At 45.3% G+C, this 202,500-nt stretch overlaps 4 protein-coding genes across 5 annotated transcripts; 1 reads left to right on the top strand and 3 right to left on the bottom strand.

Moving 5' to 3' along the window:
• The first annotated feature begins 19,609 nt into the window (after positions 1 to 19,609).
• Positions 19,610 to 39,413, top strand: acvr1l (activin A receptor, type 1 like). The gene is given in 11 exon segments (XM_084309948.1): positions 19,610 to 19,751; positions 21,266 to 21,345; positions 23,059 to 23,313; positions 24,244 to 24,455; positions 25,090 to 25,189; positions 26,096 to 26,242; positions 27,255 to 27,530; positions 31,340 to 31,537; positions 35,005 to 35,135; positions 36,953 to 37,004; positions 37,007 to 39,413. Coding segments are annotated over 10 exon segments (1,515 nt in total). The 5' UTR covers positions 19,610 to 19,751; positions 21,266 to 21,278; the 3' UTR covers positions 37,084 to 39,413.
• Positions 39,409 to 48,367, bottom strand: d2hgdh (D-2-hydroxyglutarate dehydrogenase). The gene is made up of 10 exons (XM_084309946.1): positions 48,244 to 48,367; positions 47,017 to 47,379; positions 46,839 to 46,896; positions 45,279 to 45,418; positions 44,364 to 44,557; positions 43,823 to 43,991; positions 41,601 to 41,744; positions 41,078 to 41,220; positions 40,220 to 40,385; positions 39,409 to 40,046 (listed from the first exon to the last, which is right to left on the bottom strand). The coding sequence occupies exons 2-10, from the start codon at positions 47,375 to 47,377 to the stop codon at positions 39,784 to 39,786; spliced, it is 1,638 nt and encodes a 545-aa protein (XP_084166072.1). The 5' UTR covers positions 47,378 to 47,379; positions 48,244 to 48,367; the 3' UTR covers positions 39,409 to 39,783.
• A 7,192-nt stretch (positions 48,368 to 55,559) lies between these two features.
• Positions 55,560 to 98,491, bottom strand: LOC311225712 (RNA polymerase II elongation factor ELL-like). Its single transcript, XM_084311107.1, has 13 exons — positions 98,304 to 98,491; positions 95,304 to 95,348; positions 94,968 to 95,089; positions 88,771 to 88,934; positions 78,194 to 78,495; positions 73,662 to 73,786; positions 70,917 to 71,339; positions 64,051 to 64,057; positions 62,796 to 63,021; positions 60,842 to 60,908; positions 59,865 to 60,036; positions 56,870 to 56,914; positions 55,560 to 56,741 (listed from the first exon to the last, which is right to left on the bottom strand). Exons 1-13 carry the CDS (start codon positions 98,463 to 98,465, stop codon positions 56,622 to 56,624), a joined length of 1,980 nt encoding a protein of 659 aa, XP_084167233.1. The 5' UTR covers positions 98,466 to 98,491; the 3' UTR covers positions 55,560 to 56,621.
• An 8,656-nt stretch (positions 98,492 to 107,147) lies between these two features.
• Positions 107,148 to 186,044, bottom strand: LOC311224824 (single-stranded DNA-binding protein 3). 2 transcript variants are annotated; one of them, XM_084309951.1, is made up of 18 exons: positions 185,907 to 186,044; positions 178,179 to 178,251; positions 174,441 to 174,502; positions 160,990 to 161,074; positions 129,076 to 129,165; positions 118,807 to 118,890; positions 117,260 to 117,319; positions 115,361 to 115,427; positions 113,640 to 113,704; positions 113,368 to 113,429; positions 113,036 to 113,081; positions 112,790 to 112,825; positions 112,396 to 112,450; positions 111,835 to 111,905; positions 111,483 to 111,561; positions 111,123 to 111,151; positions 110,819 to 110,920; positions 107,148 to 109,811 (listed from the first exon to the last, which is right to left on the bottom strand). In XM_084309951.1, the coding sequence occupies exons 1-18, from the start codon at positions 185,960 to 185,962 to the stop codon at positions 109,641 to 109,643; spliced, it is 1,293 nt and encodes a 430-aa protein (XP_084166077.1). In that variant the 5' UTR covers positions 185,963 to 186,044; the 3' UTR covers positions 107,148 to 109,640. The 2 variants fall into 2 exon arrangements, with proteins under 2 accessions (XP_084166077.1, XP_084166076.1); XM_084309950.1 differs by lacking the exon at positions 107,148 to 109,811 and adding an exon at positions 109,942 to 110,079.
• Positions 186,045 to 202,500: the final 16,456 nt, after the last annotated feature.

Raw genomic sequence — 202,500 nt, 5'->3', positions numbered from 1 at the left:
AGAATCCAGTCGCTAGACAGTCCAGGGAGTGAGTGGGTACAGGGTCCTCATACAGTCCAGGGAGTGAGCAGGTACAGGGTCCTCATACAGTCCAGGGATGTTCACAGAGAGAATGGTCAGGCAGGCAGAGGTCATTCACGGGAATACAGGCCAAACAGGTCCACTGACGATGCGGTCTCCCAAGTACTGCACAGCACCCTCTCTCACCTAGACTGCCAGAAGGGGGGCTATGTGAGACTGTTGTTCATTGACTATAGCTCAGCGTTCAACACCATAGTCCCCACCAGACTGGTGGACAAGCTGATCGAGCTGGGTCTGAGCTCTGCTCTGAGTGCCTGGATACTGGACTTTCTGAGTGAGAGGCCCCAGGCGGTCAGGGTGGGGGGTCAGACCTCCAACACCATCACCCTGAGTATCGGGTCCCCCCAGGGCTGTGTCCTGAGCCCCCTGCTGTATTCACTATACACACATGACTGTGTGGCCAAGTTCAGCTCCAACTCCATAGTGAAGTTTGCGGACGACACAGTGGTGGGGCTGATCTTTGACAACGATGAGAAGGCCTACCGGGAGGAGGTTGAGGTACTGGAACGCTGGTGCCAGGACAACAGCCTGCTCCTGAACATTGGTAAAACTAAGGAGCTGATCGTAGATTTTAGGAGAACACAGCAGGGGACACACACACCACTGAGGATAAACGGGGCTACCGTGGACAGGTGAGCAGCTTCAAGTACCTGGGGGTCCACATCTCAGAGGACCTGACATGGACAACACACATAGACTCAGTCGTAAAGAAGGCGAAGCAGCGCCTCTACCACCTGAGACAGTTAAGGAAGTTCAGAGTATCGGGGAAGATACTCCAGTCTTCTACTCCGGAGCTGTAGAGAGCATCTTGACTGGAAACATCACTGCCTGGTATGGAAACAGCACGGCAACAGGACAAGAAGGCCCTACAGAGAGTGGTACGCTCAGCTGAACGTACTACGGGTATTGCACTACCACCCCTGCAGGTCTTATATAACAAGAGGTGCAAATCAAGAGCCTGCAGAATAATGAAAGACCTCTCACCACCCCAACAACAGCCTGTTCAAGCTGCTGCGGTCAGGGCAAACGCCTGCGAACACCAACAACTAGGACAGAGAGACTTCGGCTCAGCTTTTCCCCCAGGCCATCAGAGTCTTGAACACTGAACTCTCCACACACAAGCACACATGAGCACACACACTGTATACGCCCACACACTAGCAGTCACTTTAACATGAACACACACACACACACGCTCACACTTATGGTCACTTTACACAATGAAAGGTCACTTTAAAAAAAAACAAGAACGGGAGTGGTTCTTGTATAGTACAGAAGGATAGCAAGCTAGCATAAGGACACATAGTATAACTGTAGATTGTATAGTATAGCATTGTATAGTAGTGTACATAAGACCCAGTGCCTCATCCGTAGCTAACAGTGTATTGCACTATCACAGGACCTAGCATGTCTTACCATGCTTTTGTAAAACTCATGTACATATACCTGATATGTCTTTACTCTTATTACTTGTATTATTGCACAAATGTCGCATTCTCATCCTATTGGATTCCTATTATTGTATTATGCACAATCGTTGCGGGCAAGACCCCCGCATTTCACTGCATACTTGTATGCCGTGACAAATAAAACTCTTGACTTGACTTGAATCCAAGATGGGAGAACAGGGAGTGGAGCCAGGCAGGAACTGTGAGCAAAAGGAGGACAAGGACGTTAGAAGCACAATAGAACACGGACTGATAAATAGAACAAGGCACGAGAATACGGACTGACTGGAAATAAGGAAGTACGATCTGGCAGCCTCATGACATCTGGGCCAGGTCTAAATAGAGTTGGTAATCAGCTGGTATAGGTGTCACTCAGCTGCTCCTCCGGCTGACACACACCTGCACCCCATCCAGTGTAATCAGAGAGAGAGGGAGGAAGAGAGGGAGAGTAGCTAGGTTCGGGATAGAGTGGCGCAGAGGGTATTAGAGGGTGGGAAGCCTGGAGGACTGGAGGGGCATGACACAAACCACTGGACCAACTAATTGTAAAACGAATGTATTTGATTTGATTTAGATTTGTATACACAAATAAGTGAGAGTAATTAATTTCTTGATGCATTTGGATGTTGCTGCTGTTGAAAAGCGCCGCGGTGCCAGAACTCCATTGTCTCCGAGCTCAGTGAGGTGATGCATGGGGTTAGATCCTGGGAGATGGAGCTGTGTTTTGGGGGGTTATCTGATCCTAGGTCTGCGTGGCTGAGGTGATGCATGGGGTTAGATCCTGGGAGATGGAGCTGTGTTTTGGGGGGTTATCTGATCCTAGGTCAGCGTGGCTGAACTTGAACATGTGTGCTCTGGTTGTGACCCTGATGCTGAGGTCAGTGGCTACATTCAGACACAGAGGTCTATAACCAGGGGTGTAGTGGAGGCTGGAGGGTATAAACCCACTCAGTTTACCCACCTTTTTATAGGTGAAATAGAGATTACTCGCCTTTTTAAGCTGATTCAAATGTTGCACATGGGTGATTATTGGTGTTATTATTGTAATCATCAACTGAGGTTCACAGCTTACCTCTGATTTTACCACTGCATCACTGTCTATATAACTAAATAGTAAACTATCAGAGACAACACATCAGAGCCAACTACAGAACAGTAGAACAAGTACACTATTTATAAACAGTACATTCAAAATAGGTATATTGTATTTAAGTCAACAATTACCTTAGTAAAAATGTATCCTTTATGGCAAAACATCTTCATTTTGCCCAGAGACGCTGATGTATCGTAATGCGGTCACACACACACACACACACACACACACACACACAGGCAATGTGTTGCAGAACATTCTCACATACTTATTTTTCAGAAACAGATTTGTTACCAAATATGTTTGCACAGTACAATAAATGTGTTATGGTACGTTGGTGCACAATAAACAAACAGAAAGTAGAATTGTAAACAAGTACTGCAGGTCAAACAAGTGCTAAAGTACAAACATATAAAATAGGATCAAAATAGAATATATAGATAGATAGATAAATAGATAATAGATAAATAGGATAAATATTTACAAGAAGCTTACAAGAGACACAGGAAGAGGCTGTTCTTGTGGCGTGAGGTTTTGGTCCCGATGGACCTCAGCCTCCTGCCAGAGGGAAGTGCCTCAAACTGTTTGTGTCCATAGGGTGGGAGGCGTCGGCCACAATCTTACCTGCACGCCTTAGGGCCCTGGAGGTGTACAGATCCTGGAGATAGCAGATTGCAGCCAATCACCTTCTCAGCGGAGTGCATGATACCAGAATCAGAACCAGAATGTGAAAGGTCTTTATTGCCAAGTAGTTTGCACATACAAGGAATTTGATTTGGTCGTTTGGTGCGGCATTAACAGACAGACAATTACGGTAGAATAAAATAAAAGGTAGAATAAAATAAAATGGAATATAAACTACATTAAAATAAAAGTACAATAGAATAGAATAGAATTATAAAATTAAATAAAATAGGCCAGGGCTTTACATTTGTGCACAATGTAGAGTATATACACTAATTAGAATACAATATACATATAGTGTGATGGAATATTTAGCAGGGTTGTGCAATTGAACAATAATGTGCAAAAAGTATGAACAGTGAAGTATGAACAAGTATGAACAGTTGAGTGTATATAAAAATATATAGTCCAGGAAGGGTGTGTTAATGTAACACAGTGGGGGGTGTCAGTGGGGGTCCCGAGCCTTGTTGATGAGGCCCACTGCAGAGCAGTAGAAGCTGTTCTTGTGGCGTGAGGTACAGTATGAATTAGACGGTGCATATTTAGCAGGTTAGTTAGTGAAAATAAGGTCAATGACACAGCTCAGAGTGTTACCGATTCTAGTCGGCTGCTTTATTAAGGCATGTTGTTTGCGTGCTACCAGGGTAGTGAGTTTGTAGTTGATATCAGGACTTATCCAAAATAGCATCTGCTGTAATGGTGAAGAACACTCGATGTTGCACCAATGACACTCTCATTGTGCCAAGTTCTAGTGAATTAAAAATAATTAGTATTTTGCTGGACACATCAGGAACCCCCCCTCAAGGACCCCACTGGTCTAGTACAGTCTAGTTCGGCTTTATGAGGCTCAGTCCATGTCCTGCCAAATTTTTTCCTATTGCTAGGTTTTAGTGAGTTTTTCCTTACCTTTGCGTGGGGTATGTCTGGGAGTGTTGCATTTATTTTAAATTTTTTGGACTTTGTGTTCTTGTTTTGCTCTTGTTTTGACTTAGTGATGTTTCTTCTTGACTTGTTTAAAGAAGACTTGTCCAGCCCATGGGGACATTAACGTGTGTTGTGGGGCCTTACAAATACATTTGATTAGATAAAGGTCCTTTGCTGTGCAAGAGCTCAGGAACAAATCTAGATGGTCAGCATAATTTCTACTAAATGAGGTACCACACCAATGAGTACCATTACAAAAAAAATGTATTTTCAAATACAGTCCATACAAGATTGTAGAGTGGAGACTTCTTCAACGTTGAAGTTTCTGAAAAAGGGTAAAACTCGAGTTTTAAATACTGCCATTTTAGCTCCAGGTAAAAGTACAGACAGATTAGAAGTGATGTTTAAGCGAAAAAGACATTTACATTTCAATCGTCTTTCCTCCCTCCTGGATTAATAGAGCCAGTCTGGTTCCAACGCTCCTCATTCAGACCTGTGGAGTCAGAAGGAATAGTCTTGATTGAAAACTTTATTAACAGATTGCAGAATGGGTACAGTACAGTACAGCTCAATACATACAATTGTTAAGGGGATGCAGACCAGAGAAAGACTTTCGTCTTGTTTACATCAGGGTCCCCCATTTTCAATTCATCGTAACATATATGACATACATGACATACAGATAGACAGTCAGACCCAGTTTCTCTTTTAAAAGCAGATATTCCATGTTTGACAGGAATCCCGTCTGCCCAGAGCCAATATTCAAACATTACAGGAACAGCCAACTATGACGCCTGGGGTTGCTGCTGTAACTAGTCACCTGGAGCTGCTGGTTGGTCTGATAGCAGTGCTGGAGTTGTGGCTGGACAGTGGCTGGTCCACCAGGGTAGGCATTTGGACCGGTGACTAGTTTGCTGGGGTTGTTGCTAGAGTGAGAAAGGCTATGCACCAGGGGCTGCTGCTGATTGACATGGTAGCTAAGCTGTTGCTGGTAGCCAGGCTGCTGCTGGTAACTAGGCTGCTTGTAGCTTGGCTGCTGTTGGTAACTAGGCTGTTTGTAGCGGTAGCTAGGCCGCTTGTGGTAGCTTAGCTGTTGTGCCGGTAGCTGCTGTGCAGGTTGCCGTTGGTAGCTAGGCTGCTTGTGGGAGCTAGGCTGCTGTGCAGGTTGCTGCTGTTGGTAGCTAGGATGCTGTGCAGGGTCCTGCTGTTGTGAGCTAGGCTGCTTGTTGTAGCTAAGCTGCTGTGCAGGTTGTTGCTGTTGGTAGCTAGGCTGCTTGTGGGAGCCAAGCTGCTGTGCAGGGAGATGCCGTTGGTCGCTAGGCTACGCAGGTTGCCGTTGGTAGCTTAGCTGTTGTGCAGGTAGCTGCTATTGGTAGCTAGGCTGCTGGTGGGAGCTAAGCTGCTGTGCAGGTTGCCGCTTTTGAGAGCTTGGCTGCCGTTGGTAACTAGGCTGCTTGTAGCGGTAGCTAGGCTGCTTGTGGTAGCTTAGCTGTTGTGCAGGTAGCTGCTCTTGGGAGCTAGGTTGCTTGTTGTAGCTAGGCTGTGCAGGTAGCTGCTCTTGGGAGCTAGGCTGCTTGTTGTAGCTAGGCTGTGCAGGTTGTTGCTGTTGGTAGCTAGGCTGCTGTGCAGGTTGCTGCTGTTGGGAGCTAGGCTGCTTGTTGTAGCTAGGCTGTGCAGGTTGTTGCTGTTGGTAGCTAAGCTGCTGTGCAGGTTTATGCTGTTGGGAGCTAGGTTGTGTGTTGTAGCTAGGCTGTGCAGGTTGCTGGTGTTGGGAGCTAGGCAGCCCTTGGTAGCTAGGCTGCTGTGCATGTTTCTGCTGTTGGTAGCTAGGCTGCTTGTGGGAGCTAATCTGCTGCGCAGGTTGCTGCTTTTGAGAGCTAGGCTGCTGCACAGGTTGCTGTTGGGAGCTAGGTTGTGTGTTGTAGCTAGGCTGTGCAGGTTGCTGCTGTTGAGAGGTAGGCTGCTGTTGGTAGCTAGGCTGCTTGTGAGAGCTAATCTGCTGCGCAGGTTGCTGCTGTTGGGAGCTAGGCTGCTTGTTGTAGCTAGGCTGCTGTGCAGGTTGTTGCTGTTGGGAGCTAGGCTGCTGCTGTTGGGAGCTAGGCTGCTGCTGTTGGGAGCTAGGCAGCTTGTGGTAGCTAGGCTGTGCAGGTTGCTGCTGTTGGGAGCTAGGCAGCTTGTGGTGGGAGCATGTCTATGTTCCCCGGGTTCTATGTTCCCCGCTTTGATTGATAGAAAATTTTAGACCACCAGCCCCGATTCCAAACTCTAACCTTAACCAGTTCGAAAGAGAGGGGGACAGGTGGCGCACGGAGATTACGTTCGTCACCAACACTGGGAGACACTATGATTCGCCTGTTCGAATCCAGCTCCCGGCGTTGCTATCAGCTTGGCTGGCCTCTCACACCGATACAATTGGCTGTATCAGGGGGTGGGAAAGCTGAAGGGTGGGTCCTGGGCGTTGTGGACAGCGACCCCTACAGTTCGGTCGGGGCGCCTGCTCAGCGAGGGTTGGAACTGAGGAGAGATAGTGTGGCCTCCCACACGCTACACTCTCCCCGGTGAGAACCTGCGCGGCCAGGTTGGCCTGCCCCAGGCTGCACATGCGTCGGAGGAAAGCATGTGACAGTCTCCAGTCTCCCGGACCAACAGTAGGGGAAAGTACGCAACAACCAGGAAGGGTGGGATGGGAGAAAAATCGGGAAAAAGGAGGGGAAGAAAGATATATAAAAAAATAAAATTCGAAAGAGGGCCTAAGCTTAACCGTTCAAAACAAGGCGGACATTAATAATTAATAAAATAAAATTAATAAAAATCAATCAATCAAAGCAGGGAACATAGAACACGGGGAACATAGGGATGATCCCCTTGTGGTAGCTAGGCTGTGCAGGTTGCTGCTGGGAGCTAGGCAGCTTGTGGGAGCTACAGTAGGCAGCTTGTGGGAGCTAGGCTGTGGAGGTTGCCGCCGGTAACTAGGCTGCTGGTGGTATCCATGTCCAGGCCACTGGTAACTAGGTCGACTGTTGCTACTTTCTTGACTAGCAAATGAACCCGACTGGGAACAATACCCAGTGCTTGTTAGAGCATCAGTGTGGTCATGTGAGCCAAGACCAGAACTACCAAGCGATTTACTGGGATCATAACTGTTGAGGGAACCTGAGCTTGGACCATAACTACTAACAAGCGATTCATCATGAACATTAGAGCTACTGTAGGAAGGCTGGTAGCTTAATTCTGGCCCTGTAGCATCTCCAAGACTTTTAGCATCAGTCACAGACAGTGGCGGACTGGGACACAAATTCAGCCCGGGACATTCAGACGCACCAGCCCACACACCGGCCCACGCACCGGCCCACGCACCGGCCCCGAAACCGGCCCACACAACGGCCGTTATGAAACACTTGTCCAGTATTAAACAACCCAAGGCTGTGGCTAAGGAGTCAACATCAGGGAGACCAAATCTACACACCGCCCCTAGATGTGCACTCATGCACAGTGCACACACACACACACACACACAGAGACACACACATACATATACCGTTACTTCCTGTCATTGGCATATGTTTTTTTTTTACTAACATCTTAGTGCCTCATTAGCCTAGGGATTAAGGATACATGAAGTATTAACTACACCATAATAATATTGAGGTTTTGATCCATAGAAAAGGTCTGTGCTACACAATTTCAGTTAGATTGGATTTATTGTCCTTTAATTTGGCACTCATGACATTAGTTGCTTGCCGTTTAATCAACATCGAAAGACCCCCCACTTCCTCCCAGACACCCATTCCAAGAGCTTGTTCTCTCTCTCTCTCTCTCTCTCTCTCTCTCTCTCTCTCTCTCTCTCTCTCTCTCTCTCTCTCTCTCTCTCTCTCTCTCTCTCTCTCTCTCTCTCTCTCTCTCTCTCTCTCTCTCTCTCTCTCTCTCTCTCTCTCTCTCTCTCTCTCTCTCTCTCTCTCTCTCTCTCTCTCTCTCTCTCTCTCTCTCTATGTGTATGTGTCTCTCTGTGTGTGTGTGTGTGTGTGTGTCTCTCTCTCTGTGTCTCTCCCTCTCTCTGTGTGTCTCTCTCTGTGTCTCTCTCTCTCTCTTTCTCTCTCTGTGTGTCTGTCTGTCTGTCTGGACTGGGCTCTCTCTCTCCCCTCAGGGTCAGCTGTGCTGGACTGGGCGCTCTCTCTCCCCTCAGGGTCAGCTGTGCTGGACTGGGCTCTCTCTCTCCCCTCAGGGTCAGCTGTGCTGGACTGGGCTCTCTCTCTCCCCTCAGGGTCAGCTGTGCTGGACTGGGCTCTCTCTCTCCCCTCAGGGTCAGCTGTGCTGGACTGGGCGCTCTCTCTCCCCTCAGGGTCAGCTGTGCTGGACTGGGCGCTCTCTCTTTCCTCAGAGTCAACTGCATAAGAAGAACATCAGCAATCAATAATAATGGCTTGAATTCATACAGCGTTTTTCAGCCTTTTGAAAACACCCAAAGTAGTAGTAGTAGTAGTAGTAGTAGTAGTAGTAGTAGTAGTAGTAGTAGTAGTAGTAGTAGTAGTAGTTTATTCAGTCATCATCTCACACAATACAATATACACCATCATTTAACAATATTTGATTTTACAGTGACTGAGAAGGTACAGACTGAAGCAATGCTTATATAGCCTATGCCTGTCCTATATTCTTAACAAAAATTTAAAAAAAATTAAGACTCCAAAACAGTATTATAAAAGAAAATAGCAAAAAAAAACAGTATTATTCACCCTTGTAGTTTTCAAAAATAGCTTTACAAACCATTTTCTTAAAAACCAAAAGCGAATTACTCATTCTTAACTGTATATCAGCATTGTTCCACAAAGCGCTTCACAGAAACCATCAAGCATTCACACTCACACAGTCATACGCTACTGGTGGTCGTGAGCAGCATCAGCAAACACAGCTTCCCTGTGGCAGACTGACGGAATCATGTCTGCTATTCAGCGCCAACCACCATCAACAACCTTCATAAATACATTCAACATTAATGGAATAGGCTAACTACCAACTTAGCTGTAGCAGTTAGCTGTTATATGCAATCACATTTGTTTAACTACGGGGTAGTAGTTGACCTAGTTGTTAGCTTAAGCTAGTTAGCTGTGGTTATCTACAAACATGTAGATGAGACTAATCGAGAACATGGCTAACTGTTGGGAATTCTAAGGTACATCTTATTTAAGCATGTAAAATGGCAACTAATCAATTCAATCAATTAGATTACCAATATTATATCAACATGAAAATTTGAAAGGGAACATAATAGTATTTTATTTGAGTATTTACTATTATAATATTAGTAGCCAATTAATTTGCAGCCCGTCCTAGGTTCTGATTGGCTCTCTAGGTTCGCACTTTAGCTTCTGATGCTGTGGTGGGCACTAGTCCTAACATTGCTAACTAAACTTTTAGTCAGAGAAAAAACTTCACGAGTCACGACTATTTACGTCCACGTGCTGTAAGGAATCAGGAATACGGAAAGCACATTGTCTTGTAATAGAATGACTGAAATCACTGCAAGAACTAGTATAGGCTAGCTAGCCCTCATGAACCGGCACACACCAACAGTAGAATATGCACTAGGCTACTGCACGCACCTGTCATGTTACTGTTGGTTCCTTCCACTTGAACTTCATCATCATTAGCAGCAGCAGCTACTCTAACGCCAGCCCTTCCTCTACTAAACATGTCTGTAATTTTAGAACATTGTTCTGCGTCTTTTACTAGCAATTCTAGCTTTTTCAGCTCCACCCTTTCTTTTTTTGCATTCTCCATTTCTGCGCTTCTAGGCCTACTCGCGGTTGGGAGGAAACGTGAATCTCATTCACTGATGTCTCATGTCTCATTCAAGACTGGCTAACAAAAGCATGTCTTTCACTTAACACCAATAAAACAGTGTGTATGATGTTCACAAAGTCACCAGTAGAGGTCACTCACTCTAATGTGTTTCTGGGAGAGGCAGAGCTGGACATTGTACATTAATTCAAGTATCTTGGGGTCACATTGGACTCTACATTGACCTTCAAAAAGTAATGTGAAGAAAGTGACAAACACAGTCAAGTTTAACATCGAAAACTTCAGGCAGATCAGGCCCTGCCTGCCAGTTAATGCTGCAAGGATGTTTCTGCATTCAATGATTTTATCACACATTGAGTACTGTTTTATCAACTGGTCTCTTTCATATGTCACTACTCTTACACCAATAGAATTACTCTACAAAAAAGCCATAAAAGTATTTGATAGGAAACCAATTTCATTTCATCACTGTAATGTTTTAGAAAAACATAACATGCTAAGTTTCGAGAATTTCCAAGTTTTCAAATATACTTGCTTCATGTACAAGGTTCTGCATGGACTTGCCCCTCCCCCATTGAATGAGTTCATCCAACAGAAAGGAGACACTGGCATTACCACCAGGGCCATCAGTAGAGGGGACTGTAAGGTGCCTTTTCGGTATACTACCATTGCAAAAACTGTGTTCTCTGTTAAAAGTGGTAACTACTGGAATAGCCTACCAGTTGTGATTAGAGAGTGCCCTACATACTCCATGTTCAAGACCCATCTTAAACTGCATCTTAAGGCAAACCAGAACTGTGATCATTTTTAATCTGATTTAGTTTATGCAACTTGTTTATTGTTTTATTGCCGGCCCACACACTGGCCCACACACCGGCCCACATAATGGCCCACACACCGGCCCACATACGGCCCACACACTGGCCCACACACTACACCGGCCCACACACTACACCGGCCCACACACTGGCCCACACACTGGCCCACACACCGGCCCACACACTGGCCCACACACCGGCTCACACACCGGCCCATATACTGGCCCACACACTGGCCCACACACCGGCACACACACTGGCCCACATTAGTGGCCCACACACCAACTCACACACCGGCCCACACACTGGCCCACAGACTGGCCCACATACTGGCCCACACACCGGCCCACATACTGGCCCACACACCGGCCCACAGACTGGCCCACATACTGGCCCACACACCGGCCCACATACTGGCCCACACACCGGCCCACATACTGGCCCACACACTGGCCCACACACCGGCACACACACTGGCCCACATTAGTGGCCCACACACCGGCCCACAGACTGGCCCACATACTGGCCCACACACCTGCCCACACACCGACTCACACACTGGCCCACACACCGGCACACACACTGGCCCACATACTGGCCCACACACCGGCCCACACACCGACTCACACACTGGCCCACATTAGTGGCCCACACACCGACTCACACACTGGCCCACACACTGGCCCACACACTGGCCCACACACCGGCCCACATTAGTGGCCCACACACTGGCCCACACACTGGCACAAAGAAAAAAGTAAAATAAAAAAAAAAAGTAAAAAAAAAAAAGTAAAAAAAAAAAAGATTTTTTTTTTTTTTTTTTTTTTTTGGACCAGCCCACTTTGGTTCCGGCCCATCGGGATTCGTCCCGAACGTCCCGATGGCCAGTCCGCCACTGGTCACAGATGCAGACCTGTAAGCTGTTTGATAGAAACAATATTACATCAAGTTAATTCACATAAGATTGACAATCAGGTTGTTCTTGAAAGGGTAGTCAGGTTGTTTCTGAAAGGGTTAACTCACCGCTTGCATCATGTCTTCCAACAGTCAGCAAAGACAACAGCACCACTCTAAACAAAAACAAGTTTATTTAGATGAAATATTACTTATATCAGAATAACAACATTCCAACACAATGGATCAAAACTTTACCTTATAACAAGTCTACACAGCTTCAGCCATAGTTTGGCTCTATTCTAAAAGCTACAGAAATCCTGGCCCCTTTGTCCACTTTCAGCAAACCCACACTGAGCTGTCTTATCTCACAGGACACTTATACGTTCATGTGCTCTGCAGGTTTGACAGCCAATCATCTTTCTCTTTGTCTAATTAGTTGATTGGAAACAGGTGGATGTTGTGGTAAAGGTGTTAATTGACTCTGGTGTTGGATTGATATCCATTGTTTTTTTTAACCCAGTCCATTTTACATCATTGACAGGCATTTACAATTATTTGAATGTATTCATGCGAGTCTTGAGGCTACATGATTGCTTCAGGGATCAATTAAGAGCAGCATACAGACACCCTGTACCGGATTGTTAGTTAAAACGAGAGTTACAAGCTGGGATAATTAGGTTCAGAGGAGGTCCATGAAGACACTAGAGTAAACAACACTATCTACTACAACATAATACTAGAGTACATTTACATTTACATGTTGTCATTTAGCTGACGCTTTTATCCAAAGCGACTTACAAGTTCTGTACGACAAGTCATCAGGAAGGGTACAACTCTATCAGCTGAGTAACAATGTTCATCAAAGTGTTGAGTGCTACAGTGTAGGTTAGTATATTAGGACAAGTGCATGACAGTAAGGTTAGTTAGGGTTAGAGCTTTTAAAAAAAAAGTTTTTTTTACATTTCAGATAATGATTGAAGAAGTGCATCTTTAGTCGACGGCGAAAGATTGGACGGGTTTCGGCTGTCCTAACTGTGGTGGGAACTAAGTTAATTCCACCATTGTGGGGCAAGAGTAGTCAAACTATCCCACATCAAGACAGTAACTGATTTAATAATGTACACAAACATCTAACACAATCAAATAGAAAAACACACTCACTCACTCACTCACTCACTCACTCACACGCACACAGAAATCATTGGTGATTGCGTTCATGTCGATTCTACAAATAAATTATTATAATAATAATAAAAACTACAATATTTGTATCAAGTCATGACTCAACGAGGCATCGTGAGCATTACTCACACTGCAAAATGACAGTGAATAAATAAATAAGAACTAAACCCAATCATGCGGATATAGCTATAGGTGAATTGACTGTATTAATATTCCATATTCCGTCTTGTTCTCTATTGTTATTATTTATTGTTGGTTGTATTTACACTGTGTGTGTGGTGTGTGTGTGTGTGTGTGTGTGTGTGTGTGTGTGTGTGTGTGTGTGTGTGTGTGTGTGTGTGTGTGTGTGTGTGTGTGTGTGTGTGTGTGTGTGTGTGTGTGTGTGTGTGTGTGTGTGTGTGTGTGTGTGTGTGTGTGTGTGTGTGTGTGTGTTGAGAGCACAGCTCCGTATTTATCCTCACCAAGCCGTCTGCATCAGGCTGTTGCATCATAATGTTAATAAACTATAGCTAATAAGCTATAGATTTATATGGAATTCGTTAAACTTATCCATTTTTTAAATTTTTATGACAAAAAGACGGAGGTCATGGTTTTTGATGGCCCCTCTGTGACCTCACTGCTAGATCTGGGTTCGCTGGCACAACATGTCAAACCAATAGTAAAGAACTTCGAAAGAAAAATCGACCCAGACCTTAAATTTGACAGCCAGATCAAGGCCGTGGTCAAATCGAGCTTTTTTCCAGTTGAGGCAGCTGGCCAAAATTAAGCCCATCCTACAGGCGCAGCATTTTGAAGCAGTAATCCATGCATTTGTGACGACTAGGCTGGATTACTGCAATGCACTTTATATAGGGGTGAGTGGATCCTCAGTGGCTCGCCTTCAAATGGTGCAGAACGCCGCTGCACGTCTTTTAACTGGCACTCGTAAATATGACCACATCTCACCGATTTTATCCTCACTCCACTGGCTCCCCGTGCACTTTAGGATTCATTTTAAAATTATTTTATTTTGATTGATTGATTGATTGATTGAAAAGTTTATTAACAGATTGCAGAATGGGTACAGTACAGTACAGCTCAATACATACAATTGTTAAGGGGATGCAGACCAGAGAAAGACTTTCGTCTTGTTTACATCAGGGTCCCCCATTTTCAATTCATCATAACATATATGACATACATGACATACAGATAGACAGTACTGCTACATCTATACATTTATGACATATCAGATTTGCAAATACAGTACTGTTTGTGATACAAAAGTGTCCAGAAAAAGAGTGTATATACATTTGGCGTAGAAACTGTACATTGGAGGAGGTTGGGTGGGTGGGGTGGGGTTGGGTGGGTTGGGTGAGGGCTGTACATTGGAGGTGGGGTGGCGGGGGGGGGTTGGGTAGGGGACACACACACATTTTACACTGTACATTGGAATACTGACAAAGCCTTACTTGGTAATTTACTGTACAACTAGGTTAGGACATTTGTAGGAGCCAGTTTCGAATTGCAGTCTCACGTAGGTGTTTTTTGAGAGTGTTTTTGAAAGTGGGTAGTGATTCACATTCCTTTACAGCTTTAGGTAGGGCGTTCCACATTGATGTGGCATAATTGCGAAAAGTGTTTAGTCCCTTGTTTGAGCCGAATCTGGGTTTTACATGATTTGTGGAGCTCCCTCTGGTGTTGTGATCGTGGTATTCACTGACCTTTGGGAAGTATTTTGACATGTACATGGGTACCTTGGTCGCGTAGTGTATCTTGTAGACCAGGCCCATTGCAGGTTGCTGTACTCTGTCGTCTACTCTAAGCCATCCTAGGTTGTCAAAGTGGGCAGGGGTGAGGTGGGTTCTAGGAGTTAGGTCAAGCAGTAGTCTGACTAGCTTGTTTTGAGATGTTTGTAATTAGTTTTTTGGTGCCTTTGAGGTAATTTGGTACCATGAGGTGCAAGCATAGTCGTAGTACCCTTGAATGAGTGCTCCTGCTAGAGTCTTCAGGGTATTCTTGTTTACCAGAGAGGAGATCCGGTACAAGAATCGCGTTCGTTGGTTGACTTTTTTTATTACATTGGATGCCATTTTGTCACAGGAAAGATTAGCCTCTAGGATGGAACCCAGGTAGGTAATTTCATCTTTCCTTGTGATAATATTGTCACCCACTGCAACCGAGAAGCCGTCGGTCTTGCTGAGTTTGTTATTTGAACCGAAGAGAATGGACTCTGATTTTCCCATGTGTAATGATAGTTTGTTGTCGGCGAGCCATATGCAGATTTTGCCTAGTTCCGAGCTGAGGGCTTTTTCAACCTGTAACTTGTTCTTGTCAGAGACCAGCAGGGCTGAGTCGTCCGCAAACAGGAACAAGTTGCAGTCACAAGCTGACGACATGTCATTTGCATAAATTAGGAATAGTAGCGGTCCTAGTATGCTTCCTTGTGGAACACCACAGCTCACTGTAAGGGGGGGGGATAGGGTACCGTTTACTTCCACCATCAGTTCCCTCCCCTCCAGGTAGGATTGTATCCAGCTCACTGATAAACTATCAAAACCAATTGCTTTTAGCTTGTCAATCAGAATGGTGTGATTGACAGTGTCGAAGGCCTTTTGTAGGTCCAGCATGACCATGCCGCAGTATTTGCCCGCGTCCACCTCTTGTTTGATGTGGTCGTTCAAGTAGAGAAGGCATGTGTCCGTGGAGTGGGATGTTCTGAAGCCAGATTGGAATTCGTAGATTCGATTTTTTTCCGCGAGGTACTTTTCGATCTGTTCGTATACAATTTTTTCCATGACTTTCGAGATGGATGTAAGGATAGAAACAGGGCGGTAGTTACCCGGGTCTAATTTGCTGCCCTTTTTGTGCAGGGGTGTTACTCTCGCAATTTTGAAGTCCTTGGGGACGTGTCCCTGTTTTATGGAGAGGTTTATTATGTGTGTGATGACTGGGGTGATGGCTGCTGCTGAGTCTCTGAGGAATTTGGAGGGGATGTTGTCATGGCCAGTGGCCTTGTTTGGTTGGAGGGCGGTCAGTTTTTTGAGTACCTCATCTGTAGTTACCATTTCCAGTTTGAAGTCGTCTTTGTGGACGCCTAGGTTCTTGTAGTATGCTACTATGTGTTCTACCCCATACTGTAGTAGTAAGGGTAGTTTGTTTACCAGTGTTGTGGCTATGTTTGTGAAGAAAGTGTTTAAGTAATTGGCTACATCCAGCTTGTCTGTGATGAGCGTGTTGTCCGTCTTTATGTTTATGTTTGAGAACCGGGTTTTAAGTTTTTTACTGCAGCCTAGTTGATTGTTGAGTAATTTCCAAAGTTCACGTGGTTTATTTTTGTTTTCCTCGGTTTTGTCATTGATGACATTTTTTTTTAGCAGTTTTGATCATGGAGTTTACGTCATTTCTTAGTCTGTTTCTTTCTAGTTTGAGTTCAGTCACGTGGTCTTGGAGTTCACTGCTCGTGCTTTTGGTAAGCTTTGACTGGCTTTTACGAAACTCAGAGCATTTTTTGTCTCTGGCTTTCATAGCGGTCAGTATTTCAGTGTGCATCCATGGCTCAGCGCGATTTTTTACCCTGGTGGTTCTTAGGGGGGCCATGTTGTTTAGTATTGATGAAAATTTGGTTTTGAAGCCAAGCCAAGTTTCTTCAACCAGTGTACCATTGAGTTCATCTGACCAGTCCAGACTCTCCAGTTCAAGGTTAAAGGCCTCGCTAGAGTAGGTTTTGAGGTCTCTAGATGTGACTGCTTTGTGACAGCCAGCCTTTAGTTTTAGCTTTTTGTGGGTACAGAATATCATATAATGATCACTTAACCCACATGCTATAACCCCTTTTATTGGAGATCTTGGACTTGCTTTTAAAGCTCTTCATGACCTTGCCCCACCCTACCTCTCTGAGCTGTTGCAGGTCTATACACCTTCTCGCTCTCTCAGGTCAGCTGACCAGCTGCTCCTAGTAGTGCCTACAACTAGGCGTAAGCTCAGGGGGGACCGTGCCTTCTCCGTTGTCGCCCCCAAAATGTGGAACGAGCTGCCACTGCAGATTAGGCAGGCCTCATCACTGCCCCGTTTCAAAGGCCTCCTTAAGACCCACCTTTTCTCTCTGGCTTTCGACACCATGTAGCTTGTTGATTTTATGATCTTATTGTCTTACTGTGTTGTTGTTGTATCGTTTTGTTATTGTGTCCTTTGCTTTTAAATATTTTTTTAAGTACTCTGATCTATTTAAATTTGTATTCCTGCCTATGTTTACCTTTTTTTTCTTTTTTGGTACTCTTGTTTTTTTTTATCTATTTTTAGTGCTGCTTATAGTTTTTAATATGCTCCCTCTGTACAGCACGTTGTGCCCCTGTGGCTGTTAAAGCGCTTTATAAATAAAGTTGGATTGGATTGTGTCTGTTGTCATTTGTGTGGGTTCAACTCGTGAACAATAAGATGCGCAGTGGAATGTTTCTCCACTGGCTCTTACGATGTGCGCACTAAAGAATTTAAGAAATAAATACAACCAACAATAAATAATAACAATATAGAGAACAAGACGGTATATGGAATATTAATACAGTCTATTCCACTAGCTATATCCGCGTGATTGAGTTTAGTTCTTATTTATTTATTTATTTATTTATTCACTGTCACAGTGTGTGTGTATAATGCTCACGATGCCTCGTTGAGTCATGACTATAAATGTAAAACATAATTGTTAATAATATAATAATAATAAAAAACATTATTTATAATAGCACCTTTCATACAAGAATTGCAGCTCAAGAGCTTCACAGCAGAAAAAAAGACAAAATGAGCACATAAAGTGCAGACATAAAAAAAATCACAGTTTTTTACATTAGGATCCAACATCCCAATAGGCCACCTTGTTTATGATTTGATTCAATAGCAGTTTTAAAATATACAATAATAAAAAGAGTAAAATAGAATAGACAGAGTGCAATAGTGCAGTGCAATATAATAGTAGTAAAATTATGCAATAGTGCAGTGCAATAAAATAGTTCTGAATTACTATTCTATTACTATTACTATACTATAATTTACCTTCCCTGTTTGATATCCACAATTTAATCCCTGAGTCTTCAGGTTTTTTAATTATACAAATATTGTTATTTATTATTATTATATTTATTTAATTCCGAGGATGTCGGTAGAATCGATGTGAAAGTGTCAAACTATGTATTTATTGTAAGTCTGACCAGAGCTCTGTCTCACTTTCTGGTCAGACGCTTGTGTACACTTGTCTCTGATTGTAAACTGAGGATATACTTTTCTGTGGCCACAGAAATAAAACTATGTTCTTTTTATCCAATTTGACTCATCTGAATGTCTACAGTTGACTGTCTTGACTCATTTAAAAAATTCCACACTAACAAGTTGGCAAATTCTGACCAATTATTCAACTAATAGACTAAGAGGTGGCAGCCCTAATCATTATCATTATCATTTATCTCTCGAGATAAAGCTGGGAACGAGGTTACCTAATCATAGACAATAGCAAGTCAAATAATGATGTCTCCATCAGTTGATCTTGACAGGAGCGAGCAACAAACAATGTTTTGAGTTTTTATGGCACAAACAAATTATCTTTACTCTATCAGTTCAGAATAAGAAAATACACGTATCCCCAGAGAATATCCAAATTTGATATTATATTGATGACATCATAGGTTCAAAAATCTTGGGTTTTGGCTTTAGGTGAGTTGTTCATGTTCACAAACTGGTTGGACTCCTAGAACCCACCTCACCCCTGCCCACTTTGACAACCTAGGATGGCTTAGAGTAGACGACAGAGTACAGCAACTTGCAATGGGCCTGGTCTACAAGATACACTACGCGACCAAGGTACCCATGTACATGTCAAAATACGTCCCAAAGGTCAGTGAATACCACGATCACAACACCAGAGGGAGCTCCACAGATCATGTTAAACCCAGATTCGGCTCAAACAAGGGACTAAACACGTTTCGCAATTATGCCACATCAATGTGGAACGCCCTACCCAAAGCTGTAAAGGAATGTAAATCACTACTCACTTTCAAAAACACTCTGAAAGAACACCTACGGGAGACTGCAATTCAAAACTGGCCCCCTACAAATGTCCTAACCCAGTTGTACAGTAAATGACCAAGTATGGCTTTGTCAGTATTCCAATGTACAGTGTACAGTGCCCCCCCCCCCTACCCAACCACACCCCACCCACCCAACCTCCTCCAATGTACAGTTTCTACGTCAAATGTATACACTCTTTTTCTGGACACTTTTTGTATCACAAACAGTACTGTATTTGCAAATCTGATATGTCATAAATGTATAGATAGCAGTACTGTCTATCTGTATGTCATGTCATATATGTTATGATGAATTGAAAATGGGGGACCCTGATGTAAACAAGACGAAAGTCTTTCTCTGGTCTGCATCCCCTTAACAATTGTATGTTTTGAGCTGTACTGTACTCACTGTACCCATTCTGCAATCTGTTAATAAACTTTTCAAGGACTCTCCTAGACAATTTATAACAAAACATCTAGAAAGTAGCAGCTCTGTATAGTATACTACAGTACATTTAATGTGACCAACTGAGGTTGTTAGCCAACATTATTCAAATTATGACTCCTGTCCAGGACTACACAGTGCCCCACAATGCATCTCGATTAGAATGTTTTGGTGACGTCACGTTCCGCTGTAGCTGTAGTGAACACAGCAGTCAGTGGGTGGGCTGTTGTGGTCCTCCCGTTTGGCTGAGCCCTCAAGCCACAACAAAAGGATTATAATAAGAAATAAATAGTTAACATACATAAGTCAAAGAATGAGTTAGATACTGCCCTACGTGTGTGCCAGGTAAGCGCGTACTTAGCAAACAAGCTCTCTTTTGTGTAAAACATGGCCCCTTGGTGCCTGCTGCGCCCTGTGCTACCGTCAGTTAGCTTGTTAGACGGCTGTCTGTCTGCAGTCTGGCGCCGGAGAGGCGGCTCTGGAGGGGCAATAAAACCGCTTGTTGTTGATGGTGGCCTCTCTCTCTCTTATAGCCAAGTTACAGCAAACTACTGAGCTTCCAGTCTGTGCAAATAATACTAGTTGGCCGGCTAACGTTAGTAGCTACAATGCGACGAACAGACTATGACATTGAGCTTGTTGTCTAAGCTAAGTTACTCTAAACGTTATATAAAATGTATACTCTCTTTTTTAGACTATTTTTGTATCACAAACAGTACTGTATTTGCAAATCTGGTATGTCATAAATGTATAGATGTAGCAGTACTGTCTATCTGTATGTCATGTATGTCATATGTATGTTATGATGAATTGAAAATGTGGGACCCTGATGTAAACAAGACGAAAGTCTTTCTCTGGTCTGCACCCCCTTAACAATTGTGTGTATTGAGCTGTACTGTACTGTCTGTACCCATTCTGCAATCTGTTAATAAAGTTTTCAATCAATCAATCAAACAGCATCTTTGCTGTAACGTTAGCTGCTAACGATAGTGGCACTGACTGCAGATGACCAGGTCCAGTGTTTCAGGTTAGCTGAGGAGGTAACCTAGCTTGTTAGCTAGCTAAATACAACTTTAGTAAGAGCTATCCACATTACAGGTGAAAGGCGGTGATGTTTGAAGCGATATCCCAAACACCGATGTTGAAGAAGCATTTTGTATAAAAGTATTCTGTACTTCTGTATGACAACTATTAAAGAAACTTGAATAGTGCAGCTAGGACCTATTGGTTTACTGTGATAGACATCGTATAGACTTTCTGACACAGAAACCTTAAACGTAAAGGTAGACCTATTTATGAATGTCTCTGAAATAAGTGGTTTTGATTGATTGACTTTTTTATTAACAGATTGCAGAATGGGTACAGTCAGTACAGCTCAATACACACAATTGTTAAGGGGATGCAGAACAGAGAAAGACTTTCGTCTTGTTTACATCAGGGTCCCCCATTTTCAATTCATATGGTTACACATATGACCCGATATGTGGTGGATTCTGATTGTGTGCCTTTGCTATTCTACTTGCTACGTAATTGCAATGAGTTGTTGCTTCCTCTATTCACTCACTGCCACTGGACGCTCACTATGAATTGAAAATGGGGGACCCTGATGTAAACAAGACGAAGGTCTTTCTCTGGTCTGCATCCCCTCTTAACAATTGTGTGTATTGAGCTGTACTGTGTATTGTACCCATTCTGCAATCTGTTAATAAAGTTTTCAATCAATCAAAAGTTAACGCAATGGGTCATTCGAAAAGATAGAGGGTAAATGTAATTACGGTATACAGAGAACACCCTCCCTCCGACTCAAGCTCTCCCTCATTCTTCCCCTCCCCTCCCTTATTCTTCCCCTCCTTCCACAGTGCACTGAAACAAATGGGTCATTGCGGTGTCCGCGTTCTTCTCCTCCTGCTGCTGCAGGTCCTACAGACACTGGCTGAAGGTACAGGTAGTGTCCTGTTTTGTGTCCTCACTCATGCATGCTGTAGTGTGTAGTGTATCTGACGATACATAGCATGATACAGCGGTTACGATTATGTTGCGATACTGTAGGCGAGGTGATATGTTGCGATTTTTTTTCTTAAATCAAATTTGAGGAAAACTGTCTTTGTATAAAGAACGCACCTCGATAATGCATAAGCTCTGTCGTGAAGTAGTGTTATTATTATGGTAGACAGAGTGGGCATGCTCTCTTGACATCACCAAGGTGGCTGGCTGGAGTCAGCCTGGCACAGTGACAGTGTGAAGATATCCTTTTCACAGTTTCTGACCTCTGCCGAAAGCAGCGCTGCACAGATGGCTGTTCTAAAAAATCGTTCAATCGTGTCATATGAGCTGTTCTACCTTGAGACAATGTCTGTGCTCATCAAACAACCTGTGTTTTGGTAGCTGGAGCAGGTCTTGTGTGTCTGTTGAAGCTGGTGGCTGGCTGTGGTGCTGCTGAATCTAAATAAGGTTGTAACACATCCTGTTGGCAATTTCAGTGCTTTCTGCGAGGTGAAAAATATACGGGGATCGTGTCTGAGAGTCCAGTCGTGACATATTGGATGTGTTGTCTGTTACAAAGATGGGATCTTTCGCTTCAAAACTCCATTCAGCAACGGCTTCCTTTAGTAACCAACCTGCGATGTATGGCTTCTAGGGGTGTAAGTTAACGGTACACAAAAACCACGGTTCGGTACGTACCTCGGTTTTGAAGCCATGGTTCGGTACAGGTTTTCGGTACAGTGGGGGAAAGTTTGGCTTTCCATGTTTCACTCAGGGGTGATGTAGTGTGCAGTAACTAATTGTACTTGTAGGGCTGTCAACAAATATTCTATATTGAAATTAATAATCGACTTGTAAAGAAAAGAGAAAAAAATTATAATTATATTAGATTGTGGGGGGAAAAAAGCCCCCGGTAGGCGGTTAACATACCGTTGTATTAGTTCGGTACACAGCCGTTCGGTACGGTATGGTACACACTGAAATGGTTCGGTACGGATACGTGTACCTTTACACCCCTAATGGCTTCCTTTAGTAACCAACCTGCAATGTATGGCTTCTTTTAGTAACCAACCTGCGATGTATGGCCTCCAGTTGGTGTGTCTGTATGAGAGAGAGAGAGAGATACAGTTGGTGTGTCTGTGTATGCGAGAGAGTAACAGAGTGATGGACAGTGGCTGTGTCTGTATGAGAGAGGGAGAGAGAGTAACAGAGTGATGGACAGTTGCTGTGTCTGTACGAGAGAGGGAGAGAGAGTGAGAGAGTAACAGTGCTTTCATCTACAGATGGACAGTTACTGTGTCTGTACGAGAGAGGGAGAGAGAGTGAGAGAGTAACAGTGCTTTCCTCTACAGATGGACAGTTACTGTGTCTGTATGAGAGAGAGAGAGAGAGAGAGAGAGAGGGAGAGAGTAACATAGTGATGGACAGTTGCTGTGTCTGTACGAGAGAGAGTAACAGAGTGATGGACAGTTGCTGTGTCTGTACGAGAGAGAGTGAGAGAGTAACAGTGCTTTCCTCTACAGATGGACAGTTGCTGTGTCTGTACGAGAGAGAGTGAGAGAGTAACAGTGCTTTCCTCTACAGATGGACAGTTGCTGTGTCTGTATGAGAGAGAGAGAGAGGGGGAGAGAGGGGGAGAGAGAGAGTAACAGAGTGCTTTCCTCTACAGATGGACAGTTGCTGTGTCTGTGCGACAGCCCCAGCTGCCTCCAGTCCACCCAGTGCCAGGGCGCCCGCTGCTACTCGTCTGTGAAGGTGGGCAGCAGCGGGGTGGTGTTCGCGCGAGGATGCCTGAAGGGGCCGGAGAAGATCCGCCTGCAGTGCTCCACGCCGCCCTCCCTGCGCCAGGCCATGCTGTGCTGTGGCCAGGACATGTGTAACCGCAACACCTCCCGGGGCTCCCTCATGCCCCTGCTGCTGTCAGGTGGGTGGAGACCGGCCCACGTCATGGATCCATCATCACTGTACTTCCGCGTTACATTGAGCTCATGGAGGAGAGAGAGCGCGGGGAGAAAATGAATGAATGTGGATGAGAGCCTTGTCATTAAGTGGTTGTTGCTACGGCTGTGGGGGTGCTGGAGACATGATGCAATAGACGTTGTATATACGCCTGAGTCTCCTGAACACGGCGAGACCAGTGCCAAGTCGATCGGCACTTTCTCGGCCGAGCTATAGTCACTTTTCCCACACCTACTCCCAAACTCTGCATGCGCAGTTTGATAAACCTAGATCTCTGGACATGGACAATCCAGAGAGACTCTGTATGTGGGCAATCTGCACATGCAGAGTTCGGGAGTAGGTGTGGAAAAGTGACTATAGCTCATTCATTCATTTTCTCCCCCTGCTCTCTCTCCCATGATGTCAGAATACCGGAAGTGTTGCGGTGGTCTATATTAGGATATTTTTCTACATTTAGACAGATTATACATTTAACACCCCAAGCCCCCTCCCTCTTCAGGTTGGTTTTTTGAAGTTCAATGGTCCTCAGATGTTGTATCCCCCCTCTTTATCCAGAAATGTGCTCCTTACATTTACCGGTAATTGATTATTTCTTGCTTTGTACATAACAAAGTTTACCATATCAATGAACTTCAAAATGTGTGATTGTAGAAACAGTGTGCGTGTGTGTGGTCCCGATATCCTGCATTGTTTATTATGGTCCTGTCATTCGTTTAGTTCCATTGTATATTATTACCCTGTTCTTTTTTGTATTTCTTGTATATTGTTAATCCTGGCTTACAGTCACGACGATGACATTGGTGTGATGATATTTGACAGTATTTCCTCTACAAATTCCTCTGTGACGTGGCATCATTTTGACCCTTTCCCTCCCTCCCTCCCTCCCTCCCCGCAGCCCCAGAGGGCGAGCCGGTCCGCTACCGCGTGGAGACGCTGGCTCTCTTTGTGCTGGCCCCGGTGGTGGTCCTGGCCCTGCTGTCCGTAGTGGCGGTTCTGGCCTGCAGGAGGCTCCACCACGGCCGGCTACAGAGACTGCAGGAGTTCGACACGGAGCAGGGAGCCATCGATGGCCTCATCACCTCCAGCGTGGGAGACAGCACTTTAGCGGTACGTTAAAGAAATTTTTACATTTGGTCATTTAGCTGACGTTTTTATCCAAAGAGATAAGTCCGCAGGAAGGGTACAACTCTGGCAGCTAAGGGTCAGTAACATAGTCAAGTCAAGAGTCAAGAGTTTTATTTGTCACGGCATACAAGTATACAATGAAATGCGGGTGGTCTTGCCCGCAACGATGTGCAATAATACAATAGTAATAACATATAGTTCATCAAACAGTCTTGAACCTGAGTGCTACAGTCTTTAATGCATAGTAGTATAGACATATTAGCATAGTATGTAGTAACATAGATTCCTTAGTAGCAAAGTGCATAATAGTAAATGTTTGTTATCAATGCAATAAAAAGAGATGTATTGTGCATTAAACCAAAAATATTCCTTCACTTCTCTTACACTCTCATGACAAGAGTATAAACCATTGTCGTCATAGGACCAGATCATGTGGTGTATCAAACAAAAAAACGTTACGGTTAATGAGATATATTCTGATGTAAAGTGTTATGGGAATTACTAGTGCTGTTGATCAATATAATTAATAAGTACCTAAACTCCCATTTCTGGATCACGGTTAACAACCGCGGCTCTGAGAGAGATCTGACATTATCTTGTTCTCGTCCGTCTCCAGGACCTGTTGGACCACTCCTGTACCTCAGGCAGCGGTTCTGGACTTCCCTTCCTGGTCCAGAGAACCGTGGCCCGCCAGATCAGTCTGATGGAGTGTGTAGGTAGGTAGAATCAGAACATCTAGGACCGAACAACAGCACATGCAAACGGGTCCTAAATAACCGGGACGAGACAAGCGACTGTAATTAGTAGTTTTGTATCTCTCTTTTAAAGGTGCTGTAAGTAAGTATTTTTTCTTTGTTAAAATAAGTGGTCTACATGTTAAAATAACAGCTCTACACTCCTACAGCCATCACTGATCTAGAGTGTTTGGTCAGCAACAACAACAGCACCGCTCTGCAGTAAACGCTCTGCAGTAAACCAGAAAATACATATTCTGGTATCTCGTTCCAACTTTATCCAGTCAGGAGAGAGAACTCCACACTGCAAAAATGGTCTGACAAAAATAAGAAATATAACCTAGTTTTAAGCAAATAATATGCTAGTAAAACTAGTAAAATAATTTGCCCGTGCAGGAAGCAAACTTGGCTTGGCAAATTTGGATAAGTGAGAAGGGTAAACCAGATAGCAGAACATTTATTTTGTGTTTACTGCAGAGCGGAGGGACTGGAGAGACACCGAAACACTCTATAGCAAGATAAGATAAGATAAGATATCCCTTTATTGATCCCATTGGGGAAATTCAGGAAAGATGTCATGCCCACACCGGGAGGCGAGGCCGAGCCGCCTGAGTGGAGACCAGGAATCCTAACCGCTAGACCGCAGAGACGGCTGTTGGAACGTAGAGCTATTTAACACTTATTATTTTAACAACAAAGTACCACTTACATCACCTGTTCAAAATGGGAAATTAAACCCTCATATTGGCACCGTCTCCTTTCCTCCTCCCTCCCCTCCTCGTTCCCTCCCCTTCTCACCCCTCCTCCCTCCCCTCCTCGTTCCCTCCTCTTCTCACCCCTCCTCCCTCCCCTCCTCGTGCCCTCCTCTTCTCACCCCTCCCTTCCTAGGCAAGGGCCGCTACGGAGAGGTGTGGCGCGGCCAGTGGCAGGGGGAGAACGTGGCCGTGAAGATCTTTTGCTCGCGGGACGAGAAATCCTGGTTCAGAGAGACCGAGATCTATAACACGGTGCTACTCCGACACGAAAACATACTGGGTGAGTCTGGCCGAATGCTGCTGAATAATGTCTGTGGCCGGTCAGTTTGGAAAGTCTGAGGTTGGCTGGAAGAATTGACCGTGTGAACCTCCATCTGTGGGCCGGTGAATTAAAAAGTAATTTCCTCCCTTGCCTGCTTCCCTTTCTCAAGTTCTTGTTGAATACCTGACCTCTATGGAAAGCAGGAGTGGAAGGTTATAACTCGCATAATGGTTTAATAAGGATCGCCTGCTTTCTTTGTCCTGATCTGCTGTCCTCTCCATTCCACTCTACCTTCTTGTGTGAAGGAGAGACTCCCATGTTCTTATTGTTAACGCTAATTGTAAATAGTTTGAGCATGTTCCTAGGCTATGTCTGGTTTGTCTATATTTCATTATTCACTAAATAACCCAGCGCTACATTCATTTCGAACCGTAAAACGGTAACTGGACTTATTTGTCAGGAGTTAATTGATGCAGGTGTGTTCATGGTGAGGGTGTTTATTTGCATAGTACCTGCTAAGGGATGTGTTTGTAACTTGCTTTTATGGACATTACATACTATATTCTTCGTAGGAATGCCATTCATGGTGTTTTAAAGCCTTTCAGTGCACAAGGTATGGCCAGCCTTGTCCATGTCTATTTTTACCTCAACTTTCTTTCCTCTCGTCTCTCTCCCTAGTACAGTCCCCTCCCCATCATATGTATATACTCTGTCGGGATCTATGGGTAACAGTACTGTATATTTGAATACCGTATATGTCACAAATGTATCGGTACTAAATACCTGTATGTCCCTATGCCATAAATGTCATGTATGTTGTGTATGTCATAAATGTCAATATGAATTGAAAATGGGGGACCCTGATGTAAACAAGACAAACGTCTTTCTCTGGTCTGCATCCCCTTAACAATTGTGTGTATTGAGCCGTACTGTATTAATTCTGCAATCTGTTAAATAAAGTTTTCATTCATTCATTCATTAATTCATTCATTCATTCATTCTCTCTCCCTCTCTCCCTCCCTCCCTCCAGGCTTCATGGCGTCGGACATGACTTCCAGGAACTCCAGCACCCAGCTGTGGCTCATCACCCATTACCACGACAACGGCTCCCTGTACGACTACCTGCAGCGGGTTGCCGTGGAGACGTCGGAGGGCCTGGCGATGGCGGCGTCGATAGCGTGTGGCCTGGTGCACCTCCACACGGAGATCTTCGGCACAGAGGGCAAGCCGGCCATCGCTCACCGGGACCTGAAGAGCAAGAACATCCTGGTCACCAAAGAGCTCCGATGTTGCATCGCCGACCTGGGTGAGGCCTGCTTCTACTGTCTCTGTTGGGGCTGGGTGAGGCCTCCTTCTACTGTCTCTGTTGGGCTGGGTGAGGCCTCCTTCTGCTGTCTCTGTTGGGCTGGGTGAGGCCTCCTTCTACTGTCTCTGTTGGGCTGGGTGAGGCCTCCTTCTACTGTCTCTGTTGGGCTGGGTGAGGCCTGCTTCTACTGTCTCTGTTGGGCTGGGTGAGGCCTGCTTCTACTGTCTCTGTTGGGCTGGGTGAGGCCTGCTTCTACTGTCTCTGTTGGGCTGGGTGAGGCCTGCTTCTACTGTCTCTGTTGGGCTGGGTGAGGCCTGCTTCTACTGTCTCTGTTGGGCTGGGTGAGGCCTGCTTCTACTGTCTCTGTTGGGGCTGGGTGAGGCCTGCTTCTACTGTCTCTGTTGGGCTGGGTGAGGCCTGCTTCTGCTGTCTCTGTTGGGCTGGGTGAGGCCTGCTTCTACTGTCTCTGTTGGGCTGGGTGAGGCCTGCTTCTACTGTCTCTGTTGGGCTGGGTGAGGCCTCCTTCTACTGTCTCTGTTGGGGCTGGGTGAGGCCTCCTTCTACTGTCTCTGTTGGGGCTGGGTGAGGCCTCCTTCTACTGTCTCTGTTGGGGCTGGGTGAGGCCTGCTTCTACTGTCTCTGTTGGGCTGGGTGAGGCCTCCTTCTACTGTCTCTGTTGGGCTGGGTGAGGCCTGCTTCTGCTGTCTCTGTTGGGCTGGGTGAGGCCTCCTTCTACTGTCTCTGTTGGGCTGGGTGAGGCCTGCTTCTACTGTCTCTGTTGGGGCTGGGTGAGGCCTGCTTCTACTGTCTCTGTTGGGCTGGGTGAGGCCTGCTTCTACTGTCTCTGTTGGGCTGGGTGAGGTCTGCTTCTACTGTCTCTGTTGGGCTGGGTGAGGCCTCTTCCTGGTGTCTCTGTTGGGCTGGGTGAGGCCTCCTTCTACTGTCTCTGTTGGGCTGGGTGAGGCCTGCTTCTGGTGTCTCTGTTGGGCTGGGTGAGGCCTCCTTCTGATGTCTCTGTTGGGCTGGGTGAGGCCTGCTTCTGGTGTCTCTGTTGGGCTGGGTGAGGCCTCCTTCTGATGTCTCTGTTGGGCTGGGTGAGGCCTGCTTCTGGTGTCTCTGTTGGGCTGGGTGAGGCCTCCTTCTGGTGTCTCTGTTGGGCTGGGTGAGGCCTCCTTCTACTGTCTGTTGGGCTGGGTGAGGCCTGCTTCTGCTGTCTCTGTTGGGCTGGGTGAGGCCTCCTTCTACTGTCTCTGTTGGGCTGGGTGAGGCCTGCTTCTACTGTCTCTGTTGGGCTGGGTGAGGCCTCCTTCTGATGTCTCTGTTGGGCTGGGTGAGGCCTGCTTCTGCTGTCTCTGTTGGGCTGGGTGAGGCCTCCTTCTACTGTCTCTGTTGGGCTGGGTGAGGCCTCCTTCTACTGTCTCTGTTGGGCTGGGTGAGGCCTGCTTCTACTGTCTCTGTTGGGCTGGGTGAGGCCTCCTTCTGATGTCTCTGTTGGGCTGGGTGAGGCCTGCTTCTGCTGTCTCTGTTGGGCTGGGTGAGGCCTCCTTCTACTGTCTCTGTTGGGCTGGGTGAGGCCTGCTTCTGCTGTCTCTGTTGGGCTGGGTGAGGCCTGCTTCTACTGTCTCTGTTGGGCTGGGTGAGGCCTCCTTCTACTGTCTCTGTTGGGCTGGGTGAGGCCTGCTTCTGCTGTCTCTGTTGGGCTGGGTGAGGCCTGCTTCTGCTGTCTCTGTTGGGCTGGGTGAGGCCTGCTTCTGCTGTCTCTGTTGGGCTGGGTGAGGCCTGCTTCTACTGTCTCTGTTGGGCTGGGTGAGGCCTCCTCCTGCTGTCTCTGTTGGGCTGGGTGAGGCCTCCTTCTACTGTCTCTGTTGGGCTGGGTGAGGCCTGCTTCTACTGTCTCTGTTGGGCTGGGTGAGGCCTGCTTCTACTGTCTCTGTTGGGCTGGGTGAGGCCTGCTTCTACTGTCTCTGTTGGGCTGGGTGAGGCCTCCTTCTACTGTCTCTGTTGGGCTGGGTGAGGCCTGCTTCTGCTGTCTCTGTTGGGCTGGGTGAGGCCTGCTTCTACTGTCTCTGTTGGGCTGGGTGAGGCCTGCTTCTACTGTCTCTGTTGGGCTGGGTGAGGCCTGCTTCTACTGTCTCTGTTGGGCTGGGTGAGGCCTGCTTCTACTGTCTCTGTTGGGCTGGGTGAGGCCTCCTTCTACTGTCTCTGTTGGGCTGGGTGAGGCCTCCTTCTACTGTCTCTGTTGGGCTGGGTGAGGCCTGCTTCTGCTGTCTCTGTTGGGCTGGGTGAGGCCTCCTTCTACTGTCTCTGTTGGGCTGGGTGAGGCCTGCTTCTGGTGTCTGTGTTGGGCTGGGTGAGGCCTCCTTCTACTGTCTCTGTTGGGCTGGGTGAGGCCTGCTTCTACTGTCTCTGTTGGGCTGGGTGAGGCCTCCTTCTACTGTCTCTGTTGGGCTGGGTGAGGCCTGCTTCTGCTGTCTCTGTTGGGCTGGGTGAGGCCTCCTTCTACTGTCTCTGTTGGGCTGGGTGAGGCCTCCTCCTGCTGTCTCTGTTGGGCTCGGTGAGGCCTGCTTCTGATGTCTCTGTTGGGCTGGGTGAGGCCTGCTTCTACTGTCTCTGTTGGGCTGGGTGAGGCCTGCTTCTGCTGTCTCTGTTGGGCTGGGTGAGGCCTCCTTCTGCTCTCTCTGTTGGGCTGGGTGAAGCCTGCTTCTACTGTCTCTGTTGGGCTGGGTGAGGCCTGCTTCTGGTGTCTCTGTTGGGCTGGGTGAGGCCTCCTTCTGCTCTCTCTGTTGGGCTGGGTGAGGCCTGCTTCTGCTGTCTCTGTTGGGCTGGGTGAGGCCTGCTTCTACTGTCTCTGTTGGGCTGGGTGAGGCCTGCTTCTGCTGTCTCTGTTGGGCTGGGTGAGGCCTGCTTCTACTGTCTCTGTTGGGCTGGGTGAGGCCTGCTTCTACTGTCTCTGTTGGGCTGGGTGAGGCCTGCTTCTGCTGTCTCTGTTGGGCTGGGTGAGGCCTGCTTCTACTGTCTCTGTTGGGCCGTGGGGGACAGAATCCGTACAGCAATATATTGTGAGATTTTTGCGCAGCGATATTATATCGATACTTGCCGTCACTGTATCGATATAATATCGACGCACAAACTCTCGCAATATATTGCTGTATCGACATTTGGCTTGACAATCACATTTTACTACAATAAAAATTATTGGAATGAGGTGAACACAGAAAGCGTTATCTTATTAGATAAAACGGTGTTAGCGATAATAATATCACCTCTGCACGAGCACACACAATATCATCTCTGTACACACACACAATATCACCTCTGTACACACACACACACACACTATCACCTCTGTACACACACACACACACTATCACCTCTGTACACACACACACACACTATCACCTCTGTACACACACACATACAATATCACCTCTGTACACACACACATACAATATCACCTCTGTACACACACACATACAATATCACCTCTGTACACACACACATACAATATCACCTCTGTACACACACACATACAATATCACCTCTGCATTGATTTAACTGGGGTGAAGTCTGCGTTTCAGTGACACATATATATATATATATATATACTGTTATTTAATATATTATTATTCTATGTTAAGCTGCTATATACTATAGTTTCTTGTCAGAGTCCAACTCATGTGAGAAACCTAAGTGTCCATCAACCCTTTGCGTAGTTGTTTCCTCTCCGTTTCAAAACACTTGCACCGTCGTTCCCACCGTGACGCTCTCCCTTCCCCCCCCCCCCTCCTCCTCCTCCTCCTCCTCCGCAGGCCTGGCCGTGACTCACTCCCAGACGGACAACCTGCTGGATGTGGGCAACAACCCCAAGGTGGGCACCAAGCGCTACATGGCCCCCGAGGTGCTGGACGAGAGCATCCAGACGGACTGCTTCGACGCCTACAAGAGGGTGGACATCTGGGCCTTCGGCCTGGTGCTGTGGGAGATCGCCCGGCGCACGTACAGCAACGGTGAGGGGGGAGGAGGCTGAGGGGGGAGGTGAGGGGGGAGGAGGCTGAGGGGGGAGGTGAGGGGGGAGGAGGCTGAGGGGGGAGGTGAGGGGGCAGGCCGCTGAGGGGGGAGGTGAGGGGGCAGGCCGCTGAGGGGGGAGGTGAGGGGGCAGGCCGCTGAGGGGGGAGGTGAGGGGGCAGGCCGCTGAGGGGGGAGGTGAGGGGGGAGGCCGCTGAGGGGGGAGGTGAGGGGGCAGGCCGCTGAGGGGGGAGGTGAGGGGGCAGGCCGCTGAGGGGGGAGGTGAGGGGGCAGGCCGCTGAGGGGGGAGGTGAGGGGGGAGGTGAGGGGGCAGGCCGCTGAGGGGGGAGGTGAGGGGGGAGGCCGCTGAGGGGGGAGGTGAGGGGGGAGGTGAGGGGGGAGGTGAGGGGGCAGGCCGGTGAGGGGGGAGGTGAGGGGGGAGGTGAGGGGGCAGGCCGCTGAGGGGGGAGGTGAGGGGGGAGGCCGCTGAGGGGGGAGGTGAGGGGGGAGGTGAGGGGGCAGGCCGCTGAGGGGGGAGGTGAGGGGGGAGGCCGCTGAGGGGGGAGGTGAGGGGGGAGGTGAGGGGGCAGGCCGCTGAGGGGGGAGGTGAGGGGGGAGGTGAGGGGGGAGGTGAGGGGGCAGGCCGCTGAGGGGGGAGGTGAGGGGGCAGGCCGCTGAGGGGGGAGGTGAGGGGGGAGGCCGCTGAGGGGGGAGGTGAGGGGGGAGGTGAGGGGGCAGGCCGCTGAGGGGGGAGGTGAGGGGGGAGGCCGCTGAGGGGGGAGGTGAGGGGGGAGGTGAGGGGGGAGGTGAGGGGGCAGGCCGGTGAGGGGGGAGGTGAGGGGGCAGGCCGCTGAGGGGGGAGGTGAGGGGGGAGGCCGCTGAGGGGGGAGGTGAGGGGGCAGGCCGCTGAGGGGGGAGGTGAGGGGGCAGGCCGGTGAGGGGGGAGGTGAGGGGGCAGGCCGCTGAGGGGGGAGGTGAGGGGGGAGGCCGCTGAGGGGGGAGGTGAGGGGGCAGGCCGCTGAGGGGGGAGGTGAGGGGGGAGGTGAGGGGGGAGGTGAGGGGGCAGGCCGGTGAGGGGGGAGGTGAGGGGGGAGGTGAGGGGGCAGGCCGGTGAGGGGGGAGGAGGCTGAGGGGGGAGGTGAGGGGGGAGGAGGCTGAGGGGGCAGGCCGGTGAGGGGGGAGGCCGGTGAGGGGGGAGGTGAGGGGGGAGGAGGCTGAGGGGGCAGGCCGGTGAGGGGGGAGGTGGCTGAGGGGGGAGGTGAGGGGGGAGGTGAGGGGGGAGGAGGCTGAGGGGGGAGGTGAGGGGGGAGGAGGCTGAGGGGGCAGGCCGCTGAGGGGGGAGTTGGCTGAGGGGGGAGGTGAGGGGGGAGGAGGCTGAGGGGGGCAGGCCGCTGAGGGGGGAGTTGGCTGAGGGGGGAGGTGAGGGGGGAGGTGAGGGGGGAGGCCGGTGAGGGGGGAGGTGAGGGGGGAGGTGAGGGGGGAGGCCGGTGAGGGGGGAGGTGAGGGGGGAGGAGGCTGAGGGGGGAGGCCGCTGAGGGGGGAGGTGAGGGGGGAGGTGAGGGGGGAGGAGGCTGAGGGGGGAGGCCGGTGAGGGGGGAGGTGAGGGGGGAGGCCGGTGAGGGGGGAGGTGAGGGGGGAGGAGGCTGAGGGGGGAGGCCGGTGAGGGGGGAGGCCGCTGAGGGGGGAGGTGAGGGGGGAGGTGAGGGGGGAGGAGGCTGAGGGGGGAGGAGGCTGAGGGGGCAGGCCGGTGAGGGGGGAGGTGAGGGGGGAGGCCGGTGAGGGGGGAGGTGAGGGGGGAGGCCGGTGAGGGGGGAGGCCGGTGGGGGGGAGGCCGGTGAGGGGGCAGGAGGCTGAGGGGGGAGGCCGGGGAGCCAGAGTGCTGCACAACACGGGGAAACAACGTGAAATAGACGTGTAACGGTGACGGCAACGCATGACAATAAAGGCAGGGTACTACACTAGGTATGTGTTGGTGTCCTGACAGTAAGTGACTGGAAGTGGTATTTATTTTGTTAAAATGAGTAGCTCTACATTCCGGCAGCCATCACTGATTTCAGGTATTCAAGTTTTGTGAATATTAACACTTTCCGTGCCAGCCATGCGGTGCCTAGGAACCCCGTTGCGTGCCACCGCTCTATTCAATGACAGAGCTCTCATATTTGCGAACGCATAAACTATACCTTAAATTATGGCTATGTGTCTAATATGGCCGTCGCTTATCAATGACTTGTTTGCAGTCGACATTGTCAAAACGGATTGTTTTTTAATCTGTTCATTTCCGTTTTATACCATTTTGAAAAACGCTTGTTTTTTTAATTTTCAGAAAAAAATTAAGAATTCTGTGATAAACGCCCTTTACTGGAATACACTGGAATACACAAAACACGTTGACATTTTTCGGCCTATTTATGAATCGTTTTCAAATAAACGCTAGATTATCGATAGTATATGTGTACTTATGCACGCTATAGAAGCGGCCTGCGATTATCTTATTTCCTGATCACACACACACACACACATATGGCACATGCTGATATATAGGTGAAAATAGCTCTGATTATCCCAAGACTGGTAAAATAGATTGCTTACCTCAGATCAGATGTTCTCCAAAAAGATTATTCCAATTCCTGATCGCCATTCCAAATATCGATCGTGTTTATTGATCCAACGCTGGGTACTGGAAACACATATTCTCCGCTGTTCTGGTGGTGGGCAATGACTTGGATCGTCTCCGGTTACTTGTCTGACAAGTAAAATGTGGAAGCAGGACTTTTTTTCTCCATGCGTTTCATTCAATCCAATCCAATGGGGTGCAGTACCATCCGGTTGTGTTGTTCTTCAACACACCAGTGTGTGTGTTTAGCTACTGTAGGGACGACACACCTTGTTGTTTCAACACATCTTTTGCAAGAGTGTAGTTTAGAAACATGTAGAATCCCCATCGTAGTTTGTAGTAGTTTGAAAGGCAAATGTTTTTGTTATGCCCCACGAGTTGCTAGATTTACTTGTCTTTATTAACATCACTCTCGACTGTGTGTTATTCAGTTCAGGGTTCACTTCTAATTCAATCAATTAAAAGCACAAATAGAAACCGCAGGTCCATTACTAATGACAGTAAGATGATTAATCTTAAACTGCCTACTTTTTACAGATTAGATAAGAACTCTTTATAGGAATATTTTCCTCAATCTTAGATAGATATATATTTGTATTTGTCCACTTTCATGGAAATTTGTCTTTGGCTTCACCATGGTTGCAATCAACAAGACGACACAATACAAACACCACACAGGCACAAAAAACATTGACCCAAAACAGCCCAATACATAGACAAAAAGAGAAACAACAACAACAGGGACAGAGCTTCAGGTACCTAACCAATCTTTTGACAAAATCTTGAATGGTACTTTGCTCCGTTCCCATCTGACCTCTGACCTCTCTTCCCACGCCCACCCCCCGGGGCTTCCAGGTATCGTAGAGGAATACAAGCCTCCGTTCTACGACCAGGTGCCAAACGACCCGAGCTTCGACGACATGAGGAAGGTGGTCTGTGTGGAGCAGCAGAGGCCCTTCATCCCCAACCGCTGGTTCTCTGACCCTGTGAGTAGCAGCATGTCTCTCCCTGGTTCTCTGACCCTGTGAGTAGCAGCATGTCTCTCCCTGGTTCTCTGACCCTGTGAGTAGCAGCATGTCTCTCCCTGGTTCTCTGACCCCGTGAGTAGCAGCATGTCTCTCCCTGGTTCTCTGACCCCGTGAGTAGCAGCATGTCCCTCGCTGGTTCTCTGACCCTGTGAGTAGCAGCATGTCTCTCCCTTCATCCCCCACCGCTGGTTCTCTGACCCCGTGAGTAGCAGCATGTCTCTCCCTGGTTCTCTGACCCTGTGAGTAGCAGATGTCTCTCCCTGGTTCTCTGACCTGTGAGTAGCAGCATGTCTCTCCCTGGTTCTCTGACCCTGTGAGTAGCAGCCATGGCCCTCGCTGGTTCTCTGACCCTGTGAGTAGCAGCATGTCTCTCCCTGGTTCTCTGACCCTGTGAGTAGCAGCATGTCTCTCCCCTGGTTCTCTGACCCCGTGAGTAGCAGCATGTCTCTCACTTCCTGCACTCCTGGGCAGTACATCTATGTTTTAATATAAGATGAGATAGTCCTCTCTATTGATCCCCTTGGAGAAATGCAGGCATCATCAACATGGTACAGGTACAGGCAGTAGTAGAAAGATGTAAATATAGGCAATACAATTTTGATCTGAATATAAAAATAGACTATATAACAATATAATTAACACTGAATAAAGAAATGAGAAATTTAAACAGTGTAAACAAAGGTGCAGACTAGGGTCGGTGTGCCCTATCGGTTATAATATACGTTACAATAAATATAGGCAATAAAAAAGTACCCTAACTGGCATGATATACGTCATACGTTGTAGTCCGTGCAGGTTTGGGTGGTTAAGAGTCAGACATTCCTAATAGTTCTCAAGTTCTGCTAAATAAATATGTATAAAAAAATATATATATTGTGATTTGTGATACACAATTGATTTTCTTGATCCTTTGTTGTCTGAATCATCAATAAAAGCAAGTATCTCACAAAATGATGCGCAAAATATCTGAGAATATCAAACAAAAGATTATGGTCTTAGTCTGATATCACCCTTCCCATACCATGCACTCCGACTAAAAATCACTTGGATTATAAACATTTCTGTATGGCCCAGATATACTTCATACTGTGAGAATAGCGAAACATGTCAAATGAAACTCCTTTTTATAGTTGAAGTGATTAATATCATGGTATATTAGCACATTTACCTCAGTAATAAATACCTCCAACACCAGCGCACAAATACCACACTCTCCATCATGTTGTCCCTCTGTCAACATGTTTTGTAAAGTTTGTCCATCAACACGTGATTGGTTGTTGTCCATTCCGTTGAATTAGAAGGGCACATAATGAAAGACCTTTGCACTGGAGGAATGCATTTACACAACCCTCTGTAGAGTGGATATTGTCATTCTTTGCGGTGAGATAGAGCTAGGACAGCAGCTTGGTGTTCAGAACGGCATTATTCTGTACGGCATGCTAACCTACATGCTGTTAGCATCGTCACTGGCACCAGTCAAGCGGCAGATGGTTGCCAAGCAGTTGCCAAGTGTGTGGAGAGCTGCAGAGGGACCGCCTCGTTCCAAAGTCAGCGGTTCTAATCACAAATAACAGGAAGAGGGTGATAAATACACTCTTAAAGGACGAACGAGCGAACATCGCCCATTTATTTTCTCGTCTTTGGCCAATGTTTGAGCAGGACGATGTACTCCCGAGGTGTGCGGCTGTCAAAAAAAGTAACCGGGAGGTCCTTGTGCATTATTCACCCGTAACTGCCTGTGTATCGACCCTCACGTGAATGTTCTTCTCTCTCAGACGCTGTCCGCTCTGGTGAAGCTGATGAAGGAGTGTTGGTACCAGAACCCCTCGGCCGGCTGACGGCGCTGCGCATCAAAAAGACCCTGGACAAGATACACAGCTCTCTGGAGAAGGGCAAGGAGTCCTGAGGAATATGACCCGTCGGGGAATATTACCCGTGGGGAGGAGTGAGAGCACGTTAGCCGCATGGGGAGCGGGTGAGGAGAGAGGGGTTTGGTTTAAAGTCTCGTCAGCCATCCTCCGTCCTTCCTCTCTCCCCTTCTCTTTCGGGTTGCCTTCCCCCCACCCCCCCCCCACCCCCCTACAACACCCCCTTCCGCTGACTTGAAACCCACCCAGAAGTCGGGAGCTCTCCAGTCTGAAGAAGCCAGCCGTCTTTACGGGACATTCTGCCACTGTGTCCTCGCTGACCGCAACTGTGGACTGTTACTGAGTGTGAACAACATGGATGGCATATTGTATTACACCCCCATCATCCCTACGCTTTAACGCCCTACTGGAACTGCTGTGGGTTAGGCCTTCTCTCTCACACATACATATATATATAGCCTACTGAGTGTTGTATGCCTGTTTGTTGTATTTGATCCACAGCCAATCACGTTGGCTTGCTGTTGTGGCATTCTGCTCAGAGACAATCGGAAATGTGTTCCACTCATTCAGCTTTATTAAGAACAAGGAAACTGTTGTAGCACACACACACGTAGGCGTTAAGTTACAAAGGAACAGAGCCAATAGGAACAAATTGTTGTTTTTAAACTTTTTAGAAAAATGTAATGCTATTTATGATATATAAATCTCCACTACCACCAACCACACTACTGAGGTTATTTAAGATTGCTATATAAGATGGTGTGTGAGACAGGACTGTATACGTACATGCATAAGCTTTCACTGTACAAGGATTTTTTTTATATCCATATCGTCATTATTTGAGCTAGTAGGAAAATGCAATATTGAAAATTGTGGGGAAGAATGTCCAGGGTTGGGTCGCAAAGAATGACGTATGACTTGATTACAGTAATTCAATTACAAAAAAGGGGTAATCCGAATAGACACTGTTGAACAAAATTTGAAAAGGTGAACTGATATTCTGATGGCCAGATCAAGGAACACAAACGGCATTATAAACTTTTTGAAATAATCGTAATCATGATTATATTCAAATGAAAGTCTGTAAATTGGAATACATCGTCCATTTTACTCCCTCCATTTCAGTACATTTGACCCCAAAAATTATTTGTATATCAACAACTCCCCTTGTGTTGCCTTGAATTCCTGGGTGGGTTAGTTACATGTCTACAGCGAACGACAAGGTAACGTTATGCAACAACATAAACACTTGCTAATGAAAAAATTTCCGGACAAATGCTACCTTCAAATTGAACCCGTGAGTATGATCTCGACGTGGCAGGTCAGGTACTCAATATGCTTGCCGTTCAAGTGATGTTAAGTCGTGAGGACACCGTAAATGATACTTTGGATTATAATGACAGAGTTGTGATTTCGAAGTGGATATTTTGATATAGTTTTGCCGTTACATTTGTACCCCATTAACTTCAATTCATCAAGTATGGCTGCCGTTTCTGGATTCTCTGTTCAATGTGGACACATAACTTTATTTATATAGCACCTTTCATACATGGAGCAAATCACAGCAAATTGCATAAAATGAACATAGGCATAACATTAGCATACAGAATCAAATCAATGCATAAAGTGCAGACATAAGAATAGGTATAAAAGTAGTGCAAATGCAAGACAATCCCCCCCCCCCCCCCCCCCCCCCCCAGGAATTCAAGGCAACACTATGAGTAACTGATATACAAATTGTATTATAATTATTGGGGTGAAGTGTTCCTTTAATAGGCAAAGTATTCCAAAATGATTCAATGTAACCTGGTTATGTTCATGTTACTAATTACAATTGTAAATAGGTTAATGGAATACAATTTTAAAAGTAACCTTCCCAAGTTACTCACTATATGGAAAGCAGCATTATGAAACAAAATATAACAAAAAGAGTTGACAGCTGGTCTTTTTCATTTGGGTGGTTCTGGGATGGACAGAAGCACCAGCCAAAAGGAAATACTTTTTTTTTCTCTTTTCACTAGTATCTTGTAATAGGACAATAACAAAGAACAGAATATCCAGATTAATTGATATTTCAACACATCTTCTCTCGCCGGGATCCTTCTGTAGAACCACTGTAGACAGTCAAATTGACCTATACAAGAGAGTAGAGAAAATACCTTTGAGTGACTTTCTGTGTGAGGGCTGCTCCCCCTCTGACCCTTTTATTCAAGATCCCTTATAGACGAACAGAACATCTAAGGAGTAAAGATATGGATGGATTTGTTCACAACAGATGTTGGGATTGTTTGGAAGGGAAAACTTTTTTTTGTTGCTTTGTCTTTTTTTACATGTAAAATAAAACCATTTACTGCACTGTTACATAGATTTACTGTCTCTTGGCGTCATTTATTCTCATTACAAATGGATACAGACAAATATAGTCTACTTATACACTTTTTACAAAACACACAATTTAAGGAGTGGATCAGATGCTACTTCCTGTCAGTGCAAGTCGCAGGGGTAGCCGAGGTAGCCTTAGCAGCAGGATGTGCACATAGCATGGCTGAAACAGTCATAGCAATATATATTGAATCTTTTAGTGCCGTTTGATGCCATATCCCGTCCGTGTGCTCCACATTGATTGATTTCTAATAACGTCAAAGATATCTCCCCCTGCGTTACACGGCACAGCCCAGGGCTGGAATAAACATACGGCAGCCGAGTCGATCGGTCCATTTGTTGGGTCCAAACCAGGGTCACCGCAGACCGTCTGGCAGGGTCTTGTACGGGTTAAGGATGCCCTTGGGGTCCAGCATAGCCTTGATGTTGCCCATGAGAGCCACGGCCTGGCGGGCCTTACTGTAGTAAATATAGTTCCTCTTCTTCAGGCCCAGTCCGTGTTCGGCGCTGATGCTGCCCTGGAACCCGGCCGTCCACTCGTAGACGAAGGGCTCGATGGCCGCTAGGAGCGCGGGGTCTTTGGCGGGGGAGGTGATGTTGAGGTGGAGGTTCCCGTCGCCTGGGGGGACAGAAATGGAAAGACGTGTATATAAATGCGAAGACGGGACAGACGCGCAATTTCAATCGTTTTAATCCTTGTTTCGTTGGTACAGGAAGCATAGTCCGCGCCCCACACTTCCTGGCTACCCCTTACGGCGGAGAGCGAACAGAATGACCAGAGTCGAGTCTTACCCACGTGTCCGTATCCCACCACGCTCTTGGCGCGGCCCCCCAGGTGGTCCCTCATATCGGTCACCAGCTGGTAGATCCGCTCCACGGGGAGTGAGATGTCGTATTTGTAGGTGAAGCCGTCGTGAGTCAGGGCCTCTGTGACTCGCTCACGCATCGACCACAGCGCCTGCAGACAGACGATGGGATTGTTTCTTTTAGGATACATCGATAGCTTGGCTTTGGCATCATTTTTACCATGATCATCTCAGCCAGTAGTCAAATCTTATTTAGAAGGACAAAGATGTTACGTTAGTCTAGGACTGACCTTCGAATTTTTTTTGGCATTCGAAGCTTCGGGGCCGAGATTCGATTTCAATTCAAAGCTTCGAGATACAAAAAAAACGTTTTTTTTTAATGTTGTGGGACTTGTACAGCACTTTGTTCAACTTTGTCAGTGCTGTAAAGTTTAAACCTTTTTAAATCTTAGACAAACGAAAGACTTTGCTTTCATGAAATATTGTAATCAGTCATTTGAGGCTTTATAAAAGCAGCACAATGAACACAAATCTGTCAGTGCCGAGTCCGACCTCATCTTAAATAACAAACAGCATTGCTTGTTGTAGTTAACAAAGAGAGGCAGAGTTGATTTAGCAAAAAAAAATTAAAATCTTTTGTAATATTATTCTAATTTTATTTTCTCATTCAAATCCCATGCCCATCGAACGAAGCTTTGAAGTATTAAGACAGCCCTATGTTAGTCTTGCCCTCTTTAAGACTGCTGGTACTCTTATAATGATGTAAAGAGCCAAAAGAAACCGGCCCACGACCTATTTCAGGTCCAACAATGGGTTTTAAGAACGTAGAATGAGGACACGTTGCCTTGATCTTGGTGTCCTCGGTTGCCACGGTGCCGTCCGTGATCAGTGATGATGTCATTGCCTCCTCGAGGAAGTTGTGAAGCTTCTCTTCATCGTGGGTCGGGTTAGAGCCAGCTGTCTCTATGACGATGTAGAATGGACAATCTGCAGAAAAGACACAAGTGGCATGATGAGTGTGTGTGTGTGCTTGTTTTATGAAATGTGAGAAATATTACAATTAAGTTTAGTTTCTCTCAAAAACACAATACAGTACTGCAACCAAAACAGATATGGAACCAGAACCAATAATGACCCCCACTGCTACAGAATAATTACAGGTACACACAAATGTGTGTGTATATTAAGCACCTGTGATGGGGTTGGGCAGTTTCAGGTGTGTGTATATTATGCACCTGTGATGGGGTTGGGCAGTTTCAGGTGAGTGTATATTAAGCACCTGTGATGGGGTTGGGCAGTTTCAGGTGTGTGTATATTAAGCACCTGTGATGGGGTTGGGCAGTTTCAGGTGTGTGTATATTAAGCACCTGTGATGGGGTTGGGCAGTTTCAGGTGTGTGTTCAGCAGCCTCATGCACTCTCTGTCCAGGAACTCAAAGGCCGACAGGATCTCCCCCAGCATGCCTTTACAGAGCTGAAACGTCTGAAGGAGTTGCTCAAAGGTCTCACAGCCTACATTGGAAAGATATAGTTCATATCAACACATTCTCCATAGATTATAGCAGTGGTTCTCCACCTATTTGGTTTGTGCCCCCTAAAAACAGAGGGATGCCTATTCACAACCCCCAACCCGGTCAAACACACAGAATGGTAAACATTGACACCAAAGAATAATGTTTATTTTCTCTTTTCAACATTCATTATTTCACAAGAAGAAACCATCTATACATAAGTATTTGTATATCTTTTCGCGATCCGCCCCAAATCGTCTCAATCATTTGCGTTACAGTTTCTCAATTGCTTTGGTGCATTTCTCTGATCAGAATTAAAGTTCTCATAACTGTTAGTGCATTTCTCAAAATAATTAGTACAAACTGCAAAACCTAGTTGATAACCTGCAGAAGCGTGTCACTTGCTCAAAATGGATAGTTCATTCCTCAAAAGCAATTATTCATGTCAATGAAAGTGTCACTGTCATCAAAATGAAAAGTCCTGACACCATTGTTTATGAACAAGATAGTCAAATGGCTTTGTCATGTTTTCATTATGACAGATCACTCTGTAAGTGTTTTCCAATGCAAAAAAGTCAGATATTGGTGACACTACCTGAAAATGCTCAAGACAGCACTATACACTATTTGCACAGCCATTTGAAATCTACAGTTACACATTACTGTACACATTGTAATATTCCCTCCTTGTTGGTCTGGGACATCAATGGTTGCTCTCTGTCCAATGGGATTTCTTCCACGCGGTCTACCTTTTGCCAGATTGAAACCCGCCTCATCAACGTATAATGTGTGCAGTGGTTCCCTGGTACACGCTTTATCCCAGAAGAGAGAGAGATAAAAACTATAAACTTTTCCTGTGTAACATAATGCATTTTGGACAACATATTGTACAGTATGAACTGTCATGTAAGTGTACTGCATGGCACTATACAAAGTAACCAGTTTACAGCACTGAACATTAGAGTATGCATAGAACACATAAATGTTTTACTTGTGCATACTGGTGGCGGATCTCCTTCACTCTGTTCCAGTCAAATGGCTACTCATTTGTCAATTGTACTACAATTGTTTCATGCACATTTAATTTCCACTGAGCACTCTGTCAATTGTAGCGATTGAAATGGATTCAATATTCCCAAAGATATTGTCCTCTAACAGCGCTTTGTATCTCTGTCAACCTTATGGCATTGTTTGCAATCACCATTGCACAAATGGCTTCCTCTTGTTGCGGAGTAAAAAGGGGCCCTCTTCCACCTCTGCGAGGTTGTCTTGCAATCCTATGTGGTGCAGAGTAAAATTACAGTAATGTACAGCAAACATGAGATAGACTGCTTTACAGTAACCCATATTACTGTAGTGTACAATAACAGTGCTTCCCACTTGTAAAATAATGCAGTACAGTACCATACTGTAAATATGGCAAATATTAACTGTAACACTACTGTACACTACAATACAGTAGATCTGTGCTGCAGTAAAGCTGTCTAAATGTAAAATGTAAAAAGTGACAAGTTCTTGTCCCACTGCAAGATTCATGTATGACACAATGGCAGTAGTGCAGTGCAGATTGTTTAGTGCTGAATTACTGTCCAGTATACACACCTGCTCTCCCGACGAAATGTTTGAATACAGTAATTTAATTTACAGTGGTTCTCTCAACATTTGGCTGCACCCTTTGACCAGCCTCAGCCATTGTGAGGCCGTGATTGATAGATTTTGACAACTAGTTCAACATTTTTGTATGTAATGACTCAATCAATGAAATGAGGACTATTAGTTTTATAGGGAATGACTAGTCAGCAGTCATAAGTATAGTTAATTTTGACTGACATGACATAAGCAAATGATAATGTTATAAAACAGCAGAGAATTGTATGAAAGCAATTGATGCATGTCCAAAAGCATTTGCAATTTGTTCGGAGGAATGAGAAACTGCTACTATGATGTGCACAAATGACAAAATTTTGTGGAGGTTGAACTAACAGTTATGAGAACTTTAATTCTGATCAGAGAAATGCACCAAAGCAATTGAGAAAAACTGTAATCAAAGTCACACTACACAGCTCATTAGGTTCTTACCCAGAAAAGCCACATTGACGGCGTTGGGCTTCCGCGGACACAGGATGGACACGGCGGTGATGACTCCCAGTGTGCCCTCTGACCCTATGAACAGCTGTTTGAGGTCATATCCTGTGTTGTCTTTCCTCAGAGTGGCCAAGCAGTCCAGCGTCCGCCCGTCCGCCAACACCTGGAGATGCAGGCACAGCCAGAAGGACCGTTCAGAGATAAAATGTTCAATCAATCAATCTGCACGGTGATTGATTGAATGAACATTTTATTAACAGATTGCAGAATGAGTACAGTACAGTACAGCTCAATACACACAATTGTTAAGGGGATGCAGACCAGAGAAAGACTTTCGTCTTGTTTACATCAGGGTCCCCCATTTTCAATTCATAATGAATTGTAAGTAAGGGTGCAACTAGCACCGTGCAATCCATTCTTTGTGGATCTAGCCCTAAGTGATTACAATGAACAATGAACCCCCCTGTGAATAGATGTAATAAAATATATATATATTATCTTCCATCTCCTCTGCTGCGTCAGTCCCTCTACTCACCACCTCCAGACCCAGCACCGTTCCTCGTAGAGAGCCATAGCGGAGCAGGCGAAGCCCCCCCGCGTTAGTCGCCACATTGCCCCCGATGTGACAGCTGCCTTTAGCCCCCAGGTCGAGGGGCATGATGTAGTCCCTCCCCTCCAGGTAGAGAGACAGGTTTTCCAAGACGCAGCCTGCCTGGCATGTCAGAATACCTGACCAGACAAGACATCAATGCAAATACTTAAGTGTACACACAGTGGCTCAGATTGACTGTGGATGGTCGTGTGATGAAACGTCTACTTTTCAAACATACCAACCAACATAAACATTCTGAATGGGCTCCAAGTTTATTTCCCCGTTGTAAATGGCAAATGGACTGCATTTATATATAGCGCTTTTATCCAGAGCGCTTTACAATTCATGCCTCACATTCACCCGTTCACCCACACACCGACGGCAGAGGCGACCATGGAAGGTAACGACCTGCTCATCGGGAGCAGTTGGGGGTTAAGTGTCTTTGCTCAAAAACACTACGACACGCTGCCTAGAGGAACCGGAATCGAACTGGGAACCTTCCGATTACCAGACGACCGATCTACCTCCTATTTTATAGACCATGTTGACATGTATTTCGTTCATATATGATTATGGACATTGATGGGACGGGAGTGGAACTTTGTACAAGCCCTTTGGGCTTCGTTCCCTCCTAGCACTGTTAAAAAAAAATTAGCTAAATAAATAATGTGCTAACTAAACTAAACAAACAGAGTATATACCATCATATTCAAGATACATACGAGGCTAGACTGACTGTGTCCACTGTATTCATTATGGTATACATTTATCTACACATTTCCTCAGTCGTACTTAGGATATTTAATTTTTTCTTTGGTTTCTCTCGTTTATAAAGTTGTCGTTCATAAAATTACCCACCAGAGATGCTGTCAAAGGTGAGGACGTTGTTCATGAGGGCTGTGGACAGGATGATCTCATCGTATACTGGAACGCTGCCCCCGACCAGCCCTGTGTTGCCCCCCTGAGGGGTCAGCGCCAGGTGACGACTGCTGCAGTAACTACAGATGGGAGACGTCATCATGATCAACATGGTCTCACCCTCAACATCAACCTCCACATGGTCTCACCCTCAACATCAACCTCCACATGGTCTCACCCTCAACATGGTCTCAACCTCAACATGGTCTCAACCCTCAACATCAACCTCCACATGGTCTCACCCTCAACATGGTCTCAACATGGTCTCACCCTCAACATGGTCTCAACCTCAACATGGTCTCAACATGGTCTCAACCTCAACATGGTCTCACCCTCAACATGGTCTCACCCTCAACATGGTCTCACCCTCAACATGGTCTCACCCTCAACATGGTCTCACCCTCAACATGGTCTCACCCTCACCATGGTCTCACCCTCAACATGGTCTCACCCTCAACATGGTCTCACCCTCAACATGGTCTCAACCTCAACATGGTCTCAACCTCAACATGGTCTGACCCTCAACATGGTCTCACCCTCAACATGGTCTCACCCTCAACATGGTCTCACCCTCAACATGGTCTCACCCTCAACATGGTCTCACCCTCAACATGGTCTCAACCTCAACATGGTCTCACCCTCAACATGGTCTCAACATGGTCTCACCCTCAACGTGGTCTCACCCTCAACATGGTCTCACCCTCAACATGGTCTCACCCTCAACATGGTCTCAACCTCAACATGGTCTCACCCTCAACATGGTCTCAACCTCAACATGGTCTCACCCTCAACATGGTCTCAACCTCAACATGGTCTCACCCTCAACATGGTCTCGCCCTCAACATGGTCTCACCCTCAACATGGTCTCACCCTCAACATGGTCTCACCCTCAACATGGTCTCACCCTCAACATGGTCTCAACCTCAACATGGTCTCACCCTCAACATGGTCTCAACCTCAACATGGTCTCACCCTCAACATGGTCTCACCCTCAACATGGTCTCACCCTCAACATGGTCTCACCCTCAACATCACCCTCAACATGGTCTCACCCTCAACATGGTCTCAACCTCAACATGGTCTCAACGTGGTCTCACCCTCAACATGGTCTCACCCTCAACATGGTCTCAACCTCAACATGGTCTCAACGTGGTCTCACCCTCAACATGGTCTCACCCTCAACATGGTCTCACCCTCAACGTGGTCTCAACCTCAACATGGTCTCAACATGGTCTCACCCTCAACATGGTCTCAACATGGTCTCACCCTCAACATGGTCTCACCCTCAACATGGTCTCACCCTCAACATGGTCTCACCCTCAACATGGTCTCACCCTCAACATGGTCTCACCCTCAACATGGTCTCACCCTCAAACGGGACACAGAGTGTTGATTGAATGATTTTCTTTCTCAATTTAGAGATCTCCACTGACAGCAAATGCAGTAAGCTGCATCCATTCGTCCATCAATCAATCAATCAATCAAGGATTTCTTCTTTACCTGAGAATTTGAGATACTTCCTGTGTGGTCTGAGGTCTTAACAGGACTTCACTGAAACCTGCAGGTGACATGATGTGGAGAAAAATATTTGATGAAAAAGGGCAATCAAATCGACAATCAAATCGATCCCTGCAATGTGAGCTGAAACTGAAACGGGTTGAACGAAGCCGGACCGCACCTCTCACCGACTTGAGCCAGTCCACGTTGTTGGCCTCCAGCAGGTCAGGGTCAGTGACGGCTCTGCCTGGTAACAACTCCCTGAAGAAGGCCAAATCCTCTGGAGTGACCCTGGAGAACGGCAGCCTTGCTGGGGCTGCACTGGGGGACGGGTCAGGACCGTCTACGGCAGCGTGGAGCCTCCGAGAGCAGACTCCACATTGCACCGGGCTGGGTGGGAGGAGGAGGCGGCGGCTGCTGACCCCTGGGTGGGATAATGTTCTGACTGAGGTGGCTGGAGATGAGAGGGTTCTGTGGTGGGGGCTCAGCAGTCTGAGAGCTGTCCGGCCCAGACTCAGTCTTCTGTGGATGATCCCCGCCATGTCTGGGGAGAGGGGTTTAATACCAAGGATGGAGAAAAGTGTAGAGTAATGTTGGTCTCTTTGCACGTGGCAATAACGTTTTTTTAAAACCAAACATCCCCGTTTAGAACAGCTATAACGTTAGTAACCCGACCATGTACGTGTCAAAATACTTCCCAAAGGTCAGTGAATACCACGACCACAACACCAGAGGGAGCTCCACAAATCATGTTAAACCCAGATTCGGCTCAAACAAGGGACTAAACACGTTTCGCAATTATGCCACATCAATGTGGAACGCCCTACCCACAGCTGTACAAAAGGAATGTGAATCACTACCCACTTTCAAAACCACTCTCAAAGAACACCTACGGGAGACTGCAATTCGAAACTGGCCCCTGTAAATGTCATAACCCAACCCCCTCCAATGTACAGTAAATGACCAAGTATGGTTGTCAATATTCCAATGTAGTTTTGCTTGTACAGTTGTAGAGTGTCCCCCCCCCCACCCAACCAACCACCTCCAATGTACATTGAGCTGTACTGTACTCATTCTGCAATCTGTTAATAAAGTTTTCAATCAATCAAGTCTAGCATCTAATTAACGTTACCATGGAAGATCACACTCACCTTACTGTACCTGTCAGCTTTGTAACATTAGGTTAGCTAGGTTAGTTCACCGGCTAAAGTTAGCTATTTGTTGCTTATTTATAGTCGCAGTAAGCTAACGTTGCATAATTTAAATTGCATCACTCTTACGATCGTAGCTTAGGCTCATCTCTAAAGTGAGTGCCACACATGGACCCGTGTTGACAGGACGACAGCCTGGTTAGCCTCTTTAGCATCACAAAGGTTAGGTAGCAGATGAGCTACTAAGTAAGTTATACCTTGGCTGCTTTGCAACAACGATCAGCGGCGCGTTACCAAATGTGCCACAGCATGAGGCGTCTGCATTCATATCATGTTGCAAATGCGACTCTTGTCACAAAGTTCAAGGACAAGCATCTTGTTAATAAAGTTGTCCCACGGTCAATGTTTACAGCCAGCGTTAGCCAGAGCAAAACACCGTGTGGTGAGAGGTCAAGCCAGGCAAACCACGTGTTCAGTTTCAGCCTATGAGAATGCAAAGCGCCAAGAGGAGAGGCAGGTGGAAAACCACACTCATTTGAATGAATGAATGAAAACTGTATTGAACAGATTTCAGAATGGGTACAATACAGTACGGCTCAATACATACAATTGTTAATGGGATGCAGACCAGAGAAAGACGTTTGTCTTGTTTAAACTTTACATCAGGGTCCCCCATTTTCAATTCATAGTGACATGTATGACATACACAACATACATGACATCATGACATTTATGGCATAGGGACATACATGACATACAGGTATTTAGTACTGTTACATTTGTGACATATATGATATGCAAATATACAGTACTGTTACCCATGAATGAATGAATGAAAACTTTATTTAACAGATTGCAGAATGGGTACAATACAGTACGGCTCAATACACACAATTGTTAAGGGGATGCAGACCTGAGAAAGACGTTTGTCTTGTTTCCATCAGGGTCCCCCATTTTCAATTCATATAGACATTTATGACATTCACAACATACATGACATTTATGGCATAGGGACATATAGGTATTTAGTACTGATACATTTGTGACATAAACGGTATTCAAATATACAGTACTGTTACCCATAGATCCTAACAGAGAATATATACATATGATGGGGAGGAGACAGTATACGTTAGGAGGGGGTGGGTGGGTGGGAGAGAAATATACATACAACCAGAGAGTTGAACCACGCAACACAGTTTATGATGCTCATGCTGTTAATGCTTCAGCCAAATCGTGTCTGTATTTATTCATATTAACTATATTCTCCCAATATAGGCAGACCTTTGACCTTTGAGCAAAGACGTTTCAGCTCTGTAAATGGCAAAGGCATGCTGAGGGAGATTGTGGCCCTGCCGCGTCTATTCTTAACCCAAACGGCGCATGCTTCCGCGTTTGCGTTTAGCGCTCCGATTGGCCACTGCTGTTTCTGGTCGCACCAATCGTGTGACGGCAAGTTCTTCGGCGATAGAATGCCAGCCCTGATTCCAAACTCTAACCTTAACCAACTTCGAAAGAGTCGCCTAAGCTTAACCAGTGATAAACTAGGCGTTAGGTAGTTTGCAGGCTGTTAGAGCCGGAAATGGGCGCGTCACGGATTGGGCGCACATGTCACATGACCAGAAACGTCAGTGGCCAATCAGATTAGCAAAACGCATGCACCGTTTGGGTTAAGAATAGACGCGGCCCTGCCGGCTGCCGCCCTGTTAGCCTTTGAGTTCCTGGTCAGATAATCAATGCATGACTACTGACTACTAATAACACACAGAAGGTGCCCAACCGCATCACAAGTACATAATAATACAGTGTTCCTCTACATTCTGTTGCAGTGGTGGGTGGAGGACTTTTTTTTAACATATTTAATAAATCATATCAAGTTAATTGTCCCCTTCTCTTTCTTAGTCTACAACATAAACACACCACAAGCTGGATGTGGCCAAAACATTTTCTTCACAAACATAGCCACAACATTAATAAACTACCCTCCCACTCACACGCATTTTGGGGTAGAACACATCCTAGCCTACTACAAAAACCTAGGGGTCCGCAAAGACGACTTCAAACTTGAAATGGTAACAACAGTTGAGGCGCCCTCCAACCTAACAAGGCCACTGGCCATGACAATATCCATTATCCCATCCAAATTCCTCAGAGACTCAGCAGCCGCCATCACCCCAGTCGTCACACACATAATAAACCTCTCCATAAAACAGGGACACGTCCCCAAAGACTTCAAAATTGCGAGAGTGACCCCCTGCACAAAAAAAGGCAGCAAATTATACCCAGGCAAGCAACTACCGCCCTGTTTCTATTCTCACCTCCATCTCGAAAGTCATGGAAAAAAAGAGTATATGGACAGGTCCAAAAGTACCTTGCGGATTTTTTTTTTATCTACAAATTCCAATCTGGCTTCAGAACATCCCACTCCACTGACACATGCCTTCTCTATTTGAATGACCACATCAAACAAGAGGTGGACGTGGGCAAATACTGCGACATGGTCATGCTGGACCTACAAAAGGCTTTCGACACTGTCAATCACTCCATTTTGATTGACAAGCTAAAAGCAACAGGTTTTGATAGTCTATCCGTGAGCTGGATGCAATCCTACCTGGAAGGGAGAGAACATAATATGGTGGAGGTAAATGGTACACTACCCCCCCCCTCCCCCCCTCCCAGTGAGCTGTGGTGTTCGACAAGGAAGCATACTAGGACCATTACTGTTCCTAATTTATGCAAATTACATGTAATCAGCTTGTGACTGCAACTTGTTCCTGTTCGCGGACGACTCAGCCCTGCTGGTCTCTGACAAGAACAAGTTGCAGGTTGAAAAAGCCCTCAGCTCTGAACTCTGCAGAATCTGCACCTGGCTCGCAGATAACAAACTATCATTACACCTGGGTAAAACAGAGTCCATTCTCTTCGGATCAAATAACAAACTCAACAAGACAAACGGCTTCTCTGTTACAGTCGTGACAATATTGTCACAAGGAAAGATGAAATTACATACCTGGGGTCCATCCTAGATGCAAATCTTTCCTGTGACAAAATGGCAACCAATGTAATCAAAAAAAGTCAACCAACGAACAAGATTCTTGTACCGGATCTCCTCTCTGGTAAACAAGAATACCCTGAAGACTCTAGCAGGAGCACTCATTCAAGGGTACTACGACTATGCTTGCACCTCATGGTACCAAAGCACCTCAAAGGCACTAAAAACAAGATCACAAAACAAACTGATCAGACTACTGCTTGACCTTACTCCTAAAACCCACCTCACCCCTGCCCATTTTGACAACCTAGGATGGCTTAGAGTAGACGACAGAGTACAGCAACTTGCAATGGGCCTGGTCTACAAGATACACTACACCACTAAGGTACCCATGTACATGTCGAGGTACTTCCAAAAGGTCAGTGAATACCACAACAACACCAGAGGGAGCTCCACAAATCATGTGCAACCCAGATTAGGCTCAAACAAGCTGGGACTAAACATGTTTCGCAATTATGCCACATCAATGTGGAATGCCCTACCCACAGCCGTAAAAAATTTGAATCCCACCTTCAAAACCTCTCTCAAAGAGCACCTACGGGAGGCTGCAATTAGAAACTGGCCCCCGTAAATGTACAGTTTCCCCCTCGTATGTATATATTCTCTGTTAGGATCTCTGTTTAACAGTACTGTATATTTGCATATCTTGTGCTATACAAATAAAGTATTATTATCTTGTATGTCACAAATGTAACAGTACTGTATATCTGTATGTCATAAATGTCATGATATATATCTGTATGTTGTGTGTGTCATAAATGTCATTATGAATTGAAAATGGGGGACCCTGATATAAACAAGACGAAAGTCTTTCTCTGGTCTGCATCCCCTTAACAATTGTGTGTATTGAGCCGTACTGTACCCATTCTGCAATCTGTTAATAAAGTTTTCAATCAATCAATCCACCAACATCAACACACCCACACTTTCACACTCTCATACACACACACACACACACACACAGAGCAAGTATTCAGTGTTTTATGCTATTTTCTTGATTTTATGAATTGTACCTTTTTTAATCTCACTGTTACTTTACACTTTGGCAATATTGTCTTTGTTACATTCATGCCAATAAAGCATATTGAATTGAACCCCTCCTCTTCTCTCTCTCTCCACTAAATCTCTGGGTAACATTATCACCGTCATTATCATGCCTTCTCACACTACTGACACACTGCTGACACACAGTGCTGACACACAGACACTCAACTCCTCCTCTCCCCTTTCAGATACCAAAGTCTCTAAACGGATCTCGGCCTGCCTGCCTGCCTGTCTGACATTTCCGCCTGGATGACGGCCGACCACCTCAAGCGGGACCTGAGCAAAACTTGATCTACTTCGCCTGGCTTCCCATTGCTGCATGAATCCAGTTCCAAGGTTCTTGACGTGGCATTCTGTGCAACGAGAGGAACGGCTCCCTCCTACAGTACCTCCAGTCAATGGTCTCTAACTAACTACACACCCTCAAGACGAGGCAGGCTATTGTCCTCGCTCCACGACGGTGGAACAAACTTCCCATCAGTCAGGACAGCTGAAACCCGCCCAATTTTCTGCCTTCAACAATTTCTTGCTTTACTATGATGACGACTTCGGGTCATTGAGAAGCGCTATATAAATAAAATGAATTATTATTATTATTACTACTATGCTGCTATGTACAATGTTACTACACCTATACTACTATATATTATGCTAATATGTCTATACTACCATCTATTATGCTAATTATGTCTATACTACTATGCACTCAAGCTTGGCACTCTAGACCAGGGGTGGGCAACTTTGTATATGGTGAGGGCCACAAAATGTCCACAATCAATCTGGGGGGCCGCATTGTTTATCGGCAGTCCCGCCAGTAGTACCCCATCACTCAAATAGCCCTAATAGTCACAAGGTATATAAACAATTATAATTTGTTGTAACTTTGTTTTTATTCCATTTCAAATGCATTTAGTAATGCAATTTCAACTTTATGAATTTATAAACAGCTGAATTTAAAAGTATTGCTGTGTAACCCCAAATATATACAAAAATGATCAATTATAATTAAGGCTTCTAATAAAATAAATGTATGAACTTAAAGCCCACTGCTCAACAAACACAAAGCAGCATTCCTGCTGCATTTCACTACAACAGTAAATCAAAAGTGCAATAATAAATGATTTAGTTAAATGTATAAACTTTTATCCTGCTACTAAACAAAACATTATAACACTGAAATGCATGTTATGGATATGAAGCACTCAGGAATGTTTTGTTTAGTAGCAGGATAAAAGTGTATACATTTAACAAAATCATTTATTATTGCACTTTTGATTTACTGTTGTAGTGAAATGCAGCAGGAATGCTGCTTTGTGTTTGTGTTATTAGTGTTATCTGAACACTACAAAAGTAAACAAGTAAAGTGCAAGTAAAGTAAAGTGCAATACTACATGCCTCCCATTGACCCTTTATCAAACTGGCATGACATTCACCCTCGCCCCACAGTGGGTCAATAATGGTTATAATAATAATAATAATAATAATAATAATAATAATAATAATAATAATAATAATAATAATAATAATAATGGTCCCCTCTCTACACCTCTCCATCATCTCCCCCCCCCTCTCTACATCTCTTCCCCCCTCTCTACACCTCTTCATCATCTCCTTCCCCCCCTCTACACCTCTTCATCATCTCCTCCTCCCCCCTGTCTTTAATGAGACACTTGTGGTCTCTCCATTTGGCGCACAATAGCAGGAATGTCAACTTCAATGTTTGTGCATGCAATCTGCATCAGATGAAATAATGTTTCATCCGACAGCCTATTTCTCTCCTTTGACTTGATGTGCTTCATGTTTGAGAAATTGCTCTCACATATGTATGTGCTCCCAAACATACTGGCCATAGAGAGGGCAAAGTCCCTGAGGAGTGCGAAGCGGGGCTCAGGTAGCAGTTTCCAAAACGAAATTCCCCTCTCATTTCTCTTTGCTTGAAAAAAAGGATCTGACTGTAGCTCGCACAGTTCAAGCTGCAACGGTGGGGGCTGCTCTGACACCGTAGCGGTGAGGGGGCCGGCAAACAGCGCTATCCGTGACTGCATGCCGTTGAAATCTTCAAACCGATCATTGAATTGCATTTGCAGTGTTTCAATGTCGCTCCTGTACTTTCCGACGGCTCAGCCATCGGATTTCTGTGTGTAGCTGCAAGTCGCCATAATCAGTGTCCATCTCTTCCAAAAAGGAGACAAACTTTCTATGGTTTAGTGACCTGTTGCCTCCACGAATTAGATTGGTAACCTTGGTAACCAAATCCATAACATGGCTGTAGTAGTCAAGCTTCTTGGCACAGAGAGCCTCCTATATCAGATAAAAAAAAAGAAAAACGATTTAACGACTCTCGCATATAATTTGACTACACTCGACTCGCATTGGTCATTATAGTGACCCACAATAGATGGAAATTATGTTAGCGAACTTACCTGATGTATAATGCAGTGCAGCATTGGACACTCAACGCCACTCTGCCTTAGAAGCCCGGCAAATCCTGTGTGTTTTCCTTTCATTGCCGGTGCTCCATCGGTAACAACAGCCGACAGTTTATCAAAACCCCCATATTGCTGCACGGCACTTTCAACAGCGTTTCATATGTCCACACTAGGGCTGACCCCTATTAGTCAAATAGTCGACTAATCGATCGAAAGGAGCCATAGTCGACTACCAACTCTTCTTAGTCGAATACAATACAAAAAAATTAAAAAAATAAAAAAAATAAAAAAATATTATAATTTTTTTTTTTCATATTGGCCTGGGGCCGCATGGAACGTCGGTGAGGGCCGCATGCGGCCCGCGGGCCGCCAGTTGCCCCTCCCTGCTCTAGACGATCAATACCACTTAACCATAGATGTACCCCTCCTGCTGACTTGTACACAATTTTGTAAGTCGCTTTGGATAAAAGCATCAGCTAAAGATTTAATTGTGTGGTGGAGAAATCTATGGTAGAATTATTTTGAAATTTGAATATAATAATGTATGTAAGTGTTGTGGAGTAGTTACAGCCATTGTCTTTATAGTAGTTTAATACAGTATAAACATCAACATTTTGTGTAAAAATAAATAAATAAAATAGTAAATATATATATACAGAAATCCGAGGTTATTTCCCCACCTTTTTGCACACAGTTTCTACATGAGTTGAGTTTGGCATGACATTAACGGTTGAATCTGTAATGCTGTCAAACAGCGACCTCTAGGCAAAAGAACCCCACTTGGTATTGCACTTTGTTTATATTTTTGCTTTGATCTGAAGTGTGCGTGTGTTGGATTTGAGCGAGTACAGGGGGAGAGGTTGCTACTGCTGGCCACGCCCCAGGCTCTGCAGAGGATACATCTGCAGTATAATAAATTAATAAACTCCAACCCCCGCAAAAAAGTAAACAAGTGCAATAGCAGGCATTGTTCTTTTACCTCGAGGTCGCCACTCGACGACATCACAGATTATACCTTTAAAGACGGGGGGGGGGGGGGGAAGACAAACAGTGTATTATAAATAACATTCTTTAATACTCATGTTGGACAAAATGTCTCAATAACACTGCTCATGCATCCCAGAAAGTTAACAGCATGCAATAGTTTCCAAGCTCATTAGTGAGTTCCCTTTTTTTCCCTTTCCAACAATTCCATCAGATCCGTGTTTGAGTCGATATCGAGAGAACTATTTAAGACATCGCAAAAAACCCGGACCTCTGTGCAGCTTATAACACTGTTAATTCCCTGACGCCAACTTTCAGTTAACAGGTTTTTTCATATAATAACAGTCTTTTGTTTTACAGCAGACGGGTGAGCGACACCAGTGCAACACTATGAGACCGTTCTTTCCCGCCTTTGAATCGGCAACGATATATATTTCACAAAGTCAGTAACACGACACCCGGGCAGGACTCGTTATCGAGCGGAACAGACTTGGAAACGAGAACGATTAAAAAAAAGAACGACAACAAAAACAAAACAAAAAAACACTGGTACAAAGTCTCAATTCACTGAAAATATAGAACGTCAAAGAGGACACGTGTAGGGTTTTCGCAGGAAAAGCAGACCTGCAGCATGCATCCCAGCTGCCGGATCTCTGTTCTGGGATGGACCCGAAATATATATATATATATCCCTCTCACTACCACACTACCAAGTGGTTAACCCTTTCACTACCACACTACAGAAGGTTAACCCTCCGTCTGTTGTGTGGTAGTGAAAGTGTTAACCTTCTGTAGTGTGGTAGTGAAAGGGTTAAAGTGTATATATATACACGTCAGTGGGAAAGACTTGTTCACTTGAATCTCTAGCCGTTAAGAGACGAACCCGCCTCCTGCCGTTCCCGCTCTGAGAAGAGCCTCTCTGCGTGAACCTCTCTGTCCTCTCTGTGACCTTGTTGTCACTGGTCAAACCACCAGAGAGGAAGTGGTTTCACATGGTGTCCACAGTCCTGCACCTCCTACTGCCCCCTGTGCACTGAACCACACCGTGACGTCACTCAGGTTCCAGCAGAGGTGTGACACCAGTACATTGCAGTACGAGAGTCTCTTTTAAAAAACGCCACTCGCTTCAGGAAGAGACCATAGTGAGTTGGTTCTGGTCGTACTCCGATATCAGCTTCTTTATGTGGGCCAGTTTGTTGTGCAGGTATTCACAGCGGATCTTGTCCTGGCTGTAGTTTGGATTCGACTGCAGCGGTGACCAGAAGGGGAAAGTGGGGAAAAAAAATAAAAATTAGACAATAAAATGAAATAGCCCGTTTCATTTTTTACGTCAGTCAATTCTGTTGGAATGAAAAAGGGACAAATATAAGTTACCTTTTTAATTTTCCGATACTCTTGTACAATCTGATTATGGACGGTCTGCAAGAAAAGAGAAATCAAATAAAGATCACTGTAAAATGGTTATGTTAACGTATCAGGTAGAAGTCAGCTTATAATGCCTGTTCTTCAGTGACTGTGGGTTCACAACAGGCCTGCGTACGCAAGTGTACTTCTTTGCAGAGAACATGTGTAATTTCACAATAGCGGTGACCTTTTTGTGATAGGCCACTCCCATTGCCACGCACATTGCGCGCAGATCTGGGATGCCAGTACTGTTGAGCCTTCTGCAGGTGTTGTGGGCGGGCCTAAGTGACCTATCTCAAGGAAAGCAACAGCTGTGATTGGAGGATCAAGAAAAAGAGGGGGGTGTCTATGATGGGAGGTGGTCACAGTGACATACTCCACTGCCCACCCAAATTTTGCATCTAAACTAGTGCACTGAGGTATGTAACTGTTGGCTTGACATAGGTCAATTGTCACCTCTCTATGGGCCGTCACCTCATAAAGTCAATGGAAGTAGGGGTGTTTATGTTCTGTGAAATAGCCATGTTAATTTTTTGTCATCACTGAGAACTCAACACACATCATTCACCTCATTAGAGAAACCGACTTGTGCTGAATAGCAACCAACTGCTCAAGAATGTGTTTTGTCCCCTTTCCCTGTTACCCTTCGAGGGGACCGCTTGTCCTCTCGCCAGGCCGCCATTGTAAATAACAATTTGTTCTAATCTTAACTAGGGATGTCCGATATTATCGGCCTACCGATATTATCGGCCGATATCGGCATTAAAATGTGATATCGGAAAATATCGGTATCGGTTTTTACATTTTTTTTTTTTACATTTCTATAACCTTTATTTACCCAGGCAAGCAAGTAAGAACAAATTCAGATTTTATTTATTGTCAAAAGTATGCATAATGTTGTGTTAATTCCACAACAAGAGATATGTAATGTTAATTACCTGAAATTATTCCATTTTTTGGGGTGGGAAACCCTGCATATATCGGTATCGGTTGATATCGGTATAGGAAATTAAGAGTTGGACAATATCGGTATATCGGTATCGGTAAAAAAGCCAATATCGAGCATCCCTAATCTTAACCCATTTAGACCGGATGCTGCGTTTGTGTGTTTATACCTTTAAGGCTGGATGCTACATGTGCGTGTATTTAGCTTTAAGACCTGATGCAACGTCTCTAGGTCATTTCAGACGGTGTCACAATCTTCAAGGTAAGGTCAACTTACAAGGGTCAACTCCTTTCACACTAACGGTCAACCCGCCTATTCCCCAGGTCACTATTAGGAATGTCTGACCACCAAGTGTGTACGACTCTTAACCACTGCACCTTGTGTATACCGTTTACTTTTACTCCTACTCACAGTATATACTCAGATTCAAATTCTTTATTGCCTATATTTATTGTGATGTATAATATAACTGACCATACAGACCCTCATCTGCACTTTTGTTTACACTGTTTATTTTTCTCATATTTTCATATTCAGAGTTCATAATATTGTTTACCGTTTATTTTTTCCTCATATTCTTATATTCAGATCAAATTGTATTGCCTATATCTATGTCTTTCTACTATTATCCTGCCCATACCTGTACCTCCCCTCCCCCTCGCTGCTATGATCAATAGAGGAATAGCTCATCTCATCACATCACTGCTGTGGTGTGAAAGCAGTAGTAAGTATCTCACCTGGTATCTATTTGATCTTTCCTGGTATCTATGTGATCTTACCTGATATCTATGTGATCTTTCCTGGTATCTGTGATCTTTCCTGGTACCCATGTGATCGTACCTGGTATCTCTATGTGATCTTTCCTGGTATCTATGTGATCTTATGTGATCTTTCCTGGTATCTATGTGATCTTTCCTGGTATCTATGTGATCTTACCTGGTATCTATGCGATCGTACCTGGTACCCATGTGATCATACCTGGTATCTCTATGTGATCTTTCCTGGTATCTATGTGATCTTTCCTGGTATCTATGTGATCGTACCTGGTATCTATGTGATCTTTCCTGGTATCTATGTGATCGTACCTGGTATCTATGTGATCGTACCTGGTATCTATGTGATCTTTCCTGGTATCTATGTGATCTTTCCTGGTATCTATGTGATCTTTCCTGATATCTATGTGATCTTTCCTGGTATCTATGTGATCTTTCCTGGTATCTATGTGATCTTACCTGGTATCTATGTGATCTTTCCTGGTATCTATGTGATCTTACCTGGTATCTATGTGATCTTTCCTGGTATCTATGTGATCTTTCCTGGTATCTATGTGATCTTACCTGGTATCTATGTGATCTTTCCTGGTATTTATGTGATCTTTTCTGGTATCTATGTGATCTTTCCTGGTATCTATGTGATCTTACCTGGTATCTATGTGATCTTTCCTGGTATCTATGTGATCTTTCCGTGATCTTACCTGGTATCTATGTGTTCTTTTCTGGTATCTATGTGATCTTACCTGGTATCTATGTGATCTTACCTGGTATCTATGTGATCTTTCCTGGTATCTAGACACTTAACCTACTTGCCTCGTATGAATGTGTATGCATGTGAATGAATGTTGGTGGTGGTCGGAGGGGCCGTAGGCGATGATTATTCGCCACGCTTCCGTGAGTCTGCCTCAGGGCAGCTCTGGCTGCAATTGTAGCTTACCACCACCAGTATGACTGTGTATGAACGAATAATGGACTCTGTGAAGCGCTCTGAGTCAGAGAAGAGCGCTATATAAATCCAATCCATTATTATTATTATTATTATTATCTATGTGATCTTTCCTGGTATCTCTGTGATCTTTCCTGGTATCTATGTTATCTTACCTGGTATCTATGTGATCTTACCTGGTATCTATGTGATCTTTCCTGGTATCTCTGTGATCTTACCTGGTATCTGTGATCTTTCCTGGTATCTATGTGATCTTTCCTGGTATCTCTGTGATCTTACCTGGTATCTATGTGATCTTACCTGGTATCTATGTGATCCGCGCCGTAGCCGCTTACGCTGCACGTCCAGCTTCATGAACTGACGCGTCACACCGTCGATGCGTGCGTGTAAACCCCTGTATTCGCTGTACTCCTGGTTAAAGTCCTGCTTGTAGCTCTGCCTCTGGTCACGACTGCATATCACTGTGTACTTCCTAACACAGTGAGAGTAATGGGGGGGGGGGGGGGGGGCAGTCAGTAAGGTACAGACCTGTGTGTCATGCCATCATCTTTAATGCAATGGTTTTATGATATGAGCAAGCATCAGACTCAACCGGAGTCAGGAGAGAGGGAGTGCTGTGGTAACACTAAAGACGGGGGCAACAACTTGGAAAAGACTTGCTACGAAACAAACATGTTCACCGAAAATAATTGCATGTGATGTGCTTCTATGTCGAGTGAAATTATAATTGATCGCATCTCGAAGTGAAATGTGAGTTTTTAATTATGTTTAAAATGAATCACAATCTCATGCTAAAAAGGCAGGGAATTGCACAGTGAGCGGTTGCCATGGTAACCAAGGACTCTGTGGCAGGTGGTGCATGTGTAGTGGCTGGCCTTTTTGACCAAATTGACCATTCTGTGTTGTCAGTAATTTCTCAGTGACTTTAAAATATGAAAGAAAAACAACAATATGTGATTCTTGTATACAGATGACTCCCCATCCAAAGAGATAGAGGTCAGGTCCTGTTGTTAGTCGCCGTTATCAAGATGGCGGCAGAAAGAAACGACTTCTCTGTAGACAGATTTTGACTCAACCACGTACAATGAATGGGGAAGAGTCCTCATTCGATTGGGCCGGCTTTTGTGATTGGGGGGGGGGGGGGGGGTCAAGAAAAGAGGGCAGGGTTTTTGAAAGAGGTCAATTGTGTGTGTGGTTGAGGCTACACGTTCCTTATTGCCAAATTATTGAAAACATTTATGTTTGCGCATCTTTAAAAGCGATGAAGGCATACTTACAACAGATAGTCTGTCATGTCGTTGGCTGCTTTGGTAACACTGTCGTCGTAGAACATCCCATTAGGCTCTGGAGGGAAAGACAGCCATCAGGATATATAACTCAGTAATAATATCCAATGAATGGATATTGAATGCTCTCATTCAGAGTGACCTACAAAAAGAGCAACAGTAAAACTAGCTCCAATTCTACTATCACTAACATAGTGATTACCTCAGATGTGAAGTACTGAGATAACTAGTAGAGTTATCTGATAAACAATTTTATAATAACAAATGAGACACAACATGTCTGAATTAAATGAACATTTATTTAACACTAATTGTATCATCCATCTGCATTGTCTCTGTTTGCTTAAGTAAATCTGCACTCTGCCTCTGCAGTGTGGTAAATGGTGAAATGGTGCACTGCTCTGTTGTTTTATAAAGTGTTAAGAGCGATGCACTGCTCTGTTGTTCTATAAAGACCTGAACTTTGTAAAGAAACTCAAAAGTGTTAAGAGACTCATTACATCAACACTGTGATTATTATACTGTAAAAGAGGGCTATTTTTATTTTATTGAACTATTTTATTGCACTGCACTATTGCACAATTTTACTCTGTCTATTCTATTTTACTAACGATTTTATTGCACTGCACTATTGCACTATTTTACTCTGTCTATTCTATTTTACTCTTTTTTATTATTGTCTATTTTAAAACTGCCATAGAATCAAACCATAAACAAGGTGGCCTGTTGGGATGTTGGATCCTAATGTGAAAAACAATGTGATTTTATATGTCTGAACTTTATGTGCTCATTTTGTCTTATTTACTGAGCTGAAATTCTTGTATGAAAGGTGCTATACAAATAAAGTTTATTATTATTATTATTATTATTATTATTATTATTATTATTATTATTATTATTATTATTATTATTATTATTATTATTATTAATACAGTGCTTTACAATTTTGTTCCTCACATTTGACCCACTCACACATTCACACACCGATGGCAGAGGCAACCATGCAAGAAGCCAACCTGCTCATTGGGAGCAATTAGGGGTTAAGTGTCTTGCTCAAGGACACGTTGACTCGCTGCCCGGGAGGAGTGGGAATCGAACAGGGAATCGAGCTGAGAACCTTTCTGATGACGACCGCTCTACCTCCTGAGCCACTGTCGCCCCCAGTGTGCTTACTTTAAAGTGTTCACTCTCATCACACAGCCTGCTCATATCATCAACCAAGTGACGACAATGTGATAAGAGGAGATTCTGTCCCACGAATCCACTACTGTCTCTCATTAAACACTGTGAATCCACTACAGTCTCTCATTAAACACTGTGAATCCACTACTGTCTCTCATTAAACACTGTGAATCCACTACTGTCTCTCATTAAACACTGTGAATCCACTACTGTCTCTCATTAAACACTGTGAATCCACTACTGTCTCTCATTAAACACTGTGAATCCACTACTGTCTCTCATTAAACACTGTGAATCCACTACTGTCTCTCATTAAACACTGTGAATCCACTACTGTCTCTCATTAAACACTGTGAATCCACTACTGTCTCTCATTAAACACTGTGAATCCACTACTGTCTCTCATTAAACACTGTGAATCCACTACGGTCTCTCATTAAACACTGTGAATCCACTACGGTCTCTCATTAAACACTGTGCCAAGTTAGCTTGGTGTATTGAAGCAGACACACACACACACACACACACACACACACACACACACACACACACACACACACACACACACACAAAGAGGGAGAGAGAAAAGCAAGCACACAAGATGTGTCTGCAGACTTTTTTCCTTTGTTTATCAGCCTTTTGAGCTCAGGAATCGTCCGACGCGGATTATCCGCGGATTATCTCAAAATGTCAAATATTTGCCAGATTAATAAATCGACCACTAGAGGTCACTACTCAATGGACACCAGTCCCAGGTACTTGCCTGCATCGTCAATGGAGTCTTTGCTCTCCATCTTGTCTTCTGAAGCAGGGTCTCCTTTCACGTCTTCTGAAGCAGGGTCTCCTTTCATGTCTTCTGAAGCGCAGTCTCCTTTCATGTCTTCTGAAGCGCGGTCTCCTTTCATGTCTTCTGAAGCGCGGTCTCCTTTCATGTCTTCTGAAGCGCGGCCTCCTTTCATGTCTTCTGATTCTGTACTTTTCACCTTCTCCTTGAAAAAAGTAACAAATCATAAACCATCAATACATGAAAGTAACAAATCACAAAAACCATCACTATAAAAGTAACAAATCACAAACCATCGATACAGACAAGTAACAAATCCCACAAACCATTGATACATAAAAGTAATAAATCACAAACCATCTATACATATTATGACAGCATTTCAACACAACACTTAAAGGTCCCCTATCTTATAAATGGCATTTTCCAGTGGTTTGCATTGTTTTCTAGCAATGTGGGGTTGTACCAACACTGACTAGATGTGAAATTTCTACCCAGTCCTATTCCTCCAGTTCAGCTGAGACAAGAACCTCCCCCACTGAACCAAGCCATTCTGAATTGACTCGCTCGCTGACGTGAATATGCGCTGATCTGGCACCGCCCGCCCATAATCAACTGTGATACGTTGAAATTATGATCAAAGCGGAGCGAGTGGAAATAATGCGGAAGCGGTTTCCCTATCAGTCAGCACTTCCTCAAAAGAGAGAAAAGGAGAGGGAGAGAGAGAGAGAGAGAGAGAGAGAGAGAGAGAGAGAGAGAGAGAGAGAGAGAGAGAGAGAGAGAGAGAGAGAGAGAGAGAGAGAGAGAGAGAGAGAGAGAGAGAGAGAGAGAGAGAGAGAGAGAGAGAGAGAGAGAGAGAGAGAGAGAGGCTCATACGGTGCGAGTCTCGGAGCACACTGCATTGAGAGAGAGGGGGCTTATGTCTCTCTCTCTCTCCGTCAAGAGAGCACTTGCTGTATCACTGTCAACCTGTTGCAAAATATCTGACTGGATCAAAACGTATATCAGAGGAAGGATGTTTTATGTTAGTCTAGGAGGCCATACATCAGAGAAACATGAAAGCCGCTACAGAGTTGCACAAGGGAGCTGTTTAGGTCCATTACTCTTTTATCTCTATATGCTACCACTCTGCGACATAATCAGAGTATGGTATAGATTTCCAAGGCTATGCAGATGATACACAATTGTACATATCTGCTGAACCAAATGATGCGACAGCCATGAACTACATTACCAACTGCCTGTCAGCAATAAACAAATGGATGAATGATAACTTTCTCAAATTGAATGAGGACAAAACTGAAGTCCTACTTGTTGGCCCCAAATCAAAAAGAGAGATGCTAACAAATTATCTAGGAAGCTTAACCACTTGGATTAAACCGGAGGTGACAAGTCTCTGTGTCATCCTGGACTCAGATTTGAACTTCGCCCACATAGCGAAGGTACAACCATTCATAAATCAAAATGATGCAGAGAAGCTAATTCATGCTTTTATAGATTCTAGCCGACTAGACTACTGCAATGCACTATTCACTGGTCTCCCCAAGAAAACTACTGAAAGACTCCAGCTCATTCAAAACTCTGCAGCTATAGACTACTAACCAAAACCAAAAGCAGGGAACACATTAGTCCTGTCTTAGCTACTCTACAATGGCTTCCTGTAACTTTTAGAATTGATTTTAAGGTGCTTCTCCTCACACACAAAGCTCTAAATGGACAATCTACATTGCTGACTCTCTAATAAACTACACACCCGCCAGAACACTGCGATCATCAGATGCAGGTCTATTAGAGGTCACCAGAAAGAGTCATAAGAAGATCGGTGATGCAGCCTTTGTATACTACGGCCCAAAACTGTGGAACACGTTACCCAACAATATTAGCGAAGCCAATACGTTAGACATTTTTAAAAGGCTCTTTACCAAAGCATTTGACTAGAGCCATATGAAATCCGTTTTATTTTTTTCCAAATTCCGTTTTTTCCGTTTTAATATTTCAAAATTCTGTATTTTGCTTTGTACGCGCATTTTACCATCAGAAATAGTGTCTAATAAGTGGGAACGAATAAATGTCCACAATTTAATAAGATATAACAGTCCATTTAATAGGGCTGTCTTAAATACTTCGAAACTTCGTTCAATGGGCATGGGATTCGAATATGAAAATAAAATTAGATTATATAAAAAATAAAGATATTTATTTTTATTTTTGTGCAAAATCAACTCTGCCTCTCTTTGTTAACTACAACAAGTAATGCTCCTTGTTATTTAAGATGAGGTCGGACTCGGCACTGACAGATTTGTGTTCATTGTGCTGCTTTTATAAAGCCTCAAATGACGGCTTACAATATTTCATGAAAGCAAAGTGTTTTGTTTGATTTAAAAAGGTTTAAAATGTACAGCACTGACAAAGTTGAACAAAGTGCTGTACAAGTCCCACAACATAATAATAAAAATAATAATATATATATTTTTTTACAGTATTCCATTTTTATTGCTAAATTCCGCGATTCCGTCCGCGATTCCGTGAACGCGGATTTCATATGGCTCTACATTTGACTGACTTTACACTATTATACTGCACTATTTCTCTGTGATTGACATTGCACTATTTTATATTGCACTATTTCTCTATGTTTTATTCCCCATGTTTTTATTCCCTTTTTATGTTTTTATTCTCTTTTATTTTATATATCCGAGGCTGGACATCCGTACTAGTCAATTACTGTGTTCAGTAATGGGCGGGAAGTTTTGGGACCGTGAGCAGGAAATGTGAAAGGCTTTACAGACCAAGTCTTGGTGTCTTTATTATTATTTTTATTCCATCTGTTTTATTATTCATAATTCTACTGTCTATTATAATGCAGGACTTTTAGAAGTCTTTATTCGGCATGCAACGACACACTTGCGATGGGCGGCACACACACACGCATTATTTTTTTGGGTCGCCGATGCGATTGAGTCTCTGCGCTTGACCCATCCCATCGTTCTTCCCCCCAAGGGCAGCCGGGAGCAGATAGGGCCGTCGGCGAGGTACCGCGCCCCGGGGACCAATCCAAGTGCTCTTGCCCGTCTTTGCCAGGGACGCGACAGCGTCAGCGATCTGTTGTGCATGTTTTTCCATTGGGTTTCTCTTATGGGGGGGGAAACCCTTGGGAGCACGGGGAGAACATGCAAACTCCACACAGAAGGGCCTGGGAGATACCCCACCTGGGTACCTGGCAACGCGGAAACCTGGCCCTCATTTATCAACGTTGCGTACGCACAGATATGTGCTTAACCCGTGCGTACAACCATTTCTAAGCAAAGTGTGGGATTTATCAATTTGAACGTGAACTTGACTTTGTGCTTATGTCTACGCACAGCTCAGAGCATGCGTAGCTGACGCCCAGTGGTAGAATATCGTTACTACGGCATATGCGCTCCTCAGTTCATGCATTAGTTTCAACGCTGAAATAAGCTTTCGTGCATTACTCCCGACACTGGCGCGTGTTCTGTATGAACCGTAATTCATTATAGTTCATTGTGAAATAGCGACAGTAGTGTAATTATAACGGGCTCATGTGCGAACAAGAGGTTGGCTTGCTTGTTTGGCACGGGGGGCAGACGCAGAACACCTAGTGTAACTGTCATAGTGAAATTCAAGTTAAGCTTCAGTATGATGTCATAGTAGAACCGGTTAGAACAGGCTAGAACCTTCCAGAACTGCGCTCCACAGTGTATAAATAGAGAGAACTTACAAGGGTTCTCTCTCTCACTTCTCAACCACCTAGCCCCTTTCGTGACTGTGATGCACCGAGTGAATCCACAGTCACTTGCTCCTCAATAGGAAACCAACCTAGATTTACTTTGAATGACTGGTTCTGACCGAACCGTTCGTTATACAAGAATCACAGAGACGTTTCAAAGGTACTCACAGTTGCACGAGGGTTTCGGACAGATACGGGATGGTTTGAAAGCTCTGCGTTGCTAATAAACATTTTAAATAATTTTCATAAACTGGTCAACACTGCATTATTTCCGGCGTTGTGTGCATGATGCGCATGCGCTGTGATCACACCAGGCAGCCAACGCCGGAAATAATGCAGTGTTGACCAGTTTATAAAAAATATTTAAAATGTTTATTAGCAACGCAGAGCTTTCAAACCATCCCGTATGTCTGTCCGAAACCCTCGTGCAACTGTGAGTACCTTTGACATTTCTCTGTGATTCTTGTATAACGAACGGTTCGGTTAGAACCAGTCCTTCAGGGTAAATCTAGGTTGGTTTCCTATTGAGGAGCAAGTGACTGTGGATTCACTCGGTGCATCACAGTCACAAAAGGGGTTACAGAACACCCACCTCCAAACGCGATTAAATATTGTTTCAAATAAAAAGCGACATACTATTATTTTGTGTCATGTTTCCAAATAAGATTGGCCACAACGAAATGCTTTCTACTTCAATTTGTTGGTTAGAATAGATTACCTCGCTCCGTTGAAACTTCACTGAGACTAACAGTAAAAGACAGTTTTTTTTGTGAGCTCCGCGCACAGACGTAATAATAATAACAATAATAATAATAATAGAGCTTCATTTTATATAACGCCTTTCAAGAGACCCATGCAAGGTCGCTTTACATAGATGGGGGGGGGGGGGAAATAACAAAGTAATAAACATAGTGGACAGACTATGTAAATATGATGATGGGATTCAAGTTCATGTTTGTATTGATCACATAGGCAGGCTACACATGGCGTATACTAGGCTACATCATACATGGCAGTGAGATTCATTGTTCTTGTATATGCTCTCGTATTATTGTTTATATAGGCTACCCAATACTGACATCAAAATAGATTGTATGCCTCTAGAAATCATATGCAGCAGGTAGAATATTTACGGAAAATCCGTCGCGATTTGGAATACAATTGAGGAGAACTTTAATCCCTGGGTATTAATCGAACAAAACGGAAAAAGGCAGTCATATTCCAGCACGGGCTTTATTAGTTAATATGGTCTTTAAGATATATCATATCCAACATCACCGTACGTGTACATGTCTGTCAGCCTGTCTCGTATTTCTCCATAACACACTTCCCTCGGGTCAGTCCATTATTTCACATCCCATGGGGGTGTTTCATGACCATATATGGATAATCGGGGCGGTTCTGGTATGCAAATACTTAAAACCATGCACGAGCTCCAACGTGGGATCAAAGTGATATTTATCAAGACAGGTGTGCGTAGGACCTGTGTACGCACGTGTGATAAATCCAGTTTTTTTTTGTGCGTGCACACATTCTAAATTCTGTGCTTACGTATGAAAATAGAACACTTTCTAAGAATATTTGATAAATGAGGGCCCTGGTCCCCAAGTGGGAATCGAACCCTGGACCTTCTTGCTGTGAGGCGACAGTGTTAACCACTACACCACCGTAGTTATTGCACTGCACTATTTACTCTGTCTATTGCTTTTTATTACAGGTTCGAAACTGTCGGGTATTAAACTGTGTGGGTATCAAGCTAGAAATACTGTCAGGTGTAGGACCCAGGTCTAGAACTGTGCCCTGAGAGAGGGAACTGCTCCCTGAGAGGGAGGTTTGCCCTGAGTGGGAGGTTCGAAGGGTCAAAGTGGGTATCAAGCAAGAGAGAAGACTGTCAGGTTTTAAACTGTGGATACCAAACAGAAGGTAAAGACGACTTTAGTGCTGTCAGGCGATTAAAAAAATTAATCTAATTAATTACAGGATTTGTAATTAATTAATCTAATTAATCGCATTTTAATCGCACAACCATTTTAGGCCTGATATTCTAATCATATTTCAAATGGCATGTGTCCGGATGGCATTCAGTACTGTATCTACAAAACCTTCTGTTTAATCATCTTCCATTTATTCATTTGCTTAGATTTTTCAGGTCTGGTCAATTTGAGCATGGTGTTATTCACAGTCAAAGACAATTTTTTTTTTTTTTTTTTGATCCACTTTTTCTCCCATTTTTCTATATTTTCTCCCATCCCAATTTCGTATCATCCAATTCAACCCTCCCCTGTCACGAACGCTGTTTCTTGCCTCCCACAAGCCGGCTGCAATGTGGACTAAGTCATACATAGCACAAGTCCCCTCCGGTACTTGAGGTAACAGCAGTCGCATCTTTTCACCTGCGCAGCTCGATCTATCAGTGTCGAGGAGTAACGCGTGGGAGGCTCACGCTGCCCCCGACACTTCCTGATTCTACTGCGCAGGCGCACCAACCGACTTGTAGGAGTCGCTTGTTCACAACGTTCGATCCCCACCCTTCAGTTTTTCCCTCCCCGTAATACGGCCAATGTGTATTACTGCGGACGACCAGCCAAACTGAAAAACAATGTGGAGAGCTGGATTCGAACACGCGAATCCTAGCGTCTCCACACTGGTGGCGAGTGCCTTAGACCACTACACCACCTAGCCGCCCAGACAATTTTTTTTTTAATAGATATTCTCATTTGGTTCATTACAATTTACTCAAGCCTAGTGAATGAATGAATGAAAACTTTATTTAACAGATTGCAGAATGGGTACAATATAGTACGGCTCAATACACACAATTGTTAAGGGGATGCAGACCAGAGAAAGACGTTTGTCTTGTTTACATCAGGGTCCCCCATTTTCAATTCATAGTGAACAGAGTAGTAACACTGACACTGGGAATACATTCCCTGAGATCCATAGATGTCCCTAGAATCAGATACCAAGAACATGCAAATGGACCATATTAAAAATAATTCTGTAAATGTGTATTCTACGTTCTTATGGAATGAATGAGATTCAAAAATATTTAAATAAAGAATATTTTTCTTTTCTTTTTTTTAATAAATGTTTTGTTAATTTTCATAATGCGATAATTTGCTGTGTAATTAATTAATCTAATTAACGCGATAAACTGACAGCCCTACCTGTTAAACAGTAATCCAGAATTTTTTTATTGCACTGTAAAAAACTGTGATTTTATATGACTGCACTTTATGTGCTCATTTCATGTCTATTCTATTCTACTAAAACCGAATCAAACCATAAACAAAGTGGCCCGTTGGGATGTTCATACAGGGGATCGCAGTTCAAAGTGCTTTACACTTTTTAAAGTTCAAAGTGCTTTACATCAGTAAGAAATAAGACATACAATCGGTGTAAAACGAGCAGCAAGAGCAAAGCATAAAGTGGGATAAAATAATGCAGATATATTAATCAAAATCATATCAGAACCTCACGTTCCAATAGGCTTCTTGAATTTCTGTAATCTGTTACAAAACATAATAAAGGTCATAGTATGCTATGCACCCAACGGATAGTGGGACGTAGAAATAAAAGTAAAATAAGTCAAATAATAGCAAGGGTAAAATGAGCACAAAGTGCAGACATATAAAATCAGGATCTGTCTTATTTCTTACTGATGTAAAGCACTTTGAACTGCAATCCCCTGTATGAAAGGTGCTATATAAATAAAGCTATTATTATTATTTATTTTTTTTATCCACTTTTTCTCCCATTTCTATATTTTCTCCCATCCCAATTTCGTATCATCCAATTCAACCCTCCCCTGTCACGAACGCTGTTTCTTGCCTCCCACAAGCCGGCTGCAATGTGGACTAAGTCATACATAGCACAAGTCCCCTCCGGTACTTGAGGTAACAGCAGTCGCATCTTTTCACCTGCGCAGCTCGATCTCTCAGTGGCGAGGAGTAACGCGTGGGAGGCTCACGCTGCCCCCGACACTTCCTGATTCTACTGCGCAGGCGCACCAACCGACCTGTAGGAGTCGCTGTCCACAACGCCCGATCCCCACCCATCAGTTTCCCACCCCCTAATACGGCCAATGTGTATTATTATGAACGACCAGCTAAACTGAAAGCAAATGTGGAGCGCTGGGCTCGAACTGACAAGCCCAGCGTCTCCAGCTTTTTCGTGGCGAGTGCCTTGCCCACTACGCCACGTAGCCGCCCTTATTATTATTATTTATATAGTTCACTATACAAAAACAATATAAAACTACACAAACAACAAGGCAAGGTCTCCTCTCACCTGCTTTTGGTCTCTGTGCTTGTGTTTGCTCTTCCTGCGCCTCCTGCTGTGTCTATCTAGACGGGGGACCGTCAAAGGGGACGGGTCCTTCGAGTCCTTCGAGTCCTTGGGGATAGAGGTTGCTGGTTCTAATCTCCTGGCCCGCTTCCACTTTCTGTTCACAGACTTCCGACAAGGAGTCAAAAAGCAAGCGGGGGTTGAGCGAATTCCGACGGCTGTCGTCCTCCGTCGCCCCGGTAACCGCATCCCCATCTTTGGCGGCGCCTCGTTGCCCTTCGGATGACCCCTTCGATCCTGACCTGTCATTGGCTGCCTTGCTGGATACGTGAGATATCCTGGGCTTCTTATTGGCCAGGGGGTCGGTGTAGTCTTCTATGAGGGGAAGTTTGTGAGGGTGGGCGGGCGAGGAGTTGGGCGTGTCTCTGAGGGGGCTGACCTGGGTCCCAGGGACAGACAGGAGGTGGCGGTGTGGCTGGAACAGTCTCCTACACAGAGAGAGAGAGAGAGAGAGAGAGAGAGAGAGAGAGAGAGAGAGAGAGAGAGAGAGAGAGAGAGAGAGAGAGAGAGAGAGAGAGAGAGAGAGAGAGAGAGAGAGAGAGAGAGAGAGAGAGAAGAGAGAGAGAGAGTGAGAGAGAGAGAGAGAGAGAGAGAGAGAGAGAGAGACTAAGTCTGATACTCAACCCTGATTCATTAAAAAGGGCTTAAAAAGAGATTGAACCTTTATTTAGAGGGGAATTCCATCACAAAACAACATTTGCGTCATTTGATAAATGTTATTTGGCCATACAAATAATGTCTATGTTGCTGGACAAAACGTCTCCCTTGCGAGAACCCTCGTTCACGCTTTGGGACGGGGGTGACATAAATTCTACGTAACCCTCTTCCCCTAAAACATTTTTCAAAAACTTCTTTAACTTCTTTCAAAAATATTTTAAGTACAGAAACACAGATCAACACCCTTTTCCACTCATTCATCGCCGCGGCTTCGACACCTGTCTGCTGAGTTGGCAGAAAAGCCCGTACTGGAAGTTCCCTTTAATCTTCTCCTATTCTCGTATCTCACATTGCAGCTTCACAGAAGACCGACATCAAAAGAGTTGCTCTGACTCCTCCTTATCTGATACACCCGTTCAAATCGTCATCTACTCCCTGTAACACCACAGCTGCTCACCATATCTCAAGATGCAAGCTTCAAGAGATGTATTAGTCACATACATACATACACGAGACATGTAGTGAAATGAAGGTGGCCCGGCCCGCCTTGATTGTGCAAAAAATACAAATAATAATAGAATAAAATAGAATAGATAATAAAATAGACATGATAAAAAGTACTAAGATAAAAATACAATGCTAAGCTTACGAATTGAAGGCAATGAGTCATATATACACTACTATACAATATACAGTTATGCTATATATAACTATACTATACAAAGACATAGTTATGTTTTTTAAAGGGGAACTATTTTACAATTTCTTTCACTATTTGGGCACTTTTACACAATTCCTGTGAGTCTATGGAACACCTCTGTAATATATATATTTTTTTTATTCATTGTTTTGTATTTCTAATCAAGTCCTCAAAAACAGCATTTTTCTACCTCAAGATCTCGAGCTGTTTTGAGCCTGGGCTGCAGGTGCCACCTAAACCACTGCGGAGCGTCGTCTATCTCAACATTAACATGCAGCAGTGACTATGACATCACATATAGGCACATTTTCAAACGACTCAGTTCAGTGAGGGTGAATATTGTGAGAGGAGAATTGGAAGAATGCGCCAATATGAGAATTTTGAGACATAGATCATATTAATATAAGTTCACATAGCTAGGAAACAATGCTAAACACTCAAAAAGGCCATTTATAAGATAGTTCCCCTTTAAATATGTTTTTTTTGTAGATTTTGATTGCGTTTTTACTACCGGGCATGGAAATGGGAGACAGAGCAGGGGAAGACATTCGGCAAAGAACGCCGGGTCCGGGAATCCGGCCGTGCCGGGACGCAGGACGTTACATGGTTTGCCACTTGGGTGCCCCCATAGTTATGTTTTCTTTTTATATCCACTTTTTCTCCTCCTGTTTTTTGTGTTTTTCTCCCATCCCAATTTAGTCATTATGCCAATTCCCCACTCCCCTTCCTGGTCGTTGCTCGCATGTGCCCCCCACTGGTCGGTCGAGGGAGCCCTGAAGTCTATCAGATGCTTCCTCCGAGACATAGGAGACAGCCAGCAGCATCTTTTCACCTGCCAGCGCGGACTCTCATTGGTGAAGTCAGTGTAACGTGTGGGAGGATCACACTACCCTCAGTCACCATTTCCCTTCCTCGCTGTGCAGGCGCCCTGACCGACCTGTAGGAGTCGCTGTTTACAACGACCAGAATACCACCCCACCGGCTTCCCTCCCGCTGACTCTGCCAATTGAGCCAGTATGACGACCGGCCAAGCCGGAGGCACCGCTGACAGCCGGATTCGATACCAGTGTCTCTCGCGTTGGTGACAAGCGCTTAGTCCACTGCGACACCCAGCCGCTCCCATAGTTATGTTTTTTAAAGTGACCTTTTTTTTCCTAAAGTGACCTGTAGTGTGTGTGTGTGTGTGTGTGTGTGTGTGTGTGTGTGTGTGTGTGTGTGTGTGTGTGTGTGTGTGTGTGTGTGTGTGTATGATTCCCATTCTGAGAGCACCGGATTGGGCCTATATCTATATCTCTTTATGTGGGCTGGATTGAGTGTGTGAAACGTCTCCCTTTAGTGGTGTGTGTGCGTGTGCGTGTGTGTGCGTGTGCATGTGTGTGCGTCTGCGTGTTACCTGACGAGGATTCTCTTCATTAGCTGCTGGTCTCCTGTGGTGTAGCCAGGCCAGTCGTGCTGTAACTCCTTATACAGGCTGCCCTTCAGAACATACGTGTTGTCTCTGCTGTTCAACTGGCCCACCTACACGCACACACACACACACACACACACACACACACACACACACACACACACACACACACACACACACACACACACACACACACACACACACACACACACACACACACACACACACACACACACACACACACACACACACACACACACACACACACACACACACACACACACAAAATATAAATAGCAGGCCATGTATTTTGTCACGTGCAAGAACTTCACATTGATGGGCGGCTTATATGGCTTACTTATACACCTGCAAATAACCCTTAGCTCTGTATGATAGCATGTACAAATGCTATGCATACTGTATATATATATATACTTATCCACACCGGTCTGTATTTACCTGCACATTGTCTTTTTACATATCTAGACTGTAGACACTATATCTATTATCTGTACATATCCTACTCTTTAGTTACGCTGCTGGACAGTATGATTACTACCATACGGTCTGTATGTATCACTGTACATATTATACAACAACTCTGTACATATATCTGATTAGCACTACACTCACATTAGTAGTACTAATTTGTATATTTTGTACCCAGTTTAATCACCTGTTGTTATGGAAAATATTATAGGTTTCATCCTATTGCATCATTTGTACAGTTTACTGGGCCTATTAGTGTGTACAGTGTACAGACAGCATGTTTATAGCTCTGTTTAAATACATATTCTCTGTACAGCCTTGACTAGGTAATATAGTTAATACAGTTAACTAGTACAGTGGTTCCCAAAGTCGGGGTCGCGACCCAAAGGTGGGCCGCGAGCAGCCACGGGTGGGCCGCGAGATGATTAAAAAAAAAAAAAAAAAAATTATTTTAATTTTTTTTTGTCAGGCCACTGAACTTAGAACCAGGCCAGGACAGTGTTTCTAGTTGTATTCTAAAATGTGACTATATGGTTTTATATTAACTTAATAAATAAACAAAAACGAAAAATCTACTTATTTCAACGAACATTTCAAACTAAATAACAAATTATGCACATAAAACGCTGAAAACAACCGAAGCAACAATAGTATTTTAATGAGGCTATTATTATTATCATTATTATTTTGCAACAAGTTAGCCCTCTCATAAATAGCACATATAAATGAATAACTAACTTGAACTAACTTAATAGGATTGAAGTGATATTTGGCTTAAAAAAACGTCGCCTGGCAAAAAAAGAAAGCCTGACGATGTGCATAGGGCCGCGGCTCTCTGACGCCTTATTTTCTGGGCCCTGGCCTGAAAAGTTTGGGAACCCCTGAACTAGTATACACTAAGGTGACAGTCTTAACAGTGTTCTTAAAACAACGACCAAGGCCCAGGACAGTCTGTCTTAGATATGTCATATTTTCAGAATATGTCATCTTGTCCTTTTCTTTATTGTCGTTTGTTTCGTATCAATCTTGTGTCAGATACGACAGAAACCCTAAATCCATCTTTGTTTTCATTTGTCATTCCAAGTTTGTGGAAGAACTCACTCTCACTTTCTGGTCAGACACGTGTCTTCTTAATGTTCTTTTGAAACAGCTCAACTCAATCTGAATCTCTGCAGTTCACTATCTTGGCTAAATAAGAATATTCCACAGCACTGTACATTGTATATTGCTGTTGCACTTTACTGCTACATTTGCACTCTGGTTGGATGCCAAACTTATTTCTGTTGTACTGTACTTGTGCTGTATAATGACAATACATTTTAATCTAATCTAATCTGATATACAGACAGAGTAGGGATGCACCGATCCAATATTGATATCGGATATCGGCCGTGATATGACTAAAATAGCTGGATCGGGTATCGGAAAAAGAAGAAAAAAAACGGTTTAAAGATTAGCAGCATAACAATGATAAAAGAAAATAGCACAAATTTACAATGCAATAATCACAATGTAATAATCACAGTGTGTGTGGTGGGCGCAAGGTGGGCAGTAGAATCAGTGATAAAGTAGCTCTGGCTACTCTTAAACAAACCTGCGTGGGTGTAGTGTCGTGTGCAAATCAGTAGCAGAGACAGCGATAGAACAGCACTGTATTACTCCAGTCACAGGATGGTAGCGGCCCACTACTAGGGGTGGGGGGGAAATCGATACGTAGTAGTATCGCAATACTTTGCGTGGCGATACTGTATCGATACAGGGACGCCAAGTATCGATATTTAATTATTCATACAAAATAAAAAATAGTTTTTTTTTTTTTTGTATAAGGAAGTTGCATTGTTCATTTCAATACCTGTAATAGTACAGTAGTCCACACACACACATGTGCATTCAGTTAAGTTGGAATATGACTGTAATACAAACAGTTCAGTTTGTCAGATACATGCAACACAGATTACAGTGTTTACATCCGTCTGCTTGAGAAAATACCATGTTCTGCAATAAAAATGATTGAAATGAAGTGAGATGAACAGACTGAACTTTATTTTATTAGATAAAACATGTTGACAGTTTTACTTTGCAGTTAAAAGGAAAATTTGATAGGGAATCTGATATCGCAATTTGGTTGGCTACAGTGGCAAAGTTGAGGGAACGCATATAAGTTCGGAAATTTTTGTTTTGATTCTTGTTTTTTGCTGAGTGATGTATTGTGAGTGTGACTCATGTTGAGGTCCTGGGGTGAGCGGGGGGAGGGGGGAGAGAACGAGCGAGTGTCCATGTAGGATGATCACTGTACAGTTGTATCAGTTGTTGTCTTGTCATGTGGTGTTGAGTTATTGTCTTGGGAAGTCTTTTTATGTATTGTTGTTGTTGTAGTGTGATATGTTTTGTTTCATGTTGAAAAAAAAAAAAAAAAATTGATCAAAAAAACGTGTTTCATGTTGGAAAAAAAGAAACGAAAAAAGAAAATAAAAATATTTGATAAAAAAAATAATAATAATAATTTGATTAAAGAAAAAAATATATATATCGCAATATTCGCGATATATCGAGTATCGCAATACTATCGTATCGCGGCTCAAGTATCGCAATAGTATCGTATCGCGAGATCTCTGGCGATTCCCACCCCTAGCCACCGCTAGTGTTATTTGTTCATGAGTCTGACTGCTTGAGCCGGGAAAAAACTGTTCCGGAGCCTGCTGGTCCGGGCCTTGAGATACTGCGGTACTGTTTGCCGGACGGCATCGGCTGAAACGGTTTGTGGTTGGGGTGGCTGGGCTCTTTAATAATCCTGCATGCTTTGCTGACACACTGTCCATTGATGTATATAATGTATTATATATCCTGGATGGAGGGAAGCTCACATCCACTGAGGTTCTGGGCTGTTCGCACGACCCTCTGTAACGCGCTGCGGTGGACGAGGGCAGAGCAGGTTCCCTGCCAGGCTGCCTCCAGTCACTCCCACTCAACGCACTCGGTTATCTTTCAACAATTTACACTGTGTATGGATTAAGCTAATGAAGAAAACATTCAACATGGGATCAAGGTTATGGTCCTGTGGTTATAAAAGGGTTATTATTAAAGATGGCTAAAGGTTTTTTTTTAAGTACTGGGAAAAGTGGGACCTTTTTCTGTTAATTACGACGGAGCCTGCGGATGATGTATAATTTTGAAGATATTCACCATAATTATTGGGAAAGTTCGAGAATTGAGTATATTCATCATGTGAAATGTATTACTTTTGTAATGTGACACTAGTAATAATGCAGCCCTGGAATGTGTGTTTGTTATGTCTTTGTGTTTGTGGTCGATTGCTTTTGTGAAAAACAATAAAAAGAAAGTAAAAAAAAAAAAAAAAAATGTTAAAGGTTTGTTTTAATCGTTCGGCGATATCACAGTTCATATTCTGGATAGAGGAATTTTATATGGTCAAGTTCCTGTAATCAGTAGACCTCAGGGGCACACTTAGTGCCACCACCTCTTGTCACACATTAGTGTCCCTTTAAAAAGAAGAGGAGGAGGGGGCGGCTACGTGGTGCAGTGGGCAAGGCGCTCACCACGAATACTGGAGACGCTGGGTTCGCCTGTTCGGGCCCAGCGCTCCACATTGCTTTCAGTTTAGCTGGTCGTCCGTACTAATACACATTGGCAGTATTAGGGGGTGGGAAACTGATGGGTGGGGATCGGGCGTTGTGGACAGCGACTCCTACAGGTCGGTTGGTGCGCCTGCGCAGTAGAATCAGGAAGCGACGGGGGCGGCGCCCCTCCAAAGCCCAGACCCCCGACGCTGAAAGATCGAGCTGCGCAGGTGAAAAGATGCGACTGCTGTTACCTCGAGTATCGGAGGGGACTTGTGCTATGTATGACTTAGTCCACATTGCAGCCGGCTTGTGGGAGGCAAGAAACAGCGTTCGAGACAGGGGAGGGTTGAATTGGATGATACGAAATTGGGATGGGAGAAAAATAGAAAATGGGAGAAAAAGTGGAAAAAAAAAAAAAAAAAGAGGAGGAGGAGGAGGAGGCCTTACCTCCAGCAGCAGCGTGTCCAGAGAGTCCTTGTCCCCCGTGGCCAGGCCGTCCCTCTGCAGCCGGAGGACCAGCTCGGGCCTCCTGTACGGCCTCAGAGCCAGCAGGTGGGTGAGTCTCTCCCGGAGGGGTCGCTTGTCCACCACGCACGCGCCGTTCCTGTCCGACGACGCAAACGCACCCTTCTTGGGCCTGGACAAGCCCCTCCGGACGCCCCCGAGGAGGGACTCTGAGGAGGGGGAGCGGCGGCGCTTAGCGAGGTTGGCGAGAGCAGGAGCCGGAGCGCGAACCGTCACCCTCTTACCTGAGAGAGAGAGCAGAGGATAGTAGATCAAGAGATCATGTAGATAAAGAGATCATGTAGATAAAGAGATCATGTAGATAAAGAGATCATGTATATACAGAGATCATGTAGATAAAGAGATCATGTATATACAGAGATCATGTAGATAAAGAGATCATGTAGATAAAGAGATCATGTAGATACAGAGATCATGTAGATAAAGAGATTATGTAGAGCAGAGGATAGTAGATCAAGAGATTCATGTAGATAAAGACCATGTAGAGAGAGCAGAGGATAGTAGATCAAGAGATCATGTAGATAAAGAGATCATGTAGATAAAGAGATTCATGTAGATAAAGAGATCATGTAGATAGAGATTCATGTAGATAAAGAGATTCATGTAAAGAGAGCAGAGGATAGTAGATAAAGATCATGTAGATAAAGAGATTCATGTAGAGAGAGCAGAGGATAGTAGATAAAGAGATCGTGTAGATCAGGGGTAGGCAACCCTAGGCACGCGTGCCTGCATAGGCACGCGGGGGCATTTTCATAGGCACAGGGGGCAGCAGTAACAAATTTTACTTTTTTCTTTTCTTTTTGCTTTGAAATATTATAGTGAAATATTTTGCACTGTTGTCGCAATTATCTTGTTGAAATCCTCCAACAGGTTATTTTTACTACCACATATTTAATTGAGACCCTTTATTTGTTTATTATTTCAATTTAGCTGGAAATACATTTCTACAGTACATCATTCAGTAACATTTGCAGAGCCTTATAACAAAAACATTATTACGGTCACCATTGTGACCAGTGGGATTAATCAACAATTTTTATTATTTATTTTTTTATTTCATTGAACATTGCACATGTTAAAAGCCATTTTTTTACTTAAAATGTGAGTATTACCAAGTCAACTTGTGTTCTTAAAACAATGACAATAAACATAGTTTTATTAGGTTGAAATAATGTGGTTGTGTACTTATTTTTCTGTTAACTTATTATGGATTGAAAACTGAAAACCTTAATGCACAGTAACTGAACTCAATCTTTTTAAGTTCTGGTAACTTATTATTATTTTATTTTTTTCAGTGTAGTCTTGCGATCAATCAAAACTTATTTACACGATATACCTCACATTCACCCTCCATTCACATCCTGGTGTTCTCCTGGTGTTCTCCATTAGGCCTGTAGGTGGAGCTATGACAGCACACGTACAGTACACACACCGAAAATGAATGGGCAAATGTGAGTGAAATGGTCGCACTGTATGCAGCTGTTTGTCTGCATTGCATCCCCCCCCCCAACTCAGATTTAGGGTTGATACAACCATCATAATAATATTGTTAATAATAACAATAACAATAATGATGTAATAATGTAAAAATTATCATTAAAAAGACCTGATTATGAGAAAAAAAATTACGATGCATGGAATATTGTTGAGGCACACTAGTTACAACTATATTTCAAACAGGCACTCCATGTCAAAAAGGTTGCTGACCCCTGGTGTAGATAAAGAGATTCATGTAGAGTATATATATATATATTATATTTTTAATATCGAATATCGAGAGTATATATATATATTTTTTTTTTGTAATAACCTGCACTATCTTGATATCGGACCGATACCGATGTGTAAAAAAAATTTCCATATCGGCCGATATTATATCGGCGTCCGATATATCGTGCATCACTAAGATAAAGAGATTCATGTAGTGAGAGCACAGGACTGTAGATAAAGAGATTTGTGTAGATGAAGAGATTATTATTCAGGATGTTCTAGGTGGTTCAGAGAGCAAGGTTTATACCACATATTCAAATTCAGGTTTAATCTTTCTTCCATTACCCTGCCCATACCTGTACCTTCCCTCCCACCCTCCCCCATGCTGCTATGACACCTGCATTTCCCCCATGAGGGTCAATATCTTATCTTATCTTATCTTATATTCGTAGTCAGTGATGTAGTGGTAAAGAACACGCCCTGACGGGGCCATTCAGTGGTCGTCAGACTGTTGTGTGAATGTGTGTGAATGAGAAGAAAACTTTCACAAGATGACCAGAAATCTTTTGGATATAGAATTTATTTCATTGGAATTCCGTCACTAGAGAACAGTTTGAACGCAAGTAAGTGTATTTCCTGTCAGTACCTGTCGGGGGATATGAACTTGACTGTTATATTGTCGTCACTTTGTCAACCGTCCCTAGATGTAGTGAGAAAGTGGTTAGAAACCCTAACCCTAACCCTTGGTTCCGGACTGGGTGCGTCATTTCATCATATGGTTTAGTGACAACAGGCAGGGCGCGCGGCAGAGTAGAATCTGACACCGCCACAGGAAGAGGAAGAAGCCTTATTAGGTCATCATATTTCTCTCCTGTCAGTTCTCCCGTCAGCCGAAAGGAACCGCATCCGAGTTGCAAGCGTTGCAGTCAAACACTTACTGTGCAGATCCTGACTTCAGTATGAAGGAAATAACCACCCGTTATGAGAGCCTGGGCTGGGCGGTTTTTACATGTGTGTGTGAGTGTGTGTGTGTGTGTGTCTGTCTGTGTGAGTGTGTCTTTGTGTGTCTGTTGGTGTGAGTGTGTGTCTGTTGGTGTGAGTGTGTGTCTTTGTGTGTGTCTGTTGGTGTGAGCGTGTGTCTTTGTGTGTGTCTGTTGGTGTGAGTGTGTGTCTGTTAGTGTGTGTCTTTGTGTGTGTCTATTGGTGTGAGTGTGTGTCTTTGTGTGTGTCTGTTGGTGTGAGTGTGTGTCTTTGTGTGTGTCTTTGTGTGTGTCTGTTGGTGTGAGTGTGTGTCTGTTGGTGTGAGTTTGTCTTTGTGTGTGTCTGTTGGTGTGAGTGTGTGTCTGTTGGTGTGAGTGTGTGTCTTTGTGTGTCTTTGTGTGTGTCGGTTGGTGTGAGTGTGTGTCTGTTGGTGTGAGTGTGTGTCTTTGTGTGTGAGTGTGTGTCTTTGTGTGTGTCTGTTGGTGTGAGTGTGTGTCTGTTGGTGTGAGTGTGTGTCTGTTGGTGTGAGTGTGTGTCTTTGTGTGTGTCTGTTGGTGTGAGTGTGTGTCTTTGTGTGTATCTGTTGGTGTGAGCGTGTGTCTGTTGGTGTGAGTGTGTGTCTGTTGGTATGTGTGTGTGTGTGTGTGTGTCTTTGTGTGTATCTGTTGGTGTGAGTCTTTGTGTGTATCTGTTGGTGTGCGTCTTTGTCTGTGTCTGTTGCTGTGAGTGTGTGAGTGAGTGAGTGAGTGTGTGTGTATGAATTAATGAATGAATGTTACTTTGTGTCTGGTGGTTCCAACACACTCATCCCTTACAGGATTATTCAGACACATTTTTGAGAAGGTGCCATCACGCCGACACACAAATGAAAAACAAAATAGAAGATAAACGAATCAAAACAACTAAACGGATGACAAAACAAAGAGTTCAGCAAGGAGAGTGAGAGAGAGTGAGAGTGAGAGAGAGCGAGAGGGAGATAGAGAGAGAGAGAGAGAGAGAGAGAGAGTGTGTGTGTGAGAGAGTGAGGGAGAGGGAGAGAGGGAGAGAGAGGGAGAAAGAGAGAGAGGGGGGAGGGAGGGAGAGAGAGAGAGTGAGAGAGGGGGAGAAAGAGAGAGGGGAGAAAGAGAGAGAGGGGGGAGGGAGGGAGAGAGAGGGAGAAAGAGAGAGAGGGGGAGGGAGGGAGAGAGAGAGAGTGAGAGAGGGGGAGAAAGAGAGAGGGGAGAAAGAGAGGGGGAGAGAGGGAGATAAAGGGAGAGATGGAGAGTGTGTGAGAGAGAACGAGCAGGAGAGACTTGTGCATAGACTTGGATATTATGCTAGAATTATACTATGTATACTACGGAAGCCCTAAGAGGCCATACATTCATACATTTAATTTACTCCGTTTTCCCGTGATAACGAGTTAATTTAATTCGTTTTCTCGTGATAACGGGATAATTTTCTCGAGATCTCGAGATAACAAAGTCAGTTTTCTCGTGATAACGACTTATTATCTCGTTATCTCGAGAAAACGAAGTCAGTTTTCTCGTGATAACGGATTAATTTATCTCGTTATCTCGAGAAAACGAAGTCCGTTTTCTCGTGATAACGGATTAATTTATTTCAGGGGGGTACATGACATACAGGTATACACAGTACTGTTACATTTGTGACATACAAGATAGGCAAATATACAGTACTGTTAACACTTTGGTCGCCAAAAACGCAAAAACGCCTTACGTCATTCCCCGCCATGCTCATTCTGCCAAAGACGCCGTACCACGTCATTGAGATCAATATTTCAAAAATCTGTGATCGCAATCATATTTCTCCCCCGGAGACTTGAGATCTACTGTTGATCCCCTCTCAACTCTCCAACGGTTCAAGAGCGCCATCTGGTGGCCGATCGGCGGATCGCCCAAACCGGAAACAGGAAACGGAAGCTGGTGCTCATTCCAATTCGGTCCGATCACTCGCTAATAGTCCCAGGACTCGAGCTAGACACAATGGATAGCAATCCGTTACCAATAACTCGATAAACAACATGATTTGGACGTATATACTATTATACAACCTGGAGATGGATCGCATATTTCTACATCCCATAATAGGAATATTTCTGCTCCACGTTCATCGCCCAACGCTACGAGGAAGCTACGGTGAGATTCAGCGTTTTTTTTAACGTGTTCGATATAAACTGCTCTGATGATCATATCACCCACACTAGATGAATCATCTAACGTTGGCCACGGAATTATAAACGACCCCCCCCCCATCCGGTCAACATCAGATGATAAGTAGTAACTTCTAGAAGCACGTCCAGTTGAAACTGTATTTTATCATCAATATAATGCATTTAGGGCTATAAATCACGTTCTGGAGAATGCTGCAGAAAACGATAAAAACATACTTATACTTTAGACCGTATTTTAGTATGAATATGTGAATGAAAAAGTATAACGTTGCTACACCCTGAACAATAGATACTTGACGTTGAATGGGCCATAGTAATGTCAATTTAGCAATACAATTAAAAAAGTTATAGCCCTGCAAAGAAGGGGAACTTCTCCATAGACAAATAGAGCTGGCGTGGGATGGTTTATTATGAATATAAGCCTGGCGACCAAAGTGTTAAACAGAGATCCTAACAGAAAATATATACATACGAGGGGGAGGTAACTGTACATTTGGAGGGGGTGGGAGGGGTTTGGACATACGGGGGCCAGTTTCGAGTTGCAGCCTTTGCTAAGGCCTAACAAAAATAATGGTTGGTTTCAGGTTGCCGACCGACCCTGCCGATTTAGGTGCGACCCAATATATTTTATGAGTTTAAAAAAAAAAATTATATATTAAAAAAAAAAAAATCCTTTTTTTTTTTTTTTTTAGAATAAAGTTTCATAGAAATCTTAGTCAAACATTTAGTATTATGGATATTAAACATGCTGGCAGAGTACATGCATCCATGTTGTTGTGAACATTTTAACCCTTTCACTGCCACACGACAGCCGGTTAACCCTTTCACTGTGACAATACAGAAGGTTAGCCCTTTACTATCACACAACCGACGGCGATGCTCCATCATTAGCATCATTAGCTCCGCATCCGCGGAGCTAATGATGCTAATGATGGAGCATCGCCGTCGGTTGTGTGATAGTAAAGGGCTAACCTTCTGTCGTGTGGCAGTGAAAGGGTTAATTAAATAAAGAAATTCCCTATCCATAGTCGCCGTGGGAAAGAATAAAATAAAAAAAAATAAAAAAAAAATTCCCTACCTACCCATGGCCAAACTGACAACCAACCTGAAACCAACTATTATTTTTGTTAGGCCTAATGTGTATTATTATCTGTAACAGCAAGGCATAAAGCTATTTCAGCCTTGATTGATGAGATGTGACGCGGTGCCCCGAAAGGGGCTACCTGCTCCTCTACCTGCTCCTCTGACATTGCGACACTGAATGATGTTTCCTGCAGTGATTTAATATATACTAGACTATCGTTTCGTTTTCTCGAGAAAATTATCCCGTTATCACGAGAAAACAAATTAAATGAACTCGTTATCACGGGAAAACGGAGTAAATAAAATGTATGAATGTATGGCCTCTTAGGGCTTCCGTAGTATACTACTACTATATGCATACGTTACTTGTTTCCTTCTGTTCCGTGTGCATGTGTCTGTTGGTGTGAGTGTGTATGTCTGTTGGTGTGTCTGTTGGTGTGTGTGTGTGTGTGTGTATGTCTGTTGGTGTGTCTGTTGGTGTGTGTGTGTGTGTGTATGTCTGTTGGTGTGAATGTGTATGTCTGTTGGTGTGTGTGTGTGTGTGTGTGTGTGTGTGTGTGTGTGTGTACCTGTTTTTGTGTGTGTGTGTGTGTGTGTGTGTGTGTGTGTGTGTGTGTGTGTGTGTGTGTGTGTGTGTGTGTGTGTGTGTGTGTGTGTGTGTGTGTGTGTGTGTGTGTGTGAGACAAGGCTGTGTAGAGGAAGTGGTTTGGTGACCGTGGTGACATGAACAGTGTGAGTCACTGGCTTCTCTTCAGGTTGTGTGTATTTGGCTGCTGCTTGACGTCAATCTGTTGAGTCACTGATGACACCACTGACAATTAAGCCATCCCGGAATTTTCCAGAAACATGGTCCAGGACACCGGCTACTCCCTCTGGTGTTACTGATATTGAAGGCTATAACATCTTTAGGAGAGACCGCACTCGAGGTAAAGGTGGTGGAGTGCTGTTATATGTTAAAAACAGCTTGCAGTGTAAACAGCTTGATCTCCCTGAAAATGCTTAATGTTATTGTTATGTATAGACCACCTAAGGAAAATGTCATGATAATTTTTTTAATAACTTGGCTGATATTAAAAAATCTTGTAAATAGCAAAGAACTTATCTTGTCAGGAGATTTAAATTTTGATTGGCTTGACAAATCCCGATGTAAAAAATGTAAGGATGACAAACAAGTACCAACTGACTCAGATAATCAAAAATCCCACGAGAATAACTAAAACTCTACTGGACTTAATTTTTACAAACAGAGCTGATTGTGTCTCCAAAACCTATAATCACAGGTATTTCTGATCACAATTTAACTTTAGTGACTAGATAGCTAAATACAATTAGATATAGAGCACTGAATGGAGCAAAAGAGGATACACCTGTATCATTTATCCCCAAAACTGACTAATTTATGACTCAAAACTAACCTTTAAAAAACACATTAAATAAATGGCTCATGTTTTAAAGTTTAACATTCAGAATTTCCGCAGCGGCTACGTGGCGTAGTGGGCAAGGCGCTCGCCACGAAATGCTGGAGACACTGGGCTCGTCAGTTCGAGCCCAGCGCTCCACATTTGCTTTCAGTTTAGCTGGTCGTCCGTACTAATACACATTGGCCGTATTAGGGGGTGGGAAACTGATGGGTGGGGATCGGGCGTTGTGGACAGCGACTCCTACAGGTCGGTTGGTGCGCCTGCGCAGTAGAATCAGGAAGTGTCGGGGGCAGCGTGAGCCTGTCACGCGTTACTCCTCGCCACTGAGAGATCGAGCTGCGCAGGTGAAAAGATGCGACTGCTGTTACCTCAAGTACCGGAGGGGACTTGTGCTATGTATGACTTAGTCCACATTGCAGCCGGCTTGTGGGAGGCAAGAAACAGCGTCCGTGACAGGGGAGGGTTGAATTGGATGATACGAAAATTGGGATGGGAGAAAATATAGAAAATGGGAGAAAAAGTGGATAAAAAAAAAACATTCAGAATTTCCGCCATATTAGAAATTCTTTAACAACTGAGGCTGCTAAAATCAAATGTACCGAAATGCTATGATCCTGTCCTATATGAGATACTGCATGCCATGCTGGACGCAAGCCAATCAAACCACCTTAAATCCGATCAGATCCCTGTATGGACAAGCCCTGAAGATATTGGACAGAAAATCTAGACAGCATCTGCATCACCACTGTAATATTCTGCCCAAATACAAACTACAAATACTAAGCTTTGATAATTTTATTATCTTCTCATACATTCGTTTAAAGTTCATAAAATAATTAATAATACTGCCCCTCCTCCATTGAAACATTTTGTCCTATCCTGTTCTGAGCTGAGAACAAGGGCTTCAAGATCTGCATCAAGAGGTGACTGCAAGGTCCCTCTAAGAAACTCTGCTTCTGCCCAATCTGCCTTCTCTTTCAAGGCCATCAAAGAGTGGAACAGGCTTCCTAGTGACATAACAAATTATATAAACTATGATAACTTTTGCTCTGTCACAAAAAAACAGTAGCTAGTCCAGGGAAGAAACGATAAAGTTTTTACTAGAATACACGTTGCCGGCCTTTACGAAGCATTTTGGAAATGACACCAGACCGCCCTGAAACTACACTCATATTCACGACGGTATAAAACGGGAATGTATTAATGGAAAAATTATCTGTTTTTTGCATCTTGACCGGAAGAAACTCAATGACAATCGACTATATTATTAGATCCATAGCTATAATATATAATAGAGCTTTAGGCCTGCAAACACAGCCACGTATCCCCATGTTAAAAGGCGCTGGCCTTTCAACAGTAACAGTAAACAGCGCCATCTGGCTGGCATTGGTTGATGAAGAGTGCTGCTCCAGTTGGGGTTCTCAGTGGTGGAGAGAGTACCTGCAGCTCCCAGGTGTGAAAAAGAGCATAATACTAGGCATCCACCAAGTACACTACTCACCCACCGGTGTATACTTTTTTTTAAAGCCATTTAGTTCATTTTTGCATATCAGTGCCTACATTCAAATAAGAAATGTACTCATTTGTAAAATACTAAACGTGTTATCAAGCGTGTAAATCAGATCATTATAAACTGATCATGGGGACCACAGCTATTTTTAGGTTTCACTTTCACTTAGTTTTAGTTTTAGCTTCACGTGAAGGAGAGAAAGAAGCTCTAGAGGTGACTTGTTACACAACCATAGCGGAGGATTTGGAGATATTTCTGATTAAACGAGTGAAAGCTCAACAGGAGAGGAGCTCAGAGGACCAGTCCAGACCAGCAAAAGTATGTTTGCGCGATCCGCTAAATAAGGCTGCAGCTACATTGGTCCGTCCATCAAAGAACAGATAGAAAAGTGACGGAAGGTATTACTGTCCGTTGGTTTATTTTTTAAATAGAACCTAACGTCAACTCTGTCTGTCTAACAAATGGATACTAATCATTGAAAATTATTTAAAAACAGATGTAGACGGACCGACACAGGGGATCAATGTAGCCGTATAACGTTAAAGATCAAAGCTCTACAGTTATTAGGTGGCGTAGCGGAGATTGCGCTCGTCACCAATGCAAGAGACTCCGGTCTCGACTCCCGGAGTCAGCATTGCCTGCGGCTTGGGCCAGTCATCATGCTATCTCAATTGGCAGAAGTAGCGGGTGGAAAGTCGATGGGTGGGGATTGGACGTTGTGGACAGCGACTCCTACTATAGGTCGGTTGGGTGACGCCTGTACAGCAGAGACAGGAAGTATCGGGGGCAGCGTGAGCCTCCCACGCGTTACTCCTCGCCACTGAGAGTCCGCGCTGTCTGGTGAAAAGATGCGACAGGCTGCCTCCTCGTGTACCGGAGGGGACACGTGATGCAAGGCTTCTATCCTCACTACAGCCGACCAGTAGGAGGCATAGTCTAGCAACGTTCAAGACAGGGGAGGGGAGAATTGAAGGGGAGAATTGGCAATACGAAATTGGGATGGCAGAAAAATAGAAAAATAAGGAGAAAAAGTGGATAAAAAAAAGAAGCTCTACAGTTATTGAGCGTCATTTTGTTAAATGTTGGTGTTGTAATACCAGTGTTTATTAGTCATGGGAAATTCCACATCACCGTGGCAACCCTAGCACATACTCAGTAAATCTTCCTCGGGGGAAACACAGATAAACGTATCCCATCACGCCCCCAATGCAGGAGCTCATTTCATGACCACACACGCACAAGCCAACAGAGTGGAAACACCTCGTATCATGTCAACAACGCGTGCGCCTCAATGAGTAAAGCAAAGAGACATTCCCCGATCGTGAACCTGACCTCTTGGAGAAAACAAGGACGTTGCAGCTCAATTCCTTCTTCCACTCGTTTCTACGTACACTGTAAAAACTGAGCGTCGTCTGGTCACTTTTAAACTATCAGCTCATTTTATTTTCAACAAAAACGGTGTAAAAATGCAATTCATAAATGGTTCAATTCGATTTCAAACGGCACATAGTCTTTTCTATTATGCATAGGAGGTTACTAATAATTATCGAATCAATATTAATTAACCCCAATCCCAGTTGTTTTTACAGTGTGTACACGTATACCGCGTGCGTTTGCCTACCCTGGACGCGCCCCCCTTGCTTGATGACGATGGCCGCCCTGCTGCGCGTCTCCTTCTCCGCCTGGGCCACGCTCCGACGCGCCTGGTGGTAAGACTCGTCCGTGGCGTTCACCGTCATCTTCTCCCGAATCACCCCCACGCAGGACAACTCCTCCTCCGGGGCACTGGGGGAAGGGAAGGGGCGGGGAGAGGGAGAGGGAGTGGAGGTGAGTAAAGCCAGTGATTTGCGTGATCTATTTTTGTGTGCGTGTGCGAGTGTGTTTTGTCACATGTCCCATCAAGAGCAGGGGTGGTGCCAGGGGGAGGAGGGTATTAGTGACGTGTATCTGTGTGCTTGTTTCTGTGCTGTATAAAAAAAGATGCAATTTTCTGTTCATACTTGAAAAAGACCGGAAGGGTCGAAACGTTGTATCTGCTATTTTTTTTGTCACAATTAAAACACCTTGGAGCATCAAAAGTGAGTTGCGAGCCCCGCTTTGTTTCTTGTTTCTGTGCTGCCAGTTGTTTTAGCTCCAAATCGTAGAGTGGTTTTGAGCGTCACAGGTTGTAAACCAGGCTACTTGAACACATCTTTGTACAAAACAAGTGTGGATTTGACTCTAAACTGCAGGAAACTAGGATAAAGACGATGTGGTCGTATGGCTGAGATGGGTGTGGTTCCAATGAGCCCAATTCCATTCAGATATCTTTAGGCTTCAAGGGACCACGCGTCGTAACTGGCCCTCACGGATTTAGTTCCCGTCAACATTTCAATCGACTTTGAAGCAAGATTTCGTCACGTTCCCAGTAAGCTGGTAAAAGGCTGGTGAAATCAGATGCCTGGTATATGCTCGTCTTCATGCATTGATTAGAGGGCCAACAACAACATTGTGTATCACTGCATTAGAGGGCCAACAACAATGTTGTGTATCACTGCATTAGAGGGCCAACAACAACATTGTGTATCACTGCATTAGAGGGCCAACAACATGTTATGTCACTGCATTAGAGGGCCAACAACAATGTTGTGTGCCTGCATTAGAGGGCCAACACAATGTTGTGTATCACTGCATTAGAGTGCCAACAACAATGTTGTGTATCACTGCATTAGAGGGCCAAAACAATGTTGTTATGTCACTGCATTAGAGGGCCAAAACAATGTTGTGTATCACTGCATTAGAGGGCCAAAACAATGTTGTGTATCACTGCATTAGAGGGCCAACAACAATGTTGTGTATCACTGCATTAGAGGGCCAACAACAGTGTTGTGTATCACTGCATTAGAGGGCCAACAACAATGTTGTGTAGCACTGCATTAGAGGGCCAACAACAATGTTGTGTATCACTGCATTAGAGGGCCAACAACAATGTTGTGTATCACTGCATTAGAGGGCCAACAACAATGTTGTGTATCACTGCATTAGAGGGCCAACAACATTGTTGTGTATCACTGCATTAGAGGGCCAACAACATTGTTGTGTATCACTGCATTAGAGGGCCAACAACAATGTTGTGTATCACTGCATTAGAGGGCCAACAACAATATTGTGGCCTAACTTAGCCTAGAAGATTGCGGTTGATATTGTATTTCCTCTACCCCTAAATAAAAAAATATTTTTAAAGCCTACAACTCGGCCAATCAGATTCCTCTTTTCCTCCGACTGACACCAGGCGATCAAAAACGAGCCCACCGCTGAGTGACGTCGGCAGGCCCTGCAGCGGTGTTGTGGTGAGAGAGAGTTCACTGCTGGGCAGAACGCTCTCGTTTCATTTCAAACCACAGCGCAGCACGGGGTCAGTCAGTGGAGCAGCTCCTTCCCTGCAGACAGGTGCCTGTTCTGCTGACATTGTGCTTTGATGTGGAAGCCGCCTCGAGTGGCAGGAGGCCCTGCTCTGCGTGGATCCTCTCATTAGGGATGGGTACCTTTCACATTTGAACCGATACGGTACCGGTACCGGTACCTGTGAATCGATACCGGTACCCAACGGTACCTTTTTTCGGTACTTTAGTCTTAAAAAAATTATTTACCTACCTCAGTCGTAAAAAAAAAAATCCTAACTTCAAATAACTACAATTTCGACCGTTTTCGGCTTGTCATTGCTCCGACTGCTTTGTTGTTGAATCAAGTCAAATCCTAGGTAAGCATTATTGTGCGTGTGAACGTTGACATGAAAAGAAAAAAGGTAAAAAAAAAATGTAAAGAAATGAATAAAAAAAAATTAAAAGAAAACGTTTTTATTTTTTTTTATTTTCGGTATCTCACTTGAATCGATACTCGGTAGTACCGATGTGTTTCGGTTCGGTACCTCAAAAGAACCGAATTCGGTACCCCTCCCTACCTCTCATGACACCCTGCTCCTCTCATGATGACACCCTGCTCCTCTCATGATGACACCCTGCTCCTCTCATGATGACACCCTGCTCCTCTCATGATGACACCCTGCTCCTCTCATGATGACACCCTGCTCCTCTCATGATGACACCCTGCTCCTCTCATGACACCCTGCTCCTCTCATGATGACACCCTGCTCCTCTCATGACACCCTGCTCCTCTCATGATGACACCCTGCTCCTCTCATGACACCCTGCTCCTCTCATGATGACACCCTGCTCCTCTCATGATGACACCCTGCTCCTCTCATGATGACACCCTGCTCCTCTCATGATGACACCCTGCTCCTCTCATGACACCCTGCTCCTCTCATGATGACACCCTGCTCCTCTCATGACACCCTGCTCCTCTCATGACACCCTGCTCCTCTCATGACACCCTGCTCCTCTCATGATGACACCCTGCTCCTCTCATGATGACACCCTGCTCCTCTCATGACACCCTGCTCCTCTCATGACACCCTGCTCCTCTCATGACACCCTGCTCCTCTCATGATGACACCCTGCTCCTCTCATGACACCCTGCTCCTCTCATGATGACACCCTGCTCCTCTCATGACACCCTGCTCCTCTCATGATGACACCCTGCTCCTCTCATGATGACACCCTGCTCCTCTCATGATGACACCCTGCTCCTCTCATGATGACACCCTGCTCCTCTCATGACACCCTGCTCCTCTCATGATGACACCCTGCTACTCTCATGATGACACCCTGCTCCTCTCATGACACCCTGCTCCTCTCATGATGACACCCTGCTCCTCTCATGATGACACCCTGCTACTCTCATGATGACACCCTGCTCCTCTCATGATGACACCCTGCTCCTCTCATGATGACACCCTGCTCCTCTCATGACACCCTGCTCCTCTCATGATGACACCCTGCTCCTCTCATGATGACACCCTGCTCCTCTCATGATGACACCCTGCTCCTCTCATGATGACACCCTGCTCCTCTCATGATGACACCCTGCTCCTCTCATGATGACACCCTGCTCCTCTCATGATGACACCCTGCTCCTCTCATGACACCCTGCTCCTCTCATGATGACACCCTGCTCCTCTCATGATGACACCCTGCTCCTCTCATGACACCCTGCTCCTCTCATGATGACACCCTGCTCCTCTCATGACACCCTGCTCCTCTCATGATGACACCCTGCTCCTCTCATGACACCCTGCTCCTCTCATGACACCCTGCTCCTCTCATGATGACACCCTGCTCCTCTCATGATGACACCCTGCTCCTCTCATGATGACACCCTGCTCCTCTCATGACACCCTGCTCCTCTCATGATGACACCCTGCTCCTCTCATGATGACACCCTGCTCCTCTCATGACACCCTGCTCCTCTCATGACACCCTGCTCTGAGTGGATCCTCTCTTGACACCCTGCTCTGAGTGGATCCTCTCATGACACCCTGCTCTGAGTGGATCCTCTCATGACACCCTGCTCTGAGTGGATCCTCTCATGACACCCTGCTCTGAGTGGATCCTCTCATGACACCCTGCTCTGAGTGGATCCTCTCATGACTCCCTGCTCTGAGTGGATCCTCTCATGACTCCCTGCTCTGAGTGGATCCTCTCATGACACCCTGCTCTGAGTGGATCCTCTCATGACACCCTGCTCTGAGTGGATCCTCTCATGACACCCTGCTCTGAGTGGATCCTCTCATGACACCCTGCTCTGAGTGGATCCTCTCATGACACCCTGCTCTGAGTGGATCCTCTCATGACACCCTGCTCTGAGTGGATCCTCTCATGACACCCTGCTCTGAGTGGATCCTCTCATGACACCCTGCTCTGAGTGGATCCTCTCATGACACCCTGCTCTGAGTGGATCCTCTCATGACACCCTGCTCTCAGTGGATCCTCTCATGACACCCTGCTCTGAGTGGATCCTCTCATGACACCCTGCTCTGAGTGGATCCTCTCATGACACCCTGCTCTGAGTGGATCCTCTCATGACACCCTGCTCTGAGTGGATCCTCTCATGACACCCTGCTCTGAGTGGATCCTCTCATGACACCCTGCTCTGAGTGGATCCTCTCATGACACCCTGCTCTGAGTGGATCCTCTCATGACACCCTGCTCTCAGTGGATCCTCTCATGACACCCTGCTCTGAGTGGATCCTCTCATGACACCCTGCTCTCAGTGGATCCTCTCATGACACCCTGCTCTGAGTGGATCCTCTCATGACACCCTGCTCTGAGTGGATCCTTTCATAACACCCTGCTCTGAGTGGATCCTCTCATGACACCCTGCTCTCAGTGGATCCTCTCATGACACCCTGGATCCTCTCATGACACCCTGCTCTGAGTGGATCCTCTCATGACACCCTGCTCTCAGTGGATCCTCTCATGACACCCTGCTCCTCTCATGACACCCTGCTCTGAGTGGATCCTCTCATGACACCCTGCTCTGAGTGGATCCTCTCATGACACCCTGCTCTGAGTGGATCCTCTCATGACACCCTGCTCTGAGTGGATCCTCTCATGACACCCTGCTCTGAGTGGATCCTCTCATGACACCCTGCTCCTCTCATGACACCCTGCTCTGAGTGGATCCTCTCATGACACCCTGCTCTGAGTGGATCCTCTCATGACACCCTGCTCTGAGTGGATCCTCTCATGACACCCTGCTCTGAGTGGATCCTCTCATGACACCCTGCTCTGAGTGGATCCTCTCATGACACCCTGCTCTGAGTGGATCCTCTCATGACACCCTGCTCTGAGTGGATCCTCTCATGACACCCCGGTAACAATCCTGCTCGATGTTTTTAAACCGTCGGAAAATAATTCAGACACGTGCTTCCTTGTAATGGACTTGATAAACTGTATCAGCTATTTTTTTTGTCACAATTAAAACACCTTGGAGCATCAAAAGTGAGTTGCGAGCCCCGCTTTGTTTCTTGTTTCTGTGCTGCCAGTAGTTTTTGCTCCAAATCGTAGAGTGTCACAGGTTGTAAACCAGGCTACTTGAACACATCTTTGTACAAAACAAGTGTGGATTTGACTCTAAACTGCAGGAAACTAGGATAAAGACGATGTGGTCGTATGGCTGAGATGGGTGTGGTTCCAATGAGCCCAATTCCATTCAGATATCTTTAGGCTTCAAGGGACCACGCGTCGTAACTGGCCCTCACTGATTTTGTTCCCGTCAACATTTCAATGTAACATACCCTGCTCTGAGTGGATCCTCTCATGACACCCCGGTAACAATCCTGCTCGATGTTTTTAAACCGTCGGAAAATAATTCAGACACGTGCTTCCTTGTAATGGACTTGATAAACTGATAGCCTAGGTGTGTGTGTTAATTATATGTGTGTGTGTTAATTATATGTGTATGTGTGTTAATTATATGTATATGTGTGTTAATTATATGTGTATGTGTGTGTGTGTGTGTGTGTGTGTGTGTGTGTTAATTATATATGTGTGTGGGTTAATTATATGTGTATGTGTTAATTATATGTGTGTGTGTGTGTGTGTGTGTTAATTATATATATATATATATATGTGTGTGTGTGTGTGTGTGTGTGTGTGTGTTAATTATATATATATATATATATATATATATATATATATGTGTGTGTGTGTGTGTGTGTGTTAATTATATATATATATATATATGTGTGTGTGTGTGTGTGTGTGTGTGTGTGTGTGTGTGTGTGTGTGTGTGTGTGTGTGTGTTAATTATATATGTGTGTGTGTTAATTATATGTGTATGTGTTAATTATACGTGTATATGTGTGTGTGTGTGTGTTAATTATATATATGTGTGTGTGTGTGTGTGTGTGTGTGTGTGTGTGTGTGTGTGTGTTACCCTGTGCTAAGCTGCTGGACACAGTCGAAGCTTCCATGTGGGTTGTCACGGGCAACATTAGTCAGCCCAAAGGTGAATGTCCGCACTTCATCGCTGTTCTCTGCACAAGGAACCGTGATTCTCTATGGAGAGAGAGAGAGAGAGAGAGAGAGAGAGAGAGAGAGAGAGAGAGAGAGAGAGAGAGAGAGAGAGAGAGAGAGAGAGAGAGAGAGAGAGAGAGAGAGAGAAAAGAGATAGAGAGAGAGAGAGAGACAGAATTTAATTTGACTCACTCAACATGTGTATGAGGTGGAACCAATCATAGCAAGAGAGTGGGAGTGGGTTATTAATTATTACCCCTTGGTTTCCATTGAATCGGATGGCAGGATGGCTAGACTTGGCCTGGAGTAGACGAGAGAAAAAGGAGACATTTACAACATGACCCTTGTGAGTATAAAGGGTAGGGTGGAGGAACCGGGGGTGGGGGGGGGCAGTGAAAGGCTTGAAGACATCATGACCTATTAATTAGTTGGATCAAGCATGGTTGTAACATGAGTCTAGGAGGATAGTAAAACACTTCCATTGTGCATTGTGAGGGTGATGTGGGTTCATTTCACATGATGTGTGTTCAGCATGTTGGATGTTAATGATATAGGCTACACAAGGATTTGTTTTCCTTGTAAGACCATCTAAAAATTGGAGTAGCAGAGCTCTATAGGAACATCCAACATGGGTGTCAACATGGGTCTCAACATGGGTCTCAACATGGGCCTCAACATGGGTCTCAACATGGTCTCAACATGGGCCTCAACATGGGTCTCAACATGGGTCTCAACATGGGTCTCAACTCTCAACATGGGTCTCAACATGGGCCTCAACATGGCTGTCAACATGGGTCTCAACATGGGTCTCAACATGGGTCTCAACATGGGCCTCAACATGGGCCTCAACATGGGTCTCAACATGGGTCTCAACATGGGTCTCAACATGGGTCTCAACATGGGCCTCAACATGGGCCTCAACATGGGTCTCAACATGGGTCTCAACATGGGCCTCAACATGGGTCTCAACATGGGCCTCAACATGGGTCTCAACATGGGTCTCAACATGGGTCTCAACATGGGTCTCAACATGGGCCTCAACATGGGTCTCAACATGGGTCTCAACATGGGTCTCAACATGGGTCTCAACATGGGTCTCAACATGGGTCTCAACATGGGTCTCAACATGGGTCTCAACATGGGTCTCAACATGGGTCTCAACAGTGCAATTACACAGTTATACGCCTAACAATACATTAGATATTGCACAACACATAGGCCTGTATATACAGTACAAGCTATTCACAACACATAGGCCTGTATATACAGTACAACATATTCACAACACATAGGCCTGTATACAACATATTCACAACACATAGGCCTGTATACAACATATTCACAACACATAGGCCTGTATATACAGTACAAGCTATACACAACACATAGGCCTATATACAAGCTATTCACAACACTAGCCTGTATACAACATATTCACAACACATAGGCCTGTATACAACATATTCACAACACATAGGCCTGTATACAACATATTCACAACATATTCACAACACATAGGCCTGTATACAACATATTCACAACACATAGGCCTGTATACAACATATTCACAACATATTCACAACACATAGGCCTGTATACAACATATTCACAACACATAGGCCTGTATACAACATATTCACAACACATAGGCCTGTATACAACATATTCACAACACATAGGCCTGTATACAACATATTCACAACACATAGGCCTGTATACAACATATTCACAACACATAGGCCTGTATACAACATATTCACAACACAGTGCTCGACATCGAGTCCATACAGTCAAAGCCAATCGTCAACACAGTTAAGAGCCGGAGCCCAAGAAAGAACAGGAGCATTGAATAAATGCCGCTGATTTGGCTCTCTGTCTGTAAACACGAGTGGTGACTCTGGCCCGCTGTAGACTTTGGCCCAGTGTTACATGTGGAGGTGCTTTTTTGCTGTGTGATCAGGTTGGTGGGCTATGAATAGAGCTCTGCTCTTAAGGATAAGACTAGAAACTGGATATGTGCACAGCAGCAGCAACAGCAGTGTGTGTGTGTGTGTGTGTGTGTGTGTGTGTGTGTGTGTGTGTGTGTGTGTGTGTGTGTGTGTGTGTGTGTGTGTGTGTGTGCGCGTGTGTGTGTGAGTGATTGAGAGAGAGAGAGATGACTTCGGGTAAGAAGCAGGTGTTTTCCCTTCTGTCATAGTGACAGGGTGGATCTAAACCACAGGCCAGAGGGGAACTAGTGTTACGTTGGCTGTGGTTTTCTGCCTTCATCTGAAACGGATGGGTCTTTTTATATATATATATATCTTCATTGAGCAGTTTTCTATCTGCTTTTCTTGGAATTGCTGAATGGGGAAGTGATGTATATGTGTGCTGCTGTCAGCTCAGTTCCCCCTCTCTCTCTCTCTCTCTCTCTCTCTCTCTCTCTCTCTCTCTCTCTCTCTTCCTGGCTGCTGCAGTGTCTCCAGCTCTGAATCATTGTGTGTTCAATAGGTTCTAATGATTCTTTCCATCTTCTCATCTGACCTTGATAGTTTTTTTCTTATTTGATTTGATTTATTCATTTTATTTAAATTATTCTGTCTACGGTTGACTGTATTTCAATCAGGTAGCAGCAAGCAGTTAATAACTGACATCAACTGGCACTACTGTAACTGCACCCTTGTTTTGCAAGAAAGTAACGAGATGCAAAGAGAGTAAAAATGTCCAGCAGCCAGTCTGGCTCTTTCTTCCTCTCCGTTTCGTCTCTATAGCGTTCTCGAGTCTAGTATTCATAACATTGATGGATTGATTGAACATTGTATTAACATATTGCAGAATGGGTACAATACAGTACGGCTCAATACACACAATTGTTAAGGGGATGCAGACCAGAGAAAGACTTTCGTCATGTTTACATCAGGGTCCCCCATTTTCAATTCATCATAACATTTCATAACATGCCAGCTTGCCACGATCAAGCCTCGCAAAGACACATTTCCGCACTGGATTATGTAAGATTTATATTTCCATTTCAAATCATAACAAGGCTAGTAGGAGACACAGCGAGATAGTAGCAGGGAGCCGTTGGTTAACTTTAGTTCACCTCACAGAAACAGAAATAGCCCTGATGATCTCCCGCCTTCTCGCAGCATTGTTTACTAAAGAAACGCCGTATAAATAATAACCCTTCTTCTTCCAGGTGAGCAGGCAGCGGTGTCGACTTTAGGACGTGATGATCGAGACGAACCGTGTGAACTATAACGTGTCGCCTACCTACCTTGCTGTTGTTGTTTTGAAACGTCTCGATGGCTCTTGCCGCGCTGTCAGTGAGTTTGACGTGAAACACTGAGATATTATTACTAGTTGTTGTACCGCCATGGAGGTCCAATGTGTGACTGGATATTCCGTAACACTGATCTTCTCTGAGCAGCACCGACATCTTTACGGTTATATCTCCAGCTTGCTGATCTGCTTTGGGTTGTGATTAAAAATAACGAGACCCGAGGAGGCAGACAAAACACATTTGATGAAAGCAAACCGAAGAACGGGTCTGCTGCTCTGCGCGCTGTTCTGGAGTGGATCACATTACGTCATGGGTTTTGATCTCACCCGGCCAACGCGATTGGCTGAAGGACATAAATAAACCCTCACATGCCCCTTACGTACAGCTTACGCAACCCCCCCCCCCTCTCCCTCTCCCTCAATGTCTCCCTGAAGAACCTTATAGTTCTATATGACACACACACACACACACACACACGCACGCACACGCACACACACACACACTAATTTTCCTCTATGGGGACATGAAACAATTATAGAGACACCAAGGGACATCAAACAATTATGACACTTAAGCCTCTACCTGCAGTATTTGGTGCTGTTGTAACAACACAGCCCCCACGGGGAGGACCAGTGACTGGATCTGCAGCGGCGGCACGCGGGTTCAAAGAGGGCAACAGCAGCCCCAGCCCGTTTGTTCCGAGGGAGGAAACAGTTGTGATTGGAGGATCAAGAAAAGAGGGCGGGGTTTGGAATAGGTCAATAGAACTCATCGCTTGCCACTCACAAAATGCCCTCCGAAAATATGATCAGTTTATGTTTATTTTTTTTTTCACTTTTTCTCCCCATTTTCTATTTTTCTCCCATCCCAATTTCGTATTATCCAATTTCTTCCCTCCCCTGTCTTGAACGTTGCTAGACTATGCCTCCCACTGGTCGGTTGTATAGTGAGGATAGAAGCCTTGCATCACGTGTCCCCTCCGGTACACGAGGAGGCAGCCTGTCGCATCTTTTCACCGCAGCAGCTCGAACTCTCAGTGGCGAGGAGTAACGCGTGGGAGGCTCACGCTGCCCCCGATGCTTCCTGTTTCCGCCGTACCGGCGTCACCCAACCGACCTGTAGGAGTCGCTGTCCACAACGTCCAATCCTCCCCACCCACCGGCTTTCCCACCCTCTAACACTGCCAATTGTGTTAGTATGACGGCCGGCCAAGCCGGTAGCAACGCAGAGAGCTGGGCTCGATAACAGCATCTCCTGCGTTAGTGGCGAGCGCCTTGCCCACTGCGCCGGTCAGCCGCCATGTATTTTTTTTTTGTATAAAGGTTTTTATTTACCATCGTCTTAAAACGAGGTATGATATATCTATGAAAAAATAAACACCATAAAAAGGGACACTCCTGGCTAAGCATGGGTACCACAGCTCAGGGGGGTAGAGCAGTCGTCTGGTAATCAGAAGGTTCCTGGTTAGGTTCCGGCTCCTCCCGGCAGCGTGTCAAAGTGTCCTTGAGCAAGACACTTAACCCCTAACTGCTACCTATTAACAGGTTAGCACCTTGCATGGTCGCCTCCACTGTCTCACAGTGTGAATGTGAGACATAAATTGTAAAGCGCTTTGGATAAAAGCACTACATAAATGCAGTCCATCTAGTCCATTTACCATGTAATAGGCATGTAATAGGCATGTAATAGGCATGTACCAAAAGCAATTTATAATTGTTGGTTGTTGGTTGTCTGCGCATGGTCTTGATTTAGTGGTTGTGGTGTGAGCATGGCATGGTTTGAGTCAGAGAGAGGGCCAAAATAGAGCTCAGTCTGGAAGCAGTCTCTCTCTGTCTCTGTTCTCTCTCTCTCTCCCTCCCTCCCTCCTTCCTTCCTTCCTTCCTTCCTTCCTTCCTTCCTTCCTTCCTTCCTTCCTTCCTTCCTTCCTTCCTTCCTTCCTTCCTTCCTTCCTTCCTTCCTTCCTTCCCTCCCTCCCTCCCTCCCTCCCTCCCTCCCTCCCAACCTCCCTCTCCCTTCCCCTCCTTCCTTCCTTCCTTCCTTCCTTCCTTCCTTCCTTCCTTCCTTCCTTCCTTCCTTCCTTCCTTCCTTCCTTCCTTCCTTCCTTCCTTCCTTCCTTCCTTCCTTCCTTCCTTCCTTCCTTCCTTCCTTCCCTCCCTCCCTCCCTCCCTCCCCCTCCCTCCCTCACAGGTGGTGGGCTGGGCCAGGTGAGGGGTCTATAAACAGCCACTGGGTCTTTATAAAGCGCACACTGCAACAGGTGACATTTGCCGGTCAAAACCATTCATAAAGCTGCCCACTCCTTACCCTGAATGAATAGGGAGAGAGAAAGACTGAGAAGGTACAGAGAGAGAGAGAGAGAGAGAGAGAGAGAGAGAGAGAGAGAGAGAGAGAGAGAGAGAGAGAGGAGATGGAAAGAGAGAAAGAAAACAAAGAGGAGAATGTATATTATTCCTTTATGTTCTATTCTGTGCTTTTATGACAAGATAGATAGGAGGAAGAGGTAGAGGTACCTGTCACAGTGGTGTCAGGAGAACTGCCTCTCCCTGAACGTCAGCAAAACAAAAGAGATGATTGTGGACTTCAGGAGGTCGGGGGTCAATGACTACAGCCCCCTCAGCATCGACGGGGCACCGGTTGAGAGAGTGAACAGTTTCAAGTACCTCGGAGCCCACATATCCGAGGACTTGACATGGACCACACACATTGACAGTGTTGTGAAGAAGGCACGACAACGCCTCTACTTCCTCAGGCGCCTAAGGAAGTTCCAAGTCAGTCAGAAGATCCTTAGGAACTTCTACTCATGTACAATAGAGAGCATCCTGACCGGCAACATCACCTCCTGGTTTGGGAATAGCACTGCACAAGACCGTAGCAGACTACAAAGAGTGACACGTTCAGCCGAACGCACAATTGGAGGGGGGCTTCCCACCCTCCAGAGGGGAAGGCTAAGAGAATTATTAAGGACTCGAGCCGAGCCACCCGAACAACTGCCTCTTTGAACTGCTGCGGTCAGGCAAGCGATACCGGAGTCTTAAGGCGAGCACAGAAAGACTCAGAAGAAGCTTCTATCCCCAGGCCATCAGGCTGCTAAACGAACAATAAACACTATGCAACAACCATCAAATGCACACAGCACACACACCCACACGCACACACTCACTCAAACAAACAACACACTGCAGCACCCACTCTCCACACTTTAGATCACACAAACACACTTTACACTTTATATTTATTGATAAAGGATTTGCACTACAACTCGTACACCTACTGTGAATTGTACCTAAATTGCACCTCGTCCCATTTCTGCCTTGCACTATATAGTATTGTATATTAGTACACTGCACAGTATTGTATATTGTATGGTAACTACGTCTATTCTGCATCGAACATTGTACATATGTCTAAACTGAACACTGTGACCTCATTTTTTTACTTCTAATTTTACTATGTTATTTTATTTCATACTTATCTTGTCTTGCACAGTCTCTGGAGCGTAACAGTAAGAAGCATTTTGTATAAAAGTATTCTGTACTTCTGTATGACAAATATTAAAGAAACTTGAGGATGTTTTATGAAGTAAACCACTTGAGTGAGTGGACCTTGAACATGAAATGAACTAAAACCAAAGTATTCCTGTGTTTTCTTTTTCAAATGCACAAATGACTACAGACATATTATAGTGAATCATTAGGCTACAGTACTATAAATGTTTCTATGGTAAATCGTGTGTATAAATAAACCACAGGAATACTATAGGTCTTACTATAGTTGATGAATTGAAAATGGGGGACCCTAATGGGCCTAATGTAAACAAGACGAAAGTCTTTCTCTGGTCTGCATCCCCTTAACAATTGTGTGTATTGGGGCGGCTAAGTGGCGCAGTGGGCAAGGCGCTCGCCACTAATGCAGGAGATGCTGGGTTCAAGCCCAGCTCTCGGCGTTGCTACCAGCTTGGCTGGTCGTTCATACTAACGCAATTGGCAGTGTTAGGGGTGGGAAGCTGGTGGGTGGGGATCGGACGTTGTGGACAGCGACTCCTACAGGTCGGTTGGTGCGCCTGCGCAGTAGAATCAGGAAGCGACGGGGGCGGCGTGTCCCTCCCACGCAGACCCTCGCCGCTGAGAGATCGTGCTGTGCAGGTGAAAAGATGTGACGGCTGCCTCCTCGAGTACCGGAGGGGACACGTGATGCAAGGCTTCGTCCACATTGCAGCCGACCAGTGGGAGGCATGGCCTAACAGCGTTCGAGACAGGGGAGGGAAGAATTGGACAATACGAAATTGGGATGGGAGAAACATTTTTAAATGGGAGAAAAAGTTGATAAATTGTGTGTATTGAGCCGTACTGTATTGTACCCATTCTGCAATCTGTTAATTAAAGTTTTCAATCAATCAATCAATCAATCAATCAAACAACCTACAGTATCATTTGCTGAGAAAAAAAAGTTAACCTGACGCCGGCCGGACCCCTACGCCTGTACAGAGCGGGCAGGCAGGGGCCTGGGTGTAGCGGGCCCCTACGCCTGTACAGAGCGGGCAGGCAGGGGCCTGGGTGTAGCGGGCCCCAGCATGGAGGACTGGTCCACGTCATCGCCGCACAACACTAGCCCACACTGCAGGTCCAGAGCAGGGAGGGTGAAAGGTCGAGTGCATTCCGAGAGACAAAAGTCCATGCTTGCACTCAATACAAAGTGGTGGTTTAAAAGCCCAATCCATAATCCAAAACTTAACAAATGGGTAAATCAAATCAAATCAAATGTATTTAATGTATAAAATGTAAAGCCCACAATCACAAGTTAATGTCCCCGTGGGCCGGACAAGTCAGGAAGAAACATCACAATAAATCAAGAACAAAAAACCCACCATGAAATCCAAAATAAATGTAAAATAAATAAATGCAACACTCCCAGACATACCCCAGCAAAGGTAAGGGAAAAAACCTAGCAATAGGAAAAAAGCACCACAGGCAACGTGGAGGAGAGAAACCTTAGAAGGGCCGTTCAAGGGGGGATCCCCCTTCTTGGATGTAGGTGATAGTAGTGTTGCTATGGATGATCGATGGGTGGACAATAAAACAGGCAAAATAGTTGGTATATGTATGTACATATACGTGTAATAAAACACAAATATGTACATGCAATAGCAACAGGGGTACATACGATGTAAATAGAATAGAGCTAAGAACAACAACAACAAAAGACAAAGCATAGGGAAAACAAGCGCTAGTATGAAAATAGGATAACGGCAGAATGTCAAGGCTCGGAGCTCAAAATATCAGAGTCATATACCATTTGCACATGAGTATGTATTCCGTTCCGATAGCCACCACCATCACCATGAAAACAGGAACAGAGACCTATTTTCCTTCTGTAGTTGATGATGTGAACTCTTGGTGAAAGTGCTAACACTAGACAAGTGGTGAATATGAGTTTTGAAAAAAAAATATTTTGTGAATATATCCTACATTTAAATAATCATCATTTTAGGTTCTAAGCATAATATTGTACATTTGTCTATATCCAGTGGTGGAAGAAGTACACAGTTAAAATAGTACTCTGGTAAAAGTCATCGGTTCAGAATTTTAGTTAAAGGAGCTGTAAGTGGTATTTTCTTTGTTAAAATAAGTGGTCTTCTACATGTTAGAATAATAGCTCTACATTCCTACAGCCATCACTGATATAGAGTGTCTGGTCAGTAACATAGGTGTCCGAGTCCCTCCGCTCTGCAGTAAACACAAAATACACTTTCTGATATCCCACAATATTTAGGGTTCTCTCTCCTGATTGGATAAAGTGGGAACTGGGTACCAGCCAGGAAATGTATTTTGTGTTTATGGCAGAGCAGAGGGACTGAGAGACCCATGTTACTGACCAAACTACTTAACACTTATTTTAATCAAAAGATACCACTTACGTGTGTGCCTGCCATGTGTGCCATATGGTCTCATGCTCTGCTCTGTCCATAGGCGTATGTGGTCAGTGGCCAATCCAACACTGGCCCAGAGATAACCAGGGAAATGTACAGGTGCTTGGCCTTGACACAGACACACCACTGAACTGAGGAGAGGCCTGAATGAACTTACATAATGTCATAACTCAATATTCTATATTGATAAGGATTGTACCTAATAACATTTAATAATAACTTTTAACTTAGATCAATGTCCACAATAAGGTAAATAATAAGTACAAAGTCACTGAATATTCTTAAGCCTGATAATAATTTCCCACACAACCTGACTTAAAACGGTGTTGCGATACATTTCTTCCCCCCCCAACACCTGTGCTTAGTTAGGGCTTGTGTTATTTCAGCACGTATGGTTTCAAGAGTGTTTATTTTAATCAAGCTTCACATAGTAAAAGCTGCTACATGTATGATGCCTGAATCCCCCCCCATGCAAATCGTATCTTTTTATCTTAGATTGAGAACCATCTTGACCTTTCGATAAAATGTGATGGTTTTGGGGTTTTACCGGATGATTCTACGGATTCTAACTCAGCACTCTGCCCACTCCTTTGAGTCCTTGGTTTGTCTGTGTGTGTGAAGATACACAGATTGTCTCTCAGGGATATACATAGAACAATGTCCTAAAGAAACAAGTCAGGGCAGATGAGTTGAAATACCTGGTGGTTGATATGATATCACCCCCCTTCGCCCCGGAGCAGTCGTTCTGCTGAGCGCAGCATGTTAGCCGGTGGGGCAAGGCTGAGCTTAAGACTCCTGGTGCATTCTAATTCTAAAGAGTATGACAATACAAATAATAAAAGCCATCAAATAATAGAGGGGACTCAACAGAAATAGCCACTGGAAATGTATGTGAATTTATTTGACAAAAAAAAGAGGAGGAATTCACAATGCGCTCTAATGTATATGACAGAAAATCCAATTTAATTTAATTCAATTTTTCCTTGTAGGTAATCCGAGTCCAATGAACCGGTCTGGAACACCCCCGCCCAAACAGAGAATATGGTCTGAACCGTGGCTGTCCATTCATAACCTGGCCCGTCTCGACAGGGCCTACTGAAGAGGGTTATCAGGGAGAGGAGCCCACAGGAGGAGGGAGAAGGAGAGGAAGGAAGGAGAGGGAGGAGACCGGACCATGGAAAGAGAGAGCAAGAAGATGGGAGGATTCACATTCACTCCAGGATGAAAAGGAAAACAGATGTGGAGTTGAGACTTATAATGACAACAACCATGAGGATTCCCCTTCTAGGGTCTCTCGCTCACTCCTCTCCCTCACAGAGGAGCACCAACTTCAGGCCACCCAGAGCGGATGGGCCCTCGAGAGGGAGGCCTGACACGTGGAGGCACCAACCTCTGTTGACGAGCTTCCCCCCGTGCCTCTCCTCGCTGGCGGGATGGCAGGAACACTCTCTCCTCCCTGCCCTCTTCAGCTACCTCCACCGTGTCGACCAATCACCTACAGGTTCTCCTCCCTCCGCAGGGAGGTCTCCTCGTCGCTATACCCCGTGCAGCCGGAGCAGATCGGGAGGTTGAGGAGTTGAATCTCCTGGGCCTGCTGTGGGACCAACTAGACAGTGGAATGTTTGATGTGTTGTTGCTAGGGAACAGCTCAGACCAGATTTTACTTCCTGTTGCTGTTTTGCCAATATCAACAACTGACACGAAATCATATGTAGTCCATTCTAGGATGCTTATGAGTTGAATCTGTACTACTGTTATAAAACAATGGCTCTCCTAAGATTCACCTTGCGACGATGGTATAAAAACAATAAATAAATAATTCAACTTTGACCTGCGAATTTGCATGGCTCACTGATGATTAACCAATGTGAGAGGATTTTCAGCTGTTGAGCAGCGTATCTGATTGGCTGAACTCCAGGCAGTAGGATCACATGTGGCCAAATATTGGCTGTGACCAAAGCATATGGCAATTACCAAATCGCCCCCTTGTGCCTTTTTATACACACACACATTACATACGTAATATACATACTTATGTTATAGTTTGCCATTAATCATTTGAGTGAAGTCTAGTGTTACAAAATGAACAAAATGAAGACATATCCGATTTATTTTATAAATCCACTGAGAACCGGATGTCATGGCAAAAGGAGTGAAGTCATTTTATTTGTTTTTTGTTTTTTTTTAATATGTATCTACAACAAGGGGGACACAGGCAAAAAGGACTGACAACTTGGATGAAAAATAAACAAACAAAAAAAATAATTACATTTATTATCGATGCAGTTTTCCCCGCCCTTTTTCTCTCCAATAAGCAACATTTTTTTGTCTAAAGAAACTTTACAATATAAAGAAACATACGAAGAGGAGCCTCTTTATTTAAATGTTTTTTTTTCTTTTTTCTTTTTTAACTACACAAGACATTTAGGATCGGAAACTACCCTAACATGATACAAAGCAACCCCTCCCCAAAAGACAGACTGCCTCATATTCAATACTGCTTCGTCATTAAGAGCAAAACGAGGAACAGAACAGAATAATCTTTTCTTCAAACCCCGCCCCTCCCTCCCCTATCCACTCTCATTTCCCCTCTTACACCCTCCCCCCACCTCCCCCTGAATGTTACAGTATTATACATCAGCACAATAGAAATACAGAAATGATCCAACGCTGTGACGTCTTTACTTACAGGAAAGGGAAAGAGAGAGAGAGAGACAGAGAGAGAGAATTTAGCCTGTATTCTATACATCAGTATCTCAAAAGTACAGAGGAGGAAACCTGGGTGGCCCCTCCTTCTCTCCACCTTTATTTTTCCATAAGAACAAATCTGTTACCCCACCCACCTTTTTCTTTTCTTTTTACTTTACCCAACAGCCCCCTCCCTGCCCACCCACCCCATTTTAAATAGATAAAAAAATTCCTTCATAGTAAAGTGTGTCCTCTGGTCCGTTGTTTTGAGCGACAGTGTTCTGTGTACATGTGCCCTGCTGTCCGTTTCAGTGATCAGATGTTGTTGGAAAAAAAGAGGATTTATATATAGAAAACAAAAAACTAAAATGCCATTTACAGCAGTGTCAGTGGTAACCAAGGAAGGGACACGTTCCATTATGAAAACTACTCCCTTCGCCTCTGTGCTTGCAGAGTCGCTCATCAACATGACAACATCGTTACTTCGCAACCTCAATCTTAGAGATACACATAAGGGGGAGGTCAAACGTACCAGCCAATAGGCGCTGAAGTGAGACAGAGGGTAAAATATTAAATAGGATTAATTTCCCCCAAGGGGATCAATAAAGGAATATCTGATCTCATCTTTATCTGGATGACGACAGGTTTACCATGTCATCAAACAAAGTGTGTTGAGAAGTCAGCTTCGGCGATATTGGTCAAAAAGTTGCCATACAAGAACAGAGGCAGAGAGAGGCTTTCAGAAAAGGACCCGGTTACATTTTAATGTGTTATTAAAAAAGGAATTTTGTGAGACAGTAAGCTACCTTTAAAAGGTGTTGATACACTCTCCTCCCCGGCCCAGGTGGACCTCTAGACACTAGCTGGTTCTGACGCACAGTAAAGATCCAGGTCGTCTCTTGGTGGCGTGTAGACAAATAACATAATGGTTTGTAGCAGCTCCAGTTTCCGTTGTCGTTCATATTATTTCTGGGTCAAGACAACACCTGTCTCTTTGAACAAAATACACAGTTGCCCAAATCAGCACATTTCTGATCAGTTGTTGGTTTTGTGATTTGAAATATCAAAACATGTCAATGATATCAAAATGCATTTTACAGTATTTACACAAAAAAAAAAAAAAAAAAAAAAAAAATGGGAGAAGTTATATAAAATCAGAGAGAGAGAGAAGGGTCGTGTTTGTGTTTGTGTCGTCGGCCTGATGGGAACGCAGGGAGGGCGGACAAGGTCTTCTGCTGAGGGACGCCGCTCACTACAGTCACCATGGCAACTCCTCACCACTTCCTCATTTGCTACACCTTGCCCTCGGAATATTGAAGATCCAATCGGAGACTTCCCTTTCACAGAGGGTCAGACTCAGGGGTCACAAGTCCTTGCACCTGATACGAACACAGAACGGGAGCACTGCATCCTGGGTAGTATGCATGTGTATATGTATATATATAAATTGTCCTCTGGGCCAGTTTTGTTGATTGGTGTGTTAGGAACTTCCATACAGATCACAGTGTGTAAAGGACACAAGTTTGTATAAAAAAAAAAAGAAAAAAAAGAAGATAGATTAAGTCTATACAACGGCTGAGCAGCAAAGATTGAAGGAAGTTATGTTGGGTGATGGCAGATCTGAGCGGGCAGCGCTGGTAGAAGCAGCACAAGTGAGGTTAGGACCTGCTGGCCACGTTTACACATCCAAAGACAAGAAAAATAAAGAACAAGCCCTCTGGAGGAGGGACAGGAGCATGTAATAAAAACGTAAAGAGATGAACCAGACACACGTACTGAGGAGGATCTCATCTGCATATTTACACGGTTTGCTACACGGTCGAGGGTTAGAAACAGTGATAATAGTCGAGAGTTACAATGATTCAGGAGACAAAAATCTAAAAGATTACAAATAAATAGAACTGTGCATTTTACTACATGGAAGCAAAAAAAAAAAGAAAAAAAATAGCTGATTCTTCTTGTTCTAATGACTGAACAAGATGGTTCAAAACTCACAACTGACAATTCAAGATGAAAAGGTCATGTTCAAAACTGATGCAAAGGGGCCACTCCAATGGAAAAGTACCATGGTGAGAATAAAGTCTTTCACCTCCTTGACTGGGCCTGTAGGGGGCACTATAGTCCCATAGAACGTGTGGAGAGAAGATTTAGTCAAATAGAAGTAACATCCAATGATTTTTTAGTCCGAGAGAATAGCAACTCGGGGAGGATTTACAGAAACCGTACTGAGCATTCTGTCTCACACACGCACACGCACACACACACACATACACGCTGCTTGTCCTGCCGTCACCCCTGTGATGTGCCCTTTATCAGAGAAATTAAAAGGAATTGGAGCCTAATCTTAACGTGATCATGATATCAATAATAATAATACATTAATAAAAAATAGCAATGATACAATACATACACAGGGTAATTGAAAACGTTCATTGATCATCACAACACCTCTGTTAAAATGTACACAGAGAGGGCGGGGGTCGTTTACACAGAGAGGGCAGGGTTGTTTCATTATGTCCCCATCACTGGATCCACTGGGAACAAAAAAAGACAAAAAAATTGGAAACACAAAAAAACAAGTCCAAACTGATGGTCGAGAAGCTTCCAGGCAGCTGCTAACAGACCCCTCAACAACGCTGTCCTCAGGAGGTGTCCTCCAGTCTCCACTCTTCCCTCCATCTCTCTCCATCTCTCTCTCTTTCATCTCCTTCCCTCGCTCATTGTCCAGACCCCGACAGGAAGCCGGGGAGGCCAGGGGCGGAGTCAGAGAGGAGGTTCTTCCTGTGGCTGTGTGACTGCTTCCTGCTCATACTGGCGGCCATCTTGCACGCTCCGGGAGGCCCCGTCTTAGTCAGAGTCCCAGCATGCTCCAGGGGTTTCCCAGAAGGCTGTGCGGCCGTAGTGTTTCGAGAGGAAGGGGTGTGTGAAGGGGAGGTGGGGGGTGGCGGGGGAATTCCATAATCCGGACAAGGGGGGGGGGGGGGGGGGGGGGGCGGAGAGTCCAGTCCAAGGTGAATTAGGGATCAAAATCATATCAGGTGGTACAAAAACAAAAAAGGGAGAAAAAAAATAAACCAAAAATAAAATACAAAAAAAAAATAAAGGAAAAATAATAATAAAATAAAATCACACACTCATCGTCATGTTGGGTGAATACTGGAAAGAGAGAAGGGGGAGGGGGAGGAGGAGGGGGCACAGATGAGTGGATATGTAACTGACAACATAAAAAAAAAACAGAAGACCCTCAATGCTATAGGTTCCAGCCTAGCTCCAATACAGCCGACTCAAGCAATCAATACTTAGTTCATTCAATCATCCACTTTTTTCTTTTAGCCGATTGGTTGAATCGGGCGTATTACGGGAGAAGGCTACAGTTGAAACCTGGAAGCCTGGTGGCTCTACAAAACCAGGGTAAGAGACCATCCCACTTCTACACAACTGCCCACCCGCTCTCTGCCCAACAGAACACTTGGTTTGCTCTCAAGTGAGGAACTATACCCACTTCCGGGGCCTTGGTTTCACTATTCTATGATAATAAAAAAATCTCATTCCCCTTTATTTACATCTTTGTACCACAGACAACGACATTTCTGCTTTATTAATAAATGACAAAGAGGGTATAAATGAAATTTAAAGTGATTAGTAAGTGGCTGTAATGCAAGCAGAACTAAGAGAGGATGGCTCAGTTCCAAACTCGACACTCATCCAAGCGGGACAAGATTTATTTGAGCCCCCCCCCCTCCCACCCCCCAAAATGAATGATCAAATATCCCAGAGATTGTCACGTAATTCACGCCAACCCTCTGCTTGCACTGTGCCACTGATGTATGGTGTATGTCAGAGGTCGAGGGTAAGATGTTAAGGGTCAAGAGGTCATTCACGGGTTCCTACTTACACTTTCACTTTGGAATGGGTTCAAGAAGTTACCGCCCATCTCGCCGTCGTCTCGCGGCGTGCCAGGAGGGTTGTTCATACCCCCCATATTATTAGGGGAGTTCTGGAAGGAGAGGGCGAGCGTTAAAAGGGGAGTGGGGGACACGTTTACGAGACGGCTTCAGGTAAACGTCATCAGGAAGAGGCACTAAAAACATCTACTGCTAAGCAGGTCGTGTTTTTTTTTTTTTCTTACAACAAGAGAGGTGATTTAATTATAAGAACACTTGAGCAAATGAGAAGAGCTTTAGAATATTAGGTCTTACCTTTGGCAACCCATCCATATCCCCAGAGCCTGAGAGAGAGAGAGAGAGAGAGAGAGAAAGAAAGAGAGAGAGAATTAAATGGAATTCAGCTCAGTTGTGTACTTTGCACAATGTTGAATCTTTGCCACAGCAATAAACATTGCTTCCTCCTGGGCACAGTAAGGGAAACAACTACCCCCCCCTTTTTTTTTCTTTTCCATCTGCTAAACTAGAATCTGCTCAATCCTCTTGCAGGGGATGAAAGCCTGTGACAAGAGGCTAATCGTGACCACCGCCATAAAACACGACACACGTTTGTCATTTCTATGGCCGACAGTGTGAAACTCCGTTGTGTTGAGGCCATGCCATCCTTTTACCCACCTAGCGATCCGTTCATGTGGTGCGGTTCCATGGCCCCCATAGCTCCCATTGGCCCGTCAGGCCCCGGCCCCATAGGGAACTGGAAAAGATCAAAACAAGCACCGTGATTGACAAGTCGCAGAGATAGAATCTTTTCGGGGGCACATTTTTGCACATTAGTCAGCTAAGAGATGGCGTGTAATATATGGGTCCTATTGACCTCTTCTCAAACCCCGCCCTCTTTTCTCGATCCTCCAATTGCAACTATTGCTTAGAGGAAGGAAAGCAGCAGTTGTGATTGGAGGATCAAGAAGAGAAGGTGGGGTTTGAGAGAAGTCCATACTAATGCCCTGTGGGATGCGAGACGACTCACGTTGGGCCTGTTGCCTCCCGGTCCGATGGGGTTCATCATCGTATAGATGTTTTCACTGGAGTTAGTCGAGTCTGAGGGAAGGAAAGTGGAACGACAACATTTTTTGTCTGGAACACATTTAAAGTGAGCTAATCAGGACTGACGCCAAATACAACCCACTTTAATGAGTATTAAGGACGTTATTTATTATAATTTTATTATTATTATTATTATTATTATTATTATTATTATTATTATTATTATTATTATTATTATTATTATTATTATTTGATACATTTTGATCAAAAATAAATCACCATGCAGAATTGAGGTATGAAGAAATTTGAATAAAATAAGGGCATCACATGCTCAATCATCTCAAACCGCACTCTTTTCTTGATCCTCCAATCGCAACTGTTGCTTTCCTCGAAGCCAAGGGGTGTGATTGGAGGATCAAGAAAAGAGCGTGCGCCATAGATGGAGGGACATATATATTCATGCTCCGTCAGTGAGGGAAAGGGGGAGTGGTAGCTAGGAGACTATGCTACTCGTTAGTACTGGGGACATAGTTTGGTGACGCACCACCTGGGCTGGGCATGATGGGAGTTCCAGGCGGTCCTCCTCCTCCCGGCGGCCCCTGGGGATGGTGAGAGATTAAGGTTAAAGGTCAAAAAGGTTAAAACACCACATCATCGAAACCATATATAGATTATTGCTGCCGATTATTTACAGGAGCTCAGAAAGACAACCTTCTCGCCGCTTAACAACCACAAATATGTGAAATTATATGATGGAATTAACAATAGCTTTCATGGACCCAGCAGAGGTAAATAGCTACACAACTCTTTAAACTCAAAATAAACGGTAGCATCAACAACACTGGTGTCATTCGTTTCCAATCATCTCATCTAGAACTGCGTAGAGGGCTACTAGTACAGAGCTACAGTACAATAGCAGTGACGGAACACAAACTCACCACATAGTTGCCTGGAGAGGAGGAGGAGTAGGCTATCTGCATGGTTAGACAGAGAGAGGAGAAAGAGACAGACCGACAGACGGAGACAGAGAGAGAGAGAGAAAGAGACAGACCGACAGACGGAGACAGAGAGAGAGAGAGAAAGAGACAGAACAAAAATGTCAGGTTAGCGGATCACGGGGACAAGAGGATAACAAGATTGAATCTATGAAGTGGTGGAGAGAATCTCCAGGGCTTCTGACTCACTGAGTTAGCATTAGGTCCCGGCCACGGCCCGCGTCCCCCAGGACCCCTGAGGGAGGGAGGAGAGAGAGAGAGAGAGAGAGAGAGAGAGAGAGAGAGAGAGAGAGAGAGAGAGAGAGAGAGAGAGAGAGAGAGAGAGAATGAGAGCAGTAGGGAAAAGAGACCGAGATGGAAAGAATGTGTGCAGGAAGAAATTATGAGGTGAAAAATGTGGCAGAGAAGGAAAGAAAAAAATCAAAATCTTGTTAGAACACAGAAGCAGAGGTCGATAAGAGAAGAGACTGGAGAAAAACACCATGAGATCAGGTGAGCAGCGTGTCGTGATTCAAACTTACATGTTCATTCCTGGCATGGGACCCCCCATGGAGTTAGGAGGAGGCCTCATACCCCCGTAGTTCTGTACGCAGGGGGGAGGAACAACACAGGTTAGAGTCCACAACCAAAACAGTGCAAGTACAGTGCAGGTCATAATCACTGGCCTCTGTATGTGAAGATGTGCAGGTTCTGCGATATGGAAGGAGACTTGTCAGAGCGGACATTTATTTAATTTTTTTTTAAGCAGCCAATCACAAAGTGTGTAAGTGTCTGTGTTTCAGATTTTTCCTACCTGTGGGCCCATGGCCATTCCTCGAGGAGGGTTCATTCTCATTGGCCCGCCCATATTAGGATGTCCTGCAAGAACAGACGCAAGGAGTCAGACACAGAAGGCATACAACTGAAGACACACACACACACACACACACACACACACACACACACACACACACGCCTAAATCCACATATGGCCAGCGTCTTCATAAAGTCAGGAATTAAGATGTGCTACAGCCAATACTCTTAATCTAATCCCATTAGTTGTAGCCGTGCAGCTCCTGAAGCTGTAATCTCCATTAAAAAACACCGGTGGATGAACCGTAGCAGAGCCACTAGTGTTCAACCACCAGGGATGTAGACGGAACCACACAGGAAGCCTGAAGGAATGGTTAAGAAGAAGAAATCCTTAAACCAAACCCCCCCTGAAAAGCCACACCTATGTACTCAAATCAGTCCTCATGTAGCGGAATATAACGTCTCTTAGAGGAGATCTTACCAACAGCAAGTTAAAATGTGCAGAGTGAGGAGAAGATGACGGTATGTAACGGGGGAATTTAGAGAGTCTGGCAACGTGGCCTGGTGGTTAAGAGAGACTGCCCCGTAACTCTTAACGTCACAGGTTTGATTACCTGCGACAACAGCCCATGTGCCCATCTCTGTTAGACGCATCCCCTGAGCAAGGCATTAGACCACCTGCGTGCTCCAGGAAGGGGGGGGGGCGCGACTGACCCCGAGCCTCGACCCCTCAACCCTCGGCCCCTCTGGTTCAAATGTGCGTCCCAGACGGGCAGGCAAAGAGATGACGCGGTGCGTTACACGGCGACAGGGGATCCGGAACCATCCAAACTCAAAACCAAGCCAGTGTTTCCCCATACGGCACAAATGGATTTCCCGGGCACCCAAGTGGCGACCCATGTAACGCGCTGCATCGCGAAGCGGCCGACCCGGGTTCGATTCCCGGACCCGGCGCCCTTTGCCGAATGTCTTCCCCCCGCTCTGTCTCCCGTTCTTCCTCTCTCTCTCCCTCTACCACCGGACTGCCCGGTAGTACAAATAAATACAAATCTACCAAAAACATAATAATCCCGAAACTGCTAACAATGGCAGTTTAGAAATGTTACTCGTTTTGCATGCGCAGAGAAAAGTTTATCCCGAGGAAAGCAACAGTTGTGATTGGAGGATGGCGAAAAGAGGGCGAAGCTTGAGATAGGTACAGGAAACGGAGGCCTATACCTCCCCTCTTCCAACTTTCGACTTCCTGTGCACAAAGTCCGTAACCCGCCCCCCCCCCCCCCCCCCCCCTCCCAGAAGCTCTTGCACAATACACTACATTTACATTTAGCTGAACGCTTTTTATCCAAAGCGACTTACAAGTTCTGTACAACACGTCAGCAGGAAGGGTACAACTCTGGTGCTACAGTCTTGAGTACATAGTAGTAAAGACATATTAGCATAGTAGGTAGTAATATAGGCAAACAAGATTCCTTAGTAGCAAAGGTCATAGTAGCAAAGGGCAACAGTAAAAGACAGTACGGAGGTCAGTAGCAGTATTTAGAGCGGGAGCTTCTGGGTCCCTCAGATCAACAAGCTCTGCCCCGACTGTGTATCTTGTCCGCTGCAGGCTGCCACCACTACAAATAAACCAAGATCCTGTGGGTCAACACTGTTATTTAAAGGCTTAACGCGGGTCAGTGCCCAGTCACAGTGCCCGGTCACGGTGCCCTGTCCCAGGCTCACCTTGTGGTCTGGTGGGGTCCAGGCTGTTTGGCAGAAGAGGCTGAGAACCAGGGATTCCCCCAGGCGGCTGTAAAGTAAACACAGGGGAATAGATTTTAACACGTAACACATTAGAACCACAGAGAGCAGCTGTTCAGAGCAACAGCTTAAAGGAAGCTTCTGCAAAAGATTCTTATTTTTTTTGTTTCTTTGAGAAATAACATATTTATTTTTTTATTTTTTTTACAGTCAAGTTCCAGTACCTTTGTTAAACTTCTAGAATTAATTTAAAATGTAGAATTCCTTTGGGAAAATCTGCCCTTTTGCGGAATGATGACCTACAGGTATTTTCAAGTGGAATTTCTCTTTAAGGAACACAAATGTGTATTTAATTGAAGTATATTCACCAGCAAATCTTTTTTTTTAAAGTAACACAAGACAAGAAACGTGTTAAGAAACCAAATCAAAATATATGTGTACAGGAAGAACCAAAGTACATGTTGCAGGAAACCTGTACATGAAAACCCATATACAAGCTAAAACCAAAAAAGGACAAGTGACATTTACACAATAGCAGAGTAGCAGTAGGAGAGTAGCAGTAGAGTAGCAGTAGAGTAGCAGTAGGAGAGAGTAGGAGTGTAGCAGTAGAGTAGCAGTAGGAGAGTAGCAGTAGAGTAGCAGTAGGAGAGTAGCAGTAGGAGAGAGTAGGAGTGTAGCAGTAGAGTAGCAGTATGAGAGTAGCAGTAGAGTAGCAGTAGAGTAGCAGTATGAGAGTAGCAGTAGAGTAGCAGTATGAGAATAGCAGTAGAGTAGCAGTATGAGAGTAGTATGAGAGTAGCAGTAGAGTAGCAGTAGAGTAGCAGTAGGAGAGTAGCAGTAGAGTAGCAGTATGAGAGTAGTATGAGAGTAGCAGTAGAGTAGCAGTAGGAGAGTAGCAGTAGAGTAGCAGTAGAGTAGCAGTAGGAGAGAGTAGGAGAGTAGCAGTAGAGTAGCAGTAGAGTAGCAGTAGGAGAGAGTAGGAGAGTAGCAGTAGAGTAGCAGTAGGAGAGTAGCAGTAGAGTAGCAGTAGGAGAGTAGCAGTAGAGTAGCAGTAGAGTAGCAGTAGGAGAGAGTAGGAGAGTAGCAGTAGAGTAGCAGTAGGAGAGTAGCAGTAGAGTAGCAGTAGAGTAGCAGTAGGAGAGAGTAGGAGAGTAGCAGTAGAGTAGCAGTATGAGAGTAGCAGTAGAGTAGCAGTATGAGAGAGTAGGAGAGTAGCAGTAGAGTAGCAGTAGAGTAGCAGTAGGAGAGAGTAGGAGAGTAGCAGTAGAGTAGCAGTAGAGTAGCAGTATGAGAGAGTAGGAGAGTAGCAGTAGAGTAGCAGTAGAGTAGCAGTAGGAGAGTAGCAGTAGGAGAGAGTAGGAGAGTAGCAGTAGAGTAGCAGTAGGAGAGAGTAGATGAGTAGCAGTAGAGTAGCAGTAGGAGAGTAGCAGTAGAGTAGCAGTAGAGTAGCAGTAGGAGAGAGTAGATGAGTAGCAGTAGAGTAGCAGTAGGAGAGTAGCAGTAGAGTAGCAGTAGAGTAGCAGTAGGAGAGTAGCAGTAGAGTAGCAGTAGAGTAGCAGTAGGAGAGTAGCAGTAGAGTAGCAGTAGGAGAGTAGCAGTAGAGTAGCAGTAGAGTAGCAGTAGGAGAGTAGCAGTAGAGTAGCAGTAGAGTAGCAGTAGGAGAGAGTAGGAGAGTAGCAGTAGGAGAGAGTAGGAGAGTAGCAGTAGAGTAGCAGTAGAGTAGCAGTAGGAGAGTAGCAGTAGAGTAGCAGTAGGAGAGTAGCAGTAGAGTAGCAGTAGGAGAGTAGCAGTAGAGTAGCAGTAGGAGAGTAGCAGTAGGAGAGTAGCAGTAGAGTAGCAGTAGGAGAGAGTAGGAGAGTAGCAGTAGGAGAATGGCTGTACCTGATTTGGCATTCGGAGCGAGGGGCGCGGTCCACCTGGATACCGTGGTGACATGAAAGGCTGAGTAGAGAAGGAGAGGAGGAGGAGGAGGAGGAGGAGAAGAGAGAAGATGGAGGGTAGAAGGGGCACAAAGAGGAAGACATTTCTTTCATTATTTATAAATCTAAACACTGGGGGCAGCGCCGGGCGGAGGACAAGCTGGTGGACACAGTGTGGATGAAACTTCCCTAAGCCCCCCGCCCCCCACCCCCTCATTTAACCAACACTACCTGCTGCTAGCTATACACCACGGACATACTCAAGTAAGAGTGTGTGTGTGTGTGTGTGTGTATGAGCAGCCACACAGCTCGTCATACAGCCCCTCTGCTCAGTGTGTGTGGTGTAAGCTGACTCTAGCCTGTGGTCTTCCTGGCGTAGTTAGAAACACCTCTGGCCAACAACACAGTTCAAAACCTTTTAAAAAAGAGGAAGCGTGTCTCCACACACAAAACACACACACACAAGGAAGAAACCAGAAACCACAAGAATGACCTCCACGCAGCGGAGTCCACTGCTACTGTACTGGCTGAGTGGGACGAGCGTGGAGGCAGAATACACTGAAGATTCCCCTTTTCACTTTGGTAGAGTCAATACCCAGGAAGGACAATGCATTATATGCATATAGTGTGTGTGTGTGTGTGTGTGTGTGTATGATGCGTGTGTATATATGCATGGTTGTGTGTATGTGTGTGTGTGTTATGTGTGTGTGTGTGTGCGTGTTATGTGCGTGTGTACACGTTACACGAGTGTCCATAGTGCCTGTCCCCTGTTTTATTTATAAGGTGCTAGAACAGTAAGCAGAGTGGAGGGAAGGTGTGTGTGTGTGTGTGTGTGCGTGCGTGCGTGTGTGCGTGCGTGCGTGTGTGTATATAAGAGCGGAGGAGCAGATAAGCGCACAACCCCCCCACAAGCTGCTCCAGGGGAGATGGAGTGAATTATTTATCCGACGCAGGGAGAGCCGTGTCTGGGGCCCTGAGAAGGAGGAGCGAGCCCTGCTGCCTCTGGGTGTATCATGGCTGTTAGCTCGCTGGCTAGCGGGGGGGGGGGGGGGGGCAGACATAACAGAACTACAACTAAAAAGGGACTTACGGAATAAAAGAGTGTGTGTGACTGGTGAGAGAGAGGAACAGAAAGATTAAAGGGATAGTTGTGATTTTTGCAGCCCTGCCACCAGCCCCATGTCCTACTTACCGATGCTGCTGTTGTTGATGATGATCGGTAGAATCCTCTCGGCACGATCCATGCCGTTCCCCAGACTACCTCTGGCTAGCTAGTGAGCCACAAACTAATGCAAAGTCAATGGGGGCGAGCTCCCGTCTGTACGGGTCGACCGAAGTGAAACTTACTCCGCAGTGCAGTGCTGCACACAAAGTAGATTCCAGTGAGCAGGCGGGACATGGAGCTTAGGGTTCCGAAGATCAGAAGAATGCTTTTAAGATCTACAAAGTGTGTGTGTGTGTGTGTGTGTGTGTTTGAGGAGGGGCGTGGGGGGGGTGTTTGAGTCTTACCTGGCCGTGGGGTCCCATCATGGGGTTGCTGGGGTTGTGAGGGGGGGGCTGTGCATGGGGAGACTGTTGAGAGCCGGGTGGTCCCTTTAAGAAAAAAGAGTGATGTCAGAGATGGGAGGGGGCAGAGGGGTGGGGGGTAACATCATTACACCTGGAGGAACCAGCCAATCAATACACAGGAAGGAGGAAGACTGTGAGAGGAAGGAGCCAATAGGAAGCATCTAGGTAGAGGAGGAAGAGGAGGAGGACACAAGGAAGGAGCCAATAGGAAGCCTCTAGGTAGAGGAGGAAGAGGAGGAGGACACAAAGAAGGAGCCAATAGGAAGAGTAGAGGAGGAAGATGAGAGGAAGATGAGAAGAAGGAACCAGAAGGAAGCCTCTATGTAGAGGATGAAGAGAAAGATGAGAGGAAGGAGCCAGAAGGAAGCCTCTATGTAGAGGAGGAAGAGGAAGATGAGAAGAAGGAGCCAGAAGGAAGCCTCTAGGTAGAGGAGGAAGAGGAAGATGAGAGGAAGGAGCCAGAAGGAAGCCTCTATGTAGAGGAGGAAGAGGAAGATGAGAAGAAGGAGCCAGAAGGAAGCCTCTAGGTAGAGGAGGAAGAGGAAGATGAGAAGAAGGAGCCAGAAGGAAGCCTCTAGGTAGAGGAGGAAGAGGAAGATGAGAAGAAGGAGCCAGAAGGAAGCCTCTATGTAGAGGAGGAAGAGGAAGATGAGAGGAAGGAGCCAGAAGGAAGCCTCTAGGTAGAGGAGGAAGAGGAAGATGAGAGGAAGGAGCCAGAAGGAAGCCTCCATGTAGAGGAGGAAGAGGAAGATGAGAGGAAGGAGGCAGTAGGAAGCCTCTATGTAGAGGAGGAAGAGGAAGATGAGAGGAAGGAGGCAGAAAGAAGCCTCTATGTAGAGCAGGAAGAGGAAGATGAGAGGAAGGAGCCAGAAGGAAACCTCTATGTAGAGGAGGAAGAGGAATATGAGAGGAAGGAGCCAGTAGGAAGCCTCTAGGTAGAGGAGGAAGAGGAAGATGAGAGGAAGGACCCAGAAGGAAGCCTCTATGTAGAGGAGGAAGAGGAATATGAGAGGAAGGAGCCAGAAGGAAGCCTCTAGGTAGAGGAGGAAGAGGAAGATGAGAGGAAGGAGGCAGAAGGAAGCCTCTAGGTAGAGGAGGAAGAGGAAGATGAGAGGAAGGAGCCAGAAGGAAGCCTCTAGGTAGAGGAGGAAGAGGAAGATGAGAGGAAGGAGCCAGAAGGAAGCCTCTAGGTAGAGGAGGAAGAGGAAGATGAGAGGAAGGAGCCAGAAGGAAGCCTCCATGTAGAAGAGGAAGAGGAAGATGAGAGGAAGGAGCCAGAAGGAAGCCTCTAGGTAGAGGAGGAAGAGGAGGAAGAGTCTAGGAAGAGGAGGAAGAGTCTAGGTAGAGGAGGAAGAGTCTAGGTAGAGGAGGAAGAGTCTAGGAAGAGTCTAGGAAAACGTTTTGTCGGATTTCCATGTGGGGTATAAATAGTCCAAATATATGTGCTGAAGAAAGCTTTTGTGTGTTGCATGTAGGACAGACCACTGTGTGTGTAACTGCTCGTCAGACTCAGTAGACTTTCAGTCCTGGCCTCAGTTCCTACTGACCCTACTGAAGTCCAAGTAGGTGAAACTATATTCTGAACCACATGGGGGCAGTGTTGCCAAAGGCTGAAACCACAGAGCAGGACAGGTATACCACTGCCAGCCTCTCAGCACAACAAGGAAAAACGGTACACAAGAGTTTCCGTTTACGAATAAACGGGCCTTAGGGCCTACTAGGTATGTATCTTGAAATAATGCAGGGCCTAGGTATGTTATTTAACTGCAGAGCGAGCGGCCACTTGAGAAGGCCCCTAGCCTGCACACCAGAGAGCCGGGCCCCTAGCCTCCACACCAGAGAGCCAGGCCCCTAGCCTGCACACCAGAGAGCCGGGGCTTGGTGTCTCTGGATCGGTGGAGTTCAGATCTAGGGACCTTCTCTTGTCGCCTCCACAGAGTTTCGTTAACCCTTTTACTAACCGCACTACCTTAACACAGGTTAAACACGGTAAAACGTGGTTGAATGCCACCACCCACTTCAATGATAGCGTTGTGAACGCATAATCTAAGTCTTAAATTATGTGTCTAATCTGCCCGTTGCTCATCAATGACTTGTTTGCAGTCAACATTGTCGAAACGGATTGTTTTTTTTAAATCGCTTCATTTCCGTTTTATAGCATTTTGAAAAGCCCTCGTTTTCAAGGAAAATATAAAGATTCCGTGATAATCGGCATTTACTGGAATGTTCTGGCATACACAAACACGTTGTCATTTTTCGGCCTATTTATGAATCGTTTTCAAATAAACGCTAGATTATCGATAGTATATGTGTACTTATGCACGCTATAGAAGCGGGCTGAAATATCGATTCTCTCATTTCCTGATCAGCGATCACAGCCACACACACACACACATGGGTCAAACGCTGATATCTCTGTGAAAACAGGTCTGATTATCCTAAGACTGGTAAAATAAATTCCTTACCTCAGATCAGATGTTATCCAAAAAGATTATTACAATTCCTGATCGCCATTCCAAATATCGATCGCGTTCATTGATTCAGCGTTGGGTACTGTAAATACATAATCCACGCGTTTTCCGGGCCGGCGATCACAATGGATTCTTCAGTTGGCTTGACGGAAAAGTGAAATGAGGAAACTGCCCCCCACCCCCCCCCCCCCCCCCATCAGTCTGAAGTAATGGGGTGCAGTTACACAGGGAGAGACGATAGGGGGCGGTATCTTCCCAATTGAGCTCAGAGAGAGTCTGCAACACTAACCTGAGGCTCGATTGATGAAATATGAATTAAAATCGCCAATAAAAAAAAATACGACAAACAAACGCTATATAGCGTTGGCGGCACTCAACGGTCGGCATGAACTAACGACAAAACGCGTGGCTGGCACTCAAAGTGTTAATGGTTTAACCCGCTTTCACTGCGACAATGCGGAAGGTTAACCCTTTCACTACCACACTACAGAAGGTTAACCCTTTACTATCACACCACAGACTGTTAACTACAGACGGTTACAGAAGGGTTAACCTTCTGTAGTGTGGTAGTGAAAGGGTTAAACAACGCGCGTGTCAAGCTAGTGGAACCACGGGACGCTGTCTCAGGGCGGAACAGGACAAAAGTCTTAATCGTCCGCCCCGTTGTAGAACAGTATTCACAAGTGGTGCCATTATGGAAGACAAAAAATAAACATTCCAGCCTATAAGTGTCCAAGAGAAACACGCAGGCAAGCTTTTTGTAATGATGAGACCTCAAAAAGTACACACAAACGTACACACAAACGTACACACACACACACACACACAACCTCCACCCAATCTCTCTCCCCACCGACGTTATAAATAGCATTTCCGTGTCTCTCCCTCTGCTCACTCCCTTGCTTATTCACTGTTGCACTCTCTCCCTCTCTCTCCCCCCCTCAATCCCCCCTCTCTCTCTCCCCCCCTCCCCCTCCCTCTCTCCCCCTCTCCCCCCCTCTCTCTCTCTCCCTCCCCCCCCCCCCTTCTCTCTCTCTCTAGCCCACTCAGCCAGTAAACAATGAATTGGTAGGTCCTGTAGCCACAGAAACAAACCGAGTGCTGGACACACTGATTCTCTCTCTCTCTCCCTCTCGCTCTCTCTCTCTCTCTCTATCCATCTCTTTCTTTCTCTCTCTCTCCGTCTTTCTTCTAGGTTTCTCTCCCTCTCCCCTTTCTCTATCCATGTCTCTCTCTCTCTCCGTGTCCCTCCCTCTCTCTCCGTGTGTGTGTGTGTGTGTCTCTCCCTCTCTCGTCACTCGTTCCTCCTCTCGTACTCTCTTCCACCTTATCATGCCTGCTGCCAAATGCCAGAGCTGTCCCATCACACCACTGCCTGGTGGAGAGAGAGTGTGTGTGTGTGTGTGTGTGTGTGTGTGTGTGTGTGTGTGTTTGTCTCTGTGTGTGCATGTGTATGTGTGTCTGCACAGGCAGCGTGAATATTTTCCCTAACGGAGTTGCACTTCCGCGTTCGGTTTGCGCGATCTGATTGGCCACTGACGTCTCTGGTCATGCGACATCTGCGCCAATCGTGCAACGCCTGTTTCTGCGCCTATTTCCGCCTCTAACAGCCTGCAAACTACCTAACGCCTAGTTCTATCACTGGTTAAGCTTAGGCGACTCTTTCGAAGTTGGTTAAGGTTAGAGTTTGGAATCAGGGCTGGTGTTCTATCGCCCTGCTCTAAGACAAACTCTAACCTTAACCAACTTCGAAAGAGTGCCTAGATAGATAGAAACGGGCGTCACACGATTGGCGCAGATGTCACATGACCAGAAACGTCAGTGGCCAATCAGATCACGGAAACCGAACGCGGAAGTGCAACTCCGTTAGGGAAAATATTCACGCGCACAGGCAGTGTTTGTGCATGCATGTATGTGCCCGTCTGCAAGTGCATGTGTGTGTAGGCAGTGTTTGTGTACAAGTCTCTCTCTGCTGCTCTTCAGACAGCCATCATTCACACTTAAGCCTTTCCCTGTACAGAGTGTACAGAGCTGGGACAGGGTAGAGGAAGACACAGAGACAAAGACAGGTAAAGACACAGACAGAGAGAGAGAGAGAGACAGATTACAGAGAGGGAGAGAGACAGAGAGAGATATAGATCAACAGAGAGAGGGAGAGAAAGAGAAAAACACAGCCAGAGACAGACCGACGTACAGAGAGGGAGAGAGACAGACAGTGAGAGGGAGACAGAGTCAGAGAGGGAGAGAGACAGAGGGAGAGACAGACAAGAGAGAGGGAGAGAGAGACAAAGAAAAACAGAGAAAGAGAGAGAGAGACAGACATACAGAGAGGGAGAGAGACAGACAGTGAGAGGGAGACAGAGTCAGAGAGGGAGAGAGACAGAGGGAGAGACAGACAAGAGAGAGGGAAAGAGAGACAAAGAAAAACAGAGAAAGAGAGAGAGAGACAGACATACAGAGAGGGAGAGAGACAGAGAGACAGACAGTGAGAGGGAGACAGAGTCAGAGAGGGAGAGAGACAGAGGGAGAGACAGACAAGAGAGAGGGAGAGAGAGACAAAGAAAAACACAGAGAAAGAGGGAGACAGACATACAGAGAGGGAGAGAGAGACAGAGAGAGAGACAGAGAGAGAGACAGACAGACAGACGGAGAGAAATACAGACCGGGAGAGATACTGAGAGACAAGAGAAAGAGAGACAGATGAAGGTTTGAAGAGGCGAGTGTGTGGGATGTATGAATCACACAGTAATGGAATGACTAATAATGAATGAATAAATGAGCGAAGGAGCGGATGGAGAGTTGGGAGAGGTTCCACGTAGGGCTGTCCCGATGACTCGAGGTCCTCCAGGGGGGGAATACGTCACAGGCCCATGCTCTCATCTCTGAATGTATTCAGGTTGATGAGATATTGGCCAAAAGTTTAGGATTTGTATTGCATTAAAGCCTATACAGCGATATAACTATGAACAGCACTGCTTGAAGGTTTAGTGACAAGGCAGTCTCTCTCCGCTCATCCTGTGTCACTCCCGTCAGTGGAGTTGCTAAAAACATTCGCTTGCTAGCTAACTATCTGACAAAGCTAACTGTTGGACATATAGCTGCGATGACAGTATATTTAGATGGTAAGGTGAAATAGCCCCATGATTGTGGCTCTTCAACTAAGACTTCTCCAGGAGCTACTATAGATCCGCCATCACCTTGATTAGTCCAGTAAACAATGTGTGCAGGAAAAGCGACATGGCGGAATGAAGTCGAGCGTATCACACTAGGATGCCAATCAAAGTCCTTGGGGGGCGTTGACTAATCCAATTGTACCACAGAGGTATCACAACCTGACAATGATATATGTTGTTGAGAATTCTCAGTGTAGTAGCTGTTATTACAGTTTAAATCTTTCTTCCCCCACTGATGCAACAATACATTTGCCAGCGATTGTTTTAAATGCATACCGTATTACTCCAGTGATTAAATAAATCCATGTCATAGCAACTATTTTAAGTCTTACTGCAAGTAAAGTAAACTAATTCTGCTAGAGTTGCTAGGGCATACAATGATTACATTAATGTGTCGCAACAATCCTTTTGAATTTGATGTACAGGATTTTTCTGATCATACATCCGACAAATAGACCCTTATTATTAATAGAGTAATAATAATAATACAAAGTCTATAGAATAATCAATAAATTAGTTCCTAGATTAATCTATAAAAAGATAGATAATTAGGCACAGCCCTAGCTCTGTACAGTAAACAATTGATTGATTTGTATTTATCTCGAACCAACGCACATAACTATCACAACAAATTGATGAATACAAAAACATATATACATATATAGATACACATACATACATATATCTACATACACACATACATACATACATTACACACATATAAATAAAAAGAAACCAAAACATAGAATTTGGTACAAGAAGGGGCAGAAATAAGCAGTGCTTATCTAGTCCTGCCCCTTCCTTACATCACACAATTTACAGATTATTGCTCATCTATAGTAAATGATAAAAAAAGAAAAAAACTGAGAAGAAAAGAAAGCGGTATTTGCAAGGAATAGAATATGTCATAATCCTAAGAAGTAACAGTACTACTCTAGATTGTCCTCTTTCATGTATTTGTTTAAAATGTTCTAATATGGGGCGCCCCAGTGGCGAACCACATAGCGCGCTCAGCCGCGACACGGCCGACCCGGGTTCGACTCCCGAACCCGTCGTTATTTGCCGAATGTCTTCCCCCCACTCTGTCTCCCATTCCTCCTCTGTCTCTCTCTACTGGACTGCCCAGTAGAAATAAAGCGATAAAACACCAAAAAAATAATCTTTAAAATGTTCTAATATTTTTACAAATGTTTAATGTCTCATGCAGGCTGTTCCAAAGTGACACCCCACAGACTGAGATGCCCATTTGCTTCAAGGTCGTACCAGTTTCCCTCTTAACCCGTAGATACCATCTCTGCGTGTGAACTTTTTCTGAATGTCACTAGGCACTGTATTATTGATTACTTTAAACATAATTTGCGCCGTTTTGAATTGAACCAGGTCAGTGAATTTCAACGTTTGATTATTTAAAAACAGAAGGTTAGTGTGAGCTCGATAACCGGCATGATGGACTCTCCTTATGGCTCTTTTCTGTAACGTGCAGATCTTTTGTAGGTTGGTTTTGTAGGCGTTTCCCCTAACTTCAATACAACATGACATGTAAGTAAGGTACAATACGTGTGTACAGTATAAGGTGTAAATTGCCCTCTGGTTCAAAAACTGTCTTGTTTTACCCAATATTCCAACACTTCTGGATATTTTTATTTTTACCTTTATTTTACCAGGTAGTCACTTGAGATCAAAGATCTCTTTTTCGAGCAAGACCTGGCATATCTTTGAGTTTCCAGCAGCTTATGGTCCACTATGATGCCCAGCAACTTGATCTCATACACTATCAATTTTAACATGATCAATTTCCAAATACATTTCTAGCTTTGTTTTATGATTTCCAAATAGCATTATTTTAGTTTTGCTCAGATTCAGATTCATTTTCATCTAACCAACATTTTAATTTGGACAATTCTGTATTGGCTACCTCCAATAGCTGTTGCAGGTCAACCCCAGAGCATAAGATATTTGTATCATCCGCGAAGACAACACATTTCAGTATTTTAGACACTTTGCAGATATCGTTGATGTATAAGATGAATAATTTGGGTTCTAAAACTGACTCTTGAGGGACCCCACAGATCATATTTGAGCAGCCTGACTTGTGCTGACCCATCTGAACAAAAGACAACAAATGTTGTCTATTGCTAAATGTAGCTTGTTAGCCAGTCAAGGGGTCCCAAGTAAAATGTAATGATCAATTGTGTTGAAAGCTTTTCTTTAATTTTTTTTATCAATGAATATTCCTAGTGCATATTTCCCCCCTCCATCAATGCCATGATGTAGGTGTATCTAGCAGATCCTAAACCATATTGACTTTCCATAAGAATATTTAGTTTTTCAATGAAATTGTCCAGTCTTTCATCATATAGCTTTTCAAGAATCTTGGTACTGGTCTATAATAGGTGTTTATCTCCGGCTTTAAATATTGGAATGATTTCTTTTTTTTTTTTTTTTTAAACCCGTTTTGAATGACAGGTTGCATATTATGTGTGTAAATGGATCCGCAATTGCCTCAATTATTTTGTTTACCAGGGACATGTCTATTTCGTCTCCATCTGTGGACGTTGTATTCTTACATTTGTTTACTATTTCAATCATTTCCTTTTTTTCCCCCCACAGTTCCCAAATACAGTGATTCTGCAATTTTCTCTCCACCTTTGTGCTCAGTACACAAAGATGTACCAGTATTGTTTATTTCAGCAGCCAGTCTAGGGCCCACATCTACAAAGAAGTTGTTAAATACCTCCACCACCTTGTTCATAATTGAAGTTTTCCTGTCTTTGTCTATGAAATTATTTGGGTAGTTTAGGTTAGTTTTTATGTTTCTAATGATGCTGTTCAGTATGTTCCATGTTCCGTTAATATTATTTCTATTTGTATCTAATAACTTATTATAATATTCCTTCTTACATATCCTCATAATATTAGTTTGTTTATTTTTATATTTAAACTCTGCCTCTTTAGTTTTATGTTTTATAAATAACCTGTATAGAGTATTCTTTTTATTGCACGCATTTTGTATTCCTTTTGTCATCCATGGCTTTTCTGCATACTTGTTTTTATTGTTGTATTGTTTAAGTGGGCAGTGTATATCATATAATGCATTCATTTTTTAAATAAATAATTCATAAGCTGCGTTGTCATCTGGTGCTTGATATATGCTCGTCCAATTTAACAGCTTGTTTCTCAGTGAAGATACAGCTTCTTCAGTTATTAATCCCTTTGTCTCCCTCCTCCTCCTGTACATACTGTACACTTATAGACTGCAAAGACTGGTAGGTGGTCACTGATATCATTTAAGAGCAGGCCGCTTATTGTATCGTTTTCCAAATTGTTTGTGAATATGTTGTCTATTAGTGAGGCAGAGTCGGAAGTTATTGTTTTTGGTTTTGAGATGAGTGGACAGAGACTCACAGCATACATTGTTTCAATAAATGCCTCGGTTTTCTTTGTGTTTGTTTGGATTTAATAAATCAATATTAAAATCCCCTTATCTACAATAAGTGAGTAAAGAGAGAAGGAAAGAAAGTCTCCACCACCAGCAGCCCTGTGACAGATTATTGAGAAAATTACCACATAAACCGAACAGAGACGGCAGAAATCCCACAGTAAACGCCATGAGGCATTTACATGATCATTGGGGTTTAGTCGTAGTCGGAACATGAGCTTTTCCAGGCTATTGTGATCGGGATATGGTCTTTAATGTGGTAATAATAAGGTGCATGTCAAAAGCATTCAGATAGAGGGAGGCAGTGACGGATGGAGGCGATGGAGGAGGAGTGGAGGAGAGTGAGACAGGAAGAGGAGGTGGAGGAGGAGTGAGACAGGAGGAGGAAGTGGAGGAGGAGGAGAGTGAGACAGGAGGAGGTGGAGGAGTGAGACAGGATGAGGAGGTGGAGGAGAGTGAGACAGGAGGAGGAGGTGGAGGAGGAGTGAGAGGAGGAGGAGGAGGTGGAGGAGGAGTGGAGGAGGAGAGTGAGACAGGAGGAGGAGAGTGAGACAGGATGAGGAGGTGGAGGAGTGGAGGAGGAGAGTGAGACAGGAGGAGGAGGTGGAGGAGGAGAGTGAATACAGGAGGAGGAGGTGGAGTGAGAGAGGAGGAGGAGGTGGAGGAGTGGAGGAGGAGAGTGAGACAGGAGGAGAGTGAGACAGGAGGAGGAGGTGGAGGAGGAGTGAGACAGGAGGAGGTGGAGGAGGAGTGGAGGAGGAGAGTGAGACAGGAGGAGGAGAGTGAGACAGGAGGAGGAGGTGGAGGAGGAGAGTGAGACAGGAGGAGAGTGAGACAGGAGGAGGAGGAATGGAGGAGAGTGAGACAGGAGGAGGAGGTGGAGGAGGAGAGTGAGACAGGAGGAGGAGAGTGAGACAGGAGGAGGAGGTGGAGGAGAGTGAGACAGGAGGAGGAGGTGGAGGAGGAGAGTGAGACAGGAGGAGGTGGAGGAGGAGCGTGAGACAGGAGGAGGAGTGGAGGAGGAGAGTGAGACAGGAGGAGGAGAGTGAGACAGGAGGTGGAGGAGGAGAGTGAGACAGGAGGAGGAGGTGGAGGAGGAGAGTGAGACAGGAGGAGGAGGTGGTACCTGGAAGAAGCCGGGGGGCATGGGGCCTCCTGGCATGCCGTCGTTGGGGGGCATGTTGCCCATGACTGGGCTGGGCGCTGCCGCTGCACTCTGAAACACACAAACATAAACACACAGAAATGATTTTATTTTATTTATTTTTTTTATTCGTCTCGAACATAGAAACAAACAAACAAGTTTTAAAAAAAACAAAAAGCTATTTCTGTAAGACTATTTCCATACAATAAGTGTTCGAGAAGAAACAGGGGGAAGTAAAAAAAAATAATAAAAGTAAAGTTTTTTTATATATCCAAATGAGAAAAAAATATGTATTATCACTGTACACACACACACACATGCACTGTCCACACACAGACATGTACTGTACACAGTCACACACAGAAATGCACTGTACACACAGACATGTACACACACATGCACTGTACACACACAGACATGCACTGTACACACAGACATGCACTGTCCACCACAGACATGCACTGTACACACACAGAAATGCACTGTACACGTCACACACATGCACTGTACACACACAGACATGCACTGTACACACACACAGAAATGCACTGTACACACACACACACGCAGACATGCACTGTCCACCACACAGACATGCACTGTCCACCACAGACATGCACTGTACACACACAGAAATGCACTGTACACGTCACACACATGCACTGTACACACACAGACATGCACTGTACACACACACAGAAATGCACTGTACACACACACACACACGCAGACATGCACTGTCCACCACACAGACATGCACTGTACACACACACAGACATGCACTGTACACACACAGACATGCACTGTCCACACACAGACATGCACTGTCCACACAGAGACACGTGCAGAAAGCCATACATCCATCCATACACCGTCGTGGACTAAAAACACACCTTCAAAAAAATATCTTACAGTATTATGTACCTTACTCTTGTAAGACTCAAGTTCACTATTTGACGAGCAATGCCACTGATCCTTAGCTGCCAGAGTTGTACTCCTCCTGCTGACTTGTTGTTCACAATTTGTAAGTCGCTTTGGATAAAAGCATCAGCTAAATGACTAAATGTAATGTAAATGCGCACACACACACTCCCATTCATTCAGTGGCTACATCAGAAGGTTAATATTACTATTAGCGGGTGAGTGAACTAGCATCCAGCAGCTAGCTCCTTCAAAAGTCAAGAAAAGCTACTTCCAATAACTCCAAGACTGACACACAAGAGATTAAATGTATAGAAATCTTCTCATCCGACTCTGGGGAAGATGGCAAATAAGTTTACACACTTTACGCCATACTTCTTTATAGTGCGGGTAGTATTCAAAATGAGCTTTCAGATCCAGCCAATGTATAAACATCAGACTTGGAAGTTTACAAGGGGATGTAGTGCCCGCCAAGTTGCAACAGGGGGCAGTGTCTGCATCAGGAATTTCTGTGCAGCCCCCACCACCACCACCACCCCACATGATACACACACACAGACACAGTCTCAAGTTAATTGTTGATTAGGGAAAAAGTTTCTACCACAACTACTCTCCCAACTGGCCGTGCTAGTGAGAGGAAGGAGAGAAAGCACTTGAGATGACTCAGCTCGCCGGGATCCAGGCCATCATCATCTCCTTCAGATGCTCTGCGCTGGGTTCCAAATGTCCAGACTCTCTCTTATGTCGTTTAAAAAAAAGGAGGAATAGCACTGAATCGCAGCTTTGGAACATAGGCCCTGTGTTGTCATTCCTACATGCAGGAACGCAGGGAAGGCATGAAACTAACGTGCTGGTCAACCGGCCGGAGGCTTCAGAACTTCACCAGATCAGACTTTTCATTTCCAAGCAGCCGTGGTCGTTTTTCACCGTTACGGAGCAGATCGGTTATTTGCCAAAGTGGCAGGTAGAACAGACGGGACTTATCAGCCAAGGCCTAAATGTACCAGCGTTTGCCTGGTAAACGTTCCATCTCAAGACTCATTTTTATGACTTATTAACACTATGGTCGCCAAAAACGCCATAGGACGTCTTTCCCCGCCATGCTCATTCTGCCAAAGACGCCGTACCACGTCTTTGATATCAATATTTCAAAAATCTGTGATCGAAATCATATTTCTCCCCCGGAGACTTGAGATCTACTCTTGATCCCCTCTAAACTCTCCAACGGTTCAAGAGCGCCATCTGGTGGCCGATCGGCGGATCGCCCAGAGAGGAAACAGGAAATGGAAGCTGGTGCTCATTTCAATTCGGTCCGATCACTCGGTAATAGTCCCAGGACTCGAGCTAGACACAACGGATAGCAATCCGTTACCAATAACTCGATAAACAACATGATTTGGACGTATATACTATTATACAACCTGGAAATGGATCGCATATTTCTACATCCCATAATAGGAATATTTCTGTTCCACGCTCATCGCCCAACGCTATGAGGAAGCTACGGTAAGATTCAGCATTTTTTTTTAACGTGTTCGATACTAACTGCTCTAATGATCATATCACCCACACTAGATGAATCATCTAACGTTGGCCACGGAATTATAAACGACCCCCCCCCCCCATCCGGTCAACATCAGATGATCAGTAGTAACTTCTAGAAGCACGTCCATTTGAAATTTTTTATCTCACGCAGATTCCTATCAAACTGTATTTCATCATCAATATAATGCATTTGGGGCTATAAATCACGTTCTGGAGAAAGCTGCAGAAAACAATAAAAACATACTTATACTTTAGACCGTATTTTAGTATGAATATGTGAATGAAAAAGTATAACGTTGCTACACCCTGAACAATAGATATAGGACGTTGAATGGGCCATAATAATGTCAATTTAGCAATACAATTTAAAAAGTTATAGCCCTGCAAAGAAGGTAAACATCCCCATAGACAAATAGAGCTGGCGGAGGATGGTATATTAAGAATATAAGCCTGGCGACTAAAGTGTTAAGGTTCACTTCTGGCAAATAATCAATATAATCGTCTTCCGTGGAGAGTAAAGGTCTGCTGCTCCATTACGGTCTATAATGTCTCCCAATGTCCATCGCAAGGGATGGAGAAAGGGACCGTGTTCGTAGAAGCTCGGCTGGTCTGGGATCTGGGTACATGCCGTTACAACGCCAAGCTCATCTTGATGTAAACGTTCAGACAAAACATGGTATTACCTTGGAACCTTGGAAATCATTTATCGTGCTGAGAGTAAAAGCCTACCAGTTTGTATTCAATGTCTCTTTCAACCAAGAGGAGGAAAGTATAATTTAAGAGGGTTATGGGTTCTTAAAACATGTAAAAAGGTAAGAACTAATGTAAAAGCTAGATGCGTTTAAATTTTGAGAGTTAAATTATGGAATAGCCTTAGTGATGGGTTGACGTTGTGTACTTCTCAGGGGAGATTTTAAAAAGCCTTAAAGGATCAAATAATTCAGGAGTACAGTTGAGTAAAACATCAAACGTTTAAAAAAAATTATATCTTGCAGCATATTTTAAGTTTTTCTTTCTTATATTAAAATATATTTCGTGTTTAAGAATTAAGAAGGATAGGCAGGAATAAGCATGTGCCTATTCCTTTTTTTCGGTCGTTGATTTTGGATTTTGTGTGTGAGCTTGCCTTGAATATGTACATTTGTGATTATTTATTATTATATATATTTTTTTTTTGCAAGTCCACACGGGTGTGTTTGATTAGTCTGTAAACAAGACCGAGGAATAAACTTCATTCATTACGTTGACAGAGTCAGACTCCTGTTCCATGTCAACAACACACGGACCAGCTCCAGGCTCTCGTGTCAGAACTAGATCACATATCCGAGTCTCGAGATCTGAGCTCAGATGTCTGGTATACATTTTATTTTTTATTTTTTATAAAAATTCTTGTTGTCGTTAACGCTTTCAGGTGATCGTTTTCGTAGTGTTCCTTTTGGAATTCTAGAAGTCCGTTCTAGCTTTCAATGGCCGACCCCCCGGTGCTCGCCGTTACATCATGGTTGAGAATGTTCACTTCTCCAGATTCTACGGCACGTGAGATGCGTACACCTGGAACCGTTTATGTTCACAAAATACTGACTGCGCTCTCCTCGGGCCACAGGGGAACAAACAGGAATTCTTAAAAACGGCGTGGTATTCTCCATGTCGGCCATATCAGGGATCTACGCCAATTGTTTTCCCAAGGAGCACATGTGCTCCCAAATAAAAGGAGCACACAAAAGAAATTTAGGAGCACAGTGAAAATGTTTCAAGTAACAGAGTTTTATTACATTTATATTTATCACATGCATATTATACTGTGCGTGCGTGCATGTGTGTGCATACTAAAGGACAAACATTGGTGCACATACCACCAAAAGCACACATTGGCCCATGCCTACTAGACGCAAAGGATATCGGTTGTCCAGCTGCTTTTGTATGTTGTTGTAGTGTTGTCACGATAACAGTTTGACTTTGATATCGATAAGAAAGGTAATGGAATATATTATTAGATGACAGAACATGGCAAATTCTTTATACAATTCTTTAATTAATAATAATTAAAATGTTGACGCTGTTGAAACGTAAATAATAAAAAATAATACAATTATTCTGTTACAGCTGCTGAGCTATATATACTGTATAGATGATGTCCATCAATATCTTCCGTTTGAATGAAATAGGTTCAGGAATCAGGATCGTTAGCAGAGAGAGAGAGAGGGGGGGGGGAGGGAGGGAGAGAGACTCCATCCCCCCCTTACCTCACTATTGGATGCCTCTGAGCGTTCCCAGGGATAGCTTAGTTAGCAGGTTAGCTTAACATACATGAATAGGGAGGATGCCGTTTCATTACACATAGAAACAGCGTGCCTCGCGAGAGAAGTCGTCACAGCTGTCGAACACAGGGCTGAATAGCTAGACGTCATAGCTTCTGAAATTGAAGGTCCGCGCTGCTCTGTGTCTATTATGAAATGACAATTGCGCGTTGACACGCCCACTATGCAAAGCTATTACTCGCACACTGTGCTCCTAAATTACTTTTCCAGTTCACACAAATATATTTTTAGGGGCAAATGAGTGAAATGCTTGCACTGTAGCGCCCTGCATATCACAGGACCAACCGCAGTGCTTGAAACTTCTAAACTTAAGTCAATTAATCGAAAAGAAATCGCGATTCATAGACTATGCAATCTCATTTCTAAATTATGACGATTTTCTTTTATAAAAAAAAAAACGAATAATATTTTTTTTTAAATGATGACGATTCTGACTCGAGTTATTTTGTATGTTACAAGACACTTTTAAGTTTAAGTCAAGCACTTTGTCTGTTTAAGAAAGAGTGCAATAAATGACTTTATTGAAAAAATAAGAATAGTGTGAGAGAATCGTGATCTCAATTCTTAAGAGAAAAATCGTGATTCACATTTTAGCAAGAATCGCCCCCAGCCCTAGTAGTCGATGCCAAAAACTCCGTAGCGATGGTAAATCAGGACAGACCCAGACACTTAGAACCAAGCTTCTATTACACTATTCAATGACGATCACACAACTGAAGCTTCAAAACCCAAAGAGACGGTAAATCAGGCCCAGACACTTGGAACCAAGGAACGACTCCGAACCTTAGCCTTCTGTCCCGACGCGAGGGAGAACGGATGAGCATTTCTCGCATTCTTGTCCCTTCTACAACTAACGTGTGTAACAAGAAGACCGTTGTCCATGACTTCCTATTTGAGGTGATTATGTCAGAGAGGTAGAAGGATAAATGTGGAATCTAGGCTAGAGGTGACCGATTTAGCGTGGGACTTAAAAATGATATAACTTTATTCTCGTCAACAGATACAGCCTAGACAGAGACGCATGTTCCGAGTTACATAAGCGCGCCAGAACACTCGCACGCACACGTGCACACACACACACACACACACACACACACACCAGAGTTGCATCACAAGCATGTAAAATGCAGCCGCCAGTACAGAAAGAGACTGAGGGGAAAACCTGGAGGCTACATGCCTAGAACAGGGAGGGGGTTTAAGACCCAGGGGAGAGAACGGTTCACACACACCTCCACCTCCTCCTCCTCCTCCTCCTCCTCCTCCTCCTCCTTCTTCTCTTCCTCCTCCTCCTCCTCCTCCTCAAACCTTCACATACATAACTCCTCGTCTAGGACACAGCTAAAGCACACACTCAATGCACAGCGTACACACATGTGCAGAACTCACGCACGCAAACACACATATAGACACAGGTACATACACACACATACACACACACACACACCCCCTCTCCGACCTTAAAACTCCCTGCCCTTCCCCCTTCTCTCTGAAACCACTGCAGTGCATGCACATAAACTCAAAATCACGCACACACGTTCACGCGGACACACACACATATATACAGACACACCTCCCCCATCTTTATGCTAATTCTGCTAGTGAACATGAGCAGGGCACTGAGTCCCTGGGGAAGAAGAGGCTGCTACCTCCCTCTCTTGTGTCTGCTACCTCTCTCTCACTCTCTCGCTCTGTCTGCTACCTCTCTCTCTCTCTCTGTGTGTCTGCTACCTCTCTCTCTGTATGTCTGCTACCTCTCTCTCTCTCTCTCTGTGTCTGCTACCTCTCTCTCTGTATGTCTGCTACCTCTCTCTCACTCTCTCGCTCTGTCTGCTACCTCTCTCTCTCTCTCTGTGTGTCTGCTACCTCTCTGTGTGTCTGCTACCTCTCTGTATGTCTGCTACCTCTCTCTCTCTCTCTGTATGTCTGCTACCTCTCTCTCACTCTCTCGCTCTGTCTGCTACCTCTCTCTCTCTGTATGTCTGTTACCTCTCTCTCTCTCTGTATGTCTGCTACCTCTCTCTATGTATGTCTGCTACCTCTCTCTCTCTGTATGTCTGCTACCTCTCTCTCTCTGTATGTCTGCTACCTCTCTCTCTCTCTCTCTCTCTCTCTGTATGTCTGCTACCTCTCTCTCTCTCTCTCTCTCTCTCTCTCTCTCTCTCTCTGTATGTCTGCTACCTCTCTCTCTGTATGTCTGCTACCTCTCTCTCTCTCTCTCTGTGTCTGCTACCTCTCTCTCACTCTCTCGCTCTGTCTGCTACCTCTCTCTCTCTGTGTGTCTGCTACCTCTCTCTCTGTATGTCTGCTACCTCTCTCTCTCTCTCTCTCTGTATGTCTGCTACCTCTCTCTCTCTCTCTCTCTCTCTCTCTCTGTATGTCTGCTACCTCTCTCTCTCTCTCTGTATGTCTGCTACCTCTCTCTATGTATGTCTGCTACCTCTCTCTCACTCTCTCGCTCTGTCTGCTACCTCTCTCTCTGTGTGTCTGCTACCTCTCTCTCTGTATGTCTGCTACCTCTCTCTCTCTCTCTCTCTGTATGTCTGCTACCTCTCTCTCTCTCTCTCTCTCTCTCTCTCTCTCTGTATGTCTGCTACCTCTCTCTCTCTCTCTGTATGTCTGCTACCTCTCTCTCCCTCTCTGTATGTCTGCTACCTCTCTCTCTATCTCTCCCTCTCTGTATGTCTGCTACCTCTCTCTCCCTCTCTCTCTGTATGTCTGCTACCTCTCTCTCTCTCTCTGTATGTCTGCTACCTCCCTCTCTCTCTGTATGTCTGCTACCTCTCTCTCTCTCTCTCTGTATGTCTGCTACCTCTCTCTCTCTCTCTGTATGTCTGCTACCTCTCTCTCTCTCTCTCTCTCTGTATGTCTGCTACCTCTCTCCCTCTCTCTGTATGTCTGCTACCTCTCTCTCTCTCTCTGTATGTCTGCTACCTCTCTCTCTCTCTCTCTCTGTATGTCTGCTACCTCTCTCTCTCTCTCTCTCTCTCTCTGTATGTCTGCTACCTCTCTCTCTCTGTATGTCTGCTACCTCTCTCTCTCTGTATGTCTGCTACCTCTCTCTCTCTCTCTGTATGTCTGCTACCTCTCTCTCTCTCTGTATGTCTGCTACCTCTCTCTCTCTGTATGTCTGCTACCTCTCTCCCTCTCTCTGTATGTCTGCTACCTCTCTCCCTCTCTCTGTATGTCTGCTACCTCTCTCTCTCTCTCTCTCTCTCTGTATGTCTGCTATCTCTCTCTCTCTGTATGTCTGCTACCTCTCTCTCTCTCTCTCCCTCTCTCTCTGTATGTCTGCTACCTCTCTCTCTCTCTCCCTCTCTCTCTGTATGTCTGCTACCTCTCTCTCTCTGTATGTCTGCTACCTCTCTCTCTCCCTCTCTCTCTGTATGTCTGCTACCTCTCTCTCTCTCTCCCTCTCTCTCTGTATGTCTGCTACCTCTCCCTCTCTCTGTATCCCTGCTATCTCTCTCTCTCTCTCTCTCTCTCTCTCTCTGTATGTCTGCTACCTCTCTCTCTCTCTCTCTCTCTCTGTATGTCTGCTACCTCTCTCCCTATCTGTATGTCTGCTACCTCTCTCTCTCTGTATGTCTGCTACCTCTCTCTCTCTCTCTCTCTCTGTATGTCTGCTACCTCTCTCTCTCTGTATGTCTGCTACCTCTCTCTCTCTCTGTATGTCTGCTACCTCTCTCTCTCTGTATGTCTGCTACCTCTCTCTCTCTCTCTGTATGTCTGCTACCTCTCTCTCTCTCTCTCTCTGTATGTCTGCTACCTCTCTCTCTCTGTATGTCTGCTACCTCTCTCTCTCTCTCTGTATGTCTGCTACCTCTCTCTCTCTGTATGTCTGCTACCTCTCTCTCTCTGTATGTCTGCTACCTCTCTCTCTCTCTCTGTATGTCTGCTACCTCTCTCTCTCTGTATGTCTGCTACCTCTCTCTCTCTGTATGTCTGCTACCTCTCTCTCTCTGTATGTCTGCTACCTCTCTCTCTCTGTATGTCTGCTACCTCTCTCTCTCTCTCTGTATGTCTGCTACCTCTCTCTCTCTCTCTCTCTGTATGTCTGCTACCTCTCTCTCTCTGTATGTCTGCTACCTCTCTCTGTATGTCTGCTACCTCTCTCTCTCTCTCTGTATGTCTGCTACCTCTCTCTCTCTCTCTGTATGTCTGCTACCTCTCTCTCTCTGTATGTCTGCTACCTCTCTCTCTCTGTATGTCTGCTACCTCTCTCTCCCTCTCTGTGTGTCTGCTACCTCTCCCTCTCTCTCTCTCTCTCTGTATGTCTGCTACCTCTCTCTCTCTCTGTATGTCTGCTACCTCTCTCTCTCTCTGTATGTCTGCTACCTCTCTCTCTCTCTGTATGTCTGCTACCTCTCTCTCTCTCTGTATGTCTGCTACCTCTCTCTCTCTCTGTATGTCTGCTACCCCTCTCTCTCTCTGTATGTCTGCTACCTAGGGATGCCCCGATCGATCGGCCACCGATCGTTATCGGCCGATAATCAGTATAAATATGCGATCGGGGAATTCCGATAATTAGTCATATTCGCAGATCGCGGAAACTGATCAAGTGGATATCTCACTCGCTGGTCTCAGACGCACAGGACCTGCAAACTGCTCCTCCTCCCTAGCCCCGCCCGTACCCGTGTAGAGTTTGTAAACACGAGTCTAGATAGTGCATTCGACCTGAGCTAACGTTAGCTACCTAGCTATCGTTACTGTTTAAACAAAATTACCCAGTCAACTATTCACTTTTAGTAGGCATTGTCTAACGGTATTTAGCCGGCTAGCTACTGATAGCTCCGGATATCAACAAATGCCCCAGGACGTCTAGTAGTCCATGTTGATATCTCCGTTAGCTTGCGTTAGCTTGCGTTAGTTCACAGTTCAAAACGAAATGTCTGATTGAACTAAATAGTTGTCTTAACGTCATCTAGCCGGCTAGCAGTAGCTACAGATAGCTCCTGATATCAATGTCTTATAACATTGATTGAATGCGTATTCGAGCTGAGGGCTTGCTGAATGTGAAATGACCAAAGCATAACGTTACCAATAGGGTCCAGCTGCAGCGCCGGAGAATCCTTTTTGGAGCTGGAGGCTACTAGAGTACACACAGACAGTGGAGCTGTTTGCAGATAGCGAGCATTTTGACTTGTTGCGTGGTGGCGATGTCTCGCAGATAATACAAGTACAAGTCTAATTATATAATATATATATATTTTATATAAAAAAAAAAAAAAAAAAAAAAATTTATTTCTTTTTAATCAAAAACGATCGGTATCGGATCGGTATCGGCCGATATGGCTCACGACGATCGGTGATCGGTATCGGTGGCAAAAAACGTGATCGGGGCATCCCTACTGCTACCTCTCTCTCTCTCTCTCTGTATGTCTGCTACCTCTCTCTCTCTCCGTATGTCTGCTACCTCTCTCTCTCTCTCTGTATGTCTGCTACCTCTCTCTCTCTCTGTATGTCTGCTACCTCTCTCTCTCTCTGTATGTCTGCTACCTCTCTCTCTCTCTCTGTATGTCTGCTACCTCTCTCTCTCTCTCTGTATGTCTGCTACCTCTCTCTCTCTCTGTATGTCTGCTACCTCTCTCTCCCTCTCTGTATGTCTGCTACCTCTCTCTCTCTGTATGTCTGCTACCTCTCTCTCTCTCTGTATGTCTGCTACCTCTCTCTCTCTGTATGTCTGCTACCTCTCTCTCTCTCTCTGTATGTCTGCTACCTCTCTCTCTCTCTCTCTCTGTATGTCTGCTACCTCTCTCTCTCTGTATGTCTGCTACCTCTCTCCCTCTCTGTATGTCTGCTACCTCTCTCTCTCTCTCTGTATGTCTGCTACCTCTCTCTCTCTGTATGTCTGCTACCTCTCTCTCTCTCTGTATGTCTGCTACCTCTCTCTCTCTCTCTGTATGTCTGCTACCTCTCTCTCTCTCTGTATGTCTGCTACCTCTCTCTCTCTCTCTGTATGTCTGCTACCTCTCTCTCTCTCTCTCTCTCTCTGTATGTCTGCTACCTCTCTCTCTCTGTATGTCTGCTACCTCTCTCTCTCTGTATGTCTGCTACCTCTCTCTCTCTGTATGTCTGCTACCTCTCTCTCTCTGTATGTCTGCTACCTCTCTCCCTCTGTATGTCTGCTACCTCTCTCTCTCTGTATGTCTGCTACCTCTCTCTCTCTGTATGTCTGCTACCTCTCTCTCTCTCTGTATGTCTGCTACCTCTCTCCCTCTCTGTATGTCTGCTACCTCTCTCCCTCTCTGTATGTCTGCTACCTCTCTCCCTCTCTGTATGTCTGCTACCTCTCTCTCTCTGTATGTCTGCTACCTCTCTCTCTCTCTGTATGTCTGCTACCTCTCTCTCTCTCTCTGTATGTCTGCTACCTCTCTCTCTCTCTCTGTATGTCTGCTACCTCTCTCTCTCTGTATGTCTGCTACCTCTCTCTCTCTCTCTGTATGCCTGCTACCTCTCTTTTCTCTCTCCCTCCTTGACCCGAGTATTCATCTCACTCACTTCTCCAACACTTTCTATCCCTCCTTCCATCCAATTCTTTCCCTTCCTGTGACCCCCGTTTATTTCTCCACACCCCTTCCCTGTGCACCACCCCCCCCCCCCCCTCTCTCTCTCTCCTTTTCCTTCTCCTCCTCCTCACCCCCTCCTCTCCCTCTTTCCCTCCTCCCTCTCCCCCTAGTAGGGTGTCAGCAGCTTGCAGAAGCTGTTGCTATGGAGACAGGTCCTATCTGCACTCTGTCCCCCTGGCATCCCCCGCTCCAGGAGCGAAGAGAGAGAGAGAGAGAGAGAGAGAGAGAGTGTAAGTAGAGGCAGGAGTGAGAAGGCGCAAGAGCGAGAGGGAGATAGAGAGTGAGTTAGATACACAAGAGTGAGACAGAGCAGCAGGGGGAAAAAAGCCAAGCAAAGGACAGTCAAAGAAAACTACAGAGAGGGAGAGAGAGAGATAGATTTCAGTTCACTATAAATCACTGTCACAATAGCGTCTTCCCGACTATTTATGGTCATGGTCATGACATGCATTTACCAGTTTGCTGATTGAATGGATGCAGAGTATGCACTTGATATGAGCATTAGTAGTAGTATGCAGTCAGTCTTTACTAAACACCAACCAGCCCGAGAGGAAACTGAACTCAAAAGGTTTTAAGCTCTAAAACTTGCTCTTTTGGTTGGTTGGTCCACAAAAGTGTCCCCACCCTCTCAGTCTCAGGGGTCACAGTTTTTGCCCCAAGATGCTGTTATTTGGCATGGAGGTCAAGTGTGTGTGTGTGTGTGTGTGTGTGTGTGTGTGTGTGCAGGTACACAGTCACAGCTATTGCAGATTTGTGCTTGTGTTTTAGTTTCTGGGTAAGCGTGCCGAGTATAAACTTACATCTACCGAACCATAAGCTTCACAAATAGACAGACAACGCTCAGGGGTTAGTACTGGATGGCTGCTACCAGGTAGGGGAAAAAGGGAGATTTCCAGCAATACTAGAATATAAGCCTTATTTGGGTGCAAGAACTCAACTTAACATTATATTATAAGTTAGCTTAGCACCCCATTTATTCTGCTTGGAGCAGCCCCAGATTTTACATCCATGTGACGTCACAGATTCTAAGGTTCTCTCATTTATCTCTAGCTGTAGGAGATGGTGTTAACAAATGTTGACTTAACCCTTTCTCTACCACGATACAGAAGGTTAACCTTTCACTACCACACTACAGTCCGTCTGTAGTGTGGTAGTGAAAGGGTTAACCTTCTGTATTGCCGCAGGGAAAGGGTTAACCATTTGGTAGTGTGGTGGTGAAAGGGTTAACTGTCCCGGGACACAGGAGGAAAGAACAGTGCATTCTTAAAACAGGTGGCATTACCTTGTGACAAGAGCCACTGAAGCTGGTGAATTGTGACCATGTGTGGTATGTTTGTCTACTAAAACAGCCACTTTTGGCAGATAACAATCTAGCATTTAGAGCATATTTTTATAAATTTTTTAAAACGTTTTCTGTATTTGTTCTCCCATCCCAATTTAGTTGTTATGCCAATTCCCTTCCTGGTCGTTACATGCATTGCCCCACTGTCGGCCTAGGGAGGGTGTAGAACTACCACATGCCTCCTCCGATACATGTGGAGTCAGCCAGCCGCTTATTTTCACCCGACAGCGAGGAGTCTCACTGGGGGAATGTAACGCGTGCGGAGGTTCACGCTATTTCCCCCCGATCCACTCCCTGCTGAACAGGCGCCCCGACCAACCACAAGGAATCGACCAGGACACATACCTCGCCGGCTTCCCACCCGCTAACACTGCCAATTGTGTTAGTAGGGACGACTGACCAAGCCGGAGGTAGCTGGATTCAATCCCAGAGTCTCTGCGGTGGTAGGCGAGTGCATTCTCCACTGCGCTACCCAGCCACTATAGCCATTCATAATTCAGCGGGGCACCTTGTGCATGCTGTACTGAATGTGTCTGAGCTGGCAGACTGTCTTATACCGCCCTCTAACGCCTTCGGCCATCATTACCCCCCCGTTAGAAACGGGTTCGTTTATTTTCTCTACCGAGCTGCGGCGTGGGGGCGGGTCCTCCGGCAAAACACACGCTTGTAGGGATGGTTTTGACTACCGACCCCGCCCGCCCGTTGAAGTGCAATGCCCAACAACGTCGGAGATAGGATCGCTGTGGATAACTGGAATGGCGATCAGATATTTGGATTCTTTTTTTTGCATTACATCAGAGACCAGGTAAGGACATTATATATGAAAGCTTGCGTTGATCTGATATTTATTTCTACTCCGATCGACGCCGTCTCTGTGTCTGTATGTGTGGCTGTTTGCCGTTGGGTGGGAGGAGGCGCGCCGGTCTAAACAACATTGCATGCGTGCACGAGGAAGGATAATAATTATGATCTAGCGTTGATTTCAGGAAGATCCGACAATCAGGAGAAAAATGACAACGTGTTTATTGAATTACATAAAAACAGTTTTCGCGTCTTTTCCCTGGAATGACTCAGAAGCACCCAAACTATATTCATATTCAAAACGATATAAAACGGAAATGTACGGATGACCAGAAGCAAGTCACTGAGATTCGACGCTGTTATTAGACCCATAGCTATACTATAAAATATAGGTTTAGCTCTACAAACTACAACTACGTTTACATGGGGTTAATGGACGGCAAGGAAGGGGTCACTTCCCGGAAGGGGGCGTGGCACTCAATGTGTTAATATGACTGAATGCATCTGCTGCCACCGTGGCCAATAGAAATGAAAGGCTACTACCTCTGGTACAAATGGATCAGTCCCCCCAGGATTTTATGTGATTGTTGTTTTTTTGAGATTGTTGTTCTTTTGTAATTGTTGCGATTTTGCAATTTGTGAGGTTTTATGTGCTTTTTTTCAGTAAAATTTCAGGAATGACTTTTTTCAACCATTTTGTCACAAAATTCCTTACGACCACAACCCCTACAGATGCATTTTGCTATGCATTATTTTCATGTGCGTTAATGCATATATAAGGTGTTTTGCTAAATTGCAAGCCCCCGCTAATATTGCGGAGATTGGTTGGATTTGCATTAATCATTGCAACATCAGAATAGACGTTCTTATGTATTCTTCCAAGCGGGATTGTAGTGAATGAAACGGTGACATTCAACTATTCCACCCACCTCGAGGAGAACCGCTGCACTACCACAAGCTACCACATCCCATTTATATTGTAATGTAACTACTCTGCATTGTATATTGTACGTATGTACATATGTATATTGAACATTTTTGTCTTGTTTACACTTGTTTAAGTACTTGACTTTTTATTTTATACTTTTTATACTTTTTATAATGATCTATTTGTACCTGGCTAGCACACTCAGGAGCTAAACAGAAAGAAGCATTTCATACAAAAGTATCCTGTATTTCTGTACTTTCTCCGCTTACAAATTACAAGCCGTTTTTGGCTGGGCTCCGCCCATACTCTGTATGTCTGCTACCTCTCTGTATGTCTGCTACCTCTCTGTATGTCTGCTACCTCTCTCCCTCTCTCTGTATGTCTGCTACCTCTCTCTCTCTCTGTATGTCTGCTACCTCTCTCTCTCTGTATGTCTGCTACCTCTCTCTCTCTCTCTGTATGTCTGCTACCTCTCTGTGTGTCTGCTACCTAGGGCTGACCTTCGATTTTTTTTTGGAATTCGAAGCTTCGGGGCGAGATTCGATTTTAATTCGAAGCTTCGAGATTAAAAAAAGAAATAATAATTAAAATTATTTGAATTTTCTATGTTGTGGGACTTGTACAGCACTTTGTTCAACTTTGTCAGTGCTGTAAAGTTTAAACCTTTTTAAATCTCAGACAAACAAAACACTTTGCTTTCATGAAATATTGTAAGCCGTCATTTGAGGCTTTATAAAAGCAGCACAATGAACACAAACCGTCAGTGCCGAGTCCGACCTCATCTTCAATAACAAACAGCATTGCTTGTTGTAGTTAACAAAGAGAGGCAGAGTTGATTTTGCAAAAAATATTTGGATATTTGAGTTGACGTGTGGAAATGGAGATCGCCAGCTGGGAGAAGCTCAGTTATGTTCAGATATGCAACCGACGGAAACATCCCCCGTGGTAAACACGTCGGCACTGTCCCGAACAAACAACATATTTCCTAAAGAGAAGGAGCCGTTGATTTCCCCGTAGACGCCATATTTTTACGCAATGTATTTTAAACGCATCGTCTCAGCTCCAGGCGGGTTGGGGAATATTTGTTATATATGAAGAGACATCATCTGTCACAGTAAAAGAAAAAGTTTCCGAAAATAAAGGGGGGAAAAGCAACAGGGTGTGGTGGCGCTACGAGGTTTTAGCGTGAATGAAAGATTATTGACCCAATCAATCAAGAAATCTGATTTGATCAGTCAGATAAAACAGGCAGAATTTGGCCGATTGTAGAATTGGCCTTTTTGTGACCCTTATATGGGTAGATTTAGCTGAATGTACAAGTGAACAAGAGAATTAGGACTGAACAAATACGATTTTAGTTAATTTCAGTTTCACCCCCCCCCCCCCCCCAACACTAATGATACCACTTTGTTACCTGAAGATAAATTATTTCAAACAATCAGTATCTGAATTGGCTGGTAAGAAGATAATCTGATATCGGCCTTAAAAACCCCATATGGTTGCATCCCTAGTACTGAGGAAACGGTGGTATTGTGAATCTGTGATATCAGGCTAAAACACATTGCCATCTGAGAATGTCCCCCAATAGTAAAATTTGATGCAAAATCTATTAATTTTCTAACTTTTTCACCCATAATAGTATGTTAGACCCTAAAGTCTACATTGTTAAAGATCCCCTCCAGATGTATTTAAACCACCCGAAAATGTTAATATTGAATAACAATTTGGATTAATGTGATTTTTCCCACCAAATTGTTCAATAAGCATCTCTACACCTTTACTCTCATTGAGAATGCAAGGGGCTATGAATACGCAAATTACCACGAAATCCATCAACACTGTTGCAAGTGCTTTTTGGACAGACTAAACTGATTCCCAATTTGTGACAATTTCTCCTTAATAGGAGACATACCCCAGTGGGTCAAGGTAATGTATTGGCTCGATACTTAATACCAGCAGACACCACCTATCTCAAGCTCCGCCCCCTCTCTTAGCTCGACTGAGGCTGCGGTTACACTAGGGCCATTTCATTTCGTTTTTCAGAAAGCTGCGTATTGGCAGGCAAGTAAGAGTTAAGTTAGACGTCGTTTTGTCTCGTCTACTATATACATGTAGTACAATGCCAAAGCAGTAGGTGGCGATGTAGTTCAAACATGAAGGCCATTTTCAACCAATCAGAAAGGTTGAACGAGACACTCCACATCCTGCTCAAAATCTCAAAAGCCACCATCTTTATACCTCGCATGAGCCATTTAGCCACATAGCATTTATTTTTCAGCAATAAACAAAAATGGATACATTCACTGTGTGTTCTGACTCATTTGTTGATACAAAACTAACATCAGCACAATTGACCACCAAGAGCGGAGTTTAGTCTCACAAAAATATCGCCGATTGTGTTAGCTTACGTGCTAACATGATTGGGGTATAACAGTATAGCATTGTGGGCTGGCTAGCAGCGAAGTAACGTTAATGCTAGCAGAATGAATGGATGTAAACGTTATTTAACAGATTGCAGAATGGGTACAATACAATACGGCTCAATACAAACAATTGTTAAGGGAATGCAGACTGTTGTAGCTGGTTATATTAATCAGCGTCCCCAGAGCGATAGTTCAACTCGACTAACAGGGTCTGAAAGTAACGTTAGCTAACGTTAGCTCACGAGCGACGCTAGCCAGCCAGCACCTGCGAAAACTAATGCCAAACTGATGATATCAGATGTTGATATCAGGAGCTATCAGTAGCTAGATAACATTAGACAACACCTCATGTATTAAACAAAAGTGAATAGATGACTGGGCCATTTTGTTTAATGCTCGTTATGTTGAAAGAGGAGCTCTGAGGTGCTCATGCAGTCGACTCTTGCGTGGTAAGGGTTTGTTGACATGATATGGGTCTGGGAGGGGGAGAATTTGACATCGGTCTCTACTGCGCATGGGCATTGGGCAGAACGGCTCCGTATCGGGCTTGTGCAAATTACATGGCACCATTGTCGGCGAGTTTCCAAAACAAAAATACCTTTTCAGCGTTCCCGCTAGGGAAACGCGGTTTCCTGCTAAAACTGCGTTTCTTGGACTTCCGGTTTGCGACGTTCTGGTGTACAGCCACATGAAAGAGCTCCCGGTCATTGAATATCAAAAAAGGAAGTAAAACAATTCAAAGCGAAATAAAAAGTGACAATCCAAGGATATAAGAGAGGAGGAACACGAGAAAAGGCGAGAGAAAAACAACCCCAGAAGAAGTACAAAGGAGGACGCAGGAGATGATTCAGGCTGCCATGACACAGTGGGAAGCTAGCATGCAGGCTAGCGTGGCGCAGTGGGCAGCTAGCATATGGGCCGGCATCCAAGCTGAAATGCAGAGCGCGTTTGGCTAGCCAACAGGCTAGCGCAGTAGCTAACCAGGAGCTACAAGCTAGCAAACAGGCTAACGCAATGGATATCCAAGCTAACACGCGGAGCATCCAGGGCAACAGCGATGGACTCGGAGAGGAGTTGGAGAAGGGTCTGGGAATACAAGCTAACGTGGCGTTGGACCGCAGCGAGGCCCGGCCAGAGAAGGACCTGCAAGCTAACATGGAAGTTATCACGGTGAAAATGAAGCAGCAAGGGATACAAGCTAACGGGACGTGGGGCCGCAGCAAGGCCTGGTGGGCGAGGGAGCTACAAGCTAACATGGCCAACACGCGGACTGGACTCGATGCAAGGTGGGGTGTTCGGAGGAGCATGGAGGCTGGTTCGGGAGAGGCGAAACAGGCGGCCCCCGGGGGAGGGACAGGGAGACGCTGGATACAAACGGACCAACCGGGACTCGGGCACCGAGGTCGGCCGGACCATCCGCACACGAGATGCAGGCGCGGAGGTCGCCCGGGCCGGCCAAGATGCAAACACGGAGGCCACACACACCAACCGGGACCCGAGCACCGAGATCAACCGGACCAGCCAGAACTCGAATAACGAAGTCTCACACACCAAGCAGGACTCGAGCACTGAGGTCATACACACCGACCAAGATTCAATACCACATATGCATATAATTAGATAGTGAATGGGGGCAATGATTCAAGACATACTGCAGACAACACACAGACCACTGGGAATACAGACAAGGTGAACACATTAGTTGGGGAAATGGAGACATAATACAAATAATACGTACTAGACTAAACTATAGACACTAAGGCCCTGTTTAGACAGAAACGCTAGCAGGTGAATCCGCAAAAATATTTTTTCGGATGTGCCTTTCGTTTATACGGAAACAGCGTTTTTACGGGGTGAAACCGTAAAAAAAGTGAGACCACCTTCCAGGGTGGAATTCCTAGAAACGATAAACCTTTGCGCTATCATCTAAACTGTCAAACCGCATAAAACGATGACGAAAGGGTTGTCAAGGCTCTCGTGGCGCGTACTGCTTACATCACAGGCATGCGCCAGTAGCCTAGAAGCGTAAACAAAGCATGTCTGATTCTATCCATGGCGATCACCTGAAGGCTACATTGGCAGTACTTTTAAATACACAAGAATCTGTCCCGCGGCTATCACAACTATTAGTACTGGACCCACTGTCTGTGAGTGACTCTGCTTTGGTCCAATCACATTCCCCACCCACAGTCTGCGAATCAGAGGCAGAGTAGGGCGGGTCTTCACAGCACGTCATGTGACATATGCGCCAATCGTGCGACAGTGGGGCTCCGTCGTCTCGAGTCGTTACAGCGTCGTCTGCACGCAGAATTCCATCCCAAAACGCTAGTTTAAACGCAAAATTAAAAGTGAGACCGCAAGACGACTTTTGCGGTTTCTGTTCAGACTCTCTCCGTCTTAACGTAGCCTAACACACAGGACGGGGAACATGGGGAATCACATTCAGAGACCTGATCGGGAGCTCTGGGAATGTACTATCATATGAAAGATAAAAATTCAAATAAAATGGGAACATCTCTGTCGTTATAGGAGGGGCCCTCTCCAGGAGAGCCTTACCCCTCCAACCCGCCAACAGGAGTCAAACAGGGTTAAAAGGAATTACCTGGGAAGTACCAATTGTCTTTAGTCTTCTTTTATATTATTTCTTCAGAGTTATGTTAGAATAGCAGTTGCTTTAAATGTGCACATGGACAAATATGAAGGACAAGAATTCAAAATGTTGGACATGAAGAGAGGCTTGGAGAGCCTCCTTCGGGGGGTATCTTCGTCTCTGGGGGGGGGGCTTCTCCAGTGGGAGGGCTGATCCCCCTCCAAACCGCCAACCGGGGAAAGAGTGCGAACCATATACCGGTAATCATTTATATCCATGTCATTTTTTCTTATTGTGTTGTTAGTTTTAATTTCATAAATGTATGCGGTGATGTCGGTGACATGGGAGGTACAGTGGGTTCAGTGGGGTCGGGGGGAGGGGCCATCGTTCCGGCGGTTCGACCCGGGGGAAGGGGGGCCTTGCGTGTTGTGGGATTGGTGTGGGGGGGGGGGGGGGGGTTTCCTGGGGTCCTCGGCCGTCGTGGCCGGGCGGTCTGGTCTCCGGGCCGGGGGGGGCACCGGGCTTGGGGTCGCGGGGCCATTGAGGTGTGGTGCTTAGGCCTTCTGCGGACCTGGGCGGGGGCTCTGGGTGCTCGGCTCCGTGCATGGTGGACCAGGATATGGGGGTGTTCTATCTCTCGGGGAGGAGGGCGGGAGGGAGGGGTTTCTCTCACTGTAAATGTTGTGTTGTATTGTATGTCTATAAATGTTAAATAAAAATGTAAGTTAAAAAAAAAAAAAAAAATCGTTTCTTTTTAACTTGGACATGCAAACGTAATCATTCAGCAACAAAACGTTGCTGTTTTAGCCGAGTGTAACTATGGCCCGAGGATAGCAAAGCTTGTGATGAGAGGGTCAAGAAAATAAGGCGGAGCTTGGGATAGGTCATAAGGTGGCTTCACTGCATCCCTAGAGTCTCTTTTGTGTCCTTATAACCCCAGTTGTGGCTTCCTGTGAGGACACTGTGCCCTCCTTACTTTTCCATCTCAGGTCAGAACCCCCCCCCCCCCCCCCCCCCCCCCACTCACCCAGATCATAAATAATTAATCAGAAAACAAATGACTAACGATTTGATTGGCCGGTGTGGTACGCCATGTGGATGCTCTGTACAAAATAGCATTGATCTCATCTCAACTCCTCCTCCTCTCTCTCTCTCTCTCTCTCTCTACCCCCCACCCCCTTCCCTCCTCCCAGCACACCCCCTCTGTCTCACCCATATGACCTGCAGCAGAGATCAATAGTGCTCAACACATTATTGACCTCTGCCTGGTGCCATTCACATGGATAAAGACAGAAACACAAGCACTGGATGGAGAGAGAGAGACATAAGCTCTGGATGGAGAGAGAAACATAAGCACTGGATGGAGAGAGAGAGAGAGAGAGAGATAAGCACTGGATGGAGAGAGAGAGAGAGAGAGAGAGCGACATAAGCACTGGATGGAGAGAGAGAGAGAGAGAGAGAGAGAGAGAGAGAGAGAGAGAGAGACATAAGCACTGGATGGAGAGAGAGAGATAGAGACATAAGCACTGGATGGAGACAGAGAGAAACACAAGCACTGGATGGAGAGAGAGAAACAAGCACTGGGTGGAGAGAGAGAGAAACATAAGCACTGGATGGATGGAGAGAGAGGAGAGAGAGACATAAGCACTGGATGGATGGAGAGAGAGGAGAGAGAGACATAAGCACTGGATGGAGAGAGAGGGAAACATAAGCACTGGATGGAGAGAGACACAGAAGCAACGGATGGATAGTGTGGATGGATGGAGGGAGAGAGAGAGATTAGCACTGAATGGAGAGAGAGAGAGAGACACACATAAGCAACGGATGGAGAGTGTGGATGGATGGAGGGAGAGAGAGAGATTAGCACTGGATGGAGAAAGGATAGAGAGAGTGTGTGTGTGTGTGTGTGTGTGTGTGTCTGCTAGGGCTGTCTTAAATACTTCGAAGCTTCGTTCGATGGGCATGGGATTCGAATATGAAAATAAAATTAGATTATGTAAAAAAAAAATATATATGTTTTTTTTTTTTTTTGCAAAACAAACTCTCCCTCTCTTTGTTAACTACAACAAGCAATGCCGTTTGTTATTTAAGATGAGGTCGGACTCGGTACTGACAGATGTGTTCATTGTGCTGCTTTTATAAAGCCTCAAATGACGGCTTACAATATTACAATGATACAGTAAAAGTGTTTCGTTTGTCTAATATTTAAAAAGGTTTAAACTTTACAGCACTGACAAAGTTGAACAAAGTGCTGTACAAGTCCCACAACATAAAAAAATATATATTAATTTCGAAGCTTCGAATTAAAATCAAATCTCGGCCCCGAAGCTTCGAATTCCAAAACAAAATCGAAGGTCAGCCCTAGTGTCTGCATGTTGTGTGTGTGTGTATTAAGGCTGAGCCCGAACCCTGTTTTTAGGGTTCGAACGTTCGCCAGGGTTTATCGAACGAACGTTCGAACGTTGGTTTTTTTAAATTTTTTAATAATTTTTTTTTTAATACATTTTTTTCCCATTTTTTTTAATACTTTTTTTTTTATTGTATTATTATAGATCCTACGGAGGGCGGCATTGCATAGTCTATTGGTGAAAAACATGTTGTTTACAGTGGTGGCTGTTCATGTAAACATGTAATTAAACAAAGCACTCAGAAGAAAATAAACAAGCTACTGAATCAAAGTATGATAAACAATAGCCCTTGCAGTCACGTAAGGGGCTAGATAAACAAATGCATTAGTTTTGTGGCATTAACGTTATATAGTTAGTGTTACACGTTCAATAACAGGTATTCACTCTTGGACGACGGGGAGGGGAGCCGGGAGGAGAGGCGCACGCCTCGGCTCAACAGACCCGTCCACCTACTACCTCGGAACGGCCGGGCTCCCAACACGCCTGCCGCCCGTCCGCCCTACCACCGTTCCGAGGTACACGGTGGACGGGTCTGTCCACCGTGCGCCTGCTGTTGTTTCCAACGCAACCACCTCCCGCCATGAAGCTCGCGCTCCGTGGCCGAAAAAGGCTGGTATTCATTAATGATCCTTCTGCAGGTTCACCTACGGAAACCTTGTTACCGATTACTTCCTCGGCGGGGAGCTAACTACGGCTCCCCGGTAGCTACGGTAAGTCTGTTGAGGCTTGCCGATTGGTGGTAACAGCAGAGGCGGGTGCAAGCGGTGTGACGTAATTGGCAGAATCGCCTGTCAATCAAAATAGAGCTCTGGTTGAGAAATAGTATCCCGCTGCAGCCCGGCAGACCATACTGGTTGAGCCGAGCGCCTCGCATTCACATCACCTCAACCCCGTGCGCATCCTTTATTTTTTTTTCACCGAACGTTCGAACCTATTAATTAAAGTCCGAATGTCAGCGTAACGAACGAACGTTCGAACGTTCGGGCTCAGCCTTAGTGTGTATGTGGTATGTTGTGTATTTGTGTATATGTGCCGCAGTATTACGGAATTTGTGTGTGTGCGTGCACCACTGTGTGTGTGTGTGTGCGTGCACCACTGTGTCAATGTGAGTGAGTGTGTGTGTGTGTGTGTGTGTGTGCTTGCGTGCACCACTGTGTCAATGTGAGTGAGTGTGTGTGTGTGTGTGTGCTTGCGTGCACCACTGTGTCAGTGTGAGTGAGTGAGTGTGTGTGTGTGCACCACTGTGTCAGTGAGTGTGTGTGTGTGTGTGTGTGTGTGTGTGTGTGTGTGTGTGTGTGTGTGTGTGTGTGTACCACTGTGTCAGTGTGTGTAAGTGCGTGTGCCGCAGAGGGTCCTAATCTACATTGTGGTTCACACTGATATATACCTCATCACCGTCTCCTTGACCTGCCGTCCTTAGCGCACACACACACACACACACACTCAGGGGGGGGGGCAGAGAGGAGAGATGGAGGGACGGTGGAAGCTTAGCCATGTTCCACGGACTGAAAACACACCCTGGATTGACAAAACTGGGGGGGGGGGGGGGGGGAGATGCTCACTGGCAAAGTCTTTCACCTGGCAGAGGAAACTCCAGACATAAACCAAGTGATGGAAATGTCCAGGGTCTAGTTGAACTGCGTCGTGTGCCATCGCGATTCTGGGTGAGGTAGAATATAATGCCTCATATCTATAGATGCCTCATAGTTTGCCGTTTAATTCGTTATGGCATGTCACTGTAGCATTATGCATGCAACATTAGCGAGAAGTAAGCAGAAAATGTATCTCTCGTGCACACTAGGGAGAGAGAGAGAATTTCAATAAATAAATTTAAGAGAATTTGCACGTCAGAGGTATGGTTCAATTTATGGAGGGGGGGGGTGTTAGGATAATATATTATGGGCCCCATATTTGATCTTGAAACAGATGGCCTAAAACTAAACAGATGGCCTAAAACTTAAGGCACGATAAGTGGAGGGGGAGAGTGGGTAGAGGGAGAGGAGAGATAGGAAGATAGATGGAGAGAGAGGATATAGAGAGGTGGGGAGAGATGGAGTGGAGAAGTGTGGTGGGAGAGACTTGGAAGGTGAAGAGTGGAGAGAGAGGAGAGGTGGGGAGGGGAGAGGAGAGGAGGGGAGTAGAGGAGAGGAGAAGGGGAGGAGACATGAGGAGAGGTGGGAGAGGAGAATGGAGAGGTAGGGAGGAGAGGAGAGAGGGGAGGAGAGGTGGAGGGGACAGTAGAATGAGGAGAGGAGGGAAGGGGAGGAGAGGAGGGACAGGGGAGGAGATGAGGGGAGAAAATAAGGAGGGAGGTGAGTAGGTGGGGTGGGTATTGGGGAAGGATAAGGGAGGAGAGATGCAGATAGGGGAGAGGAGACAGAGTGGGGGAGAAGAGAGGTGAGGAGAGATGTAGGGATAGATAGAAGAGTGTGGAGGGGAGAGAAGAGAGCAGAGCTGAGAGAGAGGAAGAGGAAAGGAAGATAGAGAAGAGAGGAGAGGAGTAAGAGAGGACGATGAGAGTGAGAGAGGAAGAGGAGAGTGAGAGGGGAAATAGCTGAGTGTGGTGATTTAGCAAATTAGCAGAGCAGTCCAAACAGTGTGTTCTGGTCCAGGGCTACAGGATACGAACGTTGCTGTCCTCATCACATCTGACAGACAGACAGACAGACAGACAGACAGAGACCAATTCTCCCTCTTCCCAATTTATATACTCTGACTCACGCACACAGAGAAACATACAGACACACAGTGTCTGAAAGCCCAGCTGGCACTACTTGAGACTGGCAGACACACACACACACACACACACACACACACCAATAAATCTGCTGCCAAGGTAGGACTACTGAACCAGCCAGACGGACTCTCTCTCTCTCACACACACACACAGCAGAAGACGGTACCAATACCCGCTGTAGACACAACATCCACTTAGCCAAACCTCCAGAGGAAGACATAGGAGTATTAGAGAGAGAGAGAGAGAGAGAGAGAAAGAAAGAGATGGAGAGAGAGAATAAAGCCTACACTGCGTCCATAATGGATGCTACACTAGTGGAAACAGTCCCATGTGCCTCAGTTTCTATCGCCCCCACACTGGAAGACATGTAGCCTACTACTGGAAAATGGTGCATTTATATAACGGCTTTTATCTAAAGCGCTTTACAATTTGTGTTCCTCACATTCACACACCGACGGCGGAGGCCACCATGCAAGGTGCCAACCTGCTCATCGGGAGCAATTATGGGGTTAAGTGTCTTGCTCAAGGACACTTCGACAAGCTGCCCGGGATCGAACCGGGAACCCCCCGACTATACCAGATGACCACTCTACCTCCTGAGCCACTGTCGCCCCACTACTGCTGCTGCTTTCTGTCCAGCCTGGGTAGGCTTCACTTGTGTGTGTGTGTGCCCTCCAGCGGTTCAATCTCTTGGTACCTTGGTGATACCCGAGTCCTTTCTTTCCGCTCCGTTAGACAACTTTTTTCTTTTTGTTGCACTCCGGCACTCACACTTCTCCGCTCTGCCCCCTAGCGACGTCCCACAATCTACGTCAATCACACTTCCACGCAGTGTCAACACACAGGGTACCCCTGGTATGAACGCTCATGGTAGGAAAAAACAACATTACATTTTACTGACATACTGGGCCGTGTTTATATAAAAGGTGGCACATTTTCCCATTTGTCCAAAACCAGGGTCGAAACGCACTAGTATTTAAGTTATGTTACTGACATTCTGAGCCGTGTTTATACTATAGCTAGTCAATCAATCAATCAAATTTATTTATATAGCACGTTTAAACATGACGCTCGTCAACCAAAGTGCTTCACATAGTTAAGCTAAGAACAAAGAAAAGTATAAAATAAACAGAAAGAAATAAAAATCAACGGATAGACAAAGGAAAAACAGAACAACACGTCAACAAGTAAGGCAAGAGTCAAAGTGAGTCAGGGAAGGCCAGGCGATATAGGTGGGTTTTGAGTTTTGATTTAAAAGACTCGATGGAGGGGGCAGATTTAATGGACATGGGGATGCTGTTCCAGAGGTCAGGGGCTGCGACCGCAAAAGCACGTCCCCCCCTAGACTTGAAGTTAGACCTACGGGTGGTTAGGAGACCCTTATCAGCCGATCTGAGGGCCCTGGCGTCGGTATAGGGGCGGGGGTGAGGAGGTCTGCTAGGTAAGCAGGGGCCTTACCATTTAGGACTTTGTACACCAATAAGAGGACCTTGCAGTCTATTCTAAAGCGCACCGGGAGCCAGTGGAGGGAGGCAAGTACAGGGGTGATGTAAATGGCTGCTTTTTTATATAGCGCTTTTATCCAAATCGCTTTACAATTTGTTCCTCACATTTTACCCATTCACTCACACATTCACACACCAACGGCGGAGGCAACCATGCAAGGTGCCAACCTGCTCATCGGGAGCAATTAGGGGTTAAGTGTCTTGCTCAAGGACACATCGACACGCTGCCCGGGAGGAGCGGGAATCGAACCGGGAACCTCCGGATTGCTCTACCTCCCAAGCCACTGTCGCCCCCTGATGTGAGCTCTCTTGTCGGGTACCTGTGAGCAGTCTAGCCAGCGGCAGCGTTTTGGGGGAGTTGTAGACGGGCTATGGTGGATTTATTTAGCCCCAGGTACAGGGAGTTACAGTAGTCTAAAGCGTGAGGATATGAAGGCGTGAATTACTCTTTCCAGGTCTGAGGGGGAGAGAATGGCCTTGATCCTGGCTATGGACTGGAGCTGGAAAAAACAGCCCTTCACCACCGAGTTTACCTGCCTATTGCACGCCCAGGTTTTTAACAAAGGGCTTGACTAGGGGAGACCCAGGCTGGCTGGCAATGACACTGGTTTGGTTCGGAGGGCCGAAAAGGAGGATTTCACACTGAGTGATTGAGCTGTAGAAAATTTAGCAGTACTACATTAGCTACGTATTTAAGTACTGACATTCTGAGCTGTGTTTATACTGTAGCTATGTTAGCTAATAGCCAAGTATTTAAGTTACTGACATTCTGAGCCTTGTTTATACTGTAGCTATGTTAGCTAATAGCTAGGTATTTAAGTTTCTGAACCGTGTTTTGCTATTGGCTATTTGGTGATTTGGAGGAGAGAGAGTTTAGTTTAGTTTCTTTATTAGTTGTCATACAGAAATACAGATACCTTTGTTGAAATGCTTCTTTCGGTTTTTCTCTGAGAGCGTGCTAGAGAGAAAGGGATAAGCCTCTCGCCCACCTAGGGCATATGTAACTTAAATCGCTTTGCATATATACAACACTGTGTCCTTGTTCAGTATCATCTTGCAGGTCACATCAGTTCAGTGTTGCCATGGTGTAGCCCCCCCCCCCCCCCCCCCCACACACACACACTTCAAGGTAAACAGCAACCTCTAGACAAAAGAGCCCCTCTTGGTATTGTTCTTTGTTTACATTGTTTGTTAGGTCTGATTTATGGGATGGAGTGGGTAACGCTGGCCGGACCTCAAGCTCCGTCAAGAGGTGTGGGAAATCCATATCACGCCAAACAGAAAAAATGTAAACAAAGTACAACACCAGGGCGGCTACGTGGCGTAGTGGGCAAGGCGCTCGCCACGAATGACGGAGACGCTGGGCTCGCCTGTTCGAGCCCAGCGCTCCACATTGCTTTCAGTTTAGCTGGTCGTCCGTACTAATACACATTGGCCGTATTAGGGGGTGGGAAACTGATGGGTGGGGATCGGGCGTTGTGGACAGCGACTCCTACAGGTCGGTTGGTGCGCCTGCGCAGTAGAATCAGGAAGTGTCGGGGGCAGCGTGAGCCTCCACACGTTACTCCTCGCCACTGAGAGATCGAGCTGCGCAGGTGAAAAGATGAGACTGCTGTTACCTCAAGTACCGGAGGGACTTGTGCTATGTATGACTTAGTCCACATTGCAGCCGGCTTGTGGGAGGCAAGAAACAGCGTTCGTGACAGGGAGGGTTGAATTGGATGATACGAAATTGGGATGGAAGAAAATATAGAAAATGGGAGAAAAAGTGGATAAAAAAAAAAAAAAAAGTACAACACCAAGCGGGGGGGGGGGGGTCTTTTGCTTAGCGGTCGCTGTGAACAATGATTGTGATGGCCTCTCAGGAGCGATGGGGGGTTATTATGAAGATTCTGTTGCTCTGATGGATGGTTTCATAGGCGACCAATTGACACCTTCACAGCAGAGCCACCGATGCAGAGGAGAAACCAGGCCCATCTATAAGTTCCCCCGTCTCACATATCTCTACTCCTCTCTGTTGTGTTTTCATGTCGTCCACACTGGCCTCCCCTCCTCAGGGCCACTAGGCATTGTGGGTAAAGAGCTAGATTAGCCAATCAATCTTCTCCCGGGAATAGAGCTGGTGGTGGTGTATATGCTTGTGTGTGTGTGTGTGCGTGTGTGGGTGATCGAGCAAGCGAGCCGCGTGTGTGTGAGTACGGGAAGAGATAGGGGGGAGAGAGAGAGAGAGAGAGAGAGAGAGAGAGAGAGATAAGACGAGTGGGATGAATGAAGGGGCGGACTAGTGTGTGGGGTGAAGGAGAGAACGAGAGATATGGAGAAGAAGAGAAAATAGGTGAGAGGGGGAGAGGAGGGGTACAGGGAGGGAGGGAGGGGGAGAGAGAGAGATGCGTGCGCACGCCACCACCGATGTGGGGTGATGATCACAAACCACAAGCTGTGCGAAACACGGTGCAGAATACTGGAGGTGCACAACATGCACCGGAGAGAGAGACCTGTGGGGAAGGAGAGAGAGAGGGGCGTGTGGGGAAGGGGAGAGAGAGAGGTGTGTGGGGAAGGGGAGAGAGAGGTGTGTGGGGAAGGGGAGAGAGAGGCGTGGGGGAAGGGAGAGAGAGAGAGGCGTGTGGGGAAGGGGAGAGAGAGGCGTGTGGGGAAGGGGAGAGAGAGAGGCGTGTGGGGAAGGAGAGAGAGCGTGTGGGGAAGGAGAGAGAGAGGCGTGTGGGAAGGGGAGAGAGAGAGAGGCGGGTGGGGAAGGAGAGAGAGAGAGAGGCGTGTGGGGAAGGGGAGAGAGAGAGACGTGTGGGGAAGGGGAGAGAGAGAGGCGTGTGGGGAAGGGGAGAGAGAGGGGCGTGTGGGGAAGGGGAGAGAGAGGGGGCGTGTGGGGAAGGGGAGAGAGAGGCGTGTGGGGAAGGGGAGAGAGAGAGGCGTGTGGGGAAGGGGAGAGAGAGGCGTGTGGGGAAGGGGAGAGAGAGAGGCGTGTGGGGAAGGGGAGAGAGAGGCGTGTGGGGAAGGGGAGAGGCGTGTGGGGAAGGGAGAGAGAGAGGCGTGTGGGGAAGGGGAGAGAGAGAGGCGTGTGGGGAAGGGGAGAGAGAGAGGGCGTGTGGGGAAGGGGAGAGAGAGGCGTGTGGGGAAGGAGGGAGAGAGAGATGCGTGTGGAAGGAGGGAGAGAGAGAGATGCGTGTGGAAGGGGAGAGAGAGATGCGTGGGGAGGGGGAGAGAGAGAGGCGTGGGGAAGGGAGAGAGAGAGGCGTGTGGAAGGAGGGAGAGAGAGATGCGTGTGGAAGGAGGGAGAGGAGAGATGCGTGTGGAAGGGGAGAGAGAGATGCGTGGGGAAGGGGAGAGAGAGAGGCGTGGGAAGGGGAGAGAGAGAGGCGTGTGGAAGGAGGGAGAGAGAGAGATGGTGTGAAGGAGGGAGAGAGAGAGATGCGTGTGGAAGGGGAGAGAGAGATGCGTGGGGAAGGAGGGAGAGAGAGAGATGCGTGTGGAGGAGGGAGAGAGAGAGATGCGTGTGGAAGGGGAGAGAAAGACATGTGGGGAAGGGGAGAGAGAGAGGCGTGTGGAAGGAGGGAGAGAGAGATGCGTGGGAAGGGGAGAGAGAGAGAGATGCGTGGGGAAGGGGAGAGAGAGAGATGCGTGGGGAAGGAGAGAGAGAGAGAGATACGTGGGGAAGGGGAGAGAGAGAGAGATACGTGGGGAAGGGGAGAGAGAGATGTGTGGGGAAGGGGAGAGAGAGATGCGTGGGGAAGGAGAGAGAGAGATACGTGGGGAAGGGGAGAGAGAAGAGAGATACGTGGGGAAGGGAGAGAGAGATACGTGGGGAAGGGGGAGAGATGTGTGGGGAAGGGGGAGAGAGATGAGTGGGGAAGGAGAGAGAGAGTACGTGGGGAAGGGGAGAGAGAGATACGTGGGGAAGGGGAGAGAGAGTTACGTGGGGAAGGGAGAGAGAGAAGTGGGAAAGGGGGGAGAGGAGAGAGTGGAAGGAGAGAGAGAGATACGTGGGGAAGGGGAGAGAGAGATACGTGGGGAAGGGGAGAGAGAGATACGTGGGGAAGGGGAGAGAGAGACATGTGGGGAAGGGGAGAGAGTGCAACGTGTGGGGAAGGGGAGAGAGTGCGACGTGTGGGGAAGGGGAGAGAGTGCGACGTGTGGGAAGGGAGAGAGAGACATGTGGGGGAAGGGGGAGAGAGAGACATGTGGGGAAGGGGAGAGAGTGCGACGTGTGGGGAAGGGGAGAGAGTGCGACGTGTGGGGAAGGGGAGAGAGAGAGGCGTGGGGAAGGGGAGAGGGAGATGCGTGGGGAAGGGGAGAGAAAGACGTGTGGGGAAGGGGAGAGAAAGACGTGTGGGGAAGGGGAGAAAGAAGAGACCGAAGAACCACAGGCAGATGTGTGGAAGAGTAACAGGCGACAGGGAAAAGGAGAGTGGCAAAGGAATGACAAGAATTGACCTCTCCCAGACCCGCCCTCGTCTCCTAATCCTCCCGTCACAACTGTTGCTTTCACAACAGACAATGTTGGATTGGAGGATCAGGGGAAAAGAGGCAGCGTTTGAGAAGAGAAGAGGGAAAAGGTGGATGTGTAGTAAACAGAGTCTCTCTCCCTCCCTTCCTCTCTCTCCCCTTCCTCTCCCCTTCCCTCTCTCCTTCCCTCTCCCCCTCCCTCTCCCCCTTAGTGACACCTAGCTCTTTGGTGAACACCATCCCCAAAGTAACTGGATACATACAAACAACAACGAACCCAAGACGTGACACCAAATAGCTCTCGAATTACTCAAACATAACCGACGGCAGCACTTCTGACTCCGTGTCCGGTATTTGGTGTCGGGATTTGTGTGTGGCGGAAAGGCAGCCGTCAATTGTAAACCTAACCCCCCCCCCCCCCCCCCCCCCCCCCGGTACCACCCCCCTACTCCCCGCCCCCACCATCCCCCGGCATAATAAATGTAATAATAACATCTTAAAATGTTGGGACGGCAGTCTGGCAATCACCCTCAAAAGGCGAGACACTCTCTTGAGGTGAGGTGAAGTCTTTGTTGTTCCCGTGTCTCTCGTTGGCGGAGGCTTTGGAGAGCAGCAGAAAAGACCTGTACTGGGAGGCTAGGCCAGGGGGGTGGTGGTGGTGGTGGTGGGACCTAAATTAAACTGGTACAGTCTCCTCCATCTTATCACTGTTGAAACCAGACAGTGAGCGACCATCTACCACACTGATCTACATGCACACAATCACACACACACACACACACGGTTAACTAGTGCTCAGTGCTGTGGTGCTGAGGGTGTGAAAGTCCCCCCTCTCTGGACCGGCTGCCAAAGCTGCTAACCCCCCCCTCCACCCTCCACCCCAAACACACACACACACCCGCGTGCATATACACGTACACAGACGCACACAATCCCCCCCCAAATCCCTGGCTTAGCCCCGGCCCAGTGCTGGGATTACCGGATTAGAACTCTATTCCATTATCTCCCCACACACAAACACACACAGCGCGGGCGCGCACACACACACACACAGCGCGCGCACACACACGATGCTGCACTGTCTTGGCCAGAGAGGAGACGGGCCAAAGACAGATATACACACACACTCACTGTCAATCATGACACATTGCATTTACACACAGAAACCCACACACACACACCCTACACTAACAACAAAGACATAGTAATACACACACACTGCGTTTATAGAACATCTCATGGTCAGCAGCAGCGAAGCATCTGGACTTGGTGCTGGACCATGGCCTGACGTCGCGCCAATCAACCCCCGCCCTCCCAGAGCAGCCATTGGCTGTGGCGCCAGTCTGTCACTTACGTAGTCATGGAAGGCCTTGGCCTCGCTGGAGTGCTCGCACGTCTCCCGTCGGTCGGGGGCCGCACAGTACAAGTCCCAGAATACACTGCAACAGGAAGAGAAGGAGGAGGTCAATGGTGAGCAAACGGGGATGAAAACGAGGTAGATGGTAAATGGCTGCATTTATATATCTCTTTTATCCAAAGCACTTTACAATTTGTTCCTCACATTCGACCCATTCACTCACACACCGATGGCGGAGGCGACCATGCAAGGTGCCAACCTGCTCATTCAGGAGCAATTACGGGTTAAGTGTCTTGCTCAAGGACACTTCCGACAGGCTGCCCGGGAATCGAACCGAGAACCTCCGGATTACCAGACGACTGCGCTACCTACAGATTTAGGTGATTTTCACATTCTTACATGAATTGAAAGTTTACATGGTTCTCTATTGAAATTAAACCCATTCAAAGCCACAATGTAGAACCATAAAAAAAAATACATGATAAAAACAAGGTTGTTTTTCCCTGAAAGGTTTACCCTTGTGGAGATGGGAGGTTTTCACCCGACAGCAGCGATATAGCACACGTGTAAACAAGCTATTCCCGGCCCATTCACGCACTCTCACTATCTCCCCACTGCCTCTCACACACTTTCTTGAGCATCTTTTTACGGGAGAGACACAGCACGGTTCACCTCCTCAATCAACCTCTCACACTCTCCAGCCATACCCCACACACACACACACACACTTATGTTAATACTCTAGAGAGACCATATCCCTATTCTGTTTCCACATTACACCCCCAAATGATTATTGTACATTAGTATTGTACGTACACAGTATCACTGTGTACGTGTGTTCCATCTAAATAATCTCACTGGTACCAGTCTAAGAGCTCCTAACTGAACAGTGATACCAGTCTAAGAGATCCTAACTGAACAGTGATACCAGTCTAAGAGCTCCTAACTGAACAGTGATACCAGGCTAAGAGCTAACTGAACAGTGATACCAGTCTAAGAGCTCCTAACTGAACAGTGATACCAGTCTAAGAGCTCCTAACTGAACAGTGATACCAGTCTAAGAGCTCCTAACTGAACAGTGATACCAGTCTAAGAGCTCCTAACTGAACAGTGATACCAGTCTAAGAGCTAACTGAACAGTGATACCAGTCTAAGAGCTAACTGAACAGTGATGCCAGTCTAAGAGCTAACTGAACAGTGATGCCAGTCTAAGAGCTAACTGAACAGTGATACCAGTCTAAGAGCTCCTAACTGAACAGTGATACCAGTCTAAGGGCTAACTGAAAAGTGATACCAGTCTAAGAGCTAACTGAACAGTGATACCAGTCTAAGAGCTAACTGAACAGTGATATCAGTCTAAGAGCTCCTAACTGAACAGTGATACCAGTCTAAGAGCTCCTAACTGAACAGTGATACCAGTCTAAGAGCTCCTAACTGAACAGTGATACCAGTCTAAGAGCTAACTGAACAGTGATACCAGTCTAAGAGCTAACTGAACAGTGATACCAGTCTAAGAGCTAACTGAACAGTGATGCCAGTCTAAGAGCTAACTGAACAGTGATACCAGTCTAAGAGCTCCTAACTGAACAGTGATACCAGTCTAAGGGCTAACTGAAAAGTGATACCAGTCTAAGAGCTAACTGAACAGTGATACCAGTCTAAGAGCTAACTGAATAGTGATACCAGTCTAAGAGCTAACTGAACAGTGATATCAGTCTAAGAGCTCCTAACTGAACAGTGATACCAGTCTAAGAGCTCCTAACTGAACAGTGATACCAGTCTAGGAGCTCCTAACTGAACAGTGATACCTGTCTAAGAGCTCCTAACTGAACAGTGATACCAGTCTAAGAGCTCCTAAATGAACAGTGATACCAGTCTAAGAGCTCCTAACTGAACAGTGATACCAGTCTAAGAGCTCCTAACTGAACAGTGATACCAGTCTAAGAGCTCCTAACTGAACAGTGATACCAGTCTAAGAGCTAACTGAACAGTGATACCAGTCTAAGAGCTCCTAACTGAACAGTGATACCAGTCTAAGAGCTAACTGAACAGTGATACCAGTCTAAGAGCTAACTGAACAGTGATACCAGTCTAAGAGCTAACTGAACAGTGATGCCAGTCTAAGAGCTAACTGAACAGTGATACCAGTCTAAGAGCTCCTAACTGAACAGTGATACCAGTCTAAGGGCTAACTGAAAAGTGATACCAGTCTAAGAGCTAACTGAACAGTGATACCAGTCTAAGAGCTAACTGAACAGTGATATCAGTCTAAGAGCTCCTAACTGAACAGTGATACCAGTCTAAGAGCTCCTAACTGAACAGTGATACCAGTCTAGGAGCTCCTAACTGAACAGTGATACCAGTCTAAGAGCTCCTAACTGAACAGTGATACCAGTCTAAGAGCTCCTAACTGAACAGTGATACCAGTCTAAGAGCTCCTAACTGAACAGTGATACCAGTCTAAGAGCTCCTAACTGAACAGTGATACCAGTCTAAGAGCTAACTGAACAGTGATACCAGTCTAAGAGCTCCTAACTGAACAGTGATACCAGTCTAAGAGCTAACTGAACAGTGATACCAGTCTAAGAGCTAACTGAACAGTGATACCAGTCTAAGAGCTAACTGAACAGTGATACCAGTCTAAGAGCTAACTGAACAGTGATACCAGTCTAAGAGCTCCTAACTGAACAGTGATACCAGTCTAAGAGCTCCTAACTGAACAGTGATACCAGGCTAAGAGCTCCTAACTGAACAGTGATACCAGTCTAAGAGCTCCTAACTGAACAGTGATACCAGTCTAAGAGCTCCTAACTGAACAGTGATACCAGTCTAAGAGCTCCTAACTGAACAGTGATGCCAGTCTAAGAGCTCCTAACTGAACAGTGATGCCAGTCTAAGAGCTCCTAACTGAACAGTGATACCAGTCTAAGGCCCTGTCCACACGAACGCGGGGTGTTATGTAACTGTGATTTAATGTGCGCAGTTGCACTGTTCATCCACACGCAACCGGGTTTTTGGAACACTGCAACCGTGGTCTTTGAAAACCGGAGTCAGGGTGGAGTTTTGGGCTCACCCCGGTTGCATTGGTTGCGTGCGGACATAGTAACAGAGATTATTTCCAGTTTACGGTAGAGCTTTCCCAAGTAGCTGCGGCTACCAACTAAGCTCATGTGTTGTCAAGTTATTGTTATAAGGAACCCAGTCCAAACTACAACAGTCTGCATCCCCTTAACAATTGTTTGTATTGAGCCGTATTGTATTGTACCCATTCTGCAATCTGTTAAATAACGTTTTCATTCATTCATTCTACTAGCGTTAACGTTACTACGCTAATGTATGCTAACCGCAATGCTAACTATTATAATGGCAAATCCCAATCACATTAGCATGTAAGCCAACAACATCAGCGCTCTTTTTGTGAGACTAAACTCTCCGCTCTTGGTGGTAAATTGTGTTGATGTTGGTTTTGTTCCATCAACAAATGGGCAGAACACAGTGAATGTATCCTTTTTTGTTTATTGCACTTTTATTGCACTTTGTTTCTTGCTGCAAATAAATGCTATGTTGCTGACGTTGTAATTTAAAGATGGCGGTTTCTGTTTTGAGCAGGACGTGTAGCGACGCATTCAACCCTTCCGATTGGTTGAAATGGCCTGCATGTTTGAACTACATCGCCACCTATTGCTTTGGCATTGTACTACATGTATATTACATCAGTTTAAACCACCCGTGTATACGGAGGTTTCTTTTTTTTTTACCTCTGTGTCAAAAATACCTGCGATGGTGTGGACTGGGCCTAAGAGCTCCTAACTGAGCAGCGGCACCTGTCCTAATTGAGCCCCTAATTGAATCAGTGAACGGTCTTTGTGTATTGATTTCATCAAAGTGCTATAAAGCCAGTGAAACAGGACACAGCTAACAAGAGGCCTAATCGCCTATCAGGGAGCCATTTAAAATGCCCCGATGGCCACAGACAACACTCACAGGTTGAAAACACAAACATCTAGACTTACAGACTCATCGACTTCGAGGCACGCCAACTAACACCCATGTCTGGAGGAGGGGCTCAGGATGGTCCCATGTCGTGAGTTAGTGCCTAGATCCCACTGCCTGAATGTATCTTTGATTTGGTGGTAGGGGGTAACGTTTAAGGTTAAAGGTCAGGGATAAAACTATTTAAGTGGAAATTATTTTGAGCTATGGCTTTGCAGCTTGGCCAGCAAGTGGTGCCCGCCTTCCAGATCACAGCCAATGTCCTTCCGGGGTATGAGATCCAGACACAATGGGGAAACTTATTAACAAGTGTGTAAGAATGCTGATTACACCTGGCGTTATCTAAATATGCATCATAAATGATACAGTGACACATTTAATAATAAATTAGATTTATATACCGCTTCTCTAGAACTCAGTCGCTTATTTGAGAGTGCACTAATAATATTGATTATGTTCATTATATAGCTGCATTCCTTTATAGTGTCTGTTCAGAGCATATTGTACACACCACTTCATACTGCACACTTGTGGTCAAGCTACAAAAAAGCAAGTTTGCGGAGACTTCAAGTAGCTTATAATGATGCCATGAGAATATTACAAGACCTAGATGGTGTAGTGCAAGTGAAATGTTTGTGGCTGCACGTGTCAATACCTTCCAAGCTGTTTTAAGAAATCTCATGTATAAATTTATCTGTCGGCTAAATTACTCTGGAAATTAGATCATTCTGGTTTTAACGACATTAGGTTCAGTGCCACACGTTACCACTCATCTATGTGGAGACATTGGCACAGCTGTCTATTTGTGGGACATTGATGTGTATTTTAAGTAGAGGTGGGCATAGATAAAAAAAAAATTATCTAGATTAATCCATCTGCAATCCTGGAGTTAATCTAGATTAAAATGGCTCATTTGAAGTCTGCCAAAGGCAGTTTTGGGGCGTTTTTTGGGGGGAAATGGGCGGATTTTGTAACAATTCTTTTTTAATTTTATAAGTTTTTTTTTTACTTTATTTCGGTTTTAGGGTTATGTTATTTAATTATTTTGGGGAGCCAGCCCCCCAAACTCCTGAAATGCATATAAATCTAAATAAAACAATCTATGACATATATATTAAAAAGAGCTAGCCCCCCCAAACCCCTTAAATACATAGGACAGATGAGCATAACATCATAAGAGTTTAAATGGGCACACTATTTAATTATATTGATTAATATAAATTAGTGCTGTCAAACGATTAAAATATTTAACTCGATTAATCGCATGATTGTCCATAGTTAACTCACGATTAATCGCAAATTAATCGCATTTTTATTTTTTATTTTTTTTCTACCTTAAACAGATCTTTTTCAAGTTCCACGTTTTAATACTCTTATCAACATGCGAGTCAACAAATGCTTGCTTTGTGCAGCCATTTAACACAAAAGGATGACCCTCATGCATTGCAAATTTGCATCAAATTCAAAACAGAGTGATGCACAAAATAACTTAAAAGAAAATAATAATTTAAAACAATGAATAAAGTGTGCATGAAATAATAGGGGAAAGAAAACGTTAGGAACTTGTTACATTCACACACACAAGGGCTGATTAATCACACACCCCCCCCTCTCCCTCACACACACACTCTCTAGCTCTCTTTCTCTCTTGCCCCTTCCTCATCTCTCTCACCCCCCTCTCTCTCTATATCTCACACACACACACACACACACACACACACACACACACACACACACACACTTCAGGAACAAACATAGTATCAATGAGAGCATCAATAATACACCTGAGTGAAGTCTAGTAAAAAAAAAAAAAAAAAAAAAAAAATCTTTTTAGTTAATCTTGAGTTAAAAAAATTAGTGGCATTAATAGAATCGGGAGTTAACGCGATATTAACGCGATATATTTGACAGCCTTAATATAAATACATGTTTATTTATTAGACTTTAAAAACTCAACATTAATGAACAATGAACCGTATTAGTCAACTGAAATAGCCTAGACTATGCCCACATCAGCAGCCAATATGTAGGCTCCTGGCTGCCAGGGCAGGTAAATAGAAATACTGACATCTAGTTAAAAACACAACCAGATAAATAAGATGTAATATCCCATACCGAATCAATCTCAGGAGATGTTTCAGTCATGAAGAACTGTGACACCTGTGCCTGGGTCCTTTGAGTTCTTATATTTTGGGAATGTTGTTCTCCTGAGGCATGCTGTCTGATGTCAGTCACGCGGTGGAGTGTCTGCTGTATTTTCAAACAGCAACCATGACAGGCAGCGCACAGACAGAGGATTGGCACAACGGCACAGAACGTATCTTAGCAACGTGAAAGCGCTAATTCTCATTGGTCGTGAGCTGCTGAGCACACTCCCATCATACCAGAGTTGCCAAGTCTTATATTTTAAGAAATGACTTGGATCGCTGATGCTGCACTACACACAGCTGAGCCTCAACTCAGCTCAGGCCTCATATCATCAACACTCGCCGCCTCATATCAAGACTTGAGAACTTGGAACAGTCCGACACATCTCAGCCAGGTCCTCCGCGAGGGGCTTCAGGCCTCAGCGCCAGAGTCTAGACCTTTCACTGCGACAATACAGACGGTTAACCCTTTCACTGCCACATGACAAAGGGTTAACCCTTTTCACAACCACACTACATAAGTTTAACCCTTTCACTACCACACTACAGACGGTTAATTCACTACCACAGTCTGTAGGTTATCCTTCTGTAGTGTGGTAATGAAAGCGTTAACCTTCTGTAGTGTGGTAGTGAAAGGGTTAACCTTCTGTAGTGTGGTAGTGAAAGGTTATCCTTCTGTAGTGTGGTAGTGAAAGCGTTAACCTTCTGTAGTGTGGTAGTGAAAGGTTAACCTTCTGTAGTGTGGTAGTGAAAGGTTAACCCTTTGTAGTGTGGTAGTGAAAGGTTAACCCTTTGTAGTGTGGTAGTGAAAGGTTAACCTTATGTAGTGTGGTAGTGAAAGCGTTAACCTTCTGTAGTGTGGTAGTGAAAGCGTTAACATTCTGTAGTGTGGTAGTGAAAGCGTTAACCTTCTGTAGTGTGGTAGTGAAAGGTTAACCCTTTGTAGTGTGGTAGTGAAAGGTTAACCCTTTGTAGTGTGGTAGTGAAAGGTTAACCCTTTGTAGTGTGGTAGTGAAAGGTTAACCTTCTGTAGTGTGGTAGTGAAAGGGTTAACCTTCTGTAGTGTGGTAGTGAAAGGTTATCCTTCTGTAGTGTGGTAGTGAAAGGTTAACCCTTTGTAGTGTGGTAGTGAAAGGTTAACCTTATGTAGTGTGGTAGTGAAAGGTTAACCCTTTGTAGTGTGGTAGTGAAAGGTTAACCTTATGTAGTGTGGTAGTGAAAGGTTAACCTTATGTAGTGTGGTAGTGAAAGGTTAACCTTATGTAGTGTGGTAGTGAAAGGTTAACCCTTTGTAGTGTGGTAGTGAAAGGTTAACCTTATGTAGTGTGGTAGTGAAAGGTTAACCTTATGTAGTGTGGTAGTGAAAGGTTAACCTTCTGTAGTGTGGTAGTGAAAGGTTAACCTTATGTAGTGTGGTAGTGAAAGGTTAACCATCTGTAGTGTGGTAGTGAAAGGTTAACCATCTGTAGTGTGGTAGTGAAAGGTTAACCCTTTGTAGTGTGGTAGTGAAAGGTTAACCTTATGTAGTGTGGTAGTGAAAGGTTAACCTTATGTAGTGTGGTAGTGAAAGGTTAACCTTATGTAGTGTGGTAGTGAAAGGTTAACCATCTGTAGTGTGGTAGTGAAAGGTTAACCCTTTGTAGTGTGGTAGTGAAAGGTTAACCTTATGTAGTGTGGTAGTGAAAGGTTAACCCTTTGTAGTGTGGTAGTGAAAGGTTAACCCTTTGTAGTGTGGTAGTGAAAGGTTATCCTTCTGTAGTGTGGTAGTGAAAGGTTAACCTTATGTAGTGTGGTAGTGAAAGGTTAACCTTCTGTAGTGTGGTAGTGAAAGGTTAACCTTATGTAGTGTGGTAGTGAAAGGTTAACCTTATGTAGTGTGGTAGTGAAAGGTTAACCTTATGTAGTGTGGTAGTGAAAGGTTAACCTTATGTAGTGTGGTAGTGAAAGGTTAACCTTCTGTAGTGTGGTAGTGAAAGGTTAACCTTATGTAGTGTGGTAGTGAAAGGTTAACCATCTGTAGTGTGGTAGTGAAAGGTTAACCCTTTGTAGTGTGGTAGTGAAAGGTTAACCTTATGTAGTGTGGTAGTGAAAGGTTAACCTTATGTAGTGTGGTAGTGAAAGGTTAACCTTATGTAGTGTGGTAGTGAAAGGTTAACCATCTGTAGTGTGGTAGTGAAAGGTTAACCCTTTGTAGTGTGGTAGTGAAAGGTTAACCTTATGTAGTGTGGTAGTGAAAGGTTAACCCTTTGTAGTGTGGTAGTGAAAGGTTAACCCTTTGTAGTGTGGTAGTGAAAGGTTATCCTTCTGTAGTGTGGTAGTGAAAGGTTATCCTTCTGTAGTGTGGTAGTGAAAGGTTAACCCTTTGTAGTGTGGTAGTGAAAGGTTAATCTCCTGTAGTGTGGTAGTGAAAGGGTTATCCTTCTGTAGTGTGGTAGTGAAAGGTTAACCTTCTGTAGTGTGGTAGTGAAAGGTTAACCTTCTGTAGTGTGGTAGTGAAAGGTTAACCTTCTGTAGTGTGGTAGTGAAAGGTTAACCTTCTGTAGTGTGGTAGTGAAAGGTTATCCTTCTGTAGTGTGGTAGTGAAAGGTTAACCTTCTGTAGTGTGGTAGTGAAAGGTTAACCTTCTGTAGTGTGGTAGTGAAAGGTTATCCTTCTGTAGTGTGGTAGTGAAAGGTTAACCTTCTGTAGTGTGGTAGTGAAAGGTTAACCGTCTGTAGTGTGGTAGTGAAAGGTTAACCTTCTGTAGTGTAGTGGTAGTGAAAGGTTAACCGTCTGTAGTGTGGTAGTGAAAGGTTAACCTTCTGTAGTGTGGTAGTGAAAGGTTAACCTTCTGTAGTGTGGTAGTGACAGGGATAGACCCTCCGATACAGTACAGCAGATCAGGTGAGGACGTTAGGGGGCACTGCTCCACTTAACTGTCCTGTTTGATGGGTGACCCTAGCAACAGCTCTTCCCCCCCCCCCCCCCCCCCCATTTCAACCAATCAAAAAACATTCCTATCGTGGAATGCACCCGATTGGATGAACGAGCTGTGGTCCCTGGTTCTCCGCGGCTTGCTCGTAAACTCCTTATTTTTCCACCTAAAGGGTTCAATAAATATGTTTACCGAAAACATTTTCCAAGTGGGAAGTTTGCGATGGCGCTGCTGGATCAGTTGGACATTTTGAACTTTATGCAAACGAAGACCAGCAAACACATCACAACAACGCCACCCCCCCCCCCCCACCGCAACGCTCCCACAATGCACTGCTGCACCTGCTCTCTATAGGAAAGCGAATAGAAGGCGCAGGGAAGCCATCCATCACTCGATCTGACAAAGCCGTGCGGTTAGGAACACGGACACACACTGAAGGATGCGGCATCGCTGGTTTGGAAACGGCGTGTTTTGCTAAATAACGAGTCAATGTGAACACGGAGGACAGTCGAAGACCCAGTGAAACTGCTGATCGCTGCTTTGAGGTGACGACCCCGGAGGGAGAATTCTACCCCCGAGGCTGAAGGACTGGGAGGGGGGAGGGGGGAGACAGGAGACAGGAGGGGGTTAAAAGGTGAGACAAAGGAACCTGGAATGCAATGGGTTAATCTGCTAAGAGTCGTTCTCTCGCGTGAACAAAGGAGACAGGAGCGGGACAATGGATGACAAGAGGGTGAGGAGGGTGATGGGACCAGGGGGGGGGCGTTCCTTAACCATCTGGATCCATTGTTTCAGGAGAGGGGGTGATGGAGGGGGAGGAGGGGAAAGGGGGAGACTGGGAGGGGGGTAAGGGGGGGGTCACGCCCTCTGTGGCTGAGGTTGGTCGACCCCAAGCCCCCAAGTCATTTCAATATCCACCGCTGCAGGGTGGAAAACTCATACCTCCCAGAAAACCAGAACCATCCAAACCAACTCTATATCCATGTGGTACAACTTTATAGAAGATGGGACAACCTTATATTCAGATGGGACAACCTTATTATTCAGATGGGACAGACATGGGCTTTGAAGTGTTTTGGACCAAGTCAGTAGGGAGACCCCCAGTGTGGGAAATACCTGGTGGCAACACCACCCATAGTCAGTGTTCCATTGAGGCTGTGGTTACATTAGGGCCAGTTTCGTTTTCAGTTTTAAGTTTCAGTTTAGTTTTTCAGAACGCTACGTAATAGCAGGCAAGTTAGACATCGTTTTACCTCCTGAGCACCGAGTATGATGTATATACATGTAGTACAATGCCAAAGCAGTAGGTGGCGATGTAGTTCAAACATGAAGGCAATTTTCAACCAATCAGAAAGGTTGAACGTGCCACTACACTTCCTGCTAAAAAACAATCCACCATATTTAAATACCTCGCGTGAGCCATTTAGCCAACGTAGCATTTATTTTTCAGTAAGAAAACAAAGTGCAATAAACAAAAACGGATAGATATTCCTTTATTGATCCCCATTCACTGTGTGTTCTGCCTCTCATTTGTTGATGAAACAAAACCAACATCAACACAATTTACCACCAAGAGCGGATAGTTTAGTCTCACAAAAAAATCTCCGGTGTAGTTAGCTACATGCTAATGTGAATGGCATTCTCCATGTATATAGTTAGCATCGAGGCTATTAACGTAGTAACGTTAACGCTAGTAGAAATGGATGAAAACTTTATTTAACAGATTGCAGAATGGGTACAATACGATACGGCTCAATACACACAATTGTTAAGGGTATGCAGACTGTTGTAGTTTTGGACTGGGCTCCTTATAACAATAACTTGACAACACGTTGGTAGCCGCAGCTACTTGGGACAGCTCTGCTGTAAACACTGGAAATAACCATGTGTGTTACACATGAATAAGCAATCTGAGGAGGACAGCAAATTATATTAACACTTTGGGTGCCGGGACACGTCTTCTCACGTCTTTGCTGGCCATGCTAAAGTTGCCGGGGGACGCTGTACAGCGTCCTTATATCAATATTTCAAAAATCTGCGATCGGATTCATAATGTCCCTCCGCTGGCCTGAGATCCACCAGCAGGACCCACTGAGCTCTCTGGCGGTTCAGGAGCGCCATCTGGTGGCCGATCGGCGCAACCGCTTAACAGGAAGCGCAGTAGAGGTTTTGCTAGACGTCCGTATTGCTTCCGGCCACTCGGTACATGTCCCGTGACTCTAGCTCGTCACACTACATAGCGATCGATTGCCAATAACTCGATAAACAACATGATTTGGACGTATATACCATTATACAAGCTGGAGATGGACCGGGTAATAATATATCCCATAATGATAAAATTTCTACTCGACAATGATCGCCCAACGGCGCGCGGAGACTGGGGTGAGTTTCAGCGTGTAACGTTACCGTCTTCGATAATAACTGATATTATCAACATTTGACCCACATTAGATGATTGGTATAACGCTGCCCACGGAATTATAAACGCCCCCTCGCCCATCCGGTCAACATCAGATGACGTGTAGTAACTTCTAGAAGTACGTCTAGTTGGAATTTTTTATATCGCGCTGATTGCCATCAAACTGTATTTCATCATCAATATAATGCATTTGGGGCTATATATCACGTTCTGGAGAAAGCTGCAGAAAGAGATGAAAACATACTTATACATTAGACCATACTTTACTATGAATATGTGAATGAAAAAGTTTAACGTTGCTACACAATGAACAATACATATAGGACTTTGAATGGGCCCTAATAATGGCAATGTAGCAATAGAATTTAAAAAGTTATAGCCCTGCAAAGAAGGGGACTTTCTCCATAGACAAATAGCGCTGGCAATCTATGGTATATCATTAATTTAACCTTAGGCAACCAAAGTGTTAATTAGTGCGATATTGCAAGTGACTCCCAGAAATAGTTCTGCCAAAACTGTGTTTCTTTTTAACTTGGACATGCAAACGTAATCATTCGAAAATAGAATGTTGCCGTTTTACCCCAGTGTAACCATGGCCTGAGACTCAATAAGTAATACGAGTATTCAATGGCAAATTAAGAGGCAACACCATGATGATAATCTTTTTACAATCTTTTCATATTGGCAAATAAAGTTTTGCAAATTGAATAATGGACCGTTTTTAAATGAATGTTTTAGTGACAAATCACTTTGAAAAAGGTTTTTACAGGCTTCCATGGGGGTCTAAAGTGGGGGGGGGGGGGGGACTGAGACCCCCAGGGGTCCCCGTATTTCACACCCTGGATGCATGGATACCACCTTCTCATTTGACGATACAGGTCACTGGACAAAGGTTATTCAGATCTAATCCATTTTCTCCATTAGAAGGATCCAACATGCAGACAATTTATTATCTTTGGTTTGATGTCTGACTTTTGATATCTGGTTTTAGTATGACTCAGTGCATGTGTGTGTGTGCGTGTGTGTGCATGTGCGTGTGTGTGTTCCTGTGGGTCGCCCATTGCATGCGTGTGTTAATCTGATGACAAATATAGACTTATACGTATACTTCTAACACCAGTACCCTGTGGTTTCCTGGTATCGGCCTGGTGGTGATGACTTGTCATATATAGAACTTGTAAGTCGCTTTGGATAAAAATGCGTCAGCTAAATGACTAAATGTAAATGTGATATTAGCATTTGTATCTGGTTTTAGTACGATACCAGTACCCTGTGGTTTCCTGGTATCGGCCTTGTGGAATCTAATATTGGCATTTGTATCTGGTTTTAGTATGATGCCCTGTGGTTCCCTGGTATTGGCCCGGTAGTCCAATATTAGTATTGGTATCCGTGCAGTCCCAACATTTAACCCTTCAATACGAGTAAAAGCCTGGGGGGGAAATGTACTCAAATTGGGAGTTATGATGTTCCTACACTTGGGAGACAGATGCTAAAGCCATATTGCAGGGTGCAGGGGAACACTAGGTGATGAGCGGTAAATACTGTCGCCATACACACACACACACACACACACACACACACACACACACACACACACACACACACACACACACACACACACACACACACACACACACACACACACACACACACACACACACACACACACACACACACACACACACACACACACACACACACACACACACACACACACACACACACACACACACACACACACACACACACACACACACACACACACACACACACACACACACACACACACACACACACACACACACACACACACACACACACACACACACACACACACACACACACACACACACACACACACACACACACACACACACACACGAGGGGAATGGATAGGGCCCATCAAAACAAACTAATCCATAATGCAAACTAAGAGCCCAAACACAGTAACACAAGCGAAGGTGACACTCACCACCACCATGAATGGAGGAATCCAGGAGGCTCTCCTAATGTAATGTTCTTCTCCCATCGAATCTGGAGAGGAGAGGGACGAGAAGAGGAGGTAGAGAAGAGAAGAAAAGAGGACACAAAAAGAAGAGGAAAAAGATGTATGAACAGAGAAGAGAGATGAACAGAGAAGAGGGAAGAGGAACGAGAAGAGATAAAAACGAGGTATGAAGAGAGAAGAGTAGAGGAAAGAAAAGAGGAGAAGAGGAAAAAGAGGTGTGAACGGAGAAGGGAGAGAAGAAGAGAGGAGGAAAGAAATGAATAGAGAAGAGTGGGTAGAGAAGAGTGGATAGGAGAGAAGAGAATAAAATAGGAGAAGAGAAGAGTGGAAAGAAAATAAAAGAGGAAAAATATGTATGAACAGAGAAGAGAGAGGAGATGATAAAAAGGAAAGAAGGAGATGAAATGAGGTATGAAGAGAGGAGTAGGTAGGAGAGAAGAGAGGAAACAAAAGAGAAGGAGATGAAAATTAGGTATGAAGAGAGGAGTAGGTAGGAGAGAAGAGAGGAAACAAAAGAGAAGGAGATGAAAATGAGGTATGGAGAGAAGAGAAGAGTAGGAAGAAGAGAAGGTAGAGAAGAGCAGGTAGATAAGAGAGAAGAGAAGGTAGAGAAGAGAGAAGAGAAGGTAGAGAAGAGAGAAGAGAAGGTGGAGAAGAGAAGAGGGGAAAATAGAGACGGTAGAGAAGAGAGAAGAGAGAAGAGAAGGTGGAGAAGAGAAGAGGGGAGAAGAGAAGAGGGGAAAAGAGAGACGGTAGAGAAGAGAGAAGAGGGAGAAGAGAGAAGAGGGGAAAAGAGGGGAGCGGAAACAAAAAAGAAGAGGAGATGAAAAGGAGATATGAAGAGAGCAGAGAAGAAGAGTAGGTAGAGGAGAGAAGAGAAGAAAAGAGAGGAGAGGAAACGACAATAGAGAAGAGGAGGAAAGGAGGTAGAGAAGAAGTGAAGGTCGGGTCAGTGGCTGCTGCAGGAGAGAGGATTATGTCTGCAGGTCTGGAGGTTAAGAACACATAATCAGTAGGTCTCAGACTGTCAATGGCCTCTGAGGCAGTGATATGCATCCCCCTGCCTCTGACCAGGCCTAAACTAAATAATGGTTTGTTTCCGGTTGCCGACCGACCCTGCCGATTTAGGTGCGACCCAATATATTTTATGAGTTTAAAAAAAAAAAAAAAAAAATCAATTTTTTTTTTTTTTTTTTTTAATAAAGTTTAATAGAAATCTTAGTCAAACATTTAGTATTATGGATATTAAACATCCTGGCAGAGTACATGCATCCATGTTGTTGTGAACATTTTAATTAAATAAAGAAATTCCCTATCCATAGTCGCCGTGGGAAAAAATTAAATAAATTCCCTGCCTACCCATGGCCTTAACTGACAACCAACAGGAAACAAACAATATTTTTTTTTATGCCCCATCTCTACGCCTACCTCACTCCCCTCTGATTTCTGTGTGTGTGTGTGTGTGTTTCCGACTCGACTATAAAACTATCGACACATTTCGGACAGAATTATCAAATCGATGTTCCCTCAAATATGTCAGATACAATTTTGTGAGATGTTCAATATGCGCTCGTTATTATCAATTTAGACAACAGAATTGTCTCGTGTATCACAATACTGTGACTTTTGTCACTATAAGATCCCATTGAAAGACTGTATGTTGTGTGTTTATGAAGGTGACGGTGGCGATGTAGCTGCTTGCCTCCCAACCTGCAGGCCTGGTGCGAGTAGGGCTGGGCTGGGTATCGAAATTCAATACTTTTATGATATCTCTATGGAATTGCTTCAATACCAGGCATCGAGTATCGAAAGATGCCAAGGTATCGAAATTCCTAAAATCGAATGACACGGTGCCACGCGATACCAAATTCCGATACCCATGTAGTTAAACTCATTTGGTGTCAGTGAGCCAATAAGCAGATTTGTTCCAAAATATAACATTTATTCTGTTCAACCACAACCACAAACCCAAACCATCCAAAATGTTAACAACGCCTCCGATTGGCTCGCACATCTCACACACACGCACGTAACTCTGCAAAGTAAGGCGTCTGTATCCGAATCCCAGTTATCCGTATTGGCACCGGTATCAAACGTTTTCAAAGCGGTCCAAAGCCCTGGCTGGCTGTGAGGCTGTTTTAGCTCCATCCCTTCACGACACGACGTTCTCATTACCAAGTCTTTTACATGCATAACTAAATCAAGGCTCAGTCGCTCTGGGGTCACATTAAATTTGATCAGGACCGTTTGAGGAAGATGCAGAACATAGATCTGCCCCCCTCCTGGATGGGTTCAATCACACCATTCACGGATTCCTCCTCTTTATCAAATAAATTACCGGTAGCTCTTAAATTATTGTAGCTGATGTTCGATGCTTTGCAAGAGGATGTGTCAGATCATGCTTTGCGTTGTGGGGTGGATTAGGAGGACACGTGACATCATAACATGGGGAGTAATCCTAGGGATGGGCGAAACTCACTCAATTACTATTCCGATAGTGACTGGGAACTATTCCAACACTAAAATCGACAATCGAGGCTCGTCGAAGCTAATCTGATGCTTGAAATGTGTGAGCTTAGTGAAACAACATGGCAAACGTGCAAAACTTTGCTACAATGTAACATCTCCGGTCTCTGTTTTTTTCTGTTCTCCCAGCTGTGACCATTTTGCTACCTGGCTAGCTAGCAAGCTGTACCCAGCAGTCAGTGTTAATTTACTACATTAATTTAATGTTGACATTGAATAAACGTTTAGCGTTGTCTTTCGACACCCCGCCTCCGACTCCTATTCTTCAGCGCTACACTTATGTTATTATTTATACTGACGTTATTAGGTGGAGTTGCGCGCCCTCTTGGGGGTTTGTTTTGGGGAAGAGTGGGGCACACGCCTGTGACAGGTCTGTTGTGTTGTAGAGTGGAAAGAGGAAGGTGGTGAATAAAACTGTTATGATCAGATATCAATTCTCCCATGATTTAATTTGACTAGTTTGAAAGTATATGCAGACTATTCCTCAGTTACATTGGTTACACCGAGACCCTGTTGCCCCGCCATTGTTCCATTAAACCCATGCCGTGTGCAGTTACAGCTATCTAGAATGCTGGCTAAGAACAAATAACGCGGGTGAGGAAATTAATCAAAGCGCTTGCGCTGCACACATAGGAAACGGAAATGCTGCACTAATAACATGAATTATTCTAAAAGTTATAATTATTTTGTCTCGTCTTAAAATGGAGATTTCGGCAAGATTTTATTTTGTAAACTACATTGTGTCGTAGTTTTTAGTCAACGACATTGCATGAATCATTTAGTCACGTTAGTGTCACATTCTCCATTAACTTGACGTCTCGCCTCGTTGTCGTCAGGGGAAAAAGCTTCGTTGACGACCATATTAGTCATCATTTTCGTTGACTAAATGAACACTGCCAGCAGTGTAACAGTCAATGCACAATACACTACACAGTGAAGTTGCCGGTAAAAACAAGATATTCACATAAACTTTTTTTTATTTGTTTTTATTTAACAACTATTAGAATATTCACAAATCAATGCCCATCCCTACTTAATACAGTCGCCCGTGGGAAGGGGAGGGGGGGTTGAGAGGATGGAATATATAACCAAGGAATTGCTATGGAAACCCAGTCCTGACCTACACCAAAATGGTTCCTAGGTTGTTGGTGGTTCGTGTCACGGATGCCATCTTACCTCGGATAGGAAGGTCTGTGCAGACTTCTGTGCTCCCACGTGTAGCAGGTACTCGTATACATACAGCGCTAACCTTGGAAACGGGAGAACAAGAGTTAAGATTTAGTTTAGTTATCGCAGTAAAGGAAGGTCAGGAAACTGTCAAACTGATCATACGGAGAGAAAAAAAAAAAAAAAAAAAAAAAAAACAGTAAGAGCATCCAATGCCGAATAAAAGAACAAGGCAAACATGAAAATGTGCGGTCGATATTGCGCTCACGCTCCTCCTCCCTCGCTAAACACAACAGACACCGACAGATGAGAGATGGATAAAGAGGGAGAATTTTCCGTGACATTATTTCTGAACACCTCTTTATCACACTCTGCGTCTGTCGGCACGGCGGGGCCACCGGCGCCTGAACACAACGATCCGCTGCGATCTGCTCCGAGACACGCGAGAACCACGCTGCCGTCGGAATGGGAAACCCCAACGCTGCTTTGCGACGCCGTCCTCCCAACCCCTTTACTTAGCCGTGTTTAATAGGCTGTTAATGGTCCATCAATCGACCGGCGGCATGGATATGACAAGAGCCCCGTGAGTCCCCAGCAGACAGTCCTCCACCGGGCCAATAGGCCCTTAATGAACGGGACAGTGGCTCTGTGTCACAGCCTCATCATTAGTCAATGGGGCAGATCAATGGGACGCAGCCTTCAGATAATCAGGCATCGCGTGGTGGGATTCAACCTCTGTGCCACCATGGTTTAAATACACGTGTAGCCGGTGCCACCGCGGTTTAAAAATACACGTGTAGCCGGTGCCACCGCGGTTTAAATACACGTGTAGTCGGTGCCACCGTGGTTTAAATACACGTGTAGTCGGAGCCACCGTGGTTTAAATACACAAGTATACACAGTCACCATGGTTTAAGTATACACATATTCACCATGGTTTAAGTATACACATAGTCACCTACACATAAGTAACCATGGTTTAAGTATACACATAGTCACCATGGTTTAAGTATACACAGTCACTAAAGTTTAAGTATCACCATGGTTTAAGTATACACATAGTCACCTACACATAAGTAACCATGGTTTAAGTATACGCATAGTCACCATGGTTTAAGTATACACAGTCACTAAAGTTTAAGTATCACCATGGTTTAAGTATACGCATAGTCACCATGGTTTAAGTATACACAGTCACTAAAGTTTAAGTATACAGTACATAGGCTGTTCTGGTACAATTCTGGAGGACGATGATTTTGAGTTAGAAATAGGTACCGGTAACCCTTTTGCCATGTTGTGGTAAAAACCTTTTCAACACCCTGCCGCTTGCTGCCGTTAGCTTACCGGTTCGCTCAGAACCCAGCCAGAACCTCCGACCACAGGATTCAGTAAGTAAGCCACTAGCTTTGCTTCGACTACACTACTGGCAAGTATACAACTTAATGTCCAGAAATCCAAAAATAAATATTGTCTGGGATGATACAAAACAGATTTAGAGACAGTTAATAACAATCAAAATAGAGTCTAGGATGATATGAAACAGATTTAGATTAGGATAGTTAAAATTAGGGCTGGGTTAAAATATACTTATTAGACAAATCTATTCTAATCCAGCCTTCCTCCTTCATTAGAATAATCGGATATTGATTCATAAAATCAGAGATCAATCTCTTACAATGTTATATACATATATATGAATCCTTAACGGAATCCAATCGATTCGGGAAATCAGTGGCCGTAGTTAAAATAGTTTAGGGACAGTTCCGGGACAGTAGATGAAATAAGTCTTAAATTCATGCAACATTTTCTGGTTTTGGGACGGTTCTTGCATCAGTTTGGGACAGTAGTAGAAACATTTATAAATATGAAGGCGTGTCCGTTACAAACCCGAGATCGGGGGATGCACTCCATCACTGCCGATATCAGTTCCACTCAAGTACACTACCAATGCAATCCATTAGCTTGGACAAAAATGAAAAAGATGAAGTCAGAATCTATTTGTCACCATTAGAGAGATCCCTCTTACGATTCAAAGGGGCAGAGAATCAAGTCAATTTGCTCCAATTTGTGTTGAAAGCATCTTGCGGAGGAGAGACTATGGTAATGGTGAAATGATATAATAGCAATACCACCAGACTGGTATTCACTCCTATCTAAGGTCTAGGCCTAAGTGCAGAAAATCTATGGGTGAGGCTAGAACAGGCCTTTATATCCATCCACACACTGTAAAAATAAGACATTGTTGCAAGGCTCTGCACTTTTAATTTTGTTCCCTGCTTCTACCCATTAGAGCTGTCCCCGAAGCCTGTTTTTGGGATTCGAACTTTGGCAGGGTTTTTCGAACGGATGTTCGAACCATCGTTTTTAAAATCATGCAAAAATTGTGCTCCTAAATATGTTCTCTGGTTCAGTAACGTCGAGTCTTGACTTTACGCACATAGCGCACATAACGTAGAACACATGCGCATATTGCTGTGGTCAAAAATGGTTATTAAAATTAGTAGTACCTACTTACTGGTCACAGGAGGCTTCAATAACGTTTGGATGGTAATCCATTTTGTGAATCCATTTGTTGAAACAACATCTTTGTTGGGCGACGGCTCCTGCCATCGTTAGCAAGCTAAACGTACATAGCTTAACGAGCATAAAATAACTGTGTAACGTTAAGTAACGCTGGGAAAGTTCAGCATCACTGCATACACTTGGTTTAATCCAAACGTCCAATCGGAAACGTTGTATTGTGTTTATGAAATAAGATGGGTGAGTGTGAGTGAGTCTCTCTCTCTCTTTTTTTGCATGATTGATTCATTTCCTGATAATGTATGACGGACCGGTGACCCCTCCTCATCTCGACTAGACTGTGTTGTGTCTGTGTTCGTGTGTGACTTTCATGACTTTTAAAATGATTGTAAACACAACATAGTACTGTGATATTCTGATACATCACATTCTGATATATTAATTTTTTTACATTTAAAAAAAAAGCGGAGGTTCGAACCCATTAATTAAGATTCGAGTGCCAACGTAACGAACGAAGGTGGGCTCAGCCCTACTACCGATACAGTATTTATGCACAAGCAGTCATCCTTGGCAAAAAATACTGCAGTCATCACCAGCTCTCTTCAGCTGTCTGCATAGTTTCAGAATACCGTGTGTGTGGCTTGCGCACGTGTGTGTGTACAGTGGGCTGTCCTATGAGGAAGGGTAGGTAATAAATAGAAGAGGGTGTTCCCCTTTTGCAGACAGCGAGACGGGCTATCGCAAAGATAACAAAAAAAAACACACAAAAGCAGACAGACGGACGGACAGACAAACAAACAAACCCGAGCCGGCCTTGATTTAGAAAACCTCTGGATTTGCTCCAAGTGATGTACTACACCGACACTACTACCTCATCATTTTAATATAGGCTACACCTATAACACTACATAATCCGTGCAGGGAAGTGCCCCAGAACTACTGGTTTAGCCTACTTCCATTCAGACACGGGACAGGTCGGTAACTGTACAACTGAACTGACCACTGCTCTTGTGAGGTTAAAGACTGCGGCTCCGCGCAGGGAGTCTCACACACACACACAGCTGGGGGAATTTGACCACTTTCCGAGGCTCCTGGGCAATTTGTAGGTCACAAAGCTCTTGCTGACCGCTGGTGTAGAGTGTGACTCACTGTCACTTGTAGGTCAGTCAAGGATCAGACCACACACACACACCTGCATAATACTCACACTCCTACTCCCGACTAGACACACATTTCATCCGCGCGGATCGCAGCCGTCTAGCGGTATATTGATTTGCCTTTTCCCAGACCAAAAACGCCTAGAAATCCACGTCAGAAGAGAACACACAGAAGCACAGACTTCCGATGTCTCGATGATATCCATCATCAGGTGTAGGACATATGCTTTTTACGGATCATATTTACTAGGCTTGTCCTCAACTAAAGGAATTATTAAGTTGATTAATAGTTGTGGGTTTTGTCCGCTAATCGATTAGGTGATCCACATGTTGTTTCTCCCCACGTGGAAGGACCTCTTCAAATGCGAAGGCTTACCAGAGATGCGCTAGTCATTACTCAGGACGAAGCAGAGCCCAACCGGTTCAGGATGGGAAAAAAAAATTCATCGACTAACAAAATATCAGTGGACTAACACCCGACCGGTCGATGAATCAAATCGACTAGTCGCCAAAGATGTGGGAGCCCCGGTGTTTACCACCTCTGAACAGTGCAAGTGCCTTCAGCCTGGCGCAGGAGTTTCACTTGTTGGGCAGTAGTTTAGTTTTAGGACCCTATGTCTGGGGATGGGAGGATCACGCTGCAGATAACCCCCCCCCCTCCCCCAAGAGGCCCCAGATAGAAATTGTATGTAGTGTTCGCGGCCGTTTTCTTTTTTGTGTGTGCATGTTGTGTGTGTGTGAGAGAGAGAGAGGGGGCTGTGTGTGCGTGCACCTGGCCTACTGCATTATTTAAGCTCACAAGCTAGCTCATAGAAGAGGAGAAGTTGTTGAGGAGAAGGAGGGATGGCGTAACGGAAGAAAAGAGGAAGATTTGAATAGTAAAAAGAGAGGGATGCCCTACACCTCAGTGGAGACAAAAGCAGGACAGGAGGACAGTGGTCAACCAGTCATTAATTCGTCCATTACCATTTGAAATGTAGGACCGTCATTCAAATGTAAATATGACCACCCTTTTGTTGCGTGTTGCTACGTCCCACTAGTGCCCTGGTCTCTCAATACGCAGGTCGACCAGAAACCGTTTTTTAACACAAAGCCTATCCAGGTGGGACCCGCGTTGGAACTGTGCCCATTGACCTGGGTTGTTAAGTCCTGGGGCCAATTGAAACGGGACGACCCGTTTATAGAGGCGGCCGACACAGGATTACTCCCGGAGTCCCGGGTAACTGTGTTTGTGTAAAAAAGGGGCAGCGGTGGACAAGTCAGTCAGTCAGTCACTCAGTGGGTCAAATATTAAAGCGATCAAGTACAAAGAAAGACAAACATTTGAGTTTAATATACATTTCAATCATACTTTATCTTTGTAAGACCCGTTTACACCAACCTGGTCCATAGCTGGGGAAAAACACTCCCAGCCTGTTAACCTTGTATTGTATAGATTGTATAGATCGTTGTCTATTGTCGTTTACAAATCGACTACGGCTGAGGAGCCGGGAAAAACAAGCATCTCAAGTTTTCCTGAATGTATGTATATTTAAAAAAGCTGTGACAATCAAATAATCTGAACCTCTGATTTCAGCATCCTCTCCCGCCTCCCAGAACCTCTCATCATTCCCTCCGACTCCGTCCCACCCAGCCACCACCTCAGGAGTAACCACCCCATGACCTCCCTCAACCCTGCCACCCCTACTCCTGTGATGGGACACACACAGTGATGTGATGGAAATCTCCCTGGTACACACCAGCAGGACACCTGACATCCTGCCTGAGGCTTCAGACAAAACCCCTTGTTTAAACATGGATGAGTCTGCCCACCGACACACACACACACAACTCTGATGCAGAGCTGAGAGCGACCGCTTCAGTACGTCTCAATAATTCAACACCGAAAGCGAGGGATGAGGACATTGAGGAGCGGAGGATGGGAACCAGGAGTTAGGAGATAGACGGTGAGAGGCGCAGGGGGTGAGAACAGGAGGAGTAAGGGCGAGAGAGCGATGAAAAGGGAGGCGTGGCGTTTTTTTAGGCGATGAAACGCTTGCTGATAATCCTGTACATTCACACACACTTAAACCCGATAACTTTGTTCCACTTCAGGACCAGGTCCTCTGACTGGGCCAAAGGTTCAGACTCTGAGGGGTAATTACTATAGCGTGGCGTGTGACCATGGGCTCAAAGGATAAGAACCCTAACATGTCCTTTTATGACAGACCCTGAGCATCTCTCCCTGTGTATCCACTATCCAGTAACCACCACTATAACTAAATCAAAATAAACCAGCTATAAAACATGTATCTTTCGTTATCATGCCACTAACCATTGGAACTATCTAAATCATTTAAATGGTGTGAAATCCTAAAATGATCAGGCTAGTAATACACCACACAAAGTTGTAGGAAAGCACCAAGTACTGGTGGTGGGCTTTGTTAAACAAGAGAAGGGCCAATTCGCAGCAGGCTGGTTCGTCTATCCATCCATCCCGCTTGTGTACATTCATTCAAGTTCCACTCATCCCCGGTACGAATAAGCGAAGCCTATAAGACAAACAAACGTTGATGAAACGGAAAGTATAGTGTCCCTCTCTCAGGTTTGTTTAAAGGGACCGAGGGGGGGGGGGGGGTAACGCTGTGAGCAGCCTCTGCGTGAACAACAGGCATCAGTGATGTAGACAAAGGGATCGGCAAGGCGACGGCTACCAGAGCTAACCGGCTAACTTTGTTTCAGAAAGGTCTTTATTTGCCATGTAGTTTTCACATACAAGGGATTTGATTTGTCGTTTTTGGTGCCACACCAACAAGTCAAACAGACAATTACACTAGAATAAAATGGGTTATATAAACTAAATTAAATGAACCGAAGCGCGTCTTGTTTGAGGTCGTGTGAAGTTCGCAATTATTAAGGCAACCGTCGTGAGGCACGCTGCCCCCCTGTTACGAACCCACCCGGGGTTTAAAGGGAACCGGTACCGGGCCACCCGACCCGTTCCTAATGAGAAAGCCCCCTAAAGTTACCGGACCACCGCCCTCACGGTCCACGGCAGCCGCTTGGTCCCAAAAAACACACATGGATACAACACCGTAGCGACGGAGAGAGAGAGACCCTCAAAGCGGTTCTCTATATGTGGGGAGAAAAGTCAGTGTGCGGTATTAGCTGCACAACATGTAGATTGTTGTCATAACACCAAGAGAACAAGCTCTATAATACATGTTTCTGTGTGGCTACATCTGCTGTCATTTAATGAGTTTCTGAGTTGATTGTTATTGGTAATGTTATGGTATGGTATTTCTGGTGGCTTATTATATGTTATTGTTTGGACTCGCTTTGGCTAATATGGGTACTTTGATATTTCATGCCCAAGCAATACAATAAAGCCTATTTTGAATTAGAGAGAGATAATTCAGAACACGTTCATTTGCTACTTCTTTGTAACAAAAGCCCTAAACAGCTGTATCCTATTTGTATATCCTCTTCTTTAAAAGCAGGGCGACACCACCACAGCTAGTTAGCTACAGCAGCAGCAGCCAGGCGGCGTCACTCAGATGCATTGTTCCTGCAGGGAGCTGGAGCTACACTGAGCAGGACCCAGCAGCATCCATGAACCACCTCACATGTCCAGTGTGGGGGCTTTGTGTGCTATTATTCTCCAAAAGTCCTGCTGCAAGACTTGCAAAAAGTGATGCAACTTAGGTCGATTCAAATCTAAATAAAATAAAAAAAATTGTTTTGCATTAAAACAAATTAAACAAGACAAGACCAGAGAGTACAACTGGTCAGGTATAGCTATAGCTGCTTGAGCTAACGACCATGTTAATAAAGAAGCTGCTTGTTTGGAGGATGCATGATGCACAGATTATCCCCCAAAAAAGTGGCAAATAACACAAAGGATCTATAGCCTTCCTCTCCTGACAAACTCTGGTGGTTTGCACGCCTGCAAGCTGAGCTGAGACCCGGGTGAACATGCATGCAGCTCTGCTGGCTCTCACTACACCAGTTAGCCAGTGAAGCTACCTAGCAGATACTTAGCTGTATATTTCTTGTTGTCACAGTGCGATCATCCACTTACTTCTCTCTTGCTTGGCTGTCGGAGGGGACCACGGCTCCTTTACCCTTGGCGTACATGTTGGAGGCTGTTTGGATACTTTATTTGAGCCCACGACTCGACACCTGTCAAAGAAAGCGACCAGGAGAACCTACTATCTCCATAGCTACCCAGTTAGTGTTCTCTCGCTCTTGCTCTCTCTCTTTGCTCCGGTTTCCTTTTTTTCCTCCTCCTCTACATCCCCAACATTGCCCACAAATCAGGCAGGAGGGTTTCAGCCGGGGGGGAACTTGAAACGGTCCGCTGGTGGATCTTTTTTTTTTTTCAATCGCTGTTCCTGGATTCGGCTCACACCCCCTCCGCTGTGCGACGGTGGGGGCTTCTTAAAGGCACAGTATCTCGCTTTATGTTGACTATAGCTCTCAAAACTCCCAAGTTCAAGTTCTCTCTCTTATGAAGTTATAAGGCCTAGACGTTTTGTGTCATTTGTGTTCATACCGGACCGGACATGTCGGCTTTACCGCAATCTCTATCATATTGATTAACGTTGGCCGAGGGAGTGAGGACGTGAATTTAGCCTATTATATAACGGTGAAAAGTGACTATGATTTTACAGTCTTTTCATGGTACAGTAGGTACAAAGGTAGTCACAGTCACACAGTTATTTTTGCTCATATATAGCATCTGTTTATAACTACCATAAGAAATAATAGCCTCCTCACAGATACTGCAGCCTATAGCTTCCATTTTGCTCTATTGGCTACTATAGCTTCCCATGTGGCTCCAAAGGTGTGGGTGTTTTGTAAATGGTTGATTTATGCAGCAGAAGAGAAGCCTAGGGCTAAGTTTCACCATGAAGGTGGCCTTACTGTTACCATGTAAATACAGTGTGCCACCGTGCTTCTCCGTGTACGTCTACTTGTGTACCCCGGCCGTGACTGGAAAGGCTCACGCGCACCTTTAGTTCCGCGCCGATAAGAGTGTAGGAGACAATGCCCACCGGCTTTGAGAAAAGAGGACTCCCACGCACCCACGGCCCTCTTACTCGCAATAAACTTTATTTGATATATACAGCACTTCGTTCCCTAGTCCTTTGTCAGGTAAAACCGAGGAACAAACAACATTCCAGCTAAATAGAAGCAACCCTCTCCCGGAGTCCTCTCTAGCCTACTCGTGTATTTCCCAAAACATCGAAACACAGTAGTGTCTCTCCTTTGCAAACATGAGACATCCAGACTAATGACTTAGACACACTGATTATAATTCAATAATGAACAAATACGTGGGCAACGAGAAGATAAATGGAGCTAATTGTGCGCCATGGTTGGAAAATGTCCTTGTTGATACTTGCAAGCAATTAAAAGCATTTGAACCACAAATTAAAGCAGACTTTTTAAACGGGGGAGGAAAATCCCACAAAATACCCAGTGTGGTCTGTCATCATCATCATCATCATCATCATCATCATCATCATCATCATCATCATCATCATCATCATCATCATCATCATCATCATCATCATCAAACAACCTTTATTTTTCCAAGCAAGTTAATTAAGAACAAATTATTTAGAATAATGGCCTGGCAAGAGACAAAATACCTCCTGTGGGAACGAGGGTTTGGATTAAAAATAAATAAATCAATAATAATCATAATAAATAATAATTTCATTTTGAAAAACAAACCGGTCAGACCGACAGAGAGAGAGACACATTGGTAGAAACATGGGAGCAGAAACATACGAGGCAACAAACTACATAAACGGGCACAAACACAGACCAGTACATAACAAGAAAACAGGGCAAGCTGCAATAAACAGGACAGTACAGTATTACGGATGACATATGCCAGCACACATGGTACCATCACACATAGCAGCACACATGGTACCATCACACATAGCAGCACACATGGTACCATCACACATAGCAGCACACACATGGTACCATCACACATAGCAGCACACACATGGTACCATCACACATAGCAGCAGCACACATGGTACCATCACACATAGCAGCACACATGGTACCATCACACATAGCAGCACACATGATGGTACCATCACACATAGCAGCACACACATGGTACCATCACACATAGCAGCACACATGGTACCATCACACATAGCAGCACACACATGGTACCATCACACATAGCAGCACACATGGTACCATCACACATAGCAGCACACACATGGTACCATCACACATAGCAGCACACACATGGTACCATCACACATAGCAGCACACATGGTACCATCACACATAGCAGCACACACATGGTACCATCACACATAGCAGCACACACATGGTACCATCACACATAGCAGAAGAGGAGGTAGCCAGAGGGGTTGAGAACCAGGTTATGACTAGGAGTAGACAGAGCAGCCAGAGGGGTTGAGAACCAGGTTATGACTAGGAGTAGACAGAGCAGCCAGAGGAGTTGAGGACTAGTGACTAGGAGTAGACAGAGCAGCCAGAGGGGTTGAGAACTAGTGACTAGGAGTAGACAGAGCAGCCAGAGGGGTTGAGAACTAGTGACTAGGAGTAGACAGAGCAGCCAGAGGGGTTGAGAACCAGGTTATGACTAGGAGTAGACAGAGCAGCCAGAGGAGTTGAGGACTAGTGACTAGGAGTAGACAGAGCAGCCAGAGGGGTTGAGAACTAGTGACTAGGAGTAGACAGAGCAACCAGAGGGGTTGAGGACTAGTGACTAGGAGTAGACAGAGCAACCAGAGGGGTTGAGGACTAGTGACTAGGAGTAGACAGAGCAGCCAGAGGGGTTGAGGACTAGTGACTAGGAGTAGACAGAGCAGCCAGAGGGGTTGAGGACTAGTGACTAGGAGTAGACAGAGCAGCCAGAGGAGTTGAGGACTAGTGACTAGGAGTAGACAGAGCAGCCAGAGGAGTTGAGGACTAGTGACTAGGAGTAGACAGAGCAACCAGAGGGGTTGAGAACTAGTGACTAGGAGTAGACAGAGCAGCCAGAGGAGTTGAGGACTAGTGACTAGGAGTAGACAGAGCAGCCAGAGGAGTTGAGGACTAGTGACTAGGAGTAGACAGAGCAGCCAGAGGAGTTGAGGACTAGTGACTAGGAGTAGACAGAGCAACCAGAGGGGTTGAGAACTAGTGACTAGGAGTAGACAGAGCAGCCAGAGGGGTTGAGGACTAGTGACTAGGAGTAGACAGAGCAACCAGAGGGGATGAGAACTAGTGACTAGGAGTAGACAGAGCAGCCAGAGGGGTTGAGGACTAGTGACTAGGAGTAGACAGAGCAGCCAGAGGAGTTGAGGACTAGTGACTAGGAGTAGACAGAGCAGCCAGAGGGGTTGAGAACTAGTGACTAGGAGTAGACAGAGCAGCCAGAGGGGTTGAGGACTAGTGACTAGGAGTAGACAGAGCAGCCAGAGGAGTTGAGGACTAGTGACTAGGAGTAGACAGAGCAGCCAGAGGAGTTGAGGACTAGTGACTAGGAGTAGACAGAGCAGCCAGAGGGGTTGAGGACTAGTGACTAGGAGTAGACAGAGCAACCAGAGGGGATGAGAACTAGTGACTAGGAGTAGACAGAGCAACCAGAGGGGATGAGAACTAGTGACTAGGAGTAGACAGAGCAACCAGAGGGGTTGAGAACTAGTGACTAGGAGTAGACAGAGCAGCCAGAGGAGTTGAGGACTAGTGACTAGGAGTAGACAGAGCAGCCAGAGGAGTTGAGAACTAGTGACTAGGAGTAGACAGAGCAACCAGAGGGGTTGAGAACTAGTGACTAGGAGTAGACAGAGCAGCCAGAGGAGTTGAGGACTAGTGACTAGGAGTAGACAGAGCAGCCAGAGGGGTTGAGAACTAGTGACTAGGAGTAGACAGAGCAGCCAGAGGGGTTGAGAACTAGTGACTAGGAGTAGACAGAGCAGCCAGAGGAGTTGAGGACTAGTGACTAGGAGTAGACAGAGCAGCCAGAGGGGTTGAGGACTAGTGACTAGGAGTAGACAGAGCAACCAGAGGGGTTGAGAACTAGTGACTAGGAGTAGACAGAGCAGCCAGAGGAGTTGAGGACTAGTGACTAGGAGTAGACAGAGCAACCAGAGGGGTTGAGAACTAGTGACTAGGAGTAGACAGAGCAGCCAGAGGGGTTGAGAACTAGTGACTAGGAGTAGACAGAGCAACCAGAGGGGATGAGAACTAGTGACTAGGAGTAGACAGAGCAACCAGAGGGGTTGAGAACTAGTGACTAGGAGTAGACAGAGCAGACAGACAAAGGGAAGAAACAAAGAGTTTCATATTCTGAACCGGTTTTGTCTGGGTGTCTCAACAACACACATTAACAGTCAGAACTTCTCAGTGTTATAACCTCGTCTCCCAAATGGTTTGAATTAGTAACAAGGTCCTGCCGCGGTTCACATTTGGAGCAGTGAAAATGTTCTTTTGTTGGGGTTATGTTGATGTCAAGAGTCTGTACACTATTGCCTTGTGACCTTGAGATCACGTATATAATGAATGATACAATGAATAGTGTTAGTTATATGGGATAATACAGTTATTGTATGTGCTTATATACCACCCTGGCATGGATTTGCTATGCATAACTGTGTGTCATATCCCTTTAAGAGGCAGTTGCAGGGTGTGTGTGTGTATGTGTGTGTGTGCGTGTGTGTGTGTGTGTGTGTGTGTGTGTGTGTGTGTGTGAGAGAGGCAGGGACAGGCAATGTGTTCTGTTTTCATGTTCCTCGGCTGTGGGAAGGGCACAGCTGACTGTGGGTACTTGCGTGCGCGCGTGTGTGCGTGTGCACACGTGTGTGTGTGTGTGTGTGGGGGGGGGGGGGGGGGTTATATCCTTAATCCACTAAATACATAAAAACACATGTATATGCAACACACATCAGGATGTTTAGATGTGACAAGACAGGGAGAGAACAGGAAATACTGAAAAACAAGAGAGAACAAGAGAGAGAGAGAGAGAGAGAGAGAGAGAGAGAGAGAGAGAGAGAGAGAGAGAGAGAGAGAGAGAGAAGGAGATATATATATATAGAGAGAGAGAGAGAGAGAGAGAGAGAGAGAGAGAGAGAGAGAGAGAGAGAGAGAGAGAGAGAGAGAGAGAGAGGGGGAGAGAGAGAGGGAGGGAGGGAGCAGGCAAAGGGCTCGGAATCTTTCTCCCCCCTCGCTTCTGCAGTGTTTGTTGTTTTTCCTACTGTATGTGGTATCACTTCTACCACACACACACACACACACACACACACACGCAAGCACACAGAAGCATGAATATACACACGCATACTTACCTCTAGTACCTCTAGTAAGTGTGCTTGTGCTTCTGTATCTGTATCAGTTGTTGTAATGTGTGTTTGAGAGCGAGAGAGATATAGAGAGTGAATGAGATAGAGGTAGGGGGAGATGTGGTCGAGAGAGAGAGAGAGAGAGAGAGAGAGAGATAGATAGAAGTAGGGAGAGAGGTGGTAGAGAGAGAGAGAAGTAGGGAGAGAGGTGGTAGAGAGAGAGAGAAGTAGGGAGAGAGAGGTGGTAGAGAGAGAGAGAAGTAGGGAGAGAGGTGGTAGAGAGAGATAGAAGTAGAGAGAGAAATGGTAGAGAGAGAGAAGTAGGGAGAGAGGTGGTAGAGAGAGAGAAGTAAGGAGAGAGGTGGTAGAGAGAGATAGAAGTAAGGAGAGAGGTGGTAGAGAGAGAGAGAAGTAAGGAGAGAGGTGGTAGAGAGAGAGAGAAGTAGGGAGAGAGGTGGTAGAGAGAGATAGAAGTAGGGAGAGAGGTGGTAGAGAGAGAGATAGAAGTAGGGAGAGAGGTGGTCGAGAGAGATAGAAGTAAGGAGAGAGGTGGTAGAGAGAGAGAGAAGTAGGGAGAGAGGTAGAGAGAGAGAGAAGTAAGGAGAGAGGTGGTAGAGAGAGAGAGAAGTAGGGAGAGAGGTGGTAGAGAGAGAGAGAAGTAAGGAGAGAGGTGGTAGAGAGAGAGAGAAGTAAGGAGAGAGGTGGTAGAGAGAGAGAGAGAAGTAAGGAGAGAGGTGGTAGAGAGAGAGAGAAGTAAGGAGAGAGGTGGTAGAGAGAGAGAGAAGTAAGGAGAGAGGTGGTAGAGAGAGAGAGAAGTAAGGAGAGAGGTGGTAGAGAGAGATAGAAGTAGGGAGAGAGGTGGTAGAGAGAGAGAAGTAGGGAGAGAGGTGGTAGAGAGAGATATAAGTAGGGAGAGAGGTGGTAGAGAGAGATAGAGAGAAGTAGGGAGAGAGGTGGTAGAGAGAGAGAAGTAGGGAGAGAGGTGGTAGAGAGAGAGAGAAGTAGGGAGAGAGGTGGTAGAGAGAGAGTTAGAAGTAGGGAGAGAGGTGGTAGAGAGAGAGAGAAGTAGGGAGAGAGGTGGTAGAGAGAGAAAGAAGTAAGGAGAGAGGTGGTAGAGAGAGAGAGAAGTAGGGAGAGAGGTGGTAGAGAGAGAAAGAAGTAAGGAGAGAGGTGGTAGAGAGAGAGATAGCAGCAGTAGGGAGAGAGGTGGTAGAGAGAGAGAGAAGTAGGGAGAGAGGTGGTAGAGAGAGAGAGAGAAGTAGGGAGAGAGGTGGTAGAGAGAGAAAGAAGTAAGGAGAGAGGTGGTAGAGAGAGAGATAGCAGCAGTAGGGAGAGATGTGGTAGAGAGAGAGAGAAGTAGGGAGAGAGGTGGTAGAGAGAGAGAGAGAAGTAGGGAGAGAGGTGGTAGAGAGAGAGATAGCAGTAGGGAGAGAGAGAGAAGTAGGGAGAGAGGTGGTAGGGAGAGAGGTGGTAGAGAGAGAGATAGCAGTAGGGAGAGAGAGAGAAGTAGGGAGAGAGGTGGTAGAGAGAGAGAAGTAGGGAGAGAGGTGGTAGAGAGAGATAGCAGAGAGGTGGTAGAGAGAGAGTTAGAAGTAGGGAGAGAGAGATAGAAGTAGGGAGAGAGGTGGTAGAGAGAGATAGAAGTAGGGAGAGAGGTGGTAGAGAGAGAGAGAAGCAGGGAGAGAGGTGGTAGAGAGAGAGAGAAGCAGAGAGATGTGGTAGAGAGAGAGAGAGTTAGAAGTAGGGAGAGAGGTGGTAGAGAGAGAGATAGCAGTGTTTGTTGTTTTGTGTATCACTTTACCCCTCCCACACACACATACGTACACTTATCTCCTAGTGTGTGTGCTTGTGTTGCTGTATCTCTATCAGTTGTAACGTGTGTTTGAGAGAGAGAGAGAGAGAGAGAGAGAGAGAGAGAGAGAGAGAGAATGAGTGAGTGAGTGAGTGAGTGAGTGAGTGAGTAGGGAGAGAGAGGTAGGGAGAGAGTGGTAGAGAAAGAGAGAGAGAGATAGCGGCAGAGAGAGAGGAGGGGTATCTATTAAGCTGGAGACCACAAACTCTATCACTGTCTCATCATAGCACCAGTATTGATCCAAGAACCCAATGATCCCTCGGAACACTGGCTGTACCTCCTTTGCACAGAATAAACATAACAGTGCATGTGCATGTGTATGTGTGTGTGCGTGCATGTGCGTGCATGTTAGTGTGTGTTAGTATACTACCGTAATTTGTGTATGTGTGTATATATGTGCACGCTCATGTATTAATTTGTGTGTGTCTGTGTTCAATGCTGTGTATTAATGTGTGTGTGTGTGTGTGTGTGTGTGTGTGTGTGTGTGTGTGTGTGTGTGTGTGTGTGTGTGTGTGTGTGTGTGTGTGTGTGTGTGTGTGTGTGTGTGTGTGTGTGTGTGTGTGTGTGTGTGTACGCATATGTGTATGTGTATAATGCATGTGTATGTGTGCGCGCGAGTGTCCTCTGCCTTATCAAATGCAGATAAGGTTGTTAGACTTGTCAGACCAAGGGTTACAATAGAACAACAATAGGTCTGGCTGTGATTACAGACTGTGTGATTATATTACCATCCCTCCCTCCAACCTCTATCTCTCTCTTCTCCATCCTGCCATCTCCACCCTCCATCCTCTCATCTCCACCCTCCATCCTCTCATCTCCACCCTCTACCCTCTCATCTCCACCCTCCACCCTCTATCTCCACCCTCTATCCTCTCATCTCCACCCTCTTATCTCCACCCTCTCATCTCAACCCTCTTATCTCCACCCTCTCATCTCAACCCTCTTATCTCCACCCTCTCATCTCCACCCTCCATCCTCTCATCTCCACCCTCCATCCTCTCATCTCCACCCTCCATCCTCTCATCTCCACCCTCTACCCTCTCATCTCCACCCTCCACCCTCTATCTCCACCCTCTATCCTCTCATCTCCACCCTCTATCCTCTCATCTCCACCCTCCATCCTCTCATCTCCACCCTCTATCCTCTCATCTCCACCCTCCATCCTCTCATCTCCACCCTCCATCCTCTCATCTCCACCCTCTATCCTCTCATCTCCACCCTCCATCCTCTCATCTCCACCCTCCACCCTCTCATCTCCACCCTCCACCCTCTATCTCCACCCTCTATCCTCCCATCTCCACCCTCCATCCTCTCATCTCCACCCTCCATCCTCTCATCTCCACCCTCCATCCTCTCATCTCCACCCTCCATCCTCCCATCTCTACCCTCTACCCTCTCATCTCCACCCTCCACCCTCTATCTCCACCCTCTATCCTCTCATCTCCACCCTCTCAGTGTTAATTTTGGCAGCTATTTTCATTTTAGTTTTAGTCTTAGTCATGTGTCAAGTGCTCCTTTTTCGTTTTCATCATATTTAGTCATCTTCATTTATTTTTCGTTTAGTCAGTTTTAGTCAACTAAATGTCTGAGCATTTTAGTCTTAGTCAGTTTTTGTCTCAATTTTGTCTTTTTTGTTTTAGTCTAGATTTAGTCGACGAAAACGGATGACATTTTTGTCTATTTTTAGTTAATGTACTAAAAAAAAGTATATTATATAAATTATAAAACTTTTTTTTTCTTTTATTTTTTACAGCTACTGTTTTATATATACTGTTTTTTTTAGTAATAACTAGAAAGTAATGGTATTTATTCAACAACAGGTAGGCCTGCCACGATAACACATTTTGCTGGGCGATTAATTGCCCCCGAAAATATCGCGATAAGCGATATTATTGCGACCGGTTAGAGAATTTTTTTTTTGGAGAAATTTATTTCCCAAAACTTTTATTTTGAAGCCCACCGCTCCGTCTTTTCCTGTGTTTTAGACTTTTATTTTGAAGCCCACCGACCGGACCGGAAGTATTGTTGTGATTATCAGGTACTTTGGGTACCAGAAAAGTCACGTGAAACACTGCAGACCACTGATTGGTCAGAATAGAGACGCGTCTCTAGGATTTCATAATCATTATGTTTGCAGCAGGCACAAGTGCAATAAACAAAGGATACAGTCACTGTGTATTCTGCCTCATTTATTGATTAAACAAAACCGACATCAACACAATTTGCCACCGAGCGGAGAGTTTAGTCTCGCAAAAAGATCGCTGACTTGTTAAGGCTTGTTGTTAGGTTAGGTGCTAATGTTGTGCTAGCGTTTTAGCATGGCTATCGTACATAGCGTGATCAATATAACTCGCTATTGATTGTTTGTATGAGTAACGTTAATGCTAGTAGAATAGACACAACGTGAGGTAATCACCATCCATTTTAAACCGGTTATTACCTAATGCTAACGTTAGCAAATAGACGCGACTGGTCACGTTACAGCTTGTTAGCCTAGCTAACGTTAACGCTTGTAGAATAGACACAATGAGAGGTAACGTTAGCAGAATAGACACAACGAGGGTCTCGTTAATGTTGTTATTGATTGATTGATTGAAAACTGTGTTTACTCTGTTTGTATGAGTAACGTTAATGCTAGTAGAATAGACACAATGAGGGGTAACGTTAGCCCCACGGAGCTCCTGTGCTGTGCTCTGTAGTAAAGCCAGCGGCCCGCCTCCCAACACGGACAGTGACTGACAAGGGGCACTGGGTCCGCCTCATTAAAACAAACGCGCAAATAGCAATTAATCGCGCCCGTCAAAATCATTGCATTCATTTTAATTATCGCGGCAATTAATCGATTTATTGCTTATCGCGGCAGGCCTAACAACAGGTGATTGTATAGATTAGTATTAGTATCATTAAATGACAACTATGCTCAACTATGCCTCACCCATGGAAAGGTTGTTGGGACATTGGTTCCGCACGGACATTATACATTGTTGCACTTGCTTCCAGAAGGCTCCGTTTAGGTTAGCTAGTAGCAGAGGCTCTGTTGTGATTTTTAATACACAATAAATATTCAACATTCTCTTTTCAGACTCCGCCTCAGACTCTTATCATTTGGCACTAAAAGCTAAACATTGTCACCGGTATGGCTGTCCGCAACATGTCATTAATTGTGTGCAAGAGGTCGATCAGTTAGCCACATTAGCGTGAGCTAGGTTAGCCACTAGTTAACGCAAGCTAGATGGAAATACAAACAATGTAACGTTACTGGTGAAAAAGTGATTTACCTTGGAATACTCCTTTGCCAACTTGCTGTACTTTGCTTGCAGGTCTGCAGCTGGATTATGAATAGTCCCAATTTTAGCCAAGGTAACGTTAAGCTAAAACTAGCTTTTCAAATAGCTCTTCAGCTAATGCTAATAACAGAGCTCCCCGTCACACTGCTCTGTCGGGTCGATGGCATTAAGAAAAGTTATAATTATTTTGTCTCGTCTTGTTTTAGTCAACAATATCAACATACATGAAGAGAAATTTCGTCCTGGTTTTTGTAAATAAACTTTTTGTGTCCTCAGTTGTGGTCAACGATATTTAATAAACTATTTAGTCTCGTTAGCGTCACATGGTCTTCAATAACGTGACGTCACGTCTCGTTGTCGTCATGAAAGAAACCTTCGTTGACGAACATCTTTCGTCATCATTTTAGTTGACAAAATTAACACTGCACCCTCTATCCTCTCATCTCCATCCTCTCATCTCCACCCTCTACCCTCTTCATCTCCACCTTCCATCCTCTCATCTCCACCCTCTACCCTCTTCATCTCCACCCTCTACCTCTCATCTCCACCCTCTCATCTCCACCATCTACCCTCTCATCTCCACCCTCTCATCTCCACCCTCTACCCTCTCATCTCCACCCTCTCATCTCCACCCTCTACCCTCTCATCTCCACCCTCCACCCTCTCATCTCCACCCTCTCATCTCCACCCTCTACCCTCTCATCTCCACCCTCCACCCTCTCATCTCCACCCTCCACCCTCTCATCTCCACCCTCCACCCTCTCATCTCCACCCTCTCATCTCCACCCTCTACCCTCTCATCTCCACCCTCTACCCTCTCATCTCCACCCTCCACCCTCTCATCTCCACCCTCCACCCTCTCATCTCCACCCTCTCATCTCCACCCTCTATCCTCCCATCTCCACCCTCTCATCTCCACCCTCTCATCTCCACCCTCTCATCTCCACCCTCTATCCTCTTATCTCCACCCCCTCATCTCCACCCTCTCATCTCCACCCTCTCATCTCCACCCTCTATCCCCTCATCTCCACCCTCTCATCTCCACCCTCTATCCTCTTATCTCCACCCCCTCATCTCCACCCTCTCATCTCCACCCTCTCATCTCCACCCTCTATCCTCTTATCTCCACCCCCTCATCTCCACCCTCTTATCTCCACCCTCTCATCTCCACCCTCTCATCTCCACCCTCCATCCTCTCATCTCCACCCTCCACCCTCTCATCTCCACCCTCTACCCTCTCATCTCCACCCTCTATCTCCACCCTCCATCCTCTCATCTCCACCCTCCATCCCCTCATCTCCACCCTCTATCCTCTCATCTCCACCCTCTATCCCCTCATCTCCACCCTCTATCCCCTCATCTCCACCCTCTATCCTCTCATCTCCACCCTCTATCCTCTCATCTCCACCCTCTATCCTCTCATCTCCACCCTCTATCCTCTCATCTCCACCCTCTATCCTCTTATCTCCACCCTCTCATCTCCACCCTATATCGTATATCCCCTCATCTCCACTCTCTATCCCCTCATCTCCACCATCTACTCTCTCATCTCCACCATCGACTCTCTCATATCGATCCCTGCCCCTCCATGTTCATCTCTCTTTCATCTTCACCTCTCCTCATCCTCCCATCTCAACACCCCCTCTATCCTATGATATCCATCCCTCCTTCCAACATCATCACCCCTTTTTATCCTCCTCAGTCTCCACACCTCTCTGTCCTCTCAGCTCTCTATCCCCTCACCTCCATATTTCTTTGTCCCTCGCTCCTTACCTCTCTGTCCCACCGTCACAACCCTTCTTTTCTTTTATCTCTCCCCCCCCCCCTCCCCCCGTCGATCCTGCTGAAGTGCCCCTGATCAAGGGCACCTGATCCTCATGTATATTGTGTACCAACCTGCTCCAAGGACGGTTATTAAAAAGTAGCTAACAAGAGCATAAAATACCACAATACAACACCGTGGGCAGTTGCTTGCAATATGTCATTGTGGTTGTATCTGTCCTCGTAAAAATAGACCCTTACATACATCGTCCAGACCCCCCACCCACCCTTCCCTCAATCCTTCCTTCCTTCCCTCCCTCCCTCTCTCCTCCTCTCTCTGTCCTTTCTCCTCGCTCCAGTTCTTCCTCAACACCATCATCTTCTATTCTGACCCACTTTCCCACCATCTCTCCACCACCACCTCCTGCATCCATTCCTCCTTCTGTACACCCATTCCTCTCTCCCTCTCTCTCTCTCTCTCTCTCTCTCTCTCTCTCTCTCTCTCTCTCTCTCTCTCTCTCTCTCTCTCCCTCCCTCTCTCTCTCTCTCTCTCTCTCTCTCTCTCTCTCTCTCCCCCCCCCTCTCTCTCTCTCTCTCTCTCTCTCTCTCTCTCTCTCCCTTTATTCCACTGCCTCTACCCCCCCATTCATCTCCTGCCTCTGTTTCTCCTGCTCTACCCTCATACCTCCTCTCTCTCTCTTCTCCCTCCTACTATCTCTACATCTTCCTCCCCCCTTCATCTCCTCTGTTCCTTTTCTGCTCTACCCTCATACCTCCTCTCTCTCTTCTCCCTCCTACTGTCTCTACCTCTTCCTCCCTCCTTCATCTCCTCTGTTCCTCCTGCTCTACCCTCATACCTCCTCTCTCTCTCTTCTCCCTCCTACTGTCTCTACCTCGTCCTCCCTCCTTCATCTCCTCTGTTCCTCCTGCTCTACCCTCATACCTCCTCTCTCTCTCTTCTCCCTCCTACTGTCTCTACCTCGTCCTCCCTCCTTCATCTCCTCTGTTCCTCCTGCTCTACCCTCATACCTCCTCTCTCTCTCTTCTCCCTCCTACTGTCTCTACCTCGTCCTCCCCCCTTCATCTCCTCTGTTCCTCCTGCTCTACCCTCATACCTCCTCTCTCTCTCTTCTCCCTCCTACTGTCTCTACCTCTTCCTCCCCCCTTCATCTCCTCTGTTCCTCCTGCTCTACCCTCATACCTCCTCTCTCTCTCTTCTCCCTCCTACTGTCTCTACCTCTTCCTCCCTCCTTCATCTCCTCTGTTCCTCCTGCTCTACCCTCATACCTCCTCTCTCTCTCTTCTTCTCCCTCCTACTGTCTCTACCTCGTCCTCCCTCCTTCATCTCCTCTGTTCCTCCTGCTCTACCCTCATACCTCCTCTCTCTCTCTTCTCCCTCCTACTGTCTCTACCTCTTCCTCCCTCCTTCATCTCCTCTGTTTCTCCTGCTCTACCCTCATACCTCCTCTCTCTCTCTTCTCCCTCCTACTGTCTCTACCTCTTCCTCCCCCCTTCATCTCCTCTGTTCCTCCTGCTCTACCCTCATACCTCCTCTCTCTCTCTTCTCCCTCCTACTGTCTCTACCTCTTCCTCCCTCCTTCATCTCCTCTGTTCCTTCTTCTCTACCCTCATACCTCCTCTCTCTCTCTCTTCTCCCTCCTACTGTCTCTATCTCGTCCTCCCTCCTTCATCTCCTCTGTTCCTCCTGCTCTACCCTCATACCTCCTCTCTCTCTCTTCTCCCTCCTACTGTCTCTACCTCGTCCTCCCTCCTTCATCTCCTGCCTCTGTTCCTCCTGCTCTACCCTCATACCTCCTCTCTCTCTCTTCTCCCTCCTACTGTCTCTACCTCTTCCTCCCTCCTTCATCTCCTCTGTTCCTCCTGCTCTACCCTCATACCTCCTCTCTCTCTCTTCTCCCTCCTACTGTCTCTACCTCTTCCTCCCTCCCTCATCTCCTCTGTTCCTCCTGCTCTACCCTCATACCTCCTCTCTCTCTCTTCTCCCTCCTACTGTCTCTACCTCGTCCTCCCTCCTTCATCTCCTGCCTCTGTTCCTCCTGCTCTACCCTCATACCTCCTCTCTCTCTTCGTCTCCTGTCCTTATCTCTAATTCCTCTCTATCTCCTGCGGCTCCTTCTGCATCGCCCCTCTCTCTTGCCACCTTCTCTCCCTCTCCTGCCACCCCCCCTCCACCCCCCCCTGTGTTCACTCTCCTCTCCATCTCTTAGTGGTCCCTGGGAAGCTTGACATCACATTCCAGGGAGCAAGGGACCATTTGTAGAGGATCACTTGCGTTGACTGTGTTGGCATAGGGCTGGGCAATATAACGATAACGATAATTATCGCAATATATTTTAATAATCGATATAAAAAATTTAAAAAACGGAAAAAAAATATCGTTTTTTTTTATATTTTTTTTTCTTTTCTTTTTTGTGTGACCTGCAACAGGGCAGTTTTAAAAGACAGAGACAGTGAGCAGGCTTGTCTTTCTTGCCTGCAACTTAAAGTAATGGCTTTGATTGTCCAAATGACAATACTGACCAAATTGAGATTAATTTTTCTCTTGTCCATTTACTTTGTTTGCTTTCTAATTTAAAATACAGTTTGAAACCGTCTGTACACAGTAGGCTATGTGTGCTAGCAGAGCTTAGTCTCCAGTCACGAGTCACGGTGCACATGTGCGGTGGTTTGTCCACCAAAAAAGCGCCAAAAGATAGAAAATAAACTAGCAGAGCCAGAACTGTTCAACTCCCCTGGAGCCACAGCCAGCAGAGAAGCCGGTTTACTTTCAAACCAGCTGCAGCCTGAGAACTGGAGTGTGAGGGGATGTAACACTAAAGATGGCGGCAACAACAAAGAATTGCTGCAAAATAAAAAATAAATAATCAAATGTTTATACTTATAACAATATCGATAATTATCGATATCGAGTGATATGATATTGTTATCGATATCGTTATCGCGATATCATTTTTGGCCATATCGCCCAGCCCTATGTTGGCAGTTGTGACTTTGGGGTTTAAAAGATGGTTTTGGAAGTCTTGTATGAAAAGCTGCCACTGAACACCTCACAGCTGTCCCGGAGAAACCTTGAGCCTTCTTCTCCTCCATCCCATCCTCCGTTTCTACTTTAAACTTCAGCAATGTGATGGCAAATGTGAATCGGGCAAGTTGGCTTATTTCACCAATAAAGAAGATTTATTTTTAATCCATAACATTAGAGGATGAATAATAACACGTGTAACACCTGTAAGTGACCTACAGTAGTAGTTACATCGATAACTGTGATGTGATTTCCTACTGAAAACAGCTACGCCTTTGTACCTCTATCAGAGAAAAAAGTAATGGGATTACAGTAATGTATTACTTTGTAACATGTTACCCCCGGACACGGCCCCTCCTCTCTTTCTTTCTACCCGTGTCTCCATCTCCTGCCACCATCCTTCCTTCTGCACCATTTTCTTCATCTCTTTCTCTCTCTCTCATCTCTCTCTCTCCTATCCCTCTCTCTCTCCTATATCTCTTTCTCTCCTATCCCTCTCTCTCTCTCCTATCTCTCTCTCTCTCCCTTCTCTTGCCGCTCTTCTCTTCCTTTCCTCTCTCCCCCTCTCCCCATCTCCTCTTCTTCTTCCTCCTCTTTCCTCCCTAACCCCCTCTCTCCCTCTGTCCCCTCCTCTCTCCTTGTGCCATGAGTCATTTAGCACCCCCCCCCCCCCTCCCCCACCACACGCCACAGAGCCACTCAGGACAGACATTCATCACCAGCTGTAGATGATAGATGCTGCTCACCACGGCTCCAGCAACCAGTTAGCCCTGCGGGGCGACGCCTCATGCATACAGATATCACCTGGTCTGACGGAGCCTGAAGTCCTGGTACTGACAGATATCACCTGGTCTGACGGAGCCTGAAGTCCTGGTACTGACAGATATCAGTTCACCTGGTCTGACGGAGCCTGAAGTCCTGGTACTGACAGATATCACCTGGTCTGACGGAGCCTGAAGTCCTGGTACTGACAGATATCACCTGGTCTGACAGATATCACCTGGTCTGACGGAGCCTGAAGTCCTGGTACTGACAGATATCACCTGGTCTGACAGATATCACCTGGTCTGACGGAGCCTGAAGTCCTGGTACTGACAGATATCACCTGGTCTGTCGGAGCCTGAAGTCCTGGTGCATACAGATATCACCTGGTCTGTCGGAGCCTGAAGTCCTGGTGCATACAGATATCACCTGGTCTGACGGAGCCTGAAGTCCTGGTACTGACAGATATCACCTGGTCTGACAGATATCACCTGGTCTGACGGAGCCTGAAGTCCTGGTACTGACAGATATCACCTGGTCTGACAGATATCACCTGGTCTGACGGAGCCTGAAGTCCTGGTGCTGACAGATATCACCTGGTCTGACGGAGCCTGAAGTCCTGGTACTGACAGATATCACCTGGT

Source organism: Notolepis coatsorum (assembly GCF_963971535.1).
Source record: "Notolepis coatsorum genome assembly, chromosome: 3".
Taxonomy (NCBI): Eukaryota; Metazoa; Chordata; class Actinopteri; order Aulopiformes; family Paralepididae; genus Notolepis; species Notolepis coatsorum.
This window is presented reverse-complemented; position numbering and strand designations above follow the sequence as displayed.

What these genes read in the sequence shown, in the direction of transcription:
- LOC311224824 (XM_084309951.1), bottom strand. Translation starts at nt 185,962, where the DNA reads ATGTACGCCAAGGGTAAAGGAGCCGTGGTCCCCTCCGACAGCCAAGCA. An exon ending in GAATGGCCATGGGCCCACAG is followed by an intron (nt 113,430 to 113,639) that starts GTAGGAAAAATC and finishes CCCTGCGTACAG; the next exon opens with AACTACGGGGGTATGAGGCC. An exon ending in ACCCATTCCAAAGTGAAAGT is followed by an intron (nt 109,812 to 110,818) that starts GTAAGTAGGAAC and finishes ACGGCCGCACAG; the next exon opens with CCTTCTGGGAAACCCCTGGA.
- d2hgdh (XM_084309946.1), bottom strand. Translation starts at nt 47,377, where the DNA reads ATGGCGGGGATCATCCACAGAAGACTGAGTCTGGGCCGGACAGCTCTC. An exon ending in GAAGTATCTCAAATTCTCAG is followed by an intron (nt 45,419 to 46,838) that starts GTAAAGAAGAAA and finishes TCCCATCTGTAG; the next exon opens with TTACTGCAGCAGTCGTCACC. An exon ending in CACCTTTGACAGCATCTCTG is followed by an intron (nt 44,558 to 45,278) that starts GTGGGTAATTTT and finishes TTGTCTGGTCAG; the next exon opens with GTATTCTGACATGCCAGGCA.
- LOC311225712 (XM_084311107.1), bottom strand. Translation starts at nt 98,465, where the DNA reads ATGTCGGTGCTGCTCAGAGAAGATCAGTGTTACGGAATATCCAGTCAC. An exon ending in GTCCAGCAGCTTAGCACAGG is followed by an intron (nt 88,935 to 94,967) that starts GTAACACACACA and finishes CCCTTCCCCCAG; the next exon opens with TGCCCCGGAGGAGGAGTTGT. An exon ending in TGGACACGCTGCTGCTGGAG is followed by an intron (nt 73,787 to 78,193) that starts GTAAGGCCTCCT and finishes GTGTGCGTGTAG; the next exon opens with GTGGGCCAGTTGAACAGCAG.